The sequence below is a fragment of the Erythrolamprus reginae genome, chromosome 2 (genome assembly GCF_031021105.1).
Source record: "Erythrolamprus reginae isolate rEryReg1 chromosome 2, rEryReg1.hap1, whole genome shotgun sequence".
NCBI lineage: Eukaryota > Metazoa > Chordata > Lepidosauria > Squamata > Dipsadidae > Erythrolamprus > Erythrolamprus reginae.
Window position 1 is genome coordinate 40198760 of NC_091951.1, and position 288358 is coordinate 40487117.

The window sequence follows — 288358 nt, forward strand, 5'->3', positions numbered from 1 at the left end:
GAAAAAACTTTATTGTCACTTTGAATGTACACTAATTGGCATTACTCTTTAAAATGAAATTTCATTCCCTACAGCTCTCAAACGGTCATCACCTCCAATATATATTACATAAATGACTAAACAAACCAACAAATAAATACAAAATTATGCATATACAGTACCCATATATTATACGACACTGAGAAACAAGTCTAGTCCGGGTGTATGCATACAAATCCGATAGATAGATGATAGATAGATAGATAGATAGATAGATAGATAGATAGATAGATAGATAGATAGATAGATAGATAAATAATGAGGAAAACGAATCTTGCAAGTTTACCAGACGGATGGCATAGAGAACAAGGCTATTACAGAATCTTGTATTCCTGCTAGAAATACAGTGGTACCTCGTCATACGAACCCCTCGTCATACGAACTTTCCGAGATACGAACCTGGGGTTTGGAATTTTTTTGCCTCTTCTTCCGAACTTTTTCCGTCTTACGAACCCGCCGCCCAAACGCCGAACCCAAAAGTTCGGCAAAAGTTCAGGTTTGGGTGGCCGCCGAGAAGCCCCGCCACCTGGCTGTCACCTTTTGAAACAGCCGGGGGGCTTCTCGGCGTCCTCCCGAACCCGAACGCCAAACCCGAACTTTTGTCGAACTTTATTATTATTATTATTATGATTTATTAGATTTGTATGCCGCCCCTCTCTGAAGACTTTTCCACGTTTCGGTCAGCCAGGAAGGACGTCTTCGTGACATCAACGCTCCACCCATGGAATTCCCTATTGGGATTCCCCACGTCCGTTTGAGCCTCCTGACTGGCCGACAGGTCCGCGGCTCTTTTGCAAAGCTGACAGCCGGGGGGCGGGGCTTCTCAGCATCCTGCCGAACCCGAACCTTTGCAGAACTTCTGGGTTCGGTGTTTGGGAGAACGCCGAGAAACACCCCCCCCCGGCTGTTTCAAAAGGCGACAGCCGGGTGGCGGGGCTTCTCGGCAGCGTCCCAAATGCCAAACCCGGAAGTTCGGCAAAAGTTTGGGTTTGCCGTTCGTGTTCGGGAGGATGCCGAGAAGCCCCCCGGCTGTTTCAAAAGGCGACAGCCGGGTGGCGGGGCTTCTCGGCGGCGTCCCAAACGCCAAACCCGGAAGTTCGGCAAAACTTTGGGTTTGCCGTTCGTGTTTGGGAGGACGCCGAGAAGCCCCCCGGCTGTTTCAAAAGGCGACAGCCGGGTGGCAGCGCCCATCGGAGCGCCATTTTTGCGGGGGGGGGGGGGGGTTCTTGCACGCATTAATTGATTTTACATTGTTTCCGATGGGAAACTTTGTTTCGTCTTATGAACTTTTCGCCTTACGAACCTACTCCGGGAACCAATTAAGTTAGTAAGACGAGGTATCACTGTATTTCAAAACCTCCTCCCAGAGGGGAGCAACAGAAACAGACCCTAAAGTGAGTGTGTGGGGTCTCTAACAGTGCTTTGAGCTCTAAGCACATAGCGCTTACGTGCAGGATTCTAAATAACAGGAAGTGTGTTTCCTATCATCTCAGCTGAACTTACCACTCTCTGTATGGACTTTCTATCTGAGGCACTGCTGCTACCAAATGAAACAGTGATGAAGTTTATTAAAACTCTCTCAATTGTGGCTCTGTAAAAAGCAGGGGCTAAAATAAGGAAGTGTAATGCCCTCTTAGTTGTTTAATGCAGTGTTCCCAACCTTGGCAACTTGAAGATATTTGGACTTCAACTCCCAGAATTCCCCAGCCAGCAAATGCTGGCTGGGGAATTCTGGGAGTTGAAGTCCAGATATCTTCAAATTGCCAAGGTTGGGAAACACTGGTTTAATGTATTAATAGGTGAATGTATTTAGAATAGCTGTAGTAATATCAGAGATGCATTAGTTAGCGGTTAGGGTCATCAGTGGCTCTGTACACCCCCACCCACCCCCACATTTTTGTATGGAGTTAAACCTATTTTGAAAACCAAAATAAACACTACAGCCAAATAAAAACAAAGGTGAAAAGGCCAGAGAATTAATAACATTTACAGACTGTCTGAGCAGAAGTGAATCAGTCAACAAAGTCAACAGAGATTGCCACTGGTAAATCCAAATCCTTCTCAAGATAATCATAAACAAAATAGAGTGACCTGCCTAGATATTTCTTTAGTGGAATTACAATTATCTCAGCTTGGTCACCTTGTTAATATTTGTTTTATTGCTTATAAACTGTTCAGAATCATTTGACAAGTGGGAAGTCATAGAAATGTGCTGAATCAGGGTGTCAAATTCAAAGCCTGGGGGCAAGGTGCAGACTATGGGGTGCTTGGATCTGGCCTGTGGGGTCACCTTGGACACAGCAAAGGACTGGCCTGTGGTGCCTCTGCCAGCGAAAACAGCTGGTAGAGCGTGCAGCCCTTCCAGGCTCCATTTTCCCTGGCAAGGATTGTAGGCAGTGAAGGGCTGCAAAACATTTTTACTACCACACTCTGGCCATGGCTTATTTTGTGGGTGTGGCTTGCCGGCCATGTGACCAGGTGGGAGTGGCTTGGCGATCATGTGACCGGGGTGGATTAACGGTCATGTGACTGGCTTAAAGGTGGCCAACTTGACGTCACTCACATCAAGGGTTTGGGTTAGGGTGCCTGGCCTCTCCTTACCTTGAGATACAATTTCCCTATCTATCACTGAACATCCAAAATACTGTATACTCTTTAATTCTATATGCATATGCCATACGGGTACATACATGTTACACACAGGCACTGAAAAATATACATTATCTACTATATAAACTGTATGTGTATGTACACACATATGGACATAGAAACATAGAAGACTGACGGCAGAAAAAGACCTCATGGTCCATCTAGTCTGCCCTTATACTATTTTTTGTATTTTATCTTAGGATGGATATATGTTTATCCCAGGCATGTTTAAATTCAGTTACTGTGGATTTACCAACCACGTCTGCTGGAAGTTTGTTTCAAGGATCTACTACTCTTTCAATAAAATAATATTTTCTCATGTTGCTTTTGATCTTTCCCCCAACTAACTTCAGATTGTGATCCCCTTGTTCTTGTGTTCACTTTCCTATTAAAAACACTTCCCTCCTGAACCTTATTTAACCCTTTGACATATTTAAATGTTTTGATCATGTCCCCCATTTTCCTTCTGACCTCCAGACTATACAGATTGAGTTCATTAAGTCTTTCCTGATAGGTTTTATGCTTAAGACCTTCCACCATTCTTGTAGCCCGTCTTTGGACCCGTTCAATTTTGTCAATATCTTTTTGTAGGTGAGGTCTCCAGAACTGAACACAGTACTCCAAATGTGGTCTCACCAGCGCTCTATATAGCGGGATCACAATCTCCCTCTTCCTGCTTGCTATACCTCTAGCTATGCAGCCAAGCATCCTACTTGCTTTCCCTACCGCCCGACCACACTGCTCACCCATTTTGAGACAGCTCTTCTAAAATTATACACATTCAACCTTATTTACTATGATAAGAAAAACATACCCAGAGCCCAGAATGGAAAAAAAGAAAAAAAATCAGTTTTTTTTCTACTGGTTCTGAGTACTGACCAAAATTTTTCTACCGGTTCTGTGTACCTGACCGTACCTGTAGGAGCCCATCACTGGTTGTAGGAAATCATCGCATCTGGCAATGGGAGTCTGTTTTCACTGGCTGAGTGCTCGGGTCACTGTAAGCGCTCCCGAGTCCCGACATGAGTAATGCCCATCCCAGTCCCCCAAGGTCAATCACAATCCAGATGCAACCCTCAGTGAAATCAAGTTTGATAACCCTGTTAAATTATAAATAAGTAGGCTTTTTTCCCGGTAATAAAAATAGAGTGTTCTCACCAGATCAGTCACGATGGAAAATTAATAGGTTGCAACCACTGATAAAAATAACAATACGGTAGTATTTGCAAAACTCCCTTGTGTATGCCATCTGGACAGCAGCCCAGGCAATCATGGGGCAGTATATTAACCATCAGTGGCAAGGCACTTAAATCTAAATAATGGGAATATTCTCTTTTGTGGGACAGAAAGGATATTATAATTAAGTAGGGAGAGAGGTCTATCACAAAGATCACCATTGCTGATAACTCTTTGCATCTCCAAATCAAGGACTCACTACTTAATTTCCAGAATGACTCTCTCGTGGCCTGTCGTCATAAAAAGAAGGATTTTTAAAGGAAAATTGTGCTTTCTTTTAAAGAAGAGGTGAATTGTCAGCCACGATTTTTGTGTAAAGTGATGGATGACTTCAGCCAGGAGCCTTGGGATTTGACAAGAGGACAAAATCTCAGAGTCTTTGACTCTACTTTCAAAATCTTCTAAGCCCCAGGTGGGCTCTAAAAGGTTGTTCACTAAATCCCAAGAGCTGCACTTAAATCAATTGTTTTGAAATCCATCCAGGTTTCAGAAAGGGGACAAAAGTTAGCAGGGGTTGCAGCAAAAATTCTATGTGAGGTGTAGATGACAGGAAACATTCTGGTAAATACTGTATTTTTCGAAGTATAAGACATACCTTTTGTTGTGGTTAGCTCTGGCCCAGCTCCTGCCCCAAGGACTGTGGATGTGGGGGAGACGTCCACATGCTGCAGGCCTGTTTTGCCCCCCCCCAGTGGAATCAGCTGATGAAGGCTCGTCTGACCAAGAAGACATGAGTGACAGGGAGGAGGAGAGTGGGGCAGACAGCTCAGAAGGAGATCAATTATCTAGCTCCTCTTTGGATCCAGAACAAGAGTTAATGATACAGCCACGCATGCCGAGAGCGATGCATAGGCAACAACAACTGAGAGATTATTATCAAAGAAAATGAGGCCACCTGTGGTTGGGTGGGGTTGTGGTAATTAGTGAGGCTGCTATAAATAGCAGCCTGTGGGTTTGGCCATTGTGGAGGATTATCTGATCATTGTGTTTCGTGACTGCTTTACTGACTTTGACCTTTTGTGTGCTGATTTTTCCTGCTTTGAAACTAAACCAGAGCAAAGTGTGTTTCACTTTGTGAAAGAAGAAGGACTGTGAATTACCTCACAGCTGCAAGCTAAGTATCACAGAACTGATAAGGGACTTGTACAAATTATGTTTGTTTGGAGACGAGTGTTCTTTGCTATACCAAAAGAGGGCTTGGTTTAAGTGAATTTTCATTATAAAGAACATTGTTTTGAACTTTCAAACGTGTGTGTGTCTGAAATTTGTAGCTGTGAATTTTTGAGAGAAGTCTACCAGAGAGCCTGACAGAACACCTTCCCCCCTTAAAAGAGGCTAAAAATGTGTGTGCCCCCCCCCCTCCGGGTAGTAGCCCACTCCTGTTTACACCTACCCTCAATTAGAATAGCCCTTTTACACAATATAAATAGAATTACAACAACTGGGGTAGAGGTCTGTAGAGATTCTCAGTCATCCAAGATATGGTTGTCCGAAAGGTGATTTTTTTTTCCAAGAGGCAACTGGACTTTCCTGTTTGTTTGTTTTTAAATTTTGAAGACGTTTTGTTTCTCATCCAAGAAGCTCCTTCAGCTCTGACTTTCCCCACCGTCCAGTTAGAGCTTACTCCTGTCTTACTATCCTTTTTTTTTTTAACAATTTTTTTTTATTTTGTCATAAACATACATAAGGAAAACATTGTAAAAAACATTGGACATATTTTCTATGGCAATATTTCTATACAGTATTACCATTGTTTAATATTTCTAATACTACCTATACATTTTATTTACATAGGTCTTACATGGGTATCTCTTATATTCCTATATTCAACTGATCCTTTTCCTTTCTTTCCCTATTATTTTAGTTGACAATTTAATTGGTTGTCTTTATTTTGTTTTTTGTTTTTTCCTGACTTTCTGTTTTACTACCCTATTGTCCAAATTTACCTATATCTACTTTGCTTTTTTTATTTTATTTTTTTTATTTATTTTATTACTTAGATTTGTATGCCGCCCCTCTCCGAAGACTCGGGGCGGCTAACAACATGTAGAAACAAATCATAAGCAATCAGACAAATTTAAAATATTTAAATATTTAAAAAACCCCATATGCTAACAGACACACCCACAGACATACCATGCATAAATTAAACGTGCCCAGGGGGGAGATGTTTCAGTTCCCCCATGCCTTTTATGTTTATATCATATCTGCTATCTTATACCTGTTTTGACAAACAAATACATAAAAATAAATAAAATGGTATGTTTATTATTTATTGATTGATTATTTAGATTTGTATGCCGCCCCTCTCCGAAGACATACCATGCATAAAATGTTTCCTGCTTGAGCGAGGGGGGGGAGGAGGGCTGGTCTAGAAGACCGACCTCCAAAGTCCCTTTCAGCTATTTTTTTTAAATTAATTAATTAATTTATTTTATTTATTGGATTTGTATGCCGCCCCTCTCCAGAGACTCGGGGCGGCTAACAGCAACAATAAGACAGCGTATAACAATAATCCAATACTAAAAACAATTAAAACCCATTATAATAAAAAACCAAACATACATACAGACATACCATGCATAAAATTGTAAAGGCCTAAGGGGAAAGGGTATCTCAGTTCCCCCATGCCTGGCGGCAGAGGTGGGTTTTAAGTAGCTTAAGGAGGGTGGGGGCAAATCTCTGAGGGGAGTTGGTTCCAGAGGGCCGGGGCCACCACAGAAAAGGCTCTTCCCCTGGGTCCCGCCAAGCGGCATTGTTTAGTTGACGGGACCCGGAGAAGACCCACTCTGTGGGACCTAACTGGTCGCTGGGATTCGTGCAGCAGAAGGCGGTCCCGGAGATAATCTGGTCCGGTGCCATGAAGGGCTTTATAGGTCATAACCAACACTTTGAATTGTGACCGGAAACTGATCGGCAACCAATGCAGACTGCGGAGTGTTGGTGTAACATGGCCATATTTGGGAAAGCCCATGATTGCTCTCGCAGCTGCATTCTGCACGACCTGAAGTTTCCGAACATTTTTCAAAGGTAGCCCCATGTAGAGAGCGTTACAGTAGTCGAGCCTTGGGGGATGAGGGCATGAGTAAGTGTGAGAAGTGACTCCCGGTCCAAAAATTAATTTTTTCCTCTTGGCCCTTCTAGGGGCCATATCCAAGGTTGTTAAATTTTTATAACAAACTATATTCTATAAATATTCAATACATATTTTTTGCTGACAATGAAAAGGAAACAGAAACATAGAAAATTGACAGCAGAAAAAGACCTCACTGTCCATCTAGTCTGCCCTTATACTATTTCTTGTAATTTATCTTAGGATGGATATATGTTTATTCCAGGCATGTTTAAATTTAGTGACTGTGGATTTACCGACCACGTCTGCTGGAAGTTTGTTCCAAGTATCTACTACTATTTCAGTAAAATAATATTTTCTCACATTACTTCCCCCAACTAACCTCAGATTGTGCCCCCTTGTTCTTGTGTTTACTTTCCTATTGAAAACACTTCTCTCCTGAACCATATTTACCCCTTTAACATATTTAAATGTTTCCATCATGTCCCCCCTCCCTTTCCCTTCTGTCCTCCAGACTATACAGATTGAGTTCCTTAAGTCTTTCCTGATCAGTTTTATGCTTAAGACCTTCCACTATTTTTGTAGCCCGTCTTTGGACCCATTCAATTTTATCAATATCTTTTTGTAGGTGAGGTCTTCAGAACTGAACACAGTATTCCAAATGTGGTCTCACCAGCGCTCTATGCAGCGGGATCACAATCTCCCTCTTCCTGCTTGTTATACCTCTAGCTATGCAGCCAAGCATTCTACTTGCTTTCCCTGACTGCACTGCTCGCCCATTTTGAGACTGTCAGAAATCACTACCCCAAATCCTTCTCTTCTGAAGTTTTTGCTAACACAGAACTGCCAATACAATACTCAGATTGAGGATTCCTTTTGCCCAAGTGCATTATTTTACATTTGGAAACATTAAACTGCAGTTTCCATTGCTTTGACCACTTATCTAGTAAAGCTAAATCATTTGCCATATTACATACACCTCCAGGAATATCAACCCTATATCAAAGGGAGACTAGTATAGATCTAGCCCAGGGGTAGGTAAAGTTGGCTCTTCTGTGACGTGTGGACTTCAACTCCCAGAATTCCTGAGCTAGCAGAATTGGCTCAGGAATTCTGGGAGTTGAAGTCCATAAGTCATAGAAGAGCCAACTTTGCCTACCCCTGATCTAGCCATACCCTTTCCGGGATTTGAATCCGAGGAGCGAACTTGTAATTCTACCCCTTGCGTCATTCCAGAAACTCTCGCTCTCCACCCCACCCCCCGCCCTGGAGGACTCCCCAAGAGTGACAGCCAAGAACCGGAAGTCTCGCTGAGGGGTGGGGGGAAGCGCAAGCAGCGGACGTCCGACCGGAGCCCTTCGCCGACCTTCTCCGCGCGCAGGCGCAGTGAGAATCATATCGGCTCGCCAAGTTCACGCCGGGTTTGCGGCTGGGCGTACCATTTCCTCCTTCGGTCAAGGAGACTGGAGACGTGCGTCTGCGCAATAGTCGGCGCAGGCGTCGTGGCGCCTCTTTTTTTTTTTTTTTTTAAAGCCGGCTGAAGCTGCTGGTGCGGCGGCGGCGGGGTTCGCTGCTCCAGGGGGCTCGCGGGCTGGGGGTGGGAGGGGGAGGAGGCTTGCCGGCGCGTGGAAGGGCGCCCGCCTCGCGCGCCATGTACCAGCGCAGCCCGAAGGCGGCCCTGCGCGTGGGCGCCCGCTGCTCATGGAGGTGGGACGGCAGCAGCAGCAGCAGCCCATTCCGCCTGGGCCAGGGCGACTCGGCGCGCTGCTGCCACCCGGCGCGGTTGCGGCCGCGGGTGAGTGAAAGGCGGCGGAGGGGGGGGGGGCTCCTCCGGGGCGTGGCCGGGCATCCCCCCGACCCTCGTGGGAAAGAAGGTGCAGGATGGGGTGGGTTGGGGCGGATCTGCAAGGAGCAAGCATGTGGTGGGGTGGGGATCCCGACGGACCGCGGAGAAGACAAGCTTTGCAAAACCCTTTGCAATAAAAAAATTAAAAATCCTTTGGAAAAAAGTAAATTGCAGATCTCCCTTGCGGGGTGGGGGAGGATCGGCGGTGCCCGGGCTGGACGAACAAAACCTTGGTTTGGATCGGGTTGAGAGAGCTAGGCAGGATTATAACTCGGTTAAAGGTCGCCCGGGAATTGAACGCATTCTCCTCCGGCTGATCCGTCGAAGCTCTGCTGTCCCTGCAAGGATGTGTAACCTGCGGGTAAAAAACCGGCTTCGTCTCCCGCTTGAGGAAAAAAAAATCTTAGGAGGTGTGGCTGGCAGTCTTTCCAATAATTGCTACTCGGTGGTGAATGTGACCCCTCAGGGGCAGTGATTAAATCCCGGCATAATATAAGGTTAGGTGTATTGAATGGAATTAGTTTTAGTCTTGTAGTAATATAGGCCAGTGTTTCCCAACCTTGGCAACTTGAAGATATGTGGACTTCAACTCCCAGAATTCCCCAGCCAGCATTCGCTGGCTCGGGAATTCTGGGAGTTGAAGTCCACATATCTTCAAGTTGCCAAGGTTGGGAAACACTGATACTGTACAGGCCATTGAAAAATCGGAGATAGTAAAAGAAAAGGGAAAAAAAAACCATTCCTGTTTCTGGTGCAATCACCCTACAAGCTAGGAACTTCAGTCTGTGATTGCTTTGCTCTCACTAAAAACAAGAACAGTTTTTTCCTAAACACCATCACTCTACTAAACAAATAATTCTCTCAACACTGTCAGACTTTTTACTAAATCGGCACTTCTGTTCTACTAGTTTTTCTCATCATTCCTATCATCCTTTTCCTCCCACTTAGGAGTGTATGACTGTAACATAGCTTGCATCCTAAGATTTTTATTAATATTGATTGTTTCTTCATTGCTTATTTGACCCCTATGACAATCATTAAGTGTTGTACCACATGATTCTTGACAAATGTATCTTTTTCTTTTATGTATGAGCATATGCACCAAGACAAATTCCTTGTGTGTCCAATCACACTTGGCCAATAAAATTCTATTCTATTCTATCTATCTAATCTATTTATTTATTAAATTTGTATGCCGCCCCTCTCCGTAGACTCTGTCTGTCTGTCTGTCTGTCTGTCCTAGTCTGTCTGTCTATTCATCCATACTCACAACATATTAAAAAATGTACAATATAAATGTATCTAAAATCCAGTTAATTTAACTAATTACTCTTAAATTACCCTATGACAATCATTAAGTGTTGTACCACATGATTCTTGACAAATGTATCTTTTTCTTTTATGTACGCTGAAAGCATCTGCACCAAGACAAATTCCTCGTGTGTCCAATCACACTTGGCCAATAAAGAATTCTATTCTATTCTATTCTATTTTTTTTACCTAAAAATGGTTGCTGGGTTTTTGTCTCACCTTAAATTTGACTTTCATTTTCATGAGCTAATTTTACATTTTTATTCTATCCTGTAACATGCAGAAATGAGTCTTATTATGGCACCCCACTATTCTGAGATGATTTCTTCTCTCAAATAGAATAAATTATGGCACATAATATATCTTTGTGTGTGTGTATTTATATATGTGTGTGTAACATATTTTTGCTGACAATGAAAAGGAAGGGAGACTAGTATATATCTATTTCAAGCTTATTTTGCTCTCATCAGCTAGCCATACCCTTACTGGCATTTGAACCTGGGCAATCTGCCAAATCCTGGTGAGGGTATGGCTAGCTGATGAGAGCGAAATAGCTTAAAATTGATCTATACTAGTCTCCCTTCCTTTTCATTAGCAGCAAAAATATGTTACACATATAGAATATAGTTTGTCGGCCATAAAAATTAACTGCCTTGAATGGCCCTCGAAAGGACCAACTGGCAAAAAGAAAGCAGTATGATCCCTTCCATGTTTGGGGATACTAGGGTGATTCGACAGGATGGATGGATGGATAGATAGATAGATGTTAGGTAGGTAGGTAGGTAGGTAGGTAGATAGATAGATAGATTAGATAGATAGAGAGTAAGAGAGATAGAGAGAAAGAGAGAAAGAAAGATATAGATAGAGATGGAGATAGATATAGATAGAGAGAGAAAGAGATAGATAGATATAGATAGATAGATAGAGATAGAGATAGATAGATAGATAGAGAGAGAGAAAGGAAAAAGAGATAGAGAGATAGAGATAGATAGAGAGAAAGAGAGAGAGAGAGATAGATAGATGGATAGATGTTAGGTAGGTAGGTAGGTAGGTGGATAGATAGATAGGAAGAGAGATAGAGAGAGAGAGAGAAAGATAGATAGATAGATAGATAGATAGAGATAGAGAGATAGATATAGGGAGAGAGAGAGAGAGAATTTCTCCACAATTTTCATTTTATACATATATTGATGCATATACCTTACAATGTATCAATAACATACATTACACTTTTTTGTCAATCATTCTTAAATCAATATCCTATTATGCACCCATTCTGTTCATCATTATATTATTCTTTATTTCTTTACACTCCCCTCCCTCTTTTTCCACCTCTTCCTTTTTACTTCTTCTCTCCCCTTTCATATTTCTCTCCACTCTTCTTCTCCCTCCACCTTTCTATTTCCTCTTTCTCCTTCTTTAGCCACAGAACATATTTTGTGGTTAGCCCTGAATAATTTTTTTTAAAAAAAACCCAGACAACCAAATTCATTTGATATTTAAAGATGAAAGATTTTTCCTAATTACCAAAATCCTCTTCTATAAAATAAGGAGTTCTGTTGGTCTGCATGCAATAACCCAGAAAAAAGCACAAACTTCCTTTTCCGTGAAGAAAGGCTTGTCACTGTGCAGACCTGTCAGGTGAGATCAGACAGCCCAGGAAAATAAGCTGCCTCCCAGGACTGCCAAGCACAGAATACAGTGGTACCTCTACTTACAAACTTAGCGGTAATTCGTTCCGTGACCAGGTTCTTAAGTAGAAAAGTTTGTAAGAAGAAGCAATTTTTCCCATTGGAATCAATGTAAAAGCAAATAATGTGTGCGATTGGAGAAACTACAGGGAGGGTGGAGGACCTGTTTCCTCCCAGGAGATTCCTAGAGAGGCCCCACAGAGGCTTTTCACCGTCTTTTCCGGCCCTGTTTCCTCACAGGAGATTCCTAGGGAGACCCCACAGAGGCTTCTCATCGCTTTTTCCAGCCCTGTTTCCTTCCAGGAGGTTCCTAGAGAGGCCCCATGGAGGCTTCTCCCTGCCTTTTCTAGCCCTGTTTTCTTCCAGGAGATTCCTAGAGAGGCCCCATGGAGGCTTCTCCGCACCTTTTCTAACCCTGTTTCCTTCCAGGTGATTCCTAGAGAGGCCTCACGGAGGCTTCTCCCCGCCTTTTCCGGCCCTGTTTACTCCCAGGAGATTCCTAGAGAGGCCCCACGGAGGCTTCTCCCTGCCTTTTCTAGCCCTGTTTTCTTCCAGGAGATTCCTAGAGAGGCCCCACGGAAGCTTCTCCCCACCTTTTCTAACCCTGTTTCCTTCCAGGTGATTCCTAGAGAGGCCTCACGGAGGCTTCTCCCCGCCTTTTCTAACCCTGTTTCCTTCCAGGTGATTCCTAGAGAGGCCCCACGGAGGCTTCTCCCCGCCTTTTCCGGCCCTGTTTACTCCCAGGAGATTCCTAGAGAGGCCCCACGGAGGTTTCTCCCTGCCTTTTCTAGCCCTGTTTTCTTCCAGGAGATTCCTAGGGAGGCCCCAGGGAGGCTTCTCCCCACCTTTTCCGGCCCTGTTTCCTCCCACGAGATTCCTAGGGAGGCCCCAGGGAGGCTTCTCCCTGCCTTTTCCGGCCCTGTTTCCTCCCAGGAGATTCCTAGGGAGGCCTCACGGAGGCTTCTCCCTGCCTTTTCCGGTTACAGTTTCGGAGACTCGGGTTTGTAAGTGGAAAATGGTTCTTGAGAAGAGGCAAAAAAAATCTTGAACACCCAGTTCTTATCTAGAAAAGTTCTTAAGTAGAGGCATTCTTAGGTAGAGGTACCACTGTACAACTCTTTTTGATATTTGGGTTCGTTATTCTAAAATCTCTCTCTCTCTTTTAAGGATGTGGCTGCTTCCTGGGATAAATTACCTCCTGAGCTTATCTCTTCCACGCCAATCAAACTGACGTTTCCCTCCCTGTTCTCCAAGAAGCTGTCAGAAGCTGCCCCTTACCTTCCGGCTCTGTCTCACCCTTCTCCAGAAAAATGTACTGTAACTAAATATGGACTGAAGTTCGGCAACCTGGAGACCAGGCCCCTTTTCCATCCAAGGGTTCCCTCTCCCCCGGAAAGCATGGAAGATGCCATCATTTTGGAGAACGGGAGGCAAGAGGAGAACCTAGGGGTACGACCTAGCGAAGGACTGGACAGTGCTTCTTTAGACTCTTTGTATAGTCTCTTTCACGGCTGGCGTTTGCACTTCCCTTATCAGATATCGGAGGCGGCACCCGCATCCCTTACGCCTTTCCAAGCCACGCCTGGGGCTCCCTCTCCGGTCACTTCGCCTACCAGCGGTAACCGCGACATGGAGGAGCACCTCGAAGTCATGCAACAGAAGTTACGGGAAGAGGTACTAATGTGGCTGTTTAGAAGAGGGGCCTCCAATCTTAGCAACTTTTAAGACTTGCGGACTTCGACTCCCAAAATGGCGAGTTTGACACCTGTGCTCTAGCCCAGGGATCTGCAACCTTGGAAACTTTAAGACTTGCGGACTTCAACACCAAGAGTTCCTCAGCCAGAAAAGTCTTAAAGTTGACAAGGTTGCAGACCCCTAGGCTAGAGAACTACTGTATTTTTTGGGAGTATAAAACATACCTTTCCCCCCCTTAAAAGGGGATAGAAATGTCGATGTGTCTTATACACTGAATACGGCCATTTTTGGCCTCCCAAAGCCCTGCCACCACATTCCATTTTTGTGAAAAAATGGGTCCAGTTTTTGCAAAAATTGATTTATTTATTGGATTTGTATGCCGCCCTTCTCCGGAGACTTGGGGCGGCTAACAGCAATAATAAGACAGCATATAATAATAATCCAATACTAAAAACAATTAAAAACCCATTATAATAAAAACCAAACAGACATACAGACATACCATACATAAAATTGTAAAGGCCTAGGGGGAAAGGGTATCTCAATTCCCCCATGCCTGGCGGCAGAGGTGGGTTTTAAGTAGCTTACGAAAGGCAAGGGGGGGCAATTCTAATCTCTGGGGGGAGTTGGTTCCAGAGGGCCGGGGCCGCCACAGAGAAGGCTCTTCCTCTGGGTCCCGCCAAGCGGCATCGTTTAGTTGGCAGGACCCGGAGAAGACCCACTCTGTGGGACCTAATCGGTCGCTGGGATTCGTGCAGCAGAAGGCGGTCCTGGAGATAATCTGGTCCGGTGCCATGAAGGGCTTTATAGGTCATAACCAACACTTTGAATTGTGACCGGAAACTGATCGGCAACCAATGCAGACTCTGGAGTGTTGGTGTAACATGGGCATATTTGGGAAAACCCATGATTGCTCTCGCAGTGGGGTTTGGGAGGCCTGCAAAGTGCTCCTGGGGGCAGAAGATAAAATCTTTTTCATTTTCCTTACTTACCTCTTTGAAATCTTGGTGCATCTTATACACAGGTACATCTTATAGTCCGAAAAATACGGTAGGATCACCCCCTCCCCCTTTGTAGAATGGCAGGGCAGCTGGGAAACTACTTGATTATGAACTTGGCATTGGATAAAGAGAGGCACTTTTGTCACATGTACAGTAGGCGAATGAGAGAGTTATGATTTGTGGTCCATTGTTAGTTCTGAGGTTTAATTTATAAGAAAGAGGTGATCTTTTCTAACCTTATTTATTTATACATACCATTAATCACTGCTTATATAAATTGTGCCAGCAGCCAGAAATAGAGGGGGGAAACCCCCCAAACTTTTAAGTACATTACGATAAAATATGATTTTTAGAGTATCTCAATAAATTGTAACTGCAGCACTTAATGACAAATTTCTTATTTTCAGTTTTTAAAAAAAATATAAAATTATCTTTATTTCTACGAGGTATATTCAAATAGATTACTGGTTTTGCCAGTGACTGCAAAATTGTGAGTTAGTTATAATAGATTCCAAGACCTTTTTGGATCGCTTCAAAGCAACTATCCTAATGTTTTGTTTTGAACTGGTAAAAGAAGCTATATTAGGAATCCTCACTGACATAAGTTTGAATAACCTTTAAAGGAAGAACAGAGTGTTTTCCTTCTGGTGTGTTTAGCCCTTTGCTGCAGTTTGTGGGATAGAGCTGATGTGTTTTTATCTGCCTTAGCACATCTGCATTTCCTAATGACCAGAGAAAGAGTAATGATTTTTGCTTTAATCACCCCCTATACAAGGCTCAATATGCTTGTTTAATATTTGTGATTTGCAATAAACCTCTGAGCCATTGGAGTTATAATGCTGCTTATGTTGCATAGGAAATGACTTAAGACAGTGATTTTCAACCACATTTTTTACATTTACAAAATCCTGGGGCACACCACCAACCAAAATTACACAAAATGACATTCTAACGCAGTACATATTATACATACAGTTTAATAATATAGTTTCTAAATGTATTTATACTCATCTAGTGTGAAACCTGGGCCTGTTTCAATGAACACAAAAGGGATATTCTGGCAGGAAAGGTAGCTTGGGGGCCCATGTTTAATTTCCCCACTGCACACCTGACCATTTTATTTATTTATTTATTCATTCATTCATTTATTTATTTATTAGATTTGTATGCCGCCTCTCCGTAGACTCGGGGCGGCTCACAGCAATAATAAACAATATATAACAAATCTAATAATTTAAGAGAAACACTAAAAACCCCATTATTAAAAGCAAACATACACACAAACATACCATACATAAACTGTATAGGCCCGGGGGAGATGTTTCAATTCCCCCATGCCTGACGGCAAAGGTGGGTTTTAAGGAGTTTCCGAAAGGCGAGGAGGGTGGGGGCAGTTCTAATCTCTGGGGGAGCTGGTTCCAGAGAGTCGGGGCCGCCACAGAGAAGGCTCTTCCACTGGGTCCCGCCAAACAGCATTGTTTAGTTGACAGGACCCGGAGAAGGCCAACTCGGTAGAACCTAATCAGTCGCTGGGATTCGTGCGGCAGAAGGCCACGGCACAGTGGTTGAAAAACACTGACTTAAGACAATTGTTTGAGGAGACAGTGTAGTTCAAAGCATACTAAATCTGCAGGTGTAAAGATTACATAGTAGGTGATTATGTGGTTTATTAATGCAAATAATATTTGACTTCGTAGTCTAATGGTTCAACGTGTTGCAAAACAGTTTTGTCCATCTTAAATACCTAAATTTTTTTATAGATAGAATAGGAGGTCTAAAATAGATATTGTATTAAATTTGCAAGCTTGCAAAAACAGAATTTATCTGTTTATTATCAGTCTTTTCTGCAAGCAGGTTGAAACTTTGATTTGGTTTCCAAATATATTTTATTTATTTATTCATTCATTCATTCATTCATTCATTCATTCAATTTTTATGCCGCCCTTGTCCTTAGACTCAGGGCGGCTTACAACTTACTCACAATAGCAATTTTTAACAGAGCCAGCATATTGCTCCCACAATCCAGGTCCTCAAATATCCCCAAAGGGTCTCGGTTGATGCAACATTTTTATTTTATTTCCACAATAGTGGAAAATTATTTGTGCAGTCCAAGACGATGATGCATGCACTTCAGTAAGTATGTAGGATCCCAAAATGTTTTTATTAACTAATTATTGATACAACACACATTCGTGGATAAAAATAAGATGGTGAAATCTGCATTCCTCTTTGTGGAAAGTTGAGGCATTTGAATTTAACCATAATTAGTTCTGTCTATGCTGGGCAGAACATCGGCATAAAACTCTCAAAGCAAAATGTTGTCAATGGATTTCTGAGAATCTTTGAGCTATAAATTCCTCTCTTCTTGTCTTCTCTCCCATCCCTCTAGTTACCAGCCTTTTTTACGAGGGCTCATAATTATTCAATGTATTCCCGGGACGTAGAATTCATCAATGAGATTCTGCATCTGAAGACACGGTCAGTATTTTAATCAAGGAGGGCGGATAGCAAGTTATAATATCTGATGGCTGGATTGTCTGGTTTTTTTACTGAATGTGAAAAGTTCCATAACATCTGTAACAGTGGTTCTCAACCTTTCACCTAAGACCAAGGGAAAAGACAAATTTCCCGTTGTGTTAGGAACTAAAGCTTGTGTTCTGGCGCCTTGGAACATATTTTTACAATCCGACCAATCAGGCGTTTACAGTGGGAGTGTCCCTTTGGCCTTCCTGCCAATCAGCTTAAAGCTCTGTTGGGAGAATTGGCGCTGGACTTAGGGTTGGGGTTCACCACAACATGAGCAACTGTATTAAGGGGTCGCGCCATTAGAAAGGTTGAGAACCAGAAAGAACTAGCAAAAATGTTCCCAAAAACCTCTCCAATATGTTGGAAGTGTAAAAAAGAAAGAGGCACGTTCTACCACCAATGGTGAACATGCACACAGGCAAAAAAGTTTTGGAATAAAATAACAAATTGGCTAAAAGAAATAGCAAATGAAGAAATCGAAAAAAACCCAGAATTATATTTATTGGGTATTTTTAATAAAAAAATAGAAAAAGAGGTAAGATACCTAGTTATACATATACTAACAGCTGCCAGAATAGTATATGCCCAACAGTGGAAAACAGATAAAATACCGGAAGAAAACATAATAATTAAAAAAATACTAGACTGTGCGGAGATGGACAGGCTATCCAAAAGATTAGAGGGAAAAGAAGAATCAGATTACTATAAAACATGGGCAAAATTTTATGATTGGCTAAAGGAAAGAAAGAAATAAAAATTTATGCAAAGCAACACGTCAAGTAAAAGAATTCAAAAATTAATATTATGTAAAAGAAGTGTAATTCTCTGATCAAATATCCCCCCCAAAAAAGTGGGGAAACTTTCATTTCCCAAATGTTGTATATATATGTTTTTATGTATGTTTTTTCTTTTGTCTTGTATGTCACATTTGTAAAATTAAATTTAAAAAAAAAGAAAGGTTGAGAACCACTGATCTATAGGATTTTACAGTGAAATTCAATCTACATGTATTTAAGAGCTCTAACCATTGAAGAGGTGGGGAAATTATTTCCCCCCTTGAAATTTTTCTTAGATCTAGCTAAAATTTATACTTGGGCCTCGATCTTAGAAAACAAGAAACTGTGGGCCAGTATATCTGATCCACAAAAAACAATCTTTGCAAAACACCACCAGTCAGGAGAGAAGGTAATAACTTGCCCTCTTTTCAGTATGTGTATTTTATTTATTGAATGTGTACAGTATTCTCCCCCACTCCCATTGTCTATAGTTGAGGGGGTGGTGAGACTTCTCATACGCCTCTAGTGCAGGGGGTGTCAAACTGGCGCATCGGTGGGCCGTATGTGGCACGCTTAGGTCACGCCCACCCTAGCTTTCCGGACGGAAGAAACATTGCAATATGTCATCGGACGGCAACGTGACATGGAGAGTTTGATACCCGGGCCCTAGCCCAGAGGTCTTCAAGCTTGGCAGTTTTAAGACTTGTGGACTTCAACTCCCAGAATTCCCCAGCCAGCTTTGCTGGCTGAGGAATTCTGGGAGTTGGAGTCCACAAGTCTTAAAGCTGCCAAGGTTGGAGACTCCTGCTCTAACCCTTTTCCCATTGATGGGGATAATTATTAGCAATAATATTCTGCATGGCAAGGAAGGTGTGTAATTTTTTAACATTCTTGCCTATGTAAAATATTATTATTACTGATTGGCATGAACAGGAAAGGCAAAAGTCCCCTCAAGGAATTGGTTTCATAGATTCTGAATGATCCTAATGGAAGTCTTTGTAATTAATATTGGGCAAACCAAACGAAGTTCGGGTTTGGTAACTTACCCGAACTTGGCGGCGGAGTTAGGGTAAGTTCCCCGAACCCGAACACTTCTCCGTGATGTCAAAACCCCGCCCCCAGAATCCCCTCGTGGGATTCCCCCCCTCCTTTTGCTTGAAGCGCCATTCCCGAGGTGGGGCTGCGGCATCCGATCCTTTTCCGTAAAAAGAAAAGGATAAATAAATAATTTCTCTGCCTCGGGAATGGCGCTGCAAGCAAAAGGAGGTGGGGAATCCCGCAATGGGATTCCGGGGGTGGGGCTTTGATGTCACGGAGACTCCCCATTTTGGCCGGCCAGGAAGGAGTCTCCGTGACGTCAAAGCTCCGCCCCCGGAATCCCACTGTGGGATTCCCTGCCTCCTTTTGCGCCTCTCTCCCAGCCTCCCAACCGGCCCACAGCTCCCCGGTGTTCGCCTTCCTCCGCCGCCACCGACGCCCGGCTCCTCCTCCTCTTCTCGCTGAGTCAGAGCCCCTCCCCCTCCCGCCCACCGCGGTGTTCAAACAAACACCGAACCCAAACTTTTAAAAAGGTTCGGCTTCAGGTTTGGCCTGCCGAACATCGCAAAGTTCGGCACGATCCTGAACTTTGCAAGCTCGGTTCGCCCAACACTATTTGTAATCCTATCCAATAAAGCAACTGCTTTATCTAATTAAAAGATTTCATGAATAGCACTGACGCTGAAAGGAAAGCTGCTGATTTTCATCTTAAGAACATAATGTAGCAGGCAGCTGCGTAAAACGAAAAGTCTTGGGCCATCCATATGATGTGGGATTTTGTCATTTGCTACAATAACTGCTAAAGTCCTTCTTAGAACCATAATGGGCAGGTTCAATTACAGTTGTAAATCAAGGATTACCTGTAATGCAGGAGTCCCCAACCGTATGCACACGCCCGTTCGCACATCCCCACTTGGTTCGAGCAGCGGATAAGCGTGTGCACACGCACTCTATTTGCACAAATGGGGGTGCATATACATGCTGCTCACGCAAATGGAGCTCTGCACTAGCCCATTACTCCGACCGAAGCATCTTCTCTCTCCCTCCTCTCCCCTGCCCGCCGGGTCCACAAAGCTGGAAAGGTTGGGGAGCCCTGCTATAGTCATCAGTCTTACATGGGACAAGATAGGAAATGGATGTATAAATCCACAGTGAAAGAATTCTTTAAATGTCAGAATTGACAGGGTAACCATCACTAATTCGAGTTTTAATTATTTAAGGAGTCGGGTGGGTGATTCTTTTACAATACAGTGTTCCCTCGATTTTCGCGGGTTCGAACTTCGCGAATAGCCTATACCAAAAAAATTAATTAAAAAATACTTTGCAAGTTTTTTTCTATACCACGTTTTTTCCTGCCTGATGACGTCATATGTCATCGCCAAACTAATAATTTTTGCAAATAAATAACAAAAAAATTATTATTGTTGTTAATAAATAAATGGAACTGAACACAGTATTCCAATTGTGGTCGTACCAAAGTACTGAAGAGAGGAATAATTACTTCACATGAGCGAAATTCTATGCTCCTTTTGATGCAGGATTATGTTTGCCTTTTTTGCAGCTGCTTCGCACTGTCGACTCATGTTTAATCTGTGATCTACCGAAACACCCAGGTCCTTCTCACTTGTGCTGCTGCTCAGATATATTCCTTCCATTCTATATGTGCTGTTTTTGTTATTTTTGCCCTGATGTAGGATCTTGCATTTCTCTCTATTAAATACCATTCTGTTAGTTTCAGCCCATTGTTCAAGCTTGCCTAGATCTTTTTGGATCCTATCTCTATCTTGTTTAGTATTAGCAAAACCACCTAGCTTTGTATCATCGGCAAATTTGATAAGCTTTCCTTCAATTCCTTCATCTAGATCATTTATAAATATGTTAAATAAAGAAAGGTCATAGAATGGGGCGCACAAGAATGGGGCGCTGCATAGCTAGAGGTATAACAAGCAGGAAGAGGGAGTTGTGATCCCGCTATATAGAGCGCTGGTGAGACCACATTTGGAATACTGTGTTCAGTTCTGGAGACCTCGCCTACAAAAAGATTGACAAAATTGAACCAGTACAAAGATGGGCTACAAGAATGGTGGAAGGTCTTAAGCATAAAAGGTATCAGGAAAGACTTCATGAACTCAATCTGTATAGTCTGGAGGACAGAAGGAAAAGGGGGGACATGATCGAAACATTTAAATATGTTAAAGGGTTAAATAAGGTCCAGGAGGGAAGTGTTTTTAGTAGGAAAGTGAACACAAGAACAAGGGGACACAATCTGAAGTTAGTTGAGGGAAAGATCAAAAGCAACATGAGAAAATATTATTTTACTGAAAGAGTAGCAGATGCTTGGAACAAACTTCCAGCAGACATGGTAGATAAATCCACAGTAACTGAATTTAAACATGCCTGGGATAAACATATATCCATCCTAAGATAAAATACAGAAAATAGTATAAGGGCAGACTAGGTGGACCAGGAGGTCTTTTTCTGCCGTCAGACTTCTATGTTTCTATGTACAATTCGCTTAGCGACAATCTCACTTGGCAACAGAAAGTTTGGGCTCAGTTATGTTCGTAAGTCGAGGACTACCTGTAGCCTTCTCCGCGTTGAGGTGGTGCAGGAGATCCCAACCGTTGTCTTCTTACTTCTACCACCAGCGGCCTAGTGATGTATCAACTGGGTGTCACCCTGTGCCGTTTTCTGGCTTGGAACTATTTTGTTCATATGCACTTAGAAGTGATGAAGGTGACGCAGCATCCCGAGAACTGGAGCATCCAAGTGCGGTGGCGGATCAAAGGGCTGCCTTTCCACATCTTCCTGATGCGTTTCTTCAGGAATAAACCTGAATTTTACAGGTGAGTCGCCTCCGATGGGATAGTAGTCCTTAAGGCTAGTCTGGCTTACGTTCTGGGAGTGTGTTGAAGTTCAGAAATTTTGGAAGGAAGTGCAGAATGAAATAAATAAAACGTTAAATATTAACTGGATAATTACAAAAGAAATAGCGACACTAAAGAGAATTAAGAGATTTTAAAGAAATAAAAACTGCAGCACTGGAAAGCGCTCAAGCGGTAGTGGTACTGGGTTGGAAAGAGTCTATAAAATGGACACTACAGAACTGGTGCTGGTACATGGTGGATCACATTCATTTTGAAATCGTGGGAATAAGATTAAACAGCTTTGATGAAAATAAATTGGAGAAGCTGATGGCACGATGGAATAAGGTGAAAGGTTATATGCTGAGTAGAATCTGTGACGAAAATGTGAAAAATAAACTCCAATCACTCTTTTTAATAATAACAAATGCAAAGTAGAGCTAAGGAAATAAAAAAATATAAACTAGTAAATATTTGAACCCCCCGCAATTGATGGTGGTGGTGGATTGTCAGCTGGGTGATGGGCACATGCACTGTGCACTGTTTTATGTTTTGTTTATATAACTTTATGTGCAAAACCAGCCCTTTTCTGAGAGATTTCTCTGTGGACTCCTTGGGGCTCTCTGGGCTTGGTTGTTTTCTTACAGATGTTTTATTTCCCAACCGTGGCTGTGAGAGCCATCGTGGGGCTTCCTAGATTCGCCCATGTTTCTGCAACACTCCGTGGCCTGCATTGGCTGCCGATCAGTTTCCGGTCACAATTCAAAGTGTTGGTTATGACCTTAAAAGCCCTGCATGGCATTGGACCAGAGTACCTACGGAACCGCCTGCTACTGCACGAATCCCAGTGACCAATAAGGTCCCACAGAGTTGGCCTTCTCCGGGTCCCATCGACCAAACAATGTCATTTGGCGGGCCCCAGGGGAAAAGCCTTCTCTGTAGCGGCCCCGGCCCTCTGGAATCAACTCCCCCCCGGAGATTAGAACTGCCCCCACCCTCCTTGTCTTTCGTAAATTACTCAAGACCTATCTATACCTCCAGGCCTGGGGGAGTTGAGACACCTTTCCCCCAGCCTTTTTTATATTTATGTTTGGGTATGTATATGTTGTTTGCTTTTTTAAATATGATAGGGTTTTATGTGCTTTTTAATATTAGCTTTGTTTTCGCTGGAATATTGTTTTTATTATTGTTGGGAGCCGCCCCGAGTCTTCGGAGAGAGACGGCATACAAATCTAATGAATTGAATTGAATTGAATTGAACCTCCAAAACTTTACCCTTGGACTATCTACTGTTGACCTCTCCCGATTCCGAAGAGGTCAGTAAGGGCCGTGCATAAGTGCACCAGCGTGCCTTCCATCCCCTGCCCTAATGTTTCTTTTTTACTAGTACCATATATATATATGAATATAATAATAATAATAATAATAATAATAATAATAATAATAATAATAATAATTTATTAGATTTGTATGCCTCCCCTCTCCGAGGACTCGGAGCGGCTCACAACAACAGGTTAGGTTAGGTTAGGTTTATTGGATTTATATGCCGCCCCTCTCCGCAAACTCGGGGCGGCTCACAACAATAATAAAAAAAAAAAAAAAAAAAAACAGTACAGTACACAATACAACATGTACAAATATAATGTTAAAAACAATTTTAAAACCTTATTATAAAAAAGAAAAACAATCACACAACCTAACAGACCATACATAAAACCATAATAGCTAGAGGTATATTAATTTCCCCATGCCAGGCGACATAGGTGGGTCTTCAGGAGCTTTCGAAAGGCAAGGAGGATGGGGGCAGTTCTAATCTCTGGGTGGAGTTGATTCCAGAGGGCCGGGGCTGCCACAGAGAAGGCTCTTCCCGTGGGTCCCGCCAGACGGCATTGTTTTGTCAACAGGACCCGGAGAAGGCCAACTCTGCTGGGATTTGTGCGGCAGAAGGCGGTCCCGGAGATATTCTGGTCCAATGCCATGTAGGGCTTTATAGGTCATAACCAACACTTTGAATTGTGACCGGAAACTGATCGGCAGCCAGTGCAAGCTGCGGAATGTTGATGAGACATGGGCATTATATCTTTATATACCACCAATATGTACTTTACAAAACAAACAAACAAACAAACAAACAAATAAAAATAGTAGATACAGGGTGTCCAGAAAACCTGGAAAACAGGGAAATCAGGGAATTATCAAAAAAATCGGCGGTTTGGGAAATATCAGGGAATTCGTGAAAAAGAGGAAATAAATGGGGGGGAACTGTATTAAAGTGTTTAAAAGTGAGGGGGGAAATCATTTAAACAACAAACGGATTGCACTGCCTGGCAGAGTCAAGCAAAAATGAGCCTAACTTGCTTCCTCAGCTAGCAATATTTCTCCACGGCTTAGCCGTTTGGCATGACATTATCTACGACCACGCCTTAACTAGATCGCAAGTTACAAGGAAATGTCAGGGAAATATCAGGGAATTTCAAAATGCTTTCCCCCCTGGACACCCTGTAGGTAACATCATTACTAGCAGTAGCACTGATGATGTAACCTAAATGAAACAACCAAACTCAAAGACTCCATAGTTCGACCCTGAGCTATAAAATATTTGTTTCTGTTGATTTACTATTCCATTTTCGGCATCACGGCTGGTTTTCTGAATCTTTCTTCATGTGGGCTGATTTGCTGTGCTTATTGGCCTGTGATGTAAGTGCAGTTAAAAACAATCAATCTGTTTAGTACAGAGTAAAACAGATCACTGTTTTACAGTAAGAGAAAGTTGATCGAATGGGAATGACTTTTTTAGATTTTAAATTTAATTAATTGGATTTAAGATGTTATACAGTGGTACCTCCACCTACAAACATCTCTACTTAAGAACCTTTCTAGATCAGAACTGGGTGTTCAAGATTTTTTTGCCTATTCTCAAGGACCATTTTCCACTTACAAACCTGAGCCTCCAAAACCGTAACCGGAAAAGGCAGGGAGAAGCCTCCGTGGGGCCTCTCTAGGTATCTCCTGGGAGAAAACAGGGCCAGAAAAGGCAGGGAGAAGCCTCCGTGGGGCCTCTCTAGGAATCTCTTGGGAGGAAACAGGGTCAGAAAAGGCAAGGAGAAGCCTCCATGTGGCCTCTTTAGGAATCTCCTGGGAGGAAACAAGGCCGGAAAAGTGGGGAGAAGGCTCTATGAAGCCTCTCTAGGAATCTCTTGGGAGAAAACAGGGCCAGAAAAGGCAGGGAGAAGCCTCCGTGGGGCCTCTAGGAATCTCTTGGGAGAAAACAGGGCCAGAAAAGGCAGGGAGAAGCCTCTGTGGGGCCTCTCTAGGAATCTCTTGGGAGGAAACAGGGCCAGAAAAGGCAGGGAAAAGCCTCCGTGGGGCCTCTCTAGGAATCTCTTGGGAGGAAACAGGGTCAGAAAAGGCAAGGAGAAGCCTCCATGTGGCCTCTTTAGGAATCTCCTGGGAGGAAACAAGGCCGGAAAAGTGGGGAGAAGGCTCTATGAAGCCTCTCTAGGAATCTCTTGGGAGAAAACAGGGCCAGAAAAGGCAGGGAGAAGCCTCCGTGGGGCCTCTCTAGGAATCTCTTGGGAGAAAACAGGGCCAGAAAAGGCAGGGAGAAGCCTCTGTGGGGCCTCTCTAGGAATCTCTTGGGAGGAAACAGGGCCAGAAAAGGCAGGGAGAAGCCTCCGTGGGGCCTCTCTAGGAATCTCTTGGGAGGAAACAGGGCCAGAAAAGGCAGGGAGAAGCCTCCGTGGGGCCTCTCTAGGAATCTCTTGGGAGGAAACAGGGTCAGAAAAGGCAAGGAGAAGCCTCCATGTGGCCTCTTTAGGAATCTCCTGGGAGGAAACAAGGCCGGAAAAGTGGGGAGAAGGCTCTATGAAGCCTCTCTAGGAATCTCTTGGGAGAAAACAGGGCCAGAAAAGGCAGGGAGAAGCCTCCGTGGGGCCTCTAGGAATCTCTTGGGAGAAAACAGGGCCAGAAAAGGCAGGGAGAAGCCTCTGTGGGGCCTCTCTAGGAATCTCTTGGGAGGAAACAGGGCCAGAAAAGGCAGGGAGAAGCCTCCGTGGGGCCTCTCTAGGAATCTCTTGGGAGGAAACAGGGTCAGAAAAGGCAAGGAGAAACCTCCATGTGGCCTCTTTAGGAATCTCCTGGGAGGAAACAAGGCCGGAAAAGTGGGGAGAAGGCTCTATGAAGCCTCTCTAGGAATCTCTTGGGAGAAAACAGGGCCAGAAAAGGCAGGGAGAAGCCTCCGTGGGGCCTCTCTAGGAATCTCTTGGGAGAAAACAGGGCCAGAAAAGGCAGGGAGAAGCCTCTGTGGGGCCTCTCTAGGAATCTCTTGGGAGGAAACAGGGCCAGAAAAGGCAGGGAGAAGCCTCCGTGGGGCCTCTCTAGGAATCTCTTGGGAGGAAACAGGGCCAGAAAAGGCAGGGAGAAGCCTCCGTGGGGCCTCTCTAGGAATCTCTTGGGAGGAAACAGGGCCAGAAAAGGCAGGGAGAAGCCTCCGTGGGGCCTCTCTAGGAATCTCTTGGGAGGAAACAGGGTCAGAAAAGGCAAGGAGAAGCCTCCATGTGGCCTCTTTAGGAATCTCCTGGGAGGAAACAAGGCCGGAAAAGTGGGGAGAAGGCTCTATGAAGCCTCTCTAGGAATCTCTTGGGAGAAAACAGGGCCAGAAAAGGCAGGGAGAAGCCTCCGTGGGGCCTCTCTAGGAATCTCTTGGGAGAAAACAGGGCCAGAAAAGGCAGGGAGAAGCCTCTGTGGGGCCTCTCTAGGAATCTCTTGGGAGGAAACAGGGCCAGAAAAGGCAGGGAGAAGCCTCCGTGGGGCCTCTCTAGGAATCTCTTGGGAGGAAACAGGGCCAGAAAAGGCAGGGAGAAGCCTCCGTGGGGCCTCTCTAGGAATCTCTTGGGAGGAAACAGGGTCAGAAAAGGCAAGGAGAAGCCTCCATGTGGCCTCTTTAGGAATCTCCTGGGAGGAAACAAGGCCGGAAAAGTGGGGAGAAGGCTCTATGAAGCCTCTCTAGGAATCTCTTGGGAGAAAACAGGGCCAGAAAAGGCAGGGAGAAGCCTCCGTGGGGCCTCTAGGAATCTCTTGGGAGAAAACAGGGCCAGAAAAGGCAGGGAGAAGCCTCTGTGGGGCCTCTCTAGGAATCTCTTGGGAGGAAACAGGGCCAGAAAAGGCAGGGAGAAGCCTCCGTGGGGCCTCTCTAGGAATCTCTTGGGAGGAAACAGGGTCAGAAAAGGCAAGGAGAAACCTCCATGTGGCCTCTTTAGGAATCTCCTGGGAGGAAACAAGGCCGGAAAAGTGGGGAGAAGGCTCTATGAAGCCTCTCTAGGAATCTCTTGGGAGAAAACAGGGCCAGAAAAGGCAGGGAGAAGCCTCCGTGGGGCCTCTCTAGGAATCTCTTGGGAGAAAACAGGGCCAGAAAAGGCAGGGAGAAGCCTCTGTGGGGCCTCTCTAGGAATCTCTTGGGAGGAAACAGGGCCAGAAAAGGCAGGGAGAAGCCTCCGTGGGGCCTCTCTAGGAATCTCTTGGGAGGAAACAGGGCCAGAAAAGGCAGGGAGAAGCCTCCGTGGGGCCTCTCTAGGAATCTCTTGGGAGAAAACAGGGCCAGAAAAGGCAGGGAGAAGCCTCTGTGGGGCCTCTCTAGGAATCTCTTGGGAGGAAACAGGGCCAGAAAAGGCAGGGAGAAGCCTCCGTGGGGCCTCTCTAGGAATCTCCTGGGAGGAAACAAGGCCGGAAAAGTGGGGAGAAGGCTCTATGAAGCCTCTCTAGGAATTTCCTGGGAGGAAACAGGGCCGGAAAAGGTGGGGAGAAGCCTCTGTGCTGCCTCTCTAGGAATGTCCTGGGAGGAAACAGGGCCTCCACCCTCCCTGTGGTTTCCCCAATCGCACACATTATTTGCTTTTACATTGATTCCTATGGGAAAAATTGCTTCTTCTTACGAACCTTTCTACTTAAGAAACCTGGTCACGGAACAAATTAAGTTTGTAAGTAGAGGTACCACTGTATATTGTTTTATTATATGTTGCAAGCCATCCTGAGTCCTCCGAGAGGAGCGGCATAAAAGTCCAATTAATAAATAAATAATAAATTACTCAAAACACATTACAATTCTACCTTTGTATTTGTCTGAAGAGAATGGCAGGCACACATAACTTGACAAAACCTGTCAGGTTATGTTTACATGTTGATGTTATATGGAGTTTGGTGTATGTTTGATTTGTACATAGGTATATTTGTACATACATATTTTAAAAACTATTCAGTAAAAATCGTTTGGGGGGAAAAAAAAGAGGATGCTCTTGCTTGGCTAATTTTCATTTTTTAATTCCTCTTCCAGGATTTACGATGCCTATTCCACTTTCTTCTTAAATCCACAAGGGTTAATTAAATGTCACAAAGTAAGCAAGGTGAGTTCCTGATGGTGGACAGTGTTGCAGGAGGTGATACAATGGGATTGCCAATTGCCTCCCTCCCAAAAACCCTTTCTTTCTTTCTTTCTTTCTTTCTTTCTTTCTTTCTTTCTTTCTTTCTTTCTTTCTTTCTTTCTTTCTTTCCTTTCTTTCCTTCCTTCCTTCCTTCCTTCCTTCCTTCCTTCATGGATGGATGGATGGATGGATTGGATTTGTATGCCGCCCCTCTCCGGAGACTCAGGGCGGCTAACAGCAACAATAAAGCAGTGTACAATAGCAGTCTGATGTTAGAAACAATTAAAAACCCATTAATATAAAAAACCAAACATGCATACAGACATACCATGCATAGAATTGTAAAGGCCTAGGGGGAAGAAGGTCTCAATTCCCCCATGCCTGACGGCAGAGGTGGGTTTTAAGCAGCTTACGATTTATTTATTTATTTATTATTTAGATTTGTATGCCGCCCCTCTCCGCAGACTCGGGGCGGCTCACAACAAAGTGAAACAATTTACAACAAATCTAAATTACAGGTTAAAAATATTTTTAAAACCCCATTTTCTAAACACACATACATACAGACATACCATTCATAAATTGTATATGCCCGGGGGAGATGTCTCAGTTCCCCCATGCCTGACGACAAAGGTGGGTCTTAAGGAGCTTACGAAAGGCAAGGACAGTAGGGGCAGTTCTAATCTCCGGGGGGAGTTGGTTCCAGAGGGTCGGGGCCGCCACAGAGAAGGCTCTTCCCCTGGGGCCCGCCAACCGACATTGTTTAGTTGACGGGACCCGGAGAAGGCCCACTCTGTGGGACCTAATCGGTCGCTGGGATTCGTGCGGCAGCAGGCGGTCTTGGAGATATTCTGGTCCAGTGCCATGAAGGGCTTTAAAGGTCATAACCAACACTTTGAATTGTGACCGGAAACTGATCGGCAACCAATGCAGACTGCGGAGTGTTGGTGAAACATGGGCATACCTAGATAAGCCCATGACTGCTCTCGCAGCTGCATTCTGCACGATCTGAAGTTTCCGAACACTTTTCAAAGGTAGCCCCATGTAGAGAGCGTTACAGTAGTCGAGCCTCGAGGTGATGAGGCCATGAGTGACTGTGTGCTTAAATCTTGCCAAGAAAGCTTTAAATCTGTACAAACTGATTTTATGTTTTCTTCCCTTTCAGCTCATGCCCTCCCAGCCACTTCAGAACAAGCTGAAAAACCTTGCTGTAGCCTCCTTGCTGGGCCTGGAACTGTCAGACCAGAGGCAATCACTTTTACCGTGGCTAATTAGCAGCAAAGGGGATCAAGAGTCTATAGGGGATAGTTAAAAGCCTTGACCTCCTGTCAAATACCTCTCTTGGTTCATCTGCCTGTCTGATAAGGAGGATGCCACTAAACAACCCATTGTATAACCGTGTTTCTTCTGTATAGTGTGGATGTTGCTCCATGTTGGCGCCGTTAATTGCACTAGGAAGTGCTGTAAAGAGGATTGCAATCTAATATTGTACATAATAATAATAAAGTTTACATTGCAAGAATGTCTGGTTGTGCCTTAGGCTAAAGATCCTGCCAGGAGGCCATGAATTTCACCTCCGCTCTGTTCTGTTGGGCTCTCTGGTAGAATCCTCCCAAAAATTCACAGGTACAAATTTCAGACACACACACACGTTTGAAAATTCAAAACAATGTTCTTTATAATGAAAATTCACTTAAACCAAGCCCTCTTTTGGGATAGCAAAGAGCACTCGTCTCCAAACAAACTGGTAATTTGTACAAGTCCCTTATCAGTTCTGTGATACTTAGCTTGCAGCTGTGAGGCAATTCACAGTCCTTATTTCACAAAGTGAAACACACTTTGCCCTGGTTTAGTTTCCAAGCGGGGAAAAATCAGCACACAAAAGGTCAAAGTTAGTAAAGCAGTCATGAAACACAAGGATCAGATAATCCTCCACAATGGCCAAACCCACAGGCTGCTATTTATAGCAGCCTCACTAATTACCACAGCCCCACCCAACCACAGGTGGCCTCACTTTCTTTGATAATAATCTCTCAGTTGTTGCTGCCTATGCATCGCTCTCCGCATGCGTGGCTGTATCATTAGCTCTTGTTCTGAATCCAAGGAGGAGCTAGATAATTGATCTCCTTCTGAGCTGTCTGCCCCACTCTCCTCCTCCCTGTCACTCATGTCTTCTTGGTCAGAGGAGCCTTCATCAGCAGATTCCACCGGGGGCAAAACAGGCCTGCAGCATGTGGATGTCTCCCCCACATCCACAGTCCTTGGGGTAGGAGCTGGGCCAGAACTAACCACAACACGCTCGTCGGTAATGAGACCAGAGGCTTGCTGTCCATGAAACATCACAAGGAACTCCCTACCCCCAAATCTTTCTTTAGAAACATGAAAAATGTGTAAGCGTAGCTGGTTTCCTTTTGACGGTAGCTCTTCCTGATGGAAGAGGCTGATTTGGGACCTGGAAGAAGGAATGGAGGATGGATGTCACAGTGAACCTATGAAGAAAGATGATGAAACTAAATGGAATTTTAAAAAGCCAGTAGGAAAAACAAAAGGGGGTAAAATAATTGAAAGGGCTGCTCGATTTAGACTGCAAAAATCCAGATGAATGCTGTTTTGCAGGGAAATAGAAACATAGAAGACTGACAGCAGAAAAAGACCTCATGGTCCATCTAGTCTGCCCTTATACTATTTCCTGTATTTTATCTTACAATGGATATATGTTTATCCCAGGCATGTTTAAATTCAGTTACTGTGGATTTACCAACCACGTCTGCTGGAAATTTGTTCCAAGGATCTACTACTCTTTCAGTGAAATAATATTTTCTCACGTTGCTTTTGATCTTTCCCCCAACTAACTTCCCTCCTGAACCTTAATTAACCCTTTAACATATTTCAATGTTTCAATCATGTCCCCCCTTTTCCTTCGGTCCTCCAGACTATACAGATTGAGTTCATTAAGTCTTTCCTGATACATTTTATGCATAAGACCTTCCAAATAGAATTCTTCATTGGCCAAGGGTGATTGGACACACAAGGAGTTTGTCTTTGGTGCATATGCTCTCAGGGTACATAAAAGAAAAATATACATTTGTCAAAAATCATGTGGTACAACACTTAATGATTGTCATACGGTGGAAATAAGCAATCAGTAAACTATTAATATAAATCGTAAGGATACAAACAAGTTATAGTCATACAGTCGTAAGTGGGAGGAGATAAACGATAGGAAGGATGAGAAGACTAATAGTAATGCAGTAATGCCTTAGTGAGTAGTTTGACACTGTTGTGGGAATTAGTTGTTAAGCAGAGTGATGGCATTCGGGGGAAAACTTATGTCTAGTTTTGGTGAGAAGTACCCTATAGTATCTTTTTGAGGGTAGGAGTTGAAACAATTTATGTCTAGGATGGGAAGGGTCAGTAAATATTTTCACCGCCCTCTTTTTGACTCGTTCAGTATACAGATCAGGCAGGTTGGAAGCAATTGTTTTTCCTGCAGTTCTGATTATCCTCTGAAGTCTTTGTCGGTCTTGTTGGCCCGCGGAATCAAACCAGACAATTATAGAGGTGCAGATGACAGACTCAATGATTCCTCTGTAGAACTGTATCAGCAGCTCCTTGGGCAGTTTGAGCTTCCTGAGTTGGCACAGAAAGAACATTCTTAGTTGTGTCGTGATGGTGTTTTTGATGGTTAGGTGACCATTTTAGGTCTTGAGATACGATAGAACCTAGAAATTTGAAGGTCTCTGCTGTTACTGTGTTGTCTAGTATTGCAAGAGATGGTAGAATGGGAGGGTTTCTCCTAAAGTCTAACACAATTTGAGTGTGTTCAGTTCCAGATTGTTCCGGTAGCACCACAGCTAGTTTTTCAACCTCCCGTCTATATGCGGTTTCATTGTTGTCTCAAATGAGACTAATCACTGTTGCGTCATCAGCCAACTTCAGTAGTTTAATAGATGGATTGTTTGAGATGCAGTCATTGGTATATAAGTGGTGAAAACACACAGGGTGGGGGTACCTCTGTGCTAATTATATAGGTATCTGGTATGATTTTGCCTAGCTTCACCTGCTGCTCCCTGACTGTTAGGAACTAGTGATCCACTTACAAGTGTGTTCTGGCAACATTAGCTGATTTAGTTTAGTTAGAAGAATGTCCTGCATGGTGGTTTTGAATGCTGAACTAAAATCGTACAAAGAGGACTTTAGTGTAAATCTTTGGAGATTCAAGATATATGATGTAGTGCAGAGCCATACTAACAGCATCATCTGTCCATCTATTTGCTTGGTATGCAAATTGCAGTGGGCCTAACAGGGGATCCGTGATGGTTTTAAGCGAGACATCACTAGCCTTTTAAAGGTTTTCATAACTACAGATGCTAGAGCAACTGGTCTATAGTCATTCAGTTCCTTGATGGACGGCTTCTTCAGCACTGGGATGATAGTGAAGAGTTTGAAGCAAGAAGGAACATGGCATATCTAGTGATTTGTTGCAGATTCGGGTAAAGATGGGGGGCTATTGGTCAGCACAGACTTTTAAGCAAGAAGGAGTTATCTTGTCTGGTCCTGTCTTCTATCTGTGAAATAGATCTTGCACTTCCTTTTCTGTGATTACCAGGGCTTGTAAACCCAGTGGGATGGGTTCAGTTGTAGATTTGGCTGTTGGTGTGTCTGGGATGGAGGTTGTAGAGATAGGTGGCTGTAGTTTCCTTTCAAACCTGTAGTAGAACACATTCGTTTAGTGAACATTCAGCTACAGCAGCGTTGAAAAAAGTGACTTAATGACCATTTTTCACACTTACAACCGTTACAGCATCCCCGTGATCAAAATTTTTGACTGTTGCAGTGTCATATGCAGAGGTCCCCAAACTTGGCAATTCTAATGTGGACTTCAACTCCCAAAATTCTCCAGCCTGCATAGTTGGCTGGAGAATTCTGGGAGTTGAAGTCCACATGTTGTAAAGTTGCCAAGTTTGGGGACCTCTGGTCATATGGATATGTGATCACTTTTGTGGCCTGGCAAACCAATTCAATAGGAAAGCCAAGCTTATTTAACAAGGTACAGTAAGACCTCACCTATCGCTGGTGTTACGTTCCAGACCCGGCCGCAATAGGTGAAATCCGCGATGGGGAATTTATCGACCGATAGTACTTATTTAAGTATTTATATTGTAATTGTTTGGTAAGTTTTCATTGTTTTAAGTGTTTATAAACCCTTCCCACACAGTATTTATTTTAGATACAGTATTTAAATACAGTATTTACAATTTTAGATTTTTTTTTTTTTTGAAAAACCTGCCGATCGAGTTCGGCGGGCTGTTTAAATCTGCCGATCGACTTCCTCAGAAACCCGCGAACCAGCGAAGATCCGCGAATGGTTTTTCTCATTAATATTTCTTGAAAACCCGCGATGAAGTGAAGCCACAGTAGGTGAAGCGTGATATAGCGAGGGACTACTGTATTAACTATCTTAATTGATTCACTTAACTCTGGCATGGTAGGTTGTAAAAATGGGACAAAACTCACTGAAAAGATGTTTCACTTATAGCAATAGAAATTTTGGGCTGAATTGTGGTTGTAAGTCAAGGACTATCTGTATTTTCTCTGAATCTTCGGAGACGGGTGGCATACAAATCTAATAAATAATAATAATAAAAATAATTTTCCTAATCTCCCAGGCTTCAAGTTCTACCGGTAAGTTGTTGACCATGTTGCTCGACTTCAAACTACAATGTTGCGTTGCTCCGTTAAATATACAGGTAGTCTTCAGCTTACAACCATTCATTTAGAGACCGTTCCAAATTAAAAGAAAAGTTTTCACACTTAAACAAACTTTCCAGCGTCCCCAAGGTCAGGTTCCCAAAATTTGACACTTGGCAGCTGACGTGTTTATGACAGCTGCAGTGTCCCATGCTCACGTGATTGCTACTTTTAACCTTCCGAACCAGTTTCTGACAAAGTCAATGGGGGAAGATTTTTTTGGTTAATAACCACGTAAAACAACAGCACAAAACTGTTAAGATCGGGTGAACGGAACAGGCAGACTGAAGCGCCTTCAAAACAGCAGCTCTTTATTTGGCAACTATTTACAACCCAGCAAAAGCTCCGTCTGTCAGGCAGCCCTTTTATAGGGAGCTGCCAGACAGCCTAGCCAATCAGCATTCAGTGTTTTCCCTCCAGAATAGAGGGCCCGACTGAAACTTATGTGCTTCAGTCTAAGAATGTAACAAAAGCAGGTAAAATGAGCTGCGATTCTCTCGACAACTGCTTCGCTTAGCAACCGAAGTTTCAGGCACAATTGTGGTTGTACGTTGAGGATTACCGGCGGGTTTTTTTTCAACATTAAAAGATTCTGATATTCAAAATTGTACCATTCCACGAGAAAGCTACAAATATGTTAGTTTGGCTGTTTTATAAATTAATATTTTAATATACAGTGATACCTTGTCTTACAAACTTAATTGGTTCTGGGATGAGGTTCTTAAGGTGAAAAGTTTGTAAGATGAAACAATGTTTCCCATAGGAATCAATGGAAAAGAGATTAATGCGTGAAAGCCCAAAATTCACCCCTTTTGCGCCCGTTTTTGTACTGCTGGGATTTCCCTGAGGCTGCCATCCATGGGAAACCCCACCTCCAGACTGTTTTGCCATGCTGCAGGGGAATCCCAGCATCACAAAAAAGAGTGCTTTGCTGGCAACGGAAGTCCGGAGGTGGGGTTTCCTAGCGAAGGGAGCATCAGTGAAATTGCAGCATCGCAAAAACACCGAAGTCCTCGAAACCCCACCTCCGGACCTCTGGGGTTTCCCATGGAGGGGAGCCTCAGGGGAATCCCAGCAGCGCAAAAACGGGCGCTTCGCTGGCAACGGAAGTCCGGAGGCGGGGCATCCCAGCGGTGGCGGTGGATTTGTAAGGTGAAAATAATTTGTAAGAAGAGGCAAAAAAATCTTTAACCCCAGGTTTGTATCTTGAAAAGTTTGTATGACAAGGTGTTTGTAAGATGAGGTATCACTGTAAATCCAATATCTAAAAGGCTTATTTTTCAACAAGTACGAGACTGTCACTTTCATACATTTAAAGCCTGGGGGACCAGAATATCTTCGGGACCGCCTCCTGCCGCACGAATCCCAGCGACCGGTTAGGTCCCACAGAGTTGGCCTTCTCCGGGTCCCGTCGACTAAACAATGTCGTCTGGCGGGACCCAGGGGAAGAGCCTTCTCTGTGGGGGCCCCGACCCTCTGGAACCAGCTCCCCCCTGAGATTAGGATTGCCCCCACCCTCCCTGCCTTTCGTAAACTCCTTAAGACCCACCTTTGCCGTCAGGCATGGGGGAACTAAAACACCTCCCCCTTGCCCATGTTGTTTTGTTGATTGATTGACTGTGTGCCTGTTTTTTATATATACTGTTTTTTATGAGATTATCAATTTCAATTGGAACTGGATGGGTGGGCATTGGATTTGGTATTGTGTACTGTACTGTTTTTTATTATTGTTGTGAGCCGCCCCGAGTTTGCGGAGAGGGGCGGCATATAAATCCAATAAACCTAAACCTAAACCAATAAATAAACCTAAGAACAGAGCTTGTTTTGGTTTGTTGCCTAATACTCCTCTATGAAGTATCTGAGTCTGGAATGGAAAATTTCCTTCAGTCTGAGTTTGCAATGTCTGTTGCAAGTAGCATATTCTCAAAAATTTTCCAAGGTTTTTTTTTTCAGAATAAGCTACCCGCAACACATATCTGTGTGCCATTCTTTCTATTGTATTAGCATTTTTGAACACACAAATCCAGGCATTATGAGAGATGCATGGAATCAAACACGCTACATACAACAAAGGTTTTTCTGCTTAATATTAATAAATAAATTATAATAAATTATGGAGAAGTATATGATATGCTGCTGAGATTAAGATTTCTAGCAGGTACGGGAATGCAGCTTCTCAGTGTCGTGCATAACTGCTTATTCTTGCTTATTAACCCTTCATCCAACAGAATAGAAAAAAAACCAGTGTTTATTTGCTATTTTATTGGAACTGAAAAACTTAGCTTGATGCCCCGAATAGGAGAATGAGATTCAAGTGCCTACTCAGCCATACAATGTACAGGAAGTCTTTATCCTAATAATTATATCCCAAAATTACAATTAAGAGAGATAAAAGGAAAGAAAAGTTCCATGGATGCCACCTTTAGATTCCACAAAAAAAGGCAGGATACAATATTGATGCTATAATATTGTCTTAAAATGTTGAAAATGATTTGAACACTGAATTCTGTTTGGAGACCTCACCTACAAAAAGATATTGACAAAATTGAATGGGTCCAAAGATGGGCTACAAGAATGGTGGAAGGTCTTAAGCATAAAACGTATCAGGAAAGACTTAATGAACTCAATCTGTATAGTCTGCAGGACAGAAGGAAAAGGGGGGACATGATCGAAACATTTAAATATATTAAAGGGTTAAATAATGTCCAGGAGGGAAGTGTTTTTAATAGGAAAGTGAACACAAGAACAAGGGGACACAATCTGAAGTTAGTTGGGGGAAAGATCAAAAGCAACATGAGAAAATATTATTTTACTGAAAGAGTAGTAGATCCTTGGAACAAACTTCCAGCAGACGTGGTAGATAAATCCACAGTAACTGAATTTAAACATGCCTGGGATAAACATATATCCATCCTAACATAAAATACAGAAAATAGTATAAGGGCAGACTAGATGGACCATGAGGTCTTTTTCTGCCGTCAGACTTCTATGTTTCTATGCATTCCAAAATGTCTTTTTAAAGAAGAAATTGATTTCTTAAAATGGTGATTAAATTTGTCTAGATCGAAAATGCAAGCAAATAACACAGGGGAACTTATTTTTAAAAAGTGTTTATTTTATGCCTCTGAGTAACAGCAAAACTATACAGCGCTACAAAAAAGTGTCCAGAAGTGCTATTGAGCACCAGAATAGTCAAAACTGAAGGCAAGTTCTTCTATCCCAACTCTTCCCGTGTCTTCCCCATTTTCTTGGGCAGTTTCTTGGTTGAGGCGTCTTCCAGTTCTTTGGCCTTGTAGTAGTGAGGGGCCACTTCCAGCAGCCACGTACTGTCAATTTCAATTACCTGCAGAAAACACACACACACAGTTTATTGTCATTGCACCTCGATACAATGAAATTAAATGCCATCTTCAGTGCACATCATATATAAGAAAACTATAAAAATAAAACAAAAACACACATCCTTCACGTTCTATACAATTGAATTGAAAACCCCTGATACTGAATTAATATTGCGCTGTACACCAGAATTCAGTGTGGTTACTGCTCTGGGATAGAAGCTGTTTTCCAGCCTATTTGTCCTTGTTTCTATTGTCCTATGCCATCTGCAGAGGTGGTATTCAGCCGGTTTGGATTGGTTCAGACAAACAGGTAGTAACGACCTGTGGGTGGGACTGCCTATCCATGCTTTTGCCATCTTATTTAGGCACATTTTGAAGCTGCACCTATGCATGCAAGCCACATGCGTGAGCAAAGCACATGCGTGGAAGGCCATGCGCATGCTTGGAAGGGCGCACTCACATTTGCAAACTTGTAGGAAAGTAAGTGAATACCACCTCTAACTGTCTGCCAGATGGTAATAGTTCAAAAAAGGGTGCCCAAGATGAGATGGATCTTTAATAATGTTTTGAACTTTCTTAAGGCAGCGGGAGCTATAAAGCCCTTCCAAAGAGGGGAGAGGGCAACCAATGATCCTGAAGTGCTGTCCTAACTGTCACTGTGCAATTGGCAAATCATACACAGGGGCACTAAGTAAAAATACTCTATGGTGCAGCAGTAGAAGGGCACCAAAAGTTTTTCATTTAGTTGTTGTTTCCTGAGGAGTCTCGGGTAATATAATCTCTGCTGGGCCCTTTTGACCAGTGCTGCAATGTGAATGCCCCAGGTCAGCAGTTCTAGCTAGGCTCCTTCTGATTTCAGCACTGTCTCTGGATACACAGAGACATATTTAGATAGATGGGTAAATAATATAAAGAGATAGCTGGGATAGATAGATAGATAGATAGATAGATAGATAGATAGATAGATAGATAGATAGACAGACAAAAGAGAGAGGAAGGAAGGAAAGAAAGAGAAAGAGAAAGAAAGAAAGGACAGATAGACAGATGGATGATAGATAGAGGTGGGTGGGTAGGTGGATGATAACCATTTTAGATTTCTTCACTGCTCATCTACTTGAAAAAGTTATCTGGATGGTGTGCAGTATTAATAAAAGCAAGCGTTAAATTAATAATTTAGGATTAAATTTTTTATAAGTATAATAAAAACAACTTAAAAGTTTTCAAAGGTGAAACCACCTGATAATACAGGTGGTGTGTGTGGGGGAATTCTCATAGGGCTGGCCAGCTCCATGGTTGTGTGGGCCTTTGTGTTGTTCCCCACATGGCTGCACAGCCAAGTTATGACCCCTTTGCAGAAGGCCAAATGATTGGGGTCTTTCTTCACCTGAGGGTAGGGTGTTCTACAATGCAGGGGCAGCGATAGAGAAAAAAGCTCTCTCCCTAGCTCCTACCAGCCTCCATTCTTTGACTGACAGGGTTTTAGCATACCTTCCCTATTTGATGGGCTGATGTGGATGGGGTGAAACTGGTTCTGTAGCTGGTTTGACCTGCATATCAGTTAGGTCAAAGGGCCATGGAAAGGTGATCCAGTGTGATGCGTTGGATGTAAGAATAAGGGTAACTGAACTGGCTGTAAAGGAAATCCAAGCCACTGTTCCACAAAAGTCTCACTAATCCCTGATAATTGAATCTCTCCTCCATCTCTTTTAATCATTTAATCCACTAATGAGAAGTCACCTCTGTCTTTACTGTTACGACCAGAACAACGTGAAGTGACTTGTATATAAAATATTAAACCAGAATAGAACGGGGATCTAAATCCATTGAAAAGACAGAGAGTAAATTAATTCCTCTTGCTTAACACCTCAGTAGGAAGCCCACAATAAAACGCTACAAATTCACAAGCAAAGTGTTCTGTCTGGGTCCCTCCAGAAGCAAACACCAACCCAAAAAGAGAAGCCAGACACACTGGTAAAAACCAAAGGCAGTTTATAGAATTCAAAGCAAACACAGGTAACAGAAAATGTCCTTACAAACAGGAACACGCTGAAACTTCAAAGATGTTTCACGAAGGCCATGAAGTAAAACAGGATTCTTGCTGTCAAAAACAACACTGGAGATGTTGTGATTCCGTCTGAGGCTCCTCAGGGAACGGCTGAACCTCTGCCGGCTCCATGCTCAGAAGGGGAGGATGAGGAACAGGAGGAGGACCAGGCAGACGGGGAGGAGGAATATCAGGCCGAGGGAGAGGGAGAACAGCCTGAGTCCCCCGGGATGGAGCTCTCCCCAGCAAGCAGCCTGGAGTCCTTAGCTGAGGATGCACAAGCCATAATTGATCTAAGGCAGAGAAGAGCAGCCCAGCGAAGGGGACAATTAGCCAGGTATTTCCAGCACTAAATAGGCAACAGCTGGGTTTGGGTGTGGTTCTCCCCAGAAAGGCTGAAAAGGCAGGCCCACCCTTCCTGTAATTGTGGAGTATTATCTTTGGGAGTCCTGCGATCTGGCTGTGCTCTTTGGCGTCTCCGATTCTGGCTTGTGGCCTTGAAAGCTGAAACCTTGGGGGGAGGCGTGGGTCTTATTCTCTACAGAGGTGTGTGTGCCAGCAAGAAGTTTGTTGTATTGTCTGGCCGTCATGACTCTGCTGTGAAGCCTCCTAACAACCCTGTTTGTAAGAACAGTTTTGTCTCTGTGTTTGTTTTCCCAACTATAAAGTACCTTTGTTTTTACCAGCGTGTCTGACTGCTTTTTTCAGTTGGTGTTGAAGTCTGGGAGCACCCAGACAGAACAGGAGATAACAAACATACGCCTCCCCCAAGTCTTCCAGTCTTCTAGGCCACAAGCCAAGATCAGAGACGCCGAGAAGCAAAGCAGGGTCACAGAACTTCCAGTTGATAACGCTCCACATGGCTGAAAGGGCTTGCCTGCCTTTTAAACCCTGCTGAGGAGAACCACACCCAAACCCAACTGTTGCCAATTCAGTGATGCCAATACCTTTCTAATTGGTCCCGTCTCTGAGCTGCACATCACTGTCTCATGTCAATTATAGCCTGTGCTTCCTCATCCAATGAGGCCAGGCTACTGGCTGGGGAGAGCCCCCCCCCCCCCCCCCGGGGCTCTCAGGCTGCTCCCCCTCATCCTCTTCCTGACTTTCCTCTCCCCCGTCTGCCTGGTCCTCTTGTTCACTGTCCTCCTCCTCCGGGCCTGGATCCAGCAGAGACACAGCCGGTCCCTGAGGAGCCTCAGGCTGAATCACAACACAAAGTATTTGGCTCCTCCTTTATTTCAATTGTCAAAAATGGATGTTTTCTAATGCTTAAAGGCAACATTTTTAATTGACCAAAAGCACCTACTGTATTCACACATCCGTTTTCCTTTGAGCACAGATAACATTTTATCTCTAAGGAGAAACCTTTTCTTCAGAAGGTTCAGAAGTACGTGCAGGTGTTTCAACTCACCTGTCTCATGAATTCCTTCGTGGTGAACACCAGTTCATGATAAATGATCCATCGAGGCTGCTCTTCAAACAAAGAGCTGTTGGGATGGATATACACTGTCTGCTGATGCTTGACCGTTTTGTAACCACTGCGGGTTAGCCGGGCAGTGTGGTAAAAGAAACCAGCTGTTACGGCCTATAGAAAGAGAGCAGGAAGGGCCAGACAATGAAAGAAAGGGCATCGATGGCTGAAGCTACAGACTGTTAAGTCATACAATCATAAATGGTTTTTGTTTTTGCTTAGCATCTTGTGCAAATCCATCCAATATGGCTTATAAACGACCAGGCTAATATGATTTGTTCAATAAACCATGATTAATACATTAAGTTGGATTCAGACATCAAGCTATGAATGTCTGAAATTTAACCGAGCTTAAATTAGTCACTACCAACTTTCAGCTTCAAAGGTTCTATTTGAAATCTGGATGTAACTCCTTCTGTTATAATTTAAATAACACAAAATAAACTATTTTTAATAAACTGTAGATTAAATAATGGATTAAAAGCAGAGTTAAAAAAATACTATCAATAAACAAACATCTTTCAGCTGTGGCGAGGGGGGCGTTTGCCCAGGTTCGCCTGGTGCACCAGTTGCGGCTCTATTTGGACCGGGACTCACTGCTCACAGTCATTCATGCCCTCATCACCTCGAGGCTCGACTACTGTAATGCTCTCTACATGGGGCTACCTTTGAAAAGTGTTCGGAAACTTCAGATCGTGCAGAATGCAGCTGCGAGAGCAATCATGGGCTTCCCTAAATATGCCCATGTCACACCAACACTCCGCAGTCTGCATTGGTTGCTGATCAGTTTCCGGTCACAATTCAAAGTGTTGGTTATAACCTATAAAGCCCTTCATGGCACCGGACCAGAATATCTCTGGGACCGCCTTCTGCCGCACGAATCCCAGCGACCAGTTAGGTCCCACAGAGTTGGCCTTCTCCGGGTCCCGTCAACTAAACAATGTCGTTTGGCGGGACCCAGGGGAAGAGCCTTGTCTGTGGCGGCCCCGACCCTTTGGAACCAACTCCCCCTGGATATCAGAGTTGCCCCCACCCTCCTAGCCTTTCGTAAGCTCCTTAAAACCCACCTCTGTCGTCAGGCATGGGGGAATTGACATTTTCCCTCCCCCTAGGCTTATAAAATTTATGTATGGTATGCTAGTATGTATGATTGGTTTCTAAATTGGGGTTTTATAAATTAATTAAATATTAGATTTGTTACATTGTATCATTATTGCTGTGAGCCGCCCCAAGTCTGCGGAGAGGGGCGGCATACAAATCTGATAAATAAATAAATAAATAAATAAATAAATAAATAAATAAATATTTGTTGTCTCTCTGACCTCTGTAGTATGATTAACTGGGTTGAGTGTGTACGAGTGCATAATTGTGATTTTATGATATGGATTATTTTATATTAATGTTTTTTAAATTGACTTTTTAAATTTAATATTAGATTTGTAATGTACTGTACTACTGTTATGTTGTGAGCCGCCCCGAGTCTTTGGAGAGGGGCAGCATACAAATCTAATAAATTATTATTATTATTAATTATTATTCAAAAAGTACCTTCTGCAAATTTAGAAACCATTGGCTCTTATTTAAAAAACATAATTTATGAAGGTTTCTAAATTAGGTGGATATGACAAATACATATACACTTGTCTAAAGGAACTTTGAAAATCCAGAACAGAAGAAAATAACAGGTGCAGAGTGCTTTTACCTTGCGGATAGGAATGTAGTCTCCTTCAGTGGAAGTAATATCCACCTCAATGCGTTCCATCAACCCTTCCAGCTGTTCTCGCACATCTCGAGCTCTCCTCATGGAACGAAACTGGATGAAATTCTCATAGCACCATTGCATGGAGTAACCACATTCTACCCACTAAGAGAGAAGGGGAGAAATGCCATATTCTCAATGACTTGAGTGCAAGTAGTCTGTGATTTATGACCGTAATAATAATAATAATAATAATAATAATTTATTGGATTTGTATGCCGCCCCTCTCCGCAGACTCGGGGCGGCTAACAACAATAATAAACACAACATGTATAATCCAATAATAAAAACAACTAAAAACCCTATTATAAAACCAAACATACACACAAACATACCATGCATAACTTGTAATGGCCTAGGGGGAAGAGCTATCTCGACTCCCCCATGCCTGGCGGTATAAATGAGTCTTGAGTAGTTTACGAAAGACAGGGAGGGTGGGGGCAGTTCTAATGTCTGGGGGGAGTTGGTTCCAGAGGTCCGGGGCCGCCACAGAGAAGGCTCTTCCCCTGGGGCCCGCCAAACGACATTGTTTAGTCAACGGGACCCAGAGAAGGCCAACTCTGTGGGACCTTATCGGTCGCTGGGATTCGTGCGGTAGCAGGCGGTTCCTGAGGTAATCTGGTCCATTGCCATGTACGGCTTTAAAGGTCATGACCAACACTTTGAATTGTGACCGGAAACTGATTGACAGCCAATGCAAGCCACGGAGTGTTGAAGAAACGTGGGCGAATCTTAGAAGCCCCACGACGGCTCTCGCGGCTGCGTTCTGCACGAATGGAGCCAACCTATTAGTCAGAAGTCGTGACAAACATTAAATGAAGCATGTCACTTAACAATTCTTACCTCTGCTCTCCCAATGTGGTCATTAAATGTATGGAGATGTTATTAAGTAGAGCATGGGGTGCTTTCAATGGGGAAGGCCTAGTGCAGGCCCTGCTCTGGGCCCCTTAAGGCCTCCCCCACCCACTAGGTAGGGCCTATCCCTAATCCTAAACCACCACAGCTGGTCCCACATTTTCTCTACTACTACTAATAACCTATCTGTATTAGCTACTGTCCTCAGTCCCAGAAAACACTCATTTTGTATCTCTTGAGAATAGAACCTAATGCCATATGATCCCTGGAAAATCCTGCACTAATATCCTAGAACTGTTATTAAAACACAGAAAAGAAGCAACCATTAATTAAAATTCTTCTGAATGACCACTGCAATAAAAAAGTATTCAATAGAAGATAATATATTTCCCAATTATGTAACATCAGTTCTAGAAAGGAGTGGGGTTTACAGTAGCTTGCCCTGCCAATTTTGAGGGTGGGGTGATTTTTTCCTTGGTAATTCCTTGATTAGATTGTTGTATCCACTTTTTCTTAAATAAAGGGACTTTTGATGTACAACTCTACAATAAACGCAAGGCTGGTCGGGATTTAAAAAGTCATCTAATGAAACTTTCATCAAAGGTTAAGGGTTATTTCTTCCTCTCTTCCGTACGCTAATCCCACCTATATTATCCAGAATATGAAATCTTCTTCCCTACTCAGAATTTTAAGAATTGCAGTTTTAAAAATCCACAGGATGCCTTGACATTTCGTCCTCACCTGAGTATAAACATTGAGAAGAACCAGATGGTCACCACCAGGGAGGAAGAAATTCATGCGGGCATTGTCGGCATGAACCACTTTGTCCTTGGGACGGTAAAAAATGGCATTGTTGACTGAAAGCATAGCAGCAATGGTCAGGATTTGCTCTGAGCACTTGTATCTGCAGGATTTCCACCAAAGAAAGAATAATGTTGGGTTTTACTCTGGTAGAAATAAAGTCAAAGTGAACAACAACAATAAAAGCAATCAGAAAATTTCAGAAGAAAAAAGAGAAAAAGGAAAAAGGACAGGTTGAAAGGAGGAGACATACAATAACAATCAACTGATAAAAGGCTAAACAAAAATATGGTTTAAAATCACAATTTAAATCAGATCTTTTAAAGCAGGGGTGGGCAAAGTTGGCTCTTTTATGACATGTGGACTTCAACTCCCAGAATTCCTGAGCTAGCATGATTGGCTCAGGAATTCTGGGAGTTGGAAGTCCACAAGTCATAGAAGAGCCAAGTTTATCTACCCCTGTTCTAAACAAATGAAACTTTAGAAGCGCATCAATTTACAATTAATATCAAGTAGGTACATAGATTCTTAAAAAGAAGATACAATATTTAAAATTTTACTCAAGAATTGGAAGCATTTCAATCATAATAATTTCTTCTCAATTCTATCCACACTTAAACAGGTATTTTTTAATGCTTATATTTTGTTATTAAAATTTTAGAAATACTCTATATCTATACGTTTTTTTGTAATTACATAATCACTGTTGTTTAAATATGTAGGAGTTTTCTGGGAAGACTGTAATAAAGAATTAGGGTCTGAACTAAAAGATAGGAGATGGATACAGTATTCTACACTTGTAATTCCTAAAAAAATGAAAACAAGGCCAAAAGCCAAAACAAAACAAAAAACAGATAAGGACTCACTGTTCAGAAGCTAGAATCATCTTTGAGAGCATTGGATCAACAGGCAATTCTGCCATCTTCCGGCCCAACTAAATACAAGATACAGATTAATAAATTCAATTAAAGGACAAAAACCTCCCAAAAGTTTAATATATTTCTGCCCCTCCCACAAGTCAAAACACAATTTCTGATCAAAGTATATAGCCAAAATTTTTAAATCATGGTAACAATTAAAGATACCTGTGATACCTGTTCTGATCACTACCAAGCCTCCCTTTTCTTACAAATAGAAAGGGACAAGCAGATACAACACATTCAAATATCTGCCATTCTTCATTGCACTTCTGTTTCCTCTCTCTGCAACCAAGTACTTCCTTCCAAATTCCTCAAAGCTTTGTATATACTCGTTCTTTTATCCTCATAACAACTGTACACTGAGCTGAGATACAACCATTTGTTTGTTTGTTTGTTAGCAGAAAAGTAATCTTGATTCAGGCCCACCTACTTAAAATAGAACACTTTAGTTGTAAAATCAAATTGAACAGAAATCTTTCCTGTTACTGTTTGTTTTTAAATAAAGTTTTAATTGTTTTTCTCCACAATACATTCATACATATACTTTAATTCTTAACAAAGGACACATGGTTGTACACTTTTATTTAATAATACATCAACTGATATCTTAATTTACATCTTTTATACTATAAGAAATAATAATAATAATAATAATAATAATAATAATAATAATAATAATAATAGATATGTATGCCGCCCTTCTCCGAAGAATTACCTGCCTGTTTCCCCCTTTATATCATATCACTCCTCTCTGTCTCCCACTCTTCCCTCTACCCTTCTTTCTCCTTCTCTTCTACTTTCCTACCTCCCTCCTCTCCCCTCTTCTCTTCCTTCTCTCCTTCTTAACCTTTCCCCTGAGTGTATCTATTCACAATCCATCCTATAGGTAACCCATGTCCCTAATCTCATTTAATTATTGGTGCAACTCTTAAACTTATTATTTCCACCCCCATCCATATCTGTACATATTTCTGATGTTTTCCCCAGTGTATTAACTACTCCTCAGCTACCTGGATCTACCATCTTCCCTTAACTTAATCAATGTTACTTGTCTTCTATACATATTCATTTTCTAGCCAAACATAAAATTTCCCCCATACATTATAGTATCCAGTCTTTCTTATCTTTAATTTTCTTTCCTGTTACTGTTGATGAGATAATAATGTCCTTTTTTATGCTATCCTTGAAGGAAGCAATGAAAATAAGTTGTATCCATGGAATCTAAACTAAGGAGTAACTAGAAAGTATAGTTGAATTTGAATACAAATGTGAAGATTCAGTCTCTTTTCCAACTTCTAACTTCACTCCCACTGCTAAACAATCACTCTGCTTTCAAAATAAGCCCTGACAAAAATAGCCTTGAATAAGAAACCATACCTTGGTGAGTTCGCCAAGGTGGTTGAGGGCCCCCAAGGCATACAGCTGCTCTAACGCCAATACTAGGGTCTCGTGCGGTGGTGGATCCATGAAGTCAAAGTGAATCAAATCATTGATGCCTGAAGAAAGAGAAGAAATACAACACAGCTAAGTACTGCATATACAATTTTCTAATTTCTACAAGCCCTTGAGCCTAGATATTTCCTTCTTCCATTGTAAGAAGTTGTATCTCCTGAAATGTAACCCTTAAAAACGATACAGCTTCCATTGTGGGGAATCTTTTGAAAATATATTCTAAGATGGAGCATGCAATCCCCATATTTTACCATCCAAGATTGTCAAAATACACACCTAGGCTTTTGAGAAGAAGCACTACATTGCCAAGGTTGCTCCTCTGAATCTCGGGCACCGTGCTTTCCTCCATCTCATTTTTGTATGCCCAGGCGGTGTAGAGACGGAAGCACTTCCCTGCAGCCACACGGCCTGCCCGGCCTGCTCTTTGGTTGGCAGAAGCCTGATGGAGAATATGAAGTGTGAGTTTTTACTGAGATGGGTGAGAACTGCACAATGGTTATTTCATCAGATTCCAGAGTGAATGTAGGAGAAAAATAAGTAGTTTCCCAATTAAGTGTCTATGGAGATTCTCGGTCATCCAGATCATGGTTGTCCCAAAGGTGCTTTTTTCTGCTTTTTCTTTGAAGATGTTTTGCTTCTCATCCAAGAAGATTCTTCAGCTTCTTGAAACATCTTCAAAGTAAAACCAGAAAGTCCAGGGTTTTTTTTAAGAAAAGAAAGCACCTTTGGGTTCCCCAACCAAGGCAATCTTAAATTTCACAGTAAATGGCATAACTATTTTTCTCTCCCCAATTATCTTCATTGCAGCCAAATTAAGCTAGATTTAATTAAATATATATGCGGACTTATTTATTTAATGTTATTTTAACATTTACATATGATAGAAATGTAAGCTGCTCAGAATGTATTTGGATTGGTATAAATTGTAAGCCTGTTAAAATCTATACAAGCACACCACCACTATATGTTTCTAAAAGTTCTCAGTAATATTATAATGTCCACAAGGAATAAAGTATATTTCAAAAACCTACATTTCAGAAAATCCCAATTTTCCCCAATATTCAGGGACGGCAATTAGAAAAGATGCTCTGATCATTTTTTAATTAATGGTTCCATTATCACAGAACTCAACTAGGGAATTTATTTGACACCATAACACTCTCTTAACAATCTTTGCCCAACTACCCCTTGTTCTGAACCGCAGTATATGTTATGCACACTTTCTAACTATTTTTCTTAAAGTTATATAGTAACATAGAAGATTGATGGCAGAAAAAGACCTCATGGTCCATTTAGTCTGCCCTTATACTATTTCCTGTATTTTATCTTAGGATGGATATATGTTTATCCCAGGCATGTTTAAATTCAGTTACTGTGGATTTACCAACCACGTCTGCTGGAAGTTTGTTGCAAGGATCTACTACTCTTTCAGTAAAATAATATTTTCTCATGTTGCTTTTGATCTTTCCCCCAACTAACTTCAGATTGTGTCCCCTGCTAAAGTTCCTGCAGGGTTAGAACTTCACCATTGGTGGGTTGGTGAATACCAATACATGGATGTGTTTATGTTACAAAAGTGGTTTCTACACAATTTCATAGCTTTACAGAATCACAGATCATGAATCCCTGGTGATTTTTCATTGTTCTGTGGTTTTTATTAACAGTTTCAGGTTAACTACATTCTTAACAAATTACTTCCTGCACACAGATTAGCACCAACACAAATAAAAGAGAACCAGATTAAACGAGAGCTTCAGATAACTTTGAAGATATTCAAGCTCAACAAATGAATTAGGATTTCTCATGGGGATTGGATTTCTCATATTGGATGTGGAAGGGAATGGGGAAGTAAAGTACTGAATACCAGATACCCGAGAACAGGGGGTAACAATAAGTGACTCCATGCCCGTGCGAGCGTTGTAACTCTTCTGTTTGCAGAACCCAGGGTCAATCACGTAAATTATGCCATCTATGGTCAGCGATGTCTCTGCTATGTTTGTGGCCACAACCACCTGAGGAGAGAAGAAATACTCATAATTGATTATGTAAGGCAGCTACTTACACTATAAATATCATACCTTATAGCAGCCTAATTCCATGAAATGAAGGGGCTTAAAATAGAGGTTAGTATTTTTCAGTCCTGGCATGGACACCATGCAGCTTGAAGGCTGAGGAATTTGGGGCGTTGGAAGTCCATACATCTTCAAGCAGCCAAGGTTGAGAAATGCTGTTCTAGAAGCTTGATGGTAGTCTTCTGGAAGGTAGCATAGACTCTACTCTTCTGTAGGGCCTTGGGAGAGGGCTATCTACTACCTGGAATGTCATTTATCTTAGCTAATTTATTTGCTGTACCATATCTCTTGTAGCTTATTTACATACTGCATGCCTTTCCCCCCTCTATGGATATTTTCAGATTGTTTTTACATTTTTTTAAGTCACCATGATTCAGATGGACCATTCAAACAAATAAATAAAATGTAGAACACAACACTGCTTCAAATATATTTACTGCGGAGGTGAAAATCTGATTGTCTTAAATCCTTTTCTTTCATGCTGTGATTGATTCTCTGATTCTCCCCCTCCCTCCCTTTAAATCCAAAACAGTCACCAAAGTGTATTAGGGTCAATTACATCCCTGTATTACTGACTTGAGGCGAGATGAAACAAAGGGGGAGTGTTAGGGAAAAGTTGCTCTGAGTCAGATAAGAAGTTGCACCAATATTCAAAGGCAATTTTGGAAGGCTAATGTCAAATGTCAGTATTGTGGAAATTTTCCTGCCTGGTAGATGAATGTATGGTTCTTTCCTCCAGGGCAGGTTAGAAGTTATGGGTAATATTTTACGCAAGAGTTGTGTATATATTGTGCTTTCTTTTGTTGGTAGGCAGCCATTAGGCAAATGAAAATATATTATGCATGGTGTGCATTCCATAAGCATTGTTAGTGATGCTGTTGAGCTTTCAGGCTGCAGGTTGTAAAATACATATTCAATGCTGCTTTTATTTCTCTGTTGTAAATGTTCCGTTGATGCTGAATTTTCTGCCTGTTAATTGCACCAACAATGTGTTTCCTTATTGCGTTTTCCTGCCCGGCTGCAAATACAGAAATGAGCACTAGACAATATGGGGAGAGAGTGGTTTCAAGCCAAGAGCCAGAATGGGTTTTTTTGCTGTTGTTTTTGTGATCTCTATTGAATGCTATGTACAGTATTGCTCTTTGTTGAGCTTCTGTGATAGCTGGTACAGGGAGATGGAGTTAACTAACAGCAGGCTTTAAACGACTTCAAACCATTTTTTAAAAAAATCCTATTTTTCTCCCGTAGGTGGAGAACTACATAGCAGTCAACAGGCATCATTCTACCATAGGAAGATATTTGTTTTGCCTCTACATGTAAAACTTGAAAAATTAAAATATCGTGCAAAAGTTCATTTCTTTCAGGAATGCAACTTAAAAGGTGAAATGTAATATAAGAGAGAGACTCATTAAATGCAAGGGAACTCGATTGTCAGAGGTGTTGATTTGGGACAGAGGAAGGATGTGGTGAAGGTGATGAGGTGTCTTCCAGGAGCCACTGCCCACAGGGACAGCAGGCGGATTACAAACATTGTCAGGGCTGTGAGTAAAGGTAATAAAGTTGATGTGGTGGTGCATCTTGGCACAAACGATCTGTCCCAGAGAAATGTTAATGTAGTAAAAAGAGATTTTCAAAGTCTAAGTGTGGAGCTGGGTAAAATAACTGATTCAGTGACTTTCTCAGAGGTGTTACCGGTTTGTGGCCAGGAGGGTAAAACAAGTTGTATCAGAGAGTTTAATGTGTGGTTAAGGCAGTGGTGTAAAGCTGAAGGTTTTGGTTATGTAAGTCATGATGTCAGTAGATGGTCTAATAGGGAGTTGTTTAAGAGGGATGGTTTGCATCCATCATACAGAGGTACCCAGGTGCTCGGTGAGGAATTCAGAGCTTTTTTGGACAGGCATTTAAACTAGGTAAAGGGGACAGAGATGTACCAGATGTGGAGGATTTCTGTCCCCGACCAATGAGGATACATCAGTTTCTGAAAGCTTATGAAAAGGGAGCTGAAAATAAAATAGATGTAGTTGTTGATGATAAGGGGCAAACTAATAATGAAAATAATGTTCTTCGGGTAATGTGCACGAATGCTCGAAGCTTGAGCAACAAGCTCTGTGAGTTAATGGCCATAATATCTAGAGATAATTTGGATCTGGTTGCCATAACTGAGACATGGTTTAAGGATTCCAATGAATGGGAAATATCCATACCAGGATATACACTGTATAGGAAGGATAGAATAGAGAGAAGGGGAGGTGGAGTAGCCATTTATGTTAAAGAAAGTCTAAAAACAATACTAATTCAAAATACATGTAAAGATCTGGAGACCCTCTGGATTTGCATGCAAAATAAAGACGGTTCTGTCATTAGAATTGGGGTGATCTATAGGCCTCCAGGGCAATCTGAGGAACATGACAACAAGATGGTGGATGAGATTACCCTAATGGCAGTAAAGGGAGATATTGTGGTTATGGGTGATTTCAACATGCCTGATGTTGACTGGAATATCCCCAGTGCCCTTACATGCAAAAGTAAGAATATAGTAGAGGCCTTTACAGGAGCAGCTATGGCACAGCTAGTTAAGACACCAACTAGAGGGGAGAATATTCTAGATTTAGTTTTTACAAATGGGAATCGGGTTTCAGAGGTCAGGGTGGGAGAAAATTTAGGTTGCAGCGACCATCTATGTTTGTGGTTTGATGTAAAAACTGATTGTGAGCAATCCTATACTGCAACCAAAGTATTGGATTTCAGAAAAACAAATTTTAATGCAATGGGGGAATATTTAAATAATGAATTAAAGGGGAGGGATAAAATGGCAGGAGCGAGCACCCAGTGGACTGTATTAAAAAAGGCCATCTTAAAAGCCACAAGACTTTATGTAAAGCAAGTAACTAAAGGTAAAAGGAAGAAGAAACCGCTATGGTTTAGCAATGATGTAAGGGCTATAGTCAATGAAAAAAAGGCTGCCTATAGGAGGTATAAAGAGTCTGGAAGTATAGCTGATAGAGAGGTTTATAAAATGAGACAGAAGGAGGCGAAACAGATAATATATGCTGCTAAAGCCTCAAAAGAGGAAGAAATAGCAAAATCTGTAAAGAAGGGGGATAAAACCTTCTTCAGATATATTAGTGATAGGAAGAAGAAAAACTGCAGCATCACAAAGCTTAGTACCGGGAATAATACATGCATTAATGGGAATAAGGAGATCGCTGACCATTTCAATAGCTACTTCTGTTCAGTTTTCTCAAAGGACACCTTACAAAATAATACTATAGAGGGATATAGCATTGCTTCCAGCTGTACGGATTCAGATCCAGTGATCTTAGAAGCCGATGTCTTAGAAGAACTTGAAAGATTAAAGATAAATAAGGCAATGGGTCCAGATGGCATCCATCCCAGAGTTCTTAAAGAACTCAGATCTGTCATTGCTACCCCCCTGACTGATTTGTTTAACCAATCCCTGTTAACAGGAGATGTTCCTGAGGATTGGAGAATGGCCAGTGTTGTGCCTATCCACAAGAAGGGCAGTAGAGAAGAAGCTGGAAACTACAGGCCAGTTAGCTTGACATCAGTTGTAGTTAAAATGATGGAGACTCTACTCAAAAAGAGGATAAATCAGCATCTAAAAAACAATAACTTATTGGACCCAAATCAGCATGGCTTTACTGAAGGCAAATCGTGTCAGACTAATCTCATTGAGTTCTTTGACTATGTCACAAAGGTGTTGGATCAAGGTGGTGCCGTGGATATTGCCTATCTGGACTTCAGCAAAGCCTTTGATACGGTTCCACATAAAGAGCTGATAGATAAATTAGTGAAGATTGGACTTAATCCCTGGATAGTTCAGTGGATTTCAAGCTGGCTGAAGCATAGACATCAGAGAGTTATTGTTAATGGCGAGTATTCTGAGCAGAGACAGGTTACAAGCGGTGTGCCACAAGGGTCTGTTCTGGGTCCTATTCTTTTTAATATGTTTGTGAGTGACATAGGGGAAGGTTTGGTAGGGAAGGTTTGCCTATTTGCCGATGACTCTAAAGTGTGCAATAGGGTTGATATTCCTGGAGGGGTCTGTAATATGGTAAATGATTTAGCGTTACTAGATAAATGGTCAAAGCAATGGAAACTGCAGTTTAATGTTTCCAAATGTAAAATAATGCACTTGGGGAAAAGGAATCCTAAATCTGAGTATTGCATTGGCAATTCTGTGTTAGCAAAAACTTCAGAAGAGAAGGATTTAGGGGTAGTGATTTCTGACAGTCTCAAAATGGGTGAGCAGTGTGGTCGGGCGGTAGGAAAGGCAAGTAGGATGCTTGGCTGCATAGCTAGAGGTATAACAAGCAGGAAGAGGGAGATTGTGATCCCCTTATATAGAGCGCTGGTGAGACCACATTTGGAGTACTGTGTTCAGTTCTGGAGACCTCACCTACAAAAAGATATTGACAAAATTGAACGGGTCCAAAGACGGGCTACAAGAATGGTGGAAGGTCTGAAGTATAAAACGTATCAGGAAAGACTTAATGAACTCAATCTGTATAGTCTGGAAGACAGAAGGAAAAGGGGGGACATGATCGAAACATTTAAATATGTTAAAGGGTTAAATAGGGTTCAGGAGGGAAGTGTTTTTAACAGGAAAGTGAACACAAGAACAAGGGGACACAATCTGAAGTTAGTTGGGGGAAAGATCAAAGGCAACATGAGAAAGTATTATTTTACTGAAAGAGTAGTAGATCCTTGGAACAAACTTCCAGCAGACGTGGTTGGTAAATCCACAGTAACCGAATTTAAACATGCCTGGGATAAACATATATCCATTGTAAGATAAAATACAGGAAATAGTAAAAGGGCAGACTAGATGGACCATGGGGTCTTTTTCTGCCGTCAGTCTTCTATGTTTCTATGTTTCTAGTTCAAGCTGTGATTTGTCATAATTGTGATGATTATGTGGTACAGCTCATGAAAACCTCAAATCCACCATCTCAGAAAATTAGAATTGATAAAACAAGGATCGTACATAGAACAATATTGTGCCTCTGAAAAGAATAAGCATGCATATGTACTCAGTACTTAGTTTGGGCCTCTTTTGCAGCAATTACTGCCTCATTGCAGTGTGGCATGGAAGCTATCAGTCTCTGGCACTGCTGAGGTGCTATGGAAGACCAGGATGTTTCAATAGTGGTCTTCAGCATTGTTCGGTATCATGTCTCTCATCTTTCTCTTGGAATGCCCCAGACTGTCAGGTGAGTTTGCTGGCCAATCAAGCACACATTGAACCAGGTTTTGGTGCTTTTGGCAGTGTGGGCAGGTGCCAAGTCCTGCTGGAAAATTGAAGTCAGAATCCCCATAAAGCTCATCCCCATAAAGGAAGGAAGCATGAAGTGCTCCAAAATCTCCAGCTGCCTTGACCCCAGACTTAATGGAGCACAGTGGACCAGCACCAGCAGATGACATACCCAAATCAACACAGACTGCGGAAGCCTTCGCATGTCATTTGGAAACCAAGGACCCAGAGTATGGAGGAAGAATGGAGAGGCACACACTGCAAGATGCTTGAAGTCCAGGGTGAAGTTTCCACAGTCTATGTTGATTTTAAGTTGCGTTACTGAAATAAATGAACTTTTGCACGATATTCTAATTTTTCAGGTTTCACCTGTACATGTGAAATGCCTGAACTGTTCAGCAAATAGAACATACAACACCTGGGGAATTCAGAATTTGTTTCCCCCCCCCCCCACCAGCTATTTTATCTCATTCTCAAAATAAAACTTCTTCTCTTTGTGCACACCCATAACATTCATCTTCTTTCAGCACACAAGTACCAAAAAGAGGTTCTTACAATACAGTGTTCTCTCGATTTTCGCGGGGGTTTGCGTTCCAAGACCGCCCGCGAAAGTCGAATTTCCGCGAAATAGCGGTGCGGAAGTAAAAACACCATTTTTGGCTATGGACAGCCAAAAACTACCCCCACGCACCCTTTTTCAAGGCAGCGCAAGGAACCGGGCTTGAAGTTGGGGGCGGGGAGCGACGAAAGTGCGGAGGCCAGCAAAGATTGTTTTGAATGTCGGCTGCCCCCGCCCCCCCCAGTGCCTCCGGCCCCCTCGCCGCTACCGCCCCGCCCGATCCACCCCTCTCACCGGCTTTCTTGGGACACGGGTCCTCCTGCAGCAGCGCTGGCGGCTATGGCTTCTCATCCTCCTCATTCGGCCAGTAGCCGCTCTGAGAATGCCTGCCTCGCCCCTCTCACAGTCCCTTAGCTGAGAGCGCTTTCGTCCCAGCTATCAGCGAGGGGGCTGCAGGAGAGGTGGGGCAGGCGTTCTCACAGAGAGGGAGAGAGAGAGGGAGAAAGAGAGAGAGAGCAAGAGGGGGGAGAGTGGAAGGTAGAGAGAGAGAGAGAAATGATAGAAAAAAGGGGAGAAAAAAGAGAAATGAGAAAATGATTGAAGCAGAGAATGACAGGAAAGAGAGAAAGAGAGAGAGAAGTGACTCTTGGTGATGACGTATGACGTCATCGGGTGGAAAAAACCGTGGTATAGAAAAAAAACCGCGGAGTATTTTTTAATTAATATTTTTTTAAATACCGTGTTATAGCCGTTTCGCAAAGTTTGAACCCGCGAAAATCGAGGGATCACTGTATTTATTCCCTTCAAGCAACAAAATCGAATACTAAACAACTGATGCCTGAAACCACACCTCCCCAAATACAACTCCTTTCCCAAACATCTCAAATGCAACGCTCTAATTCAGAGGTCTCCAAACTGGGCAATCTGCTGGCTGGGGAATTCTGGGAGTTGAAGTCTTAAAACTTGGCAGTTGAAGTCTGCCAAGTTTGGACACTGCTGCTCTAAAAAAATGAAAGCTGCACAGGTTGGCCCCAAATAGCAAGACCTCCCTTTCCTGCTTTTTACAACCAGCTTTTACCTTCCGAGCCCCTGGTGGGGTTGGTTCAAAGATCTTGGCCTGCATGTCGGAGGGCAGATTAGCATAAATTGGAAGGACCAAAAGTTCTGCAATTTTGGAGCCCAAGCGCCGGCAACGATCTTGTAACATCTCACAGCAGGCTTCAATTTCTTCCTGCCAATAAAAAACAGTAGTTAAGCTCTGTTTATTATACTACAAGACTGGTAAGGGAAAATTAGGATTAAGATTAAGGCATAGTCCTCATTTAACAATTGTTGGGATCCCTTCTACACGTGGCTAAAAAAAAGAGAACAATCTGCTTAAACAATGGAATTATCTGTATATATTAGATTAGATACAAATCTGGTATAAAACTTTTCCTCTTCTTCTCCAATAGTTGTAAGAGATATCAGATATATAAATATGAAATTTAACTTCTAGTTACAAAATCTCTATACTGTGATTTATTCAACGCTTGCTTCTACCTATCTATATTACTAATCTTGATCTAAGGTAATAAGCTAATAAATTTAAAACTAGTTCATATTCTTAACACAGCTCCACTGTACACTCGCCCACCCTTCTCTCTCTTTCTTTTTCTCTCCTCTCCTTTGCTTCTCCTCTTTTTCTTTCTCCTTCTTCTTCTCTCTACTTTTTCTCTATCCTTTCTTTGTAAGTCTATATGTTTATTGATTGTTATTTTTTTTACATTCAGACATATTGTAATGCATTAGGTTTCAATGGTCAATTGTTAGAATTGTCTTTTACGTTTTGTATACTTGTAAATAAAAACTTTTATTAAAAAAAAAAAAGGAAAAAAAGAAAAGAAAATTAGGATTAAACACACAAGAGCTTACCTGGCCTGTAAGAAACACAAGGATGTCCCCCCGGGGCTGAGTAACATGAATCTGCAACACCGATACCACACAGGCTTCCAGATAATCAGCCTCTGGTGCCTAGAAGGAAGAGGCAGAGGGAGGACAATCAAATTACAGGTCGTCCTGAATTAGTGATCATTTGTTTAGCACCCATTCAAAGTTACGGCAGTGCTGAACAAAATGAGTTACACTTAATCCCCAAAGTTATAGCATGTGAGTAGCTGTAATGGGCCTTGGTGGCAGCCAGCAGAAGTAGTCTACAGTACTGCACGCTAACAGTAGTTAGAGTGCAGTACTGTAGACTACTTCTGCTGGCTGCCGGCTGCCTGCAATTTGGCAGTTCGAATCTCACCAGGATCAAGGTTGACTCAGCTGTCCATCCTTCAGGATGGGTAAAATGAAGACCCAAATTATTAGGGGCAATAGGCTAACTCTGTAAACAGCTTAGAGAGGGCTGTAAAGCCCTGTAAAGTGGTGTATAAGTCCAAGTGCTATTACCAGTGCTATAATTACGTGTAATCAATATTTGAGTGCTTAGTGGGTTGCATACAGAGGCACCTCAACTCTCCTCATCTATCTCCTTCTGCATCTCTGTCCTTTTGGCACCCTGTGCTCCCCTGCCTCAATCTGTACTCCTCTAGCCCTGCCATTCTCGGCTGACCTTTGCCCTCTTCTTTCTCCCACTGCTGATGAGGCATGGCTGACCTAGCTCTTCATGAGGCGGCTGTTGGGCTGCATCAGGCCTTCTTCTCCAGGTCACATGCAGCCTTCTGCCACACGAATCCCAGCGACCGGTTAGGTCGCACAGAGTTGGCCTTCTCTGGGTCCCGTCGACTAAATAATGTCGTTTGGCGGGACCCAGGAGAAGAGCCTTCTCTGTGATGGTCCCGACCCTCTGGAACCAGCTCCCCCCGGAGATCAGAACTGCCCCCACCCTCCTTGCCTTTTGTAAAGTTCTTAAGACCTATCTCTGCCGTCAGGCATGGGGGAACCGAGACATCTCCCCCGGGCCTATACAGTTTATACATGGTATGTTTGTGTGTATGTTTGCTTTTAATAATGGGGTTTTTAGTGTTTTTTAAATTATTAGATTTGTTCTTACATTGTCTTTGTTATTGTTGTGAGCCGCCCCGAAACTATGGAGAGGGACGGCATACAAATCTAATAAATAATAATAATAATTCTCCAAATCATGTGTGGCCTTCACATGAGGTTTTGAAGCTTTCCAGAGCCTTGCAAGAAGCTGCATGCAATGTAGACACGGTTGCGTAGGATTTGGACAAGGTCAGACACAGCATTGGGGAGAAGGTCTGGAGCAACCCACAGCTGCTTTGCAAAGGGTCAACCCAGGCAGACCTCGCAGCAGTGGCAGCAGGAAGACAGCGAAGATCAGCTGAGGGTGGCAGGGACAGTAGAGCGGCAGGATGACTGAGAATAACCTGTCACTCTTCTTGAGTTAATTAAACACAACATCATATCCCTTAATGGTTTCTACTATTGCTTCTCCTTGCTCCTCAGTTTTTCTGCTCTGGATTAGATATGCTTCTTCTATAGGTTATTTTATCCTTTTGCTCTAATTTCTATAACAACACTATAGGGCAAAGGCATCTGAAAAATTCTAGTCTCAGTTGTGGTCGTAAATCACCAGTAGGAAATAATGATTGTACAAAAGATAAACCAAGTTGGGAAAGTTGAATAGAAACATAGAAACATAGAAGACTGATGGCAGAAAAAGACCTCATGGTCTATCTAGTCTGCCCTTATACTATTTCCTGTATTTTATCTTACAATGGATATATGTTTATCCCAGGCATGTTTAAATTCAGTTACTGTGGATTTACCAACCACGTCTGCTGGAAGTTTGTTCCAAGGATCTACTACTCTTTCAGTAAAATAATATTTTCTCACGTTGCCTTTGATCTTTCCCCCAACTAACTTCAGATTGTGTCCCCTTGTTCTTGTGTTCACTTTCCTATTAAAAACACTTCCCTCCTGAACCTTATTTAACCCTTTAACATATTTAAATGTTTCGATCATGTCCCCCTTTTCCTTCTGTCCTCCAGACTATACAGATTGAGTCCATGAAGTCTTTCCTGATACGTTTTATACTTAAGACCTTCCACCATTCTTGTAGCCCGTCTTTGGACCCGTTCAATTTTTTCAATATCTTTTTGTAGGTGAGGTCTCCAGAACTGAACACAGTACTCCAAATGTGGTCTCACCAGCGCTCTATATAGCGGGATCACAATCTCCCTCTTCCTGCTTGTTATACCTCTAGCTATGCAGCCAAGCATCCTACTTGCTTTTCCTACCGCCCGACCACACTGATGGCACACAATAGATTGAAATCCAATTATGGGAATAAAGCCTGTGATGCAGCAGCGCACACTGGCTATAAAAATGAAGAGTGGTACAATCTACAACTTCAACTTACAAGCATAAATAATGAACACAAATAATTAACATAAACATAAATTCAAGTTTGGATGGAGGAATTGACGTTCTAGAAATTGTACTCGCTGTCCTGACATCCACATCCACTGAGGCTGATCACTTTGTTTCCCCAGCCCTTTACACGCATATAAACACAGAACACTTTGTGCTTGCTAACCTTAGTGTAATAAATGTCAACAGGAAAACGGCGCCCTGGGATGCGGAAGATGGGAGCATCGTCAAAGAAGGTGGAAAAGCGCTCAGTGTCCAGGGTGGCACTAGCAATCAGCACCTTCAGCTCCGGCCGGAAGCGAGCAATGTCCTTGATCAAGCCAAACAGGATGTCAGTGTGCAGTGTGCGCTCATGAGCCTCATCGATGAGGATGACACTAGAAAGCAAGCCAGAAAGGGTGTTGTAAGATTGATTATCAATATTTGTCAAAGAATGTGGAATGCCTGTCTTTGGTTAATATAATAATAATAATTAATAATAACAATTTATTAGATTTGTATGCCGCCCCTGTCTGAGGACTCGGAGCGGCTCACAACAACAATACAACAAGTACAAATCTAATATTAAAAGCAATTTAATCCTACTTATTAATCGGCCGTCTGTCCTGTTTAAGGAAATTATTTACTAAGCTTGTGTTTATCTAAGTTAATTAAAACTCTACTGTTTGTCTAAGGCAATGGTTCTCAACCTTTCTAAGGCCGCAACCCCTTAATACAGTTCCTCATGTTGCGTTGGCCCCCAACCATAAGTCTAACGCCATTTCGCCCAACAGAGCTTTAAACTGATGGGCAGGAAGGTCAGAGGGACACCCCCATGTAAACATCTGATTGGTCAGATTGTAAAAGTATGTTCCAAGGCACCAGAATATAAACTTTAGTTCCTAATACCATGGGAAATTTGTCTTTTCCCATGGTTTTAGGCAACCCCTGTGAAACAGTTGTTCAACCCCCAAAGGGGTCCCGACCCCAGGTTGAGAACCACTTGTCTAAGATAAAATGTTAATTAGACATTCTTCTGTTTAGTTAGCAATCACATCTTGATATGATTTGTCTGTATACTATGTGTCATATATTAGCCATTTATCCATTATAACTAAAATAGTTTTATACTTATATTAACAAATAATTTGTTATAAAAATAGACGCAAGTCCGAGAAAGGCAGACAGCTTCTGAACACGGAGGCTGCTCAGCCCAGAGAGATTTCTTCCTAACTCAGACAAGATTTGCTCAAGAAATCATGTCTATGTGTTTATGACAGCCGCCCTGAGTCTTTGGAGAAGGGCGGCATGCAAAGGGTCTGCCTGGGTTGACCCTTTGCAAAGCAGCTGTGGGTTGCTCCAGACCTTCTCCCCAATGCTGTGTCTGACCATGTCCAAATCCTACACAACCGTGTCTACATTGCATGCAGCTTCTTGCAAGGCTCTGGAAATAATAATAATAATAATAATAATAATAATAATAATAATAATAATAATAATAATAATAATAATTCCTACAGGGTGTGGTGCTGGTTAACACTCACGTAATATTTCTACTATTTGCAAGAGACTTTGAAGGTGATTTGTTTAAAATCAGGCCAGTGTTGGCTTTCTTTTTCTTTTTTTTACTAAGGTAGGAAGACTTCAATTTGCAGCCCGCTACAAAGACTACAATTTTAAGGAATGTGCAGCAGAGAGCAGCCTTTTGAATCTAGGACTTTCAAAGCCATACTCATTAAGTGATCATTACTATCACCATGATCCCACGCTGCGCACAACTTTCAGAACTGCGGAGAATTTCTTTCCAACTATGGTCCCAAAGCAAGCTCTAAAATGGACTGCACTCTCTGAAGCAATTCTAAAAACAGACCCTCACCACATGAAATATCATTGATTGCTCTAGATTCAGCTTGGTACAAATCCAAAAGGACATCTCTGGGCTCAGATTCATGTTTGAAAAACCATAGCATAAGTATTGTTTTGCTCACTCATTCTCATCAGGATTTATTCAGTGAGCAACTTAAAATGTAGCAGGTTTCTGTGGAATTTTATAGTTAGTCATGTGGACTAACAGGCAAGATTTCAACTACAATAGATCTGAGTAGTGCAATTTAATTTGCTATGGGAAAGCTGCTTCAGCTATTTATCTGAAAACCAACAAACATCCATACATTCCCCGTTATTAAGCCAGTCATGCGAGTGTCCATTTCAGTTACTCACCTGTAGCTGCTCAGGTCAGGTTCGGTGAGAAATTCTCTAAGCAGCATCCCATCAGTCATGTATTTCAACACTGTCCGCTCTGAAGTGCAATCTTCAAAACGGATGCTGTAACCTACCTGTGGGAAGGGCAGAGAGCTGTCTTTATTACAAACAGGGAAACATTGGTATAGGAATTCTACTTAACTCAAATGAAGGTCACTCCCCAGAGAAATACAAATGTCTCTCAACTTACAACCACAACTGAGCCCAAAATTTATGTTACCAAGCAAGATAGTTTTGTCCCAATTTATCTTTCTTTCCACAGTTGTTAAGTGAATCACCACAGTTGTTAAGTTAGCAACATGGCTAACTGCCTATTGAGATGATCGTAAAAGGGTGATCATATAGTAGAAATGGTGGTAGACTTTAGGAGAAACCCTTCCACCCTTCCACCTCTCACAATACTAGACAACACAGTATCAACAGGAGAGACCTTCAAATTTCTAGGTTCTATCATATCTCAAGACCTAAAATGGTCACCTAACATCAAAAACATCATAAAAAAAGCACAACAAAGAATGTTCTTTCTGCGCCAGCTCAGGAAGCTCAAACTGCCCAAGGAGCTGCTGATACAGTTCTACAGAGGAATCATTGAGTCTGTCATCTGCACCTCTATAACTGTCTGGTTTGGTGCTGCAACCCAACAGGACCGACACAGACTTCAGAGGACAATCAGAACTGCAGAAAAAGCAATTGCTGCCAACCTGCCTTCCATTGAGGACCCTGTATACTGCACGAGTCAAAAAGAGGGCGGGGAAAATATTTACTGACCCCTCACATCCTGGACACAAACTGTTTCAACTCCTACCCTCAAAACGTCGCTACAGAGCACTGCACACCAAGACAACTAGACACAAGAACAGTTTTTTCCAGAACGCCATCACTCTACTAAACAAATAATTCCCTCAACACTGTCAGACTTTCTACTAAATCTGCACTTCTACTAGTTTTTCTCATCATTCCTATCACCCATTTTCTCCCATGTTGACTGTATGACTGTAACTTGTTGCTTATGTCCTAAGATTTTTATTAATATTGTTTCTTCATTGCTTATTTGACCCCTATGACAATCATTAAGTGTTGTACCACGTGATTCTTGACAAATGTATATTTTATTTTATGTACGCTGAGAGCATATGCACCAAGACAAATTCCTTGTGTGTCCAATCACACTTGGCCAATAAAAATTCTATTCTATTCTATCTATATGACCATGGCAACTTTCATTAGTGTGAACTGATTGCAAAGTATCTGAATTTTGAGCACATGCCATGGCAATGGTGAACCACAAACTAGGCAGTAGTGAACCACTTCTATGCTGTTGCTAAGAAAACCATATAGACATATGCAAGAAGTCACCAAAAGCCAATTTCATCTCCAAGGATATATGACTGCTTGTATTACCTCGAGAAATAGATACTGTTAGGAGGCTAATGCATCACTTCCTTCAGGTCCCTGGCAAACAAGAGTGAACAAGGGATACGATGGCTTTTATCTGAAAGTTTGGGATAATGCTTATATTTATAAGGAGACCTGTTAGGTCAGCCAACCAGATACGTGTGCAGAGATGGTGGAGACAGTACAGCTTCTCTCTGTACATCTACAACTACTATTTGCCCCCAATCCAGAAATAAAACTGAAACCTCAAGACTAAAAGCCCTTGATGCACCTGTCCTTCAATATATACATCATCACGTTTTGTGGTACTGAATTCTGTCAGTGAATAATGCAGCGTAGGTGGCCTTGTGAACATTTTCATGCCAGAGAACCAACCTTTTTCTCCACTGATATAGGCTGCCATTAAAATTACTGGCTATCAAAAAATTAGATCAGGGATTATAAACTGGCTAAGAGGATCGGTAATATAAACTGCATAGTTTTGTTCCTTCCCCTTCTCCCTCTTTAGAACATACTTCATTTCCAAGCTTGACATTCATTTCCTGAGAAACACGGGCTGCAACACTCATAGCTGCAACTCGCCTGGGTTGAGTACAGCCAATCTTCATTCCTTTCTTGGTGTAACCCTGTAAGGGAAAGAGAGAGATAGAATCTCCATGATTCAAGATCTCAATACCAAAGCTGCATAAAATGGTTTGCATATGAGCTAAAATATTATGCATGCTGAGGCCACTGGATTGTACACTCAACAGTTCACACTCAATAATTTATGGATGTGCACAGAATTGTTAAATTTCTAAATTGCTAAAATTCTCCTGCTGGGGTCACTACACGCACAATTCTTTATGGATATACTAATATGCACATAGTGGAACAGCTGGGGTTTGTCAAGTATGAAAAATAGACGTGTTTCTTCTGCATGAATCATCCCAAAGCATTGATTCAAAAGTTTTAGTACATGCACATTTTAAATATTCCTAAAATCAATGACCATTTTTCAAGGGCATCTCTGGAAATGTAAACACTCAACTTGTTTTGAGTGGGCAGCAAAATGTGGATTTTGTAGAAAGTGACAAAAGGCAAGAGGTGGTCAAATCAGAACACAATGTAGAAAATGCTACCTTCTCTTCTAAAGTTCTAGATGGCACTTAATGGTGTTGTTTCTCAGCGGTTTTTTGGCTTGCTAGGAAGGCTGTGATTGATAATTTTGTTTTTAATGTTAACTTATTGTTTCATTTATTTCTTTATATACGCACTGTCCAAAGCTTGGACAATTGGGCCATCTTATGAAATAAATGTGTGAGTGTGTGTGTTTTAAAGCAATGTGCATTTTTTCCAACTTGATTCTGTTATTAGGAAAAAATCTTTATGGACCAAATGTTTTAAAAACTGGAATCTCCTTGTTTGCAGCTCAAAACAATATATAGCCACGTGCCCTGTTCAAATCATGAGCAACCATGGGCCAGTGACTACCATAATGCTCTCTACATGGGGCTACCTCTGAAGAGTGTTCGGAAACTTCAACTTGTCCAAAATGCAGCCGCGCAAGCAGTCTTGGGCATTCCAAGAAATGCCCACATCTCACCATCACTCCGCGGATTGCATTGGCTACCGATCAGTTTCCAGGCACAATTCAAAGTGTTGGTTATGACCTATAAAGCCCTACATGGCACAGGACCAGATTATCTCCGAGACCGCCTTCTGCCGCACGAATCCCAGCAACCGGTGAGGTCCCACAGAGTTGGCCTCCTTAGGGTCCTGTCGACCAAACAATGTCGGTTGGCGGGACCTAGGGGAAGAGCCTTCTCTGTGGGAGCCCCGGCCCTCTGGAATCAACTCCCCCCAGAGATTCGCACTGCCCCCTCCCTCCTTGCCTTCCAAAACAGCTTAAAAACTCATCTTTGCCGCCAGGCTTGGGACTCTTAGATCTTCCCCTGACCACTGGATGCCTTAAGTATGATTGCTGAATGTTTGGTTAATGAGTTAGTTTTTTAGGTTAATCTTCTCTTTCTAATTGTTTTTAATATTGTAGTACTAATTGGATTATATTACTGTTTTGTTTTTATATATGCTGTGAGCCGCCCCACGTCCTCGGAGAGGGGGCGGCATACAAATCCAATTAAATAAATAAATAAATAAATAAATAATTTCCAGAAAAAGGCACTGGGACAGATGCAGAACAGGACCGCAGAAGTCCAGCCAAAGACAACTGTAGCTCATTGAGTGTTTCTGGAGAACCGAGTTGCAATACAGACTGAATCCTAATATTGTATGTAGGCTATTGTCTCCATTGTTTTCAGAATACCAATTCTGAAGCATGAAGCAGGGACCAAAGTAGCAGCATTGCCCTCCTGTAAGCTTCACCCCGGATCTCCTTCACCCCTGCAATTAATTATCCTCCCCTTCCCTATTGAGTTACCTCTTCATACAAATACTGTGGGATTTGAGTGGTCTTGCCAGAGCCGGTTTCGCCTTCAATAATGAGCATCTGGTGTTCAGAAATGGCGGCCACTAAGTCTTCACGGTATGGGAAAATAGGAAGGCTGCGGCGCACCTCCTGGATAGACAACTTCTTCAGTTCAGCCTGGGACAGTTCCGGCTTCTCCTCCTGGCATCAAAGAAGCAGAGTTAGACAAGCTTCCCTGGATCAACAAGAACTGGTGGAGTTCTATATTTCCTATCTCTGGACAAAACTGATACCACAAATAGAAGGTGGGCGGCACCATAGATCAATGGTGTTTACCTGTCAGAGCTGTCAGGAGCAATCCTTTGTACTGCTCACTAACAACTCAGAAACAATCTGATTCCCTTAATTGATCCTATAGAGATATTGAGGTAGTAAGTCTGACTCAGCTAGGAGAGTTTCCTTTGATCACTCATATCTAAGCAGCAGTTTAAATACAGAGTGATGGCCTTGGGGGAAATATTCAGAAGCTGTTACAAAACCAAAAAGGGCAGAAGCAAGCCTCGAGCCCTGGGAACGGATACATTAGGAAGGGACTCAGGATTTCTCCTCCCTGACTCATTGGGATTTAAGAGGGAGGGAAAAAAGGAAAACCAACACATTTACAAGATTCTGCTATTTCTACTTCCCCTGCTACTGTCAAATCCTAGATTCCTTATCTGTGTTCTGAATATTGTAATGCTTAATAAATACAGTGCCCCCTCGATTTTTGCGGGTTCAAACTTCGCGAAAAGTCTATACCACGGTTTCTCAAAAATATTAATTAAAAAAATACTTCGTGGGTGTTTTTCCCCACGCCGATGACATCATATGTCACCGCCAAACTTTCGTCTGCTTTTAATAAATATTTTTTTAAATAAACTTTAATAAATAAACATGGTGAATAGTTGCTAAGGGAATGGAAAATTGCAATTTAGAGGGTTTAAAGTGTTAAGGGAAGGTTTATGATACTGTTCTTAGCCAAAAATAGTGTATTTACTTCCGCATCTCTACTTCGTGGAAATTTGACTTTTGCGGGCCGTCTCCCCCGCGAAAAGCAAGGGAACACTGTATTTTCCTTTCCCTGATTCATCGAAATCAATTCCCATTTTCTAGAATTCCTCCTGTTGAGGCAGAGCTATTTGTCGAGCTTTGGCTTCTAAGACACTCTTTAAGCCTTCCATTGAGGGCCTGTATACTGCATGAGTCCAAAAGAGGGCTGTGAAAATATTTACTGACCCCTTGCATCCTGGACACAAACTGCTTCAACTCCTACCCTCAAAACAATGCTATAGAGCACTGCACACCAAGACAGATAGAACACAAGAACATTTTCCCCAAACGCCATTACTCTGCTAAACGAATACACTGCTCAAAAAAATAAAGGGAACACTTAAAGAACACAATATAACTCCAAGTAAATCAAACTTCTGTGAAATCAAACTGTCCACTTAGGAAGCAACACTGATTGACAATCAATTTCACATGCTGTTGTGCACATTCAACTTTCTATAGAACAAAGTATTCAATGAGAATATTTATTTCATTCAGATCTAAGATGCGTCATTTGAGTCTTCCCTTTATTTTTTTAAGCAGTATAATTCCCTCACCGCTGTCAAAATATTCACTAAAGCTGCATTACTATTACTATTAATCTTCTCATCGTTCCTATCACCCATCTCCTCCCACAAATGACTGTATGACTGTAACTTTGTTGCTTGCATCCTTATAATTTAATAAATAAAATAAATAAATAATAATAAAAATTATATTGACTGGTTCCTAATATGATTTCATTGCTTATTTATACCTGAACTATCATTAAGTGTTGTATCCTATGATTCTTGACAAATGTATCTTTTCTTTTATGTACATTGAAAGTATATGCACCAAGGACAAATTCCTTGTGTCCAATCACACTTGGCCAATAAAAAAATTCAATTCTATTCTTATAATTTGTCCATGTGAGACCTGTAATCCACAGTTCCCCAACCTGTTGGCCACCGGCACTACTGGACCAAGGGTTAATTGCCACCAAGCCGTGGGAGAGACAGGATGGTGTGTGCATTTCTGCTCACGCACACACAGCTCTACTCATGCAAGCCTTGTCATGTCACTTGTGCATCACTGCGAATGTTGCAAATGCTTATGCGCAGGCATGCACACACTCATGCTCCACAAAACCATCCCCTCTTTCCTCCCTCCCCCTGTTCCAGGCCACCCACCCTAAAAGCTTGGGGAACTCTCTATCAGCTGGCCTAGATGACTTCATTGAGTTGGGCAACTGTAGAAATGGAATAAATAAATGGATCCTTCCATCCTGGGGAAGATCTGAATTTCCACCAGGAGGTTCCTGGCTATGTTACCTTTTGCAGAGTCTCACCTTGTAGCCTGCACCTTCTCACCTTGTTTTGATTTGCGCCCCGCATTTGCACAGCATTCACAAACTGGATCATCTCATCCTCCTCGAGCACGTACTCGTAGTCTTTGCGAGGATGGCGCTGCTTCGCATCCCGGGCCCCAAAACGGAGGGCAGCTGCCCCAATGTGGTCTTCTTCCCAGCGCCTCTGCTCATCTCTTGGAGCCATGTGATCCTCCGCCTGGGGCTCCTCATAACGATCAGGAATCTTCTGCAGGACAAAAATCAAAGAGAAACACTGTTGCTGTAGAATCAGAGGTCGCTCAGTAGCTAAGGTTCTAATTCAACAGTGCTGTATTTTTTGCACATTTTTTTCCAAAGAACCCCTGCACCAAGCTATATCCCTGAGTGCATGTAATTTCAGGAAGCATTAAAACTCCCTTGTTTTTCCTGTAAATTCTGTCTACTGATCCAAGAACCAGAATCCTGTGAAACGGACAGCAACTTAACCTGATGTGGCAGAAATAAAAGCAAATTGAACTATTTAGAGAAGAATTGGCCTTTATATTCTGGGAGATCCTTTTTCTTTTGTTTCGTTATAATAAACATCTTATTTTTTGTTTTTGACATTATATAACATGTTATATTATATAAAATGTTAAGATATGACATTTAGAAATATATCAGATCAAAAATAAAACTGACAAGCAGAAAGACAGAGAAGTTTCTCTTAATACAAACAAACTTTTGGTTTCGAAAAAGTCCAGAAAAATGATAAAATAATAGCAAGAAACATAGCATGAAATACAAACTGATGCTAACAAAGTATTCCAGCTAGTGGGACTGACAAGGATTGTTCTGAGTTTTGAGTCCCCCATTTGTCCTGGTGGATAGACGTGAAGATAAAAGGCAGAATTTACCAAACATTTGGTCTTCCATGTTCAGTTTGTTGAGTTAATTCCAAGTGAAGCAGCTTGTGTGCTTGCGGATATTCAGCAATGGAAAACATGCCACAACAGTGACGCAGATCCTCCAATGGTTGCCAACCAACGTCTAGATGCAATTTAGCCCCACACAGGTTACCTGCAGGTTATCTTAGGTGGAGTGCTTTCCTAACCCTGATTATTGCAAAGTTTTAACTGGAGACCACCGAGATAACCTGAAATAATATTTTATGTCCTTTCTCCGATTCACCGCTCATAAGAGGGGAAGTAGCCATCTCACCCATCCCTGGCTCCATATTTTGCACACATCACACCATAGTTCCCTCTAAGCTGAGCAGTGAGCAATGGCTCACTTAAAAATCATCTTCAACTCAGAGTTTTTCAAACCTGCCCAGAAGCTGAGAGGGAAAGAGTGAGAGGGAAAGAGTGCCGCCCAGTCCCGAAGGGACTGCCGCTCAGACACTATACTTTTCCGCCCACCCCCAAAAAAAAATTAGAGGGAACACTGCATCACACACCCCTTACCTTGCTGCGGTTCTCCTCAGGCATGTAGTACCGATTGTGCTTCTCCATCTTCTCCTGATCCCCAGCCTGTTTGTATTGTTTGGCCAAGTCACGCACTTTGCGTTTGTACTCCAGCTCCTGCTGCTCAAGGGCTGATAGTTCTTGCTCAGAGAAGAGGTACTCCTCATCTGCTATTTCTGCTTCCAAGTCTTCCATTTTATCTTTTTCTCGTTTGGCTAAATACTCCCAACGGGATTTCTTACGTAGTTCTGGAATCTGACATATAGGAAGAGAAAAGAGGTTTTATCCTACTTACTGTCTGAATTTGTTTTTAAAATAATTTTTAAAGGCAACTTTCATTTGTTATTTGGGCATTGTTGCTTGTATCCTTACGATTTACTGTATATTCATATTGATTGTTTCCTGATTGCTTATTTGTACCCTATGACAATCATTAAGTGTTGTACATCATGATTCTTGACAAATACATCTTTTCTTTTATGTACACTGAGAGCACATGCACCAAAAGCAAATTCCTTGTGTGTCCAATCACAATTGGCCAATAAGGAATTCTATTCTATTCTATTCTATTCTATTGTGCTCTATCCTGGTAACATCACTGCAAGGCAAGACTTCTCAAAGCAAAAGTCTACTATGATGGCTATGATTCAAGAGGCAGAATTGATCCTGCAGCGGTACAGGTTTTTAATGCAAAAATTGCATCTCAAATTTTATATGGAGCTCCAAGTTGGATTATATTAGCTTAGCCTAATTAATTATAATTACAGCCCATTACCCAATTTGAAAATGTAGGCTTGGCTAAGAATTATTACATTTTAGTTGCATATATACATTTTTTAAACTAAGATTGCTTCAGGAAATTCCAAATCAAACTTTTTTTTTTTGCAGATACCGTATTTTTCGGACTATAAGAGGCACCACGATTTCAAAGAGGTAAATAAGAAAAAAAAAAGTTTTTGCCTTCCCTGGCTCCCCAGGAGCACTCTGCAGGCATCCCGTTTTTGCGAAAAATGGCCCTTTTTTTGCAAAACTGGGATGCACAGAGGGTTTGGGAGGCTTGCACAGTGCTCCTGGGGGCTCTGGAGGGCAAAAACACCCCCATTTCTGCAAACAATGGACCTTTTTTTGGCCTTCCAACACCTTCATGCATTGCATTTTTGCCCTCCACAGCCCCCAGGATCATTCTGCAGGCCTCCCAAACCTTCCGCACAAACCATTTTTGTGAAAAACTGGCCTGTTTTTGGCAAAAACGGGATGTGCGGGGCAGGGTTTCAGGAAGCCAAAAATGGCTATACTCCAAGATGTGCACTATATGGTTTATAAGGTGACCGAAAGATCGGTCAGATTGGCATTGATCCTGATTAATTATTTTCCATGGGGTATGGCATCAATGTTTAATTGCATAAAACAAAGATTACATGCTAATTCAATATAATAATTAATGCCCAAAGTCAAAAGTTTGTGTTCATCTGTACTTTTTGAAAAATCACTTCTTGAAAAATCACGATTTTCAGATAGATAAATATCTTAATAGTTTATATTTAAGTAAGCACAAAATAGCCTTTTCAAAATGATAATTTGTTTTAAAAAATCCTGATCTCTTAAAGATTTTACCCCTGTAATGATACTGATTTTGACACATTTCATTTTGTGTTGTGAATTTTATGAGTCTTCTGTAGGATATTATCTGGCTTATTCTAAAATCAAGACCAGGAAGAGAGTCTTTTATGTATGTTAATATTTTACTTGCATCTGAAAAACCTAAAACTACCAAGGCAATAGCCAGACTATGACCACAAAAACTAGGTTTTGAGCACCATACCAATGAGTTTTCGCAGTTTAAAAACTGGTATATGTAATATCAAATTTTAGATTACATTTCTGATTTGCTAGTCGGACTTTTGGGCCATAAATAAATTAATAATACTAAAAATTTATAACATAGAAAACATTTAATAACATTTTCTTGTAATTTATTTTCATTATTATCATTAGCTTGCCAAAAAAGATACATTTAAAAACATTTTTTTTTACTGTTTCCTTTTTAAAGTCCAGGCTTGTTGATCAGGAGTATATCACTTAACTTGGTTCACTTTTTTGCTGTGTCTTTTATACTTTTCCCACATTCCATCAATATCTCATTATTATTCACTGTCAAATTATTCTTTATGTTAAATACAATGAAAAAATCAAGTTCTTACCATGAATTTCTTGTCCTCTTCTACCATCTTTAAACGCTTTTGAGCTTCTTCGTATGCCTAACCTCGATGTAATCAGGAAACAAATATACAATAGTAACTCAAAGCACAGCAGTTCCAAAAATCCTTGCTAACAAATGTTGGATGCCGTACTGGTAGTCCTCAACTTACAACAGTTTGTTTAGTGACTTTTAAAAGCTACAACAGCACTGAAAATAGTATCTTACCACCGTTTTTCACACAACCGTTGCAGCATACCCATGGTCATGTGATCAAAATTTGGACCTTTGACAATTGACTAGTATTTATGACAATTGCAGTGTCCTGGAGTCATGTGATCACCTTTTGCGCCCTTCAGACAAGCAAAGCCAATTGGAAAGCCAGATTCCCTTGACAACCGGGTTCCTAACTTAACAACTGCAGTGATTCACTTAACAACCGTGGCAAGAAATGTCGTAAAATTGGGGCCAAATTCACATAACAAAGTTTCACTTAGCAACAGAAATTTGGGTCTTAATTGGGGTCATACATGAAGGACTACCTGTATTTTTAAGACTACAGATTTAGGAATGCAACAAAGTAGTTATCAGAGACTTACAGAAAAATTGGGAATAATCTCAACAAGAAGGTGAAACTTCCTCTTCTAAATAATATAAACATTAGGTATATTTCTCAGGTATGAGAAGAAGAAGAAAATACCACCAAAGGCCAAAACATGACAACTCTGGAGCTGAAAGAGCAGAGATTTGAAAGTAATTGAAAAGGAGTCAGTCACATGTTTCCATATTGGGAATCAAGGCCTTGCAAAGCAGGGCTGAAATAAAAGATTCCATGTCTCAATGAATCAGCATTAAAATTATGCACCATTAGTCTTGTACAATGTTGAATAAGGACTATAAGCATTAAAATTATGCACTATTAGTCTTGTACAATGTTGAATAAGGACTATGTCATGATTTAAAAACAAGTCAAAACCATAAGTTGTATACAAAGTTCTGAAACTTTTGCAAATTATCAGAGTTCAGTAATTTTGCACCAATTTCCTCAGCTTCCTGGAAAGGATGCCTACAAAGACACATAGAGAACTATGTCTGATCCCTGCTCCAAAAAACATAGTGAGGAATCTTTTTAGGTTTTCCACTTTTACCAAACATTGTTTTCATTCTTTCAAGTCTGCCTTTTGGCTAGAATGGCCAAAACAAAAAGAAGCAGTGTCATATTTTAAAAACCTGCATCTTGTTTATGCCCGAGTAGACTCCTTGTGTATACATGCAGTGATATTCATAATGATAGGCAGATATAGGTATCTGTGCATGTGCGTATAGCTCTCCAATATCTACTTTTAGCTAAATTTTCCAGCCCCAGGTGAAATGCTCCTAATGCAAAACATGGGTGGTATAAGAAAAGAATGGGCAGCACAATCAGGACAAATACAACCAAGAGGGGCTTCCCCATTACGGAAGCAAAATCCAGAGGCCGAGATCACACCTTCTTGTCTGATCGCTCGAGGATATTGCGAGTCTTCTCTTTGTCCTTGCGTTTGACACGTTCCGCAAAAGCATCCCGTTCTTCCAAGTCCTGCAGCCGCTCTCGTTCACTCCGGTCCCATTCATCCTCTGAATCCTCCTCTGGACTCCTAGGCCAAGAAAAGCAAGAATGGCTGTGGCTTCCCTTATTTCCTTAGATTGTGAAGAATGCGGCCGCGAGAGCTATTGTGGGGTTACCTACCATGTCTCTCCAACACTCCGCGGCCTGCACTGGCTGCCGATCAGTTTCCGGTCACAATTCAAAGTGTTGGTAATGACCTATAAAGCCCTACATGGCATCGGACCAGAATACCTCCAGGACTGTCTTCTGCCGCACAAATCCCAGCGGCTGATAAGGTCCCACAGAGTTGGCCTTCTCCGGGTCTCATTGACTAAACAATGTCGTGTGGCAGGGCCCAGGAGAAGAGCCTTCTCTGTAGCGGCCCCGGCCCTCTGGAATCAACTCCCCCCAGAGATCAGAACTGCCCCCACCCTCCTTGTCTTTCGTAAATTGCTTAAGACCCACCTATATCGCCAGGCATGGGGGAATTGAGACATCTTCCCCAGGCTTATATAGTTTTATGTATGGTATGCTTGTGTTGTATGTTTTTTAAATAACGGGTTTTTAGATATTTTCTTTTAAATATTAGATTTGTACACTGTACACTGTTTTATTATTGTTGTGAGCCGCCCTGAGTCTGAGGAGAGGGGCGGCATACAAATCTAATAAATAAATAAAACAAATAAATAAATTTCTCTCACAACTCTGCTTTTCGCAAGAGATGGATGCTCACCGTCCCCTGTCCTCTCCACTAGGCTTCTCATCAGAGTCCTTGTCTTCCTCTTCTTCCTTGCGATGCCTGAGGTGTTTATGTCGTTTCCGTTGCTTGCCCTCAGGGCCTTGTGAGGGGTGATGGCGCTTTGAGTTTCGGCCTGCTGTTGCTTTACCGGTTTCTTCATCGTCACTGTCCTCTAACAGGGTGTATGAACGATTCTTTTCCTGTAGGGCTAAGGCCTGTTGCTCAGCTAATCTGGCTGGGCGCTCCTGCGGCATCTGGTGTGGAACCTACCAACCATTGAACAAATAAATTAGAATTCCAAAACATTGTTTTTTCTACACATATAGCCAACATAAACTTTTTGAGAATGTAGCTCTTATTCCTTAGCACCAGACTAGAAGACACAGGGCTTTCCCAATTTTTCCCTTTTTTCCCTATTACATTTTGTATTTGTAGTTCATTATGCAGCATATTCAATTTGATATATGGTCTTATTGATGTATATATACATTTGGGATATATACTTTAAAAATAAAAAAGTAACATTTATTTTAATACCTCCAATTGCATATCCATAAAATATTTATCATACGTATAGTTACCATTTCCATTTATTAATACCGCCCTATTGATAGTAATTATTATTTTTATATACACTAACACTATATATTATTACATTTTGTTTATATTTTGGATCCATTCATTGCATTTGCTCCATGTTTTATTGATTTCTGTCTTTTATTCCCTTAATTTCCTTTGTCATTTCGTCCTATCTCTGCACAATTTTTCAAAGGTATACAGGTAATACTGAATTAATTTTGAGTAAAATACTGAATACAGGAAAAGGCACATCTTACTTCTGCCAAGATTTCATTAATTGCGGATACCCATAAAGAAATGTAGGTGTGACACACACGCTCCCCCATGCATGGAAACTTTTTAAGACTTGTGGACTTCAACTCCCAGAATCCCTCAGGCAGCAAAGCATGTAAGCGAAGCTGGCTGAGGAATTCTGGGAGTTGAAGTCCACAAGTCTTAAAAGTTGCCAAGGTTGGCGACCCGCTTTAAGAGCGCTCGCTATTTCTCACCTCTTTTCCGATAGCCCCCGCCCCTGGATTAGCCTTGCCTCTCACAGCCCCACCTCACCACCCGTCCCGTTCTTCGAAGAGGGTCGCGCGCTCAACTGCCAAACCGCCTCACCCGCTCCCAGAGCTGCTGGACGAAGGTGCGCGCGGCGGGCTCGTTCACCCGCAGCGTTTCGGTCTCCTCCAAACGAGTGAGCAAGTCCTCCGAAGTCCGGCTCCGCTGGGCCAGGCCCACCATGAAAGCCACGACATGGCGCTCGCTCAGCCCCAGGAGGGTATGGAGCTGGTTCGATACCCAGCGCTCCAAGTCTCCCGCCATCGCAGCGGGATGCTGAACGCCCCCACAATTCTGGGTGTGCGCCCCCGCCGCCGGCTTTTCGAACTGTGTGATAGTATTTCCGGCCTCGTGCTGCTGGGAGCCAATCAGCAAGCTCAGAAAGGCGAATCTTTCGTCATCTTTAAGCGACGTCGTAAAAAAAAGGTAGGATGACGTACGTTGCTCTGGAGTTTGTCGGTCTCTATCATGGAACTATGGGAATTGAAGTTCAGTTGGCTAAGGAGGCATCCAGTTAAAAGTAGCTTACGTTCTTAATCGAGATGTCTTCAAACTTGGCAACTTTTAAGACTTGTGGATTTCAGCTCCCAGAATTCAGCTCTGCTGGCTGGATAATTCTGGGAGTTGAAGTCCACAAGTCTTAAAGTTGCCAAATTTGGGCACCCCCTGCTCTATTCTAAACAGTTTCCTAACCCTCCTTGGACTGCATTTCCCATCATCCCCAATCAGTGTCACGGATGATAGGTTGCTACATTATATATTCTGCTCAAAAAAATAAAGGGGACATTCAATTAACGCATCCTAGATCTGAATGAATGAAGTATTCTCATTGGATACTTTGTTCTGTACAAAGTTGTTACGTGCACCAACAGCATGTGAAATTGATTGTCAATCAGTGTTGCTTCCTAAATGGACAGTTTAATTTCACAGAAGTTTGATTTACTACTTGGAATTATATTGTGTTAAGTGTTCCCTTTAATTTTTTTTTGAGCAGTGTAGTTTACCAACACAAATGTTTGAACAGGTTATGGCAGTTTCTCATAATTGTAATCTGTACTTTATCCTGCTCTCCCACATTTTGTGTGTGTGTGTAAGTAAGTAAGTAATAAGTAAGTAAACCGGCTGTTTACTATTCTATTTCTATCCTTAGGTGCCAAAAACCATTATATGATGAAGAAAGATATTCCTTTGGAAATAGGGAGATCATAAGTAATTCCATTCAAGAGCAGGTGATAAGTGATTTTGCTTGGGGAATACCGTGCTCATACCTACCAGCTTTGCCATTTTCTGTGTTTTAGAATAAAGTGCATGGAGAATGCTGAAGAGCAAATTTATTTAAACCATTGGCCATCACAACCTCAATTAAAATTAATTAATTTTATTTGTCAAGCACATATAAGGTAAAAGATATAAGTATAAACATGATTATGAATACACATTAAGGATACGAATAAATGGGAACAGTAAGACAGGGACTGTAGGCATGCTGTACTACTTATTCTTTAATCTCCCCTTCTTTATTTTAGAGCTTCACTTGTGTTCCCTCACTGGATCCCCCTAGAATCAGGATTCCCTCCCCACCCCAGGAGCCCCTAATTCATATGTTAGATGTCAAGAACAAATTTCAATTCTTCCCTGATTAGATATAATAAAACTAAGGGAGAAGTATAGCAAGATCATTTGTTGTACTTTATTGGTTGCAGTACCCTAAAGCAGAGGTCCCCAACCGCCGGTCCGCGGACCGGGACCGGGCCGTTGGGGGTTTCCAGCCGGTCCGCGGCGCCGCTGCCCTCCCGGCAGAGGACATTATACAGGACAGGGTAGGGCGTCGGGCAGGGCGGGGAGAATCAGGAGGCTCCTTTGGCGGCTGGGGGCTGCCTGGCTTTGTGATTTTGGCTGGGGGGGGAGTTAGGAAGGTCCTACTTCTCCCCCCCCCAGCCAAAAACTCAAAGCCTATCTGCTGGATACGGGCGATGAGCGGGACGAGCGGCGCGGAAGCCGGTGGCTGTGGCAGCTGCTGCAAGAGGCTTCCGCACCGCTCTGTCCCACTCATCGCCCGTATCCAGCAGATAGGCTTTGAGTTTTTGGCTGGGGGGGGGGGAGAAGTAGGACCTTCCTAAGTCCCCTCCCAGCCAAAATCACAAAGCCAGGCAGCCCCCAGCCGCCAAAGGAGCCTCCTGATTCTCCCCGCCATGTGGAGAAGAGTGGAGGGCTGCGTCACTAAGCTCCACCCCTCCATAACCCCACCCCCATATGACCAACGCTCCCCCCCCCCCCGGCCCGTGGAAAATTGGTCTAGCTTAAAGCCGGTCCCTGGTGCAAAAAAGGTTGGGGACCTCTGCCCTAAAGCAAACCATTCCTTATTTTAACAACAACAAAAATCTTTATTTGATTATCCCAGGTTTGAGGGATAGAGGAACCTATCCTGTGGATTATTTTGGTCGTGACGTTTTGGTCGTGAAGAGGGGAATAATCATGGTACACGAATCTAGGCAACCAGGCTTCATTGGTTGCCAGTTTGCTTCTAGATTCAGTTCAAGGTGCTGGTTTTAACCCTCAACGTCTTGTATGGAATGGGGTCAATTTGAGAGGCCACCTCTCACTGGTTACATTTACTTACCCAGCAAGTCCAGAAGAAGAGTTATGTATCAGAAGGAGTTTCATCTGATGGCACCTGCCTTTTGGACCATCATTCCCCCTAATATGAAATTAGCCCCAACTCTATTAAACTTTCAGATTGAATATAGGATATTGATCCATTCTTCCTGTCTTATTTATTTAATTTATTTATTTATTTATTATTTAGATTTGTATGCCGCCCCCCTCCGCGAACTCGGGGCGGCTCACAACAAGGCATAAACAAATCGTACAAATCCAAATAGATTCAAATAAATTTAAATATTTTAAAAAGTTTTTAAAAAAGAACCCCAATATACTAACAAGCACACACACAAACGTACCAAACATAAATTGTACATGCCCGGGGGAGATGTTTCAGTTCCCCCATGCCTGACGGCAAAGGTTGGTTTTAAGAACTTTACGGAAGGCAGGGAGAGTAGGGGCAGTTCTAATCTCCGGGGGGAGTTGGTTCCAGAGAGTCGGGGCCGCCACAGAGAAGGCTCTTCCCTTGGGGCCCGCCAACCGACATTGTTTAGTTGACGGGACCCGGAGAAGGCCCACTCTGTGGGACCTAATCGGTCGCTGGGATTCGTGCGGCAGGAGGCGGTCTCGGAGGTATTCTGGTCCAATGCCATGAAGGGCTTTAAAGGTCATAACCAACACTTTGAATTGTGACCGGAAATTGATCGGCAGCCAATGCAGACTACGGAGTGATGGCGAAACATGGGCATACCTAGGTAAGCCCATGACTGCTCTCGCAGCTGCATTCTGCACGACCTGAAGTTTCCGAACACTTTTCAAAGGTAGCCCCATGTAGAGAGCATTACAGTAGTCGAACCTCGAGGTGATGAGGGCATGAGTGACTGTGAGCAATGAGTCCCGGTCCAGATAGGGCTGCAACTGGTGCACCAGGCGAACCTGGGCAAACGCCCTCCTCGCCACAGCTGAAAGATGGTTTTCTAATGTGAGCTGTGGATCGAGGAGGACGCCCAAGTTGCGGACCCTCTCCGAGGGGGTCAATAATTCCCCCCCAGGGTAATGGACGGACAGATGGAATTGTCCTTGGGAGGCAGGACCCACAGCCACTCCGTCTTATCCGGGTTGAGCTTGAGTCTGTTGACACCCATCCAGGCCCCAGCAGCCTCCAGACACCGGCACATCACTTCCACTGCTTCATTGACTGGACATGGGGTGGAGATGTAAAGCTGGGTATCATCAGCATACTGATGATACCTCACCCCATGCCCTCGGATGATCTCACCCAGCGGTTTCATGTAGATGTTAAATAGAGGAAATAGAGGACCGACCCCTGAGGCACCCCACAAGGGAGAGACCTCGGAGTCGACCTCTGACCCCCCACTAACACCGACTGCGACCGGCCAGAGAGGTAGGAGGAGAACCACTGAAGAATATATCTGTTTTATGGTTTTAATGGTTGTTTAGACTTTTTAACTCTTTGTTTCATTATATGCTGCCCAGGGTCACGTTTATACACCTTCATTAAATAAATAAAGATAAGAATTAAATATTTTGCTGGAGCACACCAAAGTCTAGCTAGTCTAGCATTTTGTTTCCAACAGTGCATAGGATATAACAGATATATGTGACCAGCAGACTATTTCTTTTAAGTACTGTATTCAAGATGCCTATTGTAAGGAAAAGATCTATGTAACTGTCATGATGCGTACAGGAATAAAGACCACTAGATTATCGTGCAACATCATTCTGGTTTATTGTTAATAATAATAATTACATGTAACAAAAAAACACTGATGGAAATGGCTGGACACAGCTTCTTCAGCCCTCATTTAACATTGATCTTAGCAGACTCCATCACACGCCTGTCAAAAGAAAAATACGTCTGCAGTTTTCAGTCACTCACTCACTTATTCACAGGCTTTAAGTTTAGCTGTCCCAGCAGTGCAAAATAAAAGGAGAAATGATCATTAAAAAGGGTGCACAGATAGATAAATTAGTAATGAAGGGAGAGAGAAGATATGTAATTTTCTCTTCTGCACCTTCCATTCAAACTTTTACTTCTTCGCTCAACCGTTTTTGTTCCTAAAGCCTCATCCTCACTTTTCCCCTCCCATACATTCATCAACTTTCTCTCAATCTGCATTCTTGTTCCATTGACGAGTTGTGCCATTGTTTGAGTAATTTAATTGAGCAAGTCAACCAAACTTCACAGTTGGGGATGAGAAGATTCCTGATCAGCAATTTTTTTAAAAAAAAAAAGTTTCTATTTTATTTGGACACTTCCATCTTAAGGTCAGGAGGGCAAAAGAAATTATACTTTTAGTTCCAAAATATGGAATTGTGAGCTATTACAGCCCTGACAGGACCTGGGTTGTGGAATGGGGTAGGGTGGAGGGCTTGGAGGACCTCACTAGCCCTTTCCTGAGTCAACCCACCTCCTTTTTTAATTATCAACACTACAAATGATTTGCCCCGTCTCACTGCCCAAGGTGGAAGGTCATCCTGAGAGACCCCAAAGCTATAGCTCTTTCTTCTTCTTCTCATTAAAAAATGAACACATCTTTATCAAGGTGTAGAAGCTGATCAGTAGTGCTCAGATGTTCAGGTGGTGCATAGAAGCAGCCAGGTAAACATCTTCAAATAAACGTACCATGGCTTTGCCTTCCTTAACCTTAATTAAGTTAGGAATTTGTCCTAGTTAAAAATACTTTTGCAGTGCGGAATGGCAAGTACAGGTAGTCCTCAACTTACAACCATGATAGGGAGAGTAAAATCCATCATTAAGCAATGAGGTCATTAAGTGAATCATCCATGGCTATTAGGTTATCGTGTGACAAGCACTTGCAACTCCCTGCTGGCTTTTTCCATCGATTTTTGCTTGTTGGAATCTGGATGAGAAGGTCACAAATGGTAGCCACACGAATGAAAAATTGTTAAGCATGAGCTGGCTGGAAAGTGCCTGGATCACAGTCATACGACCATGGAAACACAGTAACAGTCTTAAACATGAGGACCAGCCGCAAGTCACTTTTTTTCAGCACCGGCATAACTTCGAATGGCTGCTAAACAAATGGCCGTTAAGCGAGGACTGCTTGCACTTATCAAAATGGATGGTAGAATAATAATATTACTAGCCCTATTGCTACTATCAATAATACTTTTTTGGTCAAAGAATTTGGGGTGAGCGGGAGGGAAAAGGTCAATTTGGCAGCCACAATTGTCCAACTGAAGGGGCCGTCCTTAGAGTGTGTTGTTGTGGACACCACCCAGACCTTTTGTACCTTCCTCTGGGGCCACCCCTGAAAGCATCGCTTCAATTTTTTAAAAAAAACCCATTCATGGCTCTCTTCATTTCACTTCATGCCCACCCATCTAAGTCCATATGAGTTGTGAATTTCTAAACGTGAAATGGGATGCGACTAAAACCAGAAGTGGTACTTTTCTCCTGATTCTGCTTTGTTTCTCCATTCCTCCCCCCCCCCTGCCTCCCCCCCTTGTTCCACTTGCTTACTTTAGCCTGACAGCCCCACAAGACCACCCCAACCTGAAGTCAAAAACACAAAATGCCACCACAAAGGACAACAGAGATAACTTTTCCTTAATTGCTCAATTCCATGCCTTACTAAGTGCTCTTGTTTTAAAACACAGCGAGGCCCGTCCCCATTGCCCAGTTACATGCCGTATTACTCACACCTAGAGTCATGCTATGTTGAATTGGCTTTCTCTTCAATGGCCCCCCCCTCCCACCCCCACCCCCGAATACTGATAAGCAGTGTGTAACCTTCCCTGGTCTCCAACCCTCCCCGAAATATGGTGCTTTGCTTTGTTTTCCTTTAAACATCATAAGACAAGATACTTTATAAAATAAAAAAAAGCAGAAAAACAACAACAACAACCAGACAAAGTTACATCAATGTCCTTCAGCCCGGAGCTGAGAAGCTTTCAAATGCTGTGTGGTTGATGACAAGGAATAAAATAGGTCAATGAATGACGTTAGCCCTTGGTGTTTGAAGGTTCAATGGTGTTTCCCCAGGGAAAGTTGTAAAACACGTCCACAGGCTCCTGACCGACTGATTGGAGCGGCACTGGTTGAGATTCCCATCTAGATTGGACTGCATTTTTCACAAAATTTGGAGCCGTCTGGATGTCGGATACTTTTTCCTAAGCAAAGAAGTTCTGTTTTCAGGGTCAACGCAAGGAGAAGAGCCATATCAAGGATGAAGATGCTGCGTAACCCCTGAAGGAAAAAACCTAACAGCCTTCAAAGCTGTAGGAAAAGGTTGATTGATAGGTCTTCATTGGTCTCTGGTTTTTTTCCCCCCCACTTGGTATGTCAGTCATTGGAAGACAAAAAGAGATTCAAGGTCCAGCCGAAGGATTTTGGAACCCGGCTTCAATCTTGAAATGGATTCTACCTTTTCTTGCACTAGGAAAGAAAGACGATAAGCTATCGCCGACAGGATTCATCTAAGAAAAAAGGAAAAGAAAGAACACTGGCATAGTTAGCAAACGAGAAAAGCCACAGTTCCTGAGTTTGCATTCTCCATTTTTATTTATTTATTTATTTATTTATTTATTTACTTACTTACTTACCTATCTATCTATCTATCTATCTATCTATCTATCTATCTATCTATCATCTATCTATCTATCTATCTATCTATCATCTATCTATCTATCTATCTATCTATCTATCTATCTATCTATCTATCTATCTATCATCTATCTATCTATCATCCATCCATCCATCCATCCATCCATCCATCCATCCATCCATCCATCCATCTATCTATCTATCTATCTATCTAGCTATCTATCTATCTATCTATCTATTGGATTTGTATGCCGCCCCTCTCCGCAGACTCGGGGCGGCTAACAACAATAATAAAACAGCATATAATAATAATCCAATACTAAAAACAGTTAAAAACCCATTTTTGCACTTGTTAAAAAGGCCTTTAGATGGCACTTCAGTATAATCTCTGAGGCTCCTGTTTATTTCTATTCTCCCAGCTATAGCATTTCTGGTTTTACAAATATCTCCTCTATTTATAATGGTACAGAGGGATTTTTGGGTGGGGGGGATCTGGGTGAAAATTAGGGTTTCATTTGCCCTCAATTACAAATACTTGCACTCTGCTAATTTAAAACAACAACACATTTTGTTCTCCTTTTGTTGCCATTGCTGGATATAGTTCTAGACATCGGAATCATCATACTGATATTCAGGGACAATCTTTCTTCAGCGTTGTTGAAAACTCTGTCTATCACGGAAATAGACCATATAGTATATTATCTGAACCAAATCTTTAAATTCAGCTCAGTGAATGCACTCTTTTGATCAGCAAATCATATTTGTGAGCCTTTCCAGCTCTAACATGCTTAAAAGTTCCCACTGTATGAGGATAAGCAGGGGATTTTTTTAACCTAGGGAAGCTTTCAAGCACTATATACAACATCTGCTATTTGCAAGTCGAACAACAGGCAGATGTGTAAAAACTCCTTAATGTCTATACCAGAGCTCTCCAACCTTGGCAACTTTATGAGGTGTGGACTTCAACTCCCAGAATTCCTCAGCCAGCATGGCTGGCTGAGGAATCCTGGGATTTGAAGTCCACACCTCATAAAGTTGCCAAGGCTGGAGACCTCTGCTCTATACCAGTGTTTCCCAACCTTGGCATTCGCTGGCTGGGGAATTCTGGGAGTTGAAGTCCAAATATCTTCAAGTTGCCACCTTTGGGAAACACTGCTCTATACAATGGCAGTTGTCTACAAGACCTTTCTTTCCAATAATCACAACAGGTTGTCAGCCCATTTTAGCCCAACTTGCAAGTTACAATTCAAACCCCAGAAAAAGAGACAGAATCTCTGTCAAGAGTGATTGTGGAGAGGTTTTGCGATCCACTCCGACCCAAGCATTTCCAGGGTATTCCCAGATACTCACCTACAATAAGTGGTTTGCTCCTGAGCAGGCCGGGGAGGCCACGATGAAGCAGCAGCAGCTCCTCTTCCTCTTCGTCCTCATCCCCAAGGGGGTTTGTGCTAACCAAAGAGTCTGACTCTTCTGGGGGCCCAAACTCCTCCAGCAGGGAACTCTCTGATGGGTATTGGAATGTCCTCTCCAGCTGATTCTCACTGAATGAAATCTTAAGCTGTAGATGGGGAGAGAAAGAGGGAAAGATGGATGGATGGATGGAGAGATGGATATTTATTTTATTTATTTATTTATTGGATTTGTATGCCGCCACTCTCCGTAGACTTGGGGCGGCTAACAACAGTAATAAAAAACATCATATAAATCCAATACTAAAACAACTAAAAACCCGTATTGTAAAAACCAAATATCCCTACAAACAAACATAAGATGCATAAATTGTAAAGGCCTAGGGGGAAAGAATATTTCAGTTCCCCCATGCCTCACCGCAGAGGTGGGTTTTAAGGACCTTACGAAAGGCAAGGAGGGTGGGGGCAATTCTAATCTCCGGGGGGAGTTGGTTCCAGAGGGCCGGGGCCGCCACAGAGAAGGCTTTTCCCCTGGGCCCCGCCAAAACACATTGTTTTGTTGACGGGACCCGGAGAAGGCCCACTCTGTGGGACCTAACCGGTCGCTGGGATTCATGCGGCAGAAGGCGGTCTCGTAGATACCCTGGTCCGGTGCCATGAAGAGCTTTATAGGTAATGACCAACACTTTGAATTGTGCCCGGAAACTGATCGGCAACCAATGCAGACTGCGGAGTGTTGGTGTTACATGGGTATTTTTGGGAAAGCCCATGATAGCTCTCGCAGCTGCATATGGATGGTAAATAGCACAAGTCCATACTTGCAGTCATCCCATTGACTTCTTGCTATACAAGATTATGCCCTTGGGCCATCTGAAACTAGATTTGCTTTCCTTAATGTGATGCCTTTGAGATGTCATAAAAATGTGATGGGCTTCATCCCTTTAGTCCCCATAGAAGAGAGTAAATTATGGAGTTGAAGAATTCACATTTGTAGGACATCAGTTGGAAAGTCTTCATTAGATTCACAGTAAAATCTTGTACATGCATACTCAAAAATAAGGCCTATTAATTTAATGGGTTTTTTACTCTGTGCCAAATAAAGTAAGTATAGGATGAAAACATGTACAGGCAGGGTCATTTAGAAACATAGAAACATAGAAGACTGACGGCAGAAAAAGACCTCATGATCCATCTAGTCTGTCCTTATACTATTTTTTGTATTTTATATTAGGACGGATCTATGTTTATCCCAGACATGTTTAAATTCAGTTACTGTGGATTTACCAACCACATCTGCTGGAAGTTTGTTCCAAGGATCTACTACTCTTTCAGTAAAATAATATTTTCTCATGTTGCTTTTGATCTTTCCCCCAACTTATTCCTATAGACTCATCCTATGTGTTGTACCCATATGGCAGGGGCAATTTCTAGCCTGCAGGAACTCTATGTTTTTGAAGTAAAATCCAGGTAGAGAATTGCCAATCAAAGCTTGATTCAAAGAACATACTGGTCAGATTATAGAATGACAAATCCATAGTTTTTATATGGACAACACATGGATATCAACACAATAAATCCGGTGTACTCCTAATATTCTCCATTTTAAATAGTATAATTTAGGAGATCAAGGGGAATGACCAATATTCTCCACTTTGATATGTTACCTTAGAAAACAATTCAAAGAGGCACATTATGCTAAATCTTCATACAGTAGATCTGGCCCTTTAAGATGCTTAGATGGAAGAAGCCTTAGAGAAGACTGACCATGCCCCACATGTACTGCCTGGAGCTCCCCAAGGAAAGGTGAGATGTAAATTATATTATATTACCATCAGGTGACTTGGGGACCCAATAGGGGGAGCTTTGTACTAGAGATAGTTTAATTAAAATTCAGTATATACCTCCTCATCCCTCCCTCCATGTCTCTGGCTCACTTCTTAACCATCTTGTGTCAATAGAAACATAGAAGATTGACGGCAGAAAAAGACCTCACGATCCATCTAGTCTGCCCTTATACTATTTCCTGTATTTTTATCTTAGGATGGATATATGTTTATCTCAGGCATTTTTAAATTCAGTTACTGTGGATTTACCAATCACGTCTGCTGGAAGTTTGTTCCAAGGATCTACTACTCTTTCAGTAAAATAATATTTTCTCATGTTGCTTTTGATCTTTCCCCCAACTAACTTCAGATTGTGTCCCCTTGTTCTTGTGTTCACTTTCCTAATAAACCAATGATTTTATCGGTTAATGTTTTTATCTGCTGTGCTTTTATGATGGCTTTAATATTTTTCAATGGCTTTTAAAAAATATTGTAAGCTGGGATGGCACAGTCGCTGGAGTGCAGCACTGTAGGCTACTTCAACTAACTGCTGGTTGTAGTTCAGCAGTTCAATTCTCACCATAAGCTCAAGGTGGACTCAATCTCCATCCTTCCGAGGTGGGTAAAATGAGGACCCAGATTGTTGGGGGCAATATGCTGATTCTGTAAACTGCTTAGAGAGGGCTGTAGAAGCACTATGAAGCAGTATATAAGTCTAACTGCTAATTGGTATTGTTGTCCAGGGTCATTGATTAAATCAGGAACCCGGAACCGCCTTCTACCGCACGAATCCCAGCGGCCGATAAGGTCCCACAGAGTTGGCCTTCTCCGGGTCCCGTCGACCAAACAATGTCGTTTGGCGGGCCCCAGGGGAAGAGCCTTCTCTGTGGCGGCCCCGGCCCTCTGGAATCAACTCCCCCCAGAGATTAGAACGGCCCCCACCCACCTTTGTCGCCAGGCATGGGGGAGTTAGGATATTCCTTCCCCTAGGCCATTACAAGTTATGTATGGTATGTTTGTGTGTATGTTTGGTTTTTATAATAAGGGTTTTTAGTTGTTTTATTAAATTTGATTGTTACATGTTGTTTTTTATCATTGTTGTTAGCCTCCCCGAGTCTGCGGAGAGGGGCGGCATACAAATCCAATAAATAAATAAACTCCCAAACCCCAGCCCACTACCAGGTTGTGGCCTATTTGGAGTTGGGCTGGGCAAGCAGTAGTGGATTCTAAAACCCCTTACTATCGATTTGTGTCCCAAGTGGGTAGGCGGAGCATCCCTGGTGACTAGGTGGGCCTCCCGCTGCAGGCGCTACCGGTTCATAGAACTGGGCCAAACTGGGAACAACCCATGTTACCCATCGCTGTGTATGATTCGCTAGCTAGAGCACTCGCCTACAGCTTAATTTGCACAAATGACACACTAGCAGGCTCGCGTGTGTGCATGTTGGCCCGCCACTTGGGAAAGGACTGTGTACGGTTGTGCCACCCCCCAAACGTGGTACAGTTCCCCTTCCCCTGGCCCCAGCCGGGCCACCAAGCCGCAAAGATTGGGGGGCACTGAGATAAACAAACAAACAAATAAACATACATAAATTGTAAGTAAATGAATGCTGTTGATATATATCTGCTTCTATCTTGTCTCTCTACTTAACAGGGATAGTCATTAAAGTTTCTTGCAACTGCTGCAAGCAAATTATAGTTAGAAACATAGAAACATAGAAGACTGACGGCAGAAAAAGACCTCATGGTCCATCTAGTCTGCCCTTATACTATTTTCTGTATTTTATCTTAGGATGGATATATGTTTATCCCAGGCATGTTTAAATTCAGTTACTGTGGATTTACCAACCATGTCTGCTGGAAGTTTGTTCCAAGGATCTACTACTCTTTCAGTAAAATAATATTTTCTCATATTGCCTTTGATCATTCCCCCAACTAACTTCAGATTGTGTCCCCTTGTTCTTGTGTTCACTTTCCTATTAAAAACACTTCCCTCCTGAACCTTATTTAACCCTTTAACATATTTAAATGTTTCGATCATGTCCCCCCTTTTCCTTCTGTCCTCCAGACTATACAGATTGAGTTCATTAAGTCTTTCCTGATACGTTTTATGCTTAAGACCTTCCACCATTCTTGTAGCCCGTCTTTGGACCTGTTCAATTTTGTCAATATCTTTTTGTAGGTGAGGTCTCCAGAACTGAACACAGTATTCCAAATGTGGTCTCACCAGCATTCTATATAGCGGGATCATAATCTCTCTCTTCCTGCTTGTTATACCTCTAGCTATGCAGCCAAGCATCCTACTTGCTTTCCCTACCGCCTGACTGCACTGTTCAGCCATTTTGAGACTGTCAGAAATCACTACCCCTAAATCCTTTTCTTCTGAAGTATTTGCTAACACAGAAATGCCAATACAATACTCAGATTGAGGATTCCTTTTCCCCAAGTGCATTATTTTACATTTGGAAATATTAAACTGCAGTTTGCATTGCTTTGACCATTTATCTAGTAAAGCTAAATCATTTACCATATTACAGACGCCTCCAGGAATATCAACCCTATTGCACACTTTAGAGTCATCGGCAAATAGGCAAACCTTCCCTACCAAACCTTCCCCTACGTCACTCACAAACATATTAAAAAGAATAGGACCCAGAATAGGGATAGTCTTTAAAAGGGGTAGGGATAGTCTTTAAAGTTTCTTTAAAGACTACTGCAAGCAAATTATAGTTTGATCCTTTAGTTTTTGAAGGCAGGTTATAGCATACTTCAGTAAGACTCCAGGTGTTAATCTCGTAGGAGGCAAAAGATGCCTTCTAAGAAAATAAAGGCATAATGAGTTTGAGTTGCAGTTATGGTACAGTAGCTACATTTAGAGCCACAGGAGAATTATACATTAAGAGTCCAGAATAGGATCATGGGGGGGAGGAAGAGATATGCGGTGCATCTGGAAAGCCCAGTAAGATTAAAGGGAAGTGTGTAATTGAGTGTGTGCGGCCTCTGGGGAACTAAATTAAGGGAAAGGATGCAGGCGAGACATCGAATTAGGTCTGCCTTGCCACATTTATCAAAAACGGAGAATATTTGTAGCTCAGGATTGAAACAAAAGGGTCCTTGGTGCTCTGAGCTTCTTTGTTTTCTTGCAGATGTTTCGTTACCCAAATTAGGTAGTATCCTAAGTGCTAGCACTAATGATGTTACCTAGTAACAAAACAACCAAACGCAAGAGAACATCAAGGACCCGTCAAAACCCTCTTATGTTCTGCTTCTTGAGCTCTTCTCACCGTGAAAAGTTTTACTGTAGTTTGCTTGGGTTAAAAACTTGCAGAAATATTCATATATATTTTCAAAAAGAACTTGAAGGACTTCAAGCAAAAGGGGCTGCGGTGAGCTGGGATATGTAAATAAAAAGCTTGCGAATTGTTTTAGCCAATAAATCTTTCTTCCTTGGCTTCCTAGGATGTCTCCTCACCCTCCCAGGTGAGAAGCTATTTTCCAGCAGATACAGAGTACAAAGTACAGCAGGTGATAAACTGTCAGAAAATAATGTTAAATTGCCCCATAAGCACTCCTCTGGCAAGAGGACATCTTTTATGTGAGAGAAGAGCTTATGGATTTTGCCATCTTGGGAGATTTTAAAGAAGAGACTGAAGGCTACCTCTCAGGGACGGTTTAATTTATTTTCATGCCCTTTGCACAGAATTAGGCTAAACGATCCTTGTGGTTGCTTTCATCACCTCTTCCAGTTCTACGATGTTAGAATCAGGTGTGTTCTTTTATCATCTACTAGCTCATGGTCCGGCAACTTTAAACACTCAAAGAGCCACAAAGGTCCTTAATTGGAAGCCCCCTGTTCAATTCTGGAGCCAACCGGAAGTCCACTTCCCTCGCCATAGAGTCTCCTCCTAGCATGGCGCCCTTTTTCCTTTGTGAACTGAAGTCTGGTTCCACCACCACCACCATAGAGTTTCCTCCTAGCACGGCATCCTTTTTCTTCTACCTGTCCTAACCGAAAGCCCCCTCAATTGTGGAACCGAGTGGCAACAAAGAGTTGCAGCAGAGGGATGAAAGAGTCACATGCGGCTCCAGAGCTGCGGGTTGCTGACCCCTGCACTAGCTTAATATGCAAGAAAGCCCAGCAGTCAAAAATAACAAGGGGAAGAAGAGGGGATGTGTACCCCATGAGAATTTTTCAAAGTCATAGGGAATTAGATGGTATACACATTTAATAAATAAATAGATAGATAGATAGATAGATAGATAGATAGATAGATAGATAGATAGATAGATAGACAAGGTGAGCAGGAAGTAGGTGGTCAACTGATCTCAATCCAGCCCCCCACCCCCAGATGATCTCCATTTGGGGTGCACATCAATATGTGTACCCTAGTTGGGCTACATAGCAAAAACACCAGCAAGAGCCAGTTTGGTGCAATGGTTAAGAGGCTGGCTAGAAGCCAGGGTAACCAAGTTCTAGTCCTGTTTTAGGCATGAAAGCCATCTCTGTGACCTGGGTCAGTCTCTATCTCTCAACCCAACCCCTACCCTACAGGATTGCTGTTGTAGGGAAAATTATTATTATTATTATCATTTATTAAATTTGTATGCCGCCCCTCTCCGCAGACTCGGAGCGACTCACAACAATAGTGGCAAAACAATGTAATACAAATCTAATACGTAATTTAAACTAAAAACCCATAATTTAAAAACATGCACATAACACACCATACATAAACAATATAGGCCTGGGGAAGTTATTTCAGTTTCCCCATGCCTGACGGCAGAGGTGGGTTTTAAGGAGTTTGCGAAAGGCAAGGAGGGTGGGGGCAATTCTAATCTCAGGGGGGAGCTGGTTCCAGAGGGTCGGGGCCGCCACAGAGAAGGCTCTTCCCCTGGGACCCGTCAGATGACATTGTTTAGTCGATGGGACCCGGAGAAGGCCAACTCTGTGGGATCTAATCTGTCGCTGGGAAGAGGAAGGTGTATTAGGCAAATAAATCGCCTTGGGTTATTTATAAAAATAATAAAGGAGGTAGAAAACATCAAATACATGAGTACAAACACAAAGTTGCCCTCTCCAGGGAGCTTACAATGTTAAGTAAATGCATAGCGGGAAGGGGAAAGAGATCAGAATGGAAAGTTGACCAGTTACACTTTCAAATTTTGAGTCAGATGCCTTATGCTACCTCAGTCAATTGATACATCTAGCTATCTCCATTTTGTAGAGCTGTTCTTGAAGTTTCCTCAGTTTCCCAGCTGCTCCTGAAGATTCAGCTTCTCTTTGAAGCAGTGATTCTCAACCTGGGGGTCGGGACCCCTTTGGGGGCTGAACGACCATTTCACAGGGGTCACCAAAGCTCATGGGAAAATATAAATTTCTTCCCGTGGTGTTAGAAACTAAAGCCTTGGAACATATTTTTACTATCCGACCAATCAGGCATTTACAGTGGGAGTGTCCCTCTGACCTTCCTGCCAATCAGCTTAAAGCTCTGTTGGGAGAATTGTCAATAGACTTATGGTTGGGGGGGGGGTCACCAAAACATGAGGAACTGTATTAAGGGGTCACGGCATTAGAAAGGTTGAGAACCACTGCTTTAAAGCTTTCTGGCCAAATCTCAAGAGACAGAGCTTAATGGGTGCGCTCCGTAATAAGCATGCAACAGATTGCAGAATTGATCTTATTTAGAATAAAAGCTATCTAACAGGATGGAAAGTCTGGGTCAAGGGCTCGGAGATCAAGGGGCAGTTGAGAAGAACCTACTTCGACGGCAACAAGATTATGGAGCAGGCATTCAGAAACACTGCGAAGAAACAAAGAGTGACTGTGAGCATGTTCAGCAAATGTTTCCTGCCTCCCATGGATGCTTTTAATGAATGAGGGTTTGTACTGGTGGCCGATTCCATCTTGAGCTCCACTTGTTCTTATCCATGGGATAACCTTTTGTCTGGGCAAATCATTGTATGCCCCGGGATTTTTATAGACCTGGAAGAATCTTCTACTACAATACTTCACTGTAGCAAATGAATGAAGCAGTCTGAAACAGATTACCAACTATATTAAGACAGCCGAGATAAGTGCTTTAAATTAGATATATGGCTCCTTAGCGAGATAAAAACTCAGCAACATGAGTTGGCAGGAAAAAAAACAATACGGAAGAAAATATTTTGCCCTACAAATCTAATTCCCTGAAGCCAAGCACGAGAGGCAATCTGCTAGGTCTAACTGAAGTTCCTGTTTTTCACCTCTTATGAAAGAACATCTTGAAGATAACAATCTTGCCAAGTTTGCTCCTGTATCACTTGCAAAATTGAAAAAAGGTGGGGAAAGTCTCAATCTATGCATCCTTCCCCAACTCAAGAGATATGGGTGTCAACTTCCAGAATTCTCAGCCTCTGTGGCCACAGTCCCTGAATTTGAAATACAGTGGTACCTCTACCTAAGAATTATGAACTTTTCTAGATAAGAACCGGCTGTTCAAGGTTTTTTTTGCCTCTTCTCAAGAACCATTTTCCACTTACAAACCCGAGCCTCCGAAACTGTAACCGGAAAAGGCAGGGAGAAGCCTCCATGGGGCCTCTCTAGGAATCTCCTGGGAGGAAACAGGGCTGGAAAAGGCAGGGAGAAGCCTCCATGGGGCCTCTCTAGGAATCTCCTGGGAGGAAACAGGGCTGGAAAAGGCAGGGAGAAGCCTCCATGGGGCCTCTCTAGGAATCTCCTGGGAGGAAACAGGGCCGGAAAAGGCAGGGAGAAGCCTCCGTGGGGCCTCTCTAGGAATCTCCTGGGAGGAAACGGGGCTTCCGCCCTCCCTGTGGTTTCCCCAATCGCACACATTATTTACTTTTACATTGATTCCTATGGGGAAAAATTGCTTCTTCTTACAAACTTTTCTATTTAAGAATCTGGTCACGGAATGAATTAAGTTCGTAAGTAGAGGTGCCACTGTACATCTGTTGGCACCACTTGCCACCTAGGCTTGGTATAAGACAGGGGTCTGCAACCTTGAGCACTCAAGGAGCCATTTGGACCCGGTTTTCCACAGAAAAAACCAGGAGCCAATAATTTAATAACCTGTGTGACTGGGTGGGCATGGCCAACTCCATGTCACTCACTCACTCCTACCCACATAACTGCCCCAGCCACGCCGCAGCAGGGTTGGTCCAGTGTCTTTGGGTGGAGAGGAGATTGTGCACTTCCCTGCGTGACCGAGACGTGCCCAGCAACAACAATTTGTATGCCGCTCTGAGTCTCCGGAGAGGGGTGAAAGGAGGGAGCCCCGGCAGAGGGATAAAAAAAAGCCACAGGCGGCTCTGGGGTTGCAGATTGCTGACCCCTGGTATCAGAAAAGGCACAAAGAAAAAATATGAACAAAAAAATGCCACACACCTCATTTACACCGCTTTCAAATGTACTCTATAAATGATTCATAGCCCAAATTGAGGTTTGCAAACTCGGGAAGTCTATTTTTAATCGGTAAGCGGGCAGAGCATCACCAGTTCTGCCCAAGAAAGGTGAGGTCTTGTCTCCATGCTTCTCTTTCATTTCATTCATTTCATTTCATTTATTGGATTTATATGCCGCCCCTCTCCGAAAACTCGGGGCGGCTAACAACAGTCATAAACAATATACAGTAAAAATCCAATACTAAAAACTAACTTAAAACCCCCTAATGTATAAAACCAACATACGTACAAACATACCATACATACAGTTGTATCAGCCTAGGGGGAGAAGAGGTCTTAATTCCCCCATGCTTGGCGGCAGAGGTGGGTTTTGAGCAGCTTACGAAAGGCAAGGAGGGTAGGGGCAATTCTAATCTCTGGGGGGAGTTGGTTCCAGAGGGCCGGGGCCGCCACAGAGAAGGCTCTTCTCCTGGGTCCCGCCAAGTGGCATTGTTTCGTTGACGGGACCCGGAGAAGACCCACTCTGTGGGACCTAACTGGCCGCTGGGATTCGTGCGGCAGAAGGCGGTTCCTGAGATAATCTGGTCCGGTGCCATGAAGGGCTTTATAGGTCATAACCAACACTTTGAATTCTGACCGGAAACTGATCGGCAACCAATGCAGACTGCGGAGTGTTGGTGTAACATGGGCATATTTGGGAAAGCCCATGATTGCTCTCGCAGCTGCATTCTGCACGATCTGAAGTTTCCGAACACTTTTCAAAGGTAGCCCCATGTAGAGAGCGTTACAGTAGTCGAGCCTCGAGGTGATAAGGGCATGAGTGACTGTAAGCAGTGACTCCCGGTCCAAATAGGGTCGCAACTGATGCACCAGGCGAACCTGGGCAAACGCCCCCCTCGCCACAGCTGAAAGATGTTTCTCTAATGTGAGCTGTGGATCGAGGAGGACGCCCAAGTTGCGAACCCTCTCTGAGGGGGTCAATGTTTCTCCCCCCAGGGTGATGGACGGACAGATGGAATTGTCCTTGGGAGGCAAGACCCACAGCCACTCCGTCTTGTCTGGATTGAGTTTGAGTTTGTTGACACCCATCCAGGCCCCAACAGCCTCCAGGCACCGGCACATCACTTCCGCTGCTTCGTTGACTGGACATGGGGTGGAGATGTATAACTGGGTATCATCGGCATATTGATGATACCTCACCCCATGCCCTTGGATGATCTCACCCAGCGGTTTCATGTAGATGTTAAATAGCAGGGGGGAGAGGACCGACCCCTGAGGCACCCCACAAGGGAGAAACCTAGAGGTCGACCTCTGACCCCCCACTAACACCGACTGCGACCGACCGGAGAGGTAGGAGGAGAACCACTGGAGAACAGTGCCTCCCACTCCCAACCCCTCCAGCCGGCGCAGAAGGATACCATGGTCGATGGTATCGAAAGCCGCTGAGAGGTCAAGAAGCACCAGGACAGAGGACAAGCCCCTGTCCCGGGCCCGCCAGAGATCATCCATCCGGTACTGTCCTCGACTTGCAACCTCCTCGCCTTCCGCAATTCAAGACAATGATGAATCCGCATACAGACGGGAAGTTGAACAATTATCCTTGTGGTGTGACCAGAACAAACTAGAACTGAACACACTCAAAAACGTAGAAATGGTGGTAGACTTTAAGAGAAACCCTTCCACCCTTCCACCTCTCACAATACTAGACAACACAGTATCAACAGGAGAGACCTTCAAATTCCTAGGTTCTATCATATCTCAAGACCTAAAATGGTCACCTAACATCAAAAACATCATCAAAAAACACAACAAAGAATGTTCTTTCTGCGCCAGCTCAGGAAGCTCAAACTGCCCAAGGAGCTGCTGATACAGTTCTACAGAGGAATCATTGAATCTGTCACCTGCACCTCTATAACTGTCTGGTTTGGTGCTGCAACCCAACAGGACCAACACAGACTTCAGAGGATAATCAGAACTGCAGAAAAAACAATTGCTGCCAACCTGCCTTCCATTGGGACATTTGGGGCTCAACTGTGGTCGTAGGTCGAGGACCGGCTGAAATGGTATTAAGGAACCTGCATTTGCCTCGTCCCCCTTTCAGTGCTGCACAGAGTTCAAAAGAACAGGCAATCTTTGATATTATCTCCTCCCCAAGCAGTTCCCATGGGAATTAATCCAAGTTAATCCCAATTAAGTGAAGTCTATTAATGACAAGGGTAGAGGTGAAGGCAGAGAAGGAGAAGCAGAGATTGGTCTGTAGATCAAGTTGACAGCAGGGGCAGTAGAGGCTGGTTCCGGCAACCATGTGCTCTGTTTAATCGTAACTTGATCTGCAAATGCCAGCAAAACTATCCAACGGGTATGTGACTAGACCTAGTTTCAAGGTCCTTATATTTATATTTTTGTAGATGTATATTTCCTAATTTGATACCAAGTCTGTCCTTACTCTTTTTACCTATCCTGGCAAGAAAGCCAAACATTTAAGGAAGTACTTTTTATTTGTGATGAACAAAAGGCTACGGCATAAAGCTACAGAAACTGTCCAAAGAAACATGGATTCCTCAAGAACGGTCTTAATAAAACATAAACCAATCTTCCCAATCATGGGCCTTTTAGGTGTGTGAAATAACAACTTTCATGGTCCTCAACAGATCTGGGTTTTAAGCAGTGAAGGGCTACCCAAATTTTTACTACCACACTGTGGGAGTGGCTTATGCAGGACACCCTGCATTTTCTTTCAACATCTTTCAGTGCAAATTTATTTATTTATTATTTATTTATTATTTGGATTTGTATGCCGCCCCTCTCCGAAAACTCGGGGCGGCTCACAACAAGTGAAAAGACAATCCAATACATGATCCAATTAATTAAAATATTATAAATTTAAGAAAAACCCCTATACTAACATACACACACACACAAGCATACCATATATAAATTCAACGTGCCCAGGGGAAGATTAGGTTTAGGTTTAGGTTTATTGGATTTATATGCCGCCCCTCTCCGCAAACTCGGGGCGGCTCACAACAATAATAAAAAACAGTACAGTACACAATACCAAATCCAATGCCCACCCATCCAGTTCCAATTGAAATTAATAATCTCATAAAAAACAGTATATATAAAAAACAGGCACACAGTCAATCAATCAACAAAACAACATGGGCAAAAGGAAGGTGTTTTAGTTCCCCCATGCCTGACGGCAAAGGTGGGTCTTAAGGAGTTTACGAAAGGCAGGGAGGGTGGGGGCAATCCTAATCTCAGGGGGGAGCTGGTTCCAGAGGGTCGGGGCCCCCACAGAGAAGGCTCTTCCCCTGGGTCCCGCCAGACGACATTGTTTAGTCGACGGGACCCGGAGAAGGCCAACTCTGTGGGACCTAACCGGTCGCTGGGATTCGTGCGGCAGGAGGCGGTCCCGAAGATATTCTGGTCCGGTGCCATGAAGGGCTTTATAGGTCATAACCAACACTTTGAATTGTGACCGGAAACTGATCGGCAGCCAATGCAGACTGCGGAGTGTTGGAGTGATATGGGCATACTTGGAGAAGCCCATAATTGCTCTCGCAGCTGCATTCTGCACGATCTGAAGTTTCCGAACACTTTTCAAAGGTAGCCCCATGTAGAGAGCGTTACAGTAGTCGAGCCTCGAGGTGATGAGGGCATGAGTGACTGTGAGCAATGACTCCCGGTCCAAATAGGGCCGCAACTGGCGCACCAGGCGAACCTGGGCAAACGCCCCCCTCGCCACAGCTGAAAGGTGTTTTTCTAATGTGAGCTGTGGATCGAGGAGGACGCCCAAGTTGCGGACCCTCTCTGAGGGGGTCAATAATTCCCCCCCCAGGGTAATGGACGGACAGATAGAATTGTCCTTGGGAGGCAAAACCCACAGCCACTCCGTCTTGTCTGGGTTGAGTTTGAGTTTGTTGACACCCATCCAGGCCCCAACAGCCTCCAGGCACCGGCACATCACTTCCACTGCTTCGTTAAGCCCATGATTGCTCTCGCAGCTGCATTCTGCACGATCTGAAGTTTCCGAACACTTTTCAAAGGTAGCCCCATGTAGAGAGCATTACAGTAGTCGAACCTCGAGGTGATGAGGGCATGAGTGACTGTGAGCAATGAGTCCCGGTCCAGGTAGGGCCGCAACTGGTGCACCAGGCGAACCTGGGCAAACGCCCCCCTCGCCACAGCTGAAAGATGGTTCTCTAATGTGAGCTGTGGATCGAGGAGGACGCCCAAGTTGCGGACCCTCTCTGAGGGGGTCAGTAATTCCCCCCCCCAGGGTAATGGACGGACAGATGGGATTGTCCTTGGGAGGCAAAACCCACAGCCATTGGGTGCTCTGGGGTGGAGCTCCATTTTCGCTACCCCACTGGGTTCCCCCCACCACCACCGTCCGGGCAGTAGCCCACCCCTGGTTTTAAACCATGGAGTTAAAGAACTTGTGGTCCTCTGTTGTGATTTTGAATGTTGCAGTCAGTGCAGACTGCAACATTCAGTAGGGAATAGGAGGGGAATAACTAATAATTATAGAAAAGTTGGGCTCCTCTGTAGAAGAGGAGTAAATATCTACCGTGTTTCCCCGATTGTAAGACACCCCCGATTGTAAGACGTATTGGGGGTTTCAGGGGGGTTGGCTAATATAAGCCGTACCCCGAAAGTAAGACATATGTCTTACTTTCGGGGAAACACGGGAGTATTACCGCCTCCCTCTCATCTAGCTGCCTTGCCGCAGTCGGAGCTCCCGCTCGTGCCGCAGCCAGAGCCACGCCGCTTCGGCCAGGGCCGCCGCCTCGCCCGCCGGGTGGCCCAAGCTCTGGGCGCAGCGCGCCACCGCCAGCTGGCACCAGGCTGCGTAAGGGAGACTCTCCTGGGCGCGCAGCTCCCTCGCCAGCGCCGCGAACTGCTCTGACGCCTCCGACACGTTGGGCTTGCGCAGGAAGCGCTTGCGGAGCTTAGACGACACCAGCCGGTAGCGCATCAGGAAGTCGCCGCCGGCTCCGGCGCCCGAAGAGGCCTCGCCCGGGCCGAAGCCCGAAGACGAGCCGGCCCCGGTGCCCGGGACAATATAAGACATACCCCGAAAGTAAGACATAGTGGGGCTTTTGGGGATAAAAAGAAAGTAAGACACTGTCTTACTTTCGGGGAAACACGGTAGGTATTTGCCCAAGAATGTGTTGGGTTAGAACAAAAACTTGGGACTTAGTACTTTTTTGATAAAGTATAAAATATACAGTAAACGGAAATTACATATAACGGGTGATAGATAAGGGTAGGGGAGTGAATTCTATCACCCGTTATATGTAATTCCCGTTTATATTTTATACTTTATCAAAAAAGTACTAAGTCCCAAGTTTTTGTTCTAACCCAACACATTCTTGGAAAAATACCTAGATATTTACTCCTCTTCTACAGAGGAGCCCAACTTTTCTATAATTATTAGTTATTCCCCTCCTATTCCCTCGCCTTAAGTATGTCAATCATTTCAGGGCCTCTGCATTTAACTGAATGCTTTATTTCCCCATATATGTCAATTAAAGGCCCTTCTGTTCTGATTGTTCTGCTATAATCCCTCACCATCTAATACCCGTTTTCACTACTTTCTTTTTTTTAAAAAACAACAAGTTGACAGAAAGCATTGGGTGCTAACTAAAATTAATTGAGTTATATTATACATTGTGTTACTAATTAATATAATTAAGAAGCGGTGCCAAGTGACAACTTCAAGAGTACGAGAAACTGGAGAAGTTCCAGGGCCTGAAGCGAGAACTAGAAAGGGGGCATGGAAAGTAAAAGGCCAAAATGTCCCTGTTGTGGTAGGAGCACTCAGGGTTGTGTGTCCTAAATTGTGAGAATGGCTCTGACAGATCCCAGAAACAACCTCAAAACTAGACCTCGGAGATCCTCTATGTCAAATTTAGTTTGGGGAAACTTTCACAGCTGATTTGGGATTGGCATAGCTGCTTATTGGATGAACTGGGCTCTGGCCACCAGCACTGTTGCTGTGGTTACAGCACAGCTTTGATTGACCAGCGGAGTTAGCATTTGGAGGGAAGATGAAGGAAGGCTAGCGTTGGCAATAAGCTTTATGGAGTTGGAGGAAAAGGGAGAAGTGGGGAGGAGAGAGGAGGAGGAAAGGGATGGAGAAGAAAAGGGGGGAGAAGAAGAAGAAGGGAAGGAAGGGAGAGAGAGAGAAAGAAAAGAAGGAAGGAAAGAAGGAAAGAAAGAAAGGAAGGAAAGAGGAAAGAGGAAAGGAGGAAGGAAAGAAAGAAAGGAAGGAGGAAAAAAGGAGGGAAGGGAAGAAAGAAAAGAAAGAGGAAAGAAGGAAGAAAGGAAGGAAAGAGAAAGGAAGGAGGAAAGGAGGGAAGGAAAGAAAGAAAGAAAGAAAGGAAAGATGAAAGTAGGGAGGAAAGAAAGGAAGGAAAGAGGAAAGAAGGAAGGAAAGAAAGAAAGGAAAGAGGAAAGAAGGAGGGAAGGAAAGAAAGAAAAGAGGAAAGAAGGAAGGAAATAAAGGAAGAAGGAAAGGAGGGAAGGAAAGAAAGAAAGGAAAGAGGAAAGAAGGAAGAAAGGAAGGAAGGAAAGATGAAAGTAGGAAGAAAAGAAAGAAAGGAAACAGGAAAGAAGAAAGAAAGAAAGAAAGGAAAGATGAAAGTAGGAAGAAAAGAAAGAAAGGAAAGAGGAAAGAAGGAAAGAAAGGAAGGAGGGAAGGAATGATGAAAGTAGGAAGGAAAGAAAGAAATAAAGGAAAGAGGGAAGAATGAAATAAAGGAAAGAGGGAAGGAGGGAAGGAAAGAAAGGAAAAATGAAAGTAGGAAGGAAAGAAAGAAAGGAAAGAGGAAAGAAGGAAGGAAAGAAAGAAAGGAAGGAGGAAAGAAGGAGGGAAGGAAAGAAAGAAAGGAAAAATGAAAGTAGGAAGGAAAGAAAGAAAGGAAAGAGGAAAGAAGGAAGGAAAGAAAGAAAGGAAGGAGGAAAGAAGGAGGGAAGGAAAGAAAGAAAGGAAAGAGGAAAGAAGGAAGGAAAGAAAGAAAGGAGGAAAGAAGGAGGGAAGGAAAGAAAGGAAAAATGAAAGTAGGAAGGAAAGAAAGAAAGGAAAGAGGAAAGAAGGAAAGAAAGAAAGGAAGGAGGAAAGAAGGAGGGAAGGAAAGAAAGAAAGGAAAGAGGAAAGAAGGAAGGAAAGAAAGAAAGGAAGGAGGAAAGAAGGAGGGAAGGAAAGAAAGAAAGGAAAAATGAAAGTAGGAAGGAAGGAAAGAAAGAAAGGAAAGAGGAAAGAAGGAAAGAAAGAAAGAAAGGAAGGAGGAAGGAAGGAAGAAAGGAAAGAAAGAAAGAAAGAAAGGAAAGAAAGAAAGAAAGGAAAGATGAAAGTAGGAAGAAAAGAAAGAAAGGAAAGAGGAAAGAAGGAAAGAAAGGAAGGAGGGAAGGAAAGAAAGGAAGAAAGGAAAGATGAAAGTAGGAAGGAAAGAAAGAAATAAAGGAAAGAGGGAAGAAAGAAATAAAGGAAAGAGGGAAGAAAGAAATAAAGGAAAGAGGGAAGGAAAGAAAGGAAAAATGAAAGTAGGAAGGAAAGAAAGAAAGGAAAGAGGAAAGAAGGAAGGAAAGAAAGAAAGGAAGGAGGAAAGAAGGAGGGAAGGAAAGAAAGAGAGGAAAAATGAAAGTAGGAAGGAAAGAAAGAAAGGAAAGAGGAAAGAAGGAAGGAAAGAAAGAAAGGAAGGAGGAAAGAAGGAGGGAAGGAAAGAAAGAAAGGAAGGAGGGAAGAAGGAGGGAAGGAAAGAAAGAAAGAAAAAATGAAAGTAGGAAGGAAAGAAAGAAAGGAAAGAGATAAGAAGGAAGGAAAGAAAGAAAGAAAGGAAGGAGGAAAGAAGGAGGGAAGGAAAGAAAGAAAGAAAGAAAGGAAAGAGGAAAGAAGGAAGAAAGGAAGGAAATAAAGGAAGAAGGAAATGAGGGAAGGAAAGAAAGAAAGAAAGGAAACAGGAAAGAAGGAAGAAAGGAAAGAAAGAAAGAAAGAAAGGAAAGATGAAAGTAGGAAGAAAAGAAAGAAAGGAAAGTGGAAAGAAGGAAAGAAAGGAAGGAGTGAAGGAAAGAAAGGAAGAAAGGAAAGATGAAAGTAGGAAGGAAAGAAAGAAATGAAGGAAAGAGGAAAGAAAGAAATAAAGGAAAGAGGGATGGAGGGAAGGAAAGAAAGAAAGAAAAAATGAAAGTAGGAAGGAAAGAAAGAAAGGAAGGAGGAAAGAAGGAGGGAAGGAAAGAAAGGAAAGAGGAAAAAAGGAAGGAAGGAAGGAGAGAAAGAAAGGAAAGAGGAAAGAAGTAAGGAAGGAAGAAAGGAAGGAGGAAGGAAGGAAGAAAGAAAGGAAAGAAAGAAAGAAAGAAAGGAAAGAAAGAAAGGAAAGATGAAAGTAGGAAGAAAAGAAAGAAAGGAAAGAGGAAACAAGGAAAGAAAGGAAGGAGGGAAGGAAAGAAAGGAAGAAAGGAAAGATGAAAGTAGGAAGGAAAGAAAGAAATAAAGGAAAGAGGGAAGAAAGAAATAAAGGAAAGAGGGAAGAAAGAAATAAAGGAAAGAGGGAAGGAAAGAAAGGAAAAATGAAAGTAGGAAGGAAAGAAAGAAAGGAAAGAGGAAAGAAGGAAGGAAAGAAAGAAAGGAAGGAGGAAAGAAGGAGGGAAGGAAAGAAAGAGAGGAAAAATGAAAGTAGGAAGGAAAGAAAGAAAGGAAAGAGGAAAGAAGGAAGGAAAGAAAGAAAGGAAGGAGGAAAGAAGGAGGGAAGGAAAGAAAGAAAGGAAGGAGGGAAGAAGGAGGGAAGGAAAGAAAGAAAGGAAAAATGAAAGTAGGAAGGAAAGAAAGAAAGGAAAGAGATAAGAAGGAAGGAAAGAAAGAAAGAAAGGAAGGAGGAAAGAAGGAGGGAAGGAAAGAAAGAAAGAAAGAAAGGAAAGAGGAAAGAAGGAAGAAAGGAAGGAAATAAAGGAAGAAGGAAATGAGGGAAGGAAAGAAAGAAAGAAAGGAAACAGGAAAGAAGGAAGAAAGGAAAGAAAGAAAGAAAGAAAGAAAGGAAAGATGAAAGTAGGAAGAAAAGAAAGAAAGGAAAGTGGAAAGAAGGAAAGAAAGGAAGGAGTGAAGGAAAGAAAGGAAGAAAGGAAAGATGAAAGTAGGAAGGAAAGAAAGAAATGAAGGAAAGAGGAAAGAAAGAAATAAAGGAAAGAGGGATGGAGGGAAGGAAAGAAAGAAAGAAAAAATGAAAGTAGGAAGGAAAGAAAGAAAGGAAGGAGGAAAGAAGGAGGGAAGGAAAGAAAGGAAAGAGGAAAAAAGGAAGGAAGGAAGGAGAGAAAGAAAGGAAAGAGGAAAGAAGTAAGGAAGGAAGGAATTATTCATGCATTGGTGGCAAGACTATATTTACATGGACACTAACAGTTGAGATTGACACATGGAAACGTCTTTTAAAGTACAGCAAGGGAGTGGATCTGTGGCAACTAATTCGTCATTAGCTTTTTGGATAGCAAAGCATTTCTTCTGGGAGGAATACCAGACTCTCCTCTGGGCTTTTCCCTTTGCTGTGGCAGCATGTGCAGGAAGTGGGGAGGTTCTGCAAAATTCTCCTGGCTTCTCACAAGGGGAAACATCAGGCAACAGCTGTCCCGGCCCTCCCACCCCGACCAAGCGCTTCTGCCCTTATTTAGAGACCAAGCGGGTGACTCAGGCCTGACACATTCCTTAGGGGAGCAGTCCTGTGGGGCGGGGCAGAGCAGCTGCTGTGGGCCGGAGAGGAGGAAGGGGAGAAGAGATGCCGGTGGAGGAGGAGATGCCCAGTTGGCGAAACTGCAAAGCCAGATGTGGGGGGATCAGGGAGATCTGAAGGATTAACAACAACAAAAAAAGAAAATATCTCAGAAAGTGGGCTAACCAAATTCCTGAATAAAATCACTTAACTAAGCCAGTGATGGCGAATCTTTTTACTCAGATTTTATAAGGGTCCACATGATTTATTTATTTATTTATTGGATTTGTATGCCGCCCCTCTCCGCAGACTAACAACAGCAATAAAACAGTATACAGTATAACAAAATCCAATACTAAAAACAATTAAAAACCCATTATAATAAAAACCAAACAGACATACAGACATACCATGCATAAAATTGTAAAGGCCTAGGGGGAAGTGTATCTCAGTTCCCCCATGCCTGGCGGCAGAGGTGGGTTTTAAGCAGCTTATGAAAAGCAAGGAGGGTGGGGGCAATTCTAATCTCTGGGGGGAGTTGGTTCCAGAGGGCCGGGGCCGCCACAGAGAAGGCTCTTCCTTTGGGTCCCGCCAAGCGATATTGTTTGATTGATGGGACCCAGAGAAGACCCACTCTGTGGGCCCTAACTGGTCGCTGGGATTTGTGCAGCAGAAGGTGGTCCCTGAGATAATCTGGTCCGGTGCCATGAAGGGCTTTATGATAGCATGGTGCAAGTGCCCACATCCATAATACGACGCTCTCTCCCCGTGCATGCACGCACCCCCCCTCCCCACACCAGACGGGGGTTCTTGCTTACCTCCTCTATCAGTCGTCAGGCATGGGGGAATTGACATGTTCCTTCCCCCTAGGCTCTTAAAATTTATGCATGGTACGCTAGTGTGTATGATTGGTTTTAACTTGTGGGGGTTTTTTTAAATTAATTTAAATATTGGATTTGTCTTACATTGTATTGCTATTGCTGTGAGCCGCCCCGAGTCTGCGGAGAGGGGCGGCATACAAATCTGATTAAACTTAAACTTAAACTTAGTGTGGTTGCATGCGCAGCTCCGAGTGACCAGTAGGCGTATGCGTGCGCATTGGAACGAAATTTGGCTTCTGCGCATGTGCTGGGCGTTTGAGATTTTGGTGACACCCTCAATAAACACCGAAATCTCACACGCCCACACGCCCCCTCCGCAATATTTGGCTTCCTGTGCATGCCAAATCTTGCTCCAACGTGCCTGCCTGCCCATTGGGCACCTGGATCTGCGTGTGCAGCTCCAGTTTTGCTATCAAAATGCCGCCTTCCCCATCCAGGTAGGAACCCAATACTGCCCCACACACCGCCACTCCCCACACATGCTCTCAGGCTTTGCTGAAGCCTCTGGACTTCTGGTAGGCCCGTTGGGTCCCTTTTTGCTATCCATAGGCTCCTTAGTCTGGAGGACAGAAAGGAAAGGGGGGACATGATTGAAACATTTAAATATGTTAAAGGTTTAAATAAGGTCCAGGAGGGAAGTGTTTTTAATAGGAAAGTGAACACAAGGACAAGGGGACACCATCTGAGGTTAGTTGGGGGAAAGATCAGAAGCAACGTGAGAAAATATTATTTTTACTGAAAGAGTAGTAGATGCTTGGAACAAACTCCCAGCAGACGTGGTTGGTAAATCCACAGGAACTGAATTTAAACATGCCTGGGATAAACCATCCTAAGATAAAATACAGGAAATAGTATAAGGGCAGACTAAATGGACCATGAGGTCTTTTTCTGCTATCAATCTTCTATGTTTCTATGTTTCTTTCCTGAAGCCTGGGGAGGGTGATAATGGCCTCCCCCTGCTCTCTAGGAGGCATAGTTTCGCCTTCACAGCTCTAAGCATTTGCTCAATTACGGCCATAAGTCAAGGACTACCTGTATACAAAAGGAACCAAGAACATTTTATCATTATTATTATTATTTATTTGTATGCCGCCCCTCTCCGTAGACTCGGGGAGGCTCACAACAATAACAAAGACAATGTAAGAACAAATCTAATAATTTAAAAAACACTAAAACCCCCATTATTAAAAGCAAGCATACACACAAACATACCATGTATAAACTTATTTCGTTTGTTTCTAATTGAAGCAGTTTTATTTTACAAATGGGAGACCCTTACTGAATATAAAGTTTACACCTCACCCCAGTGAAATCCCTAGTTTTACTCATGGAAGCATAAATACGTTAATCGTTTTAACTGATCACAATAGTAATGCCAAGTGGAACACAGCTTTCTTCCAACAGGGGCTGAACTGAAGCATAATTCGTTTTATTAAGAGAGTCACCCTTTAAGGCTCAGCCAGGGGTGTCTGCGAGAGGTCCAGTAAAGTCAAGATGGTGACCACCAGCTTTGATCATAAAGGCTTGTCCCCTTTTTTTTACATGTATCACAATGCATGCAAACAAGGGTGGGGTTTAGATTGCATGGTTGCGTCTGCCATATTGTGGATATCCCTGAACACAGGGTTAGCTTATCAACATGCAAGTAGTGGTAGTTCCATTTAGCAGTTGTTCAAAGTTATGACAAACCCTCCCGAAAAGGCACTTTGCACTGTTCTGCAGATCGCAATTTGCTTTGTTTTCTGCATTTCCAATTTTAAAAATTGGGGTTTTTTGGTTTTTTCCCCAAAAAATGGCAAAAAAACCAAAACAAAAAAACCTCCACTGGAACAAAGGGTCCACTTAGTGACTGTGGCATTTGCTGAATGGCCACTGCAAACATTGGATCAATCGTGTGATGACTTCTTTAACTCTAGGCCTTTGATTAGTCCCAAAAGGATGGAATTGGTCAATAGGACCTCCTAGTGGTCAATATACCCACATGAAGCGTGGCCATCTCAAACACTATCAGTAAAATAGATAATTTCACTCACCCAGGAGTGGATGGGACAGCATGGCCAGGATCTGGGATTACACTGTAAAATGATTACTTTGGTTTTGTTTTGTTTCTGGCTTATGAAGTATGGTTTAGCATGTCATATGAATCCATTCAGTTGTTGTTTAGTCCATAAAGTACGGCTTGGTTACTAGGCATGACTGTAATTTTGGGCTCAATTTTAATTGTAAGTCAAATACTTCCTGTAACTTGGATAAGGAAATCATGGCTTGTGAACCCACCCTAGATCATGTTGGTTTTCATTTTCATTTTATTGGATTTGTATGCCACCCCTCTCCGTAGACTCGGGGCGGCTAACAACAGTGGTAAAAACAACATGCGACAATCCAATACTAAAGTAGCTAAAAAGCCTTATTTTAAAAACCAATCATACATACAAACGTACCATACATAAATTGTAGAAGCCTAGGGGGAAAGAGTATCTCAGTTCCCCCATGCCTGACGACAGAGGTGGGTTTTAAGAAGCTTACGAAAGGCAAGAAGGGTGGGGGCTATTCTAATCTCTGGGGGGAGTTGGTTCCAGAGGGTCGGGGCCGCCACAGAGAAGGTTCTTCCCCTGGGTCCCACCAAACGGCATTGTTTAGTTGACGGGACCCGGAGAAGGCCCACTCTGTGGGACCTAATTGGTCGCTGGGATTCGTGTGGCAGAAGGCGGTCCCAGAGATAACCTGGCCCGGTGCCATGAAGGACTTTATAGGTCATAACCAACACTTTGAATTGTGATCGGAAACTGATCAGCAACCAATGCAGACTGCGGAGTGTTGGTGTGACATGAGCATATTTAGGGAAGCCCATGATTGCTCTCGCAGCTGCATTCTGCACGATCTGAAGTTTCCGAACACTTTTCAAAGGTAGCCCCATGTAGAGAGCGTTACAGTAGTCGAGGTGATGAGGGCATGAGTGACTGTGAGCAGTGACTCCCGATCCAAATAGGGCCGCAACTGGTGCACCAGGCGAACCTGGGCAAACGCCCCCCTCGCCACAGCTGAAAGATGTTTCTCTAATGTGAGCTGTGGATCGAGGAGGACGCCCAAGTTGCGCACCCTCTCTGAGGGGGTTAGTGACTCCCTCCCCCCAGGGTAATGGATGGACAGATGGAATTCCATAGCTGGTTTTCATAGCTAAGCACTTTCTTTTTTATTTCTAATCTAAACCAAATTCTTCCATCAGGGATCACCACAGGAGAACATGCCAAGTTGCTAACATCATCATTACAAAGTACAGAAGATGCAGAGGCCTTTATGGACCATTCTAGGTTTGGAAAATCACATGGCTTGACGTTTTTTAAGGGATGTTTTAAGACTGGAAACTTTATTTTCTTTGTTTGAAGTAGGGAGTTTCAACAATCCCCGAATCCTATATTGTTTTTTTGCCCTGTTTTTAACTTTGCTACACCAAGTCATTTCTGGCACATGATTAGGTCCTTTCCTTCCTTCTTCGCTAAATGCAGTAACCCACTTCCTGAGTTTTACTTCTGGGTAGAGGCCTCTGCCGTTTCTCATTTCCGCCCGCTTGCCTTTATTCCACCCACCCACCACCACCACCAAAAAAAACCCCCTAGCAATTTCCTGTTTTTGGAATAACTGTGAAGTGGAGGTACTGCTCAAAAAGCAATGTAGACAGCTATGAACTGGATCTTATGGAGGCAGCCCAAATTGCTTAGGATTACCTAACACAAACATAAAAAATACACACAAGAGTTGTATTTAGTTTATGGCTTGCAAGAAGAGTTGCAAGAGCCAGCCTGGCGTGAAAACTGTTTGTGTGACTGTGGGCGAGTCATTCTCTCTCATCCAACCCACCTCATAAGGCAGGGGTGGGTCCCTCCCAGTTCAGACCAGATCTCCCGAACTGGTAGCGACCCACTGGTGGCATCGCAGTCGGTGTCGGTCTGTTGGTGATGCCATCTTTTTTGTGCAATTTTAGGTGAATTTTTCCCTCTTCTTCCGCTGCTTGAAAAAGGGCCCATCCGCCCCAGGTTAAAACTCACTTTTATTTCTTCATCCGAAGCACAACTGATTAGCTCCTCAGCTGTGTTTCGGGCTGAATCCTGCTGCTGAGCATGCGCAGAAGCAAAATTGCACGAGGGAACCTCGTGATGTGAACCAATGGTGAAGGTAAGTGGAACCCACCCCGCTCCTACAGTATCTGGGGAGAATTATCACCAATGTTAATTCTCCCCAAGTCCTGGCTTAAGTAGGCCAGCATGAAGAACTGGCAATCTAGTAACCAGGCCATACTTTATGGACTAAACCACAACTGAATGGATGACATGCTAAATCATAGTTCATAAGCCTGAGTAGATGGTTTGCAAAACCCAAGGAAATAATTGTACAGTTCACTCCTCCACTCGAAACAGAATACCCTACTAAAATAGACTAACAATCCTGGGTCTAGAAAGCTTAGAACTACGGCGCCTAAAACACGATTTAAGTATTGTTCACAAGATCATATGCTGCAACGTCCTACCGGTCAATGACTACTTCAGCTTCAACCGCAACAACACAAGAGCACGCAAGAGATTCAAACTTAATATTAACCGCTCCAAACTTGACTGTAAAAAATATGACTTTAACAATCGAGTTGTCGAAGCGTGGAACTCATTACCGGACTCAATAGTGTCAACCCCTAACCCCCAACATTTCTCCCTTAGACTATCCACGTTTGACCTCTCCAGGTTCCTAAGAGGTCAGTAAGGGGCGTACATAAGTGCACTAGTGTGCCTTTTGTCCCCTGTCCAATTGTCTTTCCTTTATCTCATATCTCATATATATTTTCTTCCTTTCATATATCTTCTCCTCTATTTTTACATATTATCTTTATATATATTACTTCATGTCTCTTCTCTTCCATATGTATTGTGTATTGGACAAATGAATATTTTTTTTAAAAAAAAGTTTAATCCCAGAACCTGGCCATGCTGTTCCATCCACTACAAGGTGAGTGAACCTAGCTATCTTACTGATAATGTCTGAGGTGGCCACTCTTTATGGGTACATTGACCACCAGGAGATCCTATTGGCAGATGACCATTTTCATCCTTTGTGGACTGATCAAATACCTAGAATTCAATGGCAGTTTTTTTCAACCTTGGCCACTTGAAGATGTGTGGACTTCAACTCCTAGGGTTCCCCAGCCAGCATGGCTATCTGGGGGATTCTGGGAGTTGAAGTCCACACATCTTCAAGTGGCCAAGGTTCAGAAACACTGCTCTCTATGGGGTTTTTGTAAAACACTTGCACATTGAGGCATGACGGAATATTAACATCCACATCTCTCTGGTCGGAGAGCTAGAAAGGAAAGAGGAGTGCATATATCTTCCTGAGAGTTTCATTATGGCTAGGTGAAGATGCAAGATACAGTATAGAGTGGCCACTGACATACCATTTATTTTGTCTGTTTATTGCACTTTGATTCTTCGGGGTGTGTGTGTAAATTTTTAATTGGCACCTATGCATATTTTATTTTTTTATTTTTTATTTTTTTATTTTCTCCTTAGACTCAGGGTGGCTTACAACATGTTAGCAATAGAACTTTTTAACCAGCATATTAGCCAGCCTATTGCCCCCACAATCCGGGTCCTCATTTTATCCACCTCGGAAGGATGGAAAGCTGAGTCAACCTTGAGCTGGTGATGAGATTTGAACTGCTGACCTGCAGATCTAGCAGTCAGCTTTAGCGGCCTGCAGTACTGCACTCTACCCACTTCACCACCTCGTCTCATTATGTGCAGTGTTTATATGTGTAGATAGCTCTCAATTTATGACGACAATTGAGCCCAACATTTCTGTTGTTGTATAAGGTTTAGATGACTTTTGCTCCATTTCAGCTTCCACAGTTGTTAAATGAATCACTCCATTTGTTAAGTTAGTCACACAATTGTTGCCAAAGATTCCACCCACAATCAACTGGATATTTTTCTGCTCTAATCCAGCAAGATGTTTTCTTGTATGATGTCCTTAAATTGAATGAAGAAATAAAATAACACACTAGCTGTCAACCAGCTTGTTGTTACATCCCAGGCCGGCCATAGTCTCTTGAGCTGTGATAAGCAAGGCATAAGTTTTATAAACATATAAACAAAACCCAAGGAGTGACTTTGGGCCAATCATCCTCTCTCAGCCCAACCCACCTCACAGTGTTGTTGTGAGGAAAATTAGGAGAAGGAAGGAATATTAGGTATGTGTACGTTGTTTATAAAAATATTAAAGGCAGGAAACAAACAAACAAACAAACAAATAAGGAAGTGATAATCTTTCTTGCCCATCTTACTGGTTAAGAGGCACTCCACACACACACACACACACACACACACACACATATGTCACATGGTTTTTTTTTTTGCTGAATTTGAAAATTAAGGGAGACTAGGATAGATCTATTTCGGCCTTATTTTGGCCTCATCAGCTAGCCATACCAATTGGGACTTGAACCTGCAACTTTGCCTTGTAAGGCAGAGAATTATCCTCTAGGCCAGTGTTTTTCAACCAGTGTGCCGCGGCACACTAGTGGGCCGTGAGACATGGTCAGGTATGCCGCGAAGCTCAGAGAGGGAAAGAAAGAAAGAGAGAAAGAAAGGGAGAGAGAAAGAAAGAGAGAGAAAGAAAGAAAGCAATAGAGAGATAGAAAGAGAGGGAGGGAAGGAGAGAGAGAGAAAGACATAGAGGGAGGTAGGGAGGGAGAAAGAGAGCAAAAAAGAGAGGAAGGACAGAAGAGAAAAAAGAGGGATGGAGAGAGAAAGAAGGAAGGGAGAGAAAGAGGGAGGGAGAGAGAAATAGAGCAAAAGGGAGGAAGAGAGAGAGAGAATTTTTTGGTCCAAACATTTTTTAGTCCCCACCCTCCCTCCGATCAATGTGCCCCAGGGTTTCGTAAATGTAAAAAATGTGCCGCAGCTCAAAAGAGGTTGAAAGTCACTTCTCTAGGCTACAGTATCCAATCCCTTCAGCTCTGCACCAGGGAAGGGTTACATATTTTTGTATCGAATCACCCTGGTGTATTGAAGGAACATCACAGCTCCTAATTTGCCTCTCGGCCCAACCCAGGGCCACTTCCAAGGCAGTTAATTTTATTGATAGCCGACAATTCTATCTGTATGTGTCACATGTTTTTGATTTTGCTGAATTTGAAAATTAACATATATATATTAATATATTATATATTCCCTCACCACTGTCAAACTATCCACTAATACTGCCTTACTATTACTATTAATTTTCTCATCATTCCTATCACCCATCTCCTCCCACTTATCACTGTATGAGTATAACTTGTTGCTAGTATCCTTACGGTTTATATTAACATTGATTGTTTCCTGATTGCTTATTTGACAATAATGATTCTTTTCTTTCATGTACACTGAGAGCATATGCTGCTCCGAGTCTCCAGAGAGGGGCGGCATACAAATCGAATTAATAATAATAATAACAACAACAACAATACTACTACTACTAATAATAATAATATGCACCCAAGTCAAATTCCTTGTGTGTCCAACCACACTTGTCCAATAAAGAATTCTATTCTATTCTATTCTTTAAAGCAAACATATCCACACACCAAAGAAAGATCAGAGAGTGTGAACCATCCAGAAGCAGAATAAAAAAAAAGAATGGTGTAAAATTTTGACTGTGGGACTCTCCTCTTTGTTGATTTCTGTGGATTCAAACACAATGGCGCAGTTGAACAAATGAAGCCACGATGGGGAAAGAAATAGAACAGGAAAGCAGTGGTTGCAATCCCAACCCCAAGTGTGCAATTGTGCTATTGTCTCTCCCCTACCCACCCTCTGCCTGCCATGCCACCCAGGATGTGCCGTTTTGCATTTTCTCTGGGCTACTTTGTGCAACTCGGCTCACTCAGCCCTACTACATTGTGACGAAATAATAAACAAAATACTGAGCAGACAGAAGGAAGAAGAGCTACCCCCGAAGGCAAAATTGCACAACTGTGATTAGGATTGTCGTTTCCAAAGGGCAGGAAATCAAGGAGGAAACTAAGAGTTGGAAATCAGCAGAGCATCGCTTGGAATCATGAATATATATTTACTCAACTGGATTTGGATAATAAACTCTACCAGCGGAAACTAAAAAAGAGCAATGTAAAAATTATGGATTTGATGTGACACACTATACGGCTGATGATACACACCCGCTATTGCCAATTGAAAAATTGTGTCAAATGAAAAGTCAGGATCCTGAAATCAACTTCGTTTCAAAAATACTGGATCTGTTGTGTCTTTCATTTTCCAAAGACAGACCTCAGGGAGAGATCTGGGGCTGCACAGTCTAAGAAAGGCCCAGGTGATCACCAAAGAGGGACAAATGATATGACAATGATGAATCCGCATACAGACGGGAAGTTGAACAACTATCCTTGTGGTGTGACCAGAACAATCTGGAACTGAACACACTCAAAACCGTAGAAATGGTGGTAGACTTTAAGAGAAACCCTTCCACCCTTCCACCTCTCACAATACTAGACAACACAGTATCAACAGTAGAGACCTTCATATTCCTAGGTTCTATCATATCTCAAGACCTAAAATGGTCACCTAACATCAAAAACATCATCAAAAAAGCACAACAAAGAATGTTCTTTCTGCGCCTGCTCAGGAAGCTCAAACTGCCCAAGGAGCTGCTGATTCAGTTCTACAGAGGAATCATTGAGTCTGTCATCTGCACCTCTATAAGTGTCTGGTTTGGTGCTGCAACCCAACAGGACTGACACAGACTTCAGAGGACAATCAGAACTGCAGAAAAAACAATTGCTGCCACCTGCCTTCCATTGAGGACCTGTATACTGCACGAGTCAAAAAGAGGGCGGGTAAAATATTTACTGACCCCTCACATCCTGGACACAAATTGTTTCAACTCCTACCCTCAAAACGTCGCTACAGAGCACTGCACACCAAGACAACTAGACACAAGAACAGTTTTTTTCCAAACGCCATCACTCTGCTAAACAAATAATTCCCTCAACACTGTCAGACTTTCTACTAAATCTGCACTTCTATTCTACTAGTTTTTCTCATCATTCCTATCACCCATTTCCTCCCATGTTGACTGTATGACTGTAACTTGTTGCTTATATCCTAAGATTTTTATTAATATTGCTTCTTCATTGCTTATTTGACCCCCATGACAATCATTAAGTGTTGTACCACATGATTCTTGACAAATGTATATTTTATTTTATGTACGCTGAGAGCATATGCACCAAGACAAATTCCTTGTGTGTCCAATCACACTTGGCCAATAAAATTCTATTCTATTCTATTCTATTCTATTCTATTCTATTCTATATAAGCCCTTCATCAATACCAAACCTAAGATGATAGGGCCACCCAAAAGAGTTGGGTGGCCCTATAAACCCTTTAAGTAAAATAAATAAATGGTATTCCAGGGCCTGCTGATTGTGTAGACTTCTCTCCTTATGGGCAAAACTCTTAAAAACATCACCGGTTATGACAATCTATATTCCTAAGCTTAAGGAAATCAGCAATTCAATTCAATTCAATTTATTAGATTTGTATGCCGCCCCTCTCCGAAGATTCGGGGCGGCTCACAACAGCAACTGGTAGATGACCTGAATGAGTTCTACTGCAGGTTTGAAAGGAAACTACAGCCACCTATCTCCACAACCTCCATCCCAGACACATCAACAACAGCCAAGCCTCCTACAACCGAACCCACCCCATTGGGTTTACAACCCTTGGTGATCACAGAAAAGGAAGTGAAAGATCTATTTTACAAACAGAAGCCTGGAAAAGCACCAGGCCCAGACAAGATAACTCCTTCTTGCTTAAAAGACTGTGCTGACCAATTGGCCACCATCTTCACCCAAATCTTCAACAAATCACTAGAGATGTGCTATGTTCCTTCTTTCTTCAAACGTTCGACTATCATCCCAGTGCCGAAGAAGCCCTCCATCAAGGAACTGAATGACTACAGACCAGTTGCTCTAACATCTGTAGTTATGAAAACCATTGAAAGGCTAATGCTGTCCCACTTGAAAACCATCACAGATCCACTGTTAGACCCCCTGCAATTTCAATACCGAGCAAATAGATCAACAGATGATGTTGTTAACATGGCTCTGCACTACATCCTACAATATCTTGAATATCCAAAGACCTACGCTAGGGTCTCTTTACAGACTTTAGTTCAGCATTCAACACCATCATACCGGACATTCTTCTAATTAAACAAAATCAGCTAGCAGTACCTGAACACACTTTTAAGTGGATCACAACTTCTTAACAGATAGGAAATATCAGGTGAAGCTAGTCAAAATCACATCAATTAGCACAGGGGTCCACCAAGGCTGTGTCCTCTCACCACTTCTCTCTATATACCAATGAACTGCATCTCAAACGATCCATCTGTCAAACTACTGAAGTTGGCAGATGATACAACAGTGATTGGTCTCATTTGAGACAATGATGAAACCGCATACAGACAGGAAGTTGAACAACTAGCCCCATGGTATGACCGGAACAATCTGGAACTGAACACACTCAAAACCATAGAATGGTGTTAAGACTTTAGGAGAAACCCTCCCATCCTACCACCTCTTACAATACTAGACAACACAGTATCAACAGTGGAGGCCTTCAAATGTCTAGATTCTATCATATTTCAAGACCTAAACATCACCTAACATCAAAAATATCATCAAAAAAACAGAACAAAGAATGTTCTTTCTGCGCCAACTCAGGAAGTTCAAATTACCCAAGGAGCTGTTGATACAGTTCTACAGAGGAATCATTGAGTCTGTCATCTGCACCTCTATAATTGTCTGGCTTGGTGCTGCAACCCAACAAGACCGACACAGACTTCAGAGGATAATCAGAACTGTAGAAAAAACAATTGCTGCCAACCTGCCTTCCATTGAGGACCTGTATACTGCACAAGTCAAAAAGAGGGCGGGGAAAATATTTACTGACCCCTCACATCCCGGACACAAATTGTTTCAACTCCTACCCTCAAAACAACGCTACAGAACACTGCACACCAAGACAACTAGACAGAAGAACAGTTTTTTCCCCAAACACCATCACTCTGCTAAGAAAATAATTCCTTCACCACCGTCAAACTATTCATTAAGGCTGCATTATTATTACTATTAGTCTTATCATCCTTCTTATCACCCATCTCCTCCCACTTATTACTGTATGACTGTAACTTGTTGCTTGTATCCTTACGATTTATATTAATATTGATAATTTCCTGATTGCTTATTTGTACCCTATGACAATCATTAAGTGTTGTTCCTCATGATTCTTGACAAACGTATCTTCTTTTCTTTTATGTACACTAAGAGCACATGCACCAAAAACGAATTCCTTGTGTGTCCAATCACACTTGGGCAATAAAAAATTCGAAGAGGTCTTTAGGAAGACTATGGAATGTGCAGAATTAGATGTGATGACGAGGAGGTTGAATAACCAAGTTGAAACAGAATTTTATAAAACTTGGCAGAAGGTTTACAATTGGTGGAACACAAAAAAAGACTTTTAAAAGTGTTAAATAGTTAAATTTACTAGATTGAATATGCCATATAGAGATATTTGATAGATAAGATTTTTTTTTCTGTTATGAATTGGTTTAAACCACAATTATACAATTGGTGGAAAGTACTGAAAAGTTAAAATTTCTATGATAGCATACATTATATAGAGATATTTTATTGATATGTTTACTTTTCTGTATTGATCTTAACTATAAGCAGTTTTTTTTCTGTATTAAGAAGACTTCTATGCTGAGCGGAGCAATTGTAGCTCCTTTTTGTGTTAAATGTTGCACGTCTTGTTTTGTCTTTTATTCTGAAAATTAATAAAAAATATTTTTAAAAATTCTATTCTATTTCTTATATTTTAAAAACATTTTATAGTCAACAGTTGGTGGGGTAAATGTATATATTAATCACAAATAGCCCTCCACTTCCAATCACAATTGGAATCAAAATTTCCATTGCTAAGTGAGATGGACGTTAGGCAATTTTATGACCTTCTTTTGCCGTGGTTGTTAGGCAAAACCCTACAGTTGTTCAGTGAATCATGCAGTCATTAAGTGAATGCGACTTCCCCCATTGACTTTGCTCGTTGGAAGTCAACTGGAAAAGTCGCAAATAGCAATCGCATGAACTATGATCCCGCTATATAGAGCGCTGGTGAGACCACATTTGGAATACTGTGTTCAGTTCTGGAGACCTCACCTACAAAAAGATATTGACAAAATTGAACGGGTCCAAAGATGGGCTACAAGAATGGTGGAAGCATAAAACGTATCAGGAAAGACTTCATGAACTCAATCTGTATAGTCTGGAGGAGAGAAGGAAAAGGGGGGACATGATCGGAACATTTAAATATGTTAAAGGGTTAAATAAGGTCCAGGAGGGAAGTGTTTTTAATAGGGAAGTGAACACAAGAACAAGGGGACACAATCTGAAGTTAGTTGGGGGAAAGATCAAAAGCAACGTGAGAAAATATTATTTTACTGAAAGAGCAGTAGATCCTTGGAACAAACTTCCAGCAGACGTGGTTGGTAAATCCATAGTAATTGAATTTAAACATGCCTGGGATAAACATATATCCATCCAAAGATAAAATACAGAAAATAGTATAAGGGCAGACTAGATGGACCATGAGGTCTTTTTCTGCCGTCAGACTTCTATGTCTCTATGTTTCTATTGTAAACACATGCCAGTTATCCTGTGAATGTGACTGTGAGGATGCTGCAGCAGTCATAAGTGTGAGGACCAGTTGTAAATACCATTTTTTTCAGTGCCATTGTAGCTTCGAAAAAGTCACTGAACAAGAAGAGAACTGAACAGGAAAGAACTACCTGTACCAGATGCTCCTTCCTTCCTTCCTTCCTCCGTCCCTCCCTCCCTCCTTCCCACAGAGTTTTTCTAGAACAAAATTATATCTATTCCCAAATTAAGGGGTTTTCCACAAAAGCATTAAGCCCAGAATTAGTTACCTTGTTGCCCCACTGACTGACTCCCTGCCCAGATTTTTTTTCTCAGCTTCTTTCCCAAATTCAGTTTTTGTACAAGCCATGATGACATCACATGTGCCATGATGTCACTCTGACAATGATTTAATTCCTGTAAAAGGGAAATCTCAGGAAACCCACTGGTACATGCTTTGGAAACAGCATTGCCAAAAAAGCATGAAGAATTGTAAACCTAATCGTACGTAGCTTCTTCTCTAGAAACACTAATTTATTAACCAGAGCGTACAAAACATTTGTCAGACCTATTCTAGAATATAGCTCACCTGTGTGGAATCCACACTGCATATCAGATATTAATACAATCGAAGGAGTCCAGAAATACTTCGCAAGAAGAGTCCTTCACTCCTCCTCATGTAACAAATTATCCTACTCCTCCAGACTTCAAATACTAAATCTAGAAAATTTACAACTACATCGTCTCCGAACTGATTTAACTGTTGTTCATAAAATCATAATGTACTCCCTGTCAGTGACTACTTCACCTTTAACAACAACACAAGAGCACGTAATAGATACAAACTGAATGTAAATCGCTCCAAACTTGACTGCAGAAAATACGATTTCAGCAATAGAGAGGTCACCGCCTGGAACTCATTACCTGACTCTGTTGTTGCTTCCCCCAACCCCAAAATCTTCAACCTTACATTATCTACAATCGACCTCTCCCCTTTTCTAAGAGGTCTGTAAGGGGCGTGCGTAAGTGCACTTTTGTGCCTAATGTCCCTGTCCTACTGTCTTATTATCCTTTCTATTACTACGTTCTACTTATTTATTTATTTATTTATTTATTTTATTATTTATTAATCAGATTTGTATGCCGCCCCTCTCCGCAGACTCAGGGTGGCTCACCGCAATAATAATACAATGTAAACAAATCTAATGTTTAAGTTAATTTAAAACCCCAATTTAGAAACCAATCATACATACGAGCATACCATACATAAATTTTATAAGCCTAGGGGGAGGGAAAGTATCAATTCCCCCATGACTGACGACAGAGGTGGGTTTTAAGGAGCTTACGAAAGGCGAGGAGGGTGGGGGCAACTCTGATATCTGGGGGGAGTTGGTTCCAAAGGGTCGGGGCCGCCACAGAGAAGGCTCTTCCCCTGGGTCCCGCCAAACGACATTGTTTAGTCGACGGGACCCGGAGAAGGCCGACTCTGTGGGACCTAATTGGTCGCTGGGATTCATGCGGCAGAAGGCGGTCCCGGAGATATTCTGGTCTGGTGCCATGAAGGGCTTTATAGGTCATAACCAACACTTTGAATTGTGACCGGAAACTGATCGGCAACCAATGCCGACTGCGGAGTGTTGGTGTGACATGGGCGTATTTAGGAAAGCCCATGATAGCTCTCGCAGCTGCATTCTGCACGATCTTATGTTATGTCATGTTATGTTATGTTAATATGTACTATAATACTATACTTGTTTGACAAATAAATAAATTAAAATAAATAAATAAAGGGAGGAGCGCAACCTTCTTAGCTCTCTGTCCCTTTACTTCCTGTGCAGTAAATCAGTGGCCTGTTTGCCTCAACAGCTGGGTAAGAAGTTACCGTAAACAAAATGTGCCAGGGGTGAAGAAATGCTTCCTTTGTTGGGTCCCAAAGCATTTGCAAACATGTCGTGTTCAAATTATTTACTGAAAGGCTTTCCAGTTTTCAGGGAGGGGGGGGGAGAGGGTGGCAACTCAAAATATACTTGTGTTTTAATAAATTTGATGTGTGTAAATCAGCCAGCCAAAGATTTTTCCCAGTTGAGGCCGAACACAAGTACCCATAAAGATTGGCACCGCAAACAGCTGATAAAGAATAGTGGTGAAAGATGACAACTCCCAAGCACTCTGATTAACAGTTAATCCCCTCTTTGGCCATAATGTGGGGAAATAAATTGTGCTTTTAGGAGAGCCTCTTCTGCTTAGAAATATATAACCTGAGATGGGACTGGATGTAGAGAGGAGCAAAAACATATACAGTGATCCCTCGATTTTCGCGGGTTCAAACTTTGCGAAACGGCTATACCACGGTTTTTAAAAAAATATTAATTAAAAAATACTCCGCGGTTTTTTTTCTATACCACGGTTTTCCCCACCCGATGACGTCATACGTCATCACCAAGAGTCACTTCTCTCTCTCTTTCTCTCTTTCCTGTCATTCTCTGCTTCAATCATTTTCTCATTTCTCTTTTTTCTCCCCTTTTTTCTATCATTTCTCTCTCTCTCTACCTTCCACTCTCCCCCCCTCTTGCTCTCTCTCTCTTTCTCTCTCTCTTTCTCTCTCTCTCCTTTCTATCTCGCTCTGTCTGTTGCTCTCTCTCTGTGAGAACGCCTGCCCCTGCAGCAGCAGCCGCAGCCCCCTCGCTGACAGCTGGGACGAAAGCGCTCTCAGCTAAGGGACTGCGAGAGGGGTGGGGCAGGCATTCTCAAAGCGCTCAAAGTGGCTAGCGGCTGAATGAAGAGGACGAGAAGCCATAGCTGCCAGCGCTACTGCAGGAGGACCTGTGCCCCAAGAAAGCCAGTGAGAGGGGCGGATCGGGCGGGCGGGGGGTAGAGGTGAGGGGGCCGGAGGCGCTGGGGGGGCGGGGGCGGACGACATTCAAAACAATCTTTGCCAGCCTCCGCACTTTCGTCACTCCCCGCCCCCAACTTCAAGCCCAGCTCCTTGCGCGGCCTTGGAAAAGGGTGCGCGGGGTTAGTTTTTGGCTGTCCATAGTCAAAAATGGTGTTTTTACTTCCGCATCTCTACTTTGCGGAAATTCGACTTTCACGGGCAGTCTGGGAACGCAACCCCCACGAAAATCGAGGGATCACTGTATGCTGAAGATAGGATAGTCAGAAAGAGTTAGCAATGGGATCAAGGAAATCTGGCATATTTTATTTTAAGATTGTTCGAAGGCAATCGGACAAAAATAGCACGCTACGCTCAATATTTCCCCAAAGAGAAATCTATTAAAATGGACTGCAAAGAGTCCCGGAATATTTTCTAGGACAAGGTCGTTGACACTAGAAGATGGCATCAAATGTCTGAGGGGGGACAACAAATTAACAGAGTTGGAAGGGACCGTGGAGGTCTTCTAGTCCAAGCTCAGGTAGAAGACCCTGGCCTATACTATGTGAGGCAAATGGTTGTCCAGTCTTTTCTTCACAGACCTCCAGTGTTGGAGCATTCACAACTTCTGAAGGCAAGTTGTTCCACTGATTAATTGTTCTAACTGTCCAGAAATCTCTCCTTAGTTCTAGGTTGCTTCTCTCCTTGATTAGTTTCCCTCCATTGCTTCTTGAGAAAGGGAGAATAAGGTGATGCTGATAAAAAACAAAAGCTTTTTTTTTTACAATAGTTGCACCTGCACGTCTAAAGGATAGAACTCTGGTGAGTTACACAGAGTACCCCTGCCCACATAACTGGATGATCAGATATTGTCACCCACGTGGCTGGACTCCATAATATTCTTTCTTTCTTTCTTTCTTTCTTTCTTTCTTTCTTTCTTTCTTTCTTTCTTTCTTTCTTTCTTTCTGTCTGTCTGTCTTTCTGTCTGTCTGTCTTTCTTTCTGTCTGTCTTTCTTTCTGTCTTTCTGTCTCTCTTTTTTTCTTTCTGTCTTTCTTTCTGTCTGTCTGTCTTTCTTTCTGTCTGTCTTTCTTTCTGTCTGTCTGTCTTTCTTTCTGTCTGTCTTTCTTTCTGTCTGTCTGTCTTTCTTTCTGTCTTTCTGTCCGTCTGTCTTTCTTTCTTTCTGTCTTTCTTTGTCTGTCTTTCTGTCTGTCTTTCTTTCTTTCTTTGTCTGTCTTTCTTTCTGTCTTTCTGTCTGTCTTTCTTTCTTTCTGTCTGTCTCTCTTTCTTTCTTTCTGTCTTTCTGTCTGTCTGTCTTTCTTTCTTTCTGTCTGTCTGTTTTTCTTTCTGTCTTTCTTTCTTTCTTTGTCTGTCTTTCTTTCTGTCTGTCTTTCTGTCTTTCTTTCTTTCTGTCTGTCTTTCTGTCTTTCTGTCTGTCTTTCTTTCTTTCTTTCTGTCTGTCTTTCTTTCTGTCTGTTTTTCTTTCTGTCTTTCTTTCTGTCTGTCTTTCTTTCTTTCCTTCTTTCTTTCTTTTTCTTCTTACAAATAACTCAAGGCAGTGAGCATATCCAACACATCTTCCTCCTCCTATTTTCCCTACAACAATAGGGAAATTATTTGGGCTGGGAGAGTATCTGGCCTACAGTAACCCAGTTGACTTTCATGGCTAAGGCAGGACTTGAACTTACTTTTTCCTGCTTTCTAACCTGGTGCCTTCACCACTAGACTGAATTGGCTCTCCTTTAGGGAAAAATATGTGTTGGGTGGTTTAGGGTTCAGCACATTGTGACGCACATCGTATTATGTAAATCACGTAGAGGTGGGTTCCTCCAGGTTCAGACTGGTTCTATAGAACCAATAGTAACTTGGCAGCCTAAGTCGTTAGAACCTGCAGCGACCCAGACCTGCAACGCCCCTGAACTGGCTCTCTTGATGGCACCTATGTGCCGCCATTTTGTTTTTAACACCGTGCAGTGCATCCATGTGGTAGCGAGATAAGTCGGAACCCACCCCTGGAATCAGGCCATCACATTCAGCCATAAAATTATATTTACTGGGGGAAGGTGCATTAAAAATAGACTTATCTTTAATTAAACCCAGTTTAGCCTGTTATTTGAACTATCAATATTGTAAGTTTTAATTCATATTTGACTGTTTCCGCAACAGATTCATTAGGGGAGACAACGATCAGGGACATTTGTGAAGCTGAGGTCTGCCAAAAGCAATGGCCATTACCATATGAACGCTCTTTAACGTTCTTTTAAAGAGCCTCGGTTCTTGTAAACAGAGATAAATTTTTCAGCCTACATCAGTCATCATAATCAATTACCTTAGGGTAAAAGTGATTTAGCTTTGCAAACAGATGAAAATCAAATAGAAATAATTGAAAACAAATTATTAATTATGTATAAAGAAGAAATGCCTGGAATGTAGTATTTTGCACAGTCTCTTTGGAAAACTGCTGCTTTACAAAAACTGGCACGTTGGACTTATAAATTCTTTTTAAAAAAAATAATTTATTTATTAAGTTAATAAAAAAGTGGGGAATATAAACAAGAAAGAAAGAGAGAAAGAAAGAAAGAAAGAAAGAAAGAAAGGGGAAGGAAAGATACAGAATCAAATGGTTTAGGAAAATAGTAGAATTGTTACATAGTAATACATAAAAGTTTATATTATATCTCAATATTCTATTTCTTAAACTATGTAGATAGAAGATATCCTTGTCATTACCGTATATATCTTATGTTCTGTTTATAATTCATACATTTAGTTTCAAATGCGTATATATATATTAGTTAGTGGAAAGTGATTTGTGAAAAAGGAAAACCAGTAAATAAGAGTATAATTGAGGAAAGATAATGTTTCAATATTCAACGGAAGTAATTAGAGAAAATTGAGATTTATTTGAAGAAGAAAAGAATGAGGAGTAGTCAGGGGGGTAAATCTGCGTGTGACGCAGACGTTTTTAGGTGATACGACATGGTATCGTCAGAAGATAGGGGGTGTATGTGTAAAGTATAATAAATGTATTCTTATGTAAAAAAAAAGTATGAAAGTTGATATAGGAAATAATAAATAGTTGAATTAATATGTTATGGTGTGCGTAAAAATTTCTATTTGGTTTAAAGACGAATAAAGAGAGATATGATATAAAATCTCTGAAAACTATTTTTCAAAGATAAAAGCAAGCAAAAAAGGCCCAGAACAAAATCGCATCACTTCAAATTAATCAGGTTAATCTACTGGTTGCTCACAACTTCAGTTGGAAATTATCGTTCTTTCCTCAACATCTCCCTTTCTGGATTGAACAGAACAAGCCCTAGATTATTTATTTCATTTATGTCCCACTATTGCCAGAGGTCCCCAAACTTGGCAACTTTAAGACTTGTGGACTTCAACTCCCAGGATTCTTTAATTAAACCCAGTTTAGCCTGTTATTTGAACTATCAAAATTGTAGGTTAGAATTTTGGGAGTTGAAGTCCCCAAGTCTTAAAGTTGCCAAGTTTGAAGACCTCTGCACTATTCTAACGAGTGTTCATGGTGGCTAGCAAAATTTAACAAGAGAATATAGCATATATATTTTAATACTAAAACAATTTAGCCATTCAACACCTGATGAAAGACATCCATTTTCACACACATTCTGTAGGAAAAGGGAAACCCAATTCAATTTTCATGGGGATGACTTGCAGGATCTGGAATTCCCTTCCTATCTATCTATCTATCTATCTATCTATCTATCTATCTATCTATCTATCTATCTATCTTTCTTTCATTCATTCCTTCATTCATTTATTTATTTGATTTGTATGCCGCCCCTCTCCATGGACTCGAGGCAGCTAACAACAGTGACAAAAACAGAATATAAAAATCCAATACGAAAATATCTAAAAACCCTTGTTATAAAACCAATCATACATACAAATACATACCATGCATCAATTGTAGAAGCCTAGAGAAAAGATTATCTTAGTTCCCCCATGCCTGACGGCAGGGGTGGGTTTTGAGGAGCTTACGAAAGGCAAGGAGGGTGGGGGCAATTCTGATCTCTGGGGGGAGTTGGTTCCAGAGGGTCAGGGCCGCCACAGAGAAGGCTCTTCCCCTGGGTCCCGCCAACCGACATTGTTTAGTTGATGGGACCCGGAGAAGGCCAACTCTGTGGGACCTAACTGGTCGCTGGGATTCGTGCAGCAGAAGGCGGTCCCGGAGATAATCTGGCCCGGTGCCATGAAGGGCTTTATAGGTCATAACCAACACTTTGAATTGTGACCGGAAACTGATCGGCAACCAATGCAGACTGCGGAGTGTTGGTGTGACATGGGCATATTTGGGGAAGCCCATGATTGCTCTCGCAGCTGCATTCTGCAAGATCTGAAGTTTCCGAACACTTTTCAAAGGTAGCCCCATGCAGAGAGCGTGCACCAACATACTTCTGGAATATATTTCTGAGGGCCTTCTGGAACTCCTGATGTGGCTGTGAAATTAGGGGAATAAATCTCAAATTAATCACAGGAATGTTTCTCAAGAATGTTCCTCAGGTTCAGGCAACTGGAGAAGGGATGGATTGGAGGTGAGCCGAATATATTGGGTGGTTGCTTCAAGGCATTTGGCATAGAGAGCTGAAGAGTAAAAAGAGGCCTTCTACTGTAACTGTGGCAACTGTGCAAACTCATACCTCAGTACTGGTTAATGACTTCCTTTGGAAAAACACAGCAGGCAGCTTCTGCTAGGGGAAGCTTCCTTTCACTTCTCCCATATTAAGCCAGTGTTTCTGGCCACTTGAAGATATTTGGACTTCAACTCCTAGAATCCCCCAGCCAGCAGAGCCTTCTCTGTGGCGGCCCCGGCCCTCTGGAACCAACTCCCCCCAGAGATTAGAATAGCCCCCACCCTTCTTGCCTTTCGTAAGCTTCTTAAAACCCACCTCTGTCGTCAGGCATGGGGGAATTAAGAGTCTTCGGAGAGAGGCGGCATACAAATCTAAATAATAAATAAAATAAATAATAAATATTCTTTCCCCCTAGGCTTCTACAATTTATGTATGGTACGTTTGTATGTATGATTGGTTTTAAAATAAGGGTTTTTAGCTACTTTAGTATTGGATTGTCGCATGTTGTTTTTGCCACTGTTGTTTGCCGCCCCGAGTCTACGGAGAGGGGCGGCATACAAATCCAATAAAATGAAAATGAAATGAAATGAAATGAAATGAAATGAAATGAAATGGGAGTTGAAGTCCAGATCTCTTGCGCACAGGCCTCACCGAAGCCTGGGATGTGAAAAAACGGGCAAACTGGAAGTTTGGAAAAACTCACTTCTGGTTTGTCTGTTGTGCTGTTTTTTGCACTCCGGAGCGTTCAGGGAAGCTTCCTGAAGCCCCGGACTGCAAAAAACAGCACAACAGACAAACTGGAAGTGCATTTTCTGAACTTCTGGTTTGTCATTGGGTGGGGTTTTTTGACTCTGGGGTTTCAGGAAGCTTCTCTGAACCCTCTAGAGTCCTAGAACAGCACAATGGCAAACTGGAAGTGCATTTTCTGAACTTCTGGTTTGTCATTGGGTGGTTGAGGTCAACAGTGGATAATCTAAGGGTAAAGTTTTTGGGGCTAAGTGATAATACTACAGAGTCTGGTAGTGAGTTCCATACATCAACTACTCGGTTACTAAAGTCGTATTTCCTGCAGTTGAGTTTAGAGCGGCTTACTTTAAGTTTGTATCTGTTGTGTGCTCGAGTGTTGTTGTGGTTGAAGCTGATGTAGTCATTGACAGGAAGGACATTGTAGCAGATGATTTTATGGGCTATGCTTAGGTCGTGTTTAAGGCGACATAGTTCTAAGCTGTCTAGGGTTGTAAGTCTAGTTGCATAGGGCAGTGTTTCCCAACCTTTTTTGAGCCGCGGCACATTATTCATATTTTCAAAATCCTGGGGAACATTGAAAGGGGGGGGGCGGGGGGGCGGGCTAAAGAAAAGTTTGGACAAAAAAACCCTCTCTCTTCCTCCCTTTTGCTCTATTTCTCCCTCTTTCTCTCTTTTCCTTCCTTCCCTTCTTTCTCTCTCTCCATCCCTCTTTCTTTCTTTCTCTCTTTTTTGCTCTCTTTCTCTCTCCCTCCTTCCCTTCCTCTATGTCTTTCTCTCTCTCTCTCTGTCTCTCTTGCTATCTCTTTCTTGCTTTTTTCTCTCTTTTTCTCTCTCTCTCTTTCACTGTCTTGCTATATGTCTCTTTCTCTTTGCCTCTCTCGCTATCTCTCTTTCTCTCTCTTTCTCTCTGTCTCTCTTGCTATGTCTCTCTTTTTTTTTCTTTCTCTCTCTCTCTCTGCCTCTCTTGCTAAGTGTCTCTTTTTCTCTTGCTATGTCTCTCTTTCTTTTTCTCTCTCTCTGCCTCTCTTGCTATGTCTCTTTCTCTCTCTCTCTATCTCTCTTTCTCTGCCTCTCTTGCTGTCTCTCTTTCTTGCTCTGTCTCTCTTTCTCTGCCTCTCTTGCTATGTCTCTCTTTCTCTCTCTCTCTGCCTCTCTTATATGTCTTTCTTTCTCTCTCTCTCTCAGCTGACTGCAAGCGGGAGCCCTGACAGCGGCAGCTGGACGTGCTGCTGGACACCGTATATGCCAGGCCCGCAGCGCCAGCATGTACGACGTCCAGCAGCACGTCCAACCGCCACCGTCAGGGCTCCCGCTTGCAGTCAGCTGAGAGAGAGCGAGAGAGCGCTCCCTCTCGCCGCCGCCTGGAGCTCCCTCTCGCCGCCGCCATCTCCCCGCGACTGCCTGCGGCCGCTGCAGCCACCACCCCCCGCTCCTACCGCCAGTGCCCTCCCGCCGGGCCACAAAGGACACTTGCCGCCGACGCCAGGGAAGCTCCAGCTGGGCGGGGCGCTGCTGGTACTTCCGTCCTGGGGCTCCCGCTCGCAGCTGTCCCCCAGCTCCTGCTCGATGCCGCGGTTTTCGGCGCTCTCCTGCTGGGCCCCAAATAAGGAAGACGGGGAAAAGGCGCGAAGAATGGAGCTCTCCTTCTTCCTGCCTTCCTTCTTTGGGGCCCAGCAGGAGAGCGCCGAAAACCGCGGCATCGAGCAGGAGCCGGGGGACAGCTGTGAGTGGGAGCTCCAGGTCGGCACCGGCGGCGCCCCGCCCAGCTGGAGCTTCGCGGCACACCTAGCTGTGTCTCGTGGCACACTAGTGTGCCGCGGCACACCGGTTGGGAAACGCTGGCATAGGGTATTCTGTTGCGAATAGAGGAATGGATGATATATGAAATGATATCATATCACATGCATATATAAATGTGATACATGAAAGATACTTCATCCGTGTTTACAAGGCATCTTTGTACTGCACCCTAAAATTGGGAAATAGTCAAAAAATCAAGATGGGGAAATTTGAAAGCTGTATTACTGTCTTGCCAAAAATAAAAAAGAAAAGGCGAAAAAATACAGGTTTCCTGGGCCATAAATTATCTTATTATGGGCATAAAGAAAACCGCTCGTGCCAAAATAAAGAACAGCCAACTTTATATTCTCTTGGGCTTGACCCGTTACTGTATGTTGATCTGCAACCTAATAAAAGAAAGTTAATGGGTTGAGCTTTTCCAAGCTAAAAATTAAGTGCTGGAAAAAAGCTTGTTAGATTTCTGTGCGTCAAGCAGCTGTGAAAAGCACAGGCGTGAGCCATAAAAGGTTTCCTTTCTTCTTTTCTTCTGCTAAAGCCCTAGAAAATCTTTCTGCGCTGAGGAATGGGAATGGCATCCAGAGGCAAAGAATGAAATTCCTCTAGTCCTTTGCAGATAGAAAGCCCCCTGAGATTGCAACAGTGTGAAACAGTGAAAAGAACCATGCCTCTGTTAGTAACGGTGAGGAATCCCATCCCGCCACAGGGTTGCCGTCACTCAAATGCCCTCCTGGCCCCTTGGTGCTCACTCCGCAGCCAAACGGCTAGTCAGAAGCTGGCAATAAGGAGGCCAAGTTGAGAAGCATCCAACACCTTAAGAACCAAGAAACATAGAAACATAGAAGACTGACGGCAGAAAAAGACCTCCTGGTCCATCTAGTCTGCCCTTATACTATTTCCTGTATTTTATCTTAGGATGGATATATGTTTATCCCAGGCATGTTTAAATTCAGTGACTGTGGATTTACCAACCACGTCTGCTGGAAGTTTGTTCCAAGGATCTACTACTCTTTCAGTGAAATAATATTTTCTCACGTTGCTTTTGATCTTTCCCCCAACTAACTTCAGATTGTGGTCCCCTTGTTCTTGTGTTCACTTTCCTATTAAAAACACTTCCCTCCTGAACCTTATTTAACCCTTTGACATATTTAAATGTTTCGATCATGTCCCCACTTTTCCTTCTGTCCTCCAGATTATACAGATTGAGTTCATTAAGTCTTTCCTGATACGTTTTATGCTTAAGACCTTCCACCATTCTTGTAGCCCGTCTTTGGACCCGTTCAATTTTGTCAATATCTTTTTGTAGGTGAGGTTTCCAGAACTGAACACAGTACTCCAAATGTGGTCTCACCAGCGCTCTATATTGTTGTGATTCCGTCTGAGGCCCCTCAGGGAACGGCTGATCCTCTGCCGGCTTCCTGCTCAGAGGGGGAGGATGAGGAACAGGAGGTTCAGGCAGACGGGGAGGAGGAATCTCAGGCTGAGGGAGAGGGAGGACAGCCAGAGTCCCCCGAGAGGGCGCTCTCCCCAGCAAGCAGCCTGGATTCCTTAGATGAAAATGCACAAGCAATAATCGATCTCCGGCAGAGAAGAGCAACACAACGAAGGGGACAATTAGCCAGGTACTTTCAGCACTAAAGAGGCAACAGCTGGGTTTGGGTGTGGTGCTCTCTGGAAAAGCTGAAAAGGCAGACCCACCCTTCCTGGCTTGTGGAGTATTATCTTTGGGAGTCCTGGGACCTGGCTGTGATCTTTGGCGTCTTGGAATTCTGGTTTGTGACTTTGAATACTGAAACCTTGGGGGGAAAAGGTGTGGGTCTTATTCTCTACAGTGGTGGGTGTGCCAGCAAGAAGTCTGCTGTATTGTCTGGCCATCAGGACTCTGCTGTGAAGTCTCATAGCCTGCCTGTTGGGAAGAACAGGTTTTTCTCTGTGTTTATTTTTCAAACTATAAAGTGCTTTTGCTTTTACCAGCGTGTCTGGCTGCTTTTTCCAGTTGGTGTTGAAGTCTGGGGGTACCCAGACAGAACATATATGGGGATCACAATCTCCCTCTTCCTGCTTGTTATACCTCTAGCTATGCAGCCAAGCATCCTACTTGCTTTTCCTACTGCCCGACCACACTGCTCACCCATTTTGAGACTGTCAGAAATCACTACCCCTAAATCCTTTTCTTCTGAGGTTTTTGCTAACACAGAACTGCCAATACAATACTCAGATTGAGGATTCCATTTCCCCAAGTGCATTATTTTACATTACAGAACAAAAGAAATTACAGAACAAAAAGAAGAATCCTCTCTTGGCAGAAACGGGTATCAGACAAAAAAGGAGTCTTGGATGAATTCTCTGCCAACTGGGCCAGAAAAAAAAAATAAAGAGGAGAGATTCAAACGGCATCTTTGCACACTTGCCTGGTAAAGTTTCAATATGCTCATTGGGGACAGTTACACACCCCACACCTAATGCTTTCTGTCAATGTTGGATGCATGAATGGGTATAATGAGGGCCAAAAATAAGCCGCAATTATACTAGATGATTATGCAAATAATAAGCCGTAGCCGTTTCTTGAGAATAAATCATGCCAAGTTCAGCGAACATATCTACATGACCTACTAAGCCACTTAGAAGATTAATGGGGTTGCCTTGCCTCCATCCTTTCTCACAAGATCCTTTAATTGGAGTCTGTGATTTCTCCAAGGCTAAGCAGGCCATCGGAAGCAGCAGGCAGGATGGAAAGGCGTTTCAAAAAAAATACTCTGCAGGTTTGTCATGTAAACATTTGAAGAATTGACAGATGGCATCAAAGAGACCACTTCACAGCCACTCTCGTAGATCAGAGGTGGGTTCGGACCGGTTTGCCTGCCCCGGTAGCGACCCGCTGGTGATATTACAATGACCTCACGGAACGGATTCGGTCAGTGCTTGTCTGTGGGCGCTGCTATTTTAAAATTTTACTTTACTTTTTCCTTCTGAGCATGTGCAGAAGCCGAATTTACGACACTGTGCATTTATTTTATTTAATTTATTTATTTTGTCAAGCAATTATAGGGTGGTAATTTGTACAAATAATACATTAGATAAGTAATGATCAAAAGTAACAAAAGAAGACAATAGGACAGGGACGGTAGGGACAGTGGTGCGCTTATGCACGCCCCTTACAGACCTCTTAGAAAGGGGGAGAGGTCAATTGTAGATAATCTAAGGTTAAAGGTTTTGGGATTAAGAGTAGAAACCACAGAATCAGGTAGTGCATTCCAGGCGTTGATTACATAGAGTGGGCCTTCTCCGGGTCCCGTCAATTAAACAATGTCAGTTGGCGGGCTCCAGGGGAAGAGCCTTCTCTGTGGCGGCCCCGGCCCTCTGGAACCAACTCCCCCCGGAGATTAGAACTGCCCCTACTCTCCTTGCCTTTCGTAAGCTCCTTAAGACCCACCTGTGTCGTCAGGCATGGGGGAACTGAGACATCTCCCCCGGGCATATACAATTTATGAATGGTATGTGTGTATGCATGTGTGTTTAGAAAATGGGGTTTTTAAAATGTTTTTAGTAGAAATTTAGATTTGTTGTAAACTGTTTTTTCACTTTGTTGTGAGCCGCCCCGAGTCTGCGGAGAGGGGCGGCATACAAATCTAAGTAAACATAAACATAAACATAAACTCTGTTGCTGAAGTCGTATTTTTTGCAGTCAAGTTTGGAGCGATTCACATTTGTTTTACATACTGGGGTGGTTAGACACAAACAATGTATTCTTCCTGGCTAAAGGTATACTAGGCAAGTTCCTAGATTGTAATAAGCCATAATTTATTTATTTATTTATTGGATTTGTATGCTGCCCCTCTTCGTGGACTCGGGGCGGCTAACAACAGTGATAAAAACAGCATGTAACAATCCAATACTTAAACAACTAAAAAACCCTCATTTATAAAACCAAACGTACATACAAACATACCATGCATAAATTGTAGAGGCCTAGGGGGAAAGAGTATCTCAGTTCCCCCATGCCTGACAGCAGAGGTGGGTTTTAAGGAGCTTACGAAAGGCGAGGAGGGTGGGGGCAATTCTAATCTCTGGGGGGAGTTGGTTCCCGAGGGCCGGGGCCGCCACAGAGAAGGCTCTTCCCCTGGGTCCTGCCAAACGACATTCTTTAGTTGACGGGACTCGGAGAAGGCCCACTCTGTGGGACCTAACTGGTCGCTGGGATTTGTGCGGCAGAAGGTGGTCCCGGAGATAATCTGGTCCGGTGCCATGAAGGGCTTTATAGGTCATAACCAACACTTTGAATTGACCTGCTTGCTCTTTTATTTATTTAATTTATTTATTTATTTATTTGGATTTGTATGCCACCCCTTTCCAAGGACTCGGGACGGCTCACAGCATATATAAAAAACAGAACAATAATATAAATCCAATTAATGCTACATTTAAAAACAATCATGTAGCAACAATCTTTTGCTTAGCATATGGACCCAACCACTGTATTCCCCCACCCCCGGGGTATAAACCTGTGGTTTATTCAAATCCTGATATTACAGATATTCCTCAACGCACAACTACAATTGAGACCAGCATTTCCATTGCTAAGCAAGAAGCGGTTGTTAAATGAATCCCACTCCATTTTATATCCTTTTTGGCTACAGTGGTTGAGCAACTGATGCAGTTGTTAAGTGAATCATGGGATCATTAAGCAAATCTGGCTTCTTCTATTGACTTTGCTTGCAAAGTTGCAAATGGTGATCAGCAGTGATGGACTCCTACGGGTATGGTCAGAACCGGTAGAACCGGTAGAAAATTTTTGATTTTTTTTCTTCTTTTTTTCCCCTTCTAGGTTCTGAAGATGTTTTTTCCTATTGCAGTAAATGAGGTTGAATATGAATAACTTTAGAAGAGCTGTGCATGTGTGTAATATGTACCGTGTTTCCCCGATAGTAAGACCCCCCCGATTGTAAGACATATGGGGGGTTTCAGGGGGGTCGGCTTATATAAGCCATACCCCGAAAGTAAGACATATGTCTTACTTTCGGGGAAACACGGTACTAAAAGCGAGGGAGCAGTTCGCAGCGCCCTGGCGGCGGTTCCCTCCGCTTTGACGGCGCTGGTCCGCTCGCTCGTCCCCGCAACCGACCCACATTTCCGGGTTGGCGAGCCTGGATTGTTTTTCCTGCGAGCGCTGGTCCCCGCTAAGCCTTCGCTTAGCGGGGACCAGCGCTCGCAGGAAAAACAATCCAGGCTGAGTGAGGCTTCGGACCAGCGCCGTCCTTCGCCTCACATTTCCGGGTTGGCGAGCCTGGATTGTTTTTCCTGCGAGCGCTGGTCCCCGCTAAGCCTTCGCTTAGCGGGGACCAGCGCTCGCAGGAAAAACAATCCAGGCTGAGTGAGGCTTCAGACCAGCGCCGTCCTTCGCCTCACATTTCCGGGTTGGCGAGCCTGGATTGTTTTTCCTGCGAGCGCTGGTCCCCGCTAAGCCAGCGCTCGCAGGAAAAACAATCCAGGCTGAGTGAGGCTTCGGACCAGCGCCGTCCTTCGCCTCACACTTCTGGGTTGGCGAGCCTGGATTGTTTTTCCTGCGAGCGCTGGTCCCCGCTAAGCCAGCGCTCGCAGGAAAAACAATCCAGGCTGAGTGAGGCTTCGGACCAGCGCCGTCCTTCGCCTCACACTTCTGGGTTGGCGAGCCTGGATTGTTTTTCCTGCGAGCGCTGGTCCCCGCTAAGCCTTCGCTTAGCGGGGACCAGCGCTCGCAGGAAAAACAATCCAGGCTGACTGAGGCTTCGGACCAGCGCCGTCCTTCGCCTCACATTTCCGGGTTGGCGAGCCTGGATTGTTTTTCCTGCGAGCGCTGGTCCCCGCTAAGCCTTCGCTTAGCGGGGACCAGCGCTCGCAGGAAAAACAATCCAGGCTCGCCAACCCGGAAATGCGAGGCGAAGGACGGCGCTGGTCCGAAGTTGTAGAAGCGAGCCGAGCGGGCAGCCGGAGCTGCGCCCTCCTTCGCCCGCCTCCTTTCCGGCAGGCAGGTGGGGCTGCCCAACTGCGCAGAGCGGCTCCTCCCCTCCAGACGCGTGTCGGGGAAGCGGGTCGGTTGCGGGAACGAGCGAGCGGACCAGCGCCGTCAAAGCGGAGAGAACCGAGCAGATCAGCTGCTGGGCGGCCTCCCTGGGTCTTCCCGACTTCACCCTGTCAATTTGGTTAGTGGAGGCGGGAAACGGCAGGGGGGGGGTATGTAAGACATACCCCGAAAGTAAGACCTAGTGGGGCTTTTGCGGGTAAAAAGATAGTAAGACACTGTCTTACTATCGGGGAAACACGGTATGTGTGTTGTGGTTAGCTCTGGCCCAGCTCCTGCCCCAAGGACTGTGGATGTGGGGGAGACGTCCACATGCTGCAGACCTGTTTTGCCCCCCCCCCGTGGAATCTGATGAGGAAGGCTCCTCTGACCAAGAAGACATGAGTGACAGGGAGGAGGAGAGTGTGGCAGACAGCTCAGAAGGAGATCAATTATCTAGCTCCTCCTTGGATTCAGAACAAGAGTTAATGATACAGCCACGCATGTGGAGAGCGATGCATAGGCAACAACAACTGAGAGATTATTATCGAAGAAAATGAGGCCACCTGTGGTTGGGTGGGGCTGTGGTAATTAGTGAGGATGCTATAAATAGCAGCCTGTGGGTTTGGCCATTGAGGAGGATTATCTGATCCTTGTGTTTCGTGCCTGCTTTGCTGCGTTTGACCTTTTGTGTGCTGATTTTCCCCCCGCTTTGAAACTAAACCAGAGCAAAGTGTGTTTCACTTTGTAAAAGAAGGACTGTGAATTGCCTCACAGCTGCAAGCTAAGTATCACAGAACTGATAAGGGACTTGTACAAATTACCAGTTTGTTTGGAGACGAGTGCTCTTTGCTATACCAAAAGAGGGCTTAGTTTAAGTGAATTTTCATTATAAAGAACATTGTTTTGAATTTTCAAACGTGTGTGTGTCTGAAATTTGTACCTGGGAATTTTCGGGAGGAGTCTACCAGAGAGCCCAACAGAATATATGTGTATAGTAGATAAAGTATATTTTTGTGTGCCTGCGTGTAATATGTATGTACACATATGTAATATGTATGTAATATGTGTAATATGTATGTACACATATGGCATATATACATAGAATTAAAGATTATATTTTGGATGTTCAATAATAGTAAATAGATAGGGAAATTGTATCTCTGAGACGAGGAGAGGCCAGCACCCTCACCCTAACCCTAACCCTTGACGTGATGTCACCTTTAAGCTAGTCACATGATCTTTAAGCCACCCCATCACATGATCGTCAAGCCACTCCCACCTGGTCACATGGCCCACAAGCCACACCCACAAAATAAGCCATGCCCACAGTGTGGTAGTAAAAAAAATTGCAGCCCTTCACTGCTGATCACACAAAACCCTGGGAGGCTGCAACAGTTATAAATCTGTGCTGGTTACCAAGCACATGAATATTGATCACATGATGCTGCAAGAGTCAGGGAGGAACATCCATACTTCATTTTTCCAGTGCTGTTGTCATTTTGAATGTCCCTAAATGAATTGTTTGCAAATGGAGTGTAGCTGCCATAGCATGTTAGGATAGGATTACACTATATCTGGACTTCTAACAACAAATGCCTTATACACTCCAATTCCATTAGCCAGGACAGGACTGTACGTAGGTCACATAAGTGAGTCTGCATTCCTGGTGAAATCTGCTTAAGGAAGTGACTGGCCATAAAATGGGTCAAGCAACTCTCCTCGAATAACAAGAATGTGTCAGCAGGAAAAGAACTGTGTGATCAAAGGATGCAATTTACATTGCCTGGGGTAAACAGGACGAAGGCTGTGATAAAAGACCTTGCTTTGTGGTAAACAGGAGATAGCTGTGTTAACAACAAAAGGTCCCAGGAAATTGGCCATGAGAGACATTTGTTCAGTGGAAAACTGGTTACGTGCCATATGGAGATAGGAAGGACTCGGAAGTTGTGTCATATCTTAGAGTTACATTATTGGATGTTTGTATATCACTTGACATGTATGTGTAATCATTCCCATTTGCATATTCCCCCAATAAACATAGAAACATAGAAGTCTGACGGCAGAAAAAGACCTCCTGGTCCATCTAGTCTGCCCTTATACTATTTCCTGTATTTTATCTTAGGATGGATATGTGTTTATCCCAGGCATGTTTAAATTCAGTTACTGTGGATTTATCTACCACATCTGCTGGAAGTTTGTTCCAAGGATCTACTACTCTTTCAGTAAAATAATATTTTCTCATGTTGCTTTTGATCTTTCCCCCAACTAACTTCAGATTGTGTCCCCTTGTTCTTGGGTTCACTTTCCTATTAAAAACACTTCCCTCCTGGACCTTATTTAACCCTTTAATATATTTAAATGTTTCGATCATGTCCCCCCTTTTCCTTCTGTCCTCCAGACTATACAGATTGAGTTCATTAAGTCTTTCCTGATACGTTTTATGCTTAAGACCTTCCACCATTCTTGTAGCCCGTCTTTGGATCCGTTCAATTTGGGTCAATATCTTTTTGTAGGTGAGGTCTCCAGAACTGAACACAGTATTCCAAATGTGGTCTCACCAGCGCTCTATATAGCGGGATCATAATCTCCCTCTTCCTGCTTGTTATACCTCTAGCTATGCAGCCAAGCATCCTACTTGCTTTCCCTACCCGCCTGACTGCACTGTTCACCCATTTTGAGACTGTCAGACATCACTACCCCTAAATCCTTCTCTTCTGAAGTATTTGCTAACACAGAACTGCCGATACAATACTCAGATTGAGGATTCCTTTTCCTTAAAAGGAGGTGCACAGCTCAATACTGTGTCATTTCACCCAGAGAGAGATGTGTCCAAGTCTTCTTTCTAGGATTCGCATTCGTGAGTGACCCCCCATGGCTGGGTTGCTCTAAGTCCCTCTGAAGACATCGCTCCCCTCAGGGACTTTGCAGCCCCTCAAGTAGTGGACCGCCTGCCTATGATTCCATTAAACAAAGGCAAAAAGGCCTTTCTTGGAAATGCTGCTAACTCCACCGTCTTACACTAAGCAGTGTTAGGTATCCCTCAAAGTTTCTTCCAACCTTTCCCTCTGCGACAGGTATTGTGTATGGGCTCAGCTGGCTGTATTGTAGTGATTAATCTATAGTTAAAACAAACCAGCTAAAGATGGTGTGCTAATTTAGCCCCTGAGGAATAAACACTTGTAAGCTCAGAGGGACTCAATACTGCAGGGCTGTCAAAACTCGCGGGCCGGATGCGTCACGCACTGGCCATGCCCAGTTTAGCAAAGGGGGGGAAAGTCGTGAAACTCACGTGATGATGTTGTGATGATACGCGTTTCACACCCCTGCAATACTGAATAAATCTGGTGAAGATTAAACAGGTAGATTGCAAAGGTAAAGGTTCCGCAAGATGTTGAAGACCTATCTATGTCGCCAGGCATGGGGGGAATAACTCCCCCGGGCATGTTTAATTTATGCATGGTATGTTTGTGTGTGCGTCTGTTAGTTTATGGGGTTCTTTTAAATCTTGTATAAATTTTAAAGTTTTCTGATTATTTATGATTTGTTCTATTCTGTTGTGAGCCGCCCCGAGTCTTCGGAGAGGGGCGGCATACAAATCTAAATAATAAATAAATAAATAAATAAATCTCTTCCCCCACCACCACCTTTTTTCCTGACTGTAATAGATGAGAATGGTATGATTGTGCAGTATGATTGCTTTTAATATCTATGGGTTTTAAATCTCGTTTTTTAACTTTATTGGATTTGTATTTGATGTATTGTATTGTTGTTGTTGTGAGTCGCCCCGAGTCTTCGGAGAGGGGCGGCATACAAATCTAATAAATCTTAAATCTTAATCTTATGTACTAGTTGTTCCCAACTCTAGGGGGCGGTGCTCATCTCCGTTTTAAAGCCAAAGAGCCGAATGAAGGCAACCATATCTCCAGTTTCTACTTTCTATCCCCTTCCTTCCTTCCTTCCTTCCTTCCCTCCCTCCCTCCTTCCTCAGCAAGCACTCAACTAGCTGCTAAGATATATAGAAGATTCCCCTTTTGTTGTTGTTCTTTAAATGATTCCCACCCTGAATTGGAGGTACTATTCCCAACAGTTCCATGGAAATTCTCCATACATGAGCCTATATCCTTCGTCCATGTCTGATTCATAACTCTGTACGTTTTTTAATTCAACAGAAGTGCTCCTCAGAGAGAGACAGTATCTCAAAGAACAAAATGGCCAACGGCTGCTTATCATGATTTATACTAACTAGAAGGCTCCTGAGATCCTCCTCCTAGGCCACTCAATGCCTTGTTCATAATACAGTGATACCTCGTCTTACAAACGCCTCGTCATACAAACTTTTCGAGATACAAACCCGGGGTTTAAGATTTTTTTGCCTCTTCTTACAAACTATTTTCACCTTACAAACCCACCGCCGCCGCTGGGGTGGTCCGCCTCTGGACTTCTGTTGCCAGCGAAGCACCCATTTTTGCGCTGCTGGGATTCCCCTGAGGCTCCCCTCCATGGGAAACACCACCTCCGGACTTCTGTGTTTTTGCGATGCTGCAGAGGAATCCCAGCAGCACAAAAACGGGCGCTTTGCTGGCAATGGAAGTCCAGAGGTGGGGTTTCCCAGCGAGGGGAGCCTCAGTGAAATCGCAGCATCACAAAAACATAGAGGTCCAGAGGTGGGGTTTCTCATGGAGGGGAGCCTCAGGGCAATCCCAGCAGCGCAAAAACGGGCGCTTCGGCTGGCAAAAGGGGTGAATTTTGGGCTTGCACGCATTAATCTCTTTTCCATTGATTCCTACGGGAAACACTGTTTCGTCTTACAAACTTTTCACCTTAAGAACCTCATCCCAGAACTAATTAAGTTTGTAAGACAAGGTATCACTGTATTTTCCAGCTTTGCAGACTGGGCTGATTTTTCCTTCCCTAAACACGTGAGCTGACCAGGCCCTCTTGGCAATCCTGTTGAATGTTGCTTTTCCCGTTTGGGGTTTCTGGCCCAGGCCAGATGTCAGAGCCCATGAATTTCCGTAGCTTTGCTTGCCCAAAAGAGGAAGAAGAAGGCCAACAGGCAAAGGCTTGCATTCAGCTGATGTCAGCTGGCTTTGGCTTCCTCTGAGAGGTGGTTGTGTCAGCTCTGGAGACCAGCCAGACGGTGACAGCTCACGCCAATGAAATGCAGCCTGGAGGCAGGAGGGGGGGAACCCAGCGAAGGCAGGCTGCTCTGGGCAAGCTATTAGATAAAAGGGCTATTTGTGAAGAAAGAAAGGAAAAAGAATTAAAAGGCTGGAATTTTCCTAAAGGATGCCACAAAGGAGACTGGATAGAATAAGACAAGTCAGAGACATGGAAAAGGCAAGGGTGGGACAGGACAAATATCAAATACTGTATAAGCTGCCGAAAAAGCCAACACAGTTCTAGGCTGCATTAACAGAGGGATAGAATCAAGATTACGTGAAGTGTTAATACCACTTGATAAGGCCTTGATAAGGCCACACCTGGAATACAGTGCTCCCTCGATTATCGCGAGGGTTCCGTTCCAAGACCCCTCGCGATAATCGATTTTTCGCGATGTAGGGTTGCGGAAGTAAAAACACCATCTGCGCATGCGCGCCCTTTTTTTTCATGGCCGCGCATGCGCAGATGGTGGAGGTGGGGAGCGACGAAAGTGCGGAAGCCGACAGATTGCAGCACCCGCTCACCCGCCGTTCGCCCGGCCACCCGCCGTTCGCTCGCTGCTCACCCGGCCACCCGGGTTCGGGGGGGTGCTGGGAAGCCCCCCAGGCCGGCTGCGACCTTTTAAAACAGCCGCGCCGCTTCCCAGCTGAGGCCTGAAGCCAAACGCGGAAGTTCGCCTTTGGCGTTTGGCTTCAGGACTCAGCTGGGAAGCGGCGCGGCTGTTTTAAAAGGTCGCAGCTGGCCTGGGGGGCTTCCCAGCACCCCCCCGAACCCGGGTTGGGGGCTCGGGGGGGAGCTGGGAAGCCCCCCAGGCCGGCTGCAACCTTTTAAAACAGCCGCGCCGCTTCCCAGCTGACTCCCGAAGCCAAACGCGGAAGTGGGGATTTTTTAAATTATTTTTTTTTAATTAATATTTTTTTAAAAATCGCGATATAGCGTTTCGTGAAGATCGAGATCGCGAAACTCGAGGGATCACTGTACTGCATTCAGTTTTGGTCGCCACGGTGCAAAAAGGATGTTGAGACTCTAGAAAAAGTGCAGAGAAGAGCAACAAAAATGATAAGGGGACTGAAGACTAAAACATATGAAGAACAGTTGCAGGATCCGGGTATGTCTAATGAAAAGAAGGACCAGGGGAGACATGATAGCAGTGTTCCAATATCTCAGGAGTTGCCACAAAGAAGAGGGAGTCAACCTATTCTCCAAAGCACCTGAGGGCAGAACAAGAAGCAATGGGTGGAAACTAAACAAGGAGAGAAGTAACTTAGAACTAAGGAGAAATTTTCCTGATGGTCAGAACAGTTCATCAGTGGAACAGCTTGCCTCCAGAAGCTGTGAATGCTCTAACACTAGAAGTTTTTAAGCAGATTTTGGATAACTATCTATCTGAAGTAATGTAGGTTTCCTGCCTAAGCAGGGGGTTGGACTAGAAGACCTCCAAGGTCCCTTCACAGCAGACAGCAGGAAGCCAAATAAATTAAGTGTCCCTTAATTTATTCCATATTCTACTCCTAAATTTTCACTTCTATTCTTTCTCTAATATATTTTACTCAAATATAACCTCTATAACCTTCATTGTGTATTATTGCGCATTGGACAAAATAAATAAACAAATAAACAAACACAAACAAACAAACAAATAAATAAATACAGACAGACAGACAGACAGACAGACAAACACATTACACCCCAATCACGCTGATAAGCCGCTTGAGTGTTTTCAGCGAAAACATGCCGAATAGTGCAAGCAATCATCCTGGCGGAGAGGAGGGTGTGTGTGCGAAATGTTTACTTCTTCTTAAGGGGGTGTGTAACAAAATAATTGAGAAGCACTGCAGTAAAGGGAGGCTATTGTCTCAGGCAGCAATACAATAGCTTTTTTCCTCTGTTCCAGGGGTGGGTAGTTATTTTTCCCCACCAGCCACAAGGGAAACTAGGAGTATTGTGGAGGATCAAACCAATAGGGCTGCAAAGATGTATAGTCTCTTAGTCTCTCTCTCTCACACACACACACATGCACACGCACACACACACACACAATTTGAAAAAAAATAGTAATCATCTTTTAAAATAAAATCAATCCACGTGGGCCAGATAGGGAAGGCCAAAGGGCTGAATGTGGCCAAGGGACTGTAAAAAGCCTAAGTCTGCTTTATTGTTTTGTTGGAGGACAGAGCTTTTCGGGCTAGAGATTAACTCAGGACAATGTATTGTAATGATAATGTTGCTTGGAAGAGATGGAGGCAAGAGAACTATGGATACTACCTTGAACATCTAATGAAAAGCAATAATTCATAGTAAGGTCGAACGGCTTGTACATTTTTCTGTGTGTGTGTGTGTGATGGAGCGGGAAGCCCATTTTCATTCACGCCTAAAGCAGAAAAAGGTCTTTGGCTAAAGTCTGAGTTCCAAACATAGAAATTAAGATATTGCATGATAATAAAACTAGAGAAAGCTTTTATCTATACAACAATCAGCTGATACCAGAGTAGGCGAATTATAAGCATGGAATGGTGGCCTTTTTTCAATTCATCTTCCCTAGCTGCTAGGTTGACTTAATAAATCATAAGAGGTCTGTTAGAATCTCATTATGGGGAAATGCTCTAAATCAGAGTGCCCAACCTTGGCAACTTTAAAGACCTGTGGACTTCAAATCCACAAATTCCCCAGCCAGCCATGCTTCTAAAACACAAGTCCCTTTGATGTAAAGATGAAAGAGAAGGAATATAAAAAGGCTTGATTGGCAAAGGGAAGAAGAGAATCTACGCCAGTGGTTCTCAATCTTATGTATTAAGTCCAATGCTTTAAATCTTGGAGTTAAATCTTGGGGGTTCATGGTCACAAAAAGCATTTTAAAAAGGTCTGTAATGAAAAAAAAATGTTGAGAACCACTCTTCTATGTAATGGTTGATCACTCCGAATAGAATAGAATAGAACAGTGGTCCCCAACGTTTTTTCCACCAGGGACCAGTTTCAGCAAGACAATTTTTCTATGGCCCGGTGGGAGCGGAAAGGGGTGTGGTTGGGGGCGGGATTAAGCATGGGGGTGCTGGTCCTCCCCACCCCTCTTTACCGCCATCGCTCTATGGCTGGCAGAACCTGCCTCCCAAGCCCTCTTGCCCAGCGGGAGCTAAGCGCTGGAGAGAGGGGGTCAGGCTGGCCCTCCTGCCTCCCCCCAGCCAAAAACGCAAAAGCGCCCCGCGGCAGAAGCCAAAAGAGGCTTGAGCCTCTCGGTCCTTCCCGCCCCTCTGTCCCGTCCATCGTCCTGTGGCCGGCAGAACCTGCCTCCCGAGGCCTCTTGCCCGGCGGGAGGCGAAGCGCTGGAGGGAGGGGGTGGCGGCATGAGGGCCAGCAGCTGCTGACTCCACGGACTGGTGCAACATGCCCCGCGGCCCAGTACTGGTCCGCGGCCCGGTGGTTGGGGACCCCTGGAATAGAATACAGTAGTCCCTCACCTATCGCTGGTGTTACGTTCCAGACCCGGCCGCGATAGGTGAAATCCGCGATGGGGAATTTATCGACTGATAGTACTTATTTAAGTATTTATATTGTAATTGTTTGGTAAATTTTCATTGTTTTAAGTGTTTATAAACCCTTCCCACACAGTATTTATTTTAGATACAGTATTTAAATACAGTATTTACAATTTTAGATATTTTTTTTTTAAAAACCTGCTGATCGAGTTTGGCGGGCTGTTTAAATCTGCCGATCGACTTCCTCAGAAACCCGCGATGAAGTGAAGCCGCAGTAGGTGAAGCGCGGTATAGCGAGGGACTACTGTAGATGGGATTGAGTTAAGAAACGGAAATAAAAAGATTACAAAAGATATATACAGATTAGTAAAATAAAGAATATAAATATGTAAATAGGAATGATTTGAATAGGGATTTTGTGATTGTATGAAATAATATGAATATTACTGTAATTAATTAATATAGAAACATAGAAACATAGAAGACTGACGGCAGAAAAAGACCTCATGGTCCATCTAGTCTGCCCTTATACTATTTCCTGTATTTTACCTTACAATGGATATATGTTTATCCCAGGCATGTTTAAATTCAGTTACTGTGGATGTACTATACATTATCATATACATTATCATAGGACTTAATGAAATATCTGATGTAGCAATGCAGAAATATTGAATATTTCCTGATACTATAATTTTTTTCATTAAAAAAAAGAAAAGAATAGAATAGAACAGAGTAGAGTAGAGGGAAGTAGAGTGGAGTGGAGTAGAATAGAATAGAATTCTTTATTGGCCAAGTGTGATTGGACACACAAGGAATTGATCATTGGCGCATATGCTCTCAGTGTACATAAAAGAAAAAGATACATTTGTCCAGAATCACGAGATACAACACTTAATGATTGTCATATTGACATATTTGACATACTGTCATGTCAAAAGAGTAGAATAAAGCCACCAGCTCAATTCCTCCTTTTTTTCCCCTTGTTTATGAATTTGTTTCTCTTGAACCTACAGGAATGAATTCTATCCAGGAGACTTCACCCATTATACATCCCAGGAATGCACTTAGGGAGTTAAAAGGTTTCTATGCCCAACGCAGTGGTAATCTGCCCCTCAGCTCAGCTACTCATGCAGCAAATGAAGAGGGAGTTTCCATGTTCAAAACCTGATTGTCTGTTGCAGGAAGCCAACATCTGCCGGGAACCCGGAATTTGTACATCACCTCAAACCAATCTCATGCGGAACTCAGTTCCCCACTGCCAACAGCAAAGCTGTAAGCAGAGGAACCTTCTTTTCATTTGCATTCTTAGACTAATGAGAACTGAACATGGGGAAATAAGGCCTGAATAGGAGTGAGTGAACATGTCAATTCCAACTGCATGATAAATACAGGTAGTCCTCAGCTTACGACCACAATTTATTTTGCTTAGCAAGACAGTTTGTTTATTTATTTATTTATTGATTGATTGATTGATTGATTGTTAGAGTTGAAAGGGACCATGAAGGCCATCGAGTTCAACCCCCTGCCCAAGCAGGAACCAGTCAAGTGGCAGTTCAATCTTCTCTTAAAAATGTCCAGAGTGTTGGAGTTCACAACGTCCGCTGGTAGGTTGTTCCATTGGTTGATCGCTCTGACCGTCAGGAAGTTCCTCCTTATCTCCATGTTGAATCTCTCCTTGGTCAGCTTCCAGCCGTTGTTCCTCGTCCGGCCCTCTGGTGCCCTGAAGAATAAAGTGATCCCCTCCTCTCTGTGACATCCCCTCGTATACTTGTAGACTGCTATCATGTCCGCTCTGGCCCTCTTTTTCTCTAGGCTATCCCTGCCCAGTTCCCTTAGTCTCTCTTCGTAAGTCTTGGTTTCCAATCCCTTAATCATCTTGGTTGCTCTTTTTTGCACCTTCTCCAGAGTTTCAATGTCTCTTTTGAAGTGTGGTGACCAGAACTGAATACAATACTCCAGGTGTGGTCGGACCAGGGCGTAGTAGAGTGGTATTAAGATTTCCCTGGTCTTGGAGTGTATTCTCCTGTTGATGCAGCTTAGGTGAGTTTTGCCCCCTTTTGCGACCTTTCTTGCCAGAGTTGTTAAATGAATCGCTTGCAGTGGTTAAATTAGTAACATGGTTGTTAAGTGAATCTGGTCTCCCTCTTTGACTTTGCTCACCAAAGACGATCTCATAACTCCAGGACACTGAAACGGTCCATAAATATGAACCAGTTGCCAAGCATCCGAATTCTGACCATGTGACTGTGGGGATGCTGCAATGACCATCAGTGTGAAAAATGGTCATGCCACTTTTTTTTCACCACTGTTGTAATTTTAAATTCCATTACCCTGGGGGAGAATCATTGACCCCCTCAGAGAGGGTTCGCAACTTGGGCGTCCTCCTCGATCCACAGCTCACATTAGAGAAACATCTTTCAGCAGTGGCGAGGGGGGCGTTTGCCCAGTTTCGCCTGGTGCACCAGTTGCGGCCCTATCTGGACCGGGACTCATTGCTCACAGTCACTCATGCCCTCATCACCTCGAGGCTCGACTACTGTAACGCTCTCTACATGGGGCTACATTTGAAAAGTGTTAGGAAACTTCAGATCGTGCAGAATGCAGCCGCGAGAACAATCATGGGCTTTCCCAAATATGCCCATGTTACACCAACACTCAGTCTGCATTGGTTGCCGATCAGTTTCTGGTCACAATTCAAAGTGTTGGTTATGACCTATAAAGCTCTTCATGGCACCAGACCAGATTATCTCAGGAACCGCCTTCTGCTGCACAAATCCCAGCGACCAGTTAGGTCGCACAGAGTGGGTCTTCTCCGGGTCCCGTCAACTAAACAATGCCGCTTGGCGGGACCCAGGGGAAGAGCCTTCTCTGTGGCGGCCCCATCCCTCTGGAACCAACTCCCCTCAGAAATTAGAATTGCCCCCACCCTCCTTGCCTTTCGTAAGCTACTTAAAACCCACCTCTGCCGCCAGGCATGGGGGAATTGAGATACTCTTTCCCCCTAGGCCTTTACAATTTTATGCATGGTATGTCTGTATGTATGTATGTTTGGTTTTTATATTACTGTAATGGGTTTTTAATCGTTTTTAGTATTGGATTATTATTGTACGCTGTCTTATTATTGCTGTTAGCTGCCCCGAGTCTCCGGAGAGGGGCGGCATACAAATCCAATCAATCAATCAAGCAAGCAAGCAACCAACAAATAAATAAATAAATAAATGCCCACTAAACAAGTGGTTGCAAGTCATGGATTAGATTTCATCCATTTGAACTTAAAAGAATTTCTGGCAGTCAAGTCTGACAGTAGAAGCTGATCCTTGAAGCAGCATGTCCCCCTTTGAAGAGTAAGAGATAATCGGGTTGGTTCCTACTTAACTCACCTCTGGATTGCTTCCTCCCACACCTCATGGGGGCGCGCGCACATGCGCAGTGGCAGAAAATTTGAAAAAAATAAATTTTTTAAAAACCAAAAACAAGCTGGAGGCTGCATTCACAGTGCCGGAAACTCAGCTTCTGTGCATGCTCAGAAGAATTTTTTTAAAAAAAGTTTAAAGATTTTTTTAAAAGGATGGCAGCACACATAAGCTGGCACCGACCAAATGAGATCGGTAACATCACCGTGATGTCACCAGCGGGTCGCTCCCGGTTTGCCTAAACCAGTTCGAACCAGGAAAAACCCACCGCTGGAGATAATCTAACTTTCATTTTGGGCCCCGCTGTTAACAATTCTTTCTTTCTCATTTCTATGTTCTGTGATCTGAAATATGAGAACGAACTTATTTTCCCCCAAAAAACAATTGCATCACAAGTCCACTACATGCAAAACAGTAGCAACCACGAACTTTCACCCATCATAGGGATAGACCAAGGAAGACAGCATCGTATAAATGTTCTTTCTTTAGGTATCAATTACCAGAATTCTCAGAAATACGATTGGAAAACCCCACTATACAAAGGAATTGCGTTCTCTATGCAATTCTACATGTTTTTTTTTTCTGGAATAGCATTTAATTAATAACAATAATTTATTGGATTTGTATGCCGCCCCTCTCCGTAGACTCGGGGCGGCTAACAACAATAATAAAAACAACCTGTACAATCCAATAATAAAAAACAACTAAAAACCCCTATTATAAAACCAAACATACACACAGACATGCCATGCATAACTTGTAATGGCCTAGGGGGAAGGGTTATTTCAACTCCCCCTTGCCTGGCAGTATAAATGAGTCTTGAGTAGTTTACGAAAGACAAGGAGGGTGGGGGCAGTTCTAATCTCCGGGGGGGAGTTTCTTCCAGAGGGCCGGGGCCACCACAGAGAAGACTCTTCCCCTGGGGCCCGCCAGATGACATTGTTTAGTCAACGGGACCCAGAGAAGGCCAACTTTATCGATCGCTGGGATTCGTGCGGTAGCAGGCAGTTACTTTTTACCTTTCTTTAATAAAGCTTAATCTGAAGGTACGAACAGGTGATTATTCTTATGCCTTTGCTATGAAAACATCCCTCTGCTGACTCTTGCAAGCAAAGCTGCAGTTAGTGAACCAGAGCAGGATTATCCCTCCGTCCTCTGTTGATTGACACGGACTGGAAATCCCAAGGTCCCCAAAATGCAACATCAAACCATGCTTGCTTCAGAGGTGGGCTTCATATAGTGTAACGACAGGTTTGCCCAGCATCGGAAATACGAGCAAGTGTGCGGCATCACAAAACACAGCAAGTCGCTTGACATGCCATTCATACATCTGTATGGTCAGCAAAGGACTGCCATCTTCGGGGCTGCCGGTGCTCCCTTCGAGGCCATCGCGGGCATGGGCGCATCCAGTGCACGCCCGCATGCCCGTCAGCGCAAGATTTGGCTTCTGCACATGCGCAGCAAGTGAAATCTTGCATGAGATCACGCGCAAGAGTGAGATTTCTGCTATGATATTGACACACAGCTGCATGAGCATCCTGAAAATCGCTACTGGAACGTAGCACCTTGGCGTTACTGTATTTATTTATTTATTTGTTTGTTTGTTAGTTAGTTTGTTTGTTTGACTCTTATGCCGCCTCTCTCCGGGGCGGCTTACAACCTATGATATTGTTATTATATTATTATTATTTATTGGATTTGCATGCCGCCCCTCTCCGCAGACTCGGGGCGGCTAACAACAATGATAAAAAACAACGTGTAACAATCCAATTAATAAAACAACTAAAAACCCTTATTATAAAAACCAAACATACACACAAACATACCATGCATAACTTGTAATGGCCTAGGGGGAAGGAATATCTTAACTCCCCCATGCCTGGCGATAAAGGTGGGTCTTGAGTAATTTGCGAAAGACAAGGAGGGTGGGGGCCGTTCTAATCTCTAGGGGGAGTTGATTCCAGAGGGCCGGGGCCGCCACAGAGAAGGCTCTTCCCCTGGGGCCCGCCAAACGACATTGTTTGGTCGACGGGACCCGGAGAAGGCCAACTCTGTGGGACCTCTGTGGTAGCAGGCCATTAGCCGCCCCGAGTCTACGGAGAGGGGCGGCATACAAATCCAATAAATAAATAAATAAATGAACGAACGAACGAACGAACAAACAAACAAACAAACAAACAAACAATGTCAAACAACATGGCAATTTGCTCATGCATGCTATCTACTCATGCATGTGGCATCAAAAACACAGTGATATAGGAGAGGATTTGCCCGAGCGGGTGGGTAGGCTGTATAGGTCACCACTATGGCCTCGCCAGAACTGGTCCAAACCGGCTAAGTCCCACCACTGATTTACTTATTTGTCAAGTTCTGACACCTCCAAAGTTACATCAGCAGTGGAATTTCACCCGCAGCTACTGTTTCTGTTCTACACTGTTTTACCTGTTGCAGCAAGATTTTTAAAAAAGAAACAAGATTTGGCTGGTTGAATTTCCCCTTTAGTGTGATTATGAATTGCAGAATTGTTGCCCTGCTTCTTAACATAGGATCGATGATGTAAAGAACAAAGAAATAAAATGTATTTATGGTAGTGAAGAGTTCTCAGAAAACAAGAGATCTGGCAGCCGTATCTACCTCTGGAATGTGAGTCACTGAATTCCTCCAAACAAAGATTAGCTGGAATTCAGAGAATCCCGCCTGCAAATGCGCAATGCTTTTCTATAGGCTGATAATGAGGAGAAACATTGTTGTGGTTTTCTTTAATCCTTCTCCTGACTGGGTGCAGGACTCTGCATCTGTGCAACAGTTTGAGACTGAGATGCATTGGAGATACAGTGTTCCCTCGATTTTCGCGGGTCCGAACTTCGCGAAAGTCTATACCACGGGTTTTCAAAAATATTAATTAAAAAATACTTCGCGGTTTCCCCCCTATACCACGGTTTTCCCCACCCGATGATGTCATATGTCATCGCCAAACTTTCGTCCGCCATTAATAATTTTTTTAAAAATAAACTTTAATAAAGAAACATGGTGAGTAATAATCTAAATCAGGGGTCCCCAAACTTTTTACACAGGGGGCCAGTTCACTGTCCCTCAGACTATTGGAGGGCCGGACTATAAAAAAAAACTAGGAACAAATCCCTATGCACACTGCACAAATCTTATTTAAAGTAAAAAACAAAATGGGAACAAATACAATATTTAAAATAAAGAAGTAATTAAGTAATAAAGTAATTTAAACTTAAATCAACAAACTCCTTCCATTTCTCCTTCCTTCCCTCCCTCCCTCCTTCCTCTCTCTTTTCTTCCTTCCCTCTCTCTTTTCTTCCTTCTCTCTCATTAGTTTCATTTTCCTCTCCCTCGTTTTCTCTCCATCATTTTCTGATTTTTCTCTCTCTCTCTTTCCATCTATCCCCCTTTCTCTCTTCCTCTCTATCTCTCCCTCTTTTTCTTTCTCTGTCCCTCTCTCTCTTTCTCTCACTCATTCTCTTTCTCTCTCCCTCTTTGTATCACTCACTCTTTCTTTCTCTCTCTCCCTCTCTCTCTCTCCCTCCTATCATCCCCGCCCCTTGCCTCTGTACCGCCTCCTCGCTCAGCAGCAGACCGCGGTGAGTTGACAGGAGATTTGGGAGCTTATTATATCTATTGATAAAATCTCATGGGCTTCTGCAGGCCGGATAAATTGCCTCAGTGGGCCGCATCCGGCCCCAGGGCCGTAGTCTGGGGACCGCTGATCTAAATGGTTGCTAAGGGAATGGGAAATTGTAATTTAGGGGTTTAAAGTGTTACAGGAAGGCTTGTGATACTGTCCATAGCCAAAAATAGTGTATTTACTTCCGCATCTCTACTTCGCGGAAATTCGACTTTCGCAAGCGATCTCAGAACGCATCCCCTGCGAAAATTGAGGGAACACTGTATTCAGATCCTTTACCAGTAAGCCAGGGGTGAAATGCTCCTGGTTCACTCATGCCTGTCAGTCATCGGAGAGCCGGTCATGAAGAGAGCGGGACGATCTTTCCACCAAACCCGGATGCCGCCATTTGGGTTGTTTTACCCTCTGCACATGCACAGAATGCTTTGCGCATGCGTAGAGGGTAAAAGAACCCAAATGGCAGCATCCGGACGGGTGGGTGGAGCCTTGCGCTCCCTTCGCAACCGGCTCTCCGATGACTGACAGGCACGAGCGAACCGGGAGCATTCCACTCCTGCAGTAAACCATAACCATAGGATACAATCCATGTATCCCAGTGGCTGGCCAGGTCACACAGAGTTGGCCTTCTCCAGGTCCCGTTTGGCGGGCCTAGGAGAAGAGCCTTCTCTGTGGCGGCCCCAGCCCTTTGGAACAAACTCCCTCCGGAGATTCGCACTGTCCCCACTCCCTCCGCCTTCCGCAAGGTTGTAAAAACTCACCTCTGCCGACAGGCTTGGAGCCACTGAGTTTTAACATCCAGTGAATGGGTGGTTCATGATGGCATGAATGTGATTGGTTAATTTTAAGTATTGGGGGTTTTAGAGTGTTTTAATTAAGATTTCTCACAATAACCTTTGTTGTGAGCCGCCCTGAGTCTAAGGAGAAGAGCAGCATAGAAATCTAATTAATAAATAATAAATAAATAGCTGTGGTCTTAGTTTTTTGTTGTGACGTATCATTCTCTATCACCAATATATGACTATTCCCAAGCAAGATTTTACATATTAAAGACAATGGCAATTTAAATACAGTGATCCCCCGAGTTTCGCTATCTCGATCTTTGCGAAACGCTATATCGCGATTTTTTCACCCGATGACGTCACTCCCTTCCTTTCTCATCTTTCTTTCTCTTTCTCTTTCTCTATCTTGCTTCTTCCTCTCTCACACTCTCTTCCTCCCTCTCTCATCTCTTTCTTTCCTTCTCTCTCTTTCTCTATCTCTCCCCCTCTTGCTCTCGAGCGGCGGGCGGCACCCAGGGAAGGTTCCTTCGGCCACCCAGCAGCTGATCTGCTCGGCAGCGCAGTAGCAGCGAGGAGCCGAAGATGGGGTTTCCCCTTTGCGTGGGCAACGGGGAAACCCCATCTTCGGCTCCTCGCTGCTACTGCGCTGCCGAGCAGATCAGCTGCTGGGCGGCCGAAGGAACCTTCCCTGGGTCTTCAACTCCCAGAGTGGCGGACAAGCGGCGGGCGGACAAGAAAAGCGGCGGCCGGACAAGCGGAAAAGCGGCGGACAAGCGGTGGCCAGACAAGCGGCGGCAAAGTGGCGGCCGGACAAGCGGACAAGCGGCGGACAAGCGGAAAAGCGGCGGACAAGCGGCGGGCGGACAAGCGGCGGGCGGACAAGCGGACGACAAGCTGAAAAGCGGCGGACAAGCAGGCAGGCAGGCGGCTCCTCAGCTGCTGGGTCTTCCCAGATGCGGAAGTAAAAACACCATCTGCGCATGCGCGGCCATGGAAAAAGGGGCGTGCATGCGCAGATGGTGTTTTTACTTCCGCACCACTACATCCCGAAAAATCGATTATCGCGAGGGGTCTTGGAACGGAACCCTCACGATAATCGGGGGATCACTGTAGACCCTTTTCTAGCCAATCTGCAACCCTACTTGCCCTAGCGTTAGCTACAAATGTAACCCTATTTTTAATTTATTTCTAAAATTTATCTAACCATCCGAAACCAGCCAGACTCTAGGCAGCGTTAGAGGGTTTAACAAGATACAAATAAAAATTAATTTATGATTAGATTATCATTATAGGTTATGATTATCATTATAGGTCATCGAATGGTCCTCGACTCCTAACAACCACATTTTCTGAACAATGACCCAACCCTCACCTGGTGCTCCGGGTCTTCCAACATTAATGAAACTGTAACACTAAAAATGATTAAATGGAGAGGTGGATAGTTTCAAGAAATTGAGCCCTGGCCTTGAGGGGGAAGTGGGAGAGAAGGAATATCCGGGAAAGTAGAAAATGTGAAGAGGACATAGCCCTGCCTTGACCTTGTTGTCTTTAGAAGAGGATATTGAAGGTTCTGAACAGGCTTTCAAGAATTCTTTGAATATAGCCTACAACAATAAAGGAGAACTTTTGGAATCTTGCTGGGACTTGTTGCTTGATTTGCCCTTCCACAAAGGGATGACAGGCATCATGATTTGTCAATCCTCCCAAAGGCACTCTGGAAGGTCCACTTTTTCATCATCTCCTGGAAGGCTTATAAGGGTAGGGACCATATGGTCCCAAGAAACAAGGGGCCACTATACAGCATGTGCACCACTTGGCTCTTATTTCCACCCTTCCTACTAGGACAGTGATGGCGAACCTTTTTTTCCTCGGGTGCCAAAAGAGCGTGCACGTGCATTATCATGCATGTGTGAGTGCCCACACCAATAATCCCAGCGACCAGTTAGGTCCCACAGAGTGGGTTTTCTCCGGGTCCCGTAAACCAAACAATGTCGCTTGGCGGGACCCAGAGGAAGAGCCTTCTCTGTGGCGGCCCCGGCCCTCTGGAACCAACTCCCCCCAGAGATTAGACTTGCCCCCACCCTCCTTGCCTTTCGAAAGCTGCTTAAAACCCACCTCTGCCACCAGGCATGGGGGAACTGAGATACACTTTCCCCCTAGGCCTTTACAATTTTATGCATGGTATGTCTGTCTGTATGTATGATTGGTTTTTATATAATGGGTTTTTAACTGTTTTTAGTATTGGATTTTGTTATATACTGTTTTATTGCTGTTGTTAGCCGCCCCAAGTCTGCAGAGAGGGGCGGCATACAAATCCAATCAATCAATCAATCAATCAATCAATCAATCAATCAATTATAAATAAATAAATAAATAAAAATAAATAAATAAATTATAAATGAATAAATAAATGAATAAATAAATAAAAACAAACAAACAAACAAACCAATCAATCAATAATTCAAAGCCTGGGGAGGGCAAAAACAGCTTCCCCCTGTCCCTGGAGGCCCTCTGGAGGCCGGAAATGGCCTGTTTCTCAATGTCTGGTGGGCCCAGTAGGCTCACGTTTCACCCTCCCCAGGCTGCAAAGGCTTCCCTGGAGCTGGGGGAGGGTAAAAAAACCCAACCCCTCCCCCTAGAGGCTCTCTGGAAGCCAAAAACACCCTCCCGGAGCCTCTGTCCAAGCCAAAAATCAGCTGGCCAGCACACACATGCACAATGGATCTGAGCTAGCTCATGTGCCAGCAGATATGGCTCCATGTGCCACCTGTGGCACCCATGACATAGGTTTGCTATCACTGTACTAGGAGGATCATCAGAAGGTACTTCCCAGTGATTTGGATAAGATAGAAAAATACCGTTATTTATTTATTTATTGGATTTGTATGCCGCCCCTCTCCGTAGACTCGGGGTGGCTAACAACAGTAATAAAAGACAGCATGTAAATCCAACACAAAACAGCTAAAAACCCTTATTGACCAAACATACATACAAACAAACATACCATACATAAATTGTAATGGCCTAGGGGGAAAGAATATCTCAGTTCCCCCATGCCTGACGGCAGAGGTGGGTTTTAAGGAGCTTACGAAAGGTGAGGAGGGTGGGGGCAATTCTAATTTCCGGGGGGAGTTGGTTCCAGAGGGCCGGGGCCGCCATAGAGAAGGCTCTGTGAATAGCTGATGTAGGAGGTGACCCTGAGGGAGCAGTCAAACACATCATCAGTCTCAAGTACCTTTGTGCCCACAAGCAATCTAAATCCAGCCCACTTTGAATTGACTCATTGACTCTTACCTACCACCAACTTGGAATGTTCGTAATTCAGGTTCTTGTAGAGAGTTTCAGCATACAGTAAACTTATAAGTATTCATCTGAACTGCCTGGACTTCTGATTTCCTGTGTTTGACAGGCGGTCTCCTAGGTACTCAAGACCACGAGCCATCAGCTTGAAATATGCCTAATTTGTTAAAATATTCATGACTGGGAGAGCCACAACTAAGGTCAGCCACAACTAAGCCAGCCAATACACTTCTGAGTCTGTGCGGAGAATTGAAATTGAAAAAATGTAGCTTAAGGCTGGGTGTGGCTCGCTCTCCACTCTGCACTCTCTCACTCTGAACTCTGCTGAAATGAAACTAACTCTCCTGCTTGTGTTTGCCTGTAACTGATTGAAGAAGAATTCTCCTTGTGGTATTGTAAATATATATATATACAGTGATCCCCCGATCATTGCGAGGGTTCCGTTCCAGGACCCCTAGCAATGATCGGGTTTTCGCGAAGTAGCGCTGCAGATGGTGTTTTTACTTCCGCAGCAGCGAGGAGCCGAAGATTGGGGTTTCCCCACCGCCCACGCAAACTCCTCGCTGCCGCTCGCCCGCCCTTCGCCCGCCCACGCTGTTCGCTCGCGCCGCTTCCGAGCTGAGTCCTGAAGCCAATTCGCTTCAGGACTCAGCTGGGAAGCGGCGAGAATGAACTCCTCGCTGATGCCCGCCGCTCGCCCTCCCGCCAGCAAGAGGGGGAAGACCTAGGGAAGCCGCCCAGCAGCTGATCTGCCCGGCGCCATCTACGCATGCGTGCCCATAGAAAAAAGGGTGCGCATGCGCAGATGGTGTTTTTACTTCCGGGTTGCAAAATCGCCATGTAGCCGTTTCGCAATGATCGGGATCGCAATACCCGGGGGATCACTGTACAGTGATACTTCATCTTACAAATGCCTCGTCATACAAACTTTTCGAGATAAAAACCCGGGTTTAAGATTTTTTTGCCTCTTCTTACAAACTATTTTCACCTTACAAACCCACCGCCGCTGCTGGGGTGGTCCGCCTCCAGACTTCCGTTGCCAGCAAAGCACCCGTTTTTGTGCTGCTGGGATTCCCCTGAGGCTCCCCTCCATGGGAAACCCCACTTCTGGACTTCCGTTGCCAGCGAAGCGCTTGTTTTTGCGATGCTGGGATTTCTTCGCTGGGATTCCCCTGCAGCATCGCAAAAACACAGAAGTCTGGAAGTGGGGTTTCCTATGGAAGGGAACCTCAGGGGAATCCTAGCAGCGCAAAAACTGGCACTTCGGCTGGCAAAAGGGGTGAATTTTGGGCTTGCACGCATTAATCGCTTTTCCATAGATTCCTATGGGAAACACTGTTTCGTCTTACAAACTTTTCACCTTAAGAACCTCGTCCCGGAACCAATTAAGTTTGTAAGACAAGGTATCACTGTATATTATTTCGTTTATAAAGAAGTTATTGAATCCAGCTAAATCAGTTATCTCTGTGTGCTTCTGGTTTTGATTTTGCAACAAACTCTAATATAATTGTACTCTTTAAAATGGCCATTTCTCCCCCCCCTCACTTCTCTGTCTTCTAAATGTAACGCCCAACGTTCCTTTTGAAAAGTCAAGAATCTTAAAATCCATTTACGTCTATTAGCTGAGTGCAATGTTATATACAGAATCCCACATTCTGACAGTAACCAATTACCAGAAGAAGGGCTCTCCTTAATGAGTGATAATGAAAAGCTGGCAACAGTTCTGCGTAGGGGCTATATTTAGCTAAATTGCTGGCTCATTATTCCATGCACCCCCACCTCCTTTTCATTCACTGATCCGCATGGATACTACACGTGTCTTATAAATGCAAATTTTCCTTTGGGTCCCGCTTGATTCCAGTGACTTCATCAAGAAGACGTATATGCCAGATTAACATTTGCGCAGTGGTGGAAAAACGAAGACATACCTCCAAAAGACGCACTAGTTAAGAAAATTAAATACTGCGCAGAGATGACTAAATTAACCATGTTAGTCAGAAATGAAACCGAGTCCCCATTTAACAACTGTTGGGATCCCTTCTACAGATGGTTAAAAAAAAAGAGAGAGAATAATATGTTGCAATAATGAAATGATCTGTATAAATTTGATTAGTCACAAATCCGGTATATATATTCTATCTTTTTTCCTTTCTAATAGTAACAAGAGATATTAGATATATAAATATGTAATATTTATTCTTAGTTTCAAAATCTGTATATTTTAATTAATTCAACACTTGCTTTTACCTGTCTACACGACCAATCTGATCCAAGGTAATGAGCTAACCAATTAGTAATTAGTTCACACTCTTAACACAGCTCCACTGTACACTCGCCCACCCCTTTCTTTTCCTTTTTTTCCCCTTCTTTCTTTTGCTTTCTCATTTCTCCCTCTTCTTCTCTTATCTATCTTCTATCTTCCCCTTATCCCCTTTTCTGCAAGTCTATATGTTTATTAACTGTTATACTTTTATAATTAGTTATATTATATTACAGTGATCCCCCGATTATCGCGAGGGTTCCGTTCCAAGACCCCTCGCGATAATCGATTTTTCGGGATGTAGTTGTGCGGAAGTGAAAACACCATCTGCCCATGCGCGCCCCTTTTTCCATGGCCGCACATGCGCAGATGGTGGAGTTTGCATGTGGGCGGCGGGGAAGACCCAGGGAAGGTTCCTTCGGCCGCCCAACAGCTGATCTGCTCCGCAGCGCGGCAGCAGCGAGGAGCCGAAGATGGGGTTTCCCCGTTGCCCAGGCAACGGGGAAACCCCATCTTCGGCTCCTCGCTGCTGCCGCGCTGCGGAGCAGATCAGCTGTTGGGCGGCCGAAGGAACCTTCCCTGGGTCTTCCCGCCGCCCAGGCAAAGGGGAAACCCCAAGATCGCTTGCCGCTTGCCCGTTCGCCCGCCCGGCCGCTTCGCTTGCCCGTTCACCCGCCCGCCCGGCTGCTCACTTGCCCGTTCACCCGCCCGCCCAGCTGCTCGCTTGCCCGTTCACCCGGCCGCCCGGCCGCTCCGCTTGCCCGTTCACCCGCCCGCCCGGCTGCTCGCTTGCCGCTCGAGAGCAAGAGGGGGAGAGATAGAGAAAGAGAGAGAAGGAAAGAAAGAGATGAGAGAGGGAGGAAGAGAGTGTGAGAGAGGAAGAAGCAAGATAGAGAAAGAGAGAGAGAAAGAAAGATGAGAAAGGAAGGGAGTGACGTCATCGGGTGGAAAAATCGCGATATAGCGTTTCGCAAAGATCGAGATCGCGAAACTCGGGGGATCACTGTATACTAAGATCTAACTATTATCTGTTTTGACTATGCATTTTATGTTTTGTATATTTGTAAATAAAATTAATTTAAAAAAAGAAGAAGACGACGACGTATATGCCATTTTCTTGGCCATGAAACCGGAAGGACTGAGAAGAAACCCAATTCAACCCCTAAAGGGGAGAGGGGACGATATTTACAACAAGGGGCTAGAAAGCGAGCAGTATATTTAAAGCCAGCTGCAAAAAACAAGACAGAAAGTCTCCAGAAATCCCTTCAATTGCTAATGATTTAAACTAAATAACTTTCTTATGATGGACCAGGGGAAAAAACAGGCTTCCTCTATGCTGCTTGGGGTGAATCTTGCGACCCCAGACCGTAGGGTAGACTTGCTCGGGTGAAAAGGCTTTTGTGGAAGAGGACTTAAGACTTCTGTGGAAATGTGTGTGCAAACAGTACCATGATGTTCTCAAGGCCAGCCTGACCACTAACCACTGACCTTTGGGCAGCAAATTCTGGATCCTCAGGCTCAAGATCCTCAAGACTCAAAGAAGAGGACAAGTAGACAGGCTAGGTTGCTAAACACGACACTTTAGAGGGAATATCATATTATTTCCCCCCAAAAAAACAGTAAGATCCATAAAGATCTGCCTCTCTTATACAAGTAACGGAGGGCAACCAGACTTGGATGAAAACTGAGGAAACCTTTGTTGACGATAATATAATCAGTTAATTAAGATGACATCCAGCTGGGTGAGATCATCCAAGGGCATGGGGTGAGGTATCATCAATATGCAGATGATACCCAGCTTTACATCTCCACCCCATGTCCAGTCAGTGAAGCAGTGGAAGTGATGTGCCGATGCCTGGAGGCTGTTGGGGCCTGGATGGGTGTCAACAGACTCAAACTCAACCCTGATAAGATGGAATGGCTGTGGGTTCTGCCTCCCAAGGACAATTCCATCTGTCCATCCATAACCCAGGGGGGGGAATTACTAACCCCCTCAGAGAGGGTCCGCAACTTGGGCGTCCTCCTCGATCCACAGCTTACATTAGAGAAACATCTTTCAGCTGTGGCGAGGGGGGCGTTTGCCCAGGTTCGCCTGGTGCACCAGTTGCGGCCCTATCTGGACCGGGAGTCACTGCTCAGTCACTCATGCCCTCATCACCTCGAGGCTCGACTACTGTAACGCTCTCTACATGGGGCGACCTTTGAAAAGTGTTTGGGAACTCCAGATCGTGCAGAATGCAGCTGCGAGAGCAATCATGGGCTTTCCCAAAAACGCCCATGTCACACCAACACTCCGCAGTCTGCATTGGTTGCCGATCAATTTCCGGTCACAATTCAAAGTGTTGGTTATGACCTATAAAGCCCTTCATGGCACCGGACCAGATTATCTCCGGGACCGCCTTCTGCCGCACGAATCCCAGTGACCGATTAGGTCCTACAGAGTGGGCCTTCTCCAGGTCCCGTCAACTAAACAATGTTGTTTGGCGGGACCCAGGGGAAGAGCCTTCTCTGTGGCGGCCCCGGCCCTCTGGAACCAACTCCCTCCAGAGATCAGAATTGCCCCCACCCTCCTCACCTTTCGTAAGCTCCTTAAAACCCACCTCTGCCATCAGGCATGGGGGAACTGAGATGTTCTTTCCCCCTGGGCCTCTTCAGTTTATGCATGGTATGTCAGTATGTATGTCTGGTTTTTATGATAAGGGTTTTTAGTTGTTTTATTATTGGATTGCTACATATTGTTTTTATCACTGTTGTTAGCCGCCCCGAGTCCGCGGAGAGGGGCAGCATGCAAATCCAATAAATAAATAAATAAATAAATAAATAAACTGATCTGCAACTAAGTTTTACAGATAGGGAGTACAAGTGACCAGACTTCCATTTGTCTCTCAAAGTCAGAATGGAACCTCAACATGAGAATGCATTTCCCATCTTAAATTCTACCTGGAAGTCTCATAGTGCGGAGTTCTCCAACCTTGGCAACTTTAAGCCTGGCGGACTTCAACTCCCAGAATTCCCCAGCCAGCAAGGAATTCTGGGAATTGAAGTCTGCCAGGCTTAAAGTTGCCAAGGTTGGAGACCCCAGTCATATAGTGAGTCTTATTCCATTAAAAAGTCAATGCACGGCTGCTGCTAGAGACATCCCTTGGCTCACTTCTCCTGTCTTTATATCGTTTACTCTACGGACCTCTTTACATTCTCTCCTCATCTGGCTTTTTATGTACATCGGCTTTGCCAGTCCTACACCACAATCAATCTTCTTACTAAATGGTCCAGCTGGCACCTACACATGTTTCTGGTCATTCCACTTTCATTTGGGCAGGGGGTGAGGAAAATTGGTCACAGGCCCACTTCATACGCCGTCCTAAAAATACACACCTAATATGCACATATACTTTGAGGGGGGAAAACAACACACTCAATAGTGTACTGTGTTTAGGAACTTTCACAACCATTTTAAAGCAGCATTACGATCTTAAATGGGAGAGCCGGCGGATAGAAAACAATGGTGCGCAGGTGTTTAATTCTTCTGCTCATATTTTTTTACCGTATTGTCCTTTGAAAATGGGGAAAGTTTCTAAGCAAGTACTTTTATTATTATTAGATTAGATTAGATTTAGATTAGATTAGATTTATTGGATTTATATGCCGCCCCTCTCCGAAAACTCGGGGCGGCTCACAACAAGATAAAAACAATACATAATAGCAAATCCAATGCCCACCAATCCAATTACAATTTTAAGCTAAAAATTCATTTAAAAACAAAACAAAACAACAACAACCCCAGAATATTAAAAACCCGCATACAATCAATCTAATACCAAAACAACATGGGCAAGGGGGAGATGTTTCAGTTTCCCCCATACCTGACGGCAGAGGTGGGTTTTAAGGAGTTTGCGAAAGGCAAGGAGGGTGGGGGCAATCCTAATCTCAGGGGGGAGCTGGTTCCAGAGGGTCGGAGCCACCACAGAGAAGGCTCTTCCCCTGGGTCCCGCCAGATGACATTGTTAAGTCGACGGGACCCGGAGAAGGCCAACTCTTATTATTATTTATTAGATTTGTATGCTGCCCCTCTCCGAAGACTTGGGGCGGCTCACAACAGTAATAAAAACAATATAGTAGTGGAACAAATCTAATGTTAAAAAACATATAAAACCCTATCATTATTTAAAAAACCAAACAGCACATTCATACCAAACATAAAACAAAGTATAAAAAAGCCTAGGGGAAAGATGTCTCAACTCCCCCATGCCTGGCGGTATCAGTGAGTCTTGAGTAGTTTACGAAAGACAAGGAAGGTGGGGGCAATTCTAATCTCCGGGGGGAGTTGGTTCCAGAGGGCCGGGGCCACCACAGAGAAGGCTCTTCCCCTGGGGCCCGCCAAACAACATTGTTTAGTCGACGGGATCCGGAGAAGGCCAACTCTGTGGGACCTTATTGGTCGCTGGGATTCGTGCGGCAACAGGCGGTTCCGGAGGTAATCTGGTCCAATGCCATGTAGGGCTTTTCTTAGAAAGCAGATGATGAAGGAAAGCAAAGCTAAGGCGAGACACAGTTTGGAGGAAGCCAAAGCACCTTGCCTCACAATTTCTTTATCCTGGCAGCAGTAAACAGGGTTTCTAGTCCTCAGCGTCCATCACAATGCTTGGTTCTAAGCAGAATGTGTGAAAAATCAGTGCTCGAGTGTCATATTTAGCTGAAAAAAAAGCATTTTAGCTTCAAAAAACCTCTTATGTTTGACATGCTCCTTGGGGAACACAAACTTTTCTATCCTATCATTTTATACAAATATATGTGGGTGTGTTTAAGGTATCTGTCGCTCAGAAAAAATGGTAACGTGGTTGAATGTCATTATGTGAATTATGGGATTTCCACTATTGTATGATTTTTTTTACTTGTTTAGAATTAACTAATAACATTATGTTTTTTCATGCACCATGAACCACTGTGAACCTGTATGGATTTGGTAGCACACAAACCCCATAAATAAACATATTGGAGAATGGATGTTAAAGAAGATCTCAGGGACCGTCTTCTGCTGCACGAATCCCAGCGACCAGTTAGGTCCCACAGAGTGGATCTTCTCCGGGTCCCGTCAACTAAACAATGCCGCTTGGCGGGACCCAGGGGAAGAGCCTTCTCTGTGGCGGCCCTGGCCCTCTGGAACCAACTCCCCCTAGAGATTAGAATTGCCCCCACCCTCCTTGCCTTTCGTAAGCTACTTAAAACCCACCTCTGTCGTCAGGCATGGGGGAATTGAGATACCCTTTCCCCCTTTTTCTGTTTTTCTTGGCAAGATTTCCATTTTCTAAAGGAAGGGTCCCCATCCTTTCCCCCAACTAATAGCTTCTTTGACACTGCTAGTTAACAGAGTTGCTGACTCTTATAGGTGGGGGCCTCCGTTGGACCCACCACCGAAGAAGTGGGCGGGTGGGTGGGGAGGAGAGAAAAACCAAATTTTACAATTTTATGCATGGTATGTCTGTATGTATGTTTGGTTTTTATAATAATGGGTTTTTAATTATTTTTAGTATTGGATTATTATTGTATGCTGTCTTGTTATTGCTGTTAGCCGCCCCGAGTCTCCGGAGAGGGGCGACATACAAATCCAATAAATAATAATAATAATAATAATAATAATAATAATAATAATAATAATGATGAATCCTTAATAATAGGAACTAGTGGCTTTTTAGCAGGAATTGCTTTCAAGAGGTCACAGCCAACACTTGATGAAATTTCAGATGGTCAGGTTGGTTGCATATTAACTACGACCATGATATGGATCACCTTTTGAAGTAAGCAAAGATTTGTATTCCGGAAGTGTGCTTGGGAAATGCAATCAACACAACAAAGGACCTGGCCTATAGTTGCCACTCCTGAGGTCTGTCTTTAAATGTCACATATGCCTATAGGACATTAAAAGCCGGCGTGCAAAACTAATTTGCAAATGAACGAAACAATTCTACCTGCTTATATTAGTTGCTTCCTTTTAATTAGGAATCGCGTGATCCCTAAAAATATGCAAGAATATTTTTGCAGCTTGCACAAAAGCATCCCTACCCAAGAACTATGGTTTAAAGCCTCAAATCTAGCACGTTTGGTTTTTTTTTTTAAAAAAATTGTATGTTAGGGAACCTTAATGCAATTCTCAGAATGTAGCTGTCTTCCTCCGAGCATTGCTGAGCACTCCAGGTAAGGAGGAAATTAAAAGGCAGAACCTCGTAGAAGAGAATAAACGCAGAGGAATCGGGTAAAATATTGCACAGACAGCGTGATTGGATGAAGAATTCGTCATTCGTGGAATTTTGGGATGCTGCTGCTGGTTTTGTGGATGGCTCCTTCCATCTTTGTTCTTACTGTGGAAAGCTCATTCGGAGAAAGCAGCAGCCTCCCACCACCCTCGAAGGGGAGGGTCTCCAAGTCTTCAATTTGGAGGCAACCTCACTGACCTCTGCGGAGCAAGTGATCAGAGGTGCTAGAGATTAATTGTTTTACCATGTGTGGCAGGGTGTGAAATTGCTCTGTATCCCAAGGACCTTTCAACACACACACACAGACACACACACCAAAAAAAATTGTGCTATTGTAGGTAGCATAAAAGGAAAGGTTAGTATTACAACTGCATTGTCAATGGAAAGTCAGGCTAAAACACTGAGTTTGGGACAGGGATTTAAAACCTTGTGTGTCCTGAACTTGTGTGCCAGCCAAGAACAAACCTAATTTTCTTTGCTTCATTTGCTCATCTAAAAAAAAAGGGGGGGGGGGAATTAGGGATCTCTTTTACAGAAGCCAAAGTTTTGCAGTATGTTAAAAAAATATCAAGTTCAAGTTTATTGGATTTATATGCCGCCCCTCTCCGAAAACTCGGGGCGGCTAACAACAATCATGAACAATATACAATAAATCCAATACTAAAAGCAAATTAAAACCCCTTAATATATAAAACCAAACATACATACAAACATACCATGCATACAGTTGTAACGGCCCAGGGGGAGAAGAAGTCTTAATTCCCCCATGCCTGGCGGCAGAGGTGGGTTTTAAGTAGCTTACGAAAGGCAAGGAGGGTGGGGGCAATTCTAATCTCTGGGGGGAGTTGGTTCCAGAGGGCCGGGACCGCCACAGAGAAGGCTCTTTCCCTGGGTCCCGCCAAGTGGCATTGTTTAGTTGACGGGACCCGGAGAAGACCCGGAGGAGGTGTTGACAATCTCCTGGGCCCAGCTCCGTATCACCTCTCGACCGGCCGAAACCAACCAAGAGGGACACGGATCCAGTAAACAGGTGGCGGAGCTCACAGCTCCAATGGCCTTGTCCACTTCATCAGGTGTCACCAAGACAAACTCCTCCCAGACAAGTTCTAACAAGGCAAAAGAGTGGTTGGGTTACCAGCTACCTGCCTCCTTCCGACGGGAATTTCTAGAAATTGAATTGTTCTAGAAATACATTCACTTTCTGAGATTAAAAAAATGTCTGCAATGGGGTCGGAGGAATAACGGGACAAGAACGCAGGGAAAAGTAATAGCGATCACAGCGGTGGTGGCTGCGATGGGCGTAACAAGCGAAAGAGTAAAACCAAGCACCTGAAAAAGTTGTGGCCACCCAAAGGCCTGAAAACCAGGCAAATGCAAAAGCGAAGATGCTTACGAAACAACCGCAAAAGCTAAACTTCAGAAGGGCTTGGAGGATCACCTACCTTTTTCCGATGACGGTCGTTCTTTGCAAGACACGATCTCTGCAGGGAGAGGTAGCCTCCGATCACCTGGATCTCCTCCACTGTGGGGTAGCGCTTCTTCATGGGCATCGCGGCCACGGGTGGCGAGCTCTCGATGCCGTTCTCCACAACCGTGACAGGTGACACAGGGGCCTTCCGGGGGTTGATCGTGATGGTGTTGCCACTGCGGCGCTGCATTGCCGGATGGGGGGACGAGACCCGGCCCAGGCCTCCCATCCTGACCTCCTCCTTAACTTTGCTGTTGCTGCTGCTGCCGCTGCTGCGTCTCATGGCCTCGGCCTCGGGTGGAGGCTCCTCCACAGCGTCCGGCAGAAGTTGTTCACAGCTGGGTGAAGAGCAGGAAGTGGGGACTGGGGGCTTGGCTGAAGGAGGAGAAGGGCTGGCTTCCTGTTTGGGTTCTGGGGGAGGGGAGGCCGAAGCCCTCAAGGGCACAACCATGAAGGAGTTCCTGGAGTGGAGACGCAGGTTGGCCAAGGCTTTGCCCTGGACATCCTCCTCAGCCGAGTGGGATTCCACTGCCGCCTCCACGTCATTGCTCTCCACCCTGGGCCCTCTGTCTGGGGACACAGCCTCTCTGCCCCATCTTTTCCCAGTGGGCGAACGCCTTGGGGGGCTATCTGGCCAGCCCTCCCCACTGCTCGACTTAGCTTCAAACTGGCTTCGATAAGATGCCACAGTGCAAGGGCCCGGGGGTGTCAATCCCGGGAGGTCACAGGGAGGACTGGGGAGGCGATTGACACAAGGCAGCCGGGCCGGGATGGGGTCTGCCAGGGAATGGAGTGGCTTCTTTCCTCCGAAGCTGCTGCTTTCGGTTAAATTCTCAGTGCTGAGGGACTTCACCGGTGGCGACGGCATCGCCACCCCTCCGCTGTCCTCCTGGCTGAACCGGCTGAGCAGTTTGCTCACCCGCCCTTGGCGCTGCTCAGGCAACGACGCCCGATGCTCGGCTCGACCCACAGCGTTGAGATCCTCCACGCTGCGGCTCAAAGCTGACTTGACGATGAAGACCTCCCCGGCACGGATCTCAGTCACGCTGCCTCCGCGGCGGGACAGCAGCTCATTGAGGGACTCCATGCTGCCAGATTTGGCTTCTCCCGCGCGGCGGTCGCTAGCCAGCTGTGCTGGCGGTTCTCCATGGGCTGTTTCAATTATAATGACATTGTCTGCCCGCAGGGTCCGGACACCTGGAATCTGCCCGCACAGATCCACTATTTGCTTGGCTTTGTTGTTTGCGACTTCGTTTTCTGGAGGCCCTGACTCATGATGATGGCGGCGCTTCTCCAGCTGAATGAAGGGATTTTGGTGGACTGGCCCAATCTTCTCCTGTAGCACAGAACTCTCCGGCTCCCCCTCTTGGTAGGATGATGTTGCAGCAGGCACGGAGGACGAGCCACTCTCGTTTTCCCCTGGTCCGCTGGGTTCAGAAAAAGAAGTGCTTGAACCTTGCTTGGCCCGGCGCCGTTCAATGATTTCGCGTTTCCAAGCCGGCATCTTAGCCATGCGGTCTTGCTGCTCCTGTTCCCGCCGCCGAGCCTCCTCCTCCTCTTTTCGCCGACGCTCCAGTAACTGGAGTTTCCATTCTGGCAGCGGAGGAGTTGAAGACATCTTGGAGGTGGAGGTGTGAGAATGCAGGAAACAGGAGGGAAATCTGGTTGGGGAAAAAAAAGAAAGAAAAGATTTAGGGGGGATGTTCAGAGAGCAAGAAAGTAAAAAAAAAGGGGGAAACAGAGAGGGGTTAAGGATCCCGAGAGAGCAATTCAAAGAACATGAAAAGCGACACGAAAACAAAAGGGGCAAGGAAAGAATGGAACGAAAGGGAGGATGAAGAAGGAGAGAAAGAAGAGGATCTGGAAGAGGCTTGGAAATGAGTAGAAGGAGGGTTTGGAGAAACGGGCAACGGTTGGGAAGGAGAAGACAGACAGTACCAGAGTAGCAGAAAATGGAGGCTGAGAAATGATCAGAGGAAAATGGTAGGAAGTGACAGATGGAGGTGGAATGAGGGAGAGACGGATTCTAAGAGGAGAAGGGAAGGTGGGAGAGTAGGAGGAATTCACTTAGAAGGAAGGAAAGGGGGGAGAGTAACTTACAGGGTCAGGAAGAGGAAGAGGAAGATGATCGGTCAGAAGACATTGCAAAATTCAGTCCCTTTAGCTATGAGGAAGATGAGACAAAAAGAGAGAGAGGGAGGAAGGGGGAAGGCAGAGAGAGAGAGAAAGAAAGAGAGAAAGAAAGAGAGAGAAAGAAAGAAAGAAAGAAAGAAAGAAAGGGAGAGAGATAAAAGGCTTCCTCCAGGCTCAACCTTTGATGTTCTTCCTCCCTCCTCCTCCCTCTCCTCATCCACTCACTCTTTCCAACTCTGTGTCACACACACACACACCGCCTCTGGTGTTGCTGGGGAGGTGACAGTTCTTGTAGGGAGCTCTTCATACAATGAACCCAGGCACCCTTGCTAAGGCAAAGATTAGGTTTGTTTACAAGAAGTGACACCCTTCCCCATGCTTGATGGGCGGTTAAAGGGTGGAAGAACATGAAAAAAGGAGAAGAGGAACTAGGGGAGGGGGATTTTTTTTTTTAAAAAAAAACCCCAACAGCTTCCTTCCATGTGTTTTGTGTTGCTATCTAGTGTTCTAATCTAGCCTTTCTTAATGGCTGTTAACAAAAAGAATGCAAGGAACATAGTTCTGCCTGAGTAAGCAATCTAGATTTCTTTTTTTTTAAAGCCTTGTGCAGTGATACGGAAGAGGTGAGCGGCATTGCAAAAGGATGACAATGGGGCAGGTTTATTTACAAGAGCAGTTTTTATGCCACCAGCTCAGAAACAAGCATGCAGGGAGAATTTACTCACAGGCAAGGGGTGTGCAGGATTGCAGCGAGAGTATAGAGAAGGCTTTTCAACCTAGAGAGGAAAACTGATGGCGTATAAAGGTTGATCCGGGAGGAATAGAGTAAAATTTCCCCCCTTCTCACGGTCTTTGGCGCTTCAGACACAAATGTTTGCACAGGTCTCTAGAGTGACAGCGGACATGTCTTTAGTCTGAAAACGAGACTGGGAGGTGGTTTTCGAGAACCCGTTAACTGGCAAATTGGCAGAAATCAGAAGATTTTGATGGATTTTTGCTACAAGAAATGTGATAAAGGTTAGAATTTTCAAAAGCCAATTAGGATGAAACTGAATGTAATGAAAGAAAAGAGATTCTGGGTTGGTCCAAGGAAATCCCCCCCCCCAAAGTTGGACACAGGAAAAGTCTTGCGATAGAAAGGCCAATAAAATATAAAATAATTCAAAATTACCGGAATCCAAGGGTCAGAATTTCACCTTAACTCCAGTTCTTTCCAAAGCCTGCAAAAACAACCGATGGCAAAAACAAATGGCAATACCCAGTGCGTTTTGGTACCACAATCCAACTTTTATAATCTGGAAAGCCCAGACATTTAACCACAGAGGATGGGGAAGATCAGAGTTCACTTAGACTCTAGGAGCACCAAAATACTTAAATGCTGCTTGGTTAATTTTCCCTGAAAAAGAATTAAGTACATCCAAGAGACTTTCCACGAACTGATGATACTTCCAGGAATTTGTGAGGGGGAAAAAAGAAGCCTTAAAATAATCTTAGCGTGTCCCACAATTCCCAGATGCAGAAGATGAAAACAAAAACAAAACTCCTTTGAGGAGCTGGGGAAATTCTCTTCCGGAGAATTAGAGCCGGACCCGTAGAAACGTCAGAAAGGGAGCAACACGTGTACCATCCAGGCCAGATAGAGATCCAAAGAGACCCTTTCTTTTCCCTCCGCTTCCCGCCTCCAGAGGAATGCTTCAAAAGATCCCGAGGGAAATCAGACGGGATCTGGAGGCTGACCCTCACCCACCACCATCTGAAGAGGAGAACCCCCAATCCGGGTCGTCGATCCCTCCTTAGCCGCCAGGAATCCCCCGGTCCTTCGAAACCAGGAAGCAAAGCAATGGATCCTTTCTTACGTACGCTTTTCAAGCCAGCTGGATCTTGGAAGCCCCAGGCAGGCGAGAGGGCAGATCCTTCGCTTGGTCCATGGCTTGGAGGAAACTCGTCTGGCTCCAGCCGGTCGGAACGGAGGGGATTTTTTTTTTTTCCTCCTCCTTCTTCAGCCGCCTCGCTTTCTCTTCCTTTTTTTTTTTTTTTGCCCCCTCCCACCTTCAGTCCAAAAGGAAGGGAGGGAGCTAGGCGGATCTGAGTCAGGGCTCTTGCTGGAAGGCGGACGGGTTGGGGCGCCCCGATCCTTTTCTCCTTCGGCTGCTTTCCAAGAAAGCGCGTTCGGGGCACACGACGGAGGGGCGGGCGAGCGGGGTGGAGGAAAATCTCTGCTGGTCTCTTGAGCGCATCCGCTCCTAATCCTCCGCCGCCGAGCTCCACCTCCGCCCCGGCTTGCTAAAATCCTTTCCAGAGGAGACGGGGTGGGGTGGGAGGGAGGGAGAGAGAGAGAGAAGGGAAGGAGGGAATGTGGAAGGGGAGGAAAGATCGAAAGCGAAGGGAGGACGCAGCCCGAGACGGGAAAGAAAGAGAAAAAAGGGGGAGGATTGATGGGGGGGGGGGGGTCTTTGTGTGTAAACAGAAGGGGAGGACAATGAAAAGGGGCGGGACGGCGAGCAGACAAATGCGGCGGGAGGGGGGGGGGCACTGGTAGGCTGGCGGTGAAGACAGGAAGGGAGGAGTTGATCCGTCGCGAAGGTTTATTATGAGGTGTTTCCTATTATTTGAGGGCTCTTCGGGGGGTTTTTTGGATCCTCTCAGAAGGTCCCCTGCTCCATAGAACCTTGTCTAATCCGTAATAGACGACGACTGGCTGCCGTCTCTCTGCGCCTCAGCGCGTGGAATCCATGGAGCCTCCCAGTTCCCGCCATCGTAGCTCTCCCGTTCCACACAGACCCTGGGCGCGAACACGTGCTTGCCACAATTCACACAGGACGAGTGGCCTCCTCATCCGCAGCCGCTCTGGCTATGATAGGGCTTGTAGTTCCTACTCACCTGAAAAGGGTCAAGTTGGGGGGGGGGCGTTTCACGTGTTATGTTTCCTCTGAGGTGTTAAGTACCTCAGGGCGAACGTTTTTTGGTTTGTGTGCCAGAAGGGTGTGTGTTCCGTTATACTAGCACGCGTACACGTGTCCACACCCATTCCCTCCCCTCACACATACACATCCCTCACATGCACACAATCCCCCCACCGTCCCCACACTTGCTACAGGCCTCACTGAAGTAACTGAAAAAAATGGGTCAATGGGCAAACCGGAAGTTCAGAAAAACGGACTTCCGGTTTGCCCATTGGGCAGTTTTTTGCACTCTGGAGGCTTCAGGGAAGAGCGAAACGCCCCAAGGCTGAAAATTAGCTGGCTACTACGTGCATGTGTGCTGGAACTGACATAGGGCAATGTCTTGTGTGCCCTCCAATATGGCTCCACGTGCCACCCGTGCCATAGATTCACCATCACGGCCTTAGAGAGTGCTAGATCAGTGGTTCTCAACCAGGGGGTTTGAGTTGGGGGGGGGGGAGTTGTCATTGCAGGGAGTCCCCTATGGATTGAAGAAATGTTATGATTTAAGTCTTGGGGCTCCATGGCCACAAAAGGTATTTAAAGGGGGTCTCTACCGAGCAGTAGTGCTAACTACCCTGTAGTATGCCAGTGAGACTTGGATTGTGTACAGGAGGCATGTTAGGCAATTTAACCACTTCCACATGACCTGCCTCCGTAGAATTCTGAGGAGCCGGTGACAAGATAAGATGCCTGACACTGAGGTCCTCTCCAGAGCAGGCCTGCCATCAATTCCCACCGTGCTGATGAAAGCTCAGACAAGCCATGGTTCAAGGATGCCGGACCATCAAATCGATGGCGAGACCACACTTGGAGTACTGTGTACAGTTCTGGTCACCTCACCTCAAGAAGGATATACTGGAACTGGAAAAGGTGCAAAAAAGGGCAACAAGAATGATCAAGGGAATGGAGCATCTCCCTTATGAAACCAGGTTACAATGTCTTGGTCTTTTCAGCCTTGAAAGACGGCGTTTAAGGGGTGACTTGATCAGTGTATAAAATCATGCATGGGATAGAAAAGGTGGATAGATAAAAATTCTTTTCTCTATCACACAATACTAGGACGAGGGGGCACTCCCTAAAGCTCATAGATAAGAAAGCGAGGAAACATCAAGGGAAATATTTCTTCACCCAGAGGGTCGTTGGTTTATGGAATTCACTTCCAGAAGAGGTTGTGACTCCCTAAAGCTCATAGATAAGAAAGCGAGGAAACATCAAGGGAAATATTTCCAGCCTGGATAGCTTCAAGGCAGGATTAGACAGATTCATGGATGCCAAGTGTATCGGTGGTTATTGAAACGGATGTCCATGTGCCAGCTCTATGTTGGTTGAGGCAGGCAGGATTCCCTTGGGTGCCATTTGTTGGGAGTCTGGGGAAAGGGAGGGTCTTGCCTTCTCTTTCTGCTCAAGATCCCCATGGACAATTGGTGGGCCACTGTGTGACACAGAATGCTGGACTCGATGGGCTTTGGCCTGATTCAGCATGGCTCTTCTTATGTTCTTATGTTCATCCCTAAACAACTCCTCTCTGGTGAGCTATCTAATATCTTTTTGTAGGTGAGGTCTCCAGAACTGAACACAGTATTCCAAATGTGGTCTCTCTAGCCCTCTATACAGCGGGATCACAATCTCCCTCTTCCTGCTTGTTATACCTTTAGCTATGCAGCCGAGCCTTCTACTTGCTTTCCCTACCGTCTGACCGCACTGTTCACCCATTTTGAGACTGTCAGAAATCACTACCCCTAAATCTTTCTCTTCTGAAATTTTTGCTAACACAGAACTGCCAATGCAATACTCAGATTGAGGATTCCTTTTCCCCAAGTGCATTATTTTACATTTGGAAACATTAAACTGCAGTTTCGATTGCTTTGACCATTTATCTAGTAAAGCTAAATCATTTGCCATATTACAGACGCCTCCAGGAATATCAACCCTATTGCACACTTTAGAGTCATCGGCAAATAAACAAACCTTCCCTACCAAACCTTCCCCAATGTCACTCACAAGCATATTGTTGCTTGTATTCAAGGTCAGCGGTTCAAATCTCATCACCGGCTCAAGGTTGATTCAGCCTTCCATCCTTCCGAGGTGGGTAAAATGAGGACCCGGATTATGGGGGCAATATGCTGGCTCTGTTAAAAAGTGCTATTGCTAACATGTTGTAAGCCGCTCTGAGTCTAAGGAGAAGGGCGGCATAAAAATCTAATCAATCAATAAATAAATACATTCTAAGATTTTTATTAATACTAATTGTTTCTTCATTGCTTATTTGACCCCTATGACAATCATTAAGTGTTGTACCACATGATTCTTGACAAATGTACGCTGAGAGCACATTCATGAAGACAAATTCCTTGTGTGTCCAATTACACTTGGCCAATAAAATTCTATTCTATTCTATTCTATTAAAAAGAATAGGACCCAGAACAGACCCTTGTGGCACACCGCTTGTAACCAGTCTCTGCTCAGAATACTTTTTTAATGTCACTTAACGTTTTTTTTAAATCACAGAGGCTATTTTCCAGTCTCTGGAAACAGATTGTAAAACTAGATAGGTTACATATTTTTGTGAAAAGAACCATCAATTTCATATTACAGTTCTTCAAAGATTCTTTGGAGGATGTTATCTGGTCCCAGAGAACTTGTTTTTAGTCAATTTGATGTATGGCTTCATGTTTTGCTACTTCTTTTTAAACCAACCTTTACTATGGTCTCAGTCCAAAATTAGAGTTAAATATTGGAATAAAATCAAAACAACAGAGCAGGACAAGACATCGTAATGTGGAGGTCCCCAAACTTGGCAACTTTAAGACTTGTGAACTTCCAACTCCTGGAAGAATTTTGGGAGTTGGAGTCCACAAGTCTTAAAGTTGCCAAGTTTGAAGACCTCTGTCTTCAATTGATTACATCAATTACAATTGATGGACAAATAATGGGCAAGCAGAATCTGCCTAACTTAGTAAAAATAGCAAAACTTAGCTACATGCAAAACTCTATCTCACCTTGTTGCAAACTGTCTAGTCTTCCTTCTCAAGAAATAAGCTGAGGTGTAGATGCCTGTCTTGTGTCCTCCACATGAAGACAAGCAAAACATTCATTCAGTTTCTGTGCTACTTTTCTATCCTCTTGTAATGTTCATTTAGTAGCTCCATTATTCCATGGTTCAATGATTGGTTTCCTACTGGAAATATATTTTAAAATCTTTATTGGTGCTTAATCAACATCTTTGATCAATTGATTGCATATACTGTATTTTGTGTTACATTAGCATTGTATTATGTGGATTTATAGTTACATTATATGAGATATTTTTCATTTTGAAACCTGGCTTCCAAATGTAGGCAATAAAAATAAAAATCAATACGTTCCAATTTGAGCTCCCTGGCTTTTACTTAACCTAATATTTTTAATTTAGTTTTTGAATTAAACCTTTTCTGAGATCTTAAAAAATGTTGACTTATAAACTCACCAAGCAAGTAGGGTGGTAGTGGGTTCTAAAACTCTATATTGTATTATACTGTATTATATTATATTATACTGTATTATATATTATATTATATTAATTATTATATCATATCATATTATATTATATATTACAAGGGTTGACCAGAAAGTAATGCACCATATTTTTTTCTCAGCCTATAGCAATAGTACGAATGTGAAACTTTAGATATACATTATTTGAACTGTCAGGAGTGCATGTGTACATTTTGTGTTTCTTCAGACAGATAGCGTAGCTTCAGCAGTGTTTCGAAATGGTGTCTGTAAGTGATGTACGTTACGAGCAGCGTGCCGTCATTGAATTTCTCACTGCGGAGAAAGAAACTGTTGGGAACATTCACTAACCTTTGTGTACAGTTCACAGAGAATCTGCAGGCGACAGAAGTACGGTTAGTTGCTGGACACAGAGGGTGAGGCAATTACAGTGCAAAAATGGCTTCATGACCAGAACAAGGAGTGGTACTGACGGCATACACGCCCTTGTGTCTTGCTGGGGGAAGGCCATAGAATGGGATGGAGATTATGTGGAAAAATAGGGAGTGTAGAAGAAACATCATTCTTTTTGTGTGTAAGTTTCATTGTGTTCAATAAATAATTGTTGAAGAAAAAAATTTGGTGCATTACTTTCTGGGCAACCCTCGTATATTATATTAAATTTTATTATGTTATACTGTATTACATTAGATTAGATTAGATTACTAGAGTTGGAAGGGACCTTGTAGGTCATCTAGTCCCTCCCACATTCAAGCAGGAATTCCTATACCATTTAGTACTGGTTGCACTGCACCACTTCTGAGCATGCGCAGAAGCATCCTGGGCAAGTGGGCGGAGCCTCCCGCCGCCAGCGCTATCGGTTCTTAAAACCAGGCCAAACCGGGAGCAACCGACCACTGGAGTAGGGTTTGTACAAAATATGAAACCACGAAAATCTAGCCAAAGTTAAAACTAACCGGAGAGAATCTTAAAGGATCTAGTTAAGCATGTTATGCAAAAGATTTGGAGTACTGCAAAACATTTTGTAGACTAAATCTCTTTGACTAAAGAGAGAGACTTTTATCCTGTCTCTCACATCAATTTTGCAGTTTTAATAAAAGAATTGGTAGTCAGATTATTTTTTAATAATGTATTGACTGACTCAATAATTTCACAGAGACAATAGAGGCATCTGATTTTATGGACAAACAGAAGATGTAGAGAAGATGGGAACCAAATTGATTGATTGATTGATTGATTGATTGATTGATTTTGTCCAATACACAATAAGGGTTTTAGTGGGTATACACATAGTAAAATACATGATGAAGGTTATAGAGGATATACTCGTAGTAAAATATATCTAAGAAAGAATAAAAGAGAAGTTATAGGAATAGAACAATGAAAGAATAGAAGAAGAGATATAGGAATAGAAGAAAGGTATAGGAGATATAGGAGAGCAATAGGACAGGGGACGAAAGGCTCTCTAGTGCACTCGTGAGAATTAACATTTTGCTCTGATTAACATTTTGCAGGGTATGAGATGATTGTCGACAAACTTGTTATGTGTATTTTGAGGATGGTTTGAATAATGATGACCCATATTGGGCTTCCTTATATTTTGCATCCCTTCAGGATCTGTAAATCTTGAGGCTGCAGATTCCAGAATTCTTACTCATCTTCCGATGAAATTTGCAGGACATTTCCAGTTGAGGGTTTGTTTCATACTCTGTGTCAGGGTTCCAAATTGCATCCAAAATTAAATCAGAGTCCGAGGCATTGCGTTCCTCAAAGTTCCAATTTATTAGCAGAGCCATGTTGACATATCTGTGAGAAACCTGAATCTAAGGCTACCAAGGTTTTCTCCACCCAGTTTAAATTCCCTTGTTCACACTCCCACAAGTTCATCACAGTTGACCAGTTTCCTTCATGCCAACATGTCTGTTACTCCCATCAACTTCCCGGCAGGTGTCGAACAAAAGATGGCCTTGAGAACCTAGAAGGAATTTGTTATGGCTGTATTTCTACTTCCCTCATTCAGCAACCCCTCCCAAATCCCCACAGCACAAATACAGCCTTATAATGCATTATATGTGGCAGGCCAAAGTCTCCAAATCAAACGATGGCTTTGGCTTCTTCCTCTTAGAGATTGTGTTCTCAACACAGGCTTTAACTGTATTTAATTAAAAACACAGTAGCTGCATTATTTGATTTATATACATTGAATCCTTTATCTTATACAACAATGCCTCTGGGTGGCTTGCAAGAATTAAAACTAAAAATAAATTGGAACTACAATCCAAGTAGAAATAGAAACATAGAAGATTGACAACAGAAAAAGACCTCATGGTCCATCTAGTCTGTCCTTATACTATTTTCTGTATTTTATCTTAGGATGGATATACAGTGTTCCCTCAATTTTTGCGGGGGATGCGTTCCGAGACCGCCGGCGAAAGTCGAATTTCCGCGAAGTAGAGATGCGGAAGTAAATGCACTATTTTTGGCTATGAACAGTATCTCAAGCCTTCCCTTAACACTTTAAACCCCTAAATTACCATTTCCCATTCCCTTAACCATTTAGATAATTACTCACCATGTTTATTTATTAAAGTTTATTTAAAAATATATTTATTAAAGGCAGATGAAAGTTTGGCGATGACGTCTGATGTCATCGGGCAGGAAAAACTGTGGTATAGGGAAAAAACCCGCAAAGTATTTTTTTAATTAATATTTTTGAAAAACCGTGGTATAGACTTTTCGCGAAGTTCGAACCCGCGAAAATCGAGGGAACACTGTACTGTATGTTTATCCCAATTAACTTCAATTTAAATTTTAAATTGAAATTCAATCACTGTGGATTTACCAACCACGTCTGCTGGAAGTTTGTTCCAAGCATCTACTGCTCTTTCAGTAAAAGTAACAAATGTCCGTCAACAGAGCTCACTTAATGTTATTTGCAACATATTATTAGAGTAAAGTTAGTTAATTATTGCATAGGCGAGCTTTTTTTGGGGGGGGATTTCCGCTCTATGAACAGTTGGTTAATTTATGACTCAGTGTGCTGTTCGAACCCAGGAAATGGACACATTCAGTAACCGCTATGACGTCTCCGTGAATGGAGCTGCAGAAAATCACAGGGGAACACTTCAACAATTGTTAAGCAACCACCCACCACTTCCTGTTCTCTGGAGTTTACCGGAGTGCATTATGGTACATTACAGATATCTTACATGGAACCAGGAACCCTGGAGTGGAGTCCACAGTGGGGCTGCTTTTGTGATCCCAAGAAAACTTGAGTATTATACATATTTTAGGAATTAAATCAGCTCAGCTGGATAAAGAATGCTAATACGACCACCATTGACTGATCCTTTGAATTAATGGCTGTATATCTTTAAGTATGCCACACAAGAGCAACTTACTAGGGTAATCGCCAGTATAGATCAATGGAGTGTTGTAAGCTGTCCCAATAAATTGGGAAATTAATTATTACTGTATGGGTCTGTTGTGCTTCCTCATCTTGCTGCTTGGTGTTATGATACCCTCTAGTGTTTCACAAATATTATAACATTTTCTGAAGATGTAGCCATGCTTATTGTTATATAACATGTATTTCTAATTCATATTTCAAAATGTTGGTCTTTTGCAACCATCAAACCAAACAAGAATCTAGAGATACCTTGAAGATTGGTTTATCTACCACTATATCCATTTCTGTGGATTTCAATCTACTTTCTCAGATGTTTGGTCCGAATTTGCAAAGGAGAAGAATCTGTATATGCACAATTATTCCCAAGAAGAGGAGGAAAAAGTGGCTGGGGAATTGGTGAAGAGTTAGGGCAAGGGTCTTCAATTTTTTTTAAACAGGGGACCAATTCACGGTCCCTCAGACATTTGGGGGGTTGGACTGGCTAGGTAGGTGTGGCTAGGTGGCCATGTGACTGGATGGGTGTGGCCAATTTTGCAGTCCATTTTGCCGTTGTCCTTGTTAAGCTGTACTTGCTGAAGCCAAAGGCATCTATGTATTTATTAAACCCCCCCAAGGGAAAAAGAGCACATACTTTCTTGTCATTTGCCTAATTTCAGTACACCAGCTGTTAAGTCTGTATATAACCAATGTAAAATCTGTAAAAGAAAATGCCTTGTAAATACTGTTTAAACTATGAATAAACCTTGGCCGCGTCTGATTGGCTAAGACGCACGGCCGTTTCTTTTAGGCGCGAGCCTTAAACGTATAAAAAGGGCTGTTCTGACACTGACAGCTCAGATGCGTTCCTTGCTGAAGTCACTTTCGAGAGAGCTGAATAAACGGAACCATCTTGTACTCCTGTCTGAGTCTCATTCATTTCACTGGCGACGAGAGAACGAAGAATCCACGAGTCAAGCATGAATCACCTCCAGATCGGCCGGGCTCCCGACTACTTCGACCCCGAGAAGTCGTCTTGGGACGCCTACATGGCGAAATTTGAAATCTTCCTAGAAGCGGCAGGAATGGGAGAAGCTGAAGACGACAGGAAGCGGGCGATCTTCTTGAACTATTGCGGGACCGAGATTTTTGACCTCGTCCAAACGCTTACCGACCCGCTTCCAGCGAAATCCGTTCCGTGGGACGACCTCCAAGCAAGACTGGCAAACCACTTCAAACCAACGAAGCCTGCCGTAGTCTACAGACATCAATTTTCCAGGATGACCCAGCGTGAGTCTGAGACAATCAATCAATTCGCCACGAGACTTCGCACGGTGCTGTCAAAGTGCAAATTTGACAGCCCAGAAGCTCGCCTCACAGACGCTCTGATTTTTGGTATGAAGAATGCGACCGTCCGGAACAAAATCCTAACAGAGGACGACCCAACGCTTCAGTCAGTCATCAAGCTGGCTCAAACAGCCGAAGTAGCTGACGCGGCCGCCAAAGAACTCAAGGAACACGAAAAGAAAGACACCGTCTCCAAAATCTCCGTTGCTGTTTCCCGCGCCGAAACCACAGATGACCTCAGCCCAGCTGCCACGGACGACGACACCTGTCTCCTGCTGCCTTCCGAGCAAGCCAGACAACCCAGATACCAACGCCCCTCCAACCCATGCCCCGGTTGCCGAGGAAATCACCCACGACAGCGTTGCCCCTTCAGGGACGCCATTTGCCGCCGCTGCAATCGACGCGGGCACATCGCCGAGGCTTGCAGAGCGCCCCTTCCAGAGGAGTCCTTCTCTACACCCCGCCAACAACGTTTCAACAACCAGGCACAACAACCGCGAGACAACAAATTTTCCAGAGGCTTCAATCGCAGAAACGACTCTACCGCTAACCGTGACTACGCACGAGGTAAAGCACAAACTTACGTAAATTGCGCAACTGCTAAAGGAGGGAACAAGATTATCATCTCACTACTTTTAAATAACAAACCTTGTAACCTAGAATTAGATACAGGCTCTAAGCATTCTATTATGCCTTGGGACAAATTCAAAATGTATATGCCAAATTTTCTTAAAACTGATTTTGTTAACTCAACTTTAATAATAAGGGATTTTCAAGGTAATGTCATACCTGTTTTGGGGAAAGTAGATGTGCCTGTGAAATTTAAAAATTGTGAATATTTTCTTCCTCTGATTGTGGTTGAGGGAGCCAAACACTCCCTCCTGGGGTTAACATGGATGTCTCCTTTGGGAATTGAAATACTGGGTCTTTGTCATGTAAATGCTGAACCTGATATTCCTAACTTTATCCAAGAATTTCCTGAGGTTTTCAGCCCTACTTTGGGCACCTATAATGGGGCCCCTATCTCCTTCTCTCTAGATCCCAAGGTACCCCCAGTCAGACTTAAGCCTCGCAGGGTGCCCCTACCACTATTGCCTAAACTTGATATCCAATTGGACAAATTGATTGCCCAGGGCATCTTAGTCCCTGTAGAACAAGCGCCATGGGAAACCCCCATTGTCACTCCAGTTAAACCTGATGGCTCCTTAAGGGTCTGTGCAGACTACAAAGCCACTATCAATAAGGCCCTTCAACACCATCCATACCCGATCCCAGTGGTCCAACAATTGCTTCATTCTTTGGGGGAAGGGAGAGTATTTTCGAAAATCGACCTGGCACAGGCATACCAACAGCTTCCGGTCGATGAGGCCACATCCCTGGCCCAGACCATAGTGACCCATAGGGGTGCTTTTAGGTGCACCCGCCTGCACTTTGGGGTCAGTACCGCCCCAGGTATTTTCCAAAGTTTCATGGAACGATTATTGGCAGGTATAAAAGGAACCTCCCCATATTTTGACGATATATTTATATCAGGAAAAAACCAAGCAGAATTAAACATGCGCATCAGAGAAGTATTGGCTAGACTGCAAGCTAAGGGGTTAAAAGTAAAACCAGACAAGTGTGTGTGGGGAGCAAGTAGCATAGAATTTCTGGGCTATAGAATAGACAGTGAGGGAATACACCCCACAGCAGACAAACTAGAGGCCATAACCAAAGCACCCGAGCCAAATAATAAGACAGAACTCCAAGCATTTCTGGGCCTCCTTAATTTTTATTCTGTCTTCCTTAAACAGAAGGCAACGGCAGCAGAACCACTACACCGACTGCTGCAGAAGGGAGTTCCCTGGACCTGGGGCACAATGGAGCGCGAAGCTTTTCATAAAATAAAACAGTTATTGACCTCTAAAAGCGTAGTGGTTCAATATAGCTCAACTTTGCCAATAAGGCTCACGTGCGATGCTTCGGCGTATGGGGTTGGTGGGGTATTAGCTCACATAATGCCAAACAATACAGAGGCCCCCATCGCCTTCTTTTCTAAAACATTGTCCATGGCAGAGAGAAACTACAGCCAATTAGACAAAGAGGCATTGGCCCTAGTCTCTAGCGTTAAGAAATTCCATTATTATCTCTGTGGGAGGAGTTTTGAACTAATAACAGATCACAAACCCCTGCTTGGTCTTCTAGCTGCCAATAAACCAACTCCTCCCTTCATGTCCCCTAGATTAATAAGATGGGCCCTTTTCCTGTCAGGATACCAATACCATCTAACACATAAGGGGGGAAAATCAATAAATCATGCTGACGGGTTAAGTAGATGCCCCATGCCCGAGTTAGTCTCAGATCCAACCCCCACAGAGGATGTCTTACTAATTGACCTTGAGGAAAACTGCCTGACCACTGCCAAAGAGGTGGCTGAGCACACCAAGAAGGATTTACTATTGTTAAAAGTAATCAATTGTATTCTAAAAGGATGGTTGGGAGACTCTGAGGAAACTGGGCTGTCAGAATTCAAATCTAAAAGGTTGGAATTATCCTACTTGAAGGGATGCGTGTTATGGGGTGACAGGGTGGTCATTTCCAATACCTTAAAACAGAAGGTACTAAGTATGTTGCATGCAGGCCACCCAGGCATTGTCAGAATGAAAGGGTTGGCCAGGGGCTATTTGTGGTGGCCAGGTTTAGATAGGGACATTGAGCAATGGGTAGCAAACTGTGACCCTTGCCAGGAGTCACGGCCCAATCCCCCGAAAACAACACCTCTGGAATGGGAAAGACCCACTGGGCCATGGTCCCGCATTCATATTGACTTCGCAGGGCCTATTGGAACCCAAAACTTTCTAATTGTGGTAGACGCGTTCTCCAGATGGGTGGAAATCATTGCTATGCAAAACATTACTACTTGTGCCACCATCAAGGCACTATACCATTTGTTTGCCACACATGGGTGCCCAGACATCCTAGTTTCAGATAACGGGCCACAATTGACTGCCAGACAATTTGAGTGTTTTTTGAGCAACTTGGGGGTCAGACACGCACTCACATCCCCTTACTCGCCATGGGTTAATGGCCTTGCAGAACGTTATGTACGTGTGGCCAAAGAAGCCTTGCGCAGGGCAGGCCCAGGGGAAATACAACACAAATTAGATCAGTTTTTATTAATGCAGCATATCACCCCAAATTCTATCACAAATAAAAGCCCAGCAGAGATTTTAATGGGTCGAAAAATAAGGTCCCCCCTGGACAGGTTGCACCCTCGTTATTGTACTCAAAATGTAAATAATGAAACATGTATAACACCTGAAAGAAATATGTACTTAGGGCAACTTGTTTTTGCTAGAAATTTTGATGGGGGGTTGAGTTGGCTGAAAGGAAAAATATTGCAACAAACAGCCCCAAAGTCTTATGTGGTACAACTGGAAGATGGCCGCACATGGAGGCGGCACATCGATCATTTAAGGGGGCGCATAACATCAAATGAAGTGCCGGCCGCTAACGGAAATTCTTCCCCCCAAGCAGACATTAATTCGCAACTCGAACTTTTGGAATTACAAAAGGACTTACCACGGCCAGATGCCTCCTCCAGCGACGCCGAGCCTTCCTCCTCTTCTGGGCACGGTGCACCATCAGCATACTTATCTCCGCAGGCCAGAGCCCCAACTTGGGCCCAGCCGCGGACAGGAGACAACGACGAGCCAACCTCCACCATAGACATACCAGCCGGTAATGATCTGCGCAGGTCTGAGCGCACGTCACGCCGGCCCAATCGATTGGAGGACTACGTCACTTGGCTCACTGAGTGACAGTTGTCTCAACTAATGAGGGAGGGGTGTTAAGTCTGTATATAACCAATGTAAAATCTGTAAAAGAAAATGCCTTGTAAATACTGTTTAAACTATGAATAAACCTTGGCCGCGTCTGATTGGCTAAGACGCACGGCCGTTTCTTTTAGGCGCGAGCCTTAAACGTATAAAAAGGGCTGTTCTGACACTGACAGCTCAGATGCGTTCCTTGCTGAAGTCACTTTCGAGAGAGCTGAATAAACGGAACCATCTTGTACTCCTGTCTGAGTCTCATTCATTTCACCAGCAGTTTCAGACTTCTTAAAATAAGCCATTAAAGAAAGACTGAAACAAACAGGACTTCCTTCAAAATAACTCCTGATTATAAGTTTCTGAAGACATACAGTAAACCAGACTGATAACTGCACCAATTAAGACTGCAATTAAAACCCCCAAGATTTGGGAAAGAGGATCACTCTAGAATCCATTAGCATTGCATTTCTCTGAATGCACCATATATCTTTACCTCATGCAGGGCCGCCGATAGGGCGGTACTACTGGTAGTGGCGTCAGGGGCCCGGCCAAATTGACAAATAGGGGGGCCCGGATGGTTTTGTCGGCCCCCTGGCGCCCGCAGTAATTTGTGCCCAGTGAGCAGCGCCGATGCCGAGCTCCAGCTCCTCGCTCGCACAGGTGCAGAAGTACCGGCCCTCTCTTGGAGCGTGCGGCGAAGGTAGGAGCCCCTTCGGGGTGGCGGCGTTGGGGAACGAGGCTTGGGCGACTGGAGCGTTCCCTGTAGCTGTAGGCTGCGCACGCCTTAGCCAGCGCACCCCAAAACGCCCCCCCGGCCCCGCACACCCTTTTCCAAGGGAGCGCACGCCGCGGCCGCCCCCCTGCTCCTCTAGCCCCCTCGCGCCCCTGGCTACTCGCTGCTGCCCCCCGCATGCCCGCGCGCCCACTGGATCCACTGCTCTTTCTCCTCCGCCGGCCAAGGTTTTTCTTGCCGAAAAAGAAAGAAAGAAAACCTTTGCCGGCTTTTCCCCCCCTTAATTTGAATGTTTATTTATTTATTTATTTATTACTTAGATTTGTATGCCGCCCCTCTCCGAAGACTCGGGGCGGCTCACAACATATAGAAACAAATCATAAGCAATCAGACAAATTTAAAATATTTAAATATTTAAAAAACCCCATATGCTAACAGACACACACACAGACATACCATGCATAAATTAAACGTGCCCAGGGGGGAGATGTTCCAGGCGGGCTGGCAGGGACATTGAAAATCACTTTCGCCAGCGTCCGGAGAACGAGAGAGAGTGAGAGCGACAGAGCAAGATAGAGAGAGAAAGAGAGAGAGAGAGAAAGAGGGGGGAGAGAAAGAGATAGCAAGCGAGAGAGAACGAGAGAAAGAGTGAGAGAAAGAAAACAAGAGAGAGAAAGTGAGAAAAAGAGAGAGAGCAAGAGGGGGAGAGATAGAGAAAGAGGAGGAAGAGAGAGAAAGAGAAAGAAAGAAAGAAAGAAAGAAAAAAAAAGAGAGAGATGAGAGAGGAAGGAAGAGAGTGTGAGAGAGGAAGAAAGCAAGATAAAGATAGAAAGAAAGAAAGAGATGAGAGGGGAAGGAAGAGAGTGAGAGGGAGGAAGAAAGCAAGATAGAGAAAGAGAAAGAGAGAAAGAAAGAAAGAAAGAAAGAAAGAGATGAGAGAGGAAGGAAGAGAGTGAGAGAGGACTGTGTTTGACCTCAGAGGGCCAGGGGAGCGCTTGCCCAGGGTGTGTGGCCATGGTGGGCATGGCACGGGATTTGGGGGCAGTAGTTTTAAAATGGCGGGGGGGAGGGCCCAGACACTTAGGCTGTATGGGGCCCCAAAATTCCTGATGGTGGCCCTGACCTCATGTATTGTAAATTGATTTCTGATGCATTTACTCACCCCCTCATCACCTCGAGGTTAGACTACTGCAACTACTCTACATGGGCTACCTTTGAAGAGTGTTCGGAAACTTCAGATCATGCAGAATGCGGCCGCGAGAGCTATCGTGGGGCTTCCTAGATTTGCCCACTCTGCGGCCTGCACTGATCATTTTCCGGTCACAATTCAAAGTGTTGGTAATGACCTATAAAGCCCTACATGGCATTGGATCAGAATACCTGCAAGGCTGCCTTCTGCCGCACGAATCCCAGCAGCCAATCAGGTCCCACAGAGTTGGACTTCTCCAGGTTTCGTCGACTAAACAATACAGTTTGGCGGGACCCAGGGGAAGAGTCTTCTCTGTGGCAACCCCGGCCCTCTGGAATCAATTCCCCCCAGAGATTCAAATTGCCCCCAATCTTCTCGCCTTCCGCAAGATGTTGAAGACCTATCTATGTTGCCAGGCATGGGGGGACTAACTATCTCTTCCTCCACCATCACCTTTTTTTCTGACTGTAATAAATGAGAATGGTGTGATTGTGCAGTAATGGTTGTTTTTAATATTTATGGGCATAGTTCCCTCTAAGCTGAGCAGTGAGCAATCGCTCACTTAAAAATCATCATCAACTCAGAGTTTTCCAAACCTGCCCAGAAGCCGAGAGGGAAAGAGTGAGAGGGAAGGAGAGAGAGAGGAAGAGAGAGAAACAAATAGAAAAAAGAGAGGAAGGAAAAGAGAAAGAAAAAGAATGGGAGTAAGGAAGAGAGAAAGAAAATCAAAATCTAGTTTGAAACTAGCTCAACTATTTAAGTGGCATTTTGATATTGATAGAGTTGCCCTATTATGAGCTCACTGTTATAGACACACAGTACAGTATTTTATTTTGAAATTCTCTGAGGCAAAAGAGGGTGGGGTTTTTATTTGTTTGTTTGTTTATTTATTATTTCTGTGCCGCCCAGTCCCGAAGGGACTGCCGCTCAGACACTATACTTTTCCGCCCACCCACCCCAAAAAATTAGAGGGAACACTGTTTATGGATTTTAAATTTAGCTTTTTATCTAGTTTTGGATTCCGTATATTGTATTATTGTTGTTGTGAGCTGCCCCGAGTCTTCAGAGAGAGGCGGCATACAAATCTACTAAATAAATAAAATAAATAAATAAAATTTAACTTATGGAATTATTTTCTGTTACTACTTCCAGCAATATTAATCTGCATTTCTTACTTTATGTAAAACAAACAGATTTCAAATTACATATAGATGCCATTGTGATTGTCTGTAGTCAAACACAACCTCCACCTATTTGCCCTCTTTCACACATACACCAATCTACGGAGTCTACGGAGAGAGGCGGCATACAAATCCAATCAATCAATCAATCAATCAATAAATAAATAAATAAATAAATAAAATAAAATTTAAAATAAAATTTAAAATAAAATAAAATAAAATAAAATAAATAAATCTGGTTTAAAAGATAAATATTATATATAAAGTAAATGTTACAGGCAATTCCTTAATGATTAGAATAGAATTCTTTATTAGTCAAGTGTGATTGGACACACAAGGAATTTGTCTTGGTGTATCTACTCTCAGTATACATAAAAGAAAAGATAAATTCATCAAGAATCATAAGGTACTGTACAACACTTAATGATAGTCCAGGTACAAAGAAGCAATTCAATCATATTAAGAAACAGTAAATATAAATTGTAAGGATACAAGCAACAAAGTTAGTCATACAGTCATTTGTGGGAGGAGATGGGTGATGGGAACAATGAGAAGATTAATAGTAGTGCAGACTTAGTGAATAGTTTGATAGTGTTGCGGGAAATGTTTAGCAGAGTGATGTCATTCGGAGAAAAACTGTTCTTGTGTTTAGTTTTCTTGGTGTACAGTGCTCTCTTAGTGTCATTTTGAGGGTAGGAGTTGAAGCAAGAGTTGTGTCCAGGATGTGCGGTGTCTGCAAATATTTTCACGACCTTCTTTTTGAGTCATGTAGTATACAGGTCCTCAGTGGAAAGCAGGTTGCTAGCAATATTTTTTTCTGCAGTTCGAATTATCCTCTGAAGTCTGTGTCTGTCTTGTATAACCAGACAGTTATAAAGGTGCAGATGACAGACTCAATGATTCCTTCATAGAACTGTATCAGCAGCTCCCTGGGCAGGCTGAGCTTCCTGAGTTCAATGCTGATTAAATGTAAAAGAGGCCAAATCAGGAGGACTGATCAGAAAGGAGAGGCCTACCTCAGGTTTCATTGAGAATTGGAGGGGTGACTGAGAAAGAAAAGAAAAACTTTTAAGTTAAATAGGCTTACTCTGGTAATTACACAGCTAATCAATGTAGGCAGTAATGGACAGCCAAAATGTTTACTGCCACACTGTGGGTGTGGCTTATTTTGTGGGTGTGGCTTAATGGTCATGTGGCTGGGTAGGTGTGGCTTGTCGGCCATGTGATCAGGTGGGAGTGGCTTGAACTATCATCATCATCATTCAAGTGAACTGTTAAGTCCTCGACTTACAATGTCACCAGTGTCGCTCTCTGGGGTGACAATTTGCTTCATGTTTCTGGCGCTCTCCTTCCTGGGTCGCCCCCTGCCTCAGGCTGCGTAGCTAGGCGAACAGGTGCCGATCAGCTGTTGAGAAAAGAGGTGGGAGGAAAAGGGCCCCCTGCAACTCCTGACGGTGCTGGTCTCCCTGACGCCTTCCGAGGAAGATGAAGAGGATGGGAGGAGGGGGATAGTCAGCTGGAGCTGGGCACACAGCTTCATTTCCACCGGTAGAACTGCGTTCCACCCCGTCCTGCCTGCTCCCCACCTCTGGTTTTAATCCTGGACACAAGGCTCTGTAATGGAGCTGCAGGCATGTGTGCTTCTATTACAAACCATTTCTGAGTCAAAACAAAGCCCTTTACTACAGATCTGCCTTACACCATCTTTGTCTCATTTGCAATCTGCCAAAATGCAAGCCATAGACATCTTTTTGTGCTTTTCATCTTCCATATGTGTACATAATGGGTATTTCCTTCTGGGGAAAGAATTACACACCACCAACTAGGCTGTTTATAGTTCCAAAGCCATAAATACAAGGAGTTTATGCTTTGCTGTGGAGTGACTTCTCGCTAGCTTGAAAGTAGAGTAGAACACGTGATATCAATTTTGGTGTGACACACAAAAATAGCAATACAAATTCAACAACAGGAAACTGGAAGACTTTTTTAGAACTGAGAGACTCATAGTCTGGCATCATTTTGGCTCAGATGTTTCTGGAGGAGAAATAATAGTTTTTGGTCCATTTTTATCAGGAAGCAGCAGATCCTGCTTAAGAAACGAAGTTAACCCATTCTGCACTGTATATTTCTCCATCTAATGCCAGGATTGTTTGGGCATGTGTTTGCCGGTTTCTGAGGAACAGAAAAGAAGCCATCACTCTGCTAAACAAATAATTCCTTCAACACTGTCAAACTATTCATTAAGTCTGCACTACTATTAATCTTTTCATTGTTCCCATCACCCCACAAATGACTAATGACTGTAATTTTGTTGGTTATATCCTTACAATTTATATTGACTGTTTCCTAATATGATTGGATTGCTTATTTATATCCGGACTATCATTAAGTGTTGTACCTTATGGTTCTTGACGTATCTTTTTTTTAATGTACACTGAGAGCATATGCACCAGGGAAGGCCCGCTGCTTTTGGCGCTACCGGTGCATCCTCCGACGCCATTGTGGGTGTGCCCACGTTGGCGTGAGATTTTAGCAATTTTTATCAATATTTTTGCTTCTGCGCATGCACAGAAGCAAAAAATCGGCAAAAATTGCCCAAATCTTGCTCGTGTCAGCATCTTCAGGCAAGATTTCGCTTGCTGCGCATGTGCAGAAGCAAAATCTCACACAGAACCCTGCATGCGCGTGTCGGGAGCACGCAGCTGCACACATATCCTCAAAATCACTACCGGAATGGACTTCCTTACTGTTCCGGTAGAAGTCCTTCACTGATATGCACCAAAAACAAACTCTTTGTGTGTGCAATCACACTTGACCAATAAACTATTCTATTCTGTTCTGTTCTGTTCTGTTCTATTCTTTCCATTCCATTCTATTTCTATTCTATTTTTTAAAAAAATGTATCTGTATGCCGCCCCTCCCCGGAGACTCCCATAAGTGCCTGCCTGAGTACCTGATGCTTAATCAGCCTTCTCAATATTGAGCACTTTCTCCAGAAAAGCCCTTTTAACTTTTGATCTGGTCATTTCCACTGTTAACTGCTAGAAATACATTAGTTTTTAGTCTCCGTGGCAGCACTGCACCAGGTCAAATCTCAAAGGGAAGCATTTGAATGTGATTGTAGCACAACCATGGAAACTTTTTCTTCTTCGACAGTCCATATTTATGACAATTGCATTGTCCCGGGATCATGTAATCACCAGCAAAATCATTGGTGGTAACCAGATTCACTTAACAAGAGTATTATTATTATTATTATTAGCAAATAATAATAATAATAATAATAATAATAATAATAAGCATAGACATGATGCTGTGGCACAGATGATCCACTGGAACCTGTGCCAGAACTACCATTTACCAGTGGCAAAGAACTGGTGGGATCATAAGCCCGAAAAAGTGGTCGAAAATGAGCAAGCAAAACTACTGTGGGACCTCCGACTTTAGACTGACCGAATTCTGAAGCATAACACACCAGACATCCTGATTGTGGAGAAAAAGAAAGTATGGATCATCAACATCGCAATCCCAGGAGACAGCAGAATTGAGGAGAAGCAGCTAGAGAAATTAGTGAAATACGAAGATCTAAAAATCGAGCTGCAAAGACTCTGGCATAAGCCAGTGAAAGTGGTCCCAGTGGTACTTGGCACGCTGGGCGCAGTACCAAAGGATCTCAGCGGACATTTGAAAACCATCGGAATTGACAAAATCTCCATCTGTCAATTGCAAAAGGCCGCTTTACTGGAATCGGCAAACATAATTCGCCGCTACATCACGCAGTCCTAGGTGCTTGGGAAGCACCTGACTGATGATGAAATACGAAATACAGCATAGTGATCTCGTTAGCTGTGTTGTATTGACATAATAATAATAATAATAATAATAATAATAATAATAATAATTATTATTATTATTATTATTATTTATTAGATTTGTATGCTGCCTCTCTCCGCAGACTCGAGTGATTCACAGTGGCAAGAAAGCTTGTAAAATCAAGCAAAACTCATTTCACAAATGTCTTGCATAATAACGAAAATTTTGGGCTCAGTAGTGGTCATAAGTCAAGGACTACGTCTATATGTCAATGGCTGATGAAAGATGAGTTTCCAGAAAGGGACAGTATCATATGAATAAGAAAGCAGATTCTGTTTATACCAAGAGGCACTGCAGTAAAAACGTGCAGGTTTTTACTGCAGTGTTTTCCAGGTCGCAACCGAGTCCTTCGCAGGAGTTTCCTATGAAATGAACAGTGCACTAATGTTTTTTCATTAAAGAAAATATGTGGAGAAATGTACCCCTGCGAGGGCTCTCCAGAGTTTGCAGCAGTCAAAAGAAAATTAAGGAAATAAAACAAAGAACCGTTCTAGTAGCTAGAGATGTCAGTATGATAGTAGCTTTGCTGGTATGCATGCAGAACTCATTTCTCGGTTTGCTCGTGCCTGTCAGTCATCAGAAACCCAATCGTGAAAGGAGCACGAGGCTCCGCCCACTTGCCCAGACACCACCAATCGGGTTCTTTTACCCTCACCACATGCACAGAATGCTTTGCACATGTGCAGAAAATAAAAGAACCCAAATGGCTGCGTCTGGGCAAATGGGCGGAGCCTCGTGCTCCCTTCGTGGTTGGCTGTCCAATGACTGACAGGCATGAGCAAACCGGGAGCAATTCACCGCTGATTAAGATTGAACATCTAACCAGAAGTGTAGTTTCATTTATGTTAGTGAAAATAACCATATGCTGCCCTGACTTAGTTGAAAAATGAACAGTTCATTTTCATGAACTGAAAATGAACATCACATAGAGACCAATATTGAAATAAAAAATAGTGCCACCAAATTCAATTTCTAAAAGTACATATTCAATTTTGAATGAATGAAGAAACAATATTTCATCTATATGTTCCTATTAAAGGTAGTAACTTCGACTAACCACTGTTCATTTAATGGCCATTCAAAATCTCAATGGCACAGAAAAAAGTGATTTATGACAATTTTTCACACTTTTACCACCTTTGTAGCATCGCCAAATCATTCAATCAAAATTCAGATGCTAGGCAACTGATTCATACTTATGACCATTGCTGTGTCCCAAGTTCATATGATCGCTTTATGCAATTTTCTGACAAGAAGCAATGAGTGGAAATTTTTATTTGTTTTTATTTTATTTATTTGTTTTGTCCAATGCACAATAATACACAATGAAGGCTATAGAGGATATAGTAGAGAAGAAATACGAAATTTAGGAGAGAATATAGGACAGGGGACGGAAGGCACTCTAGTGCACTTATGTACGCCCCTCACTGACCTATTAGGAATCTGGAGAGGTCAACCATGGATAGTCTAAGGGTAAAATGTTGGGGGTTAGGGGATGATACTACAGAGTCCGGTAATGAGTTCCACGCTTCGACAACCCGATTACTAAAGTCATATTTTTTACAGTGAAGTTTGGAGCGGTTAATATTAAGCTTGAATCTGTTGTGTGCTCTTGTGTTGTTGTGGTTGAAGGTGAAGTAGTCTTTGACAGGCAGGACATTGCAGCATATGATCTTGTGGGCAATACTTAGAAGGCATCGTAGTTCTAAGCTTTCAAGACCCAGGATTGTCAGTCTAATTTCGTAAGGTATTCTGTTACGGGTAGAGGAATGAAGGGCTTTTCTTGTGAAGTATCTTTGGACATTTTCGAGGGTGTTAATGTCTGAGATGCGATATGGGTTCCAAACAAACAACTTAGAACTAAGGAGAAATTTACTGACATCTGTTAGAACAACTGATGAGCAGAACAACTTGCCTCCAGAAACTATAAATTCTCAAACACTGGAAACTTTTAAAAAGAGATTGGACAACAATTTGTCTGAAAATGTATAGGGTTTCCTGCCCTAGCAGGGGATTAGACTAGAAGACCTCCAATGTCCCTCCCAACTTTGTTATTCTGCTATATGTTACTATATAGATGATACATGAAGATTGATTTGTATAAACATTTGGAAACTGAACTACAGTGATACCTCGTCTTACAAACGCCTCGTCATACAAACTTTTCCAGATACAAACCCGGGGTTTAAGATTTTTTTGCCTCTTCTTACAAACTATTTTCACTTTACAAACCCACCGCCGCCGCTGGGATGCTCTGCCTCCGGACTTCCATTGCCAGCGAAGCACCCGTTTTTGTGCTGCTGAGATTCCCCTGAGGCTCCCCTCCATGGGAAACACCACCTCCAGACTTCCGTGTTTTTGTGATACTACAGGGGAATCCCAGTAGGGGAATCCCAGCAGTGCAAAAACGGGCACTTTGCTGGCAACGGAAGTCCGGAGGTGGGGTTTCCCATGGAGGGGAGCCTCAGGGGAATCCCAGCAGCGCAAAAACGGGTGCTTCAGCTGGCAAAAGGAGTGAATTTTGGGCTTGCATGCATTAATCACTTTTCCATTGATTCCTATGGGAAACATTGTTTCGTCTTACAAATTTTCACCTTAAGAACCTCGTCCCGGAACCAATTAAGTTTGTAAGACAAGATAACACTGTATTTGCAAGTAGCTGTTGAAACCACAAATGCAGTAAAAGGAGTAAATCTGACAGAACAAGGGACAGAGTTTCCCAGAATTATTATTTCAATAAATTCCAGTTGTCTCTTCTATCCTTGAAGAAAATGACTGAAGGAAAGGTCAAGGAAGACTTTAAAGTCTGCAACATTTGCATTCTTTCTCTCTCACACACAGATGCATGGATAGAGGCAGCAAATGCTGTGTTGTGCAATAGATGCATCTCCTGTGGCAACTGGATTCTTTCTTGCCTGCAATACAGGTAATTCTCAACTTTACAACTGGTCTCTTAGTGACTATTTGAAGTTAAGAGAGACCCTGGGGTGAAATTCAGCAGGTTGTGGAGAACTGGTAGCAGAAAGTTTGAGTAGTTTGTGGGGAGGGAATGGGGATTTTGCAATATTCTTCTCCTAGGAGTGAGGAATGGGGATTTTGCAGTATCCTTCCCCTGCCATGCCCACCAAGCCACACCATGTCCACCAAGCCACTCCTATAGAACTGATAGTAAAAAAAATTGGATTTCACCACTGGATGGATCCCAAAAAGAGGATTTATGGCTGAGATCCAAAGTCCCAGTGGGTGCCCTCCCGGAGTCATGTGACCCACACGTCAGGCACTCATAAACACAGATGCATTTATGGCCTTTTGCAGTATCCTGTGGTTACTTTACTGTATTTTACAACAGTTTTGCTGGAAACTGGCAGTTACTTCCATTTTTTGGCAAAACTGCATCTGTACCAAACCATAAGACGGAGTGACTGCGGGTTTTGCCTCCCAAGGACAATCCCATCTGTCCATCCATCACCCGGGGGGGGGAATTATTGACCCCCTCAGAGAGGGTCCGCAACTTGGGCGTCCTCCTCGATCCACAGCTCATATTAAATAAACATCTTTCAGCTGTGGCAAGGGGGACGTTTGCCCAGGTTCGCCTGGTGCACCAGTTGCGGCCCTATTTGGACCGGGAGTCACTGCTCACAGTCACTCATGCGCTCATCACCTCGAGGCTCGACTACTGTAACGCTCTCTCTCTTCAGATTGTGCAGAATGCAGTTGTGAGAGCGATCATGGGCTTCCCTAGGTATGCCCATGTCACACCAACACTCCGCAGTCTGCATTGGTTGCCGATCAGTTTCCAGTCATAATTCAAAGTGTTGGTTATGACCTATAAAGCCCTTCATGGCATCAGGCCAGAATTGTCACGCTGAATATTGACAGCCCCAGAGACATTCAGAGACATTCAGTAATTAAATAGTTAACTGTGTGTGTTTTATTAGCTCCTCCTGTTATGATGTAAAATCCTGCCACTTTCAGCTCACATCCGTTTTTATCCTATTCTCCATTTTTGATATAGTCAGTCCTGTGTTAGCAGCCATAATGTGAAGATGTATTTTTCATTTGTCTCTCATGGCATATTTAATTTTCTACTTTTATAATAAAAAGAAATCTTGCTTTGACAACAAATGTCTGCTCTCTCAATCCATCACCTCCAGAATGATTTAAGGTTCAAACAGACTTTAATTACCCTCATTCTGACAAGAATATCTCCGAGACTACCTTCTGCTGCACGAATCCCAGTGACTAGTTAGGTCCCACAGAGTTGGCCTTCTCTGGGTCCTGTCGACTAAACAATGTCATCTGGCGGGACCCAGGGGAAGAGCCTTCTCTGTGGCAGCCCCGACCCTCTGGAACCAGCTCCCCCCAGAGATTAGAATAGCCCCCACCCTCCTTGTCTTTTGTAAACTTCTTAAAACCCACCTCTGCCGCCAGGCATGGGGGAACTGAGACATCTCCCCCAGGCCTATACAGTTTATGCATGGTATGGTTGTGTGTATGTTTTCTTTTTAATAAGGGGTTCTTAGTGACTTTTAATTATTAGATTTGTTGTATATTGTGTTATTATTGTTGTGAGTCGCCCCGAGTCTACGGAGAGGGGCGGTATACAAATCTATTAAATAATAAATAATAATTGGTTTGCTTAATAACCACGGCTTTCATTTAATGACTGCAGCATTCATACCACAGAAACGTTGTAAAATCAGATTGATCACGTAAATGGCAGGCCCCATGATAGTCATAACTCGAGGTCTTTCTGTAAAATGCCTACACAAGATGAGGCATGTCTGAGAATTTGCTGTTGAGCAAGCAGGTTTCCCCAGAAAGACTGGAGAAGCTACAGTAGATTGATAGTTGTGCCAGGCAGAAAGGTGACAGCAATTGCCCAATTTCCCACTTGCACAGGTGACAAATACTATTCGAAACCAGATTTGACTAATAATAGCCAAGTATTTGTGTCCAAGTGACTAATACTGCTTGAAACCAGATTTTATCAGTCAGAAAACTGACTGATATCATCCAGCTCCCTGCATTGGAGAGATGATGGGGAAGTCAAGAAATGGAGGGAAGAGATGTCAACAATCAAGAAATGAAAAGTGAGTTGCCATCATCATGAGTCACAGTGGCGCAGTGGTTGGAATCATGCGAGGGTTCCCCATCACTGTTATTGGTGAGGTTGCATGCGCAGCACTGTGTGACTGTCGGGTGTGCGCCTGCGCAAGACTTGGCTTCTTTGCATATGCATATTCGGGTGTGTTTGTGTGTGTCCCGAATCTTTCCAGAATTGGGCAAAGGTAATCCTAGCCACTGTGGTGTTATGAAGTATAAGGTATTTAGTGCTCTTAGTATAGTTATTCTTGAATATTCCTAAGAGGAAAAGTTCCGGTGTGAATTCTATTTGTAGATGGGTAATTTCCTGTATCCATTTGTGTATCCTAGTCTGTTCTGCCGGAACCTCCCGAAAATTCAAGGGTACAAATTTCAGACACACACGTTTGAAAATTCAAAACAATGTTCTTTATCACAAAATTCAAAATAAACTAAGCACCCTTTTTGTATTGCAAAGAGCACTCATCCCAAAACAACCAGGTAGTCTGTACAATTCCCTTAATCAGTCTTTAAGTACTTAGTTTGCAGCTGTGAAGAAACGTCACAGCCCTTCTTCTTCCACGAAGTGAAACACACACACACTTTGCTCTGCTTTGGTTTCAAAGTCGTGAAAAATCAACAAACAAAGTCCGGAAACAGCAAGGCACGATCCTGAAGAAACAACGATCAGGTAATCTTCCATAACGGCCAAGCCAGCCCACTGCTATTCATATCAGCAGCTCTAATTACTGGAGCCCCACCCAAACACAGGTGGCCTCTTTTATCTCCTGTACTATGTCCTCAATTGGTCTCTTCTACGCATAACTCTGCGCCTGCGTGGGTCCAAGACTTCCGCATCCGAATCGACCGAAGATAATGGAGATTGGCTTCCTGGGCTGTGTGCCAAGCCTCCATCTTCCAAGTCACTCCCACCTTCTTCTTTGTCCGAGGAAACTGAACTACCTGACTCTGTCGGCAATAAAACAGGCCTATGACATGTTGAAGTTTCCCCTGCATCCACCTCCACATTCCCTGGGGCAGGAGCTGGGCCAGAGCCAACCACAACATAGTCCAAAATCTTTTTGTGTCAGGGCACAACCACCACATATGAAAGAAGGTGCCCAATTATTTTTTGCACTACCAGCAGGTCAGATTTAAATTTGGAAATATCTTCACCAATTGTGTAAGAGCCAAATACCATCTATAACACATTTTATAGTAATTTTCTTTGTATGCTAATGCTTTTGATAATTTAAGATTTCTGTTCCAAATGTGCTCCCAATCTTCTAAGTGAATATTATGTTTTGCGCCTGTTATGCCGGGCTTCACATTACGAGCCCCAATTAAGTCAGAAATGTAAATTCAAACACACACGCTGTTGTAAAGTAAACAGAAAAGCCGTTTATCCAAAATAAAGCTGTGCACATGCACTTTAAACTGAGCAAATTACAGATAACAGTCCTTGAAAGTTGCGAGAACAAAAACAAACAAAACAGATAAGAGCAGCTGTGGAAGCGTCACAGCCAGACCTCTTCCAGTCAGTCCACAGGTTTTTACTTAGCTGTGAAATATCCCCAAGAGTCTGTGGAAAGCCAGGAACAAAATGCAAACACGTCTCCTTCTCCAAATGGATACTCTCCCTCACACGCTCTCTGCAATACTAGCAATTTATCAGCAGCCCCATTAGCCTAATTGCCCCAGCCACAGGTGTTCTCCCTTATCTCCAATGATACCTACAGTTTGTCCCTTCTAGCCATGAGCCTGCGCATTCTGGCATCTATCCACCAATCCTCCTCCTCTGAGTCCAATGACCCACTAATGGGGTCATTAACTAATGGGCTGGCTGCATCCATCTATCTGATTCTTCTTCTTCTTCCCCAGTGTCTAACCTTGGCAAGGAATCCTCACTGTCTGAAGCTGATGGCAGTAAGACAAGTCTCTGGGAACCTGAGGACTGCCCTAAGCCAACATCTAAATTCCCCGTTGCAGGAGCTGGCCCAGAGCCAACCACAACAGGGCCTAGGCTATCATTGGTCCTTTAACCAGTTCATTTCTTTCATGTTGTAATAAATAATTGTAAACTTTAGATAGACTCTTGTTTTCCGGGCCTGTCAGAAGTTTCTCTAATGTTGTTGTTGTTGTTATTGTTATTATTATTTATTAGATTTGTATGCCGCCCCTCTCCGCAGACTCGGGGCGGCTCACAGCAATGATAAAAACAATATATAGTAACAAATCTAATATTAAAGTTTAAAACAACAATTTTACATTAAAAAGCCTAAAAAACCCCTATATAAAAAAGCATACACGCAAACATATCATACATACAGCTACATAGGCAGGGGGGGGGGGATGTCTCAGTTCCCCCATGCCTGACGACAGAGGTGGGTTTTAAGAAGTTTACGAAAGGCAAGGTGTGTGCTGGATTCAGTTTCAGTTCCAGTATCTTTCATATCTGCTTTGTAATGGGATTGTATCTGGGCATATGGCCACCAATCTATTTCCATGTTTTGATTGTTTAATTCTTCCCTATCTTTTAATTTCCCGTTTTTATCTAAAATATCTTTATACAGTAGTACCTCTACTTAAGAACGCCTCTACTTAAGAACTTTTCTAGATAAGAACCGGGTGTTCAAGATTTTTTTACCTCTTCTTAAGAACCATTTTCTACTTAAGAACCTGAGCCCGGAAAAAATTCCCAGGAAATTTGAGAGCGACACGAAGGCCCGGCCAGTTTCCTGCCATTCCCTCTTTAATCCCGGCCATCTCGGGCTTTTCTGGGCTGCCAGAGGAGCCTTTCGGTGGTGCTTAGGGAGGTTTTGGCAGTCCAGAGTGAACAAAGCATTTTCCTTTCTTTGGGCACTTGGAGAGGGGATAAACCTCTGCCAGCATCCAGAGAAAAGAAACGCTCTCTTCGCTCTGGGCAGCGACTCTCCTCCTCCTCCTCCCACCCAAATTCCAAGCTTTTATTTCTTTCCTAATGAATTTGCACGCATTATTTGCTCTTACATTGATTCCTATGGGAAAAATTGCTTCTACTTACAAACTTTTCTACTTAAGAACCTGGTCACGGAACAAATTAAATTCTTAAGCAGAGGTACCACTGTATTTTAAAATTTTATTTCTGTCAAATGTGTTCGGGTAGGGCATAGCTTCCATGGTTGAAAGCCAGTTTGGAACTTTGAAATGTTTTCTTTTAATTCATATATTAGGGGTTATTTCTATTATTTCAGTATTTTTACTGAGTTCCCTAGATATCCATGCCATATCTATTCTAGTAAATGTCTTGTGAGGATTAGAGTAAAATGTGAATGGCTTTGTTCTTGGGTGGAGGGTCCTCCATAAATCTATTAAATTCAGTTTTTCTACCATGTCAAAAAAGACATTGGGAAGAGTAGATTTCCATGTTTTTTTCTTTTTCTCTCCTGTACGGTCTTTTTTCCCATCTACAATCCCATTAAAGTCTCCAACTAGACAATTTTTTTAATGTTCCGTTTGAACAATTTTTATTAATAACTTTTTATAAAATTCTTTGATCTTTATTTGGAGCATAGATATTTACAAGCAAAACATTTGTATTTCCTATTTTAAATTCAATTATCAGAATTCTCACTTTTGGATCTTTATATATTTCTCTGCTTTCTATATTGTTCTTAATGTATATCGCCACTCCTTTTTTTCCCTGTAGATGCTATATTCCCTTTGCCCAATTTTGGATATTCTAAGTATTTGTTTTCATTTTCCTTAATATAATATCACTTTTTGGTTTAGCCAACTTTGCAAAGATTTTCCTTTTTACTGTACCATTTAAACCTCGCACAATAATCAATATTAACTGTAGACTGTTTAGAAATAGCATACAAAATAATATTGAATGGTAATTTGGAACAGGATAGACAAAAATAATCAGTGAAATGGCTACAATAACAATAACAAGTTTGAAATCAGTCTAAACCAACTGAAATATTATCAGTTTTTCTTGTTTGTAAATAAACTGACCTAATATAAACCTTATTTATATTATATATATATATATTATTCAACAATCTATCAAAATATCTACCACTTCTTTAATATTAAATATTTTATCTAAGCAACAAAAACAAATCTATAATCAATAAGAACTGTATAGAATGTATAAAAATAGGTCGAATATAGAAAGAAGAGTATTTAACAGAAAAAACCCAAAGATAAGATAGTTTATATCAATATATAGGTCTTATATATCTTAAATAACTTAAATATTCTGTAAAATATAAAGAGATTATTCGTGTTACTAATTACACTTTACCATTAATGATATGCAACAGTATATTTAAGTGATTATTAATCAATTTCAGGGTACATCAGAGTTTATCAGAAAAAAAGAGTCCAAATGTATGACTATTTCTTTTGCTGGTTTAATAGTCCGAATAACAATTCGTCAGCAGTTTCTCTGGTTAGGGGGATCGAGTAAGTAAATCCGCTATGGAGTCTAACCAAAAAGGTTTTTTTTCTCTCTCAGGCTCCAACTCCTCGCTTAGTTTCTGCTTGAATTCTCAGTCTCTGTAAATCTTTATTCTTCTAAGATCTGCAATTCAAGAGCCCACCAATTAGGAATTCTTTCAGTATAAGTCCATATCAATATTTATTTCCCCCTTTGTAGTTCGTTTCCGCTTTTAAACCGTCTGTCAAAAAGTCTCTGCTTCTCCTTCGGCGTTTTTGTAAACACTTTCCCTGCAATACTTTATTGCTGACACAGTTTCGAATCCCCTCTCTCTGGGCTGTCTTTTCTTATTGGAAATCTGGCATCTCCATAAACACAGACCAAGGCAGAACACTCGGTCTAATCAGCTTTCTTTCTAAGCAGCCCGCCAGAGCTCTGTGCCCGCCATATTTGGGAAAAACACTCATGGGCAATTCAGGGCTGGGTTAGGGAGACAATCCCTTCCTTTATTGGATAGCTGCCTCCCACCACAGCGATTCCAGGGATGCCTCTCTTCTTCACGCGTAGTCCTTCAGACTTCCCACCCCTCGAAGGGTCTCCCAGCCTCTGATCAGATTGGATTATGAAGACGAGCCTGTCTTCCGCCTCCTACCTCGCTCCGCGGCACAACTGGAAGTCAAGTAAGCTGCTCTTCTGTGTCTCCCGTTCAGACGTGTCAAACTCAAATTTCATTGAGGCCGCATCAGGGTTGTGTTTGACTTTTGGGGGGGGGAGAGGGGCAGAGTGGGCATGGCCAGGGTAAGCATGGCCAACTTGACGTCACTCATGTCGGGGGCGCCTGTGGAGGCCCCGAGTGTTCTGCCAGAGAAAAATGGGCTCTTGAGTTGTGATGGCCTCCTGCAACCCTCTGCCAGCATAAATGAAGGTTGGGAGGATCCACACGCGGCTCTCCTGAAGTCAGTTTTTGCTGGCAGAGGTACCACAAGTCAGTCTTTCACTGTATCCAGGGCAGCCCTGCAGGCCAGATCTAAGCACCCCCGCAGGCTGGATTTGGGCCCCAGGCCTTGAGTCGCCCTGCTCTACTTGTACAATGTATATTTTATTTATTAGATTATGTGATAGATTATTTATTATAATATGTGTTTATTATATTATGTATTAGATTGTGCCCGTCTCGCCAGAAATGACTTCAATATTGGACAGCAAAAAAACCAAATAATTAAACACGTCAAAAATAATCATATTAAAACTTTAAAAACTCATAAAACACCTAAGGGATTAGATCAGCAAACATGCCAACTTTATCCTAAAATTAAGACCTCAGCTCATTGAAGTTCTTCAAGTAGCAAATTGAACTTTTGGAAAGTTTTTTTTTTTTTTTACTTTCTCTTGTCCTTAATGTCATCTTGCTGGCTTCTTCCATCCAGGGCAGGGGGTTCACTTCTGGGCTATAGCCAATTGCCTGCTTGGAAATGAAACAATCTTCACTTCCCGCTCTTTGTTCCTATTGACTGGGTGCCCGCTGTGATCTCCTCAGAAGCAAGACGGCTGCAGGACTGGAACTCAGGACTGTTGCCTTTCCCATTTGGGAGGCCTTGTGTGGCTCTTGTGCTGGATTGGGAGTCTGGCCTAAAAATGGGACACAAGAAGAAGGTTTCAAGACAAGTCTGTGGGTGCCAGTTGCTAAACAGCTACCTGCCCTTCTCTTGTCTCAATTTAATTTAATACATATATCCATTGTAAGATAAAATACATATATCCATAAATACATGTAAGATAAAATACATATATCCATTGTAAGATAAAATACAGGAAATAGTATAAGGGCAGACTAGATGGACCATGAGGTCTTTTTCTGCCGTCAGTCTTCTATGTTTCTAATTTAATTTAATTTAATTTAATATAATAGATTTATAGGTTGCCCAACCCCTTCCGGACTCTGGGCAACGTACATAGAAACATAGAAGACTGACGGCAGAAAAAAGACCTCATGGTCCATCTAGTCTGCCCTTATACTATTTCCTGTATTTTATCTTAGGATGGATATATGTTTATCCCAGACATGTTTAAATTCAGTGACTGTGGATTTACCAACCACGTCTGCTGGAAGTTTGTTCCAAGGATCTACTACTCTTTCAGTAAAATAATATTTTCTCATGTTGCTTTTGATCTTTCCCCCAACTAACTTCAGATTGTGTCCCTTGTTTTTGTGTTCACTTTCCTATTAAAAACACTTCCCTCCTGAACCTTATTTAACCCTTTGACATATTTAAATGTTTCGGTCATGTCCCCCCCTTTTCCTTCTGTCCTCCAGACCAGCGTTTCCCAACCGGTGTGCCGTGGCACACTAGTGTGCCGCGAGACACCGCCAGGTGTGCCGCCAAGCTAGGGAAGCTCCAGCTGGGCGGGGCACTGCGGTGCCTCCGACCTCCCGGCTCCCTAGCCCGATGCCGCGGTTTCTGGCGCTCTCCTGCTGGGCCCCAAAGAAGGAAGGCAGGAAGAAGGAGAGCTTCATTCTTCGCGCCTTTTTCCCCGCCTTCCCTGGCGTCGGCGGCAAGTGTCCTTTGGGGCCCCCGCGGGAGGGCACTGGCGGTGGGAGCGGGGAGAGGGGGGGGCGGGGTGACGGCTGCAGCGGCCCCAGGCAGTTGCTGGGGATGGCAGCGGCGAGCAAGAGCTCCAGGGCGGAGCCACCGGCAGCACCCCGCCCAGCTGGAGCTTTCCTGGCGGGGGTGGCAACAATTGTCCTTTGGGGCCCAGCGGGAGGGCAATGGCAGCGGAAACAGGCTGCCGGCTACAGCGGCCCCGTTCCCTGTAGGCTGCGCACCGCCAACGCACCCCAAAATGCCCCCTGCGCACCCTTTTCCAGGGGTGCGCAGGGAACCGCGGCCACCCGCCCGCCTGCCCGATTTCCCTCCGCGCGGCTGGGGGACGCAGATCCACCGCCCTCGCCAGCCCGATCTCCCTCCACCCGGGTGGGGAGGTGGATTCGCCGCCCCCCGCCAGCCCGGTTTCCCCCTAGTGGCTGATCTCCCTCTGTGGGGGGGGGGGGGCGACGAACCGACGACCGGGGGCTGTCCGTCCGTGTTGGGTGGTGCAGGGCAGGCACAGGCAGCCCCAGGGGAGAACAAGGGAGGGAGAGAAAGGAAAGAGAGAGAAAGGGAGGGAGAGAAAATTGAATGAAGGAGGGAGAGAAAGAAAGAGTAAGTAGAAAGGATAGAGAAAAAGGAAGAGAAAGGGAGGGGGAGGAAGGGAAAGAGGGAGGAAGGGGGAAGAGAAAGAAGATATGAAGGAGGGAGAAAAAGAAAGAAAGATAGAAAGGAAAGAGGGAGAGAAAGGAATGAGAGAGAAAGGGAGGAAGAGAAAGGGAATGAAAGAGGGAGAAGGGGTGAGAGATAGAAAGGATAGACAGAAAGGGAGAGAAAGGAAAGAGAGAAAGGGAGGGAGAGGAAGGAAAGAGAGATGAGAGAGGAAGGAGGAGACAGAAAGAGAGGAAGTAAGAGAGAGAGAAAGAGGGATGGAGAGAGAAAGGAAGGAAGAGAAAGAGGGAGGGAGAGAGAAATAGAGCGAAAGGGAGGAAGAGATATTTTTTTTGTCCAAACTTTTTTTAGCCCCCCCCCCCCCCTTCAATGTTCCCCAGGATTTTGAAAATATGAAAAATGTGCCGCAGCTCCAAAAAGGTTGGGAAACATTGCTCCAGACTATACAGATTGAGTTCATTAAGTCTTTCTTGATACGTTTTATACTTAAGACCTTCCACCATTCTTGTAGCCCGTCTTTGGACCTGTTCAATATTGTCAATATCTTTTTGTAGGTGAGGTCTCCAGAACTGAACACAGTACTCCAAATGTGGTCTCACCAGCGCTCTATATAGCGGGATCACAATCTCCCTCTTCCTGCTTGTTATACCTCTAGCTATGCAGCCAAGCATCCTACTTGCTTTTCCTACCGCCCGACCACGCTGTTAGCCCATTTTGAGACTCTCAGAAATCACTACCCCTAAATCCTTCTCTTCTGAAGTTTTTGCTAACACAGAACTGCCAATACAATACTCAGATTGATACAATAAGTAAAAACAATAAAATACAGTTAAAAACCCCTAAAAATATAATCATTCGCTCTTCTTGGTTGGAGCTAGATGGCCTTGCTCAACAAAAGCAGGCCTATCGCAGAGCCAGGTTTTAACGGCTTTCTGGAAGGCCAGGAAGGTGGTGGCAGTGCGGGTCTCCAGGGGCAGCTGATTCCAGAGAGCAGCACCACCACAGAGAAGGTCCTCTCATGCGGTCCGGCCAATCAGCATTGTCCAGCCAACAGGACCCGAAGAAGGCCAACTCTGTGGGCTCTAAATGGTCACTGGGAGGTATGTGGCAGAAGACAGTCCCATAAATAGTTCTATGCAAATTGTCCCTTCTCCATGCAAATTCTATGCAAATTGTCCCTTCTCTTTATCTTTTGTAATTCCTCTCCTTCCTCCCAGTTGCAACTCAAATCATTTCCTTGGCTCATCTAGAACAAGGAATCCATCTAGAAGACTGATGGCAGACCTATGGCATGTGTGACGCAAGTGGCACGATGAGCCATATAGATGGGCACGCAAGCTCCGGCCAGCTGATTTTTGGGCCTTCTGGGCCCACTAGAAGTTAGGAAACAGGTTGTTTCCATACTCCAGAGGGGGTGGGGAAGGCCTGTTTTTTGCTCTCCCCAAGATCCAGAGCCTTTCTAGGAGCCTGGGGGAGGCGAAAACAGCCTCCCCACTCCAGAGGCCCTCCGGAGGCCCAAAATGGCTGTTTTCAAGTCGGGAAATGGGGCGTTTCTGGCCTCTAAAAGATCTTCAGGGGGTGGGGAAGGAAGGCCATTTTCACCCGCCTCAGGCTCCTAGAAAGGTTCTGACGCCTCGGGAAATTACTGGATTTTTTTCAAGAGCTGGAGAGGCCTGGGAGAGGGATATACGGGATAAATGCTTCCTGTAGCATGCTGCCGGACAAAACAGAACATGGGGGGGGGGCTCATGTGCCCCCTTGCACCCTGTTTTCGGTCTGGGTGGCCTCCTGCAACACCCTGCTGGCATTTTTGTCTGCCAGAAGCACCGTGGGCTGGTCCTCTCCTATTTCCAGGGGGGGCAGATTTAAGCACCCCGCAGGCCGCATCCGGCCCCTGGGCTTTGAGTTTGATACCCTTGTTCAAGAGAGAACAATGTCCGTGCATTTGGTTTACCTTTGGCGGCTGCACCGGCAGGCGTCTGATTCTCCAGCAATGCCTCAGGCTGCTCCGACCACAACTTGTAGTCGGGCTTACTGAGGAAACGCTTGCTTAGGCCACAGTTCAGGCACTGCACGACAGTCCAACGTTGATGACGGCGCTCTGGTTGGAAACACGGAAGAACAAAATCACCTCACCAAGGAGCCCAGAGCAGAAGATTTGCCCTCCCTTCCCACTAACAGCTCGCCTTTGGCTGACAACAGTTCACCCTTCGAAGTTAGAAGAGCACTGAAAAAAAAATGACTCATGGCCAATTTTCACATTTGCGACCTTTGCAGGGACCCCCATGGTCACATGATCAAAGTTCAGACATTTGGCAACTGTTGTGCGTTTTTTTGATGTGGGTCCCAGGGTTATGTGATCACTGTCAGTCTCAAGCCGTCATTTTGAGTTTGGCCTGCCACAATTAGAATAGTTCTGTGGGAATTGGGGAGGGGTGGTTGCATGAGGTGGAAATTATTATTGTCTATAATTATTATTATTATTATTATTATTAGATTTGTATGCCGCCCCTCTCCGTAGACTCGGGGCGGCTTACAGCAATGATAAAAACAATATATAATGACAAATCTAATAGTTATAATCTAAAATAACAATTATACATTTGAAAAGTCTAAGAAAGATACTAGCCACAGTGTGGCCAACTCAATGTCACTCACTTCCACCAGTCACATGACTCCCAAGCCACACCCACCCAGTTGTCATTAGAAACATAGAAACATAGAAGTCTGACGGCAGAAAAAGACCTCATGGTCCATCTAGTCTGCCCTTATACTATTTTCTGTATTTTATCTTAGAATGGATATATGTTTATCCTAGGCATGTTTAAATTCAGTTACTGTGGATTTATCTACCACGTCTGCTGGAAGTTTGTTCCAAGGGTCTACTACTCTTTCAGTAAAATAATATTTTCTCATGTTGCTTTTGATCTTTCCCCCAACTAACTTCAGATTGTGTCCCCTTGTTCTTGTGTTCACTTCCCTATTAAAAACACTTCCCTCCTGGACCTTATTTAACCCTTTAATATATTTAAATGTTTCGATCATGTCCCCCCTTTTCCTTCTGTCATTAGTGTCATTCCTTCTGTCATTAGTGCAGAGAACTGGTTGTTAAAAAAACACCAGGAATCACAAAACCCTTTTGACATCTCTCACTCTCTCTCACTCCCTCTTCCTCCCCCTCTTTGTATCTCTCTATATCTTTCTCTCTCTCCTCCTCTCTCTATATGTATCTCTCTGTCCCTGCCCTGGCCGCTACTCCATTACACAACCCGGTCGCCAGGGGAGGAGTGACTGGGAGAGAAGGGAGAAGGGAGGGGCCAGCCAGAAGTGGGATCACCCAAAAGGGAGCCACAGTAGAGGGCCCAAAGAGCCGCATGCGGCTCTGGAGCCACAGGGTGCTGACACCTGTTCTAGAATTGTCTGAATTGTTTTTAGTGGTTTTATACTGCATTTTTTTTTTGTATTTGGCTGTGAGCTACCCAGAGTCCTTCGGCAGCATATAAATCCAAATTAATAAGTAAGTAAGTATGAGCCGGAGTGGCGCAGCAGGTAGAGGGCTGTACTGCAGGCCACCGAAGCTGACTGTAGATCTGTAGGTCAGCGGTTCAAATCTCATCACCGGCTCAAGGTTGACTCAGCCTTCCATCCTTCCGAGGTGGGTAAAATGAGGACCCGGATTGTGGGGGCAATATGCTGGCTCTGTTAAAAAGTGCTATTGCTAACATGTTGTAAGCTGCCCTGAGTCTAAGGAGAAGGGTGGCATAAAAATTGAGTAAGTAAGTAAGCAAGCAGGCAGGCAGGCAGGCAGGCAGGCAGGCAGGCAGGCAGGCAGGCAGGCAGGCAGGCAAGCAAGCAAGCAAGCAAGCAAGCAAGCAAATAGAGCAAGAATAACACCAAGGAGCATCCAAGCCACACTGCAAAAGAGGACTAGAATGTAATACTGACTTCTTTGGCGTACAGTTGAGCTGACTCCAGGAATGAGAAGAGAGAAGCAGGATTTGCAGATGGTCCTTTTCACCGAAGGGTCCCTGCACACAAAATCAGGTGACCGATGAATTTGCAGCACTCAATTACCCTTGTCCACTGAAGGCTATCCATGCTGTTTATAGGCAACCACACACTGACAGGGTGTTCGTATCAAGATAAGCTATAATGTGGTTTTGGTAAGGGAAGACTCTAATTTTTGCCTTAATCGGATATGCGAGTTTCCTTGTGGCTCACTGCAATATATGAACCTAACCAAACGTAACATTTTGGTTAGCAAAGTTGTGCTGTCATGAGAGGTATGAACAGAATTGCTGAGTTCGCGTCCAAAATAGGATAGCAACCAAAAACCACCCAGTTCTTCTAAACCAGTGATGGTGAACCTTTTTCCCCCTTGGGTGCCAAAAGAGAGTGCGTGTGTGTTATTGTGCATGTGCGAGTGCCCTACACCCATAATTCAAAGACTGAGGAGGGCAAAAACAGTTCCCCCTCCCCCGGAGGCCAGAAACGGCCTGTTTCCCAACTTCTGGTGGGCTTGTGTTTCACCCTCTCCAGGCTCCAAACGCTTCCCTGAAGCCAGGGGAGGGTAAAACTACCTTCCCCTACTCCCCTGGAGGTTCCCTGGAAGCAAAAAACGCCCTCCCAGAGCCTCTGTGTGAGCTAAAAATCAGCTGGTCAGCACACACATGCACGTTGGAGCTGAGCTAGGGCAACAGCTCACGTGGCAGCAGATATGGCTCCGTGTGCCACTTGTGGCACTCATGCCATAGGTTCGCCATCACTGACCTCTAGAGACTCGTTTACCTTGCAAAGATCTCCTAATGTTCCTGGCGGGACCCAGGGGAAGAGCCTTCTCTGTGGTGGCTCCGACCCTCTGGAACCAGCTCCCCCCAGAGATCAGGATTGCCCCCACCCTCCTTGCCTTTCGTAAACTTCTTAAAACCCACCTCTGCCGTCAGGCATGGGGGAATTGAAACATCTCCCCCTTGCCCATGTAGTTTTTGTGTATGAATCGATTGTGTGTTGTTTTTTATATACAGTAATACCTCATGATACGAACATAATTGGTGCAAGGAGGAGGTTCGTAAGATGAAAGGTTCGTAAGACGAAACATTATTTCCCATAGGAAACAATGTAAAGTCAATTAATCCGTGCAACCAAAAAACCCCCCGCAAAAAAACGGCTTTCGGCGACTGCTGGGAAGCCGCGCGGCTGTTTTAAAAGGTGACAGCCGGCCTGGGGGGCTTCCCAGCACCCCCCCGAACCCCAAAGTTCGGCAAAAGTTCGGGGTTCGGGGGGGTGCTGGCAAGCCCCCCAGGCCGTCTGTGACCTTTTAAAACACCCGCGCCGCTTCCCAGCTGTCTCCTGAAGCCGAATGCTAAAGCCGAACTTCCGTGTTCGGCTTCGGGAGACAGCTGCGAAGCGGCGCGGGTGTTTTAAAAGGTCGCAGCTGGCCTGGGGGGCTTCCCAGCACCCCCCCAACCCCAAAAGTTCGGCAAAAGTTCGGGGTTGTGCTGCCAAGCCCCCCAGGCCGGCTGCGACCTTTTAAAAAACCCGTGCCGCTTCCCAGCTGTCCCCTGAAGCCGAACTTCCGCGTTCGGCTTCGGGAGACAGCTGCGAAGCGGCGCGGGTGTTTTAAAAGGTCGCAGCCGGCCTGGGGGGCTTCCCAGCAACCTCCCAAACCAAACCTGGGGTTCAGCAAAATTTTGCCTCTTACGAACTTTGTTCGAGTTACGAACCGGCGTTCGGGAGGCTTCTGGGAAGCCCCGCCGCCCGGCTGTTACCTTTTAAAACAGCCGCGCGGCTTCCCAGCAGTCTCCGAACGCTGGTTCGTAACTCGAAAAAAGTTCGTAAGAATAGGCAAAATTTTTCTGAACCCTGGGTTCGTATCACGAGTTGTTCGTAAGACGAGGGGTTCGTATCTTGAGGTACCACTGTATTGGTGTTTCTTTTTTGGACTTTTTAATCTAAAACTGTAATCTAGATGTTTAAATATTATATTTGTTACTATGTACTGTTCTTCACCATTGTTGTGAGTGGCCCCGAGTCTGCGGAGAGGGGCGGCATATAAATCCAATAAATCTAATCTAATCTAATCTAATTTATTGCTAGACTGGAAATAGTATTGTAATACTAGAAATTACACCCTGCTTGTAACCACCTCCCTCAAATGATGGCTACTCACTGTCTCAAGACGAGCCGCCGGCTGATGTTGTTTTGGGTGTGACAGTAGAAACGAGCCAACTCTTGGTTATTTGGGTTTTGGGCGAGCACACAATGCGCTGCCTGTGTAAGAAATAAAAATGTTCTTATCACCTCCCAGAGATATCCAGGCTAAAGTTATCTTATACATCGAAACAAATGGTTCTTACAGAGAATCATCCTGATCCTAGTAAGGCCTTGGTTGTAAAACATGTAAGGAATCTTAGAGAGAATTTTAAAAGCTACATCAATTTTCTTGGGACAGATGTCAGAGCTCGAGTAGCATAATGTGATCACTAAAGGAGGTGTCTTATTTTACTATAAGACATTGATCGGCCAGATCCTGAAAGACCATATCTTTGTGAGAAAGTCTTTGTTAATTCTTACTACTTGGGCATGAGGCTCATCTTTGGTGATTCCCACTTTGGGGAGGGTTACATTCATTATTTCATCATTATGACTTTTGTACTGTGGGCAATCTCCCTTGGAAGTCAAATAATAATAATAATAATAATAATAATAATAATAATAATAATGATGATGATGATGATAACAACAACAGAGTTGAAAGGGACCTTTGAGGTCTTCTAGTCCAACCCCCTGCTTAGGCAGGAAACCCTACAGTACTTCAGACAGATGGTTATCCAACATCTTCTTAAAAACTTCCAGTGTTGGGGCATTCACAACTTCTGGAGGCAAGCTGTTCCACTGATTAATTGTTCTAAATGTCAGGAAATTTCTCCATAGTTCTAAATTACTTCTCTCCCTGTTTAGTTTCCACCCATTGCTTCTTGTCCTACCCTCAGGTGCTTTGGAGAATAGGTTGACTCCCTCTTCTTTGTGGCAACCCCTGAGATATTGGAACACTGCTATCATGTCCCCCCCTCATTAAACTAGCCATGCCTGGTTCCTGCAACCGTTCTTCATGTGTTTTAGATTCCAGTCCCCTAATCATCTTTGTGGCTCTTCTCTACACTTTTTCTAGTCTCAATATCCTTTTTGCATCGTGGCGACCAAAACTGAATGCAATATTCCAAGTGTGGCCTTACCAAGGCCTTACAAAGTGGTATTAACACTTCACGTGATCTTGATTCTATCCCTCTGTTAATGCAGCCTAGAACTGTGTAGGCTTTTTTGGCAGCTGCTGCACAATGCTGGCTCACATTTAAATGGTTAAATGAGTCCCATAGTTAATTGCTTTCCAAAGCAAGTCAGGATGAGGTACCGGTACTTCCTTTTGGTGATCTGAATCTATATGGCTATCTTTAATCTTACAAGAATGCCCTGGTTTATTAGCTGGAAAATTCTGGGAGTTGAAGTCCACACATCTTCAAAGATCACTATGTGAAAACAGGATCAAATTTGTCATGGAATGGGAGGAGGGAGAAGTTGGAAAGCAAGTTTAGGATTGTGAGGAATACAGAAGAAAAAAACACCACATTACAGTCCTGTAGAATTCTGTCAACTGCGCCATTCCTAACCCCTCTGCCTTGGTCATGTGATCAAGCCTGATATATATATATATATATGCAGTCCACTCTTATGCTTCACATGGTTCACATATATAGCATTCAGCAGGAACATACAGAGAAACCAAGCAACTAACACGCAGTTACATAGGTACATGCCCTGATTTAACTCTGGGGAGAATATGCACACATACACTAATGCAGTGTTTCCCAACCTAGGTCACTTGAAGTTATCTGGACTTCAACTCCCAGAATTCTCCAGCCAGCGAATGCTGGCTGGGGAATTCTGGGAGTTGAAGTCCAAATACCTTCAGGTTGCCAAGGTTGGGAAACACTGCACTAATGTAAGTGTACCACATTCCAAGCATAGGAACATGGACATACGCACATATGTGAACAATTGTATTATATGAAAAAATAAGCACTGTTGGGAAAGGGATTGGAAAAAAATTCAAAAAACCATGCTGTGCTGACTATCTTGCTAAGAAGATAGATAAAAGCTCTCTGACTGTACTCAAGGGAAAAAGCATGAATTTTATATGCATTTGTGAGCAAACTGGAAACTGAGGAATAGTTAAAGGTTACTTCCGATTACAACCCCCATTTTAAATAGCCTCGTGAAATTAATTCCTATGCCGGGAAATTTTTCTCACCTGATATAGGAAATTCAGTCTCTGAAAGGCTTCTTTGTCCTTTATCATGCTGGTAAAACAATGAAGTGATAAAGATACCTTAAATTATTTCAGTGACAAACAACTGACAGCATACAAAAAAGGGCTATGAACAATGGTGATTTTTAAAAAAAGTTTTGCTTATATGTATTGGATTCTCAAAGTTTGAGCATACCATAATATCAGAGGCCCTGATCTTTCTGATCTAGAAAAATGTTAGATAACCACTAAGACCTAAAAGGATCTTATATTTGCAAGAACATGCTGGCGTGTCTTCTTTAGACTTCTTTTCACAAAACTGTTTTGACCCTTCTTATCGATATTTGCATCTATCCATCTTTCCTATCACTCATCTCCTCCCATTTATAACTGTATGACTGTAACTTGTTGCTTGTATCCTTACGATTTATATTGATACCGTGTTTCCCCGATAGTAAGGCAGTGTCTTACTATCTTTTTACCCCCAAAAGCCCCACTGTGTCTTACTTTGGGGGTATGTCTTATATTGTCCTGGGCAATTTTTTAATTTCTTATTTTAAAATATGTAATAAATAAAATCTAGAAGTGGCAGAAGCGCGGGTGAGTGGAGGCGGGCAGGAAAGGCACGAACCGAGGGTTTTAAGCAGAAGGCGGGGGCGGTTCAAGCAGCGTTCCGCCGTCGCCGCCGCTCCTGCGTCTTTCGCAGAAGTTCTTGAATGGTGGCGGCGGCCCTTGATCGCAGCCGATGAGGATCGGCTTTCTTCGCTTCTCCTGCTGCTTCCTTTGCTTTTCCGCTGCTGACTAAGGCGACGCCGGCCGGGCAATTGGAAGGTACCCGATAGCCCTTTTCGTCGCCTTTCCCGGCGGGGAGAACAAAGGCGGCAGCGGGAGTAGTGGAGGCGAGGCGGAGAAGAAAGAAGCGGCGGATAGCTGGCGAGGCGCCGGCTAGAGGGCTGGACCCCGCCGCCGCCTTTGCCTCTTGCCCGGCAGGAAAGGCGACGAAAAGGGCTATCGGGTCCCTTCCAATTGCCCGGCTGGCGTCGCCTTAGTCAGCAGCGGAAAAGCAAAGGAAGCAGCAGGAGAAGCGAAGAAAGCCGAACCTCATCGGCTGCGATCAAGGGCCGCCACCATCATTCAAGAACTTCGCTTCTCCTGCTGCTTCCTTTGCTTTTCCGCTGCTGACTAAGGCGACGCCGGCCGGGCAATTGGAAGGGACCCGATAGCCCCTTTCGTCGCCTTTCCCGGCGGCAAAGCGGCGGGGTCCAGCCCTCTAGTCGGCGCCTCGCCAGCTATCCGCCGCTTCTTTCTTCTCCGCCTCGCCTCCACTACTCCCGCCGCCGCCTTTGCTCTTCCCGCCGGGCAAGAGGCTGGGCGAGCAGGCCGAGGTGCTGGAACTGGGGGTGCCTGTCCTTGGCATGAACGGCGGGCAGGTGGCGCTTGGCACCCGGAATCCCGTCTTCTCGCCACCGCCCGAGCTCCCTCCGGAGCCTGCTGCCGCCGCCGCGCTTCCTCTGCCGGCTGAGGAGTCCTTATCCGCGCCGCGAACTGCTCCGACGCCTCCCTCGCTTTTAGTACCGTGTTTCCCCGAAAGTAAGACATATGTCTTACTTTCGGGGTATGGCTTATATTAGCCAACCCCCCTGAAACCCCCCATATGTCTTACAATCGGGGGGGTCTTACTATCGGGGAAACACGGTAGTTTCCCGATTGCTTATTTGACCTCTATGACCATCATTAAGTGTTGTACCTCATGATTCTTGACAAATGTATCTTTTCTTTTATGTACACTGGGAGGATATAGAATAGAATAGAATAGAATTCTTTATTGGCCAAGTGTGATTGGACACACAAGGAATTTGTCTTTGGCACATATGGTCTCAGTGTACATAAAAGAAAAAGATATATTTGTCAAGAATCATGTGGTACAACACTTAATGATTGTCATAGGGGTCAAATAAGCAATCAGGAAACAATCAATATTAATAAAAATCTTAGGATATAAGCAACAAGTTACAGTAATACAGTCCTAAGTGGGAGGAAAAGGATTATAGGAATTATGAGAAAAAACTAGAAATAGAAGTGCAGACTTAGTAAAAAGTTGACAGTGTTGAGGGAATTATTTGTTTAGTAGAGTGATGGCTTTCGGGGAAAAAACTGTTCTTGTGTCTAATTGTTTTCGTGTGCAGTGCTCTGTAGCCATGTTTTGAGGGCAGGTGTTGAAACAATTTGTGTCCATATCCAACAAAGACAAATTCCTTGTGTGTCCAATCACACTTGGCCAATAAAAATTCAATTCAATTCTAATTCTAACCTATCCTATCCCAATGTCAGTCTTCTCCCTAGCCCACAGGTAGGCAAACATGGCTGTTATATGACTTGTGGACTTCAACTCCCAGAATTCCTGAGCCAATCATGCTAGCTCAGGAATTCTGGGAGTTGAGGTCTACATGTCATATAACAGCCATGTTTGCCTACCCGTGCTCTAGCTCTGTATGTATGGTGCAATTTCATGGGTAGCAAAGGGCTATGAATTTTGACCATTCCATTTTCATCCACTCACATGTGTGATTCATGTATGTAACTAGCTTTCTTCTTTTTTCTTGCACTCTTTTAGTAGGCCGAGGATGAACTCTTGATCGTGGAATAAGGAAGGAGCCTAATAGTTTACAGAAACAAAACAAAGCATAACCCTGTTAGGGAATCCTCTGCATTCCTGCGTACTCCATAAAATAAATAAATAAATAAATAGAAAATATATAGAATATTTATTAATATTAATTCTATTCCATATTATATATATAATAATAATAATAATTTATTAGATTTGTATGCCGCCCCTTTCCTAAGACTCGGGGCGGCTCACAACAACGATAGAAACAATATTATACTGGCACAAATCTAATATTAAATATATATATATATATTAAATATTATATATATATATATATATATATATGTGTGTGTGTGTGTATATATATATATATATATATATATATATATATATATATATATATATATATATATATATATATATATATAAAAAATATATATGTGTTTTCGTAAATTTTCACGGGTATATGTATGTAGATTGTTCTGAGTTCGGGTTTTGCCCTGTGTAATATTTTGCATGTTTATGCGACGTTTCGGTGAAATCACATTCACCATCATCAGGCTGAAGTTTCCAAGCTTTTACAACAGCACGAAGCTTGGAAACTTCAGCAAACCCGAACTCAGAACAATCTACATATATATATAAAGAAAGCAGACAGGATACAAGGCTATTATTAATATTCCTTCCTTGGGCTTCACCTTTGAGGACCCACATCCGTCTTTTTTACCCTTCTCGGCTGAATCTCAGGCGCTGGGATTGCCCCGGTCCAACCGATTAAAGCACCATAAAACCGGCTTTCCAATTCCGCGCAAAGACCCTCTCCAAATCTGTCGCTCTTAGCAAACGAAGCTACCTCAGTGCATTTCCCCCCCCGGTTTCGTGGCACAAAGGCTTCTGGGAAATGTCGTGAATTACAAAAGGGCGGGAAGCGTTCGGCTTCGAAAGAAGAAAGGGCTTTGGCGTAGTTGCGCATGCCCAATAAGAAAGAAGAAAGGGCTACTGGCGTAGTTGCGCATGCCCAGTAGTTTTCCTCGTAGGAAAACCTCTATTCCGCTAATTTAACGCAAAGCCCAGAAAAGGGGACAGATTACAAAACAGAACAGAATAAAACAAAACACCTCGAATCTTTCTGTTTCGACTCTGAATTTTGTATATTGAAAAACTCGAATGCATTAATTACATCTGGCTCGTGCGAGGATGCTTTCGAGTTGGGGTTGACTCCTGGTGAGAACCTGGAGATGTCCCTCCAGGATTTCTTGACAAGGTTTCAGGACTACAGTACGTACTTTGTCCTATTGCATTGCACTCTGGTTTGAAAGCATTCCTGCTTTGGAGAGGAAGGTGGTGGCCGAGAGTAGTGAGGATGAGTAAGAAAATGCTGGATTGTGTAGAAATGAGTAGGCTTACTTTAGAATTGCAGAACTATTTTTTTTTAAAGAATTTTTTTACTGGTTGGGAAATTTTTTTATTTTTTTATTTAAAAAAAAATATTTTTATTGATTTTTCAAAGACAAACATTACAAACATAACATAAAACATAAATAGGAGCTACTATTGCTCCGCTCAGAGTAGAAGTCTTCATTATACAGAAAAAAGAAGGATAACTTTGTTATTTGATCAAACCAGAGAATATCTAAAAATATCTATAACTACACTCTATTATAAAAAAGAGTAAAATAGAAAGAATAATAAAAAAGTAAAGAATGACATAAAAAAACACATCTAGGAAAATATATACAGTATGTGAAAAGGAGATTTATCATAAATTTCAATCTAAAAAAGATAAAGTATGTATAGTAACTCACTATTATAAAAACACATATAATCATATATAAAAAATATATAAAACTTAATTGTAGATTAAATCCAACTAAGAAAAAAAAATTACATTTTGGTCTTGAAATGTCCTAATTTACATAACAAAATCTATTGAATTTAATTTTACCAATACTACGGCAGCTTTATAAATTTTTTGTTCTATCCCACCAAGTATATACCATCTGCCATATGTTATAAAATTCTGATTCTTCCTTTTTTTATAAATGGCTTGAAAAGAAAAAGAATAATAAATGAACAAATAAATAATTAAAAAAGGGATTGTAATTGTAAATATTAATAACGCCATCACTACTAAGCAAATAATTCTCTCAACACTGTCAAACCTTTTACTAAGTCTGCACTTCTATTTCTACTAGATTTTTCTCATCATCCCTATCTCCCTTTTCCTCCCACTTAGGACTGTATGACTGTAATGTGTTGCTTGTATCCTAAGATTTTTATTAATATTGATGGTTTCTTCGTTGCTTATTTGACCCCTATGACAATCATTAAGTGTTGTACCACATGATTCTTGACAAATCTTTTATGTACACTGAGAGCATATGCACCAAGGCAAATTCCTTGTGTGTCCAATCACACTTGGCCAATAAAGAATTCTATTCTATATTAATACAAATGACAAATATTGGGAAAAGATTATGGATTTGATAGACGGGTAAGCATGCATACATACACGCTAATGCAAGAGAAATGTAAATGTAAATGAAATGTAAATTGAATGCTTTTGTTATTGTCTTTTTCTTTGTATTGTTTTATTGTTTTTACAAAATCTAATACAAATTACTTTAAAATATTTTCACAGCTGTCTTTTTGACTTGTGCATTAATATAGGTCCTCAATGGAGACTCTACTCAAAAAGAGGATAAATCAGCACCTAAAAAACAATAACTTATTGGACCCAAATCAGCATGGCTTTACTGAAGGCAAATCATGTCAGACTAATCTCATTGATTTCTTTGACTATGTCACAAAGGTGTTGGATCAAGGTGGTGCCGTGGATATTGCCTATCTGGACTTCAGCAAAGCCTTTGATACGGTTCCACATAAAGAGCTGATGGATAAATTAGTGAAGATTGGACTTAATCCCTGGATAGTTCAGTGGATTTCAAGCTGGCTGAAGCATAGACATCAGAGAGTTATTGTTAATGGCGAGTATTCTGAGCAGAGACAGGTTACAAGCGGTGTGCCACAAGGGTCTGTTCTGGGTCCTATTCTTTTTAATATGTTTGTGAGTGACATAGGGGAAGGTCTGGTAGGGAAGGTTTGCCTATTTGCCGATGACTCTAAAGTGTGCAATAGGGTTGATATTCCTGGAGGGGTCTGTAATATGGTAAATGATTTAGCTTTACTAGATAAAGTAAATGGTCAAAGCAATGGAAACTGCAGTTTAATGTTTCCAAATGTAAAATAATGCACTTGGGGAAAAGGAATCCTCAATCTGAGTATTGCATTGGCAGTTCTGTGTTAGCAAAAACTTCAGAAGAGAAGGATTTAGGGGTAGTGATTTCTGACAGTCTCAAAATGGGTGAGCAGTGTGGTCAGGCGGTAGGAAAAGCAAGTAGAATGCTTGGCTGCATAGCTAGAGGTATAACAAGCAGGAAGAGGGAGATTGTGATCCCCTTATACAGAGCGCTGGTGAGACCACATTTGGAGTACTGTGTTCAGTTCTGGAGACCTCACCTACAAAAAGATATTGACAAAATTGAACGGGTCCAAAGATGGGCTACAAGAATGGTGGAAGGTCTTAAGTATAAAACGTATCAGGCAAGACTAAATGAACTCAATCTGTATAGTCTGGAAGACAGAAGGAAAAGGGGGGACATGATCGAAACATTTAAATATGTTAAAGGGTTAAATAGGGTTCAGGAGGGAAGTGTTTTTAATAGGAAAGTGAACACAAGAACAAGGGGACACAATCTGAAGTTAGTTGGGGGAAAGATCAAAGGCAACATGAGAAAATATTATTTTACTGAAAGAGTAGTAGATCCTTGGAACAAACTTCCAGCAGACGTGGTTGGTAAATCCACAGTAACCGAATTTAAACATGCCTGGGATAAACATATATCCATTGTAAGATAAAATACAGGAAATAGTATTAGGGCAGACTAGATGGACCATGAGGTCTTTTTCTGCCGTCAGTCTTCTATGTTTCTATGTTTCTATGGAAGGCTGGTTGGCAATAATAGTTTTTTCTGCAGTTCTGATTATCCTCTGAAGTCTGTGTCTATTTTGTTGGATTGCAGAATCGAACCAGACAGTTATGGAAGTGCAGATGACAGATTCAATGATTCATCTGTAGAACTGTGTCAGCAGCTCCTTGGGCAGTTTGAGTTTCTTGAGTTGCTGCAGAAAGAACATTCTTTGTTGTGCTTTTTTGATGACGTTTTTGATGTTAGGTGACCATTTTAAGTCTTGAGATATGATAGAACCTAGAAATTTGAAGGTCTCTACTGTTGATACTGTGTTGTTTAGTACTGTAAGAGGTCGAAGTATAGGAGTGTTTCTCCTAAAATCTACCCCCCCAATGCTCCAGTTGATTTTTTTTTACTGCTGAAATATTATACAGTGAACCCTCGAGTTTCGCGTCCTCGAGCATCGCGAAAGGGCTATTTCGCGAGTTTTCAACCCGGAAGTAAACTCCACCATCTGCGCATGCGTGCCTTTTTTCTATGGCCACGCATGCGTAGATGGTGGAGTTCCCCAGCTGGGAAGCTGGGCGGCTTCCCTGGGTCTTCCCCCTCTTGCCCCGGTAAGACCCCAGCGGCGGCGCGAGCAACGGCGTGGGCGGGCGGGCGGCACGCGCGGGAACACCCCAGCTCCGCTCCCCAGCTGGGAAGCGGCCCCAGCAACAGCGTGGGCGGGCGGTGCGCGCGCGCTTGGGGAAACCCCAGCTCCGCTCCCCAGCTGGGAAGCGGCCCCAGCAACGCGCGCGCGCTTGGGGAAACCCCAGCTCCGCTCCCCAGCTGGGAAGCGGCCCCAGCAACAGCGTGGGCGGGCGGTGCGCGCGCGCTTGGGGAAACCCCAGCTTCGCTCCCCAGCTGGGAAGCGGCCCCAGCAACTCGCGTGCGCTTGGGGAAACCCCAGCTCCGCTCCCCAGCTGGGAAGCGGCCCCAGCAACAGCGTGGGCGGGGCGGGCGGTGCGCGCGCGCTTGGGGAAACCCCAGCTCCGCTCCCCAGCTGGGAAGCGGCCCCAGCAACAGCGTGGGCGGGCGGGCGGTGCGCGCGCGCTTGGGGAAACCCCAGCTCCGCTCCCCAGCTGGGAAGCGGCCCCAGCAACAGCGTGGGCGGGCGGGCGGTGCGCGCGCGCTTGGGGAAACCCCAGCTTCGCTCCCCAGCTGGGAAGCGGCCCCAGCAACGCGCGCGCGCTTGGGGAAACCCCAGCTCCGCTCCCCAGCTGGGAAGCGGCCCCAGCAACAGCGTGGGCGGGCGGGGCGGTGCGCGCGCGCTTGGGGAAACCCCAGCTCCGCTCCCCAGCTGGGAAGCGGCCCCAGGCGCGAGCAACGGGGTGGGCGGGCGAAGGGCGGGCGGCGGTGGAAGTAAAAACACCATCTGCGCATGCGCAGATGGTGTTTTTACTTCCGCACCGCTACTTCGCGAAAAATCGATCATCGCTTGGGGTCCTGGAACGGAACCCTAGCGATGATCGAGGGACCACTGTATACACCTTTCAAATGATGGACAACAGCACTTACTTCCCTGTTTACTTGTACACACCACTCAACAAATTTCAGAGGGTTAGGGGAGCCATCATTGGATGGATTAGTCATCATTGTGCCTATTTATGAAAAGGGCACCTGAGATTTGCTTGCTAATTATAGGCCCATTAGCCTATAATTAAAGTATAAACTCTGTGCCAGACACAAAATTAGTCACCTAAATCAATCTGAAGCATACCGTATATTGATAGATGAGCAAACAGGCTTTAGGGTTGGGCATTACCTCTATCATTTATCGTTATCATTGTTAATGTTAATTTCTGACAGTTTTTCAATAATATCCTCCAATATTGGATCTTTCAATCTAGGGTTAAAATATTTTGTGCCAAATTGCAACTGTTGCATTTTTCTTCCTTAATATTAGTTCCCCCTAGTGGCTGATTCTTAAAATTGTATCTTACTTTTTAAAAAAAAATCAAAACCTTACATTTCAAATGATCTAACCATTTTTCTAAATTAGAAGGAGGGTCAGCTTCTCAAAAAAGTTTTTTTTTTAAAAAGGCATTTATTTCACAATGGTTTGTACTGTACAAGTATACTGTGGTAAAACAATTGCTGCCAACCTGCCTTCCATTGAGGACCTGTATATTGCACGAGTCAAAAAGAGGGCGGGGAAAATATTTACTGACCCCTCACATCCTGGACACAAACTGTTTCAACTCCTACCCTCAAAACGTCGCTACAGAGCACTGCACACCAAGACAACTAGACACAAGAACAGTTTTTTTCCGAACGCCATCACTCTACTAAACAAATAATTCCCTCAACACTGTCAGACTTTCTACTAAATCTGCACTTCTATTCTACTAGTTTTTCTCATCATTCCTATCACCCATTTCCTCCCATGTTGACTGTATGACTGTAACTTGTTGCTTATATCCTAAGATTTTTATTAGTATTGTTTCTTCATTGCTTATTTGACCCCTATGACAATCATTAAGCGTTGTACCACATGATTCTTGACAAATGTATATCTTATTTTATGGACGCTGAGAGCATATGCACCAAGACAAATTCTTTGTGTGTCCAATCACACTTGGCCAATAAAATTTCTATTCTATTCTATTCTATTCTAACTTTACAGATAGAGGCATCTTAGTCACAAAATATGGCAAATCGAAATTTGCAGAGCTGGGGGGTTTGACTTCCGTAATTAAAAAGTGCTGTGTTGAAACAGATTATCCAATACTTACTGAAAATGCAGCTTCAATTTTATTGCACAACAGAACACATGTTTGAGTTAGAAAACCAAAGGGTGGGTTGACCAGGTTCTATAAATTAAACAAATAAAATTGTCCTTAGGAGGAGATAAGATTGTTTGCAAACCCCTGTTTAGGGGCTTAAAACCCCCTAAAATATGGCTCCGTGTAGCACAGGGAGGGAGTGACATGGATACCTTAAGCCAGTGATGGCGAACCTCTTTTTCCCTGAGTGCTGGAAGTGCAAGTACATGCATGGCCACGCCCATCACTCAATGCCCCCCACCCCCTGTGCATGCGTGCGCCCCCTTGCTGCCCCATCCTTTGAGCATGCACCCATAGAAACATAGAAACAGAAGATTGACAGCAGAAAAAGACCTCATGGTCCATCTAGTCTGCCCTTATACTATTTCCTGTATTTTATCTTAGGATGGATCTATGTTTATCCCAGGCATGTTTAAATTCAGTTCCTCTGGACTTACCAACCACGTCTGCTGGAAGATTGTTCCAAGCATCTACTACTCTTTTAGAAAAACAATATTTTCTCACGTTACTTCTAATCTTTCCCCCAACTAACCTCACATTCTGCCACCTTGTTCTTGTGTTCACTTTCCTATTAAAAACACTTCCCTCCTGAACCTTATTTAACCCTTTAACATATTTAAATGTTTCAATCATGTCCCGCCTTTCCCTTCTCTCTTTCCCTTCTGCATGATCCCCTCTCACCTGCTGTGCCATTTCCCAACTTTTGGGGGGACCAGCAGGCCCATTTTTTGCCCTCCCCAGGCTCTGGAGGCTTTCTTGGAGCCTGGGGAGGGCGAAAAGGGCCTCCCGTGTCACCCAGAGGTCCTCTGGAGGCCGAAAATTGCCTGTTTCCTGACTTCTGGTGGGCCCAGTAGGCTTATTTTTCACCTTCCCCAGGCTCCAGGAGCTTTCTTCAGAAAGGCCCATTCGGCCCTCTGGAGGCTGAAAACGCCCTCTCAAAGCCTCCGCAGCAGCCAAAAATCAGCTGTCCGGCACGCACATGCATGCTGGATCTGAGCTAGGGCAATGGCTCACATGCTGACACATATGGCTCCACGTGTCACCTGTGGGACCCGTGCCATAGGTCCTCCATTACAGACTTAAGCCTTTGCTAAAGCACCAATACTGGGCCCAGAAAAGATTTAAAATTTTCAGCGCCACCTATTCCAGCCATGCCTCCTATGGCTATTAAGTAGGAGCAGAGGAGGAAATAAAAGTGCCAAGGCTAAAGTTAATAGACTTATTGCAAGGAGCTGCCTCAGCTACCTTGTCAAGAAAGTAAAACTCTTGAAGTGGTTTGCATTTCAAAAGGAACTTTTATTGAGAGATAGTGATCGCAGAGAAAGAAGTCAGTTGGAGTCTGAAATTTGTGTGTGAAGCATTAGGCTAACTTTTCCCTTCAGCCCCATGTACATCTCTAGCCAAGTGTTTCCCTAATTTGGCAACTTGAAGTTATCAGGACTTCATTATTCATCTTTCAGCTGTGGCAAGGGGGGCGTTTGCCCAGGTTCGCCTGGTGCACCAGTAGCAGCCCTATTTGGACCGGGAGTCACTGCTCACAGTCACTCATGCCCTCATCACCTCGAAGTTTGACTAATGTAACACTCTCTACATGGGGCTACCTTTGAAGAGTGTTCGGAAACTTCAGATTGTGCAAAATGCAGCTGCCAGAGCAGTCATGGGCTTCCCTAGATATGCCCATGTCACACCAACACTCCACAGTCTGCATTGGTTGCCGATCAGTTTCCAGTCACAATTCAAAGTGTTGGTTATGACCTGTAAAGCCCTTCATGGCATCGGACCAGAATATCTATGGGACCGCCTTCTGCCGCACGAATCCCAGCGACCAGTTAGGTCCCACAGAGTTGGCCTTCTCTGGGTCCCGTCGACTAAACAATGTCATTTGGTGGGACCCAGGGGAAGAGCCTTCTCTGTGGCGGCCCCGACCTTTGGAATCAGCTCCCCCCAGAGATCAGAATTGCCCCCACCCTCCTTGCCTTTCATAAGCTCCTTAAAACCCACCTCTGTCATCAGGCATGGGGGAATTGAGATATTCATTCCCCCCAAGCCTATACAATTTATGCATGGTATGTTTGTGTGTACGTTTGGTTTTTAATAAGGGTTTTTACTTATTTTAAATATTAGATTTGTTATATGTTGTTTTATTAGTGTTGTTAGCTGCCCCGAGTCTATGGAGAGGGGCAGCATACAAATCTAACAAACAAACAAACAAACAAACAAACAAACAAACAAACAAACAAACTTCAACTCCTAGAATTCCCCAGCCAGCATTTGCTGGCTGGGGAATTCTGGGAATTGAAATCCAAATATCTTCAAGTTGCCAAGGTTGGGAAACACTGTTCTAGGCCACCTAGAAACATGACAGGAAGTAATGTGGAAAAACATGTTAAAGAATGATTCAAACTAGAGGTAAGGAGAAATTTTCTGACAGTGAGATCAATTAATCCTTGCAATAGCTTTGCTTTGAAATCTGGGCAGATGTTGCAATGGCTGTTATCAAGGCTGCAGGTTGTACACCCAGAGTTTGTGACCGTCCTTTGCACCCCGTTTGATTGACGTTCTCTGCTTTTCCACCGTTTTGATTCTGGAACCTTTTGTCAATATTTGCAGCTTCCTCCCTCTTTATGGGCAAAATCCAGCTGGTCGATGTACCTCTTTGCAATATATAAAGTTTCTCTTTTCATGATCATTGTTTGTACGATAGCAGGATACAGTCTGATCGTCGAAGAAACTGTTTCCCTCTTTTGGAACAAGACAAGGGTGATATTTACAAGTAGTCCTGTTAAATCTGACAAGCAGGTAAGTCTGTAGAATTCTTAAAAAGATCGTCCCCCACCCACCAGAGAATTATTTTTGGGAAAGGAAGTAGATTTTTTTCCCCTAGCCTGTTAGTCGTAGTCCAGGCTAGACACATGTAAATAGACAACAATCTCTTCAGTCAAAATACCAAACTTATTTATTTTGGGGGTGGGAGGGATGGGGGTAAAATGTTATTTATTTTTTTCTTCGCCACATGCAATCATACAATGTAATATATCATCTATTTTCATTACAATAAAAGGCAGTATCATGTTAGTAAAATATATATAATCACAAAAAAATTCTAAATTTATACAGTACTTATTTTGATTTTCCATATGGCCAAACTCTCTAATTTTGTCATCCAATTTTCTTGTATTTTAATTTTGGCTTTAATATTCCTTCAGACACTTCATTCCAACAAAATCTCTATTATCTTGAACTCTAAACTGAAGTTTATATTTGTTAATTTAAGAAATGTTGTATGCCCGTCCAATTCATTCTCAATAACTCCAGGCCAGAGATGGTATTCAGCTGGTTCTGACAGTTTCGAGTGAACCAATAGCGGCCATTTTGAGCAGTTTGGAGAACTGGCACTTACTACTTCTGGTTGGCTCCGCCCTCCTGCCTTGCCGTTCCTTGTCCTATATTCACTTTTTTTAAAAGCTTAGCTGATTTGCACGGCAGAGCGGATTGCCATGCCTCAGCTGAGCTAAACAACAGCTCTGCTCGCCAGCGCTGACACTGATGGTGGTCTTTTTTATTATTGTACAGTGATACCTCGTCTTACGAACTTAATTCGTTCCCTGACGAGGTTCATAAGTCGAAAAGTTCATAAGATGAAGCAATTTTCCCCATAGGAATCAATGTAAAAGCAAATAATGCATGCAACCCCATCCCAAAAGTCAGCCCTTTTGCCTTGTGCCACTGGGAATCCCCGCCTCTGGACTTCCGTTGCCAGCCAAATCGCTGGGATTCTCCTGAGCCTCCCCTTGCTGGGAAACCCCACCTCCGGACAGTGTTCCCTCTAATTTTTTTTCGGTGTGGGCGGAAAAGTATAGTGTCTGAGCGACATTCCCTTTGGGACTGGGTGGCTTAGAAGGATAAATAAATAAATAAATAAATAAATAAATAAATCTTTTCTTTTTTATTAAAAGAAATTAATAGTTAAAAAACCCCAAAATCCATTACTATTAAAACTAAAACAACCAGCAAAACTATTAATAAAAACAGGTGAGGGTTGGGTTTTTTCTCTTTTATTATTTAAGTGCTTTTACCATATGCTTTAAGAGTACTTCTCTCTCTGTTTCTATCTCTTTCCTGTCATTCTCTGCCTCAATCATTTTCTCGTTTCTCTTTTTTTCTCCCCTTTTTTCTATCTTTTCTCTCTCTCTTCCTTCCACTCTTCTCTCTCTCTCTCTTCCTCTCTCTCACTCTCTTCCTTCCTGTCACATCTTTCTTTCTTCCTTTCTCTCTCTTTCTCTATCTTGCTTTCTTCCTTTCTCTCTCTTTCTCTATCTTGCTTTCTTCCTCTCTCTCACTCTCTTCCTTCCTCTATCATCTCTTTCTTTCTTTCTTTCTCTCTCTCTCTCTCTATCTTGCTTTCTTCTTCTCTCTCACTCTCTTCCTTCCTCTCTCATTTCTTTCTTTCTTTCTCTCTCTTTCTCTCTCTTGCTTTCTTCCTCTCTTACACTCTCTTCCTTCCTCTCTCATCTCTTTCTTTCTTTCTTTCTTTCCTTCTCTCTCTTTCTCTATCTCTCCCCGTCTTTCTCTCTCTCTTTTTCTCACTTTCCCTCTCTTGTTTTCTCTCTCTCTCTCGTTCTCTCTCTCTTGCTATCTCTTTCTCTCCCCCCTCTTTCTCTCTCACTCTCTTACTCACTTTCTCTCTATCTTGCTCTGTCGCTCTCACTCTCGTTCTCTGCAGGCTGGCGATTTACAATGATTTACAATGATTTACAATGTTGGGTGAGCTGGCCGGCGCGCACTCCCCAAATCTCCCTGCCAGCCCACCCGCCCGGAACATTCAAAATAAGAAAACCCTTCGCTCTTACTTTGAATATTCCGGGCAGGCTGGCAGGGAGATGGGAAGAGCGCGCGCCGGCCAGCGAGCCCGCCAGCCTCCGGAGAACAACTGCCCCGCCTCTCTTGCAGGAGAGGAGAAAGAGAAGCCGGGCGGGCGGGGGGGCAGGGCCGAGAGGCCAGGAGCGTGAGGGGGCTGGAGGCACCATGGAGAGGCAGGGAGGGCCGTGGCTCCCTTCTACTGCCTGCGCCTCCCTGCCCCCCCCCGTGGGCTGGCAGGGGGATGGGGAGCGTGCAACCGAGGAAAAGGGTGCGCGCGGGGGTAATTTGGAGGGCGCGCGCGCTCACGCGCGCAGCTTACAAGCAACAGTGCCTCCGGAATTCCATTGCCAGCCAAAGCGCTGGGATTCTCCTGAGCCTCCCCTCACTGGGAAACCCCACCTCCGGATTTCCGTTGCCAGCCCAAGTGCTGGGATTTCCCTGAGGCTCCCCTTGCTGGGATTCAAAGCAGTGCCAGCAAAAATGAAGGAAATCCCAGCGATGCAAGAATGGGCGCTTCAGCTGGCAACGGAAGTCTGGGAGTTGAAGTCCAGATATCTTCAAGTTGCCAAGGTTGGGAAACACTGCCTTAAAGGATAGTGGTCTAGGCATAGGCTGGGCTCAGATGGAAAATCCTATCCCATACTGAACTAAGAAAAATGGCTGTATGTGTGTGTGTGTAAGAGAGAGATCCAGCTGTATGTGTGGATGATTTAAAGCAAGATTGGAGCAGTAAAATTTATGTTGATTTGGAGCAGGGGTGGGTTCTACTCACCTACCTTACCGGCTCTGATTGCAATGGAAGTCCGTGTTTTTCCATGTGTAAAACTGTGTGTGTGTAAAACCGGATATGACCCTTTATGCATGCGCAGAAGTTTTTGCGCATGCACAGAAGGGTTTTCGGCAAGCTCCGGCATCCGGAGGACCAGTTCGGGCACGTGGACCACCAGTCATCACTGCCGGTTTGGCGAATGGTGGTAAATTTCCAGTACCGGTTCTAAAGAACCAGTCCAAACTAGCAACAGCCCACCTCTGATTTGGGGTTATTTTACATTGTTATTTATTGCAGTTATGTCTTAACCATCATCCACAAGAGAGGGATTTTGGAATAAGTTAAAAAAGGGAAAATATGTAACAGGAACAATTTGTAACATGAACAATATACGAGGATTATGCAGAAAGTAAGGTTACAAGGCACATAGGTCTTGCGAGGAATGTTCACGGAGGAAGTTGGTATTACTATTTTGTTGCGGGAAACCAGTGGAAGAGGTCAAGCAGTACCAGTGGTCAGTAGACCACTGACTGGTGTTGTTTGAAGGTTAGAGATGAGCATCCTCATTCCATTCCCCTCCAAGTGCGAAGTGCGCACTGTAATACGCTACCTGAATGTTAAAGGCATCAATGCTGCTGTGATGGGTGTCCAAGATTTGTGCATGATGGGTGTCCAAGATTTGTGCATGATGGGTGGCCAAGATTTTCCTCGCCGATTGCTAAATTTTGAATTTTTTGGCTAAAGGAGAATGGACATGGCGCCACTGCATTGATTGACATTTGCTCTCTGGAGTATGGTGATGAGCCCAAGTTTCATCTCCTGTCACTATACAGTTGAGAAAAGCCTCATCTTTAATCCCGAAATGGTCAAGAAATTCTTTGGGGGCAGTGTCTCTGTCGATTTTGTGCGCTTCAGTAAGCATCTTGGCACCCATCACAGCAGCCCTTAGCATTCAGGTAGTGTATTACAGCTCACACTTCACACTTGGAGGGAAACGGAATGAGGATGCTCATCTCTAACCTTCATCACAACACCGGTCAATGATCTACTGACCACTAGCACTGCTCGTTCTTTTCTGCTGGCTTCCCACTACATGATAGTAATACCAACTTCCCCCATGAACATTCCTCGCAAGAGTTACGTGCCTTGTATTTATTTTATTTATTTATTTTGTCCATTACACAATGAAATATAGAAACATAGAAGACTGACGGCAGAAAAAGACCTCATGGTCCATCTAGTCTGCCCTTATACTATTTTCTGTATTTTATCTTAGGATGGATATATGTTTATCCCAGGCATGTTTAAATTCAGTTACTGTGGATTTATCTACCACATCTGCTGGAAGTTTGCTCCAAGGATCTACTACTCTTTCAGTAAAATAATATTTTCTCATGTTGCTTTTTGATCTTTCCCCCAACTAACTTCAGATTGTGTCCCCTTGTTCTTGTGTTCACTTTCCTATTAAAAACACTTCCCTCCTGGACCTTATTTAACCCTTTAATATATTTAAATGTTTCGATCATGTCCCCCCTTTTCCTTCTGTCCTCCAGACTATACAGATTGAGTTCATTAAGTCTTTCCTGATACGTTTTATGCTTAAGACCTTCCACCATTCTTGTAGCCCGTCTTTGGACCCGTTCAATTTTGTCAATATCTTTTTGTAGGTGAGGTCTCCAGAACTGAACACAGTATTCCAAATGTGGTCTCACCAGCATTCTATATAGTGGGATCATAATCTCCCTCTTCCTGCTTGTTATACCTCTAGCTATGCAGCCAAGCATTCTACTTGCTTTCCCTACCGCCTGACTGCAATGTTATCCCATTTTGAGACTGTCAGAAATCACTACCCCTAAATCCTTTTCTTTTGAAGTATTTGCCAACACTGAACTGCCAATACAATACTCAGATTGAGGATTCCTTTTCCCCAAGTGCATTATTTTACATTTGGAAACATTAAACTGCAGTTTCCATTGCTTAGACCATTTATCTAGTAAAGCTAAATCATTTACCATATTACAGACGCCTCCAGGAATATCAACCCTATTGCACACTTTAGAGTCATCGGCAAATAGGCAAACCTTCCCTACCAAACCTTCCCCTATGTCACTCACAAATATATTAAAAAGAATAGGACCCAGAACAGATCCTTGTGGCACACAATGAGGGTTTTAGTGGGTATATACACATAGTAAAATACATGATGAAGGTTATAGAGGAGATACTCATAGTAAAATATATCTAAGAAATAATAGAAAAGAAGATATAGTAATAGAACATATCAATGAAAGAATAGAAGAAGAGATATAGGAATAGAAGAAAGAAATAGGAGATATAGGAGAGCAATAGGACAGGGGACGGAAGGCACTCTAGTGCACTTGTACTTGTGCACTTGTAACTTGTACTTGTGCACTTGTAACCAGTGGTAGGCTACCAAAATTTTTACTACCACACTGTGGGTGTGGGCTTATGCATTTTGTTTCAGTATCTTTCAGTGCAAATTAGGTGCTCTGGGGTGAAGCTTCAAATTTTGCTACCAGAATTACGTTCCTGACCGTTTCCATAGGAGCCCATCACTGCTTGTAACCTTACTTTCTGGATAATCCTTGTATATAACAAAACTGTACTAGTAATCCTGGAGAAAATGTACTAGCAATTCTGTGTCAAAACTGTCAATTCGCTGAGCAAGGAGACCAGCAACCAGGAGCTCTAAGCTGCTCTTCTTTAAGCTTGGAGATACGTCATGGTGAAGGGGAAAGGTGACCATTTGATCACCATTTGTGTCCTCAGCAAAAAATAGCCCAACCATCATGGTAAATCAGTGATGAATTGGCATCAGGTGGGCTTATGCCCAGGTTCGCCTGGTGCACCAGTTATGGCCCTATTTGGACAGAGAGTCATTGCTCACAGTCACTCATGCCCTCATTACCTCGAGGTTCGACTGCTGCAATGCTGTCTACATGGGGCTACTTTTGAAAAGTGTTCGGAAATTTCAGATCGTGCAGAATGCAGCCGCGAGAGCAATCATGCGCTTCCCTAGGTATGCCCATGTTACACCAACACTCCACAGCCTGCACTGGCTGCCGATCAATTTCCGGTCACAATTCAAAGTGTTGGTAATGACCTATAAAGTCCTACATGGCATCGGACCAGAATACCTACGAGACCGCCTTCTGCCGCACGAATCCCAGCGGCCAATTAGCTCCCACAGAGTTGGCCTTCTTCGGGTCCCGTTGACTAAACAAAGCTGGTTGGCGGGGCCCAGGGGGAGAGCCTTCTCTGTGGCGGGCCCGGCCCTCTGGAATCAACTCCCTCCAGAGATCCGAACAGCCCCCACCCTCCTCGCCTTCTGTAAAATGCTGAAGACTCACCTCTGTCGCCAGACGTGGGGATCATTACCTTCCCCTTCATTGTCTCTCTGACCTCTGTAGAATGATTAACTGGGTTGAGTGTGTACGAGTGCATATAGTTGTGATTTTATGATATGGATTAATTTCTATTAACGTTTCTAATTAACTTTTTAAATTTAATATTAGATTTTTAATGTACTGTACTACTGTTATGTTGTGAACCGCCCTGAGTCTTCGGAGAGGGGCAGCATACAAATATAATAATAATAATAATAATAATAATAATAATAATAATAATAGTAATAATAATAATGCAGTAAGAGGAATAATCTCATATTGGCTGTAACTTTTTCCAGGTCCACCAGCTCCTCCTACTGTTGTAATGCCTTGTCTGCTATGCCCGTCTCTCTTGTGCTGCCTCCTCCTCCTACTTCCCTTTCCATTAGTCTCCAGTTCTGCTTCTAATGGGGACACAGTCGTCATAACCAGCAGTGGCCCTATTAAGGGCAAACGGTTCCTGGCTGGCCTTGGATCTGGGACAGCCTATCTAGGCGTTCCTTATGCTGAGCCGCCCCTGGGGAAGCTGCGTTTCCAGAAACCTCTCCCACATCAGCCATGGAGTGAAACATTGGAAGCCACCAGCTTTGGCAATTGCTGTTCTCAATCTATTTATTATGAGGACACTGCAGCAATGGTGTGGAATCCTAAAACACCACTGTCAGAAGATTGTCTTTCCCTCAACATCTGGGCGCCACACCCCCAACCTTCTATACCAGTCCCTGTTTTTGTTTGGATACACGGAGGTGGATATGGAGCTGCCACATCTTCTCTCCCATTATTCAATGGGGCATCCTTAGCGGCCACTGAGAACGTCATTGTGGTCACCATCAATTATCGCTTGGGAGCCCTGGGCTTTTTTTACATGCCACCAGCTGCTCCAGGGAACCTAGGCTTATGGGACCAACAGCTGGCCCTGAAGTGGATGAAAGGGAATGCAGCTGTCTTTGGGGGAGATCCTTCTCGGGTGACCATTTTTGGCCACAGTGTTGGAGGAGCTTCTGTGAATTTCCACCTTCTCGCGCCAAAAAGCCAGGACCTTTTTGCCCAAGCGGTGATGCAGAGTGGAACAGCCAATGCCTTCTGGGCTTGGAGGTCTCCTGAAGAAGCCAAAAGGTTATCACTGAAATTTGTTCGTTTGCTGGGTTGCTTCGAGGACAATAATATCAGCATAGTGCAATGCCTGCAAACAAAAAATGTTTCTGAACTTATTCGGCAACAAGGCTCCCTGTTCTTGAACCGCGACTGCCTTCTGAATTTTCCATTTAGGCCAACCATAGACGGGGACTTTTTGCTTGGTGATCCAGAAAAGCTCATGGAAGAGGGTCAAATCCAGACCAAACCTGTCCTCATAGGAAAAGTCTCTGATGAAGGGAGCACATTTATCCACGATCTTTTCTCGGACATTAACGAAAGTCTCATCAATCAGGAGCAGCTTCTGAAGGGGATAAAAATGTTGGTGCCGAACGCAACGGAAGACGTTGTTCAGAGTATTGCACTGAAGTACAGTGAAGGAAATGACGGCCCAGCACGATACCGCTCTGCTCTGTCCAACCTCTTTACCGATTTGGCCATTGCATGTCCGATGATTGAAGCTGCAGGAAATATCAGGAAAGCGGGGAATCCTGTGTATGCCTATTTATTTGCACATAGCCCTTCAAGCTCATCTTGGCCTCAATGGACTGGACCACATCATGATGCTGAGATTGCTTATATTTTTGGAACTCTTGAATCGGTGTTTCCCGTCAATCAAACGTACACAGAGGCTGAAGCCAGACTGAGCCATGAGATGATGCACTACTGGGCAGAGTTTGCCAGAACTGGGTAAGTGGTTCACTTTATTTCTATACGTTTGTATTTGAAATCCAAAGAAAGCCCTTCCATTCAAAAAGTACACTTTATATCTAAAGTAGTGCAGCCATAAAAGTAATGCATGCTATTTACTTATTTACTTATTTACTTATTTACTTATTTACTTATTTACTTATTTACTTATTTACTTATTTACTTATTTACTTATTTACTTATTTACTTATTTACTTATTTACTTATTTACTTATTTACTTATTTACTTATTTACTTATTTACTTATTTACTTATTTACTTATTTACTTATTTACTTATTTACTTATTTACTTATTTACTTATTTACTTATTTACTTATTTACTTATTTACTTATTTACTTATTTACTTATTTACTTATTTACTTATTTACTTATTTACTTATTTACTTATTTACTTATTTACTTATTTACTTATTTACTTATTTACTTATTTACTTATTTACTTACTTACTTATTTCTTTAGGCCAATACACAATGAGGGTTTTAGTGGGTATATGTCTATGTACACATAGTAAAATACATGATGAAGGTTATAGAGGAGATACTCATAGTAAAATATATCTAAGAAATAATAGAAAAGAAGATATAGTAATAGAACATATCAATGAAAGAATAGAAGAAGAGATACAGTATAGGAATAGGAGAAACGTATAGGAGATATAGGAGAGCAATAGGACAGGGGACGGAAGGCACTCCTTTGAAACATAGAAACATAGAAAATTGACAGCAGAAAAAGACCTAATGGTCCATCTAGTCTGCCCTTATACTATTTCCTGTATTTTATCTTAGGATGGATATATGTTTATCCCAGGCATGTTTGTTTGTTTGTTTGTTTATTTATTTATTTATTTATTTATTTATTTATTTTGTCCAATACACAATGAGGGTTTTAGTGGGTATATATCTATATACACATAGTAAAATACATTATGAAGGTTATAGAGGAGATACTCATAGTAAAATATATCTAAGAAATAATAGAAAAGAATATATAGTAATAGAACATATCAATGAAAGAATAGAAGAAGAGATATAGGACTAGAAGAAAGGTATAGGAGGTATAGGAGAGCAATAGGACAGGGGACGGAAGGCACTCCTTTGAAACATAGAAACATAGAAGATTGACGGCAGAAAAAAACCTCATGGTCCACCTAGTCTGCCCTTATACTATTTCCTGTATTTTATCTTAGGATGGATATATGTTTATCCCAGGCATGTTTAAATTCAGTTCCTGTGGATTTACCAATCACATCTGCTGGAATTTTGTTCCAAGCATCTACTACTCTTTCAGTAAAATAAAATTTTCTCATGTTGCTTTTGATCTTTCCCCTAACTAACTTCAGATTGTGTCCCCTTGTTCTTGTGTTCACTTTCCTATTAAAAACACTTCCCTCCTGAACCTTATTTAACCCTTTAACACATTTAAATGTTTCGATCATATCCCCCCTTTTCCTTCTGTCCTCCAGACTATACAGATTGAATATGTGTATGTTTAAGGTGTATGCTTTGTGTATGTTTAAGGTCACACTAATTCTAATTCTAATTCCAATTCCAATTCTAATTCTAACAACAACAATAACAACAACAACAGCAACACTTTGGAATCAGCAAAAATATTTGTACATTTTTGAAAGCAAACATGCAAAAATGGAAAACAGTTCTAACAGCAAATGTAGAGAACATTGGTGGAGTAAACATCGGAAGAGGAATTTTCCAGGGGGGGGGGGGGCTCAATTTCACCACTACTGTTCAATTTCACTCACAATAATCCTACAAAACACAAAAGTGGGATATCAAACCTCAAGCCAGCATGACAAGATGTATGACTTTAAAAAGCCTCATTGAACTTAAACCAATACTGAACACAGCTCAATTGTTCAGCAATAATAATGCAGCCTTAGTGAGTAGTTTGATAATTTATGTCCAGGATGTGAGGGGTTAGTAAATATTTTCATGGCCCTCTTTTTGACTCGTGCAGTATACAGATCTTCAATGGAAGGCAGATTGGCAGTAATTGTTTTTTCTGCAGTTCTGATTATCCTCCAAACTTTGGTTTGCAGAACCAAACCAGACAGTTATAGAGGGGCAGATGTAGACATATACCAGCAGCTCCTTGGACTCTTTCAGCATCTTGTATTGGAACAGAAAAATCATTCTTTATTGTGTTTTTTCGATGACATTTTTTATCTTAGGTGACCATTTTAGGTCTGATAGAATTTAGAAATTTGAATGTCTCTACAGTTGCTACTGTGTTGTTTAGTACTGTAAGAGGTGGTAGAATGTGAGGGTTTCTCCTGAAGTCTACCACTATTTCTATGGTTTGAGTGTGTTCAGTTCCTGATTGTTCCAGACACACCACGAGGCTAGTTGTTCAACTTTCCATCTGTATGCGGTGTCTTGAATGAGACTGATCATTGTTGTATCATTTGCAAACTTCAGTAGTTTAACAGGTGGATTGTTTGAGGTGCAGTCATGGTATATAGAGCGGCATGGTGAAATCACACAGCCTTGGGGGCCTTCTGTGCTAATTGTACAGGTATCTGGTGTATGTTCCCTTTTATTTGTAACCATCACATGTATTCATAATCATGTTTATACATTTCATCTGTTCATAATCACGTTTATAATTTTATTTGTAATCTTATATATGTTTGACATATACAGTAAATAAATTAATCTAAAAGCCTGCTGCCAAGTCTTTAATCAGCAGGGGGCACTAAGGGCCATCCTCACTCCTTCCTTAAGTCCCCTTTGGGAGTTTCTCAGATCAAGACTGGTCTCTTTGGAAAACCAGTATCTTTTTCTTCCTTCATAGGAATCCTACTGGGTTGGTGGCCACCAAGGATGAATGGCCCCTCTATAATGCCTCGGAGCAGAATTTCTTCGTTCTTAATAGTGAGTCTTCCCGGGAAGCAGAGAAACAGCCTGTCCACCACTGCGGTTTTTTAAAGAAGCATTTGTCAAAGTCTGAAGACCCATGTAAGTTTGCCTATTGAATGGGAATAGTGGCTGATGAAAAAGATCTTATTTACCTTTATTTTTTTACAAGATCAGATTTAAAGGTCGAGCACCTCACTTGCAGAGTGATCTCTAAACATCTTTTACAATTATTTTTGGTCAGTTTTTGCAGGGGATGAAAAAAACATAATTGTATTTTATACTGCTACATTTTGTAGTGCAAGGATCTCTCACGACATCCCAAGAGTTGGGATCTCTAGTCATGTCTTGGGAGATCACTCTGTAAGTTCTGGTTGCTCACATAAAGATAATTGCAATAATTGCAATAATTGCAATAATTGCAATAATTGCAATAATTGCAATAATTGCAATAATTGCAATAATTGCAATAATTGCAATAATTGCAATAATTGCAATAATAATAACAATTATTATTAATAATAATAATAATTAATAATAATTAATAATAATAATAATAATATCATCATCATCATTGGCAACCTTCAGTCTTGAAAGACTGTGGTATCGTGCTTTGGAAAGAGTTCTAGAACAGCACCTAGTGTGGCTAAAAAGGACAATCGGACAGGGGCAATCTCTTCCAGATCCATTCTGTCCCCTGCCTGGCCCCCAGATTTCACTGGTTCTGGGACTGCCTCTTTGCCTCAGGCTGCTGAACAAGTGTCTCCTCGAAATGGAGAAAAGGATTCCCAGCTCTTAATGTCCATTCTCAAGGCCTTTAAATCCCTCTTACAGATATCCTTATATCCAGGGGTGGGCTACTGGCTGGATGGTGGGGGGGGGGAATGCAGTGAGGTAGCGAAAATGGAGCTCCACCCCAGAGCACCCAATTTTGAACTGAAAGATGTTGAAAGAAAATGCAGGGCGTCCTGCATAAGCCACACCCATGGTGTGGTAGTAAAGATTTTGGTAGCCCCTCACTGCTTATTCAGATGGCAGGCCAAAGTCTTTGCGAAGGGGGGCCCACCTGTCAGGCTGAAGCGATCATGTGGAGTTGGAGACTTTGGCCTGCCACAGTTGAATAGTATTAGGGGAACTGAGAGGGAAAGTTACTAGCCATAACAAATTCATTTCTTAGAATCCAAGTCATCTTTTGTTCTGCATCTGAAGTAAAGTTCATCCTCGTGATGAACTTGTGGGTGTGGGGATGTGGAATGAACCATAAGCTGGGTGGGGTACTGGAAGGAAGTTAGTATCGGACTGGCCAACATGGCTGTGCTAATAAATTGAACCTTGGATGTGAGAATTGGACTGGATTCTGATTTACCGAATTTTTCGGTGTATAAGACGCACCTTTTTACCTCAAGAAGGTGCGTCAAAAAATGGGTGTGTCTTATACATCGAATGTTGGGCGGGATATTAAATAGGCGGCGGCTGTCCCTGAGGCTGCCCGGCAGTGCGGCAGCTGGAGCAGGTGGCTTGGCTCCGGGGATGAGTGGGGCATGTGACACCAGCTTCGGAGCAATGGCAGCGGCTGTCCCTGAGCTGCCCAGCGGCTGGGGGCCGGCAGCTTGGCTCCGGGGATGAGTGGGGGGCATGACAGCAGCATTGGAGAAGCAGGCAGGCATCCCCTCAACACATCCAGCCGGCGGAGGAGCCCGTGGTGTGGCTTTGATCATCTGGTGGGACGGGGCTCAGCTCCCTCAGCCCCCACCCCAATCTCCCGCCTTCAGGGGTGCCTTTGAGAGGGCGTAGCGGTTGGCGAAGGCGCTCCAAGCAGAGGGCGCCAGCTGTGGAATTCCCGAGCCGAGGCCACTTTGCTCGGAGCGTCTTTGCCGGCCGATGCGTCTTATACACCAAAAAATATGGTATTTCTCAGATATTATTTGGGGCACTGACATCAGATTCTTTAGAGATAAGATGTCCACCTTACCTGAATATTTTATTTTTCTTTGTTCTGCAGACAAGTGCGAAGGTGGTACTGTTTCATCAGACTAGAAAGAAGACAGGAGGTAAGAATTCAGTGCTTGTGTCAATCAGAAACAAGTGGGATAATTTCAAAAAGGGGCTAGACTTCCCCCCCCCCCCTAAAAATAGTTTTCCATCAGTTTTCTGAGTGGAAAGAAGTGGCACTTTCGTGGCTCAGCCTTGCTGTGTGGAGTGGAAGCTCTCCAAGTTGGTGCCAATGGTCTTTGTGGAAGAGGAACCTGCAGGATCTCTCTCAGAATAAACAAATATAGACCTTGGGCATAAGGAATAAATGAGCCATTAAGAAAAACTTGTAGAAAAGGTTACACATTTTGCTGAGGAAGAGGAAGCATGAGAGGGAAATTTCAGATGAGGATTGTTTAATAAACAAATGGGAGCAGAGATGGGATTCAGCCGGTTCTGACCAGTTCTGGAGAGCCAGTAATGACAATTTTGAGTCGTTCGGAGAACCAGTAAATACCATCTCTGACTGGTTCCACCCCCATCTATTCTCTGCCTCCCGAGTGCCAGCTGATTGGGAGGAAATGGGGATTTTGCAGCATCCTTCCCCTGGAGTGGGGAGGGAATTAAGATTTTACGGTATCCTTCCCTTGCTTCGCCCACCAAACTATGCCCACAGAACTGGTAGTAAAAAAAAAAATTGGGAACCCACCAGTGAAATGGAGACATAAGGGATGTGTCCTTGTAGCTCATAGTGGCTTCTGATAAATTTTGTCAGAACATTCCCATGGGCAACCCTGAATTTCAAGATGAAAATACACTGCTCAAAATAATAAAGGGAACACTTAAACAACACAATATCATTCCAAGTAAATCAAACCTCTGTGAAATAAAACTGTCCCGAAGCAACACTGATTGACAATCCATTTCACATGCTGTTGTGCACATTCAACTTTGTACAGAACAAAGTATTCGATGAGAATATTTAATTCATTCATATCTAGGATGTGTTCTTTGAGTGTTCCCTTTTGTTCTGTCTGGGTGCCCCCAGACTTCAACACCAACTGGAAAAAACAGCCAGACACGCTGGTAAAAGCAAAGGCACTTTATAGTTTGAAAAATAAACACAGAGAAAAACCTGTTCTTCCCAACAGGCAGGCTATGAGGCTTCACAGCAGAGTCCTGACGGCCAGACAATACAGCAGACTTCTTGCTGGCACACCCACCACTGTAGAGAATAAGACCCACGCCTTTCCCCCAAGGTTTCAGCCTTCAAGGCCACAAGCCAGGATCAGCAACGCCAACGATCACAGCCAGGTCCCAGGACTCCCAAAGATAATACTCCACAAGACAGGAAGGGTGGGTCTGCCTTTTCAGCCTTTCTGGGGAGAACCACACCCAAACCCAGCTGTTGCCTATTTAGGGCTGGAAATACCTGGCTAATTGTCCCCTTCTTTGTGCTGCTCTTCTCTGCCTGAGATCGATTATGGCTTGTGCATTTTCATCTAAGGACTCCAGGCTGCTTGCTGGGGAGAGCTCCCCCCCGGGGGACTCCGGCTGTTCTCCCTCTCCCTCGGCCTGATATTCCTCCTCCCCGTCTGCCTCGGCCTCTTCCTCCTCCTCCTGTTCCTCATCCTCCCCCTCTGAGCATGGAGCCGGCAGAGGTTCAGCCGTTCCCTGAGGAGCCTCAGACGGAATCACAACACCTTTATTTTTTGGAGCAGTATACTTCTCCTAAGACTATTGTCCTGCTTAGATAACAGAAGGGCAGGAAAAAACTTTAGATCAGTGATGTTATTACTTACCAATGTGGACACATGCGTATAAATCACACTCCATTTTGAAATATATAAATATGAGCCAATATTTTTGTCTACAGGAGTTCCTCCCACTATTTTCTGGTGGGGATTTCTTCAGTGTGTACTGATAACTGTAAACTGTGCAACGATCCTTGATTATTTGCTTTGGGTCCTGCATTTTGATTCCACAAACCCCGTCTTGTTTAGCGTACGATGGGAACAGAGCAGAGATGGGCCGCTACTGGAACAGTCAGGTGCTATGTTCCTTTAGCAAGTTTTGGGATGCGCAGGCAGCTGTGTGTCCCCAATGCATGCATGCGTGCCCTTGCATGAGATTTGGCTTCTGCGCATGTGCAACAAGCGAATTCTTGTGTGAAGAATTTCACGCAAGTGAGATTTTGGTGATTTTTGGTGATTTTTTGCTTCTGCGCATGTGCGGAAATGAAAATATCAGTGAAAATTGCCAAAATCTCACTCACGTGCACGAGATTTTATTTGCTGCACATGCGCAGAAGCCAAATCTTGAGCCCACGGGCGTGTGTGTGTGTGCCCACAACGGTCTCAGAGGGCGCACCGGTAGCGCCAAAGATGGCAATCCTTCCCTGGAACAGAGAACCCTTTGGATGGGCTAATTAAGATGGAGATGATGGCGCCAGGCTCAGCATTAAGACGAGGGCGGGGCAGGAGGGCTTCTTCCGACAAGGGGACCCACCACTGGCCAGGCTAGAAAATCAGGAGGCTGTGTGTTCTAATCCTGCTGTTGCTTTTTAAGCCAGCAGGGTGACCTTGAGCCAATCACTTTTTCTCAGCTCAGTTCACCTTCACAAAGTTGCTGTTGTGGGGAAAATAGGAGAAAGGAGTGTTGGATATAGTTTCTGGTTTGAGTTACATTGGTACCTCTACTTACGAACTTAATTCGTTCCGTGACCAGGTTCTTAAGTAGAAAAGTTTGTAAGACAAAGCAATTTTCCCCATAGGAATCAATGTAAAAGCAAATAATGCGTGCAATTGGGGAAAGCACAGGGAGGGTGGAGGCCCTGTTTCTAGATTCCTAGAGAGGCCCCACAGAGACTCCTCGCCAACTTTTCTGGCCCTGTTTCAGGAGATTCCTAGAGAGACCCCATGGAGACTTCTCCCCGCCTTTTCTGGCCCTGTTTCTTCTCAGGAGATTCCTAGAGAGGCCCCACAGAGGCTTCTCCCCTCCTTTTCCGGCCCTGTTTCCTCCCAGGAGATTCCTAGAGAGGCCCCATGGCGGCTTCTCCCTGCCTTTTCTGGTTACAGTTTCGGAGGCTCGGGTTTGTAAGTGGAAAATCGTTCTTGAGAAGAGGCCAAAAAATCTTTAACACCCAGTTCTTATCTAGAAAAGTTCGTAAGTAGAGACGTTCTTAGGTAGAGGTACCACTGTATTTATAAAATAATAAGGTAGAATTTAAACGAATGAACGAACGAATGAATGAACAAATGAATCTCTGTTATTCTACTTCACTAAAGTAGTGAATCCTGGAATCTCTGCTTTGCGTGAGTCTTGAACTGGCTTACCGTGAAGGGCTGCCACTTAGGTTGAGCTCCTTTGAAAATGACGTCCATATCTGAAAGCCACCATTTGAAGACCTGATCTAGTTTTGTTGTCTTCAAAATAGCATTTATGTGTTTGTTTATTTCTCTCAGGAACCAATCAAGATGTTTCTTAAGAAAAACAAGGAAAATGATGACAAGCTGTGCCGGAGAATCTTCCAGAAGAATCCATTGTTCTTTTAGGTGGGGACTTGGAAGAAGAATAAGGAGCCAACTAAAATTAGCACAATCTTTGCTGTAAAAATAATAAAACTTTTAGGAGTAATTTGTTATCTCTTAATAAATAACTTGTTTTAATAAATACTATTTTAATAAATGCTATTGATTCTTTGGATCAATCCTATTGTATGGAAAAGCAAAACAAAGCAAATAGGAATTCTGTCTGCCAAACTTTGCTATAACCTAATGACTCACATGTCTTTTTCATAGCATTCAACTAATAAATGGAAAATTTTAGTATCCTGTGCATTGCAATCCAATTTATTCTAATATATCCCAGTATGGAGAAACAAGTTTAGGCAAGATACCTAAATTATCATGTGAGCCATTTACCGTATTTTTGGCGTATAAGAGGCAGCTTCCCCCCCTAAAAGAGGGTGGAAATGTCGGTGCATCTTATTTATTCATTCATTCATTCATTCATTCATTCATTCATTTACAAACTTACTTACTTATACCGAACGCAGCTATTTTAATATATACCGTATTTTTCGCTCTATAAGACGCACCTGCTGATAAGACGCACCTAGATTTTAGAGGAGGAAAATAGAAAAAAAATATTTTGAGCCAAAAAGTAGGCTAAAATATTTATTACAATAACACTGCCCTAGGGGAATTGGGAAAATATACAAACAAGCAACAACAAATAAATAGCTCTAAATATTTTAGAATCCAAAGAAAGGAGAAGGCTGCATTCTCCTCGAAGAGCGTTAGCTTTACGGGCTAATCTCCCAAATACGTCGTGGGAGGGGGAAGAGGAGGCATAATAGGTGGGGGGCTGGGCTGCTGGTGACCGAAGCCTGGATACTCTCTCGTTCAGGCTCTGCTTGGCTGCGGTGGCCAAGCTTGGGAAGCGGGAAAGCCAAGAGCGCCCAGCCATGAGGAGTGCGGGAAGGGAAAGTTAATAAGGTTACCCAAAACAACTGAAGTGAGAACGGCAGCAGCTGTTGTCGCTTCCCCTTGGCTGCCGCATCTCTCCGCCGACCGGCTGCGAGCGACTGGCTGGGTTTTGGGTCTTCGAGACCTCCCCGCCTCCGCCGCATTCGGAGCCCGAGAGGGGGAAAGAGAAGAATGGAGAGAGATCCGCGCGCCGGAGGCGGACGCCGCTGCCGCCTCAACAGCAGCCACGGGAGGGGAGTCGCTGGAGCTGCCCCCGGACTTTTCACCAAGGCCAATGCCACCAGCCCACATGCCCGCCTCTCCCCGCGGCGGCAGCGGCGGCGGTAGTGCTGCCCATTTTTTTGAGGGGAAAAGACGTCGGCTGAGGGGTGCCCGGTGCTTCCCAGCGAGGAGGAGGAGGAGCTGGGCTCCGGAGGGGCGCACGGGGAAGGGCTTGAGCCGCCGCCTTCTCCTTTCCTGCTGCGTCGCTGGCTTCCCTCGCAAAAGGCTGCGCCCGGTGCCGGCTGTTTGCCCCGCGGCTCTCTCGCCTCAGCGAGGGATAAGCAGCATGCGAGGCTGCGGCGAGAAACAACAGCAGCAGGAAAGGAGAAGGCGGAGGCTCAAGCCCTTCCCCGTGCGCCCCTCCGGAGCCCAGCTCCTCCTCCTCCTCGCCGGGAAGCACCGGGCACCCCTCAGCCGACGTCTTTTCCCCTCAAAAAAATGAGGCTTTCCGCCTTACGCAAGCAACATGTCACCTTTCTGTTTTATGGCTAAGACTCCTGTAGCACTTATTTTATTTTAGTTATTAATTAAATTTGTTTGCCACTCATCTCTCTGTGTAGACACATCTAGCTGTAGGTGTGCATAAGTTAACTACAAATTTTCATAATATAACGGCAATATAACGGCAATTCCGGAAATTCTTGTGTTCTACTTATGTAATACTTAAGCAATATTTGCAAGCCTGTGGTTTTACTTCCTCTTGCATGCCTTCTCCTAAAGTACAAAGCAAGCCAGAATATTAAGCCTTTGAGCTCAATATGGTGCTTGGCTAAATTATTTCACCAATGCAAATCTGTTCTTTTAACATGTATTGATGTTAATAACATGTATTAATGCTACTAATCAATAAGCAAAGCATATATATATATATATGTCACACGTTTTTGCTGAATTTGAAAATTAAGGGAGACTAGGATAGATCTATTTTGGCCTTCTTTTGGCACCCCTCAGCCGACGTCTTTTCCCCTCAAAAAAATGAGGTTTTCCGTCTTACGCCCTGCCTGATCCCACACTTTCCACCCACAAAGATCAGCCTAGAGGCTTCGCCCTTCCCGCCCGCTCCCCCGGGAAAGAAAAAGCAGCCTGGCTCCTTTTCCCTGGCCCTTACCTTCACAGCTCAGGCAGCGCTGGACTCCCCGCAGGGGAGTTCTACTGTATATCGCCGCCCCCCTCTGCTCCAGCGCCTCCGCCCCCCTGCCTGCATCTTCGCTCCATAAGACGCGGCTGATTTTTCATCCTACTTTGGGAAGAAAAAACCTGCGTCTTATGGAGCGAAAAATAAGGTATATATATATGTGTGTGTATCACGTTTTTTGCATTGGGTATATATATATATATATATATATATATATGTATGTATGTATATATATATATATATATATATATATATATATATATATATGTCACATGTTTAAGCTGAATTTGAAAATTAAGGGAGACTAGGATAGATCTATTTCGGCCTTATTTTGGCCTCATCAGCTAGCCATACCCACTGGGACTTGAACCTGCAACCTTTGCCTTGTAAGGCAGAGAATTATCCTCTAGGCTACAGTATCCAATCCCTTCAGCTCTGTACCAGGGAAGGGTTACATTTTGTGTCGAATCACCCTGGTATATTGAAGGAACATCACAGCTCCTTTTTTGCCTCTCGGCCCAACCCAGGGCCATTTCCAAGGCAGTTAATTTTATTGATAGCCGACAATTCTATCTGTATGTGTCACATGTTTAAGCTGAATTTGAAAATTAAGGGAGACTAGGATAGATCTATTTCGGCCTTATTTTGGCCTCATCAGCTAGCCATACCCACTGGGACTTGAACCTGCAACCTTTGCCTTGTAAGGCAGAGAATTATCCTCTAGGCTACAGTATCCAATCCCTTCAGCTCTGTACCAGGGAAGGGTTACATTTTGTGTCGAATCACCCTGGTATATTGAAGGAACATCACAGCTCCTTTTTTGCCTCTCGGCCCAACCCAGGGCCATTTCCAAGGCAGTTAATTTTATTGATAGCCGACAATTCTATCTGTATGTGTCACATGTTTAAGCTGAATTTGAAAATATATATATGACGGTCTTGGTATATTCGGGTTTCTTCCCGTGTAGGATTCTTCCTACACGGGAAGAAATCCGAATATACCAAGACCGTCCTACCTGTACCCGTGAAAATCTACGAAACCATATATATATATATATATATATATATATATATATATATATATATATATATATATATATGTTTTCGTAAATTTTCACGGGTATATGTATGTAGATTGTTCTGAGTTCGGGTTTTGCCCTGTGTAATGTTTTGCATGTCTATGCGACGTTTCGGTGAAATCACATTCACCATCTTCAGGCTGGAGTTCCAATCTTTGTGTTGTTGTAAATGGAATATTAGCAAACTGACATTTCTTCTTAGTATGTAGTGTGGGGGTGGAGATTTGCTTTGAATGTAGCAAATAGATTGGGTGACTATGCTTCAGTGATCTGATTGGTTGGTGTAATCATAGTTGTTAGAAGGAATGACATGAAGATTTTATGAAGTTTTTTGTTTAAGGCTGATTTCCAAATATAAAATTCTAAAATCATAATAATTAGAAGGATTGACATGTTTATTATTATGAAGTGTTTATTTTGTTTAAGGCTGGTTTCCAAATCTCTGGCAGGCGGGAGGTATCATCTCTTTTATTTAAACAAAGGGGTCTCCTCTCAATTTCGATAGCTTCTAGAGAGATTCTTTTATATAAATTCTCTGTTTTGTGGAGTAATTTAGTTTTTTCAAAGTCAATTTCGTGCCCTGTTTTTTAATGTGCTGGACAAGGGAGGAGGTCTTTTCTTGTTTTTTGACTGCATTCACATGTTCTGCTATGCGTTGGCTCACTCTTCGGTTAGTTTGTCCAATGTATGTGGCTGCACATGTTTTGCAAGGGATTTCATAGATTCCTTGGTATTCCAATTGGATTTTATCTTTGGGGCTCCTTAGGATATTAGATATTTTTTGGTTAGTGCAAAATGAGGTTTTGATGTTATGTTTGTGCAGAATTTTACTAATTTTATCCGTGGTGCCTTTGATGTAAGGAAGGATGGTGGTGCCATTGTCCTGTTCTTGATCTTGTTTTTGGGGGGTGTCTCTTTATTGATTAGGTTTGTTATTGTTTTCTCTTTGAATCCATTAGAAATTAGTACATCTTTGAGTTTGTTCAATTCAGTTTTTAAGTGCTCATGGTCAGCTAAGCGTTTGGTTCTGGTGATGAGAGTTTTGGCCACTGAGGTGATTTGTGCGGGGTGGTGGTGTGAGTGTGCATTTAGATAACGGTTGGTATGGGTTTTCTTTTGGTAGATAGTATGTCCTAGGCTGCCATTGGGTTTTTTATAGACCAGTACATCTAGAAAGGGAAGTTGATCATTGATTTCTGTTTCCATAGTAAACTGTATTTTGGGGTGTAGGCTGTTGAGATGTGTGAGGAAATTGTCTAGTTTTTCTTTACCATGTGGCCAAATTACAAAGGTATCATCAACATATCTCAGCCAAAGTTTGGGTTTATATTTGGCTTGCTCTAAAGCATTATTTTCGAAATATTCCATATAGAGGTTGGCTATGACAGGTGATAGAGGTGATCCCATGGGGGCTCCCTCTATCTGTTTATATCTTTGTTCATTATAGATGAAGTATGTATTGGTCAGGCAGTGGTTGGTAAGGTCTAGGATATATTTGGGGGGTTTGTGTTTGTCCTGGATAGCTGTCAAGGCTTCTTTAATAGGTATTTGTGTGAACAGGGACACGACATCGAAACTTACAAGTAGGTCATCAGGTTGTAGGTTTTGTTTTTTAATTATTTGTATAAAGTGGAATGAATTTTGAACATATGAGGTAATAGTTTCTGTATATGGTTGAAGGTATTTGGCTAAAAATTTGGCAAGGTTTTGTAGAGGGGAGCCTATAGAACTGACTATTGGTCTGAGAGGTATTCCTTCTTTGTGTATTTTTGGAAGGCCATAGAGTTTTGGACATATGGAAGATTTTTCTCTGGGGATGATTTTTTGCTGGATTTCTTCGCTGATGGGAGAGGCCTTGATTTTAGATTTGGTGGTTTTTTCTAGGTAGGTGGTAGGATCTGTGCTTAGGAGTTTGTAGGCCGGGTTTTGTAGTAGATTTGTCATTTTTTCTTTGTATTCTGCTGTGTTCATTACTATAGTGGAGTTTCCTTTATCGGCTGGGAGGATTATTATTTCCTGGTTTTTCTTCAGATTGATAAGAGCATCTCTTTCTTCCTGCTGTATGTTGCTTTTAGGAGGTTTACTAGAGCAGAGAATATTAGTGACTTTAAGTCTGATTTTGTTAGCAGTATCTGGGTTGATTTTATTTAAAGTTGTTTCAATTCCACATATGATGTTTTCAGTTGGTATGCGTCTTGGAGTTATTGCAAAATTAAATCCTTTTGAAAGAATATTGGTTTCTGTAGTGGTGAGTATCTTGTCTGATATGTTATGTACTGTTTTGGTCATAAGTTGTTGTGGAGGGCTGGGTTTTTGCTGTACCTCTAGTATTTGGAGTTTCTTATTATGTGTATGTATTATGTGTATGTCTTGTATTGGGTTTCTGTTTCTGCCCTCCAGATTGATATTTGTTTGAATTTATCCCAGAGTATAGGGTGTATTTGGTTACTGATTTTAAGGTGAAGAGAGAGTAGACTTTTGTTGATTTCATCAAGTATGAATCTTTTTTTGTGGAGTTCATTTCTGATTAGGGCTAATTCAGTTCTTTTTAGGATCCTCTCTATGGTTGGGGTTTTTGGGTGGAATTTTAGTTGGAAGTATTTGGGAATTATTTTTTTGTCCCTGCAGTTGCGTAGGAATGTGAGATCACATAAGATGGAGGCTTTTCTGACTTCAAGTTTTTCATAGGTCCTAGTCAGTAGGAAAGTGTCCTCCCCGTAGAGGCAAGATATTTGTTTTCGTAAATTTTCACGGGTATATGTATGTAGATTGTTCTGAGTTCGGGTTTTGCCCTGTGTAATGTTTTGCATGTCTATGCGACGTTTCGGTGAAATCACATTCACCATCTTCAGGCTGGAGTTCCAATCTTTGTGTTGTTGTAAATGGAATATTAGCAAACTGACATTTCTTCTTAGTATGTAGTGTGGGGGTGGAGATTTGCTTTGAATGTAGCAAATAGATTGGGTGACTATGCTTCAGTGATCTGATTGGTTGGTGTAATCATAGTTGTTAGAAGGAATGACATGAAGATTTTATGAAGTTTTTTGTTTAAGGCTGATTTCCAAATATAAAATTCTAAAATCATAATAATTAGAAGGATTGACATGTTTATTATTATGAAGTGTTTATTTTGTTTAAGGCTGGTTTCCAAATCTCTGGCAGGCGGGAGGTATCATCTCTTTTATTTAAACAAAGGGGTCTCCTCTCAATTTCGATAGCTTCTAGAGAGATTCTTTTATATAAATTCTCTGTTTTGTGGAGTAATTTAGTTTTTTCAAAGTCAATTTCGTGCCCTGTTTTTTTAATGTGCTGGACAAGGGAGGAGGTCTTTTCTTGTTTTTTGACTGCATTCACATGTTCTGCTATGCGTTGGCTCACTCTTCGGTTAGTTTGTCCAATGTATGTGGCTGCACATGTTTTGCAAGGGATTTCATAGATTCCTTGGTATTCCAATTGGATTTTATCTTTGGGGCTCCTTAGGATATTAGATATTTTTTGGTTAGTGCAAAATGAGGTTTTGATGTTATGTTTGTGCAGAATTTTACTAATTTTATCCGTGGTGCCTTTGATGTAAGGAAGGATGGTGGTGCCATTGTCCTGTTCTTGATCTTGTTTTTTGGGGGGTGTCTCTTTATTGATTAGGTTTGTTATTGTTTTCTCTTTGAATCCATTAGAAATTAGTACATCTTTGAGTTTGTTCAATTCAGTTTTTAAGTGCTCATGGTCAGCTAAGCGTTTGGTTCTGGTGATGAGAGTTTTGGCCACTGAGGTGATTTGTGCGGGGTGGTGGTGTGAGTGTGCATTTAGATAACGGTTGGTATGGGTTTTCTTTTGGTAGATAGTATGTCCTAGGCTGCCATTGGGTTTTTTATAGACCAGTACATCTAGAAAGGGAAGTTGATCATTGATTTCTGTTTCCATAGTAAACTGTATTTTGGGGTGTAGGCTGTTGAGATGTGTGAGGAAATTGTCTAGTTTTTCTTTACCATGTGGCCAAATTACAAAGGTATCATCAACATATCTCAGCCAAAGTTTGGGTTTATATTTGGCTTGCTCTAAAGCATTATTTTCGAAATATTCCATATAGAGGTTGGCTATGACAGGTGATAGAGGTGATCCCATGGGGGCTCCCTCTATCTGTTTATATCTTTGTTCATTATAGATGAAGTATGTATTGGTCAGGCAGTGGTTGGTAAGGTCTAGGATATATTTGGGGGTTTTGTGTTTGTCCTGGATAGCTGTCAAGGCTTCTTTAATAGGTATTTGTGTGAACAGGGACACGACATCGAAACTTACAAGTAGGTCATCAGGTTGTAGGTTTTGTTTTTTAATTATTTGTATAAAGTGGAATGAATTTTGAACATATGAGGTAATAGTTTCTGTATATGGTTGAAGGTATTTGGCTAAAAATTTGGCAAGGTTTTGTAGAGGGGAGCCTATAGAACTGACTATTGGTCTGAGAGGTATTCCTTCTTTGTGTATTTTTGGAAGGCCATAGAGTTTTGGACATATGGAAGATTTTTCTCTGGGGATGATTTTTTGCTGGATTTCTTCGCTGATGGGAGAGGCCTTGATTTTAGATTTGGTGGTTTTTTCTAGGTAGGTGGTAGGATCTGTGCTTAGGAGTTTGTAGGCCGGGTTTTGTAGTAGATTTGTCATTTTTTCTTTGTATTCTGCTGTGTTCATTACTATAGTGGAGTTTCCTTTATCGGCTGGGAGGATTATTATTTCCTGGTTTTTCTTCAGATTGATAAGAGCATCTCTTTCTTCCTGCTGTATGTTGCTTTTAGGAGGTTTACTAGAGCAGAGAATATTAGTGACTTTAAGTCTGATTTTGTTAGCAGTATCTGGGTTGATTTTATTTAAAGTTGTTTCAATTCCACATATGATGTTTTCAGTTGGTATGCGTCTTGGAGTTATTGCAAAATTAAATCCTTTTGAAAGAATATTGGTTTCTGTAGTGGTGAGTATCTTGTCTGATATGTTATGTACTGTTTTGGTCATAAGTTGTTGTGGAGGGCTGGGTTTTTGCTGTACCTCTAGTATTTGGAGTTTCTTATTATGTGTGTCTGTCTTGTATTGGGTTTCTGTTTCTGCCCTCCAGATTGATATTTGTTTGAATTTATCCCAGAGTATAGGGTGTATTTGGTTACTGATTTTAAGGTGAAGAGAGAGTAGACTTTTGTTGATTTCATCACGTATGAATCTTTTTTTGTGGAGTTCATTTCTGATTAGGGCTAATTCAGTTCTTTTTAGGATCCTCTCTATGGTTGGGGTTTTTGGGTGGAATTTTAGTTGGAAGTATTTGGGAATTATTTTTTTGTCCCTGCAGCCACATACATTGGACAAACTAACCGAAGACTGAGCCAATGCATAGCAGAACATGTGAATGCAGTCAAAAAACAAGAAAAGACCTCCTCCCTTGTCCAGCACATTAAAAAAACAGGGCACGAAATTGACTTTGAAAAAACTAAATTACTCCACAAAACAGAGAATTTATATAAAAGAATCTCTCTAGAAGCTATCGAAATTGAGAGGAGACCCCATTGTTTAAATAAAAGAGATGATACCTCCCGCCTGCCAGAGATTTGGAAACCAGCCTTAAACAAAATAAACACTTCATAATAATAAACATGTCAATCCTTCTAATTATTATGATTTTAGAATTTTATATTTGGAAATCAGCCTTAAACAAAAAACTTCATAAAATCTTCATGTCATTCCTTCTAACAACTATGATTACACCAACCAATCAGATCACTGAAGCATAGTCACCCAATCTATTTGCTACATTCAAAGCAAATCTCCACCCCCACACTACATACTAAGAAGAAATGTCAGTTTGCTAATATTCCATTTACAACAACACAAAGATTGGAACTCCAGCCTGAAGATGGTGAATGTGATTTCACCGAAACGTCGCATAGACATGCAAAACATTACACAGGGCAAAACCCGAACTCAGAACAATCTACACATATATATATATATATATACACACACACATACACATACATATATACATACATACATACATACATACATACATACATACATACCCAATGCAGCTATTTTTGCTATTTCTACCCCCACCTGACGAGAGCTTTTGAGTGCAGGAGAATGGCAAAAACACCAATTTTTGGGAAAACCGGGCCATTTTTCGCCCATTTTCCCACAAAAATAGGTTGGGTGAGGGTCTGGGGAGCCTGCAGAGTTCTCTTGGGGTATGGCAAAAATGCTTCCATTTTTGTGAAAAAATGTGCGAAAAACGGCCCGTTTTTCACAAAATGGGGGCATTTTTCCCATCCTCCCAGCACCCAAGAGCTGTCTGCAGGCTCTTCAGACCGTTCAGCCACCCAATTTTTGCAAAAAAAAAGGATGAAAAAGGACTCATTTTTTGCAAAAATGAGGCTGTTTTTATGTTCTAATTACACCATCTAGCATGAGTGGAGGAGGAATTCTGGGAGTTGAAGTCCACTAGTCTTAAATCTCTCAGGTTTGAGGACCCTTGGGTTAGGGATTAAGGGTGCAAGGGTTTTCAAACTTGGCAAGTTTAAGGCTTTTAGAGTTCAATTCCCATTCTTGAGCTAGCATGACTAGAGGAGGAATTCTGGGAGATGAAGTCCACTGGTCTTAAAGCTGTCAAGTTTGAAGTTTGTAAAAAGTGTACATGGTCGTAAAAAGTATTCTGCTTCACTGCTATTTTATTAAATAATACATTACTACACCATTTGGTTCAGAATACGTTTTTCCTTGTTTTCCACCTCTAAAATCTAGGTGTGTCTTATACTCCGAAAACTATGGTAATTAGAAATGTTTCCTCATCTGCTAAAAAAACAAACAAAAACAGTTTCCATTTCAGAATCTAGCAATGACTGGAATCCACATGTCCTGATTTGGAAAGGTAGTTCCATTTGTTGCCCAATCAGCAGAAGTTCATAGCATTAACAGTTGGGGTTTTCAAAGATTTCCTCATAGCAACTACTTCCTGAAACCACCTACATTATTTTTCTTTCTTTCTTTCTTTCTTTCTTTCTTTCTTTCTTTCTTTCTTTCTTTCTTTCTTTCTGTATTTATTTATTTATCTATTTATTTATCTATTTATTTATTTATCTATTTATTTATCTATCTATTTATTTATCTATTTATCTATCTATCTATCTATCTATCTATCTATCTATCTATCTATCTATCTATCTATCTATCTATCTATTGGATTTGTATGCAGCCCTTCTCTGCAGACTCGGGGCGGCTAACAACAGCAGTAAAACAGTACAACAAAATCCAATACTAAAAAAACAGTTAAAAACCCATTATATAAAAACCAATCATAAATTCAAACATACCATACATAAAATTGTGAAGGCCTAGGGGGAAACTGTATCTTAGTTCCCCCATGCCTGGCGGCAGAGGTGGGTTTTTCATCTAATCATCTTTCCATACCCCAAACTCCTAATGCCTTTCCTGAAAGTTATTTTGGGAAGACCCATCTCTATTCTTTTTGCTTTCAGTCTGGATTCCATGGAAGACACCGTCAAATACAATAAAACACTTTTTGGAATGCTCCAAGCAGCAAACTGAACGTACTGCAACAAGAGGACAGAAAAGTTACACATAACAATGTTTTAAAAATAGAAATGACTGCATGAATGATTCGCAGGAGGAATAGATGAGCAGGATAAAGTTATAAATAAAAACCTGCCTTTTAACAAAAGGAAAGAATGGCATACGAAGTTAAGGAGGAGAACAGACAAGTGGATAAAGTAACTGCCAGAAGAAGAAATATGAATACAGTGATACCTCTAATTACAAACTTAATTCATTCCGTGACCAGGTTCTTAAATAGAAAGGTTTGTAAGAAGAAGCAATTTTTCCCATAGGAATCGATGTAAAAGCAAATAATGTGTACGATTGGGGAAACCACAGGGAGGGTGGAGGACCTGTTTCCTCCCAGGAGATTCCTAGAGAGGCCCCATGGAGGCTTCTCCCCACCTTTTCCAGCCCTGTTTTCTCCCAGGAGATTCCTGGAGAGGCCCCTCAGAGGCTTCTACCCGCCTTTTCCAGCCCTGTTTCCTCCCAGGAGATTCCTAGAGAGGCCCCACAGAGGCCTCTACCCACCTTTTCCAGCCCTGTTTCCTCCCAGAAGATTCCTAAAGAGGCCCCCCAGAGGCTTCTACCCGCCTTTTCCAGCCCTGTTTCCTCCCAGGAGATTCCTAGAGAGGCCCCTCAGAGGCTTCTACCCGCCTTTTCCAGCCCTGTTTCCTCCCAGGAGATTCCTGGAGAGGCCCCTCAGAGGCTTCTACCCGCCTTTTCCAGCCCTGTTTCCTCCCAGGAGATTCCTAGAGAGGCCCCACAGAGGCCTCTACCCGCCTTTTCCAGCCCTGTTTCCTCCCAGAAGATTCCTAAAGAGGCCCCCCAGAGGCCTCTACCCGCCTTTTCCAGCCCTGTTTCCTCCCAGAAGATTCCTAAAGAGGCCCCCCAGAGGCTTCTACCCGCCTTTTCCAGCCCTGTTTCCTCCCAGGAGATTCCTAGAGAGGCCCCTCAGAGGCTTCTAATTGCCTTTTCCAGCCCGGTTTCCTCGCAGGAGATTCCTAGAGAGGCCCCACGGAGGCTTCTCCCTCCGTTTTCTGGTAACAATTTCAGAGGCTCAGGTTAGTAAGTGGAAAAAGATGGTGCTTGAGAAGAGGCAAAAAAATCTTGAACACCCAGTTCTTATCTAGAAAAGTTCGTAAGTAGAGGTGTTCTTAGGTAGAGGTACCACTGTATATTAATTGAGTGAGAGAAGGAACATTTAAAAACAAAGCTTGATTAAGAATATCTATTAGATGGTTGATACATTCCCCAATCTTTTTATAGTAGTGGCAGAAGGCTTTACTGTCAACATAGGACAATCCCTAAACTAAATTGCATGTGATGTTTTAAATAGACTACATTCCTCACAGATTGGGTATTGGAACATTGCTATTACTGTATGTCATCCCAGTCCTTCTTTTATTAAACTATGTATGAATTTAGGAACAAATCATGGCAGGGTGTGAAGATGTCTCCCCACCTTCACAGTGTTTATTGGTTATATCAGTGTTCCCCAACCTTGGGAACTTGAAGATATCTGAACTTCAACTCCCAGAATTCCCCAGCCAGCATTCTCTGGCTGGGGAATTCTGGGAGTTGAAGTCCAAATATCTTCAAGTTGCCAAGGTTGGGAAACACTGGGTTATATACAGTTTTCCAAGCAACAAAAGGTAGGAACAAGAAACAGCATTTTCACTGGTGAATTTCCCCCCTCAATCTCCCCACACCAACCTTCTCTATGAGCACCTTGTTATTGCAACATAGATGAGATAATGTACCCTCCAGAGAAGGTGCCTTAGATCAGTGTTTCCCAACCTTGGCAACTTGAAGATATCTGGACTTAGATCATATCTGGACTTAAACACTGCCTTAGATCATTCTGGGCATGTGAACTAAGTGATCTCGTTTAAACATGATCTAAGTATTGCCCACAAGATCATCTGCTGCAATATCCTGCCTGTCAACAACTACTTCAGCTTCAACCGCAATAACACAACAGCACGCAACAGGTTCAAACCTAATATCAACTGCTCCAAACTTGACTGTAAAAAATATGACTTTAGCAATCGAGTTGTTGAAGCATGGAACTCATTACCAGACTCCTTGGTGTCAACCCCCAACATTTTCCCCTTAGACTCTCCACGGTTGACTTCTCCAGATTCCTTAGAGGTCAGTAAAGGGCGAGCATAAGTGCACTAGTGTGCCTTCCGTCCCCTGTCCAATTGTCTCTCCTATATTTTATATATCTTTTCTCCCATCCATATATCCTTCCTCTACTCTTCATTGATGTATTCTATTCTCATATCTCTTCTTCTATCCCTTCCCTGATATTTACTACTACACGTTTTTATTCTCCTTAACTTTCAATTTGTATTGGACAAAATAAATAAATAAAAATAAATAAATAAGCACGAGGGGCCCGCTTAGGGAGTTTTATCTCATTTACACACCCTTTCCACAGAGCCTCACCCCTACAAAACTAGACATATATGTTTTAACCTCTAGTCCCTTGTTGCTCTTCTCTGCACTCTTTCTAGAGTCTCAACATCTTTTTTACATAGTGGCGACCAAAACTGGATTCAGTGTTCCAAGTGTGGCCTTACCAAGGTCTTATAAAGTGGTATTAACACTTCACACGATCTTGGTTCTGTCCCTCTGTTTATGCAGCCTGGAACTGTGTTGGCTTTTTTGGCAGCTGCTGCACACTGCTGGCTCATATTTAAATGGTTGCCCACTAGGACTCACAGTTACTACTGTTTAGTACTGCATATACTGTACCTGTGCATTTTGTTTTTATTGCCTACATGTTGAACCTTACTTTTTTCACTATTGTATTTCATTTTGTTAGATAGCATCCGATGATTGTGTCAAGATCCTTCTGGATCTTAAGCCTATTTTTTGAAGTGTTGGTTATTCCTGCCATCTTGGTGTCATCTGCAAATTTGATAAGTTCCTCATTCATTCATTCATTCATTCATTCATTCATTCATTCATTTGGATTTATATGCTAACCCTCTCAGAGGACTTGGGGCAGCTTACAACATATATAAAAAACAGTATAAACATCCAATCTAATTAATTTATTACTGTTAGCCGCCCCGAGTCTACGGAGAGGGGTGGCATACAAATCCAATAAATAAATAAATAAATAAATAAATAAATGAATGAATGAATGAATGAATGAATGAATAAATAAATAAATAAATAAACAAACAAACAAACAAACAAACAAACAAATAAATAAATTTAGAAACTCAATAGCATTAAAAATCCCCTTGAGTTAATGATGGTGTGATTCACTTAACAAGTACAGGGATTCATTTATTTATTTTATTTATTTAACCAGTGTTTCCCAACCTTGGCAACTTGAAGTCCAGATACCTTCAAGTTGCCAAGGTTGGGAAACGCTGCATTTAACAACCATGGCAAAAACAGGTCATAAAAGACACAACTCATTTAACCATCCCTTTGTTTAGCAATGGAATCTTGAGCCCCAGTTGTGGTCATAAGTTGAGGACGTTCTATTTTCTGAAAGTAGTTCTGCTTGGAAAACAACACTTTTAAAGTTCAGCTAGAAAATATGGACATAGAGTATATAAGTGCAGTAGGCAGGTCATAGTGGAGGAGTGGATCATCTGTTACTGCATTCAAGAAGCCCTTATTCGGAGCAAGCAGAGCAATGAAAAAAAACCTGCAAAGACTTTGGGATGGAAAAACATTATTTTTAGAGAGTAACAATGAAAAAGCCTGCAAGAGCTGGGAAGATCATTAGCAACTAGTTAGGGCTGGGGAAAAAAAGCTTCCAATAAATCTACATTCAGAGTGCATCCACATTTTCAGCCTCTTTTAGGGAGGAAAAAGGTACATCTTATACTTTGAAAAATACAGTATTTGTTTTACAGTTTGAGCCTCACACTGTGACACATTAAAACTTTGCTTGGGAAATGCAAAAAAATAAACCCTCTTGCATCACTCACATTTCGAATTTATTTTTTATGTAACAAAAGAGGATTTAAAAAAAAACGTAATTAAAGACAATGTAGAGTTTCATAGAAGTCCAAATCCATGCTGGTGAATGATCGGAGAATGTTTACAGAAGGAAAGTAAATAGATTTCTGGACAGAGCAGAATCTGACCTGAGCAGATTGATTGTGAAAGTAGGATAAGATTCCATTCCAAAAATTGAAATGTGCAGAATTAAACTCTGTGCTAAGAAAATCAGAATCAAGTCTTTGAATTTGCTGGTGGCTGCAATTCTCACAGACATCTTACCATCACCTCTAGGGTGATTAAAATGCACAGGTAGTTCTTGACTTATAACCATTCATTTAATGACCATTTTTCACACTTACGACAGCTTTTTTGCAGCATCCCATGATTACGAGATCAACATTTGGATATTTGGCAACTGGCTCATCTTAATCATATTTTTTTTAATTTTTTTTCCCTCCAGCATGAAATAAAAAACAATTATTATGAAACATATACTTTTTTTTCTTTTTACTTTGTAGTCATTCAATGGAGACTCTTATATCTCTTTCACAAAAGGACTGTAGAAACATATAATATCTTATATATTCAAAAACCTCTTAAAATATAGCTTTTCTCCATCCATTAAAACATTACAATAACCTTTACATTAATCGCTGGTCATCAAATCCACATCTTATTTGAGTCTTACAAATCTATTGAACTAATTGTTCCAAAAAACAGTTTTCTTATAATCATCTAAGCAGAGTAGATTATATATAAAATAATTTGACTTATTACCATTTTTCACACTTACAACTGCTTTTTTGCAGCATCCTATGATTATGGGAACAAAATTTGGATACTTGGAAACTGGGTCATCTTTATGATATTTGCTGCATCCTGGGATCATTTAGAGCTGTAGGTGAGGTCTCCATAACTGAACACAGTATTCCAAATGTGGTCTCACCAGCACTCTATTCAGCGGGATCACAATCTCCCTCTTCCTGCTTGTTATACCTCTAGCTATGCAGCCAAGCATCCTAGTCAGGGCCACCATCAGGAATTTTGGGGCCCCATACAGCCTAAGTGTCTGGGCCCCCCGCCATTTTAAAACTATTTTAAGTCGCCGAGCCACTCCATCCCCCGGGGATCATTTCCCGCTTCACGCCAAGCGAGGCGGTCCCATAGGCCAGTGTTTCCCAACCTTGGAAACTTGAAGATATCTGGATTTCCACTCCCAGAATTCCCCAGCCAGCGAACTCTGGCTGGGGAATTCTGGGAGTTGAAGTCCAGATATCTTCAAGTTGTCAAGATTGGGAAACACTGCCATAGGCTATTTCAGGAACTGGGTTAAGCCGATTGTGTGGACTCATCCAGGAGAAAGAAAGAAGCGGGAGCGGCGAGGGAAAGAAAGAGCCTCCTGGCATTGGTCAGGCGGAGCATGGCTTATTTACAGCTCCTTGGCACTTCTCCCTTTTTGGAAGAGGCCTTGTTGACAAAACCATGTGCTTTCTAGCGAGGGGAGAGGGGAGGGGGATCCCACACCTGGCAGCCACTGGCGAGGAGCTGGACAGGACGAGGAGAGAGAAAAAGCAGGGTACCAGCAGTCGAGCAGGTGTCTTGAGGGGGCACTCCCATCTGGAAGGAAGGGAAGAAAGGCGAGGGCGACCTAGGAAGGAAGGAAGGAAGGAAGGAAGGAAGGAAGGAGGAAGGAAGGAAGGAAGGAAGGAATGGTAAAAGGGGCGATCAAGAGAGGATCAAGAGGTGAATGAATGGACGGAGGGTGGGAAGGAAAGAAGGAAAGAGGGAAGGGACAGGAACAGAGGAAGGGTGCAAAGCAAGCAAGGAAAGGTGTGAAAGGGGAGAGTAAGAGAGGAAGGAGTGAAAGAAGGGAGTGAGGGAGGAAAGAAGGGAGGAAGGAGAAGGAAAGCAAGAAATGGAGGGAGGGAAGGAAGGAAGGAAGGAAAGAAAGAAGGAAGGAAAGAAAGAAAGAAAGAAAGAAAGAAAGGGGGAAGGGACAGGAACAGAGGAAGGAAGCAAGGAAACTTATGAAAGGGGAGAGTAAGAGAGGAAGGACTGAAGGAAGGGAGGGAAGAAGGTAGGAAGGAGAAAGAAAAGAAGAAATAGAGGAAGGGAAGGTAAAAGAGAGAAGGAAAAAGAGCAAGAAAGAAAGCAAGAAAGAAAGCAAGAAAGAGAAAGAAAGAAAGAGAATGAAAGAGAAATAAAAAGAGAGAGGGGGAATGAAAGAAATGGAAGAAAGGAAAGAAGGAGAGAAAGCAAGAGAAAGAAAGAAAGCAAGAGAAAGAAAAAAGAATGAAAGAGCAAGAGAGAAAGAGAGAAAGAGAGAGAGAAAGAATGAATGAAAGAAAGAAAGAAAGAAGGAAAGAAGGAAAGAAAGAAAGAAAGAAAGAAAGAAAAAGAAGAAAGAAAGAGAATGAAAGAGAAATAAAAATAGAGAGGGAGAATGAAAGAAATGGAAGGAGGGAAGGAAGGAGAGAAAGCAAGAGAAAGAAAGAAAGCAAGAGAAAGAAAAAGGAATGAAAGAGCAAGAGAGAAAGAGAGAAAGAGAGAAAGAGAGAAAGAGAGAAAGAGAGAAAGAAAGAAAGAAAGAAAGAAAGAAAGAAAGAAAGAAAGAAAGAAAGAAAAAGGCAACTCCAAAGAAAGGCTCACTGAGCGGATGCATGAAAAGAGGGACCTGGATCTCCACTTGCCTCCCCCTCGCGCTTACCTGCTCTCAGCGCCAGCAGCAGGAATGCAAGCGAGGAAGCCGGCGCCCGCCCAAAAGAAGCTATTGGCTCCGGGCGGCGGGCAGTGTTCACGCCCTCCCCGAACCCACGGCCCAGCACCTCCGGAGGCCGAAAGGCGTGGCTCTCTTGCCCTCTCAATCCTCGGGGGGACACAAGACCGGCAGAGAAGCCGGCTGGGCTCAGCCCTCTCCCGGCTTCCTCAATTCCGCTTCCCCAGCAGCGCGGCTTGGCTTCCGGAGGGCCGAGACACCCTCGTGGTGACTCCTCCTTCTGCGGCTGGCATCAGTGCTCCCTGCCTGTCTGCCGGCCTCCCTGCCTTCTTTCCTCGCGGGGGTGGGAAGAAGGTGCAGGGCTGCTGTCGGAGAAGCTCCGCAGAGGCAGAGTTCGTCGCAATCGGGGTTGGGGAGTTTTTGGTGGGCGCCGCCTCCCCCCCATTTTTCAATTTGGCCGGGCCCATGACGCCACTCCCAGTAATACCGGTCTATCGGCGGCCCTGATCCTAGTAGCCAAGTAACTGTGTTACTAAGTGAACAAATGCAGTCATTCACTTAACAAATGTTACAAGAAAGGGACGGGGTGGGCAAAGCTCACTTAACACAGCTTTCTCATTTAGCAACATAAATTTTGAGCTCCATTGTGTGGTCACAAATCAAGGATTACATGTACCCGATTTGGAACATCTTTTGAAGATGATTTTGAAGCCCAAATTTTATGAAGAGGGAGATTGTGATCCCACTATATATAGAGCGCTGGTGAGACCACATTTGGAATACTGTGTTCAGTTCTGGAGACCTCACCTACAGAAAGACATTGACAAAATTGAACGGGTCCAAATACGGGCTACAAGAATGGTGGAAGGTCTTAAGCATAAAACGTATCAGGAAAGACTTAATGAACTCAATCTGTATAGTCTGGAGGACAGAAGGAAAAGGGGGGACATGATTGAAACATTTAAATATGTTAAAGGGTTAAATAAGGTTCAGGAGGGAAGTGTTTTTAATAGGAAAGTGAACATAAGAACAAGGGGACACAATCTGAAGTTAGTTGGGGGAAAGATAAAAAGCAACATGAGAAAATATTATTTGACTGAAAGAGTAGTAGATCCCTGGAACAAACTTCCAGCAGACGTGGTAGATAAATCCACAGTAACTGAATTTAAACATGCCTGGGATAAACATATATCCATCCTAAGATAAAATACAGGAAATAGTATAAGGGCAGACTAGATGGACCATGAGGTCTTTTTCTGCCACCAGTCTTCTATGTTTCTATGATGAAGAAAACACCCACTTGCACATCTGTGGAGATTGTGAGTCCTGATCTCTTTGTACTGGGCTGCCTTTCATCCTGCGTCTGGTCTTGGTGGTTTGCTAACTTTGGAAATCAGCAGCTTTGGCTTGTTAGGGGAGTGGCAGCTTGAAGGGGAGGAGAGAAGGCAGAAGATAAGGAAGAGGAGAAGAGGAGGCAACAGGTTCTTTCCCTGACACACTCTCTGGCAGGAGAGCACCAAGGGGCAAACCCAAGGACAATCTCATTTTCCTGCACGGACAGACCATTCCCAGCTAGTGCCGATTGAGAAAGCAGGTATGATAAGACAACAATGACAACAATGTTCTATTACTATACCTTCTTTTCTATCATTTCTTAGATATATTTTACTATGAGTATCTCCTCTATAACCTTCATCATGTATTTTACTATGTGTATATAGATATATACCCACTAAAACCCTCATTGTATATTGGACAAAATAAATAAATAAATAGATAAATGAATGTGTTCTGATAACCCGCAGGTTGGAGTTGAAGTTAGGAAAGCAGTTGGGAAATGAAAGCAGAGAAAGGAAAGAGGTGTTATTCTAGATTTGTGTTTGGCCCACCTTGTCATTAAGTAGGAATATCTCCTCCACAGCAAGGATCTGGCCCGGTGGGAGGCAGCAAGATCAACTATCTGGCTATTTGTTTTGGGCGAGCCACATGATCTCTAACAGGTTACGTTATCTAGAATAGAATAGAATAGAATAGAATAGAATAGGAATTTGTCTTGGTGCATATGCTCTCAACGTACATAAAAGAAAATGATGCATTTGTCAAGAATCATGTGGTACAACACTTAATGATTGTCATAGGGGTCAAATAAGCAATGAAGAAACAATCAATATTAATAAAAAATCTTAGGATGCAAGCAACAAGTTACAGTCATACAGTCCTAAGTGGGAGGAAAAGGATGATAGGAATGATGAGAAAAACTAGTAGAATAGAAGTGCAGATTTACTAGAAAGTCTGACAGTGTTGAGGGAATTATTTGTTTAGTAGAGTGATGGCGTTTGGGAAAAAAACTGTTCTTGTGTCTAGTTGTCTTGGTGTGCAAGGATCTGGCCCGGTGGGAGGCAGCACCGAGTCTACTGAGAGGGGCGGCATACAAATCTAATAAATAATAATAATAATAATAATAATAATAATAATAATAATAACAACAACAACAACAACAACAACAACTATCTGGCTATTTGTTTTGTGTGAGCCAACCCTATTGATTACTTATCCCATTTTCGAAAAAACAAAAAAGTAGACCAGGTAAGAAGACCACTTACCTGGAACATTTCCGTGTTTGGATGGCGAAGAACAGAAAAGTGCACAACCTCTTTCAATTCTTGGGTACAAATCAGTGATGGGCTCCTACGGGTACGGTCAGGTACGCACAGTGATGGGCTACCAAAATTTTAATTACCATACTGTGGGCGTGGCTTATGCATTTTGTTTCAACATATTTCAGTGCAAATTGGGTGCTCTGGGGTGGAGCTCCAAATTTTGCTACCGGAACTGCGTTCCTGACTGTTCCCGGACGAGCCCAACACTGGGTACGCAGTACCGGTAGCAAAATTTTTATTTCTTTTTTTCCCTTCTGGGCTCTGGGTATGTTTTTCCTATCACAGTAAATGAGTTTGAATGTGTATAATTTTAGAAGAGCTGTGCGTGTGTGTGTGTACATACACTTTATATAGTAGATAATCAGGGGTGGGCTACTGCCCGGATGGGGGAGAACGCAGTGGGGTAGCGAAAATGGAGCTCTAGAGCAGTGTTTCCAAACCTTGGCAACTTGAAGATATTTGGACTTCAACTCCCAGAATTCCCCAGCCAGCGAATGCTGGCTGGGGGATTCTGGGAGTTGAAGTCCAGATATCTTCAAGTTGCCAAGGTTGGGAAACATTGCTCTAGAGCACCCAATTTGCACTGAAAGATGTTGAAACAAAATGGATAAGCCACGCCCACAGTGTGGTAGTAAAGGATTTGGTAGCCCATCACCGGTGCAAATTAATGGGCAATATTACTGCATGAAGGAGGGCCTTCTCGCAGTCACTCATGCCTTTGTCACCTCATGATTAGACTATTGCAACATGCTCTACATGGGGCTACCCTTGAAGGGTATTTGGAGTCTACAGTTGGTCCAGAATGCAACTGCGTGAGCTGTGGTGGGTACACCTAGGTACACCAACATTACACCAATCCTCCGTGGACTGCACTGGCTCCCGATCAGCAATTCAAGGTGTTGGTTATTACTGCTCTGGCAATCTCACACTACTTACCAGAGCTTACAAAACTTTTGCCAGACCCATCCTCGAATACAGCTCATCTGTTTGGAACCCATATCGCATCTCAGACATTAACACCCTTGAAAATGTCCAAAGATACTTCACCAGAAGAGCCCTTCACTCCTCCACTCGAAATAGAATACCCTACGAGACTAGACTTTCAATCCTGGGCCTAGAAAGCCTAGAACTAAGATGCCTTAAACAAGATCTAAGTATTGCCCACAAGATCATATGCTGCAACGTCCTGCCTGTCGGCGACTACTTCAGCTCCAACCACAACAACACAAGAGCACACAATAGATTTAAACTTAATATTAAGCGCTCCAAACTTGACTGTAAAAAATATGACTTCAGTAACCGAGTTGTCGAAGCGTGGAACTCATTACCGGACTCCATAGTGTCATCCCCAAACCCCCCAAACATTATCTACGGTTGACCTCTCCAGATTCCTAAGAGGTCAGTAAGGGACGAGTACAAGTGCACTAGAGTGCCTTCCGTCCCCTGTCCTATTGCTCTCCTATATCTCCTATTCCTTTCTTCTATTCCTATATCTCTTCTATTCTTTCATTGATATGTTCTATTACTATATCTTATTTTCTATTCTTTCTTAGATATATTTTACTATGAATATCTCCTCTATAACCTTCATCATGTATTTTACTATGTGTGTATATATATATACCCACTAAAACTCTCATTGTGTATTGCACAAATAAATAAAAATAAATAAATAAATTTAAAGCCCTAAGCCAGACTATTTTCGAGACCGCCTTCTACCTCATAGCTCCCAGCAACTGGTAAGGGCCCACAGAGTTGGCCTTCTCCAGATCCCGTCAACTAAACAGTGTTGGCTGAAGGGTCTGCAGGGGAGGGCCTTCTCTGTGGCTGCTCCGACTCTCTGGAACCAGTTACCTCCTGAGATCTGGACTACCCCCACCCTTCTGGCCTTCCGGAAAGTGGTAAAGAACTGGTTTTTCCGGCAAGCCTGAGGCCGTTGATCTGATGATGATAACTATTGAGATCCGGCATTATATATGTTATGCATGGGTTTATTATTTTATCTTAACTGTTTTTAAATTGCTTTATAGGTTTTTAAAAGTATTTTAAATTTGTATGCCGCCCCGAGTCTGCGGAGAGGGGCGGCATACAAATCTAAATAATAAATAAATAAATAAATAAATAAATTTTGCATGTTAGTTTTGGTTATGAGCTGCCCAGAGTCCTTAGGGAGCGAGCAGCATAAAAATTTCAATGAATGAAAGAATGAATGAATGAATGAATAAATAAATAAATAACTTGCCTTGGGCAAGTTCTGTGAAATACCAGTTTTCATCTGGTCTTGAAGTGATGAGATACAAAACCGTGGCCTTACTAAGACCTTGGTAAGGCCACACTTGGAATGCTGCATTCAGTTTTGGTCGGCACGATGCACAAAGGATGTTGAGACTCTAGAAAGAGTGCAGAGAAGAGCAACAAAGATGATAAGGGGACTAAGAGGCTAAAACATATGAAGAATGGTTGCAAGAACTGGGCATGGCTAGTTTAATGAAAAGAAGGACCAGGGGAGACATGATAGCAGTCTTCCAATATCTCAGGGGTTGCCACAAAGAAGAGAGAGTCAACCTATTTTCAAAAGCTCCTGAGGGTAGAACAAGAAGCAATGGGTGGGAGCTGAACAAGGAGAGAAGCAACTTAGAACTAAGGAGAAATGACAGTTAGTACAATTAATCAGTGGAAGAGCTTGCCTCCAGAAGTTGTGAATGCCCCAACACTGGAAGTTTTTAAGCAGATGTTGGATAACCATCTGTCTGAAATAGTGTAGGGTTTCCTGCCTAAGCAGGGGGTTGGACTAGAAGACCTCAAAGGTCCCTTCCAACTCTGTTGTTGTTGTTGTTGTTGTTGTTGTTGTTGTTATTATTATTATTATTATTATTAATTATTAAATGAGAAAGACTTGTATCGAGGTATAGGTAAATGATAACAAGACACCAAGTGTTGGAAACAATCCAGGGAGCTTTAATCACAGATGGAATATCTTTTTATTTATTGCATTTATTAAATGTTTATACCACCCATTTCCCCTACAAGGTGACCCCCGGTGGCATCATTTTATTGACACAGACATTTTCCCTTGACACAACCAAGAAATGGGTTTCAAAATATTATGAGAATAGGATAGATTGAGAAAAGGCGGAACCAGGAATTAATAAGAGGAAGAAGAACCCCGATCGTTAAGCAATCGTAATGTATTTGCCAAGAGTTGGGCACAATTGAATGGATACTATCATTATCATCATAGTCTCCGGAGAGGGGCGGCATACAAGTCCAACTAATAAAATCATCACTTTATTTGCCGGGTTTTATACTTGCCACTGAGGCAAATTGACTTGACGGAAAGGTTGGCAGGTTGAAAATGTCAAGTGGAAAATTGACTTTCTTGTGTCCTTGATAAGGTAATCTTTTACACTGTCATTGTCAAAGAGCCTTCTGTTTTCTTCATTCTCCAACTCTTCCTAATCTTTTCAGGTTTTTTTGAACCTGAGCCACGAACGTCTCCCTCCCTGTTTCTCTCCCTCTAGTTGAAAGTTCACAATATCTCAGAATTTGATTGGTTGATTGATTTGCTCAATTCTTATAGCCCCTCATATCACTTTCTGTGACTCTAGGTGGCTTACAATCGGATAAATAAAAACACAAAGTACTTCATGGAAACCCAAAATAAAAACATATTGCAGGTGGGCATCATCTAAGCTGGCTGGGTGAAATCGCTGGGTGAGATCATCCAAGGGCATGGGGTGAGGTATCATCAGTACGCCGATGATACCCAGTTATACATCTCCACCCCATGTCCAGTCAACGAAGCAGTGGAAGTGATGTGCCGGTGCCGGGAGGCTGTTGGGGACTGGATGGGTGTCAACAGACTCAAACTCAACCCAGACAAGACGGAGTGGCTGTGGGTTTTGCCTCCCAAGGACAATTCCATCTGTCCATCCATTACCCTGGGGGGGGAATTATTGACCCCCTCAAAGAGGGTTCGCAACTTGGGCTTCCTCCTCGATCCACAGCTAACATTGGAACACCATCTTTTGGCTGTGGCGAGGAGGGCATTTGCCCAGGTTCGCCTGGTGCACCAGTTGTGGCCCTACTTGGACAGGGAGTCATTGCTCAAAGTCGCTCATACCCTCATCACCTCAAGGTTCAATTACTGCAACGCACTCTACATGGGGCTACCTTTGAAAAGTGTTCGGAAACTTCAGATCGTGCAGAATGTGGCCGCGAGAGCTATCGTGAAGCTTCCCAGATTCGCCCACTTTTCTACAACACTCCATGGCCTGCACTGGCTGCCGATCAGTTTCCGGTCACAATTCAAAGTGTTGGTAATGACCTTTAAAGCCATACATGGCATTGGACCAGAGTACCTTCGGAACTGTCTTCTACTGCACAAATCTCAGCGACTGATAAGGTCCCACAGAGTTGGCCTTCTCCGGGTCCCGTCGACCAAACAATGTAGTTTGGCGGGCCCCAGGGGAAGAGACTTCTCTGTGGCGACCCCAGCCCTCTGGAATCAACTTCCCCCGGAGATTAGAACGGCCCCCGCCCTCCTTGTTTTTCACAAATTACTCAAGACCCACCTATATCACCAGGCATGAGGGAACTGAGACACCTCCCCCAGGCTTTTATATTTTATGTTTGGTAAGTATGTGTTGTATGGTTTTAATTGCTGGGGTTTTATATATATATACTGTATATATATTCTTTTAATATTAGATTTGTTTCACTGCTATATTGTCTTTTATTATTGTTGTGAGCCACCCCTAGTCTTTGGAGAGGGGCGGCATACAAATCTAACAAATTATTATTATTATTATTATTATTATTATTATTATTATTATTATTATTATTATTATTAATCTACCTTCCATATAACCAGAAGATACTCATGACTCCAGACTTGAGTGTAATGATCTCTGGGGGAAGGTATTGATTGGGTGGGTGCCAGTGTCGTTAGTCCCCGGTCGTTGCCCCCCCCCCCCATGGATGGACATTGTCAGTCTGGCATATCTGCCCTCCCCACCCCCATGGATGGACATCGGGCTGGCGGCAGTCTGGAGGATCCGCAACCACCAGCACCCCATGGTAAGGGTCTTACCCAACCTAGCTGGAAGGAGAAAGGGTTAAAGGGGCGGGAAGGAAAGCGGGCCTGCAATTGGCCCCTTTCTTTCTCACCTTTCCTCCTTAACTATGCGCCATAGTGCGGGAATTTAAAATCTTAGCACAGTTTGCCAATTCTAGCACAGAGGTCAGTCCTCTGCTCTAGAATTGCAATCTTCTGGGCTGAGATTTTAAATCTCCTGCACTATAGCGCACAACTCAACTTAGAGGGAACACTGCCTGAGCCTCAGCAACTGCCCCCCCTCCCAATCCGCTGCCTTTTGTCCAACACTGCAGAGAGGAGAGAGCCATGAAGAAGGAGGGATTGTTGCTTTCCTGCGGCAAAATGGGACTAAAAGGGGCGGCCCCGATTTGTCCCTTGACGGTGGGGCTCTAAGAGAGCCTTGTTGGTGGGTGCTTTTTTGTCCTGTTCATTCGAGGCGCTTGCCCCCCCCCCACTCCATGGCTTCCTCCTCCAGGAAACTGGTCACAGATAGCGGGCAGGCTGGTCACAGACAGTGGGCGGGCCGGATGCAGCTCGCAGGCCGCCCTTTGTCCAGGTCTGACTTAGACTTATATATTGCTCCATTGTGCTTTATAGCACTCTGTGGGTGGTTTACAATATTGGCATATCGGCAGGGGTGGGCAGCAGGCAGGACACAGTTCCACCGGCAGAAATGAAGATGCATGCACAGCTCCAGCTGATTGGCGGCTGTCACTTCCTGGATTACTGGTCTCGGCTCAGCTCCCCTTTTTTTCTCTGCTGCTGTGTCTGCGTCTGCACTCCTTGCTTTTTTCCTCTTTCCTCCTTCCTGGTCTCGGATGAGCTTCCATCTTTCCTGCCTGGCTCCCCTCCAGTCTCAGGTGGTTACCTCCCACCTGAGTGCAAGCAGAAGGTGTGGGTAAAAATGGTGCCGGCAGCATTTATGCTTCTGGCAGCACTTGTTTGCCTAGCTACGCAGCCTGAGGCGGGTGTGTGTGACCCAGGAAGGATTTGCAAAGCAAATTGTCACCCCAGTGAGTGACAATTTATTTATTTATTGGATTTGTATGCCGCCCCTCTCCGTAGACTCGGGGTGGCTAACAACAATGATAAAAACAGCATGTAACAATCCAATAATAAAACAACTAAAAACCCTTATTATAAAACCAAACATACACACAAACATACCATGCATAACTTGTAATGGCCTAGGGGCAAGGAATATCTCAACTCCCCCATGCCTGGGGGAGTAGTTTACGAAAGACAGGGAGGGTGGGGGCAATTCTAATCTCCGGGGGAGTTGGTTCCAGAGGGCCGGGGCCACCACAGAGAAGGCTCTTCCACTGGGGCCCGCCAAACAATATTGTTTAGTCGATGGGACCCAGAGAAGGCCAACTCTGTGGGACCTTACCGGTCGCTGGGATTCGTGCGGTAGCAGGCGGTTCCGGAGGTAATCTGGTCCAATGCCATGTAGGGCTTTAAAGGTCATGACCAACATTTTGAATTGTGACGGGAAACTGATTGGCAGCCAATGCAAGCCACGGAGTGTTGAGGAAACGTGGGCGAATCTTGGAAGCCCCACGATGACTCTCGCGGCTGCGTTCTGCATGATCTGAAGTTTCCGAACACTTTTCAAAGGTAGCCCCATGTAGAGAGCGTTGCAGTAATCGAACCTCGAGGTGATGAGGGCATGAGTGACTGTGACAATGATAAGGTTGTAAGTCCAGGACTTAACAGTTCACTTGAACGATGATGATTGTTCAAGCCACTCCTACCTGGTCACATGACCATTAAGCCACACCCACAAAATAAGCCACACCCACAGTGTGGCAGTACAAATTTTGGCTGCCCATTACTGCATATCTGCTCCCCACGCCCAACAATCTGTGCCCTCATTTTACCGATCACAGTAAAGGAAGGAAAGTTGAGTCAAACTTGAGCCAGTCAGGTTCAAATTCTTGCCTGTGGACAAAGTTAGGCTGCAATATTTCATTCTAACCACTGCGCCACCACTGCTGTTAACATGGGGAGGTTTCCTTAAAAAACCCTTGTAACCTCATTGTTTACAGCCAAGTCTTTTACACCGCGAAACCACAAAAACCACAAGCAACATGTCACCTTTCTGTTTTATGGCTAAGACTCCTGTAGCACTTATTTTATTTTAGTTATTAATTAAATTTGTTTGCCACTCATCTCTCTGTGTAGACACATCTAGCTGTAGGTGTGCATAAGTTACGGTAACTACAAATTTTCATAATATAACGGCAATTCCGGAAATTCTTGTGTTCTACTTATGTAATACTTAAGCAATATTTGCAAGCCTGTGGTTTTACTTCCTCTTGCATGCCTTCTCCTAAAGTACAAAGCAAGCCAGAATATTAAGCCTTTGAGCTCAATATGGTGCTTGGCTAAATTATTTCACCAATGCAAATCTGTTCTTTTAACATATATTGATGTTAATAACATGTATTAATGCTACTAATCAATAAGCAAAGCATACATATATATATATATATATATATATATATGTCACACGTTTTTGCTGAATTTGAAAATTAAGGGAGACTAGGAAAGATCTATTTTGGCCTTCTTTTGGCCTCATCAGCTAGCCATACCCGGTAGGAAAAGCAAGTAGGATGCGTGGCTGCGTGGCTAGAGGTATAACAAGCAGGAAGAGGGAGATTGTGATCCCGCTATATAGAGTGCTGGTGAGACCACATTTGGAGTGCTGTGTTCAGTTCTGGAGACCTCACCTACAAAAAGATATTGACAAAATTGAACGGGTCCAAAGATGGGCTACAAGAATGGTGGAAGGTCTTAAGCATAAAACGTATCAGGAAAGACTTAATGAACTCAATCTGTATAGTCTGGAGGACAGAAGGAAAAGGGGCGACATGATCGAAACATTTAAATATGTCAAAGGGTTAAATAAGGTTCAGGAGGGAAGTGTTTTTAATAGGAAAGTGAACACAAGAACAAGGAGACACAATCTGAAGTTAGTTGGGGGAAAGATCAAAAGCAACGTGAGAAAATATTATTTCACTGAAAGAGTAGTAGATCCTTGGAACAAACTTCCGGCAGACGTGGTAGATAAATCCACAGTAATTGAATTTAAACATGCCTGGGATAAACATATATCCATCCTAAGATAAAATACAGAAAATAGTATAAGGGCAGACTAGATGGATCATGAGGTCTTTTTCTGCCGTCAGTCTTCTATGTTTCTACGTTTCTACCCTCACTGGGACTCCAACCTTTGCCTTGTAAGGCAGAGAATTAACCTCTAGGCTGCAGTATCCAATCCCTTCAGCTCTGTACCAGGGAAGGTTACATGTTTCTTGTGTCGAATCACCCTGGTATATTGAAGGAACTTTAGAGCTCCTTTTTTGCCTCTCGGCCCAACCCAGGGCCATTTCCAAGGCAGTTAATTTATTCATAGCCGACAAACTATATTTTGTATGTGTCACATGTTTTTGCTGAATTTGAAAATTAAGGGAGACTATGATAGATCTATTTCGGACTTATTTTGGCCTCATCAGCTAGCCATACCCTCATTGGGACTTATATATATTTTTTATATTTGGGTCTTTTCCCATATAGGATCGAGAGTGTCTTTGCCACATTTTGACGAGATCACACTCGTCACCTTTAGGCTGGCCTTGCTTACTTGCAGCAGTTCTACACATCCCACCACTCTTTATAAATAAACTACACTTTATTTGCAGCAGCATGAAGCCCAAAACACCAGCCTGAAGATGACGAGTGTGATCTCGTCGAAACATCGCAAAAACACTCTTGATCTTATATGGGAAAAGACCCAAACACGCCAAAACATACATACCTATACCCGTGAAAATCTTTGAAACATATTTTTGCTGATAATGAAAAGGAAGGGAGACTATTATAGATCTATTTTGGGCTTATATGCCCTCATCAGGTAGCCATACCCTTATTGGGATTTGAACCTGGGTCTCTGCCTTACAAAGCAGTGGCCTCTAGGCTACACACACACACACACACACACACACACACAAACACACAAACATATACACAAAACAAACCCACAAACCCACACACCAAGGGTGTCATATACTCTGTGTAATTCCCACTAGCAATTGCCTGAACCAAGATCATCCCCATGTTAAACATGTTGCAATAGTCCAATCAGGAAATCACAGGGGAATGAGTGCCTGCGGGCAGATCCAGGAATGGGTATACTTGAAACACAGCCTGAAGTTGTGCAAAGGCCCTTGTAGCAATGGCTACCATCTGCTTTTATCTGTCCAGAGTGGCCCCCAGCTTGTGTACTGGGTCTTTCTGAGTCAAAGCTATAACCATTTGTCTGAAGTAGTGCAGGGCCTCTTGTCCAAGCAGGGGGTTAGACTAGAAGACCTCCGAGGACCCTCCTCCTCCTCCTGTTCTTCCTCTTCCTATTATTATTATAATAACTGCAGAAAAAGCAATTGCTGCCAACCTGCCTTCCATTGAGGACCTGTATACTGCACGAGTCAAAAAGAGGGTGGGGAAAATATTTACTGACCCCTCACATCCTGGACACAAACTGTTTCAACTCCTACCCCCAAAACGTCGCTACAGAGCACTGCACACCAAGACAACTAGACACAAGAACAGTTTTTTCCAGAACGCCATCACTCTACTAAACAAATAATTCCCTCAACACTGTCAGACTTTCTACTAAATCTGCACTTCTATTCTACTAGTTTTTCTCATCATTCCTTTTACACATTTCCTCCCATGTTGACTGTATGACTGTAACTTGTTGCTTATATCCTAAGATTTTTATTAATATTGCTTCTTCATTGCTTATTTAACCCCTATGACAATCATTAAGTGTTGTACCACATGATTCTTGACAAATGTATATTTTATTTTATGTACGCTGAGAGCATATGCACCAAGACAAATTCCTTGTGTGTCCAATCACACTTGGCCAATAAAATTCTATTCTATTCTATTCTTGTTATTATTATTATTATTATTATTATTATTGTTGTTGTTGTTGTTATTACTATATTATTATTATTATTATTATTATTATTATTATTATTATTATTAAGTTACCCATCTAGAACTGAAGATAGAAGTTATCTTGAACTAGCAGGTTTCCAAAACCCCACAGCTACTCAGTCTGGCTTGGCTTGAGTTGCATCAAAACCAGTTTAAGCTTTCCAAAATATATACTTAAATGGATTTATGCATTCATATACTCAACGTAGTTTGCGTTATACAGGAGTTATATCCAGTCAACCATTTTATGTTTCTGATTCTTTCAGATATAGCTACTATGCTTCGTTCCCTCTGGTCATGTTTGACCTTTTTCTTCTTCCTCTCACTGGTTTGCAAATGTGCTTCCCATAACGACCCTCCGGTAGTGACCAGCAGTGGCCCTGTTAGAGGCAAAATTGTCTCGACTCGATCTGGTGCCGTGACGGCTTATCTGGGAATCCCCTACGCGGAACCTCCGGTGAGCAAACTCCGTTTTCAAAAGCCCGTCCCACGTCAGCCGTGGAGTGAAGTATTGGAGGCCACCCGTTTTGGCAACTCATGTCCCCAGACCGATATTCCCAACCTTCCTGATAAAGACATATGGGTCCCCAAAACGCCTCTTTCAGAGGACTGTCTCTCTGTTAACATCTGGGCGCCCCACCCTCGACCCTCAAGGCTACTGCCTGTCATTGTATGGATCCAAGGCCTGGGCTTTATCACCGGCACAGCCTCACTAGATATCTATAACGGAGCCATCTTGTCTGCTACAGAGAAAGTCGTCGTGGTTTCCATGAATTATCGCTTGGGGGGCCTAGGCTTTTTGTACCTGCCGCCCTACGCCCCAGGAAACGTGGGCTTGTGGGACCAGCATTTAGCCTTGAAGTGGCTGAAGGAGAATGTAGGTGTCTTTGGGGGCGATCCAGCTCAGTTGACTCTGGTTGGGCAAAGTGCAGGAGCAGCTTTGGTGGGCTGCCATCTCCTTTCCCCTCTGAGCCAGCCCCTTTTTGCCCGTGCCGTGCTCCAGAGCGGCGTCCCCAATGCCATTTGGCCCTGGAAGAGCCCCCAAGAGGCCCGCACAGATGCGATAATGCTCAGCAAAGAAGTGGGGTGCGCCAAAGATAACGACAGTGCTGTGTTGAGCTGCCTGCAGGGGATAGACTTTGGGAGCGAGAACTTTACACGTCTGACCCTGATCAATTCGTTGACCACAGATGGCGTTTTCCTCCCAGGCGAAGTTCCAAATCTGCTGGTCGCGGCCATTCTTCAGGGAAAACCAATTCTTACCGGGGTCACTGACGATGAAGGCTCTGCTTTTGTATTGCTTATGTATTCGAGCACAAAAACAAATGGGGGAGTATTAACATGGGAGCAACTTCTCCAAGGGGTGACGGTGACAATGCAAAGAGGGACCACAAAAGAAGTTGCGCACACCGTCGCTCAGAAATTCAGTGAAGCTAACCACGGGCAATACCGTTTGGCCTTCTCTCAGTACATGCGAGATTATTTCATGGTGTGTCCCTTGGTTGAACTTGCTGCGAAGATCAGAAAAGCTAAGAAACCGGTGTATGTTTACTCCTTCAGTCACCACCCTTCTGGCTCTGGATGGCCTGAGTGGGTAGGGACGCCCCACAGAGCAGAGATACCTTACGTCTTTGGTACCATGGCGTCGGCAACGAACCGATCCATCACCAAGGCCGAGGAAGCCTTGAGCCGTCAGACGATGACATACTGGGCACAGTTTGCTAGAAGCGGGTAAGGAATTCACCCAGCGATGGGCTGCCAAAAATTTTACCGCCATGCTGTGGGTGTGATTTATTTTGTGGGTGTGGCTTGATGGTCACGTGACTGGATAGGAGTGGCGTGCCGGCCATGTGACTGTGTGGGAGTGGCTTAAAGGTCACGTGACTGTGTGGGAGTGGCTTACTGACCAAGATAAGTTTTCAAACAGGGGCTTGGACTCTTTTTCAGTTGATTAAGTATATTATTTGAATAGCCACAAAAAGGACAAATGATAGACAGCATTATTTGTTGAGGAGCACAGTAACATTTGAAGGTTTTGTACTGAACCCACAAGGTTCAGTAGGATAACAGATCAGGCAAATAGCTCAATTTTCTTTAATTGCTATAAAAGTTCAGTTCCAGATAATGATTAAAATTATTAAAGCATTTTATGGGTAAAAACATACAACTTGATTATTTCTTATTTTAAAAGTAGTTAAGGATCATACTAAGGCAGTGTTTCCCAACCTTGGCAACTTGAAGATATCTGGACTTCAACTCCCAGAATTCCCCAGCCAGCATTCGCTGGCTGGGGAATTCTGGGAGTTGAAGTCCAAATATCTTCAAGTTGCCAAGGTTGGGAAACACTGTACCAAGGTACTAGAGAAGGAAGGACAATAAAAAAACCTATTAAGTATTCAATAAATAGTGCATAAACTTACTACCAACACTGCCTCCCCATAGGGGCAGCAGCCCATTACTGAATTCACCCCTCTGGTCCATATAAACAGAGTTTTGCTTGTCTTTTTCAAGAATGAGTCTCTTGATAGGGGTCAGTCATAGAACTGATTAACCTGAATGAACCTGGGGGTATGTGTGTTTCATATCTCCCCAGTTTCCCATTTTCCAGATAGCATGAACTGTGCAACTGCAGAGAATAAATCAAAACCTGCAGTTCTTATAAACAGGCAAGAGATTCTTTGTAATCAGTCTCAAAATGGGTGAGCACTGTGGTCGGGCGGTAGGAAAAGCAAGTAGGATGCTTGGCTGCATAGCTAGAGGTATAACAAGCAGGAAGAGGGAGATTGTGATCCCCTTATATAGAGTGCTGGTGAGACCACATTTGGAATACTGTGTTCAGTTCTGGAGACCTCACCTACAAAAAGATATCGATACAATTGAACGGGTCCAAAGATGGGCTACAAGTATGGTGGAAGGTCTTTTTTCCCCCCCAATAAATTTTATTAATTTTCGTAAAATAGACAAAACTGACAAACATACATTTAACCTAAAAATGGGGTTGCAACTTCCCCGCTTATTCTAGAAGTTAAATTTCAATACAGAAAAAAGAATACATTGTTAATGCTATAACTCTACTTATTACTTTAAATGAAAAGAAGAAACTTTTTTAACCTTATATAACAAATCTTCATATATAAACTACATCCAACACAAAGTTGAAATCATATCCATACTTCTACAATTCTTCTATTCTTTTTACTTTTACTTGTTCTTATTTATCCATATATACACTTTATTCCAAATCTCATAAAATTCTGTTTCTTCTTGGTCTTTTAACCGTCTTGTCATCATATCCATTTCAGCGCAGTCTAATATTTTCTTAATAACCTCCTCTTCTTTGGGGATATTTTCTCCTTTCCAATTTTAGTATGGTGGAAGGTCTTAAGCATAAAACGTATCCGGAAAGACAATGAACTCAATCTGTATAGTCTGGAGGACAGAAGGAAAAGGGGGGGACATGATCGAAACATTTAAATATGTCAAAGGGTTAAATAAGGTCCAGGAGGGAAGTGTTTTTAATAGGAAATTGAACACAAGAACAAGGGGACACAATCTGAAGTTAGTTGGGGGAAAGATCAAAAGCAACATGAGAAAATATTATTTGACTGAAAGAGTAGTAGATGCTTGGAACAAACTTCCAGCAGACGTGGTTGGTAAATCCACAGTAACTGAATTTAAACATGTCTGGGATAAACATATATCCATCCTAAGATAACATACAGAAAATAGGAAAAGGGCAGACTAGATGGATCATGAGGTCTTTTTCTGCCGTCAGTCTTCTATGTTTCTATCCTTCTATAATTTCTCAATTGCCTTTGCAGGACTCCAACGGCGTCAAAGCCTGGTGAGGTACAATGGCCCTTGTACGACGCCACGGAGCAGAATTTCTTTCACATCAGCACAGGAGCACCCCAGCTCAAACGGCTGTCACCTGCCCCGCTCTGCGACTTCCTGGCTAACCTTCCCGCGAACGACATACAATCATGTGAGTTAAGGTCTTTGGGGAACTAAATCCTCTCACTGTATAGTAGCATGACAGCACCAGTGGAGGGACATCTGGTTTGTGAGAATACTGTAGGAAAAATGGCTAGAATAGTACAGTGGTACCTCTACCTAAGAATGCCTCTACTTACGAACCTGCCTAGATAAGAACCAGGTGTTCGAGATTTTTTTTGCCTCTTCTCAAGAATTTTTTTTCACTTACAAACCCAAGCCTCCAAAACTGTAACCAGAAAATGCGGGGAGAAGTCTCCGTGGGGCCTCTCAAGGAATCTCCTGGGAGGAAACAGGGCTGGAAAAGGCAGGGAGAAGCATCCATGGGGCCTCTCTAGGAATCTCCTGGGAAGAAACAGGGCTGGAAAAGGCAGGGAGAAGCATCCATGGGGCCTCTCTAGGAATCTCCTGGGAGGAAAGAGGGCCTCCACCCTCCATGTGGCTTCCCCAATCGCATTATTTTCTTTTACATTGATTCCTATGGGAAAAATTGCTTAGTCATTCCGGGTCACGGAATGAATTAAGATCGTAAGTAGAGGTATCACTGTATATTATGGGCAAGAGAAACTGCCTGGGATCCCGTAGGCTGTAGCAGATAAGTGTCTGTTTGAGGCGAGGGAAGACCATCTCCAAATCCCACAGTCATGGAGATCCAGTTCCACCTACCATATTTTTCAGAGAATAAGATGCCCCTTTTTCCCCTTAAAAGAGGCTGAAAATTGGGGTGCTTCTTATACTCTGAATGTAGATTTTTTGAAGATTTTTTCTCCCAACCCTAACAAGGAGATAACGATATTCCTGGCTCTTCCCTCTTGCAGGCTTGTTTTGTTGTTACTCCCTCCAAAAAAAGGTTATTCCAGCCCTAACCAATGGGTAAAATAATGTGCTGAAGCTGACAAGACTAAGGACGCTAACCAGATGAATACCTTGTAGGCAGATTCCCCGCTCCCCTATTTACCTACGGAGTCTACGGAGAGGGGCAGCATACAAATCTAATAAATAATAAATAATAATAATAATAATACCTGCCCTAAAACTAAGGTGTGTCTTATATCCCGAAAAATACGGTATTTCCCAAGATTATTATTATCAGGATGAAATGAAGGAATATGTTCTTGAGACCCTAAAGCAGAAGTGAGGTAGGAGGATAAAGATGGCCCATGATTTATGACCAAAATTGGGATACAATTCCGGTGGGTTAAGCAAGGTGGTTGTTAATTGAATTCTCTCTGACTTTATTGCTTTTTTGCCACAGTTGTTAAAAGAGAGTCACTGCAGTTATTAAGTGAATCGTCTGGTTGTTAAGTGAATCCAGCTCCTTTCATTGACTTTGCTTGTCAGAAGCCAGCTGGGAAGGATGCAGATGTTTACCATGTGACTTAGGGATGCTGCAATTCTGTCTGGTCGACGATCAGATTAAAAACCACACACAGACACACACACACAAACTACATTGCTATTAAAAAGTCCAGAATAAAACAGGTTAATTTTTAGTCCATGCTGGCAGTGTTCTCGGCTTAATTGTCTCTGAGATAAGCACACGTCCTAGTAGCGAAGCCAAAAACTCAATTAGGGAAATTCCTTTGAAGTGATTCTGTCCGTCAAACAGATTTACAGTTCTCTGTGTTCTTTTCAGATGGTGAGATTATATGACTATGAGCTTAGATGAGTTAAAGCGATCTGCAAGCAAAGTGTTGAAATTCGGAGCTCCCACAAGGCCATGAATTTTGAACAAATGTTTGCCGTGCAAACTTCCCCCAAGCCTGTTGCTTATATAGGGACAAGGCATGGCCAAGTGTTCCCTAGAGCAGTGTTTCCCAACTTTGCCAACTTCAAGATATCTGGACTTCAACTCCCAGAATTCCCCAGCCAGCATTCGCTGGCTGGGGAATTCTGGGAGTTGAAGTCCAAATATCTTTAAGTTGGCAAGGTTGGGAAACACTGCCCTAGAACTACTAACGCCAACCAGTGATGGCCTGCTACTGAAACAGTCAGGTGTAACATTCCGGTAGCATTGTTCAGGATGTGTGTGCAGCTGCCCCCCCAATGCGTATCCATGTGTGCCTGTGTGAGATTTGGGTTCTGCGCATGAACAGCAAGCAAAATCTCATATAAAGAATAAAATTGAACGGGTCCAAAGACGGGCTACAAGAATGGTGGAAGGTCTTAAGCACAAAACCTATCAGGAAAGACTTAATGAACTCAATCTGTATAGTCTGGAGGACAGAAGGAAAAGGGGGGACATGATCGAAACATTTAAATATGTCAAAGGGTTAAATAAGGTCCAGGATGGAAGTGTTTTTAATAGGAAAGTGAACACAAGAACAAAGGGGCAAAATCTGAGGTTAGTTGGGGGAAAGATCAGAAGCAACATGAGAAAATATTATTTTATCTAAAGAGTAGTAGATGCTTAGAACAAACTTCCAGCAGACGTGGTTGGTAAATCCACAGTCACTGAATTTAAACATGCCTGGGATAAACATAGATCCATCTTAAGATAAAATACAGGAAATAGGATAAGGGAAGACTAGATGGACCATGAGGTCTTTTTCAGCGGTCAATCTTCTATGTCTCTATGTTTCTAAACTAAGCTATTCTGTTATATGAAGTACTATTTGGTCCTCTGATTTTTTTAAACCTGGTTTCTTACATATTTCCCTTGCTTTTTTCCATTGGCAGAGAAATCTCCAGAAGACCCGGACTCGTGAATTGGGAAGTTGAACCAGAAATATAGAATATGATATGTAAAACCAAGAGTACCAGTTGAATCAAGATATGAGCATTGTTTGACTGTTATACAGGAAGAACTAAAATCCAATAAAGTGGTTGGGAGGGATTGGTTTAATTTTAGGTTTAGTTCAACAAAAGCCACCCAGTCTAATGGTGGCATGTGCCAACTCCACTTCTAACTCTGACCCTTTAGGTAGTATAATTAGGAAGGCAATAGACTAGATATATTTAGCCATGGATGCAAGTAAATTCATATGATTTTAGGAATACAGTGTTCCCTCGATTTTCGCGGGTTCGAACTTCGCGAATAGCCTATACAGTACCACGTTTTTTCAAAAAATATTAATTAAAAAATACTTCATGGTTTTTTCCCTATACCACGTTTTTTCCCACCCAATGATGTCATATGTCATCACCAAACTAATAATTTTTGCAAATAAATAACAAAAAAAATATAAAATAAATATAAAATATTAAAAAAAATAATTATTGTTAATAAATAATTATGTTTATAAATATCAGGATCACTAAGTGTCTTATTCAATAGTGAGTAGCAGTAATAATGGTGAGTAAATGGTTGTTAAGGGAATGAGAAACTGTAATTTAGGGGTTTAAAGCGTTAAGGGATGGCCTGTGATACTGTCCATAGCCAAAAATGGTGTATTTACTTCCGCATCTTTACTTCGCGGAAATTCGACTTTCGCGGGCAGTCTTAGAACGCATCCCCCGTGGAAATCGAGGGAACACTGTGTACTCATTGGGCATCTTAAGGAATAACCCCTATATTCTTTCTTTGTATGAAAGGAAATCCTTCATATAGGGTTCCCATTTCCTGTATAGATACTATAGATACAGTTTCTTTAGAAAGAGGCCAATTAAAAACGGGAGGTGGTATGGGGAGTGTGAAAACATCTATAAATATGGCTGGGTTGTGCATTTGGGTCAGCTTCACCTCTAATATACTATAAAACATTTACTGTAATAGCTCTAAAACTGTGGGTCATTAGTATGAACGTCATTATACCCTTGTTCTATTAGAGGTGAGTTGGGGAAACCCCGTTTTTTCCACCATCTCCATTACAACTTAATTTTGTCCATATCATCATTATCATCTTCATCTTCATTATCATGGCTGTCACCGTCATCCTCATCATCGCCACCAATGATAACATCGTATTCATGAGCTGCCATCAAACTTAATAATAGTAATCTTTTTTCCAATCATATTATTTCTCCTTCCTTGGAGCAGATATTCCTTTTAGCCGCTTTCCACAAATGATGTTTTGAACCTTTATGATTAAATAAAGTGCATATTGAAATTAAAAGGAAACTCTATATCAGTGATGGTGGACCTTTTTATCACTGTGTGTTAAAAGTACATGCGGTGTGTGGGACAGCACTCCCATCGGCCAGCATCCATGCTGCAATGCGTGCCCCCTGTGCATGTGTGTGTACACACCCTTGCGCGCATGCACACCACACCATGAATGTTCACATCCACCATGCATGGGCCTCCCCGCACCCCATTTTGGACCAACATTTGCTGGTGCGAATGCCTGCTTTTAAGTTTAAGTTTTATTAGATTTGTATGCCGCCCTTCTCCGAAGACTCGACTTTTGCAGAGGGAGCGGCCGCTCCAGCCAGCCTTGCGTTCTCGGAAGTGTACACCAGCCCTACCAGCTGGGAGGACCGTGAAAGAACGAGCCCTCCTTGGCAAATATTGCAGTCAAGACAACAAAAGACGCCAACCTCTGCATTGTCATTGCTCATCTGTCTGGAACCCATACCACATCTCAGACATTAACACCCTTGAAAACGTCCAAAGATATTTCATCAGAAGAGCCCTTCACTCCTCCACTCGAAACAGAATACCCTACGAAAATTGACTAACAATCCTGGGCCTAGAAAGCCTAGAACTACGGCGCCTAAAACACGATTTAAGTATTGCCCACAAGATCATATGCTGCAACGTCCTACCGGTTAGTGACTATTTCAGCTTCAACCGCAACAACACAAGAGCATGCAACAGATTCAAACTTAATACGAACCGCTCCAAACTTGACTGTAAAAAATATGACTTTAACAATTGAGTTGTTGAAGCGTGGAACTCATTACCGGTCTCAATAGTGTCAACCCCTAGCCCCCAACATTTCTCCCTTAGACTATCCACGATTGACCTCTCCAGGTTCCTAAGAGGCCAATAAGGGGCGTACATAAGTGCACTAGTGTGCCTTTCATCCCCTGTCCAATTGTCTTTCCTTTATCTCATATATCACATATATTTTCTTCCTTTCATATATCTTCTCCTCTATATTCACTTTTACCCTTATATATATCACTTCACGTCTATTTTCTTCCTATGTATTTGTGTATTGGACAAATGAATAAATTTAAAAAAAAAATTGTTTTAGACAGGGGGAGGAAGGGGTCGGTAAAGCCCGACGTCCAACCTTTTTGGAAAGGACAACATGAGTTAGCGGCACAAAGGGGCTGCCTATTGTGGGGTGATCGGGTCCTCGCTCCTCTGTCACTACAAGAGGATAGTCTAAGACAGTAATGGCAAACTTTTTTTTCCTCGGGTGCCAAAAGAATGTGTGTGCACGTTATAGTGTATGCATGAGTGCTCGCACTCATAATTCAATGCCTGGGGAGGTCAAAAACAGAGGAGGTCCTCTGGAGGTCCTTTGGAGGCTAGAAATGGCTTGTTTCCCAACTTCTGATGGGCCCAGGAGGCTTGTGTTCCACCCTCCCAAGGCTCCAAAGGCTTCCCTGAAGCCAGGGGAGGGTAAAAATGACCCCCATTGTAAAATTCCCATCCTCCCGGAGGCTCTCTGAAAGCCAAAAAGAGCCTTCCAGAGCCTCTGTGCGAGCCAAAAACCAGCTGGCCGGCACACATATGCATGTTGGAGCTGAGCTAGGGCAACGGCTCGCGTGCCAGCAGATATGGCTCTGCGTGCCACCTGTGGCACCCGTGCGATAGGTTTGCCATCACATATGGGGCACCCAGGGGAGGTCAGGATGAAGGCACCAGCATTGAGATATGTCTGGTGGCCCAAAATGGGCAAACACGGAGAGGATTGGGTTATAGGGTGTTCTCCATGCCAGGAATCTAGGGCATTCCCCCCAAAGTCCCCCGTGTATGAATGGGAACAATCCAGGACCCCTTGGAGTAAGTGGCATATAAATACAAACAAACAAACAAACAAATTTAGCAAAAAGGAGGGCCAGGTGGGATATGATAGCAGTATACAGATATTTGAGGGGTTGCCACAGAGAGGAGGGGGTCACATTATTTTCCAGGGCACCAGAGGGCCAGATCAGGAGCAACGGATGGAAACTGACCAAGGGGAGAGTCAACCTGGAAATAAGGAAGAACTTTCTGACGGTGACAGTAATCAACCAATGGAACATGTTGTGGTTAGCTCTGGCCCAGCTCCTGCCCCAAGGACTGTGGATGTGGGGGAGTCATCCACATGCCACAGGCCTGTTTTGCTCCCGGTGGAATCTGCGGATGAAGGCTCCTCTGACCAAGAAGACATGAGTGACAGGGAGGAGGAGAGTGTGGCATTGGGGCCCAGATCGGAGAGTTGGAGCGGGGGGAGCAGCCGAAATGTTTACTTCTTCCTGGGGTGGTGGGGATGGCATAACAGAAAATAATTGAGAAGCACCGCTCTAACAGAGATGGAAATTGCCAGAAAGGAGAGTTTACTAGTACAATGCTGCCATGCAGAGGAAGGCAGAGATATTTATATATATATTTATTTATTTATTTATTTATTTATTTAGTTAGTTAGTTAGTTAGTTAGTTAATTAGTTAGTTTATCTTATTTTATTTTATTTTATTTTATTTGTCATATAAATATAGTATTGTATTGTAGTATGTTTAACATAAAACAAGTATAAAGTAGAGATAGAAAAGATAAAAAACACATTAGGACAGGAACGGTAGGCACAGAAGTGCACTTACGCATGCCCCTTACAGACCTCTTAGAAAAGGGGAGAGGTCTATTGTAGATAATGTAAGGTTGAAGATTTTGGGATTGGGGGAAGAAACAACAGAGTCCGTTAGTGAATTCCAGGCGTTGACCACTCTATTGATGAAATCGTATTTTCTACAGTCTAGTTTGGAGTGATTTACATTTAGTTTGTGTCTATTGCATGCTCTTGTGTTGTTGTTGTTAAAGGTGAAGTAGTCGTTAACAGGGAGTACATTGTGATGTATGATTTTATGAACAACAGTTAAATCAGTTCGGAGGCGGTGTAGCTGTAAATTTTCTAAACATAGTAATTGAAGACTGGAGGAGTAAGGTAATTTGTTGCGTGAGGAGGAGTGGAGGACTATTCTTGTGAAGTATTTCTGGACTCCTTCAATTGTATTAATGTCTGTTATGCAGTGTCGATTCCATACAGGTGAGTTGTATTCAAGAATTGGTCTGACAAATGTTTTGTATGCTCTGGTTAGTATATCGGTGTTTCTAGAGAAGAAGCTGCGTAGAATTGTGTTTGTGACTCTTAGTGCTTTTTTGGCAATGTTGTTGCATTTGTCTCTGTCACTTAGGTCATTGGAAATGAGTATTCCAAGGTCTTTGAGTTCTTGACTTATGACCACAATTGAGCTCAAAATGTTAGTTGCTAATGAAGGAGGAGAATGATAAGTTACTCTTTTATAAAGGATAATTAGTATACTAACAAGTTTATATATCACATGTTTATATGTCACATGTTTTTGCTGAATTTGAAAATTAAGGGAGACTAGGATAGATCTATTTCGGCCTTGTTCTGGCCTCATCACCTAGCCATACCCCCACTGAGATTTTAATATTTATAGATAGATAGATAGATAGATAGATAGATAGATAGATAGATAGATATTAAAATAAGCTATAATACTTTTTATGAACTAACTCAGAATGTATTCAGTAGCACAAATTAGAATGACATAGGATAATTCCTCCTGGAACACACCCAGAGCCAGACCACTGATGAGCCGGGGTGGCGCAGCAGGTAGAGTGCTGTACTACAGGCCACTGAAGCTGACTGGTAGATCTGTAGGTCAGCGGTTCAAATCTCATCACCGGCTCAGGGTTGACTCAGCCTTCCATTCTTCCGAGGTGGGTAAAATGAGGACCCGGATTGTGGGGGCAATAGCCTAGCTCTGTTTAAAAAGTGCTATTGCTAACATGTTGTAAGCCGCCCTAAGTCTAAGGAGACGGGTGGCATAAAAATTGAATAAATAAATAAATAAATAAATACATACATACATACATACATAAAACCCATCCTATCCCTTGATGTGAGTGACGTCAAGTTGGTCACGCCCACCCAGTCACATGACTACTCAGCAACCCCTATCCAGCCACATGACTGCAAAGCCACTTCCACCTGGTCACATGACCATGAAGCCACGCCCACCATCATGACCATAAAGCCACACCCACAAAATAAGCCATGCCCAGAGAGCAATAATAAAAATTGTCCTGTCACTTTTTTTCATTGATGTAATAATTTTGAATGGTGACTCACTGAATGATTGTAAGTCAAGGACTACCTGTAGAAAGTTCTTCTGAGAAATTTCAGCTCAGCCCTTCTCATGGCAAGAACATACAACCCTGGTCACTGCTTCAATTCTTTTATTTTCTCCCTCCCCCTTGAGAAAATTCTGAATGAATGCATGAGAGTTGAAAAGGGAAAGGGAGCCAGGTTTCCGGCTTATTAGGGGCCATTTCAGGTAAGGGGCAGGCAGCAAACAGTACCAAAGGGCAGATGGAGGAACAACAACAACAACAACGTGGAGCAAACTCCTCTCAGTTCCTCTCAGGATTGTATCGTTAAAACAAGGCAGGCCCTGCAGGGACTGAGCTGGGCAGGTAAGATTGTGCCGAATGGCATTTGTCTTCTTCTGGAAGTTGGATATTGAATTGTTTAGAATAGAATAGAATAGAATTTTATTGGCCAAGTGTGATTGGACATACAATGAAATTGTCTTGGTGCATATGCTCTCAGTGTACATAAAAGAAAAAGATACATTTGTCAAGAATCATGTGATACAACACTTATTGATTGTCATAGGGGTCAAATAAGCAATGAAGAAACAATCAATATTAATAAAAATCTTAGGATATAAGGAACAAGTTACAGTCATACAGTCAACATGGGAGGAAATGGGTGATAGGAATGATGAGAAAAACTAGTAGAATTGAAGTGCAGATTTAGTAGAAAGTCTGACAGTGTTGAGGGAATTATTTGTTTAGTAGAGTGAGGGCATTTGGGGGGAAAATGTTCTTGTGTCTAGTTGTCTTGGTGTGCAGTGCTCTGTAGCGACGTTTTGAGGGTAGGAGTTGAAACAGTTTGTGTCCAGGATGTGAGGGGTCAGTAAATATTTTCCCCGCCCTCTTTTTGACTCGTGCAGTATACAGATCCTCAATGGAAGGCAGGTTGGCAGCAATTGCTTTTTGTGCCGTTTATGGGGTGCTCCCACAGGATGCAGCAGAAAGGAGGGTGGAGGTTACCCCAAGAATGTTGCCCTAGTAAGAGGTGGAATGAGATCAATTTGGTGCTGCTTATTTTCAGATTTGTGTACCAGTTGGAAGTTTTATTTTGGAGAAAACAGAGAATGGACTGGACTGGACTGGACTGAGTAGAGTAGAGTAGAGTAGAGTAGAATAGAATAGAATAGAATAGAATAGATTAGAAAATAGAATTTTATTGGCCAAGTATGATTGGACACACAAGGAATTCATCTTGCTGCATATGCTCTCAGTGTTCATAAAAGAAAAGATAGGTTCGTCAAGAATCATAAGATACAACACTTAATGATAATCCAGGTAAATATAAGCAATCAAATCATATTAGGAACCAGTCAATATACATTGTAAGGATACAAACAATAAAGTTACAGTCATTTGTGGGAGGAGATGGGTGATGAGAACAATGAAAATGTTTGGAGGGTGGGGTGGAATAGGTGAGGAAACAGCTGGATGTGGTCTTATTCATGCCTAGTTATCATAATTGGACTGGGCTGGACATCGGAGGAACTCTTGTACTCCATATGAGGTTTGTCATGTGCCTCTTCTGGAAAGAGATGGAAGAGTTTCCACGGTTCGAATCACAGGCAGGGAAGCCAGATTAGGTGGGAATTCACAATTTCCTTTGTTACCCACTTCTTTCTTTTCTCAACACAAAAATATCCTGGTTACAAGCTTATTCTGGTCTGTTGATGAAAATCAGGTCAAGCTAAATGAAGCCTCTTCACAAGTCAACATGCAATCGCCATACTTACCCTCTTGCCTTCATAAAGTTTGCCCCATATTTTTGTCAGCAAGTAAGGAAGAAAAGGTGGTTTATTTATTTATTATTATTTTATTTATTATTTAGATTTGTATGCTGCCCCTCTCCGGGTACCATCCAGAACATCCCTTAGTTCACTATTTCAGGCTTCTCTCCAGATGTCCCAGAAAGGAGGACAATGGACAGAGACCAATTCTACTATGATACTTTTAGAACAGGGATGTCCAATCGTGGCAACTTTAAGACTTGTGGACATCAACTCTCAGAATTCTGGCTGGGGAAGTCTGGGAGTTGAAGTCCATAAGTCTTAAAATGGCAGAGTTTGGATACTCTTGTATTAGCATCACTTTTGTTGACATGAAGACCTTCTTATTCCTGGGGGCAGTTGATGGGAAGACTTTAGATCTTGCCACAGTTTTACCGTCTACTGTTTTCACTTTGATATTATATAATGCATTATTTTTACTCTTGATACTGGATTGATATTATGGTTTCCTTGTTGTTTCATAACTAATGTATATAAGTATAACCCTACCCTTTCCAAAAAAAATTATGACACCCCTACATGGTTTAGGAGTGCCATATATCCATTCTAAGCTAAAATACAGGAAATAGTATAAGGGCAGACTAGATGGACCATGAGGTCTTTTTCTGCCGTCAATCTTCTATGTTTCTATGTTTTTATGTTAGGACTAGATTATTTTTTGGACCTTCTTCTGCTACATACATCCCAGTGACCGATTAGGACCCACAGGGTTGGCCTTCTCCGGGTCCTGTTGGCCAAACAATGCCGATTGGCAGGACCACGTGGGAGGGCCTTCTTTGTGGTGGTGCCAGTTCTCTGGAACCAGCTGCCCCCGGAGATTCATACTGCCCTCACCTTTCTGGCCTTCCGGAAAACCGTAAAAACCTGGCTCTGCTGGCAAACATTGTGCTGTCGAGCTCTACCACCTAGCTCCAGCCAAGAAGCCATGAACGTTTTAAATTAGGGGGTTTAAATTGTATTTACATTGTTTTTACTTGTACACTACCCAGAGTCAGGAAGGAGTTGGGCAGCCTATAAATTTAATAAATTAAATTAAATTAAATTATGAGAAGGAAAAAAGAAGGAAATAATTGTGCAGGTGCCTTGGCAATGCTCTTTAGAAACACATATTTGCATAACTTTGCATAAATGGCTCTTAGAAATTACTCAGATAGAAATAGAATTTTCTCCAAAAGCCTTTTTGTTAGGAATTTGGGACAAAAGATATCCTGAGCAAACACTTCATCGAATGACGCACATAATCACTGCCACAAGAATTGCTTATGCTCAAAACTGGAAAAGTCAAGAAATCCCGTCAGAAAAGCAAATAATAGAAAAAATCTATAGGTGCACGGAGATGGACGAGATGACAAGAGACATCAAAGGCACGAAAGCAGATAAAAAACAACAACTTTGGGATAAATGGTACAACTGGATTGAAAAGAGAATAATTTAAAGAGATGACGAGAGATCAAAACATATTTAGATAATAACAGATAAAATATACAAATACAAAAATTTAATAAGTGAAATTCATCTTATCTCTTTACTGATGAAAGTAACTAATCAAATCAGAAATTGTTGCATATTGACTCAGAAATGGGTTATGACCTGCACATGTATATGTTTTTTCTTTTTATTATATTGGAAAATTTAAATAAAGTTTTTTTAAAAAATAAAAACAAATATTCATGAATGGACAATCACGTACAGTGATACCTCGTTTTACAAACCCCTCATTGTACAAACTTTTCGAGATACAACCCCGGGGTTTATGATTTTTTTGCCTTTTCTTCCAAACTATTTTCACCTTACAAACCCAAGCCACCACCACTGGGATGCCCTATCTCCGGACTTCTGTTGCCAGCGAAGTGCCCGTTTTTGCACTGCTGGGATTCCCCTGAGGCTCCCCTCTATGGGAAACACCACCTCCGGGCTTTTGTGTTTATGCGATGCTGCAGGGGAATCCCAGCAGCACAAAAACAGGCGCTTCACTGGCAACGGAAGTCCGGAGGTGGGGTTTCCCAGTGAGGGGAGCCTCAGCGAAATCACAGCATCACAAAAACACGGAAGTCCAGAGGTGGGGTTTCGAGGACTTCCATGTTTTTACGATGCTACAATTTTGCTGAGGCTCCCCTCGCTGGGAAACCCCACCTCCGGACTTCCGTTGCCAGCGAAGCACCCGTTTTTGCGCTGCTGGGATACCCCTGCTGGGATTCTCCTAAAGCATCACAAAAACACGAAAGTCCGGAGGTGGGGTTTCCCAGCGAGGGGAGCGCAAAATGGACGCTTCAGCTGGAAAAAGGGCTGAGTTTTGGGCTTGCACGCATTAATCGCTTTTCCATTGATTCCTAGGGGAAACATTGTTTCGTCTTACAAACTTTTCACCTTACAAACCTCGTCTCGGAACCAATTAAGTTCGTAAGACGAGGTATCACTGTACTAGAAAATACTATTATTATTAGCGGGAAAACTCTAATCTACCAAGTGCTCCACTTAAGCAATGTTTTTTCATTTATTCTTGAAAATTCCACTGCTGTTATTCATAGCCAGGAATATTACTAGCTATCTCTGGCACTTTTAAAATTCGCTTTCCCATCAATCTTATCTTTCTGGCAGGGGCTCTCAAATGAAATGCTGTTTTCACTTCAAGAGTAAGCAGAATTCAAGCGGTCAATGCCCCTGGCATGAACATAGTAGAAAGTTGCCTCCTCTGCAGTTGTTGTTTGTGTAGCTCCGGCTTTAACACAGTGGTTGTGTACTTCAAAGGAGAACAGGTATGTATTTTAGGGGGGGGGGGAAGAGAAAGTGTGGCTCCAGAAAGGAAGATAAAATCTTCTTTTAGCCTGATACCTCTCTGCTCCATTACTTTGTTTTGTGTTTTGGAAATCGATTGTGTATTTAGATGAACCTTCCTTGAGAGGAAATACTGAACAGGGGATGCATCTTTCTATGTGTTGTTAGTGTTGATCATTAGGCCTTACTACTTATTATGTATCCCAAAATGTAGGCTTTTTTTTTTTTACTCCAAATAAGCAAAACAAGATGATGCAAAATCCTAAAGGCCACAGCTTTGTTGAACAGCTGCAGCTTTGTATTTGCTAAAGAAGTTCAAGGTGGGTTAAATCAATGCTATCTTTTGGCTGTCATGGAGCAACAGATACCCCCAAAAGGAACTTTTTTTAGTTGTGTAATAGCATTTCTATTTCTCCTTCGTTTGGCAATCTAGACTGGAAAATTAGAACTGGATAATTCTTCTCCACAAAGTGTCATAAACTAGTCCGACGGTTACTGCAGTCAGATGTTACTGCAGTGACTGCAAATCTAGTGAATGTCTAGTATAATGAAAGGAAGGACCAGGGGAGACATGATAGCAGTGTTCCAATATCTCAGGGGTTGCCACAAAGAAGAGGGAGTCAATCTATTCTCCAAAGCACCTGAGGGTTGAACAAGAAGCAACAGGTGGAAACTAAACAAGGAGAGATGCAACTTAGAACTAAGGAGAAATTTCCTGACTGTGAGAACAATTAACCAGTGGAACACCGCATTCACAACCTCCAGAAGTTGTGAATGCTCCAACACTAGAAGTTTTTGAGATGTTGGATAACCATCTGTCTGAAATAATGTAGGGCAGTGGTGGTGAACCTATGGCACAGCTGGCACGCGAGAGCCATTGCCCTAGGTCAGGCCAGGGTCTGGGTCTTTACAGTATTGGGTAGAACTGAGTTAATTATATTAGTCTGGCCCTCTAAAACCATCCCGATTTCTCATGCGGCCCAATGGAAAAATTAATTGCCCACCCCTGCCCCAGAGGCTCTCTGTAAGCTAAAACCGCCCTCCCTGAGCCTCTGTGTGAGACAAACATCAGCTGGCCGTCACACACATGCAATTCTGGGAGTTGAAGTCCAAATATTTTCAAGTTGCTAAGGTTGGGAAACGCTGCTCTAGAGGGCCTCCGAGGGGGGGAGGGGAGAGAAGAAGCTGCTTTCACCATCCCCAGGCTTTGAATTATGAGTATGGGCATTTAATAGCGCAGGTACACACTTTTTCAGCATCCGAGGGAAAAAATGTTCGCCATCACTGGGCTGGATGTTCCAACAGGTGGTTTTGTTTTCGTTTCGGTCCCTTTCTCTCTTTCAACAGATCAGAGCCAAGGCGTACATTCTGATCCTGGGTTGTAATCTTTCTGATTGCTGCCATGCCTATCCTCCTCCCTGTATTCCTGGCACTCGGTTTCTGCCAACTGATTTCCGGTGATGTCTCTGAAAACGGCACGGTGGTGGTCACCAGCTCTGGATCCATTAAAGGCATGAGAGTCCTAACTAGTTCTGGTGCCGTAAATGCCTATCTAGGAATTCCCTATGCTGAGCCTCCGGTAGGGAGTCTGCGCTTCCAGAAACCTGTCCCGCATCAACCGTGGAGCAATGCCTTGGAGGCTACCCGCTTTGGGAAACCTTGTCACCAATGGACCTCTTTTCACTATCCTTATTCCAAAATATGGGTTGCCAATGAGCCCCATTCCGAAGACTGCCTTTTCCTCAATATTTGGGTGCCTCACCCCCAGCCCTCCGTGCCCGTCCCTATCCTTGTTTGGATCCATGGCGGAGGGTTTATCGTTGGTGCAGGGTCCTTGGACTTATACAATGGGTCAACATTAGCTGCTACCGAAAATGTCATTGTGGTATCTATGAACTATCGGGTGGGGATCTGGGGCTTTCTCTTCTTCCCACCGGGAGCCCCAGGGAACATGGGCTTATGGGACCAATATCTGGCTCTGAACTGGTTGAAGGAAAATGCCGCAGTCTTTGGTGGAGATGCAAATAAGTTGACTCTCATTGGCCACAGCGCTGGAGCGGCCTCTGTGGGTTTCCACCTCCTCTCTCCTATAAGCCAATCCCTTTTTGACCGAGCGGTGCTCCAGAGCGGTGCTCCCAATGCACCCTGGGCTTTCAAGCCTCCTGAAAAGCTCCATGAACGTGCCGCTAATTTAATTGGTCTCTTGAACTGCAGAAAAGAGAACAACAGCGCCGTGATGAGCTGTCTCCAAAGTAAGGCCGCCAATGCATTTCTGGATTTCAGTGCTTTTTTCGTACCCACCTACGATGGGGATTTCGTTCCCGAAGATCCAAAGAGACTTCTACAGAAGGGGGAAATTCCAGCAAAGCCACTACTTATAGGCATTACAAGGGAGGATGGCTCAGTCTTTACACCTCGAGTTTTGAAGGATGCAGACGATGACACAAACAGGACCTGGGTGCAGGCCTTATCAGCTCTAGCCATCATATTAGAAAGACATTTCAAAGAAGATATTCTCAAGGATGTAGTGATTAAGTACAGTGAAGAGAACCACGGGCCAAATCAGAAACGTCAGATCTTGGCTCATTTTTGCAGAGATCACTATTTTGTGTGCCCACTCATGGAAGTTGCTGCAAGGATGGTGGCGGCGGAGGGCTCGGTGTATGTTTACTCCTTCGATCACCAAATTTCGACTTCCATCTGGAAAGAATGGATGGGCGCAGCGCATGGCGTGGAAGTCCCGTTTCTCTTCGGAACCCTCTCGTCGCTTCCAAACCTCAACCAGTCAGATGCAGAAGCTGACAGGGTACTAAGTCGACGGGTGATGCACTACTGGGCCCAGTTTGCCAGAAGTGGGTAAGACACACTTGTGGGATGTGCTTAAATGCAGCACTAGGGCATTTCTTCCATGGATATGGGCAGTGAAGGGCTACCAAATTTTTTACTACCACACTGTGGGCGTGGGTTATGTAGGACACCCTGCATTTTCTTTTTCTTTTTTTAAAATAATTTTATTGATTATAAAGAAGAAAACAAACAAACAAACAAACAAACAAACATAACACATAAGACATGACAAAACATTTAAATGAGCATTTCCAAAATGTAAACTGTTCTTGTGTCTAGTTGTCTTGGTGTGCAACTTCTACTCCTAAAGAAATGAATTGTACAGTATATGTTTCTCTAGGCACTGTGATTTGCCTTGTGATTGATTTTCACTGCTGAAAATAATTGATTTGGAAATAACCAAAACTAATATCACTTGAAAATGTTAGACAGAAGGGAATGTGAAGTTGACATGTCAGTCATTGTACCCTTAATCTTGCAGTTCAAGTGGACAGTTATCTGCAAACTCACCATTTTATATCCTTGACAGGAATCCATCCAAGTTCACACATAGTGAAGTTCAATGGTCACATTACAATGCTACTGAACAAAACATCTACCATATCAGCACCGAGGCACCTCAAATCGTACAGTTTTTGCCACGTGAGCAATGCAGTTTTTTGGAAACTCATGTTTATAACACAACAAGAATTGGTGAGTTACTACTACATTCCTTTATGTCCATTCACTTCATGTCACCTGTTTCCTTGTTATAATATGCAGTTGCCAAATGTTGTGGTTAGCTCTGGCCCAGCTCCTGCCCCAAGGACTGTGGATGTTGGGGAGACATCCACATGCTGCAGGCCTGTTTTGCCCCCGGTGAAATCTGCTGATGAAGGCTCCTCTGACCAAGAAGACATGAGTGACAGGGAGGAGGAGAGTGTGGCAGACAGCTCAGAAGGAGATCAATTATCTAGCTCCTCCTTGGATTCAGAACAAGAGTTAATGATACAGCCACGCATGCAGAGAGCGATGCATAGACAACAACAACTGAGAGATTATTATCAAAGAAAATGAGGCCACCTATGGTTGGGTGGGGCTGTGGTAATTAGTGAGGCTGCTATAAATAGTAGCCTGTGGGTTTGGCCATTGTGGAGGATTATCTGATCGTTGTGTTTTGTGACTGCTTTAATGACTTTGACTTTTTGTGTGCTGATTTTTCCCCGCTTTGAAACTAAACCAGGGCAAAGTGTGTTTCACTTTGTGAAAAAAGAAGGACTGTGAATTGCCTCACAGCTGCAAGCTAAGTATCACAGAACTGATAAGGGACTTGTACAAATTACCAGTTTGTTTGGAGACGAGTGCTCTTTGCTATACCAAAAGAGGGCTTAGTTTAAGTGAATTTTCATTATAAAGAACATTGTTTTGAATTTTCAAACGTGTGTGTGTCTGAAATTTGTACCTGTGAATTTTTGGGAGGAGTCTACCAGAGAGCCCGACAGAACACCAAAGATGCATTTGATCTCAATTGGACTCCCAGATTTGGTCATTCTAGTGTAAGAGGGTGTTTTGGCATGTGTCACTAGCCTTGTGCCACTGAATGGTGTAAATCCAAATATTTTAGATTAGGTCTTGATTAAAGTTTGATTCAAACTCTGAGCGGCATAAAATGCCCAAAGCAATTGTATCACTTTAAGGATTTTATTTTAGATTTTTAAAAAAACACCTGCCTTTATTATTTTTACAAATAACTCAAGGCAGCAAAGCTATCTCATACAGGTAAACACATTCAATATCAATTAGTTCAATTAGTGACTGTTTGAAGTTACATAATAACTTAACGTAACACCCTTGATAAACGAGGGAACACTGTACATCTGAATATTTTTTTATTATGATTTGATTACTGTGAATAGCTTGAAAAAATGGACAAGGCAGTTGTGCTATTTTAAGTAGGGTGATATTATGCTTTTTTAAATAACATAATTTTATTGATTTTTTTTGAAAATTTTACAAAAAACAAAACAAAAAGCATAAAGTGTACCATCACCAAACAGAAAAAAAATCCCTTCACCAGGGAAGATTCAATTTTGTATCCTTCATTTGCTTTGTCTCTGGGTTACATTGTTCATTCTTTATAGAGTGATTGAATTTTATTTCTTACATTTGCATCGCTTACTGATGTTGTTAATATATAATTTTTAACCTTCTCCCACCGCCTCATTGTTGCTGCTAATTTCTCTTCATTATAATTATGTAGTCTAATTTCCATAATTTCATAGTGAATGTATTTGCACCAATTTTTTATCGTCCATTTATTGTCATCTTTCCACCCAAGCACTATAGTTGCCTGGGCACTTTCTATCGCTGCAATTTTGATTTCTTCATATTCTTTTACCTCACTATTTTTTATCAATAATGCTGTCTCCTTAGTTATTTTCCAATTACCATTCGTAATTTTATTCACTTCCATTTGTATTTGTTTCCAAAATTTTTGAACTTTATTACATTCCCAAAACATATGCATAAATACTCCTTTTTCCTTACACCCATGCCAACAATTTCCTTTCTTCGTTGTTTGAAAATGTGCTAATTGTACTGGTGTATAATACCATTTATGTAATATTTTTCTTCTCATCTCTCTTATTCTTGTGTTTTTAATTCTTTTAATATTTTCAATTATACCTTCCATATCCCATTCATCAATTTCTAATTCGTCCTGCCAATATCTCGTCAGTCCTTTTACTCCTTGTTCTTCTGCTTGTAATAATTCTCTATATATGTTACCTGTTTGTGCTTTTATATTCTTACACTTTTCCCTAAGTATCTTTTCTAAATTTATTTCTTGTCTCATGAATATTTCTTTATTTTCCCAGGGTGATATTATGCTGATGTTTCTGCAAAGTATTTGTACAAGAAACTCTACCGAACTGTGATGCTTTTGTATCACTAGTACTGCGCATATGTTGTGGAATAGATAAATTAATAAACAAATCACTGAGAGCTGCACAGAAGTG

At 43.2% G+C, this 288358-nt stretch overlaps 7 protein-coding genes across 16 annotated transcripts in view; 4 read left to right on the forward strand and 3 right to left on the reverse strand.

Moving 5' to 3' along the window:
• Positions 1 to 8306: 8306 nt before the first annotated feature.
• Positions 8307 to 29680, forward strand: C2H6orf136 (chromosome 2 C6orf136 homolog). Its single transcript, XM_070737759.1, has 6 exons — positions 8307 to 8792; positions 13013 to 13519; positions 16931 to 17019; positions 21530 to 21727; positions 28074 to 28143; positions 29327 to 29680. Exons 1-6 carry the CDS (start codon positions 8649 to 8651, stop codon positions 29471 to 29473), a joined length of 1155 nt encoding a protein of 384 aa, XP_070593860.1. The 5' UTR covers positions 8307 to 8648; the 3' UTR covers positions 29474 to 29680.
• Positions 29681 to 37006: 7326 nt separating this feature from the next.
• DHX16 (DEAH-box helicase 16) lies at positions 37007 to 74810 on the reverse strand. The gene is made up of 20 exons (XM_070737897.1): positions 74452 to 74810; positions 73267 to 73538; positions 72435 to 72582; positions 70950 to 71006; positions 68749 to 69003; positions 67326 to 67550; positions 64897 to 65085; positions 62993 to 63103; positions 61041 to 61156; positions 59008 to 59218; positions 56376 to 56474; positions 55540 to 55692; positions 48427 to 48567; positions 46832 to 46994; positions 46481 to 46599; positions 45050 to 45117; positions 44124 to 44286; positions 42471 to 42632; positions 40709 to 40882; positions 37007 to 37255 (listed from the first exon to the last, which is right to left on the reverse strand). Exons 1-20 carry the CDS (start codon positions 74653 to 74655, stop codon positions 37127 to 37129), a joined length of 3159 nt encoding a protein of 1052 aa, XP_070593998.1. The 5' UTR covers positions 74656 to 74810; the 3' UTR covers positions 37007 to 37126.
• Positions 74811 to 78717: 3907 nt separating this feature from the next.
• On the reverse strand, positions 78718 to 165896 carry PPP1R18 (protein phosphatase 1 regulatory subunit 18). 3 transcript variants are annotated; one of them, XM_070737899.1, is made up of 4 exons: positions 165366 to 165896; positions 161347 to 163033; positions 82934 to 83141; positions 78718 to 81456 (listed from the first exon to the last, which is right to left on the reverse strand). In XM_070737899.1, exons 2-4 carry the CDS (start codon positions 162988 to 162990, stop codon positions 81437 to 81439), a joined length of 1872 nt encoding a protein of 623 aa, XP_070594000.1. In that variant the 5' UTR covers positions 162991 to 163033; positions 165366 to 165896; the 3' UTR covers positions 78718 to 81436. The 3 variants fall into 3 exon arrangements, with proteins under 3 accessions (XP_070594000.1, XP_070593999.1, XP_070594001.1); XM_070737898.1 differs by having other exon boundaries at positions 164677 to 165896; XM_070737900.1 differs by lacking the exon at positions 165366 to 165896 and adding an exon at positions 163731 to 163764.
• Positions 165897 to 195740: 29844 nt separating this feature from the next.
• On the reverse strand, positions 195741 to 210052 carry RPP21 (ribonuclease P/MRP subunit p21). Of its 3 annotated transcripts, none has more exons than XM_070735685.1 (7): positions 209874 to 210052; positions 209096 to 209191; positions 206539 to 206587; positions 204400 to 204500; positions 202176 to 202258; positions 200185 to 200331; positions 195741 to 196602 (listed from the first exon to the last, which is right to left on the reverse strand). In XM_070735685.1, exons 3-7 carry the CDS (start codon positions 206584 to 206586, stop codon positions 196478 to 196480), a joined length of 504 nt encoding a protein of 167 aa, XP_070591786.1. In that variant the 5' UTR covers position 206587; positions 209096 to 209191; positions 209874 to 210052; the 3' UTR covers positions 195741 to 196477. The 3 variants fall into 3 exon arrangements, with proteins under 3 accessions (XP_070591786.1, XP_070591785.1, XP_070591783.1); XM_070735684.1 differs by having other exon boundaries at positions 209859 to 210052; XM_070735682.1 differs by having other exon boundaries at positions 209845 to 210052.
• Positions 210053 to 210247: 195 nt separating this feature from the next.
• LOC139160232 (cholinesterase-like) lies at positions 210248 to 235504 on the forward strand. Of its 2 annotated transcripts, XM_070737901.1 has the most exons (6): positions 210248 to 210424; positions 218556 to 218744; positions 225281 to 226805; positions 229642 to 229805; positions 231706 to 231754; positions 235139 to 235504. In XM_070737901.1, the coding sequence occupies exons 3-5, from the start codon at positions 225307 to 225309 to the stop codon at positions 231738 to 231740; spliced, it is 1698 nt and encodes a 565-aa protein (XP_070594002.1). In that variant the 5' UTR covers positions 210248 to 210424; positions 218556 to 218744; positions 225281 to 225306; the 3' UTR covers positions 231741 to 231754; positions 235139 to 235504. The 2 variants fall into 2 exon arrangements, with proteins under 2 accessions (XP_070594002.1, XP_070594004.1); XM_070737903.1 differs by lacking the exons at positions 210248 to 210424; positions 218556 to 218744 and adding an exon at positions 224154 to 224429 and having other exon boundaries at positions 225242 to 226805.
• Positions 235505 to 254417: 18913 nt separating this feature from the next.
• LOC139160166 (cholinesterase-like) lies at positions 254418 to 273732 on the forward strand. Its single transcript, XM_070737760.1, has 5 exons — positions 254418 to 254513; positions 265951 to 267415; positions 269506 to 269669; positions 272357 to 272678; positions 273148 to 273732. Coding segments are annotated over exons 2-4 (1620 nt in total). The 5' UTR covers positions 254418 to 254513; positions 265951 to 265961; the 3' UTR covers positions 272359 to 272678; positions 273148 to 273732.
• Positions 273733 to 278145: 4413 nt separating this feature from the next.
• LOC139160167 (acetylcholinesterase-like) overlaps positions 278146 to 288358 on the forward strand; it is a 10443-nt gene continuing 230 nt past the window's right edge. Inside the window, exons 1-4 of one of the 5 annotated variants that reach the window (XM_070737762.1) lie at positions 278146 to 278274; positions 282339 to 282496; positions 283863 to 285371; positions 285892 to 286055. In XM_070737762.1, the coding sequence (XP_070593863.1) occupies positions 283918 to 285371; positions 285892 to 286055 (1618 nt within the window). In that variant the 5' untranslated portion in view covers positions 278146 to 278274; positions 282339 to 282496; positions 283863 to 283917. Of the gene's footprint in view, positions 278275 to 282338; positions 282497 to 282729; positions 282836 to 283862; positions 285372 to 285891; positions 286056 to 288358 lie in introns of those variants that run through there. The other 4 variants (XM_070737761.1, XM_070737765.1, XM_070737764.1 and 1 more) reach the window with 4 other exon arrangements.

What these genes read in the sequence shown, in the direction of transcription:
- C2H6orf136 (XM_070737759.1), top strand. Translation starts at nt 8,649, where the DNA reads ATGTACCAGCGCAGCCCGAAGGCGGCCCTGCGCGTGGGCGCCCGCTGC. An exon ending in CGGCGCGGTTGCGGCCGCGG is followed by an intron (nt 8,793 to 13,012) that starts GTGAGTGAAAGG and finishes CTCTCTTTTAAG; the next exon opens with GATGTGGCTGCTTCCTGGGA. An exon ending in AATGTCACAAAGTAAGCAAG is followed by an intron (nt 28,144 to 29,326) that starts GTGAGTTCCTGA and finishes CTTCCCTTTCAG; the next exon opens with CTCATGCCCTCCCAGCCACT.
- LOC139160166 (XM_070737760.1), top strand. Translation starts at nt 265,962, where the DNA reads ATGCTTCGTTCCCTCTGGTCATGTTTGACCTTTTTCTTCTTCCTCTCA. An exon ending in GCACAGTTTGCTAGAAGCGG is followed by an intron (nt 267,416 to 269,505) that starts GTAAGGAATTCA and finishes TTGCCTTTGCAG; the next exon opens with GACTCCAACGGCGTCAAAGC.
- RPP21 (XM_070735685.1), bottom strand. Translation starts at nt 206,586, where the DNA reads ATGATAAAGGACAAAGAAGCCTTTCAGAGACTGAATTTCCTATATCAG. An exon ending in GACTGAATTTCCTATATCAG is followed by an intron (nt 204,501 to 206,538) that starts GTGAGAAAAATT and finishes TTTCTTACACAG; the next exon opens with GCAGCGCATTGTGTGCTCGC. An exon ending in CGGCGGCTCGTCTTGAGACA is followed by an intron (nt 202,259 to 204,399) that starts GTGAGTAGCCAT and finishes TTTTGTGTGCAG; the next exon opens with GGACCCTTCGGTGAAAAGGA.
- DHX16 (XM_070737897.1), bottom strand. Translation starts at nt 74,655, where the DNA reads ATGGCGGGAGACTTGGAGCGCTGGGTATCGAACCAGCTCCATACCCTC. An exon ending in AGTGGAGAGGACAGGGGACG is followed by an intron (nt 72,583 to 73,266) that starts GTGAGCATCCAT and finishes TTCTTGGCCTAG; the next exon opens with GAGTCCAGAGGAGGATTCAG. An exon ending in TTGTTACCCCCTGTTCTCGG is followed by an intron (nt 46,995 to 48,426) that starts GTATCTGGTATT and finishes ATTCTCCATCAG; the next exon opens with GCTTCTGCCAACCAAAGAGC.
- PPP1R18 (XM_070737899.1), bottom strand. Translation starts at nt 162,990, where the DNA reads ATGTCTTCAACTCCTCCGCTGCCAGAATGGAAACTCCAGTTACTGGAG. An exon ending in ACGACCGTCATCGGAAAAAG is followed by an intron (nt 83,142 to 161,346) that starts GTAGGTGATCCT and finishes CCCCATCTACAG; the next exon opens with CTTAAGATTTCATTCAGTGA. An exon ending in GAGCAAACCACTTATTGTAG is followed by an intron (nt 81,457 to 82,933) that starts GTGAGTATCTGG and finishes CTTTTTTCTTAG; the next exon opens with ATGAATCCTGTCGGCGATAG.
- LOC139160232 (XM_070737901.1), top strand. Translation starts at nt 225,307, where the DNA reads ATGCCTTGTCTGCTATGCCCGTCTCTCTTGTGCTGCCTCCTCCTCCTA. An exon ending in GCAGAGTTTGCCAGAACTGG is followed by an intron (nt 226,806 to 229,641) that starts GTAAGTGGTTCA and finishes CTTCCTTCATAG; the next exon opens with GAATCCTACTGGGTTGGTGG. An exon ending in GTCAAAGTCTGAAGACCCAT is followed by an intron (nt 229,806 to 231,705) that starts GTAAGTTTGCCT and finishes TTTGTTCTGCAG; the next exon opens with ACAAGTGCGAAGGTGGTACT.